At 39.7% G+C, this 288358-nt stretch overlaps 2 protein-coding genes and 3 pseudogenes across 4 annotated transcripts in view; 3 read left to right on the top strand and 2 right to left on the bottom strand.

The window, feature by feature from the left end:
* LOC148025391 (uncharacterized) overlaps positions 1–8414 on the top strand; it is a 19021-nt gene extending 10607 nt beyond the window's left edge. Inside the window, exon 3 of the mRNA XM_087692493.1 lies at positions 7621–8414. Within this exon, the coding sequence (XP_087548619.1) occupies positions 7621–7719 (99 nt within the window). The 3' untranslated portion in view covers positions 7720–8414. The remainder of the gene's footprint in view (positions 1–7620) is intronic.
* Positions 8415–68912: 60498 nt separating this feature from the next.
* Positions 68913–181122, top strand: MOS4 (modifier of snc1,4). 3 transcript variants are annotated; one of them, XM_087692492.1, is made up of 7 exons: positions 68913–69183; positions 122372–122547; positions 122697–122780; positions 133085–133154; positions 133255–133388; positions 133530–133601; positions 180665–181122. In XM_087692492.1, the coding sequence occupies exons 1-6, from the start codon at positions 68971–68973 to the stop codon at positions 133564–133566; spliced, it is 714 nt and encodes a 237-aa protein (XP_087548618.1). In that variant the 5' UTR covers positions 68913–68970; the 3' UTR covers positions 133567–133601; positions 180665–181122. The 3 variants fall into 3 exon arrangements, with proteins under 3 accessions (XP_087548618.1, XP_087548615.1, XP_087548616.1); XM_087692489.1 differs by having other exon boundaries at positions 180009–181122; XM_087692490.1 differs by lacking the exon at positions 180665–181122 and adding an exon at positions 177604–178141.
* On the top strand, positions 71864–72371 carry LOC148025390 (MFS-type transporter clz9-like; annotated as a pseudogene).
* LOC148025389 (uncharacterized) lies at positions 116622–118322 on the bottom strand (annotated as a pseudogene).
* Positions 168678–175495, bottom strand: LOC148025388 (uncharacterized; annotated as a pseudogene).
* Positions 181123–288358: the final 107236 nt, after the last annotated feature.

The following is a 288358-nucleotide window of genomic DNA, read 5'->3' as shown; positions in this document are numbered from 1 at the left end:
GCTCAAATTGATAAATATAAGAAGAGAAGTCAATGATAGGTCTCTTCTTTGCGTACTACTGCTTGCTCAACACTAGGTCAAATCTTGCAAGCCGTGTAATTTCAAAATCCAATCTATCCTCATAGGATCGGATCTATACAAGGAGGTTAACAACTTGCTAATCCCATGTCTCTGTATCCATCCCATCAGCTAGCTCTACCGAATAACTATATTCTAAAGGGGTAGTCTTGAGCTTCAGCTTCTTGATGAGATTAGAGCTAATAACATTATGTGAAGAGACCGTATCAAATAAAATATGCACAGGGCATCCTGCCACTATGCTTTTCATTACAATGAGCTCAGTGTCAGCAAACTGGTACCCCTTTTGTGCCTCAAGCGATAACACTGCATCTGGCACAGTTGGTACTTTCTTTGTTACTGTGACGGCTAGGATCCGTTTGTGATAACCAGAGTCATGTGGAGGTGACTCATCTAGGTCATCTCTCGCCTTATCCACATCCTGCATTGGATTAAGCACCATTTGAGCACTAACTCTTACCTTCTTGGGACAAGCCTTAAATTTATGCTACCCCAGGTATTCGTAACAGAGTCCTTCTCTCATTGCTTTCTCCCTTTGCTGTGGAGTGAGCATGATGGATTTATTGTAGGCTCTCTCAGCCATAGTAGATACCTTCCTCTTGGTACCTGTCACAGTCTTGATCATATGCACTTCTCTAGTGTCCTTCGCACGAGGAGCGCTAGGTGCAACTGTAGGAGTAAAGACAGGGCGTGCACCTCTAGTCCAAGGAGATCTCTGGGCCTTCCCATCTTCAAGGACTAATGCAAGCTCCACTGCCTCATTCAAGGTTTTACATCTCTCCTTCCTGACAAGTGGCCTTAAGGTTTCTTTTAAGCCCATGACAAATTTATGCATTTGCAAAAAGTTAGGAATATGTTCAGGGACCTTTAACAGAATCTCTCTATACTTGTCCGCATATTCTTGGACAGAGTAGCTCTTCCGAGCTATGAAGAACCACCCATCTAGAGCCCTTGTCCGCTCATCTGGAGGGACAAAATTATTATAAAACAATGTCTTAAATGCAATCCAAGTAGATGGCTCTGCATGATCCTGCTCAATTTTCCGCCACCAACAGTGAGCGGCATCCATGAGATTATATGTAGCTTGCTGTATCTTTAAAGCATCCTCATGAATATGGAATAACTTAAAACATTGCTCCCATTTAGAGAGCCATTGTTCCACTGCATCTGCAGTCCTTTGTGCCACCATGCCATTGAACTTAGGCGGCTCAAGGTCTTTAAGCTGCCACTTAGCTTCTGGCAATGGAGGAACGACTACGGAGGAGTCATGTATAACTTGTGTGTCATGCATACATGCATCAGGTTAACTCTGATCTAAAGGTCTCTTGCCTTTATCCAAAGCAGTTCGAGTTAAAATTTGCATTTGTTCAAGCAAAACTTGCATAGTGCCTTCCAAACTAGAAAGACGATTACGCACATCATTAGATGAAGAGGGCAATTCGTCATCATGCATAAGAGGTTCTTCCTCTACATCAATGCCATTCAAAGGCATATCTTCAGTGCCTAACATGATTGATTGATTGATGTCTTGTTTTGTTTTTTTTTTGGATTGATAATTCAAACCAACAAAAGCAAGGTAAGCGTAAATACAATGTACTTTCGGAAAACTGCTATGTTTCCGCACAAGTACTATCCACAAAAAGCATACATGTCAAAAGCAAGCCTCTTTGTACATTTCGAACAAAAGTGCAAAGCTGAATAGGTCAGCAAATCCTCTTTGAAACCATGCATAAACATCCAAATACATAGAATCCACACTCTCAAGCATACATAGACGCACTCAAAGTAGTGCATTTTAAGCCCCAAAAGGTAGAGATAAAGTGTATCTGACACCACGAAAGCAATTTGAAATGTCCTCGCCAGTCAAAACCAGAAGTGAAATATGCTGAAATTCGATACTCATTGATGCAAGAATACCACAGGAACTGGCAAAACTTGAATCAGAGTCCGTTGGAGCCCAAAAATCCCAATTTTTGTCCGCCTCAAGAGGTCACTTTGGCGCGAAATTTCAAAAGTGCTCCTAAGCTCAATTGGCAATGATAATACTTCAGAAGCTTGTCTTCAAATCATTCTCAAAGCTCGTGAAATCGGTTTGCAATTTGGATGTCGTACCAAGAAGTTATAGATCTCAGAAAATGTGCTCAAAAAGAGGAGAAAAACACCCTTATTTTTTTTACAAGGGGATGGAGGGCTCACAAGCTTGGTAAAAACGGGATTCTATCCCACATGCAGAGTGCCACAAGGAATTTATTAAGGATAAAAGGTGGAAGGGAGATAGTCATTCTCTCAAGTAAAAGAGAGAAAGCTCTCTTGTGTGATGGAGTGTGCCTTGGCCTTGGTGGTGCTATTGACGTGATTTTGGGCTGCCACTGGGCCTTGTGGTGGGTGCCGCCAGAAAGAGGCGCTACGCTATCTTCTGTGGTGTGTTGCAGAGATGCCTTCATGCTGCCCACTCTTGTGCGCTCTCGCGACTGTCGCACGATCTCACCTGTGTGGTCGTAAACAAAATCCCCCAAATCTTTTTTTGGAAACCCGTGCGCTCTGATACCAAATGTGAGAAAGAGAAGAAGATTTTCTCTGTGTCTTACTCACCTCCCAACCAAATATACCCTCTTCCCACCTTCTAATCGGGTCTCTAGGGCTTGTTTTCATGGTGCACCCAACTGGTGTTCCCAAATAGACTAGTCCTGCCCAATTTAGCAAGAAATCTAAGGGTATCCCCCGAGCTTTGGACCTTGGCACTTCTTGCCCTTGTCCGGGACACGCTATTTAATGGCCGTCTTGGGCTACTTGCCCGGCCGAAGGTTATTATGTCTGACAAGCGGTCACCTCTTGTAAAACAGCTTCAACAATGCAGCAGAGGCTTCAAATGTTGTACAAGGCTCCCTCGACCATGCGTGCAATTACCCTCTATGGATAGCTTCAACAGATGAAGTTTGAGCCTAAAGATATTGTTTAGTGTTTCTTGCTTCGTGTTACACAGGTACAAGATCGGGTTAGGCACATGTAGTCCATACTTCTCAAGGCTCATCTAGTTGGGATTGTGCTCTATAAGCTTCCTCAGAGTTCCATGGAGTAGCCAATGCTTTGAGGACCCAAACATCTTCATAGCCAATGAGTTTTACAAATATGTCTTCAATGCTGAGTATGAGACATCCTTGAGATTATAGGGAAGGCTTCAATCTTGGTATGATGGCCATGATGAGGCATTTGCCTCTTCAAAGAGGGATGATAGGAAGAAGAAATCAAAGGCCCAAGGTTATCACCGTGGTAAGAAGGAACATTTTCACAAGGACTGTAAGAAGTTAGCAGCTTCAAGAAAGAAGGAGAAGTAGAAATGACAAGATATGGACTCCTCCAACGAGTCATCCTCGTCCTCTTCTGACTCCAACTGAAATCCTTCGACCAAGGCACGGAAGGGGTCGTCTCCTTTATAGAAAAGGGGAAGGGGCTGGCTGCCCCTCCTACTGCTTTCTAGTACAAGTGATACAATTATCCCTCATGACCCTCCAATACTAATAAGGGAATGCGAGAGGGTAGTGAGGTGGAGCATGTGAGCCTCATCTATGCAAATGTATTGGTGCAAAGGATCCAGAGAGGGACTTCACTTTTGCATCAACTGAAGTCTAGCAGATTATGCAATCCTAGAGCTAGGATTGATGATGATTTCTTGACAGAGAGTGGGATTGGCTCCTAGTTTGAGCTCACATGAGGGGACACTTTGGCAGTCTAGCCAACGTTAGGGAATCCATGGTCACGTATGCTCAGAGGCATTGTTAGCAAGTTGGCCTAGTATGCTACTATGAGGCATTGATGACACAGAGAGTTGCTACCATTCTTCTCTATTTTCAGGAGCTAATACAATCGACATTAACATAAGGTTCTCTCCAAGGCACCTTCGTGGTAGCTTGATCACCCACTACTTAGGTATCCATGGTTCTATTATAGTGGTCCTTATTGTATGGACTATGCGGAGTCATTATCATTGTATCATTGTATTGTATTAGATCACCCATGATCTGAGAGAGGGTGTTAACAAATTACTCAACTCATGAGTGAGTTTGTGCATGTGTATTTCTCAAGCCATGTTGGCAACTTTTTATGAATTTGAGTGTTAGCTCCTACATTACATGCGATTACATGACCAAGTCCAAAAGTCCTCTTTTTCCATGCAAGAGAGTGGCACTACTACTTTTAAGAAAAAGACAAGAGAAGCCAAAATGTCAATGGAAGACAAGTCCTAAGAAGCATGGTTCATCTTCCCGAAATCTTCAAAATCTCAAAACCAAAAACCCCATAGGCTCATCAAGAAACAAGTTTTTTTGTAATAATAGGCTATCCTTAAAACTCCCACAACCACATGCAATCAACATATCTTTTTAAGCACAATAGTTGCATTCCTAATTTGAAAATGTCTAGCCATGTTGATGATAAATGTTTTGAAGATGAGGCAACAGGGGAATCAAAATCAAAATCAAAATTTTAACCAAAATCCAACGTCAGCCCCACCTTCAAGTGGCAACATTGCCCTTCAATGGTGATCAAGAGGGGTCATGATGTCGCTCCTAGTGGTCTCCACTCACAATGAAATCCCATTGATTATGCATCCCATGGACAGCTCCCCTATCAACACTCAAACATAGAACCCCACATGCTTGTCAAGAAATAGGTTCTTTTTGTAATAATAGACTATCCTTAAAACTCCCATAGCCACATGCAATAAATGTATATTCTTGAACAAAATAGGTTGCACTCCCAATGCGAAATGCCTGGCCATATTGACAATGAATGTTCTAAAGATTAAGCCAAGAAGCAAAAGGGGAATCAAAATCAAAATAATTTTTTAAAACCAAAATCAGACCTCAACCTTGCCTTCAAGTGGCAATACCGCCCTTCAATTGTGCTCAAGAGTGTCATGTTTTCACTCCTAGTAGTCCCTACTCAATGAAATCACATTAATCATGCAACCCATGGACAGTCCCCTCTATCAACACCTTACATCATCTTGAAGGATTGATTGACTAGTCCATTGGACCTATGGACTTTGGCCCTCAAGCCCATTCACCTACTATTGTGCATTCACATGCCTCTAGTGCACATGTATGTGATGATTTCTCCATTCCTGCCCACAAGGTACCTTCAAAATACTCCATCACAGCCGATAAAGGTTCATCCCACTCTTCCTAAGCAGCCATCCAATTGAATGGATTGTGAACTTAACGTCACTTGCCCCAAGACCCAACTGAGACATCTCCTTCTTGCAAAGAGCTACTACTATGCAGGTAGAGACTAGTGGCAACCGTAACCTTAGGCTAGTTGTCTAATCGGATGATAGTGGTGCCACTCATCCCAAGATACCTAGCCAAGACATCTCCCTTGCCCAAAGACCTACAAAGTCCAATGGTGGCCCTAGCCTTAAGCTAGTTGTCTAGTAGGATCCTTTGGCCAGTTAGGCTAGTTATCCAATAGAACCTCCAAGCTAGTCCTTTAGTAGGGCCCATTAAGAGTATCTTTCCATTAGACCTTTTTCTAGCTACAACGTCGAACATCCTTCCTTTCTTCCATTGCACTCTACCTCCATCCTTAGCCTTGCACCAAAAGCATCTGATACAGCATTGGTATGTGGGTTTTCAAGTTTCTCTCAAGCACTTACATGCTATGCTCGTATTTTAATTGTGAGCCAACACTACAAGGTTATATCGACATACTAGGCTAGAAACCTAAACCTTTAGCACTCTCATATGGTGGCCACTTGTCCTTTATTGGTTTAGCTCTATTTTTATTCTTGGTTTAGCCCTATTTTCTTCATCCCCTCAAGATCCAGAGACTAATAATGCTTTCTCTCCCTTGGCTGAGTTCTGAAAACCCTCTAATACTACCTCGAAGGCCCAAGTCTATCTTCACAATTTTTAATTTGGATGCGCTTCTTCTTCATTAGTATTCAAAACTTGTATCACCAAAGCTGATGCTAGTTGATGCTTGAGCAGCTCTGCAACAGCATTGTTCTTGCTTCTTCTCCTTCAGACCAACTTGGTGATAAGAGGGGATGCTTGGTCATGCTCCTCCTTCAACATCAACTTGATGTGATGAGAGGGGGTTGCCACAGTCTATGTACATACAAGTTGTGGTTTGTTCTTTCGTCTTTGGCATCAACTTACTGTCCTTTTACTTAGATTCTATCTTTTCATTTCAACCCTCTGAATGAACATGAATAGGGCACTACGCTCATAAAATTCCACTACATTCCATGCCCCATTTGCATCTTCCTTACACAACATTGTGTTCTATGGTAGAGCACTTGGCTAGACAAAAACCGAAATTGGAGCGGCCTTCCAAATGAAAACCCTTGCATGTATGTAGCAATGTTTTCTCTTGTTGGGTGATAAATGTGGGCTTCCTTGCTTGTCTCTATGACTATGACCCCACACAGCTATCTCATTCGTGGTAATATTCCCTCATCATCAAGATCCTTGAGAGTGGTCTGTGCATATTGTAAATGAGAAAAACAAAAACGAAAAATGAAAAGAGTGGGGTAAGAGCCTTCCTGTTGGGCTCCCTTTTTGGGCATAAGAGGGAGTGTTAACCAGCAAAAATTAGACCTTAATTAATCTCAAGACAAGATTGTTAGTCAATTTATTCAGCTCTCATACAGCTCCAAAATAAATTCACATTAAATAATTAGAAAACAACTCAATAAGTGTCAATAGGAAAATGTCACAAAATTTTCTATACAAGAGACAAGGTTCACGCCATTCTTCATCCTTGCAATCCCCTGTATTATCACTGCTCCTGTGCCAAATTCTCTAGTCCCCCATCACAAGCATCATCCATCACCAACTATCTACTGCCCTGAGGACCTTCCCTCCTGTCGCACACTGCTGTCCTACCCTATTACTTTATACAATGACTGCCCGACTGCTCCAGCCGTCCATACTTGCCACACCATCAAATATTGCTGTACAGGGCTAGCCTGCTCCAAAGCACAGACTCTAGCTGCCTCCAAAACTAATGCTTCTGCTGTTGCTGCTGTTCCTGACATCGGTGCTGCTGTTCCTGCATTGAAACATTGTTGTCCAGCCTGCCACATCAATAAAGCCCCTGACAGCTGTGTTTTTAGGTATGTGCATTTGCTATGGTAGCCAGGATACTTGAATTGTGGGCTATACAGACTTTGATTTTACAAGACATGTAGCCTGAAACAAGGCCAAAACAGCAAAGAAAGGGCTCATAAACATTGGCATAGTTGTAACCTGTGACAGCCAGGTCATTAAGTTGCATTGAGCTGTGGAAGGACATCAGTACTCTGATACTCTATAACTTCATAAATAAGGACTAATACAGTGAGCTTCATATTCTTGAAAAGAACTCTTCCGATTTTGTATAAAAAGTATTTAATTTGATGGAAGCTCTAGTATATACTAAGCTGCTACTCACTGGAGAGTGTTGTTTGGTATGTTGTATGTTCTTGGCATGCCAAGTTTTACACAATTTGGCTGGTTTTTATGTGCTGAACCGGTGCTCAAATGTCAACTTAATTTTCAGGTTCCAAGAAGACAGTGCTGTAAGGTCATGGCTTTGCAAGATCAAGACTTGACTATACATGTTGATTCTTGTCGAGTAGGAAGGGCCAAAACTCATTAGCAGGGAAAACATGGTATAAATGTTTTGATGAATTCAATCCTACAAGCAACTGACTGCCCCGCATGGTATAAATCTTTTGATGAATTCAATCCTACAAGCAACTGACTGCCCCACATGGTTTGTGTGCACCAACAATAGAATCTAACAAAGGATTTCTCAGCAGTAAGTGCACCCTTGTTAGAGAACTGGCAGCAAGCCTCGCGCCCTGCATCCTACGAGTGTAATATGCCCCATTCTTTTCCTCCTATTCATTCATTTGCAACATACCAATGCTTTTTGAGGCAGCTATTTGTACAAGATATTCCATGTGAGAGATTCACTCTTCACAAGCACAGCATTTTGTGCTTCCTGCTGTAAATCGATTCTTTTGATCCCGAGATGCCAAGGGATTTGCTTGCATGAGGCAACTGGTTAATCTCTCCCACACACACACACACACACACACTCTCTCTCTCTCTCTCTCTCTCTCTGTGCAAGCTTCACCTAAAATGCTCTAGATACTGCAGAACTTGCCAGTTGGATTCCACAAATCTCAGGTGTATTTACAGAAAACATTTTTTAAAGGCAATACAAAACCTTGAGACGTGCGTAGGGATCGAATAAGTTATCTTACCTGGATGGCTACGCAGATTTGCCCCCACTCTTCACAAAAACCATTTTTTGAAGGCAATACAAAAACCTTTAGAAGTGTTGAATTGTAATCTTTTTTGAAAATACTTAAAAGTTCACAAATCTGTTAACTAAAATTTGAAGGCATCTTACGTCCCAAGTTTATAATTTAATTGTCACAAACTTTGCACCAAATAATCTTTCGTTTGAAAATTTTCAATTTCAATTGGGAAGATAGAGTTGAATACCAAATGTTGTGTTTTTGCATTACAATTGGCATTCTCCACGACAAATGGGCATCTAAAGATGAGAGAGAGAGAGAGAGAGAGAGAGAGAGAGAGAGCCAATGAGTAGTACAATGTTAGCTCTATTCTTAGGACAAAATGAGGTAAGCACTTTGAAGCTATACCAAGTGCTTACTTAACAGAATCAGACTTGCAAATATCCCAAAATTCCATTCTAGAAGCCATCTTCATGCAAAAAACTTCGTGTCCACATCTAAGAGAGAAGTTCTGCCAATGGGTTGTAACTAAAGTGATTTGAGCGTGTGGGTGTGTACATGAGTACGTGAGTTCAAACCCTAAATATAACGTTGAGGATTCTTGCATCTTTCAAATTTCAAGCCTTCTTAAGCAAAAGAAAAGAAGAGAGAGGTTATGTTACCTTCAAAACAACTCTAGTTAAAGATCTCAAACATGGATACAAAGATAGCATCAAAACGCACCTCCTTTAAAGAAGCCAATTGATAAGCAAATCCACATCTACAAAACATATATTATGGGAGCCCAAATAAGGAAGAGTTGTATAAGTTAACTTAAAGATAACATGGGACTAAATATAGCAAAAGATAAATCAAAACAGACTTACAAACTAAGGTTGTAGTGTGCCATAAATATGCGTTGGTATTTCTCAAATTTTCCATGCTTTAATTGCTTTAGTAAAGTCCATTTCTTGTAAGCTGCCTCCCTCAATAGAAATCAGTGTCAAGGCTTCCATATGTGTTGCATCTAACTGATTTCTATTGCATGTCTTGATTAGGGATCATAATACCCTTGCATTTTGAGAAGGGCTATTGGAACTCGTAGAAATATTGTGCATGGATTATGATGGTACTGGCGATGTCGATGAACATGCCTTCACTTTTATTTTCTTAGCTTGCATTGTGAAGAGTGGCGAGAGAATTTTTTGGGTCACCACTTCCATTGAATCATATTGAGACATAGGGGTAGTCTAAGTAGGCTCAGATCACTCCGCTTTGGAATTGAAGATCATGATTACGTGTGCATCTACCAAATATAAATAGATGCGCTTGTACATATTGGATATGCAATTATCATCAAGACAGGCGCAAAAACCACTTAAGACCACAAGATTGATAACTCATAAAATAAGTACAAGTCTAGTGATGACAACTCATGAAATTACATGGAACCATAGAGAGGAGAGCCTAAACAAACATAAAAATCTATATGTAAATATCGCAAAGTGCGATTTTATATAAAGGATTATAAGTATATCAAAGGTATGCTACTACATGGGAGAGGCCTATACAAATCACAGGACTAAAAAAGAAGATGATATGTGCTTCATGAATCCAAGTGTGTGCTACAAATCCTCTCCATCTGAAAGCTCGTCCCAACGCAAAGGAGTGTCGAACAGACTCTACAAAATGAACAACCAAACATTAGTCCACTATACATAACGCATCATTAAGAAAACTAGTGAGTACCAACAAGAAAGAGGATTGACTTACTGGGCCGCCATGCATGTACAATCTATTGATAAGTGCAGTGAGACCATGTCTCTCTACATATCGAGTCTCCAAACTTGTGGGATCGTGGTTTGTGATGGAGTGCTACAAAGAAAATAGAATAGCATTGTTAGAAACACAATTGTTAGTGCAATTGATATTCTAAATAGGAAAGTGAAAATAAGTTCTCCAAATAAGTCATGTGGCCGTCGCCACTCCCCAGATGATGCACAATCCCTGCCTCCAATCGTGCCCTCGCTGGGCCATCATCTTGGAGAATCTGTGGTCTCCTCCCTCAATCTCAACCAATCCTCTGTGTCTAGCCACTCAGGCTTTGAGGTGCCACTCTTGATTGCCTTGCGTGCTTTAGATCGTCTATATGATATATATACACACATACACTCTATCATCCACCCAGTGGAAAACCTCTTTGCCGTCGTAGGTACTAGAAACTCCTTATACAAAGACGTCACTACATAGTCCTTTCTCCCCTCGAGTATATTCTTTCAATGGTCTAGAATGTTATGCCTAAATACTTGTTAACGCAACTCCCTCATGAGAGACATTACCCTCCTCCCCTCATCATTCATGATTACATCACCTACCCTATCATCTACAAGGTATCCATATCTTACTGGGGTATGTCTAAGATGTGTCCTCTCCCACCTACAGCACGCTCTTGGGCATAACTAGGAGACTCATGTATGTTTGGTGTACCTGTGGGGGTAGTATCTCTCGGAGTAGCACCCATGGGGGTGCCACTTACTGCGGACAACTGAGCGAAACCCAGAGTCACAGGAGTAGATGTCCCTACATATGCATGACAAATCCTAGAGGTGACAAGTATCCACCAGATCAACAAGACGATTGAGACACTTGGACACTACATCGGTGCCTCCAAAACACCCACCTGAGCCACCCTCTCTTGAATCGGTATGAGATTGAGGAGTACCAACCCTCTTTGGAACAATCGACCACGAGCTCACAACATCCACATCTCATACTACCCCCCAGAACCAATCCCTCCATTTGAGGCCAATCTAGAGCGCCAACCTCATCTACTAGAAATTGAAGCATTAGAGCGTGCTAAAGTAGACCTCACAGAATGTCTTGATGATGTTTGTGACAGCTCTTGGTCTGCCATATCTCTAAATCGGGCCATCTAATCTGGCTTGATGATGTTTGTGACAGATCCTAGTCCACCATATCTCTAAATCGGACCATCTAATCTAGAGACATATGTGTGAATATCTCCTACAACTCCTCATCAGTCATCCCTCGACTCATCCTGCTCTCTGAGTATCGTCAAAGGTAACTTGCACAAACAGAAAATGATGTTAGTATAACCAATATAAGGATTAAGGTAAAGCACAACAATATAACTCTGAAAAAAAGGATGCTAATTAAAATACATATACTAAAGTATCCTTAAAAGCGAATCATCAACTAATTGAGCAAGACGATACAAATATGACCCTACCTATGACCCCATGTCAATCTCCTCGCATAGCTCAGTGTATGCTGGAAGGTCTATAGATAGGTCATCAAAAAAAGAGGAGTTTACTTCATTCTCAAAAAGTTATTGGCCTCATGTCTCTTCATCTACGTTACCAGTGCATGTCTCCTCTATACACTTCAAGCCCTTTTCACCCTCTCGCAGTATCGACCCCTCCATACACTCGTGTGCTCCCCAAGGAGTTGACAGCACAACATACCACCATCGAGGTTGTTGAGGAGGATTTGGATAGAAGATTACCTGCTCAATATCACATATAAGAGTGAATCAACATTTGTGATTGTTTTGTGTCATGGAAAAATTTAAAAAATAGGCCATGTACCTGTTCACAATGACTTGGTAGGACAAACCTATCGTGTAAATCCGTCCATCTTTTCTCAGAATCTATTTTCAAAAATCCAGATGGACCTCAATGAACGGTTTTCCCAACTCCTTCCAATACCACTTTAAACCAATGTACATCAAATATGATCATTGAGAAGTTGCAGTAATCCACTGAGATAATACTTTGCAAGTTTCCAAAATAGTTCGTCTTATCTACTACGGTATTCGAATCCGTGGCCTGTTGTCGGCTCTTGCTCAAACTTTGCATGGATGTTGTTGTAGTCCATGCCAAGCTTTCGTAACACCAATCGTGCATCATCGCGGGACTTAGGCATCATGTTTCTAGGTGGCAATATATAATACTTTAGCAACTTGAAAAGAAATCAAAAGACACCTTGAAGAGCACAATAAGTATTTTTTATAATAGAGTCAAAAAAATCAACAGAGTGTAGAATATACTGAACAACCTTGGCCACACTTGCATTGCTCCACACGTACTTTGCATGCACATTTAGGAGCGCAAGCAGCGTCTTTAGGCGAGATACTCGGCACCCATCATATAATGGTGTGGACGCTTTCTCTCTCAATGGATCAGATGACTCGACATCTATGGGCATTAATGCATTGATCATTGCCTCCATCTCAGGCTCCAAGACTGAAGGAAGGTTCGAAAGGCCCATTGTCTCCTCTGGTATTGAGGGTGTAGCCTGCAACGTGCCCTCCAATTGGTGTATCGACTCAAGCACACTCCATCCATCACATACCCACGAACTCTTCTAATGGGCCGCAATAGGCGCATTCCTTGGGATGAAACGTCATCTCTCTGTACAAATTTCACGAGCACGTCTAATATTTTTGCATTTGATATTCAAGTACTTTGTGAATTTAAAGCATGATTGATACACACTTTTCTTATCATTCACTCAAAGTCTGAGATCGTTTGGTCAATGATCTCCGATTGAAACTTGTTGAATAGCCATATGTGTTCTATGGACAAGAGACGCTTTTGTTTGATTGCCAGCTTGCATTGAGTGTAAGGAACAGAGGACATGCTGATTAAGATATACGCCTCGTGATCTTGGACATCACGAGCATTATCGTTTTCCATTTGGTCTATGTTACAGCAGACAATAGTTTTTGTTCCCCTCATTGGTGATCTTTCCCCATTTTAATCTCTACTCCTCTTTCTCTCCCTTTCCTTTTATTTGTTCGCATCCCTCCATCTCTCTTTGTCCATTTATTTTGTCTCGATGTCTCTTTGTCTTTATCTATCCCCCTCTCTATTTCTCTCCCCACCTCTCTTTCTCTCTCTCTCTTTCCCTTTTTTTATTTTCCTCCCTTCATCCTTCTTTTTTTCCCTCCCCACCTTTCTCTTTTTTTATTTGCCACCCTTCATTCTTCTTTGTTTCTCTCTCAATGTTTCTTTCTCTCCCCCATCTTCCCTCCCCACTCTCACTCCTTATCTCTTTTTCTTTCCCTCTCTTCTTCTCTCTCTACTTCTTTCTCTCTTTTCCTCTCCATTGTCACTCAACACATCTCGTTACAATCAAAATCAAAGATAAAAAATAAAAAACTTATAAAATAAGAACATTGAAAGACCCTCTCTCCCCACCTCTCTTTGTATCTCTCTTCCCCCTCTCCCTTTATTTTTCTACCATTCAATTCTCTCTAATTCTCTCATTGCTTTGTTTTCCTCTCTCCCTCTCTCACACTCTCTATTTATTGTTCTCTCTATCCCTCTTTTTCTCCCTCTTTTCGTCCCTTTTTCTCCCCCCCTCTCTCTCTCTTTTCATTTCACTCTCCTTTCTCTTACCTCACCCTTTTCTTCCACCTCTTCTTTTACTCTCAGTTTCTTTCTCTCCCCCCTCTCTTTCTTTCTCTCTTTCTCTTTCTTTGTTGCCTTTCTCTTTGTTTCTCTCCCCCCCTCATTGTTTCTCTCACTCATTATTTTCGCTCCCTTCCTTCATATCTCATTTCTCTCTTCCTCTCTGTCTCTTTGTTAACCTTCCCCCTTTCTCTTTCTCTTTCTCTTTCTCTCCCTTCATCCATATCTCGTTTCTCTCTTCCTCTCTTTCTTTGTTACCTTTCCTCTTTTTCTCTCTCTCATTCTCTCTTCCTCTTCCTTCCTTCTTCTCCCTCTATCCTTTCCTTTCTTCCTCTCTCCCTTTCAATGCATCTCATTACAAAGAAAAACAAAAAAGAAGAAGAAAACACAAAAACAAAGCAAAAAGAGGCAATGTACCTACCACAAAGGCTCGAGGATGAATTCTTTTCTGCCTCCTCTCGCGACGTCCCTTCTTTCTCCCTTGCGCACTTCTTCCTCTTCTTTGTGTATGGCAATGGTGGCGACAGTGAGGAGCTCTCTTTCTCTCTATTTCCCTCTTCCTCTCCCTCTCCCTCTCAAGACGACGATCTCTCTTGCTCTCTCTCAAAAATGTTTACAGGAAATGCCATGCTCAAGTTTTTGGCTTTTTTTTTCTCAGATCGGCATCGCGGTTTGCGTCGCAATAAGCATCACTATTTGCCTTGCTAATAGTGTTGCTAAGTTGCACTAGCGACACTATTTGCTTGCATCGCAAATTGTTGTCGCTATCTCCCCATTCCCTTATAGTGATTTCTAACTTGACATTCCCTATCCTACTAATTACACAATGATGAAAGTGTTTGAGGTCTCGAAGCTTCGGCTTTTGCTTGTGGTCTTTAATTGAATAAAGCAATACGCATTCCCCTTGTTGAAAGATCATTGCTTCATGTGCTTGTCAAAACAAGCCTTTTTTTGGGATTTCTCAACAAGCCCTAGTGCCTTTCCAACATTCTTGGTTAGCAATAAGCAAGCTAGGGACTAAGAACTCTATGGGTGTAATGAAATCCATGCCATAGATAAGTCTAAGTGGGTCTTGTCATGTGGCAGTCTTGTCAGCTATTTGATAGACCTACAATGCTATGATAAGCTTATGGTCTCAATTTAAATACAATGCTAAAATGATTTTGATCAATACACTAATGAGAGCTTTGTTCATGGCCTCTACATGGCCATTTTCTTAGGGATAATAAGGACTAGACTTCTTATGGATGACCAGGAACGTAGATATCAGGTGGTCAATTACTTCATTGAGAAAGTGTGTCCCTTGATCATTGATGATTTCAATGGGGCAACCAAAGCATGTTATGATATGCTTTAAGAGAAATCACATAGTGGTTTATGCATCATTCTGAAGAGTTGCTCTCACCTTAGTCCTTGGCCTTAGTCCATTTAGTCATGTAATTTGTGGCTACCATAATATATCGAGCCTATTAGTATTGTGCTATTGGGCTAATCAATGGGCCAAATTGTATCCCAAAATGGGATCGCAATTCATATTGCTAAAATTAAGGTTATCATGAATCTCTCTCCACCCACTAACCCAAAGGGGATGCAATGCTTCCTTGGCCATACCACATACTATCAGTTCTTTGTGCTAAACTACACTATCATCATATAAACACTCTATAAGCTACTAATTACTTGGGCCTAGACGAATGAATGCCAAGCTTCTTATGAAGTGTTAAAAAAGACTCTCATGACTTCTTCTATTTGTAGAGCATTGAATTGGATGATAGCATTTGATGTATATATTGATGCCTCTAAAATTGCCATTAGAGTTGTGTTATGTCAAACCGATGAGTACAATGTGGATCTCCCCACTGAGCTTTGCTTGTCAAAAGCTCATTGAGGTAGAAATTAACTATCCTACCGCCAAAAGATAAACGAGTAATAGTTTACTCTATGAAAAAGTTTTGTCATTATCTCCTTACTTCATCTTTCACTTTCTTTGTTGACCATCAAGCATTGTCATACCTTGTAAAGAAACCATGTGCCATGGGATGCATCAATAGATGGCTTTTATTGTTATTGCAATTTGATTTATCTGTTGTGGTATGTATACACAAAGGAAAAACATGCATTTTTATCAATCACTTATCACAAGTGATTAGTGGTGAGAAGGCCACAAGAGATGATGATCAACTTCTTAATGCTCATCGGTTTCGTGTTAACCAAGATGTTGAGCTCTTCAAGGTTGATGTCACATCTCATTAGACTGATGACATTTTACATACCCTCAAGAAATGCCTACCAGAATGACCGATAAAAAAATCTTGATTAACACACCTCCTGATTAAGACCCAACCCTACCACTTAATTGTAGTTCTGTTGTATCACTTAAGGCAGGGTGGTCTCCTAAGGTGGTGCGTTTGTGAGCCTAAAATTGTGAGCATGTACTATAAGAGATTCATGATGGCATAGCTGAGAACATTTTGATGTAAATACCATAGCTTGAAAATCTCTTCAAGCCAAAATATGGTGGCCCACTCTTTTTAAGGATGTAGCCATATTTGTCAAACACTGTGGCGAGTGCCAACACATGAAGTTTTATCTTCAAAAGAATAAAATTAAATTCACACTGGTAATTTTCCACCAATCTTTTGAGAAATGGGATATGGACCATGCAAGCCCCTCTTTCACAAATAGTAGTGCTAGAGCATTGTAGCACCAAGCTTTAGCAAGTTTTGATACTTCTCATATAGCGTTGGATTGAAGCTTATTCGAGTCCAAGTATCCTTTAAAGCCAAGTTCTTCCCATCTAAAGAACCTTGTACTTTAAAAATATGAAATTCTCTCCTCATGCCCAAACCATCAACCACACTTTTATATACATGGCCATCAATTGTTTTAGAAGATGAGAGGGGCATAATACGTTTAAGTTCTTTAGGATAGAATTGTCCTCAAATCTCTCTCTCAAAGCACCCAACAATAAAGAGCAATACTCCTTTTGAAAAGGAAGAGCAATATGCAAATTTTTTCCTATGGTGCATCTCTACAACTTCACCCCACAAAAATAGTCACCTTTTAATATAGATGACGTGAAGGATGCTAAGTGACCACTTTTAGAGCCATAATCATGAATTCTAGGATATCCTTTGTTGTCATGATTCAAAGCATTGATATCCACAGTCAGATTAATAATATACTCCAACTCAATGGCCCCAATAGCAACATTAACAATACTAGGAATGGTTGTGACATCCACAAAATCACTCTTAAATGTATAGCTCAAATGTGATACATGTTTTTATAAATCTGTGAGAAAATGCACACTACAAACAAACTCAAAACATGATACACGCTCATAAAGTGAGGGATTTTCAACTAGAAAAAATTTAAAAAGTGGCTCAAAAACCTTGCAAATTGTTTGAAGAACTTTATATCAACTTAACCATCTAATCTTGTGAATATTCTTCACATGAAGTGTAGAATAGTCAAACTCCTGCTCTAGTAGTTCCAACATTTTTATTCATGAAGAGCTTCATTTTATAAAGGTACCAATGTCATTAAGGATCAAATCTATCTTTTGTGCATAATCACTTCCCTTCATTATGTCACATGCACATAGATGCACTCAATGTGTAAAGCAATGGATTGTAGTAAGAAATGGACTACCTTTCTATAGCATAGTAGCAAGGCTATTTTCTTTCCCCACCAAATTTACTAAGATGAACCATTTTACCCAAAACTGACCATCTATAATACGTCCACCTCGTGTTTTCAAGAAAGGAAGCATGTCGCTCGTGTCTCCATATGTAGTTGTGACATACACTATTATATGTGGAGTGGTTGAGATATTCGTTAACTCATCTCCATATGCCCCAAAGAAGGAAGATTTCTTTACCTTATCAATAATGTCACCTTTTATAGAGTTAGCAATGAAGGACAAAAACATGGCTGCAGGCTTATATTATAAATATACTCTAGAACATATTTAGCACCACAACAACACAACAGTTCTCATTGTGTGGAGCAAATTTCAAAAATGACATATTATGCTTTGCAATGAAATAACCTACTCTAAATAGACATAGCACACTGTCATCTATATTCTCTTACTGTTTTTCTCCTGTTTTTGTGGTCCATTTTCTAGTGCCTTTTAGTTATATCCTTGCACATATGCTACAAACTTTTGTGACCTTTTGAGTTCGAATGTTGCTTTATCAAACTAAATTGTACATTGCCATATCCACTTTTGCACTTTTTATGATTTCTACAAATATTACAAAACACCCTTCCTTGTGATTTATCAAAATAGGCCCACTCAAAAAGAATTGCCCGTGATTTATTCCATATTCACCTTACTCTTTTAATATGACTTAGGTCTTCATCGCCCAAATTTTTTGTGACACATGCATCTACCTTTGAGGTACTACTATTGCTCTCGACACTCGAACATTTGGGTTTCCTTCTTTTGTTGATGAAAATCTTGGTAAAGTTAGCAGCTATATTTGTTTTGCATTGTCATTCTGTTGAATATGTTTCATTTTTTACATATAAATTACAAACAAGATAAAACTAAACATGTGCTAATTTTCTTATTTTAGAAAATTGTCCATAAGTGTTAAGCTTCCTCATCACAAGATCATTGGAGACCAATTAGCAAGACTTATCGATCCTTTAGAAGTGTACCATGATATGAGAGACGATATGTGTCCTAGAAATACGATCCCTTAGAATTGGAGCATGATGTAAGAGATAGGAGACCACCTTTGGATGGGAAAAAAACTACCATGTTAAATCTTTTAAAATATACACCACAAGATACAGGCCTCATACCAACGTTTAAAGCAACGAAAATGTTCACCAAAAAAATTGCCATGCCATCGCTAAACATGTTGGTATTAGCATCTCCATAGAGCCATCGCTATTGGCATCGCTATCTGCATCGTTATTGCCATCGCAAATGCGACGCCAATAAGGACGCAGCTAGCAACAATTTGCGACACCAATAAGGACGCATGCAATAAATTTGCGGCGCTAATAGCGACGGTTACAGAGAGAAAAAATATTGTGTAGCACTATGTGTTATATTTACATTCTACAAATAGATTACATGTAAAGTGTACAATGGTCGTCAAAATGAAAGCAAAGTGTACTTGAATCCACAAGACTGATACATAAAATAAATGCAAGATCGCTTAATGAAAGCGCTCATGGAATTATGGCAAGATACAAAGGATGATAATAATATAGTGCATAGAAAATGCCTACATAAATCATAGGACCAAAAAAGAAGAGGATGTGCGCTCCACGAATCCAAGTGCGAGCTATAGATCCTCGCCATTCGAAAGCTCGTCCTGACACAAAGAAGCATCAAATAGACTTTGCAAAATAAGAAACAACTACACATCAGTCCACCATACAATAACGCATTTTAATTAAAAATAGTAACTATGGACAAGAAAGATGAGTGACTTACTGGGCTGCCGCATGCATACAATCTATCAATCAGTGCAGTGAGACTGTGTTTCTCTACATATTGAGTCTTTATAGGTCGGTGGGATCGCGGTTTGTAATGGAGTGCTGCAAAGAAAACAAAACACAACTGTTAGAAATATGATTGTTAGTACAAACGATATTGCAAAAACATAAGTAAGAAAAACAAAAGAAAAACTTACAAAGTCCTCCAGATAAGTCCTGTGGCCGCCACTCCCAAGATGATGGACCACTCCTGCCTCCAATCATGTCCTCGTTGCCTCACGCTACTACCTCCAACGTCTTGGAGAATCTATAGCCTCCTTCCTGAGTCAGTTCCAGTCATCTACGTCTAGCCACTCGGGCTTTGAGGCCCCACTCATAAGTGCCTTGCGTGCGTCCGATCGTTTGTGGGACATGTATGCACGCATGCACTCCATTATCCAATATGTGGAAAACCTATCTACTACAATCGGTACTGGAAACTCCTCGTGCAAGGATGCTACTATGTAGTTCTTGCTCCCCTTTGGTATGTTCTTCCAATGATCCAAGACGTTGTGTCGAAAAACTTGTTGGCACAACTCTCTCATACGAGCCATCACCCTTCTCCCCTCATCATTCATGATGGTGGCTCCTATCCTATCATCTACAAGGTATCCATACCCCTCTGGGATATGTCTAAGATGTGTCCTCTCCCACCTGCAAACTGCACTCCTGGGCATATCCAAGAGACCCCTATACATCCAGTGTACCCATGGTGGTGGTATCTCTCGGAATAGCACCCATAGGGGTACCACCTGCGGATAGCTGGGAGCACAGCTGGGAGCAAAAGCTGGAGTGACTGGAGTAAATGTCTCCACAGGTGTGACAAATCCCACAAGTGACGCAACTCCAACAGAACGACGAGGTGGAGACACTGCGTCAGTACCTCCACAACAACCACTTGATCCACCCTCTCTTGAGCCTGCATGAGAGCGAGGAGTAGTACCTGTATCTCGAGGCGACTCCAGGCTCACCATATCCACGTCTCGACAGCATCCCCTAGAACCACTCCCTCCATCTCTAGAGCTCGACCTCATCTACTAGAAGCCAGAGCATCAGAGCTTACCGAAATAGATCTACGGAACGGCCTGATGGTGTCAGGACAGCCATATCTCTGAATCAAGCCATATGATTTGGAGACATACGTGTGAAGATCTCCTGCAGCTTCTCATCGCTCATCCCTTGACTTATCATGCTGTCCAAATATCCACAAATGTCACCTACACAAACAAAAATATATGTTAGCATAATCAATATAAAAATTCAAGCAAAGCACGATAATATAACTCTTAAAAAAATGATATTACTTAAAATGCATATTCTAGAGTATCCTTATAAGTGATTCATCAATGAATTGAGTAGGTGGATGCTACAAGTATGACTACAAGTATGACGTAGCCTATGGTCTCATGTCAATCTCTTAACACAACTCCGCATACACTAGAAGGTTGATAGAAAGATTACCACAAAAGGATGAGTCCACCTCGTTCTCAATGAATTATTGGCCTCCTGTCCTTCCATCATCGTTACCCAATTCTGCCTCCTCTACATACTCCAAGCTTTGAGTGACCTCCACCCCTTGCTATGTCGACCCCTCTGGTCCTCATCTATATTGGGAACATTACTTTCATCATATACTCTTGCACTTCGGGGAGCTGAAGGTATAACATACCACCATCGAGGTTATCAAGGATTTGGATAGAAAATTACCTATTCAAAATCACATACAAGAGAGATTTAACATTTGTGACATATACCATGTCATAATAAAATTTAAAAAAACATGAGTTCATGTACATGTTCAAAATGGGCCTGCAAGACAAACATGTCACGCAAATCCTCCATCTTTTTTCGGAATCTATTTTGAGAAATCCAAATGGACCTCATCGAACAGTTGCCCCAGCTCCTTCCAGTACCACTTTGAACCACTGCATATTGAATAGGATCATGGAGAAGCTAGGGTAATCCACCGCGATAATACTTTACAAGTTTCCAAAATACTCCATCTCATCTATAATAGTGTTTGGATCCGTAGCTCGTCGTCGGCTCTCTTGCTCAAACTTTGCCATGACACCACAATCCGTTGTGAAGCACATTTTGTCGATATGCTCCACGCGAAAATGTCGCTTGTGCGACCACATCGCACTGTATATTTTGTATTGTACATTGAAACTATTAATTAGTTGGCACATATAAAATCTCGATACAATAGCTTATAAAACATGAGATCACCTTTGCACTATATCCCCTCGAGAATTCCCACACCTCAGTAGAAACCTCAACCCCTTCGTGAGAGGCTACGATCAAAGCTCCATGTAATCATCACATAGACATAAACCACGGCATCTCCTCCATGCCCTCTGGATATCGAATCGGTCGATGGCGCATACTATATCGAAATTCGGATCGCACTTCTGCCCAATCTTTACTAGCTTACTCGTACCTAGTGAGCCACATCTCCATGGAGACATGGTATAAATACAAAAATGATTCACTTTCTCTTCCATTAGGGAAGTTTTGAGGTCTTGAAAATGCCCTATAAGCAATCCTAGAGGAGAAAATATTTTTAAAAATAAAGTTATTTTTTTATTTTTTAAAAATTTTATATTTTGGTAAGTAAATATATAAAAAATCATTACTAAGTCATTGTCGTGATATTCTCGTGGTCACGTCAAACTTAGAAATCTAGGCCACCATAATGGTGACAAAGCTTGTCATAATGAAAATCTTACTCATCCTCATTAAAGTGAAAACTAATATTCAATTTGAATTTTTTTCGACATTTAATTACTTCCCTCCATTCTCACTCTCTTCTTTCTTTCCCATCCTTACTAGTTTCTTCTTCATTTTCCTTCTTATTTCTAATTCACATCCTTTTTCAATCCAATCTTCTAATCACATCCTTAGCTATGGATTAGTCATCCAATGATCTCTATAGCTCTAGTAAAAAGCATGTCTATCATCTTCATATTGAGTTAGATATTGAGTATGAACCAATAAGGAAGAGAACAAAACCCATTACTATTACAAAGTTTGTGAAACATATACTCAGGTTTGAAGGAAAGAAGAATCTTGATTTTTAGTTAGATGGCAAGTTATATTCCAAAATTCCTAGCGAAAATAGCACTCTGTCTTTCTATAATAGCTCTTCATTGTTGAGGTTCATTGGTAATGGTTATAATGGGTTTCTAGTCTATACACTTAACTTGGTTGCAGAAAAGGATGTCCTCAAATTGGAGAACCATCTTTTATCAAAACATAACAATGAGTTATTGCAGAAGCTAAAAGGCTATTAACAGAGAATTCATTTATTGGAGAAACGTATCAAATCTTATCAACGAAAGCAAACTATTTTAGGACTTCAAAATCGACAAAAGGCTCTTAGAAATATTGAGAGTCTCAGACAAGGAGGAGGTGGTTATAGTAAAAGAATCCAAGCAACAAGGTACATTTTTTTTCACTTTAAAAATATGAAATATGACTTTGTTTATAATTAATTGTATTGATTTGTGATGTTGATTTTGTTTAGGTCTCTTCTTCAATCGGATACAAATGAAAGAGATTCTTTGAACGCATCTCAGTTTTATTATCATCTTCTTCCTTCAGTAGTTTCAAAAGATATTTTGGAGAAGAAGAAAGTTAAAAAGGCAAAGAAACAATGTTTGGAGTCATTTATAAAGGATCTTTCTTTGAATACTAAGTTAGTGCAAAAGACACTAGATAATATTGGTATTAGTCGAGATGCTTATATACAACTTTTCCAACTTTTACAGTCAAATATGAAGCACAGACAAGTACGTAATTACATACTTCCACGGCCATCTGTGATTAGAACTATTAGACAAAGAGTGAATAACAAGGTATTGGAAATTCTGGGTGAGCCTTTCCATATCAAGGCTAGCTTCAAGGGTAAGAAAAAATAAGTTGTATTCAATGAATTTAACAATATTTTCCTTGACTTGCCCACCCTACAATGCTTAATGATTAGATTCTATGACTTGTCGCTAGAAGAGGCATAAGGAGTGGCTAGATTTGTGGTTAAACTTTATGAAAGTGAGATTCTAAAATGTACAAAACTAGAGAGAGTCTCTATTACCTTGATTAATAGAGCACTTTCATCAGATCATTACAATCACTCAATATCATTTAGTGTTCAATCGGAACACAACATCTGGTGGCTAGGAGCATTTGAAGTAGATACAGAGAATTTTGATATATTATATTGGGTTTTTCATCGAACACCAATACTTGATATTATTAAGAGACAACAAGCAGGAGAAGAGCTATTTGTTCAAGGATTTGGAAACTATAAGATTGAGTGGCACATAGCTGGTGACTTAAAGACACTTAAATGTATGTACAATGTATCAAAGGGAGCCACCTCTAGATCTCCTTGCCCATATTGCATAGCCCCAGCCATAGAGTTGAACTCAAGCAATTGGAATAGAGCTCCCTCTAGGCACAACAAAGATTCATAGTTTAAGCCAATCCTAGATATTCCTTTAATGAATGCCCATATATGTACACTTCATGCGCTTTGTAAGATAATTGAAAAGCTTGTTCATCTTTCTCTAGGATTTGCATGGAAGCTAAAGCCATTATCAGCTAGAACAGATGTTATAATAAAGATTGAAAAATTCTTATATGCAATTGGTTTGCATGGTGGTAATGTTGTTATTGAACCAGATCTTGAAAAGTCTAAGGATGGCAATTGTGTCCCCAAAAAGCCATATATTGGTGGAGTGAAGGCTAGAAGGTTCCTAGACTTTCATGGGAGACTTGGTAATATAAACTCTAGGAATGGTGGCTCAACTATTAGATACAATCAATGGAAGTACCTACACAATGCAGTTAAGGATCATGCTGACAATGGACAAGCTTGAAATAGAAAAGTCAATGTTTGGGAAACACAAGACAATGTATTCTTTTATTGTGATAAAACAGAGTGGAATGATTATGATCTCAAAGACTTCAAAAACCAATTGAACCTTTTTAAAAAGGTGATAACAGAAGCTTGGGATAATCAACACTTCACTCACTATATGTAAGAAGTTTGCATATGTATGTCTCTTTATTGTCTAACTCATATAGGGTTTTCTAATTGAATTTCTTTATTTGTTAACTATGCAACATATTTTATACAACCATGCTCCATATTTTATCAAGAAATAAGGATCTCTATCTATTTGGTCAACCCAAGGTATGGAAAAATCACATTATCAAGCAAGAAAAAAAATAATGTAGACACATAAGACATGGAGGTGGAAGATACAAAGCAAACAGTTTATTAGAGGTCTTTCAATGGTTCTATAGATAAATTTGGCACAAATTCAAGCTCAAAGACACAATCGCATTATGTAATACATCATATTTGGCAAGGACTATATCCACTATTACCCAAAGAAGAAAATAGAGATATTTAAACTCTTGTGCAAAGCAAAGATATTCTGAATGGTTACAAACTAGACAAAGAGATGGAAAAAGATGGGTTTCAAGAAACCCTTAACATCTTTTAGTCTGACTCTGTTGCAGAAGAGTCTTTAATTTTAGGAAATTCACTAGTCCTCTAAGGGAATCTTTTATTTCATCCCACTTCATGAAACCTATACATTTCAGGAACTCTTGTTTTCTATAACCTGGAAGGAGCTTCAAATCCTTGGCATCTCCTACATGGAAGAGCAAATAAGAGGCAAGAACTCCAAAGTATATTGCCCTAGATCCACTGTATCCAAGCATGCAACCAAAAACTCTTACAGCTTCTTCCTTCTCCACCAAAATTATCTTGTTTGAACCTCTATTGAAAGCTTGGGATCCCATCACCTTCGAGATAGCTTTCAAAGCCATTATTGGTAAGCTTGGAGAGCTTGACAACCTTCTATGATAAATTACAACTGTTTGATTATTTAAGCTTCTAATATAATGACCAAGGCCAAGCTTCAATGGCCTTGAGCCCTTGGCTCTTCCAAGAAAGTTGCCTGCATCTTCAAGTTCTATCTGCACAATAAACCACAATAGTATAAGATGTCAGTAGATAAATATCCAAAATATATACTCTAATATAAATCACAATGGATATCTTAGAATTATCTTTGATACCTTAGGGTTTTCATCTTCTTCAAGAAGACTATCATGATATAAATTTATTGAACTTTTTGGTTTCTCCTCTAATGGAGACTTTAGTTTCTCTTCATACCCCATGTTATTAATACGAAGTCCCTGTTGAATTTGTAAGTACTCTTCCTCTGTAGGTATCCCCTCCTTTTCATATTCCACGATCTGATTAATACAAGAATGCAAGGCTACAGAACTGTCTTGAAAATTCTCTCCCTCAACATCAAGAGTTGCTAGCAATTCCTCTTCATAACCTATAAAATTCTTATCATTGACCCCATGCAGCAAGAATTGCAACGTTTCTAAGATCAAAAAGGTGTTGAATATCATTTAGCAATACATATCTCTTTTTGTTGATGAGATAACTGGGAAATGTTGGTACACATTCAACATGACATGTTTCAATCTCTGCACTCAACTCTACCTCATTTACTTTCACTTTTGTAATGTTATCACTTTTAAACAAAGCAACATCAAATCCTTGCACTAACTGGTTCTCAATATCCTCCTAAAACATTTCACCCTTCTTTTCAACTTCTTTGTCTTTACATGCAATATCCTCCATCTTCTTCTCTTGTATTGTATCTGAAGAACAACTATTCATATATTGAATATATACAAGAAATTCAACATCCTTCTGTACAAGAAGACATTGTTGTTGATTCTGATAAAAAGGGCAATCTGCTTTCCACTTCTTGAATTATTTATCAATAAGGCTAAACCTTGTTTGCAAAGTTGTTCTAGCAGCATTAGAAGCTTTCATTACATCGCTATAATGGACAAATCCCTCAATCTCTAGGCCTTCCACATGTCTATCATAAAACTCTTTGAAATCCTTCAATTTATCTTCAAGATCCTTCAAAAGCTCTTGTAAATCAAAGGGAACATTGAGCATATCTCTGATGTAAATAAATCTAGATGAATTAACAGTTACATGAAGAAAATCAAACAGTTTTTCATCACAGGTATCCTCCAGATCCTCCTCCTCCATTCCCTCTAAAGACAACTTCCTTTTAGTCATCCTGATTACTCACAAAAGAAAAACCACAAAACAAAAATAAAAATAAGGGGCATAATATAAATCCACACTTGCTCATATCTAGTAGACTAAAGAAAGATTGTTTAAAGAATTTAGGGAATACAAGATGAATTAAATGAATTAAAACTTTATGCATCAGAGAAAGCATGAAATTCCAAGTCTCATCGATCAAACTTTGTTTAACATTTATGACTCATCAAACGCAAAAACAATGATTCAGACCACCTCACAGTTCACAAATTTGTGTTTCACACATCACTTATAAAAAAATTGACGATTTCACGTTTTATACATCCGAAAAATTTGAACAAAGCAATCCGTCAAGAACATCAAAACAACATCGTTTAACATGTGTACTAGACGAATGTTGATAGAAAAACAAAGTAAAACCATTACATAATTTCTAAGTCTATGATGTATCTTTCTCCTCATAAACCAACTAATATCTTCAATGCCTCAAAATTCAAGATTGCACAAAAAAATATTAAGAAAAGTGTGATATCTTATATTTGCAGGGTTTCTTGTAAGAATATGTGTGGTTTGGCTTGTGATGCTTACAAGATAAATAGTTGGTTGAAGACAAGACAAGATATGTGAAAGAAATAGTAACCAAAATCCGAATCTAAGCGCTCATATATATATGCCAACGATCACCGCACATCTAATCAAAAAGTACGTTGCACTAATTTGGAGAATGTGCACTTAAAATGAAAAAGAAAATGAAAAAAACTTAAAAATCGAAATCACAAAAGCGCTATCATACTGAATAAGTAAGTGACACATGGCACAACTTCACTAGCAAAAACAGTCTGCAGTCGCACGTGTGAAATTAACTATGCATTACAATAGCCACATGTGTAAACCAACATCCTTATAAATCTGATTTCTAAACCACAAAAGAGTTTTTTCGACAACAAAGCTCTCTCTATACTCAACTAGACCAACACAACATTAATTTGATTGCAGTGCAAAATTATTCTTCAGCACAAGGCTACTAAAGAAGGATTCATTGCCCAACATGCACACCAAACCCTCGAGAATGTAAGTTTTTTGCTTAAATATGAGTAAGCTCTGAATCCCTTGACAATTTCTACCAAATCATCTCCAAAAATGCCAAACGTATGAAATGAGATGGGTGCTAGGTTTCTCTTGTCCATGTGAGGCCTTCTCGCATTTCATACAACTAAGGCCTACATTGTTTTTATTGTGACATGGGTGTAAGCTTTTTTTTGTCCAATTAAGCCATCCTCGTGTTTCATACGTTATACACATGCACATGCAGGTTATAGAACTTTCAATACCCTCTATGACCTTTCAATATCTTCCAAATGGATGTGTCTATTGAAACGACATATATTACAAAGTTGAAATGTTGAGGGTAAATAATGTTGCCCATAAAGTAGTCTAAAAGCTAAGTCAAACTTTCAAATATAAATTTTGCTACCTAATAGTGAGATGGAAAATGTTGCTAGAAGGCACTAGGTGAAGCTACTAAGTAATTGGATACCACATATTGTTCTTTGAATGATATAGCAAGAATATGTATGTGTGAAACGCAATGGGTGTTAGGTTTCTCTTATCCATGAAATGACTCTTCGTGTTCCATACGACTAAGGCCTACCATTATTCTATTGTGACATATGAAACACGATTGGTGTTATGTTCACTTCTCCGAGTGAGGCCTCCTCACGTTTCATATGACTTGAGCCTGCATTGTTTCCCTTGTGTCATATAAAACGCGATATGGTGTTTAGTTCCCTAGTCTAAAATGCATATTCGTGTTTCATACGTCTTGTGTGTTATTTTATTGAAATTGAATTTAGACTATGTGATTAGTGTTTGCTTGCTACTTAGTGCTTATAGATGGCTACTTAGAGATCTTTCCTAATTTTTTTGTATTATTTATTTTTTTGGATGTTTTAGATGGCTAGAACTAAGGCCACTGCAGGGAAGCATAAAGTTGATCCTAGAGGTCTTGCTTCAAAGATCCATCAATCATCCAAGCCTTCCAAACTTAAAAGGAAATCAAAGCTAAGAAGAAGGTTCTCATAGCATGTGAGGTGCCTTCTAAAGGAGATTAGAAGTGCAATGAAGGCTCTGAATAATGCAATTCCAAAGTTGTCTTTTCACATGCTTGTCAAAGGAATCTGTGATGATAAGTATAGTCTACATAGTTTTAGATAGACTAGGGCATGTCTCAACTATATTCAGGAAGCTACAGAGGATTTTTTGATTGAGTTTTTCCAAGATTCTTATATCTGTGCTACTCATGCACATAGGCTTACGCTTATGGATAAAGACATGATAATTCTCGGGAGATTGAGATACATGTTTTCAAAGTTCCTTGAGCTAGTACCTCTTTCTTATGTAAAGGCTTTTAATATTTTAAATGTACCTCCATATAGAAAGAAGAAAAATGATCCCGGTCTGAAGGTTGAAGATGTTACACATGTAAAAGACACAAGACAACATGAGAAAGAGGAAAAGGCCACAGTAGAGCTGGGAGATAAATTGAGGGAGTATAAAAGAAAGAAAGAAGAAGAAAGGAAGCAGAACAACTCCCGTCTGTTGAAGAGAAGTTATCTACCCTTCTTAAAAGGGTTGACCCTAAGGGCTTCAATGTTTCTTGCTTTTTACTAGGTGATATTAACAAAAGATTTGATATCGTATTTTTGGACTCTAATTGTGTTCAAATTCTCAAGAATAAAGTGAGAGAAGTAAATGACTCGATTCTTCTTGCTTTGATGAGATATAGTTTACCAAAATTTATTTTTACTCGCCATATTTTTCTAGCAATAGACTTTCATGTTGATGCTTACTATCTCCATTTCTTTGCTAGGTGTGTAATGCATAAGCTCCCCTTCAATATACAACGAAAGATTGAGATTCTTGATTCATCTATCTCATACTATATGAGAAGTGAGCTTGATGCAAGTGCTTTTGACCATTGGTTTAATTCAATTAACTTTGAATATTTGGAGCTTCTTTTAATTCCATACAATGAAAAGTAAATAATTTGATATTTTGTTAGATAAGAAGAGATCTTGTTTTGCTAGATTATTGAAATATTTTTTTTTTCAATTCTCATGCCATGGAAATGCCAAGTTGTAAGTTATATAATCTAGGATCTCCTTGATATTTTGATCTTTTTGTTGCATGTACTCTAAATATTTTGATCTTTCTTTTGTAATAACTCTAAATTTTATTGCCTTTTTGGTATAGAGTTGTAAAAAGATTGATTGAAGTGCTAGAGAAAAGGCCTCCCATGCCTTCTGACTTACTTGCAACAATGCAATATAGACAAGTTGCAGTAAGGTCCTGATTAATATGGTTGGAACATACAAAGAATATTTATTCTAAAAACTACCATAAACAAGTTTCTTAGTTTTACTTTACATTGTTGATTGCAGTGTCCTCACAGATGTTAGTTACTCTTGTGGCTGGAGATTGGTTCCATTTATTTATCTCAATGATGATAAACTTATTAAGGTAATGTGAAACATACTAAACTTTAAGATAGAGTTTTATTGTAAAATAGTCCATTGTAAAAAATAACAATGAACTAAAATTATTTTCTTACAAATGTATGATAGTTTACAAGGGATTGCTATACAAGTAAGCACGTTTGGTATATAAGAGCAAAGCTCATGAAATATATAATGGCCAATTGTATACAACCAACAAGAATGGACAATAGTGGGGACTTGGACATTGAAGGAGAGGAGGTGCATGTAACTACAGTAAGTGAAGCTATGTCTTCAACACCCAAGGCAACCGAAGCATCAAAGATAGGCAAAAGGATTCCTAGAAAGGATGTCCCTTCTCCTAAGAAAATTTCTCAAAAAAAATAGCTTTGCCTCAAATTGTAAACCCTTGTGTATAAGTCATGGAGATGGCTGACAAAATTTTGTACATGTATTTTATATTGATATTAAAGAGATCTTTTCTTTAATATCCTTGCATTGTATATTCTTCTCTCTCATCATTGATATCTATTTAAAAAATATTGCAAATGTTTATTAATTAGGAAGTGAAATCAGATATACACCTAAGTGGATATAATATGAAATAAAAACTTACTCGTTTGTTATTAAGTTGAAACACAAATGAGTATGGTAGTTCAATATCTTCATTCAGTAAATCCATCCTCACTTGATGTAGCGTACATGATCTAACCTTTAGGATTGCAATAATGTCCTCATTGTACTAAACATCAAGATCCACTATAGGACCTTTGCTAAAATTATCAAGATTTTGGTCTAAAGTGACCAGACTGCCACCAACATACTGCCATCTACTATAATAAAAGCTAACTTGGATGAAATTTTGAGTGGTAATCATATATTTACAAGCTATAAAGTCTTGATCTATCTTACATATAATTTTTCCTTCTATCCTAGTGTCCCATCCCTCATCAACAAATTGTATAACATGATCATATGTTAGTCTCTTCACTGAAAGCATAGCCTTTGATTTTCTTATCTCAGCATTAGAAAAGAAGTCAACAAATATATGAATAGACATGAACAAAGTAACTTTTCTTAGCCTACTTGAGATACTAGGTTTTAATTCTCTCTGTATTCTCAAAAAATATTTTACATCTATAGCCCTCACTAGTAGCTGGACTTGGCAAAGGCCACTCAAAGCTTGAAAAATCTGGCATAGGAAGGAGGGATATTAATCCCCATTGGCTACGTTACATGGGGACAATATAAGAATGATCTCATAGAAGAATATAAGAATGGCTACGCTACATGGAGACAATATAAGAATGGTCTCATAGAAGAATATTCCATTCTCTGCAAGCTTTGTCTTCTTTTTACCTTTGTACATCTCTTCTCCAATCAAGGCATGCGTCGCATCAATCACATCAACAATAGATTCGACTAGTTGCCATTCTTCAAGATTAGAGGGATAGATATCTATAAGACAAATGAACAAATGTTATAATGGAAAACCTTAAACCAAGTTCAAGAAAAGAAAGACTTTAAGAATCAAATCCTTACAAATATAGCTCTCTATGCATAAACACATGTTGTACCAAAATCTCTTTTATGCTATTCTTATTTACTCCAAGCTTGAAATCTCAAATTCTACCCTTCCAAGCAGAGATGAACGAGCTCTCATATCTTCGCCTTTTCCCACGTTTTGCATGTTGCATGGTAATCCAATTGCCTTTGCTAATGATTGTAGGAATCCATCTTCCATCTTTTAAAATGAGTTAAACACTAATATGGATGTGATTTGGGAGCTTGGACACCTTGTTGAAGGTTGAATTTCTATATCCATAGCACACAACACACACACATAGAAGACTAGGCTAGCACAAAGGAGGAAAAAACATGAGAGGGACAAAAGAAAGGAGGGAAAAAAATATGTGCCAAGCTTTTTACTAATTTGAATTTAGAGTAAACCTATCATGATCATTAATTCAAACATATCATTAAATAAAAGTGGCCTAGACTGTATATCATTAATGCAAAGAATGTCATAATCACGAATATAAGAGGCTAAAAATAGATATTGATAATACAAATTCATAATATTATTATATATGTATCTTTTTGTAAAATAATTTTTTATCTTTTTTAAAATAGAAGTTTTGTTATGAAGGCTTTGCTCCTATTGGTCGAGAGTACTCTCTTTCTATCTCCTAAAAGGCATTTTCGAGACTCAAAACTTTCCTAATGCATTGCAGCATCCATCCTTTTTTCTACCCCATTTCCAACCACCACATCTCCAATCAGCCTATCATCATCCTTCAGCGACCATAGCATACTGTTGTTTGAATCCACCGTTGGTAGCCACTATGAAATATGCACTAATACCTCAAACACCAACCTTCAGCCATGCTACCTTCTGGCCGAGCTCGTTGTTGCACAAAGCCTTTCAGGGTTTTCATGAAGCACTCCAAGAAGAACATCCATCGCATATGGACAAGTCCTGCAATCTCCACTTCATCTACAAGATGTACCATGAGGTGGATTTGTATCATGAGTATGCTAATGGGTAGGTACTTCTTAAAGACACAAACTGTCTCCACTACTCCCCACCTTGTGGATTCAATAGAGGATGTCTTGATCTCCTTCTATGAGACCCATTGCACTAAATTGGACAACATGTAAATCGCCCCACGTATTTCTGGAGTGAGGCATCCTGCGATCGCGATCAGTAGTATAAGCTACCACAAATGAAGAAGCATTACAAAATCGACTAGACTCAATACCAAAATATGTAGGCCACTTGCAATCCATTCGTAGTACAAACCTGACCTATCTTATGCCTATCATGGGATTTTAGCCTTGATAGTTGTTCATCTTTAGAAAAAGCTAATTTGAGAGAATACATCATACCCATCAAAGTGCGGATAGACCTAATAGTTTGCTTCACAGTGCACTCTTCTTTAGTGGACAAAACCCAAGGAGCGCGAGGTAGTTGCAACCGACCATCAGCACCCGAAGCGTCTCCATCTTCCCTACCTCCTTCAAATCCATTCATGCCCCTGCAGTGTCTCTCTTTCCTATTATGTGGTCCCATAGTAATCTGCCCACATTCTTGAAAATATGCATGGGATCCAACAAGTAGTTGATTTGTAAGTGGGTCTAATTTGGCAACTCGTAGAAAATTGAGAACCGTTGCATTTCGTTTGGATGCGACACCATGTGGACCATTTTCAACTCGTACCATCTTTGGGCATTCATTCGTATTGGAGGTCGTCCAAGAAAACCTTCCCTCAGTTCATGATCCTCTGGCAAGAAAGTGACATGTCCTTGATATACAATCTTCTTCGTGGTTCTTCGTGACCTTCGAGAGTCTAACTGTGGCCCACACAATGGACATGCATGATAACCTAAGATAACCAAACATGTCCCAACACCTCTATCATGTGATATAAACTTGAACGAGCTATGATAGATATGACCAAGGAGAACAGAGGCCTACTTACCTAAGCACTCCCCGAATCCTGAAAATTCATGCATGGTCCACATGAGAATGGCTCGTATATTGGCAGGCTGTCAACCATAGCACTTGCTCATATCTTCCATAGTGACCCCCTCCTCGTATCTTCCACAGTGACCCCCTCCTCCCACAAAATCTTAAGCTCATCGACTAATGGATGGAGATAGATGTCCATATTCTTGACTGTGTAGCGGCCAGGAACGAGCAAGCTAAGGATCAAGTATCCTTTCTTTGTAGAAAGCCATGGTAGGATGTTGTAGTTAACAAGGACTATAGGCCATATACTATAAGAAGTTGAGTGGAGATCGAATGGGTTTACACCATCCATAGTAAGACCGAGCCAAATATTCATTGGCTCTCATGCAAAGATTGGAAAGGTAGAGTCAATGTGTCTCCATGCGCGTGAATTTGCTGATATTCGTTGGACTCCATCTGTGGATCTATTCTGCACATGCCACGTTGTCAAGCTTGCCAAGCTCGATGTATGAAACATGTGATATATACGGGGAATAAGTAAAAGTGTCTAAGAACTTTCTGAGAGATGGTTTGCCCTTGCAAGTCATGTCAATACTTGTGAGCACCACACTTTGGACATGTCTCCATACTCTCGTACTCTCCTTGAAACAGTACGCAATCGTTGACACATGCATGGATGTTGTTGTAGTCTATGCCAAGCTTTCGTAAAACATGTTGCACATCATCATGAGACTCAGGCACAGTATTTCTAAGTGGTAATATATGATACTTTAGCAACCTGAAAAGAAATCATAAAATACCTTGAAAAAACACAATTATTTTTAATAATGGTATCGAAAAGAAATCAACGAAGTGTGCGTAGAAGGTACCTGAACAACTCGATCACACTCGCATCGCTCCACCTATATTTTGCTTGCATGGTTAGGAGTGCAAGCAGTGTCCTTAGACAAGATACTCGACACCCATCATATAATGGTATGGATGCTTCCTCTCAAAGTGAATCAAATGTCTCGACATCCATGGGCATCAATGCATCGATCATTGCCTCCATCTCAGGCTCCAAGATTGTAGGAAACTGAAAGGGTACATGTCTCTCCTCTCGTATTTACGGTATAGACTGGGTAGTGCCTTCCAAGTGGTAGATTGGCTTAGACACTCCATCCATCGCAGACCCATGAACTCTTTTAACTGGCCGCAATAGGTGCACTCTTTCTTGGGATGAGACGTCACCTCCCTGTATAAATTTTACAGCCACTTTTATTTTGATTGTATATGATATTCAATTAGTTTGCGAATATAATACATCACACTAAGTCTACCGTTTGCTTAAAGTTTAAGATCACCTAACCAATGATCTCCAATTGAAACTTACCAAAGCATCGTACGTATTCTATAGACAAGCAACGCTTTCGTCTGATTGCCAGCTTGCATTGAGAGCAAGGACACGGGACACGCTGATGAAGATACACCTCGCGATCTTGAACATCACAACCTTCATTGTTTTCCATTTTGTCTACATTATGACAAACAATTTGTCTTTGTTCTCATTCTCTTTTTCTTTCTTAATTTGTTTGAGAAGGAATTTCTTCTCTTGAAACTCAACAAAATTAACATCAACTAAAGCCCTGTGTATCTCCCCCTTTCTTTGCGCTCTTCATTTTATGTTCTCTCCCCTTTCTCTTTCTTTCTCTCTCTCTCTTTCTTTGCTACCCCTCTCTTTGTTTCTTTTCACCCCCTTATGTTTTCTCACTCATTCTCCTCTCTCTCTCTCTCTCTCTCTCTCTCTCTCTCTCTCTCTCCCCATTTCTTTGTTGTCTTTCATGTTTATTCTCTCTCTCTCGTTCTCTCTTCCTTTTCCTTTCTTCTTCTCCCTCTCTTAATTTCTCTTTCTCTCTCTCTTTCTTTGTTGCCCCTCTCTTTGTTTCTCTCCATCCCCTTATGTTTTCTCACTTATTCTCCTCTCTCCCTCTCTCTCTCTATCTCTCTCTTTCCCCATTTCTTTGTTGTCTTTCATGTTTATTCTCTCTCTCGTTCTCTTTTCCTTTTTATTTCTTCTTCTCCCTCTCTCAGTTCCTATCTTTCTTTCTCTCTCTCTCTTTCTTTGTTGTCCATCTCTTTGTTTCTCTCCACTCCCTTATGTTTTCTCACTCATTCTCCTTTCCTCTCTCTCTCTCTCTCTCTCTCTCTCTCCATTTCTTTGTTATTTTTCATGTTTATTCTCTCTCTCTCACTCTCTTTTCCTTTTCCTTTCTTCTTCTCCCTCTCTCATTTCCTATCTCATTTTCTCTTTCTCCCTTGATGCACATCATTCTTTAAAAAAACAAACAAAAAAAAAAAAAACAAGAACAAACCCTCTCTTTGTTTCTCTCTACCCTCTCATGTTTTCTTATTCATTCTCCTCAGATCTCTCTCTCTCTCTCTCTCTCTCTCTCTCTCTCTCTCTCTCTCTCTCTCTCTCTCTCTCTCTCTCTCTTATATTTCATGTTTATTCCCTCTCTCTCTCGTTCTTTCTTCCTTTTCCTTTCTTCTTCTCCCTCTCTCATTTCCTCTCTTTCTCCCTCAATACACCTCATTCTCAACAAAAACAAACAAAAGAAAAGAAAAAAGAACAAGAACAAACCAAGACTCGAGAGCAATGTACTCACTGCAAAGGGCCGAGGATGGATTTTTCATCTCCTCTTCGCAATGGTCCCTCTTCCCCCTTCATGCACTTCTCCTCTTCTTCGCGAGCGGTGGCAGTGGCCGTGAGAAGCTCTCCTTCTCCCTCTTTCTCTCCCTCTCCATCACAAATGCACAATCTCTTTCGCTCTCTCTTTCGCTCTTCGTGGAAAAATGTTGCGTTTGGGTTTCAGCCGCTTTTTTTTACTCTGAGTACCGTCGCTATTTCCGTCGCATTTATGATGCAAATAACGACACCGCTGATATACGTCGCAATTGGCCGTCACTATTCCCCTATATCCTTGTAGTGATACTAAGATGATAGAGACTAGTCTGAATATAACTTCATTATCTGTAGCAAATAAAGAATCAAATATACAACCAAAGAGTACTACTTTATCATTGTATAGGAGACATCAAAGTCCATTCCTTACTTATTACCTTTGCACAAGGCCTTTTGTCTACACACAACTTCTTCATGCAACACATTGTAGCAACAAGCCCAACACCAATATAAATCCCCCCTACCACCAATATATGCAAATCAAAAAGGTCCCCAAGTTCCTCCTTTAAATAATGAGTTGCATTCAAGAGGATAACAATGATAGTGAGTTGCCAATGCAATACACTGACTCAACCAATGGCTCCTCTACTTTCACATTAATATTCTCGAGTTATTGCTCTAACTTTTGAAGCAAATCATTATTAGTTTAAACTATATTTTCTAACGAGCAAAAATTGATCTTATAATTCAAGATTTTGAACCGTTTTCTAATGAGCAAGAAGAACTACCCTTATTCGATATTTTGAGTATGATGCAAGCAATTCCAATGTCTTTGCTACAAAAGATTTGTAATGATTTTCTAGTAATGAAGAGTTGTAGTTTGTTGCACCTTTGTGATCGCTTTCAAAGGTACAAGCAGCTGCAGTACGTTGCTGCAAGCAGTTACACTCCATTTCTCGTTAGGAAACGATCGCAAAGGTGCAAGCAGTTATGCGGTCCATTGCTGCATAGGACAGAAAAGGCCGAAACGCAAGAGACTAAGTATGAGCAATCAATCACAAAGCCTCAGGCAGGCGGTAGCTATGCAATTTGCTGCTGCATACATTTGAAAAATTGGAACACAGGACACACTAGAGTGCGATCGGAGTCACCAGCTGTAGAAACACGAGAATGCATAAATCAGCATCGACAGCGTGGTGGAACGAACGATATTAAGCCCGAAGCATAGGACCATAAACCCGAAACACCAGCAGCAGCAACACGTAGGAAAGCAGCAATAGCATGGGATTGTACACACAGGCCTTCTTGCAAATGAAGAGGGTCGAGGGGCGGGATCATAATATATTGCCTAACGAAGAAGGCGCAATACTGTAGACGTAGAGCGGTAGGAAAGGGTGGGAGGTGTAGCGCGGCAAGTGGACAATATGGGAGTCGAAGGCCCACTGCAGTACATGGAGGAAGATCGACTGCAATAATAATATGTGGGTCATGGAGCTGTCGGTGGTGCCGGCTAAAATGCAGTCGAGGGTGCTGATGATCAGCCGCTAGCTGCCGGTGACGTTGAAGCCCAGCAAGTTGAGATGTAGTAGTGGCCCAGTGGGACATAGGAATGCAAAGCTCAGAGTGGACCACCAGTAGGAATACAACAGCAACAGCGCGGACTCTGGCATTATCAAGAACACTACGGTAACCCACGATAAAGCTACAATAACAGCACTACCAGCAACAGCATCGGAGCCACTAGGAGCACAAGCAATGCCTTCATGCGCAAGAACGAGCAAGAAGTCACAAGGGGGGAGAGGGGAGGGGGATGCGGCACTCAACACGGCCTAGAAAGGTAACGCGATATGCGAGATCAAGGTATACTCTTGTATTATTCAATCAAAAAAGCGGTACAACATAGGCACATCCTAGGACTACACCCTCGTGATGCTGCACATAAGAGGGTTCACCACTAGGTATAGGGAATCACACATAGAGTAGAAACAAGGCAGGGCTTTGAGTCACTACTACTCCTTATATAGGTGTATTCGGTGATAACGGCATGGTATACCTACAAAGCCCTTACACTCACCCCCGCACTGGATTGTTGTCCTCAGCAATCTAAGGGTAGTGCTTATTTGACTCATCCGGGGTCTTAACATAGCTTTTTCTATCAAGCTGGTTTGTGTCTACCGGTCTATATGACCGCGGGGTCTTAACACAGTCTATACTATCAGACTGGTCAGTGTCTGCCACACTAGGACTTGGGGGTCTTAACACAGCCGTTTCTAGTAAGCTGGTCAATGCTTGCCCATCTAGACTTGTTTAGGACTCTATTAGATTTATTAGTGTTAGGATGACCATGCAAATCCACCCTCGAGTCAATTACATTTGAGGAGTAGAGACGTTCTCTAGGCCTATGATTGAGAACCGCTTGTTTGTTGGAGAAGCTCGAGGGGCATTGGAAGGAGTAGTGGGGTTCTCCTTGAGCCAAAGGGGAAAGGCGTCTTTGCCGCGCTCACAAGCCTCTCCTTCTGAAATCCAAGTAGCTTCCTTGAGTGGACGCCCGCGCCACTTGGTGAGGTACTCGGAGTATCCTCTTTGTTCCCGGCGTCAGAGGAATGCTTCTACTTCAAAGGGACCATTCGAATGGAGCATTGGTATGCGTCGTCCCCATTGGTTGTCAGGATAGGACCTGTGCAGAAGACGAGCATGAAAAGCATTATGAACACATACACTGTCTGGCAGGTCAAGTTTGTAGGTGACTTCATTCAACACTTGAGTGATTCGGTAGGGTCCATAATAGCAATGGTTGAACTTGGGAGTCATGTTCTTGGGAAGTGACATATTCTTAGAGCTGACTAGGACCATGTCTCCTTTGGTGAATAGTATGACCGTCCTCTTTTTGTTGGCTTGCTCAGTCAAGGTGATTTTGCTTTGTTTTAGGCTCTACTTAGCCGTCGCATTTCGATCTCTCCATTTCTTTAGAAACTTCTCTGCATCTTGACCTTCCACTTTGGCCGCGCCTGATGCTAAGGCCAGTGGGGTAATGACTTCTTTTCTTGTGGCCAATTCAAAGGGCGTGTAACCCATGGCCAAGTGGATGGAGCTGTTGAAGTGAAATTCCAAGACATCAAGGTACAAAGCCCAATTTTTTTATCCAGTCAGGCATAGCTTCTAATGTAATCTTCAATCCCTTGGTTGACTCGTTCTATTTGTCCATATGTTTCAAGGGGGAAGGATGAGGAGAATCTCAACTGTGTTTCTAGGGTCTTGAAGAGTTCCTTCCACATGTCGCTCATGAATCTTCCATCTCTATCTGATACTATAGCCAAGGGTAAGTCATGGAGTTTGAATACATGTGTGAAGAAAAGGTGGGCTACCTCCTTAACGTTCAGTGGTGATTTGGCCAGGATGAAGTGGGCTTACTTGGAGAAATATTCCACCACTACAAAGATGATTGTGTACCCATGGGATTCGGGAAGTTCCACAATGAAATCCATATTGATGACATCCCATGGGCGGTTTGGTACGGGCAATGGCTAAAGTAATCCTACTAGCTTTGAGCGTGGTGCTTTTACCAATTGGCAAGTGGGGCAGGTTTTGATGTAGTCGATGGCTTCCTCCTTCATGTTGGGCCAAAAGAACTGCTTCCTAAGGGCCTCCATTGTTGGGAGGGTGACATTCTCCCTCTCATCCTCCATGTGGTTGGTAGTATTGTCGGTGCGGGGAAGCCACGTTGTGATCGGTAGTGTTGTCAGCGTGGGAAGCCGTGTCTCGCCTTTGGTGGTGGTGTTCGTGCCGCGGGAAAGCCACATCACGTCTTCAGATGGTGGGTGGTGTCGGGGTCGGGACGTCACGCTAGGGCTGATGCGATAGAGGCCACGCGACTGGGGCATCACGACGCGGGTCGACACGACGCAAGGCATCGTGACACAGGACATCACGGCTTGGGTCATTACGACTTCGTTCTCTTCGAGGCACTGGATCTTCTCTCCTGCTTCTGTGAGCACTCCTTCACTCCAAGCAAGAGTTGCTCTGATACCAAGTGTGATGCACCTACGCTCGTTACGCACTCAACACAGCACAGAAAGGTAACACGATATGTAAGATCAAGGTATACTCTTGTATTATTCAATCAAAGAGGTGGTATAACATAGACACATCCCATGACTACACCCTCATGACACCGCACATCAGAGGGTTCACCACTGGGTATAGGGAATCACACATAGAGTGGAAACAAGGCAGGGCTTTGAGTCACTACTACTCCCTATATAGGTGTTTCCGGTGATAACGGCATGGTATAGCTACAAAGCCCTTACACGAGGGGGGGGAGGAGATATGTACAATTTTAAAATTTTGTATCCAATCACATTATCTTTATTTATTGACTTAAGTCTTCTCTTACATGCATATAGTTTTTTTCTTCTTTTCTCAAAAATTCACTAAATCCTCTATACATTTTTTAATGTAATTTTTTAAAATTTGCGATCATTTTACACTAAATCTCAATTTTTCATGAACACTGGTTACCCCTAACCTACTGTCCTCTATGTGGATGAGAGAGAGAGAGAGAGAGAGAGTGCGTGTGTGTGTGTGTGCACGCGCACACACACGTGCATGCGATGAAAGATTTCAAAGCATCCTCTCTCTCTCTCTCTCTCTCTCTCTCTCTCTCTCTCTCTCTCTCTCTCTCTCTCTCTCTCTCTCTCTCTCTCTCTCTCTCTCCACTACTTCCACTAGCACTTACCAACTAAGCCTACCCTACCTTGCTATATGTGACCTTAAAGTGAGTGAGTGAGTGTGTCCCTCTGTTTTGTGCATGTGTGGCATACTACACATACAAAGAGAGAGAGGGGGAGAGAAAGAGAGGGGGAGAGAGATTCAAAAAGAGAACACTCTAAATGTGCTAACAAAAAAATGCAAACACATGAGGTTATATTCCTCTCTCAATTGTACATCTCTCAATTGTACATCTCTCTCTCTCTCTCTCTCTCTCTCTCTCTCTCTCTCTCTCTCTCTCTCTCTCTCTCTCTCTCTCTCTCTCTCTCTCTCTCTCTCTCTCTCTCTCTCTCTCTCTCTCTCTCTCTCTCTCTCTCTCTCTCTCTCTCTCTCTCTCTCTCTCTCTCTCTCTCTCTCTCTCGTGTGACAATGGTTTAATACACCATAATACTATTATAGAAGTAGACACATACCAAGCAATTGTTCAAGGAAAAAGAAAAATGTGTTTACAAGTATGGGTGTGTGGTCACTGCATGTGAAGTAAATATAGGGTGGCAGAGGCATATGCGCCCTTACCCCCAACAATAATTGACATTAGAATGCCTAATCTTACAGATATACATTCACAGAAGGAAAAAAATTAAAATGCATAAATTTATTCATAAAAGGAGTATCTATATTCCACATGTGTATTTTTTATATAAGGGTATTATTAATTCAAAAAACTAGCCAGGATTTTCTTACAAAAAAGGGGTATCAAATAATGCCTTCCACTTACATAGTTATGGAGTTGTCATTTGTAGACACACAAGGAGATTTTGAACAATTCCTACATAGGAAAACTACTAGAATATAGGAAATTCTCCAATTTTTCCTAGGTACGTATATGTGCATTCCCCATGTATAACTAGGGAATTTAATTTACCACATTTTGCTCATAAAATGGCAAGATTCTTGTGGTAAGCATCTCTTAGAACAATGAATCTTTGGATATGGCAAATATATATGGCCCTAATGATGTTTGTGCAAGAAGGAATGAGTAGCAAGCATTGTCAAATCTCGAAGTGTGCAAGGGCATGTGGAGGAGTACCTAGTGAACAGTTTTGATTTGCAATCATTATCACGTTTGTGAAAACACATCTCTTGAGATATCGCTCAAACTAGTTTGAATCTTGCTGCTTAATTTCATGTAGATTAGACTTCATGTGAATCTTGCTACTTGATTCCATACAGATAACATGCAAGGTGAATTTTGGTACCGAAGCTAGGGTACTCTTGGTCTAGGTGCTCCAGTAAGACCCTGCTAGTATTTGCGAAGGCATTGCCTCTTCCTTAGCTCCATTTAGGTATTTCCACCTTGATCCAAAAATTCTTAATATGGGACGGCTTGACCCAAGTACTATTCGAGACCTCCATCCTTTGTTTTCCTACGTTGGCCTTAGCTTTTGGATTATGTACCAAATCACTACCATTCTCAGTATTATTTTCCTCCTTGGCAGAATCTTTCTTGTGAGTTTCCTTCGCTACAACTCATGATGCTCCCTTGCCTACTAGAGGCGTGCTAGTATGTCCTTGCAATGAAGGGCATTTCTTGTAGTAATGGGCCTGTTGGACACACTCATAATAGGACCCGACGAACTTACTCCAACTAAGCTTGAGATGCAACTCATTAGCATAGGGAACATTGATGTCAATGAAGTTAGGTTTTTCTTTGTCGTATCACACAAAATATAGATTATGTTTCGAGAAGGACTAGCCAATGGTGGTATATAGACTGGTTTGCCCATATTCGGGGGAAAGTTCGATAAGTATGCCGATAAGGGTATTTTTTTCCCCCGTGATGTTTATACTAATTGGCTTGGCACTCAACCTCAGCTTTTATGTGAACATTGCCATTTGTACCATGAAGTGACGAGAGGCAATGAATGTGACAAAGGGCCTTGGGGTGTACAATGTACTTAAAAGGGCAAGAGATCAGTTGCCTTGAGTGCGCGAGGAAGCAGGTGAAGGCTTGTAATGAATGTTTCCTTCCTACCTTACTAATACCTCAACGAGTTTACCATACATAGCACTATCTCCCGTGCTTCTGAATTATCATGATTTAGTTCATAGGTATCTATCTCCTCTCTACCCTGCTCCTTCCCTTCACTCAAGCACAAGCCATGGCTGGCATCTTGAACTGATTCTACCTGGCTGTCTACAACTGGGTCGTATTTGTTGGCTAGTAGGAATCTGTTTTTTCATGTTTTCTCAATCCATTGTCTTTCTTTACTTGGTTGGGTGTGGTCATGCTTTATTCCTGTAAATGTGCCATCTGCCATTTCAAGATCGTCATTTGCTGATGGGTGGGAGGCAAGGTTTCCCATTATGACATCTGTGTATGCTCTCTCTGTAGGCTTCAAGTGTTGTATCATGCAATGCAAAAGCAGAGGACATTTAGCTTTGTCAGTGTATATGATGTTGTTGAGAAGCCCCTGCAGTTCACCCAAACTGCAGTGCTCTTGGAGGTTTGTAACAATTGAGTTACTTTACTGACTTTTCCGATCTAAAAGTTTCATAGCTCTTGCACGCCTCAAGCAGGAAATCTACTATAGTTGGATGATCTACCTCACTTTACTCGGCTAGGTCATTAGATACTTGACAATAATCTGAAGAACCGTGGCATTTTAGAAACAAGAGATAGAACTTTGTTGGACATCGTTTTATTATGATGTATTGTTGTATCAGAGTAGCTACGCATGCCATTCAGGACCAATCTTGTGCTCATGAATGCAGTATTGCCCCATTGGATGCCAAGTAGTGCAAGCCAACCCCAGCCAATCTATTCCATATCTAGAGGCCAAAACAAATCTCAGTACAAACTAAGATTATAACTGTCTCAATTGCAATGTTTCAATCATAAACCTTCTTACTAATTTCGGCTGGTTGTATGTAACAATACCCATTGTCCTTTAAAAATTGTGAGGTGGATTGAAATGTTGTCAAACAAGCAAATAGTGTCCAAAGGCATTTTTGCTTTCCTAAGTGCAACTGTGAGAATCTTGTGTGTCTCTTATATAGTCTATGAGTGCATTTTTCTCAACAAATGGCAAGTGGGTAGAGCATAGCTAAAGAGAGTTGCTGACAAAGCTGGTTGTGAAGGGAAAGTTGAATAATAGTTGCAAGGACCTAGGGATGAAAATGGTTGAGACTAGGGAACATTAATTGTTGCAATGACATGGGCTGGCAGAGAATGCTATGAGAATTTAGGTGGTGTGAGAATAGGCTATGCACCTAGATGGTGACAAGAATGAGCTGAGCAGACTCGAGCTTTTCACAAACAAAGGCATGAAGGAAGCTTGAAATTAGCATGTGGCTCATGTCTTATAAAGGAATTTGGTTGCTGCACAATAGTCATATCACGGTTTGACTTGAAGAGGCTTCATATAGTCTAGATCCAAGGAGATGGAGTGATGGCCATCCTAGTGGTAGTTGGGATACTCCCTCACCTGAAATGCCTTGAAATGTTAGCTCTAGGGTCTAAGGGTCCCAAGGTGATTGTCCTTTGTCATCGATGTGAGCAATGCATGTATTAATGTTGGTACTTATCTTGTTACATGTGAAAGCCTTACATTGTGATCTATGCTTCCATAGCAATCTTGCTCTTAAAATTAGCTTCAATAATCTACAAAAAAATATTTTCAATTTTCTAGAAATGAATGTTGGCTTTGAGGCAAGCTTGCAATAGGCATGTTGCAAGGGGATACACAAGATAAGTTTATCTTCCAAAGGGTTGCCTTATCCATGCTAATATAAAAGTTGTATTCACCATAGGGCTTACATAAGTGCCTATAGCTTAGATAACCTCAGTTATGTAGGAATTTGCTTTTCAGATTTGGATGGCTCATTTGCTTTGCCAAGTGTTGCAACATTTTGTCCCAATAATCCTTGCATGTCTCAAATTTAGCTAGTCGTGCTAAAGGTTGTTACATGCAACTATGAAGTGGACAAAACCTGAGTCATGTAGGAATCTGCTTTTTAGATTTGGATGACACATGCACTTTGCCAAGTGTTGAAACGTTTTGTTCCTATAATATTTCCATGTCTCAAATTTAGTTAATCATGTCAAGGGTGGTCACATCCAACTATGTAGTAGACAAAATTAATGAAGCCCTATTGGGTCGTCCCCGAATGAGTTTAGTGAAACAAATTGAGGTTTATGTGATCACCTTGAATTACAAAAGTGAACAAATAAAATACCTAACTTACAAAATTCTATCTATGAAATGCTCAAATGTCACATGCTCCCAACAGTTAGCAGAGATAAGGTGTGCTTGTGATACCAAAAATCCTTGCACATTGATACACTTAATTGTTGTTGTACACAAAGGCTTCTCTTGATAGGGTTGGTGATCCTCCCTTGCTTGCAAAGATCAAATGTGTTGTCAAGGGTTGGCATCCCTTAGTAGGGCCTAACACATGGGGTACGCCCTTCTTGGTTCTTTTGGAAGCTTGTGGATGGAAGTTGCATCCATGTTATCGAAGCTTCTTGTCAAAATGGCTTCTCATAGGTTTGGTGACCCTCCCTTACTTGCAAAGATCAAATGTATTTGTCGATGGTTGGCGTCTCTCAGCAAGGTCTAACACATGGGGTATATCCTTTTTGGCACATTTTGAAAGCTTCTTGATAGACGTTGCCTCCATGTTTGTAGAAGCTTCTCCTTCACATGGCTCTTCTTTTTGTCATTGGTTAGCCTCAAGGCCAAAATGATACTTGTTAGGAGCAAGACAATGAAGAGGGTGATGAATGAGAAGCATCATTTGTGCTAATATGCACAAGAGGCACTTTTTTTTGTGTTAATACACTAATAAGGTTTCTCCTCAATCACTATTCTTACATCAAATATTTTGGTTTTTCTAGTTGTTGTATATGCCAATCATAGTTCCTTTGTTTGGGATACTCAAAACTTTTCAAAGGTCAGGACCTCTCTTCTAGCATTGTTCAGGCCTATGCTTCTTAGAAGTTGTTAAGTTCTCTATTGAGTGGAAGATTAATGGTATCTGTAGCCTCTTTGACACTGTCTATTTTGTGACCTTGGGAGGGTTTGTAGTGCTATTAAAGAACTTGTAAGCAACAACTTAAAAATGCTTGGGATTGCATAGGATATATTTGAATGCATTGCATGCATCCTCTTTGTCATAGGCTAGATTTAGTGTGAGACATAGCATGTATCACTTCTCCATTGCTAAAGTATTTTTGAAAAAAGGCCATGGTAGTTATGTACCATAGTTCAAAAGAATGATAGTGACAGGTTGTGCATTGGTGGTTACAAATTCATTTCATCATTGTGATGTCTAGTTACCAATTTTTTAATTGCTATAATAATTGAAAGTTTAGGCATGTATTTGTTCCTTGAGTTTTTGATACATTGATTTTGGCATATGTTTGCAGATTGTGAGGTGCCATGCATTTCTTCCTCATAGTGGTTGCATATGGGATGTAACTAGTCTTTCAACGCCTAAGAAAACCATAAGCACGAGGCTTCGGTTGAGTATTGAATTTGCTAGTTTTCAAGGGGGCTCAAATGATCAAGGATCATTTGCTACATGCTCAGTGGAGCATCAGACTGTGGTGTCTTGATTTGAAACATATTGGAGAAGGGGCCTTATGTGAAACAAAGGAAATGACTGTGAAGCATGGCAATGCTTATGACAAAAGACTATTAGCGGTCTTCTATATAGGTAGTGGTTTTATTTTCACACAATCAAGATTTATTATTTTGGAGTTTTTATGGGGTAACACATTGTTCTTTTTGCTGGAGACACTTATGCGAAGTTAGTGCTAAATGTGGCACATGAAATGCGGTAACTAAATGGACTTAGTATAAAATTTACACACTCGTAGCTACACTAAATTAGCAAGATGCCAAGGCATACTTCATCAATCTTCTCTTTGATGTGAACAGTCCTGTAATAAAGCCAAAAAAAAAACCCTTGTAATATTTTTTGTGCAGAGCATTTTGTTGTTCAGTAGAGTTTTTCCAAAATGCTTAGATTGAGCAATAAGACCACTGAACTATGTATGGTATTTGGATGTTGGTGTGCATGGTACATAAATTCTACAGGGACTAGGTCCAAAAGGTTATAAGTTGTACTCTGAATCTCAAATAGTCACACTTCTTACAACTATTCATCCCAGCAAGTTCAAAGCAAGGCAAAGATTCACAATTGAGCCTGGTGGAACATTAGTCAAGGATCATCATACACTGTAGAGCTCTCTGGAATCCCAACCTAGTGGGAAAACGAGTCAGACCCTATAGGGTATCAATTGTTCAAAATAAGCCTCTCATAGTTGTAAACAGGGTGTGGACTACATAGTTCAGCCACACATTTCTTATTACATAATTTTTTGTATAAGACTTGTTATTACATACCTATACTCCTTGCGTAGAGGGGATTGATGTCTTTGACTAGAGCTAGAAAGCTCCCCAATCGGAGCTTCATTGGAGAGTTACAACCACTTTTGTGTGCAGTGGTCCTGTGGGACAGGTTGTAGTCCCCTTCTATATAGCCACAGAAAGTTATTCACAGCCAAATTTGACTAATTTTTGTCATAAAAATTTTTACATAGGCTCGTAGAAGGCACTCTCCCCTCCTTTTTGAATCAAAATGTTCCCCGATCAGATCTCCCTAGCCAAAATTATCTCAAATTTTGTGACTAGGGGTCTGTGTGGACTGCACCTTCAATGACAGGGGACAAGGATAAAAGAAAGATTATTGACCCAAGAATGTAGAGCATTGCTCCACCCTTCACGGTGGCTTCATGCAAGGGATGCATAAAGGCATAAGGACTTGATGGATAAAATGCGCCAACAAAGAGACAGTAGTATCTGCAAAAACAAATCAGTCTTGGCTCATAGTTCCAATTCCTTTTCTCACTTTTGGCATCCCCAAATAAATTCATTGAATGCAACTCTATGGCAACAAGAAGCTCTTCGAGCTGCGAGCCACAACCAACTAATTGAGCAACACAATCAATTCATGTCTAAGATGGAGCAAGTGATCTCAACCATCTCAAACACCAACATACAAATCAGGGCAATCAATGACAAACTTGCAGCCCTTATGACTCAAGTTGCTCAAATGGCTACAATTGAAAGGACGGATCAGCATGAATATGAGCAGCCACATGAGCATTCTCATGGAAATTATGAATATCATGATCACTGGCATGGTTTGGATGTGCAAAGGCAGCAGCATCATGTGCCTACTTATAGTCAACATGTATATGATGATTGTGCATATTTTGAGCAACACTATGCATCTGATGACTATGTATGTTCTTATGAGCTACATTCTACTCACATACATGGACAACCATCTAGACAGCCTTATGTACATGGGTAACATCATGCAAATGTAGAAGAGTATGTACATGGGGAACAACATCATTATAAGCAATGGAGTGATCGATATCATCAACCACTTGATCATTACTATGAGTAGCATGCGCATTCTTATGAGTAACATAATACTTCTCATGAACAATGCCATGATGAGAGCATCTCACTGGAGCTTCATGAGAAGGTGTCCCATCAGCCCAAGGCCCTTAACTTTGAATACTCAGTAGTAGCCACACATATGGGACTCATGGACATGACATTCCTAGGGGTTCATGCAGTGAATGTTGTAGTGATTGTAGCCTCGTCTGCTCTAGTTCTACTTGGCACAGTGGTTCCCAATGAGTTTATGGACAAGTTAATGCATGCTACCGTTTGGGTTAGTGAGGATCTTGTGCTACCATCAGTGCTTGAAGATGACACCATGAATAACGTCTATAATACAACAGATGCATTGGATCATAATTATCCTTTTGACTGCGGTGGTAGTACGGTGACCCATGCTTGTATGGATGACCCTTATGCTCTTGATGCTTATTCTGTAGGTTATCAATTCGATCCCAGGGAACGGAATGGTCTTGGAAAAGCCCTACCCCAATCAACATTTCACCAGTCCAGTTCTCCCCCTACTTCAAGGGTGGAATTTTGACTAAGGATTAGCTAAATTTGCCCTAGTCTCCACTGTAGACAACTTGCAAACATCACACTATTTTAGAACAGTTTTTACCTTGCATTAATGATGGTCAAGTGTCACCTATATGGGCTGAAAGTACACTTCATGAGCTTCGTTTTGACATGTCATATGCCTCAATCGGAGTTGCCCATAGGAAGTTATGACCAGTTTTCTCTAGCAGGCCTGTTCTAGACAGCATGTTGTCCACTATTTGTCAATCCCTAATTGTCAAGAATTGGTGGCCAAACTCATACGCTATCAACTTGCACATGTCGTATACATCATATACACATTTTTATGCCCCAATTCCACATGAGATTGTACTCCCCAATACCTATATTCTCCTTTGTAATGATGAACAGAGTAGTACTCTGCAACCCCTTCTACTGTGAGCCACACCAATAAGTTCTCTTTTTGTTTTTGAGGGCAAAAACCTTTAGGGTGTTGGGATGGAATGTAAAAGAGTAGGGATAGATGGGTAGGACACGTGTTAGCATGGGAATACCTAGTTATACTGACATGGTATTTAAGGTGTTAGGAGATCCAATTAGGGCATCAGTTATCAATAATCAAGTTTCTTTTACGCTTCCTTGGATGTCATATATTGCAATGATATTTTCATAGTCACTAGAACTACTAAGAGATTTTTATGAACCCTTGGGAGTTGCTTTATGGTCAATTCTATATTGTAGTATCTAGTATCTATTCCATAGGGATCTATTAAACTCTTTACTTTAAAAAATAAACTTACAGTAAGGGATTTATAAATATTGCTAAAAAGTCACATAAGGGTCAAGAAAGTTTTACAAAATAGGTTACATAGGGATATACAAAACATGCCTTGAACGCACGTGATGCCTAGGGTTTATACATAGTAACTTACCCGAGGCTCTACTTCACTTGTGTGTTATCCTTGAATATAAAAATGAATCCTCAAAAAAGAGGGAAGCTCCATTTTGGTTAGCTCAATTGGAGAAACTCCTATTTTTTTATTAATGTTGGGAGTCTCTTTGTAATGCTTGGATACACTTAGACTTTATAATGCATTTCATGTATCTTTCTTTGATGATCCATTTTAGCATAGCAATGTGGTTTCTAATTGTAAAGCTCAAGGATCATATATAGAACCATATCTAGATATCACACAAAGCAAGCATGTGATTATTTACACTAATGGATATGTACATGTTACAATTATGTATATCTGCACTACAAGTTTATAAGTTTGATAAATAAAGGTATTATATGTATATATGAGTCTCTATACACCTAAATACAAATGCATGCCTAATCTTTTATATTAAAAAGTTAATTATTTATTTTATTTTATATTTTTTTTCATAGCATTGATGAGCGCTTGAAATAGCTTGAATAAATAAATGTTGGTTTGCAAAGGCTAAAAGACTTTGTGGTAGAGAGCAGTTACCTCCGCATGTGGACTAATTTGATTTTGTATGCTTTGGATACCGACATTTACCTCTATCAATATTTTGTATGTGATGTATATGCTTATGGGATATATGATTTACTAACACTTTGAGTTCATGACAATCTTTCGTACTAGTGGTCTATGCTTAGTCACTGCTAGTTATATTCTTTGTATCCTAATTGTTACTTGGATATCCCTAGAAGTGGGAGCTTTCTTTCTTGGCTATTTTCCCACAATTGAATTGGCATATACTACTATCTTTATTTTAGCATTGTTGTAATTATAATTTTCAACATTATCTTAGAGAGCAATCATTGTACTTTGGTAATCTATTGCTTGCAATGGGTGGACAACTCTATACTTTGGTATTCTCTTCTATTTTACCCTTATTTTGGCTTAGTTTTTGCAGCTGATTTGTTGTTAATATTGTGGCACCTAAGGATAATGCTTGGTAGTTATGGAAAAAGATATGCAATCTTTATGGTGAGCAAAGTCCTACTTCACAAATGTATTAGTTGAAACATCTCATGGACCTTTGCATATGAAGGAAGGGATTACTATGTCTATGCATTTGAATGAATTTTATTCTTCAACTAATTTTCACAAGGCAGTGAGTTCAAGGATAATCTGCTCCCTTGTTCTTGCTTCTGAAATTTCCTAAGTCATGGGACACTTTCTGTACTACCGTGTGTACTAATATACCTAAGGATTGTTTGAAACTCCGGGATGTTAAGGGTACCCTACTCACAAAGGAGATAAATAGAAAGAATGTGGATGTAGCATGTACTTCTCATGCATTGACTATTAGGGATAGACATAATAATAAGAGAAATAATGACCACCATAGTAGAGACTCACAAAGATCTCAGTCTCGCAAAGAGTCTCGCAGTAAGTCTTGTGGTCGTAAGTCCTTTGTGACATATCATTACTATGGAAAACAAGGTTATATTAGGCACAGTGCCATAAGTTGCACACTGACAAGTGCAAGGAGAAAGGCAAGGACAAAGTGTAGGATAAGTTTGATTATCGCATCATTATTCCTAGTAAGTCCAGCATGAAAATCGAGGAGATAAATGCCTTGGAGCCTGAGTTTGATGATGATTACATCTTGATGCTAGTTAGTTGGCTAATGCCTCGTCCATTTTTTCTCAATTTTGGCTACTTGATTTGGAAAATGATTTAGCATTGGATATTATTGGCATTGGTGATATTAGATTTTAGTTTTCTTCAAGTTGCACTTTTGTTTTGCATGACATATACCATTTTTTGACTTTGAACAAAAGCCTACTCTTTGTTGGATAGGTGGATGATATAAGATATCATGTATATTTTGGTGATTCTACATGATGGAAGATTGCCCATGGGAATCTTGTCATTGCTCGAGGTGCCAAGGCTCGCAACCTCTATCCCTCGCTTATATCTAGGTCCATTAACCATATTTTGGATGTGGCTTTATCTTTATGGCATTGTTGCCTTGGACACATGTCCTTAAAAGGAATCAAAATGATTTATCATTTGCACTATCTTCTGTCCCTTGACTACAAATGTTTTGATTCATGTGATCATTGTCTTTATGGTAGGTAGACATGCATTTCTCATAAGAAATCAAGCATTACACACATGGGTGAGCATCTAGCTCTTCTTCATTCTAATGTATGTGGTCCCATGCCCTATTAGTTGTCACACTAGGTGGAGTGAAGTATTTTGTGACTTTCATTGATGATCATTTACATAAGGTCTAGGCATACCCCATGATGAAAAAATGGGATATATTGGCTACCTTTCAACGTTGTCTTGCTCTTGTTGAGAACTAGTTTTAGTATGGGCTGAAATACAAATAATGGGGGTGAATATGTCTCTAAAAGCATTTGAGCAATTTTGCAATGAGCAAGGTATTAAGTATCAATTGATCACCCATTACAACCCACCCTAGAATGATGTTACCAAGCACATGAACAAGACAATTCAGGAGGGAGTCAGTAGTATGCTTAGTAAGATAGGCTTATCGCAACATTTCTGGACTAAGGTAGTTCTTATTGGAACACACTTGATAAGAAGTTCCCATGTACTGCTATTGGTTATTAGGTTATAAAGGAGGTATGGTCTGGAAAATCTTTGTTATATGCTCATTTGTATATCTTTGGATGTGAGGCTTTTTGCCATGTTCCCAAGGACAAACACAATAAGTTGAATCCTATGAAATGCATCTTTCTTGGTTATTGGGATGCAAGTAAGATGGGCTATCACCTTTGGGATCCATAGGCTCGAAAGGTTATTGGTAGCCATCATATTGTTTTCTATGAGAAGAAGATGCATAAACATCTTGAGCAAGTAGTTGAGGTACACATGGTGATCTTTCAAGAGGAGCCTTATGTATCGTACAGCCAACTAGACAGCTTATAGTTAATATTCCAGTGGCTCATGATTATAATGTTGAATAGGATGTATATGCCCCATAGCCTATTTTGAGATGATCTACTAGTGACAGATATTAGCCTAATCACTCATGGACTATGTTATGGAGGTGATAGATCTAGTGAGTCCCTTACTTATGAGGAGGCTATGTGTAGAGATAATTGTCGCTCTCTTAGGAGAGGGCCATGCAATCAAACTATGACTCATTGCAAAAATATTATACATGGGATTTGGTTCCTTTGCCCAATGGGAGACATGCATTACCATACAAGTGGGTATACAAGCTGAAGAGTACCCCTAGATGCCCCAAGCCAAGATGTAAGGCTACATTGGTTGCTATGGATTTTTAGTAGGAGCATGGTATTAATTTTGATGAGATCTTTTCTCCTATAGTCAAGATGAGTACCCTACGCTTAGTGTTGGCCATGGTTTCTCAATCAGATCTAGATCTATATCAACCCAATATTAAGACATCGCAAAAACACATCAGATGCCTTTGAATATTCATTTTTTCATGTAGGATCTAATATTTCATGTGCAAGCCATATTTACTATTTTGTTGACGAAATCATCGTATGTTTTCTTGGAACTAGTTTGTATTCATTTCGTTTAATCATCTTTTCAAAAAGAGATATGATTTCCTTTTCTCTCCAACACTATTAGATATTTTGTAGCTCGTGTGAATAGCTTCTAAAAGGTTGGATGTCTAGCTATGATCCTATCTAGGTCAGATGTTATCCAAATATTATTAAGGGTCAAACAATAAGGCTAGAAATCGATAAACTTTATGCTTGGTTCTACTTTTAATATATAAATGGAAGAGTGAGTACTATGTGTGTGTGTGTGTGTGTGTGCGTGTGTGTGTGCGTGTGGGTGTGCGTGCGCGCGCGCGTGCGCGTGCGTGCGTGTGCGTGTGCGTGTGCGTGTGTGATGGTATCAAAATAGGAATCCACATTTGGTTTCATTTGTAGACCTCAACATCTACAATTTGTGTTGTCCTTAACTCCATAGATCTCTAGCTCTTCTTCATGTGTAGGTTGCTAAAGTTTGAGTGTCATTTTGGATGAAAGAAATGAGAGTCAAGGCAACCAACATGGAATTGCATATGTTGGGGGTCTAAAGGACAGCCTTAAGTAAGGTGGCTGGGGCTACAAGGTAGCCCTATGTTTGAGCTAGCAAGATGGTGTGCAAGCCATTTAAATTAGGTGACTAGTTACTATTATCATCAGTAAAGGCCACCATTGCTTTGTAGCTAGCTTGTTGTAGAAAGCTGTTGTGATGCATCTTCGTCAATGTGTATGATTCTATACTAAGGGCTACCTAGATTATGTAAAAACGTCATGCACCACTATTATTCTCCTTCTAAGGGAGATGCTTTGTGAGCAATGGGTTATCTTCTAGAAGTGCAAGAGAGTGCTATCTATTGAAAGGTTACACCATGCATATCTAGAGGGTTTTTTTTTGGGGGGGGGGAGGGGGGGGGGGGGGGGGGGGGGTCATCCTTTGCATAGTGAGTTATTACAAAGTTTGCCCTCCGGAAGGGGTTGTTGTTGATCACCTACCTCAGTGATTACTAGCCCATGTTCTACTATGATCTTTGAATTAAGAGTTTTTTTTTAATTTAGTTTTTCTTTCCTCTCATCGTTATAACATCAACAAATACCCTCATAATTGTTTGCAAAAAAAAATTTGAGGATTGGGTTTCCAACTTGGCAAACAAAGACACAGCTATTACTCATGCAAGTTGACTTACGGTTGCTATCTTTGATAGCGATACATCTCTAATAGAATATCTTTTATCCAAAATCCTAGAAGAAAAAGAATAAGCAAGCCATTAATATCATTGATCTAGGACTTGCCAATTATCTCATCCATCGCATTGATCTTGTTGCATGCTTGAAATGATTGACTTTTTGGTTGTTTTTTGGAGCTTTGTTACCTATTTTGGTATGTGCTTTTGTGGATTTTTACTCTTTTATGATTAATTTTGAGAGTGTTGGGATGATTTTGGATTGGTTTGAATATCTTTTCTTTGCTCATTTTTGTTTGGTTTAAAATGTTTTAATGTGTTTCATTTGATACCTATTGGGCTCTGATTGCTTCTATAAGGTTCTACTGAGCTATTTTTTCCTTCTATTTGAAGTCTTATGGTCATGGAAGAATGTGTTTGAATATGACTTGAGAATATTTGGATGGTTTTGAATTGGTTGATATGGCTTTTGTATTGACTATGTGATTTTATTGTGTTATGTCTCTGCCTTTTGTGGCTCTTGCGAGCTCATGTATGCTTATGTAGCCTTCTATATGTGTCTGTATGGTTTCTATATGATCAATTACAAGCTTGAAATTTGAATATGAAGAAGATTATGTTATTTGTTAAAGATGTTACCATGGGAGAATTGTATTATGATGTTGCTTGAAGCTATTTCCTTTTCATGCTTCCCTTGTGTGGTGCCATTAGAAGATTAATAAATGCTTTTCGATATGATAATACATATTTTCTTACAGTTATTTCCTCATTTTCCTAGTGTTCTCTTGGGAGCTCCATGTTTTGATGCATAGCTGGTTAATTTTGTCATCAACAGGCACTCTAATGAGCTAAAAAATGAAGGAAATGACACCAAAAGGAAGCAATGGAAAATAATAGGAGCTCTACAACCAAGGAGAAATTGACAATTTCATAGAAAGGGAAACATTTAATAAGAGATTCATTCCCCAATGGAGGGAACACAATGCCGTCTTGATGCAAGCCTTGAATGATGGATTGTTCACACTGTCAACAAAAGCTAAAGAAACTTGCATATTTATAGCCAACTAGTTGGGAAGAAACTAAATAAACAAAAGCAAGGAGAATGGTCGGAAATGGAAGATTTGACTTTCATTGAGGATTTCCTAGACAACATCAAGTGGGAGATTGTGGAGAAGCTTCAAGAGCCATGGTCAGTGGAAGTTCACAAAAACAAGGAAGAGAAGAGTTAGAATCTCCTAGTGGACTAATGGGGGTAAAGATACTTGTGTCTAACCGCCCATATATTCATTATACTGACAGTACCCACACATTTGTACACTATGGGTGGTGAGCATCCATCAGTATCACTTTATTCATTATTCTTTTAGTGACATTTGAATAAGCGAAGTCCAGTCACACAATGCGATTGTTCGAGTTCCTACATACAATGTCTCTCTCTTGCTCTCTTGCTCTATCCACCATAGCTCTTGAATATCATGTACTTGTTGTTTCGAGCTTGCATTGCTCATTTGGCATTCGATTTTCTTCCAATGGGAGTTACATGTGCTACTTTGGATATTACATAGAGCTTTGGATTTATGCACTTGAGCTTGAGCTTACTTTCACCAAGGCCATGGGACACTTACTTCATGTACATACTCTCTTGATATGTATTAGATGTAATTACCCTATAGTGGGCTAATTTCGTCACTTACTTTGGACCTGGCACTTATGTTTGTCAATGTATTGTCAGTGATATCTATATGCTTTTGGATTGTGTATTGAGCCTTTCTTAGTGGGCTATGCATTTGGCAGGTTCCCTTCTCTTTACCTAAGATCTCCTATGTGCATGATGTCTAAGCCTACTGCATGTCTAGTTACTGATATACTGCAATTGTGGCAACTTTCAGTGCCAGTTGTTCTTTGTCTTTCTTTCTTGGTTACTCACAATTGGTTGTTGGTATACTGCTATAGCTTATTACAATAGCCTTTTGTTTTAGTTTTATGCATTCTATCAAAGGGGAGTCACTTGGATTTAACAATTACTTGATTACAATTATTGGACAACTCATCATTTTGGTAATTTCTATTACTTAGCCCTTGATTTGGTTGTGGTTTTGGGGCTATTTTACAATCATTTATAACAACCTATTTGTCTTGGAGTGTATAAGGTAGTCTTGAAACTATATTGCTCTCAAAAGGGAAACACATCCACCTCCCTAGACATTTCTTTATATTCTTTCAAAGGACAAAAATTAAGAGCTTTGCAAAAGAAGAGGCTATAAGGCAAAACCTTCCAAAGAAAACAATGGCATAGTCCTTGACAGTGGGTAGTGTAAGCCAATTACCAAAAGAAGCAAAGCCCTTAGCGATGGGGTAATACCAAACGTTGGTTCCATGAATAACTTTTGAAGTCAGTTCTAACATGGATATTGAAGCATGGATGCACTATTCCCCTTGTAACACATGGCCAGTTTGGGGCTAGAGACAAAAGAAGAGTTGGACACAAAAAGTGTGTTCTTCTCTTACAAAGCCCCTCCAAAAGCAAAAATGAAATCTGAAGAGAATAAGTTTGAAAAAAACAAAGAGGAATCCATAGTCAAAAAATGACACTGATAATGAAGAAGTTACAGCAATAATGACCTCAATGGTTGAAGATTCCATGATGATCGATGGAATGACAACGGTTCCCTTTAGACTCATTAATGGTCCTCAAAGTATACAAAGCATGTACAAGAAGTGGATCAAGCAAACTAAGATTTCTTTCATTATCAGTGATTCCTACCACCTTGACCACTAATCCTTCATAAGAAAGATAACAAATGATGCCCCGTTACCAAACAATTGGGATGATTCATCTTTTTGATTGACGGAAAATTCTTGATATTTAACCTTAAGTCTCGAGTTTTTGTCCTTTTCCAAAATTTCCTTTATCATCTCTAGATATCCCGGATCATGGCTAGCTCAAGGATAAGGTTGCTAGGCATTGACACCATAGTTGCCAAAGATTCGGCCATTGAGAGTTCCTCCATGATCAAAGAGTTGAGGAACGCCTTGCGACTTAGAGCATCAGCGAGACCGCATTCTCTTTGCCGGGTCGATACCTAATCTCTCTCTTTTTTTCCCCTTTAGGAGTTTTTCTCACCTCTCTCTCTCTCTAAAAAGAGATTCCAAAATAACATTTTAATAAGAGATCTTCTATAATCAAGCAAATCTTGTATCTGTATTTTCAATAGATTTCACCTATTATTTTATTCCCAAATTGTAGGATAATGTCACTTTTTCTCAAAATCCTCATAACTATAAAATACAATTCTATTTTCTCTAAAAAACATAGCCAATCATTGATATATGACTCCTTAATGCCCTCATGACTTTCAACATTAAAATATATTAGAATCATTCTCATTCTCGCTTCTTAAAAGGGCAAAAGTTTAAAAACGATATAAAATCGCATACACATCATATTTTAAGATAATTTTTTACCCTGAGACACCTTTTTGACTTGAGAGTTTCCTTATAAATTTTTATCTTTTTTGGACAAGTATATGCCTATTTCTGGGCATTTTTTCATTCCCTCTCAAAGCTGTAGATTTGTCCCAAATTTTGTGTACTCTTATCTGGCAACATCAACATACAATGAATCCCAATCACTCTACTTTCTTGATAGCTAAGTTATTGAAGCTTTGAGAAATGAAGTTTATTTATCGAGTGGCTAACAATGAATGGGTTTCACCTATTTTGGTTGTTCCTAAGAAGAATGGGAAGCTTGGCATATATGTCAACTTCCAAAAGCTCAATTCCATAGCAAAGAAAGATCATTTCCCTATTCCTTTCATAGATCAACTATTGGATACAATTGTAAGATAAGAGTTGTACTCCGTGCTAGACGGATTCAATGGATACAACAAAGTGTAGCTTGTAGAATAAGATTAGTCCAAGACAACCTTCACAATAAAATGGAGAACATATCCCTATAAAGCGATGCCATTTGGACTATGCAATGCTCTTATCACCTTTCAACGAGTGATGATGCAAGCTTTCCAAAATCATTTGCACAATTCTATTGAAGTTTATTTTGATGACTTCTATGACTTTAGTCTCTTATGGGGATCTAGTGAGAAGATTGTGAAGATTGCAGCTTTGACAACATCTACCAAAATCAAACAGTTGTGGGGATTTCTAGACCATATGGGCTAGTACGGAAGGTTCATTGCACACTTTTCACAAAGGAAGCTTCCCTACACAACCTTCTCATGAAAGACACATAATTTTTGTGGCACTTAAATGTGAAGAAGCTTTCGATACCCTAATGTTTAGAAGCTTTCGATACCCTAAAATAGGGTACTATTAAAGCACTTGGTCTTGTAGCCTTCTCGTTAGAGGAATAAGTTTCATGTACACAACAATGCATCAATTAAAAGGGTATATTTCTATGCTAGAAAGGGTGTTTGAAGCTAGATCAACCGATCTATTATGCAAGCTACAAGGTTATTGACAAGGAGAGAAACTATAAAGTGATAGAACTAGAATGCTTGGCCAAGGTGTTTACTATTATCAACCCACTTCAAGTTCTATGTGGATCATGAGGCTCTATCTTTTTTAGATAAACAAAGCCAATGTCAAAGGCTGAATGATGCAATGGCTACTCCTTTTCCAAGAGTTTGATTTCAAAGTGGTAACAGAGATTGGTTGTTCCCATGTACTAGCTGACCATCTCTATCAGATCCCTCAAAGTAAAGAAGAGGAGTAGGATGATTCAAATCTCCCTAATGCCTCCCTATTTCTAGTCAAGATTATAACCCCATGGTATGTAGATATCACCAATCTCTTACTACATAGGAATACCCTCCTAGACTCTCTCAAAAAGAGAAGAAGAAGCTCCTCTTGGAATCAGCTCCCTACACTCTACTAGACAATATCATGTATAAGAAAGACAAAGTTGAAATGTTGCAAAGATGCATTGCATAAGATGATTGGGGTCATCTTGAAGACTTGCCACAAGTCATGTGGTGGCCATTTCATGGAAGAAGCAATGGCCAGGAAATCTTTACTTGTAGGTTATTGGTGGCCTACACACTGCATAAGGATACCTATGATTATTATAAGCATTGTAATGCATGCCAAATAGGGCATCAATTTTGTCGTGCCCATTGACCCTCCAACCAAATGAAAGTAAAATAGATACATTTGATTATACACTAATTATGTGACGAAGTGGTGTGAAACCAAAGCTCTTAAGCAAGATGATGAAAACAACATGTCAATATTTCTATATAAGAACATCATCACCCTCTTTGGCAATCTCTTTGAGCTCGTAATGATCGAGGTGCCCATTTTCTCAACAAGATTACGGAAGAGCTAGCAAAAGTCTACAAAATTAGGCATCGAAAATCTTCCCTTTATTACTCCAAAGCCAATGACCAAGTTGAAGTCGCCAATTGTATCCTCGATTTGATCCTAATAAAGGAAAATTATTGCACATAGCCATAATTGGGATGATTGACTTATAGAAGCCCTCTGGGCATATAGAATCTTCCACAAAGTCACAATAGCTTAGACACTGTTCTAGTTAGTATATACTATAGAAGATGTCTTTCCTATCAAACTAGAGTTGCCCTCTTTGTGAGTGGCCATTAAGAAATGACTAGGAGACGAGGTGTCCCTTCAACACTAGCTTCTACATTTGGAATGTCTAGATGAGACAAGGCAAATGGCATTGCCATGTATAGAATCCATGCAAGCTTGATGCAAAGTCCATCATGATAGCTTCATTAAGTACAAAGAATTCAAGGAAGGTGATATGGATTTGGCATATGATTCACATTTTTTTTAGTTTCTTGGTAAGCTCCAAGAGTGGTGGATGGGCCCCTACAATGTACTTATGGTCAATCCTAACATTTGTATCTAAGTCTAAGCCATAGATGCCTCTGACGATTCTTTCTTAATCAATGGATACAGAACGATTGAAGAAATATTTCCCTTCCAGTAAGCTTTCATCCTAACCGAATGGGGATGTGAGTAAGGGTTGCCCTCTATACTTATCAAATAAATGTCAGACAAAGTGAGTGACCAGTCTTTTCCGTTCAAATCAAATGAGATAACCTCGCACCCCTCCTCTCCTTCCTCCTCCCTCTCTCCCTCCTTCCCACCCCACCATCCATCTCTTCCCCTCTCTTCCCCATCTTCCCCCCTCTTCCTCCTTCTCCTCTCCCTCCCTACCCCCACCCCTATCCTTCCCCATAGCCCCTATTCACCCCATCCCCACCTGTACCCTTCGCCATAGACCCCCCCCTTCCCACACCCCCTTCACAAGAAGCTCCCATTCCTATTATCTACTGCATGTTTATTTTTCTCTCCTCTCACACCTTCTTCTAGTCCTTTGGGTTTTTTTGAGCTAATGTTTGCATGCAAGATATTCGTGCATACTAGTTAGCTACTATTCATGTATGTGTTTCCTTTCAAACTTTTCTATGTATCCATTCACAATCATTCGTATGTGCTTTTTTGTGTTTGGGCTTGTGTGTGCTTCTTGCAATTGTTCACACATGGCCTTCCACATCCTAATATCCCCATATTCTACTCACGTTTCCACAATATCTTTTTTTTTTTAACGAACATAAAAACCAAACTATACATAAACCCAACACTTTACAAGTGCATAAATAAATAAATAAAAATGAAACAAAAGCAAAAAAAACACAAAAATCACTTAAAAATACAACATACACCCACACATATAGGCACCTTTTAAAAAAACCAAAAAAATCAACACAAAAATGTATGAATGCAATTCCCTCTCTCCCCCCAAAAAGAAAAACTAAGAAACCCAAAAACTAAAAATTCACCACAACCAAAAAACACAAAAAACAAAACAAAACAAACACACAACCAAAACCAAACACACCACACTTGCCTAACTCTAATAATTCACCAAACCCCTACAAAGAAAAAAAAAATGCACAACAAAAACACAAAAACAAATAACCATATTAAGAAACAAATGAAGCTATCCCCTTTTTTCGTATTTTCCATGTGTGGTGCTATCAAAAAAATCAGTACAAGGGATTGGCATAATAGCAATGAAAATTAACTATGTTTTAAAATGTTAGTATTAGCATCATCGTTTGTGTTGATATATAGCAACACTAACAGTGATGCTAATAGTTACATCTTACCATGCAAAAAAGAAAATGCCAAAATAGTTTGTGAACTATTCAAAGCTTGAGATATATATATATATATTACCCTTTTGTTGGCATTACTTATCAAACAAACATCTCATTGCCTTTCTCATTATATCATCCTACTTACTTCCCATCCCGATTTCACTTCCCTTTTATCTTTTATCCCCTCTACTACTTTCCAAATTCTTGTCTTTACCACGTATCCCTTTATTGTACATCTTTCTCCTACTACCATTGAAGGTCCACCTATTCCTTCTACCTTTTCTATAGAAGAATCCCTTCAACCCTTTTTGTTATCTTCCCTCTTTTTTTCCCATCACTTTCCCTTCAGTTATCTAGTTTCCATGATCTATCTTTCTCATCTCTTCATTGTTCTTCACTTATTTCCCTTTCTTAGCCATAAAAATATATCAATCTCCCCTTTGCAACAAATGGTTCTTGTCACACTTGGATTTAACAGTGATATTCTCTATCGATGATAATGGACCTTATAAGATTCCTTAACATAACCCGTTTTCAATTGGCCTATCATTCTTAGTACCTAGGATACCCCTATAGTTTGTTCAAATTCTTATCTTTAGTTTGCTCAAGCATGTGCACAATCAAAGGTTTATCTTTATGTGATTAGCCGCACACTTATATTGGTGCTTGGATTTTATGCACTAGCAATAATACATTAATATGTGCAAGTCAATTGCATCATTACCAATCCTAATGAGGATACTATGGGAAGATCCAATACAAAAAATAATTATAGACCATGGAAAACTTTTCATATATAGTAATATAAGCAACAACTAGTCTCAAATGGAAAAAAAGGCTTAGTAAACCAATTGAAAACCTAGATATTTAGTTATTGACAATGAAGTGGTTGAATGAGAATACCAATTATCAATTAAAATGCTATTTAATGATCTATTTGTGTTTTCAAACTTTTAAAGAAAACTAGTTGAGTTTTTCTATAACTTATGGTATGCTTATATGAGTTTGTTCTTTATGGACAAAACTTATGGTGCTTTGAGGACTAAGCATTAATAGAAACCATAAAAAAGACTCCACTTATCAATGCTACATCTTATTTAAAGATGTTTCATTTGTATATTGGCATCTTCACTTAATATCTAAATCAACCTATAGACTTTAAAAGTTTCAAAATTTGATTTTAAAAAACATCGTAAGTTATCCTATCCAATATCAGCTTTTTATTTGAAATTGGACCAAATACTACACATTAAAGCTTCTAAGTTATATATAGTAGTTGTATTGCGAAATTGATATTGCATATCATCGCTGGTAGTTACAATAAAAGATATTGGGATTATTTAAAGAAACCTTTTATGACTAAGTTATTATGTAAAGTCACAAAAATAACTTTATCAATGAGTGACCTGATAAGAAACAAAATGAAAATAAAAGTTTGAAACAAGTTATTTGTATAATGGTGACATATATAATGAAGGGTTAGAAATATATGCAAAAAACAAAGAAAATTAAGTTTAAGTTAATACTTATTTTTAATTTAAGATTTAATATGAGCTTAATTATGTATTCATTTTTAAGTTTAACCTTTATAGTTAAATATTTTAGAAAAATTATATCACTTTAAATTTTAAATCTATTTGAAAAATGTGATATGAGTTTATAATAGGTACATGAACAATTATATCAGTCACATCTGTCAATATTGAAAATACATATCAAACTTATGTAACAACATATATTATCAAACAAAAATCCAAACCATCTAAATCAAACATTTTTGCCTTTGTGGTGCAATTAGTGGTTCACAATATGCTTAACAAGCAATATTTGCGGGAGAAAGTCCTCTATGTGTGTGTGTGTAGGCAATGCCATCACCAACTATATCATACATACCTTGAATCTCAAAAATGATATATTTTAAACTTATATATTCTAAACTAATCAATTTATAAACTAATATTTTCTAGAATTTCAAAGTCAAACAAACTTTCCTTCATTCACCTTGGGTTCCTCCTCTCGTTACTACGATCATTATTTCAAGAGCAAGACCAAAAAGAATACATGTATTTTAGTAATAACTATGAGTTTGTGGATTTTTGTCATGGTTGTAGTTGATTGAGACACATGGATATATTGAAGAGAATGCAAGCTTTGAAATCAATTATAATATATCAAAGAGAACATAAGCTTTGAAATTTTTAATATTCAATTAAGCATACGAATATCTTTCACTCCAACCTACCACTAAGCATACAAACATCTTTCACTCCACCCAACCACTAATGCCTTGGGGGGGCAAGCCTTGGTGAGACAAATGGTTGCCAAAAACAAGGAATGCACCATAAATGATGAGAACAAAAGGATCACTATGAGCCTTTGGAAGATAATAGACCAACATCCAAGTGGAGACAAGGAGCAAGCTTTCAAAGCAAATGAGCAGCAAGCCAAGCAACCGAATAATCCTTAGAAAATGTTTTTTTAATGAGAGATAATATTATTGATATTTTTATCAAAGAATATTTACAAGTGCATCTTGATAGATGCTCCCAGGGGGTCCTTGGACAGCCCACCAAAACCACTTGGACATACACTCATTTGAGAGGGGTACAGTAAAATGGGAGCTTTCTTCATTAGCTTAATACAACTTTGAAGATATGACCTTTTCTCCCTAGCCTCTTCACTATTGCCTAGGATTCTCTTGCTATTTTTCCACACAAAACTAGAGGTTTTAGTCTAACTCCCTTTAACATTGTCACCACATTCCTATCGCTCCATAGGGCTCTCAGAGTGACAGCCCCGATCATGTGCCAAAGCTTCATGGTTTCTTCGTCAACTACACCTTGGTCTCTAAAAAGTGCACCCTTTATTCTAATGTTGGCATTCAATCTTGTAGCAACAACCCATGCATTGATTCTTTTTCACATTGTCCTAAAAGGTATGGATGATTGTCTCATTTGCTTTGAAGCACATCTGGCAGGTTTTTGGTACCTTCATGAATTTGGCTATCCTATCTTTAGTTGCTATGTTCTTGGTGGAGATCTTCCATGAAAAAGTTGAGTTTATTCAAGGTCATGTAGGCCCAAACTCTTCTAATTCTACATCTCCATGTCTTCCAATGGGTTCTAGGAAATTTCTTCTTCCACTCAACCTCTTAATGTACGACGATCAAAGCAGGGAGCTCCCTTTGTAGTAAAGACTTGTGTGGGCCACTCATCTCTTTTCCTCTCTAGATTCTCCTCTAACCAAGCTACCTCTCCTCCATTCAACTTGAATGTCCTCCTTATTTGAGCCATCTATAGGGGGCATTTGTATTTGTATCCCATATGTCCATCCATCTCTTAGTGCTTTTCTTTTCAATTACCTTAGACTTTTTCCAGTCCAATGCAACAAGAGCTACTTCATCTTTGTATGCCATAGGGAATATCCAAATGTGTTGAATCAGAGACGCTGAATCAGAGACGCATCACCCCTCCTTTCTTGGGTAGACACCTAATCAATGCTCTTAAGCATGTTCTTCTAGCTCTTCAATAGGAATTGGCCAGCATGGATTACTTGATCCCAAAGTCAATTCCTTTAATCAACACATTGGTCCACGATAGGTTACTCCATCTTCCTCTTGCGGCTATGGCCTTCCTCACATCCACTCTCTCTCGTGATAGTTGCCCAAATAAGTTCATTTAAATCTTGGGGATTAATTTGAAGACAATCCATTGAGCTTTGTTCCTCATAGTCTGAACCTCCAAGCCTCCATTGGCCTTAGCTCCACACAACTAGCCCCATGCTACAACATGCCAGCTAGCTTTGTTTGCATATCCCCACAAAAGTTATCTGCCCTTTTTTTCAAGGTTTTCTAGCTTGTCTTTGAGAAGGCATTGGCCATTGCCACAAATAAAGCCGTAGGGTTGATGACACTGTTGAGAATGATAATCCTCTCGTTTATTCCTATAGGGAGTTCCTAAAACATGACTAACTTATCAACTACTTTTAGATGAAAATTTGCTTTACCAATGAGTACAACAATTGGTTATTGTGATGATGAGGCATACCCAAGGAGATAGACAACCTATTAGGAAATTTTGTTAAGTTGGAGGTTATGCACATTGTAGGGGTCAAACATCCAACAATGTTCAGGCAATCAATGTACCCATGGTGACATAGTGGTTTCCAAGTAAAAATACAATGAATCAAAGCCAAACATGCCACATCTACTTGATTAAAGGAGAGAATAGTGGAACAATGGTAGGTGCTAAAGATAAGGGAATAGGAGAATGGTACCACATTGTCAACATAAGCAGAATGGCTAGTATCAACAGTGTGTTGGGGATAAAGTTACTTGTGCCTACACCGCACTATATTTAAAACACACATCATGGCCAAATACATGTACGTTGTAGTTGGTGGGTGCCCATGATTGTCACTTTATTCTTTATTCCTTCCGTGACTATTGAATAAGGGAAGGTCGGCCACATTTTGTGACTATTGGAGTTCCCGTACTCTCTCTCACTCACTCACTCACTCTCACTCTTTCCATCTACCATAGCTCTTGCTTCTGCTTGTATGCTTCCACTATAGCTCTCTTTGCCTTCTTTAGCAACTAGTTGAACTTGCTTTTTCGAGATTCCAATCGCCATAGGAAATCTTAGGTAGCAAAAGATCAAACCTAGCTTGATCTCCTTGAAGCAATAGTCTAGTAGCCATTGCTCCTCCTTGTTCAGAGATATAAGCAAAAATTCTATCTTCTTGATGCTAATCATCGAGCCTATTCTTTGGAAGCCTCCCCTACATTTGAATTATCATAAGCAAAAAGTTGCAAGCAAAAAATAGATCCATTTGGGAGTGGAAGTCCTTTTAATGTGCCTTGCTATACTTTATAGCAAAATTTGTGGGATATTGACCCATTGATACTCACCGAAGTTGTTGTGTTGGAGAACAAACCATTAATCATCTTAAAAAGGGAGCACCAAATCCCATCCATCCCAAGGTTGCCAAAATGAAATCCCATTTGAGTCTATCATAGGCTTCGTCCGTGTCCATGTTGATTAGTACAAATTTGCCATCCCACTCTAGTGCATGGTCTATGTGAATTACACGTGCCAATGAAAACTTGACCATGAGAGCTATTGCTTTTGCTATAATCTTGTAATAAACATTTAGCATAGTCAAGGGGATGCCATTGTGTGATTGCTAATATGTTCGTCAACTTCAAAAAAAGTTTGATTAGTCCATGATTGTTGTATCCTACAATCTTACTAAAGTGATTAACAAAGCTGTAGATATCATGCCTGCATGTGCCCAAAGCACCTTCTAGCACTCCATTGGAAGCTCGTCAGGGCTAAGAGATTTCCCTAGTTTCATTTTCTTGATTATATATTATAACTCGTTTTATAAGTGAAAGGTCTAGCAATTAGGGTGATTGCTTTGGGTCCCACCTTGTGTAAACATGGCTCTAGCAATTGTGGCATAGCCTCCTTCGTACCCTTCAAGAGTCACTATTGGTTGCACTAGAATCAAATATAGGCTCTTCATGAAGGTCCTAGCAATGCTGGATTTGTCTTGATGCATAATACCTTGATCCCATCAAGTCATGATTCTTGCATAATTCTTCCCATGCAATCCTCTCATGTGCTATCATGGTGGCTGCAGCATGTGACCTATCCCCCCTTCTTAGGTCATCATGCTGAAATTGCCACAAGTAGAAAGGTATTTGGCCCTTGCATGGCTTTCTTTAGCTCCTTCCATTTTGCTATTTTGTTGGCTAAGATGTTTAGGGCATAGATAGAGATGGTTTTGATCTTGTCCGTTCCCAGCTCTGCAACAACAAAGAGATGATTAAGAGTTGTTGTATCTTGATTTCTTGAAGGGCTAAGATGTTTGGCCTTTTACTCCAAAGCATCCTCCTGCACTCAACTTTCTTCTTTGGCGAGCATGCCCCCTTGGTATTCCACATAATAAGGGAGAGCTTAAGTATAATATTCGTAGTAGAAGTTAGTATTCTCATTTGTCTCATCATCCCCACCAAACATTGCATAAATATTTCTATTACCCAATGGCAATAAGATCTACTACTTGAGGGAGAACTTCCTTCTTCTTCTTAGACCATTTCTCTTCCATTGAGGGGTGATGTTCTCCTTTTCCTTCCTATGATCCACCAAGGGCTTGTCTTGCCTTGTCCTGCACTTGCTTTTCTTCACCAAGGCTTGACTTGCTTTAGCTCTTCTCCACTAGTGGTTGTTTCGCTATTGCTTTTTTCTTCTCTTCTAACTCCTTAGAGGGGAGCTCTCTTTCCTTTCTGAATCCTTTTGCACAATTCAATATGAGCCTCCTATTCTTGCTTTGGTAGCCCTATGCAGGGAATTTGCAAAATGGCATGTTATGTAGCAGTGATAGCATGAATTAGAGAAGAATGCGAACTTGACCTCGATTGTAATTTCAAGGTCGAGAGCATCTTGTACTTCTAAGAACTTAGGCATTTCTTTCTGCATGTCCCATAGAATACATGCTTTCTTTTTTGCTCAAATGATGTTATGTGTTGAGCAAATAAATACAGTACCTTGCCCAAAGCTTTAGCCAACACTTGAACTTCACTATCCATCCAATTGGGGAGATAAGATAAAGTAACCCACATCGGGCATTTTTGGGCCAGGGTTTTAGCAAGAGAGAAGTGAGGAGTACATGGGAGCATATACAAAAAATTTCCTTAATAGGCCACTATCCACTCCAATACTAAATCCCTTTCTTGCTTAGAGCCCACCAAGACAAATAAAAAACATATTCCAATGAACCTAAAGTTGCTACAATGTTGCCCTTGCACAATTCGTAGAGAGGAACCATCTTCCAAACTCCTCCTTTGAGGGTATCCTCTTCTTCTTTATGGGGAGAATACCCTCCTCCCATAGAGAAGAAGAAGACACAAGGAGTTGAGAAGTCATCATACCTTTGTTTGAGTTGTTGGAGCGAGAAGGCAACAAGTGCCTTAAGCACTTTCTTCTAGTCTTGAATCTGCACCCTCTTCTTCTTATTAAAGGATTGCTTGAGTTATCTGCATTCTTTCCTAACTTCCAAAATGGTCCTGCTCGATCATTAGATTTTGTAGCTCATTTGCCATATCCCAGAGCTTGTATGGGATTTGGGAGGGGGAGGCCACGTGGCAGTATCTGTTGTTGTGGAAATAAATACTATCAATGCCCTTAATCAACATTTATTTCACTTGTGGCCATCTCTCTCTCTCTCTCTCTCTCCTCGTTGCGTTTTCCCGAGGAAGAGCTTTAGATGAGCATTGTAATAAATTTGAGAAAGGAAAAAAGTCATTCTATCTTTTTATTCTTGTAAGAGAAACTAGCATCAAAACGTTCCAAAAAGGGGGGGGGGGGGGGGAAACCCGATATAAAAAATTGTCATAGAATATGGGCCGTGGAATCGTCACATAATACGAACTTAGGAGAGAGAGAGAGAGAGAGAGAGCGAGCGCGAGCGTGAACAATGGGGGAAGTGCTGATGATCGAAGGGCCGGGGGGGAGCAAGTCGTGGAATCTCTCAGAGGTGGATGCCCTGCCCTACATCGACCGCGACTATGACAATCCCCAGGTCAAATTGGAGGTCGATCGTCTCGTCGAGGAGGAGATGCGGCGCAGCACCAAGCGCCCGGCCGACTTCCTTGCAGAACTTCCGCCTGTGCCTAAACTTGACTTTGAGGTGTGACCTACTCGACTCTCATTTACACACACACAAGCACGCACACAGAGAGAGAGAGAGAGAGAGAGAGAGAGAGAGAGAGAGAGAGAGAGAGAGAGAGAGAGAGAGAGAGAGAGAGAGAGAGAGAGAGAGGAACATGGAGTAGAAATGCTTACAATGCCTATTGCAGTTCATTCAACAAGTGCTCCAACATCAAATGTTTAAAAGTTCATGACGAACGCATGTAGCCGTACTCTCCCTGTGTGCATATGACGTCTTATATATAATCATGTGTAGCTAATAATTTTGGTGGCTAAGGCATAACCAAAGGAACTAACTCGTGTATATGGCTATTCCAACCTATTGGGTGCTGCGTGCCTGTGATGCATGCAAAGCATCCTTCGGCTTCCAAGAACACTTTAGAACAACAAACTGAAATCAAGACGAGCTTACCGTTGAAAAGAGTACTTGAACATTGCATGGGCTTCTTTCGTTTCTTTACTTAATGGAAAACCTGGTACAATGCGGGAGCGTCCTTTCGATTATTGGAATGGACAATAATCAACCAAATCCTCAAATTTGAGCTTGAAGGATGCTGAAACATAATCGGAACTTTTATTGTGAGCGTGCTAGAGTGACAAGCTGAGCACGCAATCATGTAGGGTAAAGGGGCCAATCAGTGAACAGCCGCCATTAATGGTACAAAAGCGGGCAATTGCCGGGGCCTAGTCATGGCACCCTTTCAGCTTGATTGAAAAATAAACACCAGTACTTTTCAGCACAGTTCCACACAATTCTTCATTGTTCTATTTTTGGTCCAAGTAGTTCCCATTTGTAGGCTCTAGGCACGTTACAACTACAACTCCCGTGCATTACTTACATAAATGTAAAAAAGTAGCTTTGTTCATGAGCGCGCAATCAGTTCTCCGTCTTCCTCTTCCATGTCACTATATTGGCCCCCATAGCAACCACGATTCCTTCATACCTGCAAAAACCCAAGAAGATAATCCTATCAGTAATCAGCCGCCTTGTCCTGTCACTAATACAAGGCATCATAACAAACCCACTTCTTTATTCCTTTAATTTCAAAAATTTAGGATCCGCGTGCATACCTCAAGCCAATCAAACTATGCCAAGTACCTAATCCATGCCATCGTATCAAGAGCAACCAATCAAACAACATGCCATGGATAACCTCAGAGCCTTGCGCAACAAAAGGAGGATGCTCACAATTGCATCACCCATTTATACACTGTTCTTCCATCCCCTCTTACTCTCCCTCTCCAACATACCTCATAGCAACCATGGCCTATTGATCAAACACGTGCAAACCACCACTCTCTTCTGCCTATCTAAACTAGGCCCTCTCAACCATTCTTTGCTGTGTGCTCTTCAAGGCAGCTCATTGCCTTGGCTCACACATTCTATGCCTCACACACAAGCTGTACTACTATGAGTTGAAGGTAGTTGAATGTATTGTTCTTGCCAGGGCTGCACCTACTTCAAGGTTGTCTATGTCTACTTCAAACCAATGTCTTCGACTACTTCTCCTTGTGAATGCAAAAGTGCATAATTGAGAGAATACCGATCATTGCCCAATTCTTGTGCACCAACGATCTGTTGCACATAAATGGTGAGCGTGTTTGTTGTTGTGGTGGCATTCATGTCAAGCCCATCGCATTCTGCAGGGCTTTGAATCAATCATCCAAGCCACACATTCCATCTATTCCTCCCTATACACTCCAATCAACATCTTCCAAATAGCCTTCCTAGCTACACATTCAATCTATCTCTCCCTTTACACTCCAATCATCATTTTCCAACCTTGTTTTAGGGACTATCCCTTCTTCAAAGGGGCCATCCTTGTTTGTGGACAATGACACATAGCCACCCAAGAAGAAATTCTCAATAAAGGAGTATTCAACTCTTCTCATGGATATGAAGTAGTTGTCAAGCTCTGCCTTGCAATGTGCATGGATTCCAACCTTCTACTCTTCACGTAGCATAACTAGTTCTGGATAGAGCATCTATGTTGGATTGCAGGTACTTGTGTGATGTGTTCACACCTTTGTTGTAGATGACAAGTTCTAGTATTCGAAGCAGTAGGTGCTTGAAGGGGAGGTTCAATCCTACACAATGGTGCCAAGCATTGACTCCACAAGTTCTGTGTAGGAAATCTCGCTCTAGATTAAGTCAAGACAAGCCACTCTCATCAGCTCCACCTCAACCCAGTCTTTGTTGAACCACCAATGGAGATTCAAAGATAGAGAGTCGTCAAGCAATGGACTGTTGAAGACATGGCTCAAGCAATTCCCAATCATGAGGTAGGAGTTTCTCTGAGAAAGTGTGCCAACAAATATGGAATGAGTGCCTCAGCAATTCGTAATTAGCAAGAGGGGAGAATCACTAAGAAAGCAAAGGGACTAGCAACAATGTTAATTGTATCTACTTGAGTGGTGCTTTTAAAAAATACGATTCAGGCCATAGAGTATCTGTGCTTGATGTGAAGTTGAAAGCGGTTGAATTATGTCAAACCAGGCACACAATGTTTAGCCAGGGTATTCTCAAGAAGAGCTGGTGGGATTGCTTTCGGAAGTGGCATCCCAAATTGGTGTTTTGAGTAAGTGGACCATTGGAGCAATCTAGAGCCATTAGTTTTTGGCTTGAAATTGTAAGGACATTCCATGACAACTTGAAGACCATGTATGGCACAAAGAAGTATCCCCTATGCAACATTTGGAATGTAGACAAGATAGGGCTCCACGGCCCAAGAGATAAAGGCATGAGAGTACTTGCATGGAAAGGCACGAGAGCTGTGTATGGAATAACCACAGACTCCAGGGAATGGATGATTGTTCTATGTTGTGTGAATGCTCCTAGTTTTGCCATTCATGGATACTACATCTTCAAAGGGCAAAGGGTTGGTGGAAATTACATTGAAGATTGTGAGGAGGGAGTTGTAATGGCCATGCAAAGAAAAGCATGGATGATCGGGGAGCTGTTCCATGCATGGTTGGATCATTTCCACAAGTGTATTGATGAGTCTATGAGCTTTACCAATAAGCATTTACTGATTCTCAATGGCTATGGCAGTCATGTATCTATTTCGGTTGTTGAGAAGGCTTCTTTGTGGGGAATTGACATTATCACACTATTGGCACACATCTCATAAGCTCCAACCATTGGATGTGAAGAGTTCAAGTCATTGAAGACCCATTTCCGCAAAGAAAAAGGCAATTTGGCAGCACATGACACAAAGCACTCGAGCAACAAAGAGAGTCATAGTTGCAATAGCAGCCAAGGCTTTCCAACTCTCAAGCATCGAGAGCAATATCTCAGTTGGCTTTAGGATCATTAGGATATGGCCTCTTAACCCCCTAGCTCTACAGTTTGATGGGACACCATCCCAACACATAAATGTGATCAATAGCGATGAAGGGATGGATGAAGAACTTGTGTATCACAAGTACCCAATAGTCCACTAGTATCATTGCATATTGAAGGCGAGGCCATAGAGGCATTGACATCTATGGGAACTAGTGAGGCATTGCCTAATCATGCTAAGGCTACTCAGCTAGCTGTTGCAAGTCTATCTGAGGTAGCCACAAGGATTGTAGACCTATTACGCTTGCCTTTGATAGAGGTCTTGGTTCGCCAAGCACCTAGGGACTAGTACATTGAGAGATTGAAGGCTAAGAATGCTAAAAAGGTAGAAGTTGCCAAGGCTAAGGAGGATAAAAGGATCAAGAGAGAGCACAAGAGAAAAGAGAATTTGGCTGTAGTAGAGGCGCATAAACAACAAAGAGAAGCACTATGACATGAGCAAACAACAAGAAGGGCATGGGAAGCTAAACAACTAGTAGCGAGGCATGGCTTCGGGGAGTCCTATGGGAGGGTGTAGGGGGGATGTGATGATCACCCTTTGCAACTGCATGTGGATGATCTGCAACATTGGATGGTCTGAATGGCGCGTGTGGCGAAGCTATGACAGGCTCAGGCACAACATCGCTCAGAATGTCAAGCATTCAATGCAACCTCACTTCCCTTGCTAGGACATATATCATTGTATACAGCTAGTAGCCATACAATCTATTCCTCCCTTTTCTACCCCCTCCCTCCCCATCGTCCAATCCCATCTTGTAATGGGCACCGGTCAATGCTCCAATCCTTTTTTTAAAAAGTGCAGTCCATAGCAGTCATGCTATCTACAGCACCCAATGTTCCATTGAACACTCTTTTTTGTACGTATCCCTATTCCTGATTATATTACCGAATACCATTTTGTAGGCACTAATGTAGCCATGCTTGCACACACGTCAGGCACTTGAATATTGAAATAAAGAAGTGATCTATTTTAGCAGAGTAGTTAGCCACAAAAAAAGGCACGAGATCACTGGTGAGAAGAGTCTTGCCTGTTGTTACCCAAATTGTTTCGCAATTGAAAGTTTTCAAGATGAGTGGCCACAAAGCACTGCCATTGTGAAAGTAGAAAATCATGTTGTCAATCTGCGATTTTGCAACCTCAAGTGCTTGTGAAATTAGAATCACATCAAGTACCTCAAATTTGCAACTTGGAGAGTTGAGAAAATTGATTTAAATCTCCAAATACCGAGTTTAGGAAAGTGGTTTATATTACGGAGTACTTGAAGCAATGGCAAAAGCAACAATTGTAAATAGAGATAGAAGATTTTATGTCCTTAGATGAGTCAAAGATTTCGTGGACCATGGTAGGTTTGCTAGAAAATTGGCCACCAGTCCCGCTAAAACAACAATCTGTCCTTCCCTAAAAACGTTGCCTTTTAGGTTGTCAAGGAGAGCCATTGCACCTACCTTCCTCTTTGCAAATAGAAGGAAGAAACAAAAACTTCCAAGTAGATGCATTTTGATGATGGCGCCTACCTGATCATTTGCATCACCAATATCCATGATTGTTTGCATTGCCAAACGGAACAACGACAAGGACGGGACTTCAATTGAAGGCGCCTTGTGAAGCGGTGGTGTAGGTGCCGGTCATAGCTTGGTAGAGCTCCTCCTTAGCGCAATCGTCTGTTGTGACCGATCAACTCTGCAATAGAGCTAGAGCTTGCTGGCATTCGTGGTGTGGCACGGACATGCGGAGAGAGAGAGAGAGAGATGCATGTAACCTACCATGCAGGAGTGTCTCATGATTGGTCCTTGTCCATGCTATGATTGGGGTAGTGTCCTCCCCAAAATTACACGTATTTTTTAACAACATTTTTTTCCCTCCCCATATCACATCCAACATACCTATCGCCATTTTTCCCCATGTGAGGGTGATGGGGCGCATGGCTCCATAACATTGGGCTGCCCAAACACCTTGGGACCACTAGTTGGATTGATGATGCAAATTGCAAGGGTTTGTACCAATGAGGATGAACATGGAGGGCTCTGGTGCAAAGTTGCATGTGAACAAACTCCATGACATCTAATCTATAACTCAACATTGAGCTTTGGTGGAAACTTGCACAAAAACAAACAACGTAACTTCTAGTTTGTAACTCAGCCTTGAAACACTCGCATATTTGAGCAAAGCATTGATTGAAGGTTACATGATACCTATCATGTGAGAATGCACAATGAAAGCAAAAGCAATAAACTTAAGGCTCAAAATGCAACACAATGACAATGAATAAGAAAGAACAATGAACTTAGAGAGACCTCACGAAATGGGCAATGGAGTTCATAACGAAAACATAAGAATGAAGTACAATACCACTGAGGTAACCAAAACTCTAATGACCAGCCATAGTAACTCTAGTCTCCCTCCAAGGATGCCAAGTGATGCAATGATGACAAATGAGGAGTGGAGGCCTATGTGTAGGCAATAGTGGAGCACACAAGTAACCAAGTTGACAGCATCTAGAGAGACTCGAGAGAATGATGAGGTTGGCCAATGTAAATGTTGCCGTCCATTGATTGAAATGTGCTGCTCCAGTTGTCTAAGATATTGCCCACTAAAGCCCATGAAATGCACCATGAATACAATGCCCATACCCACAACATGCTTAAAAATTACACCATCTCTAAGCTCATGGGTGATTTGTTTAATGATATATACAATGATGTATGGCCCAAAAATAAGCCACCCAAGAAGAGCCCCAAATGTCTACCATGTCGCATACCATAGTAGGCATTAGGAAATCCTCAACATTGTAGTATATAGAATAATGACAAGATGTGGAACTTTTGAAGAGAATACTTGAGGGTTTGCAAATAAAACACTAATAGTGTATAGACTAAACTAAAATGATTGAATTTAGAGAGAAACTCAAGAAAACACAAACCACAAAAGGGTATAGTGAAGGAATAAATCAATAAGCTGAATGAAATAATATGTCCAAAGAGTGGAGAAAAACTCACCACTAGCTCTCTAGGAACCACCACAATTGGAGAGGAAGAAAATGCAATTGTAGTAGTCCTAGATAAGTGGTAGCAAGAAAATGCAATTGTAGTAGTCCTAGATAAGTGGTAGTAAGAAATGAAGACTTTGGAGAAGAAAACATATTTGCCTCAATGATTTTGGAAATAGGGCAGTAGCGGGGTGGCATGTAAATCAACAAAACGTAGCCAATTGGACTTGTGGCAACTGGTTGACAATAGGTGAAGCAATCACGAGTAGGCAGATAGCAAGGGTGAGGGTGCAACAATTGTAGAATATGCAATGCAGGTTGTGCAAAGTGGCTGGATAGATCTCTATTGATAGACACATGAGCCAACCAACTTTCTAGGTTGGTACTCGAGCACTCTGAAGTGGCACCCTGACACTTTGGGTATATTAAATGTGGGTACCCGGACACTTTTGGAACATTTAAGATTTGAGTTTGGGTGATGTTTAATGAGCTAAAAAGAGGGAATTAAAGTTAATTAACGTTTGTTGCTCAATATCCCCTCTTATTCCAAGAACTTGAGTTGAGGGACTACAAAGCATAGCTCATCCAAGAGGTCTTACCAAGACTATAGAGGCAATGGTTACCTTCCCTTGAGAGCCCAAGTATTTTATTTTTGTGGGCTTCACTTTTTCTTTTTTACCAAAAAAATTCTCAAATTTTTTTAGTGTGTGTGCAGTGGGAAAAGTGATGGTTAGCTCACATGCATGTTGATAGGAAACCTACCCAACCCCCCATAAGGGTGTGAATGTGGAGGTATGGGATGGGAAGGGTGGTGGCAATCCAATGGTGATAATCTTAGATCAAGGGATGCTTAAAGCATGCTATACAATGCATGATGTCTCACTTGAGAAGGGCCCCATAAATAGAAGTGTCCCACTTCCTAGTGCACAAAACATAGACAGTGCATATGCAAAGGAGTATGCAAGTACACACATAATCATGGCAAAAGGTCCATTTGAATGATGCCCTTGTTGGGGTCTCATGCAACGAGTGTCCATTTACTGCATATATGAATCATCCATGCACAAATGGGAGGGGAAGTCGGTGACTAAGTATACAAAAATGACAAACCAAACCTTGAGTGTACAATGGAGAACAAGCGACCCTTCTCCTACTAAGTTGATATCCTTGGTGGAAGAGGAGCCAAGACTTGCCCCTAACTCAATGCCTAGGGGGGACCTATACCAATGCTGTTGCACAAGTATTAAGAGTGTTAATTGATTGACCACCTTGGTGAGGAGGTTGACCTGATTTTGTGCAGATGGGACAAGCTAGAGTTGAATAATTCCCAATTCAATTTGCTCTTTGGAGAAAGTGGAGGTGTATCCCATGCCTCATCTTGGGGATACATTTGGGTTCCTTGCAATGGTGATGACGCTTTTGTTGTTGAAGATGGGGATCAATATGATTTTGTGTAAACATGACCATAGTTGTTTTCAGACGCGTTTGAAATGAATTTCAGACGTCTGTAAATGTCTGAAAAACAGACCTCTGAAAACCCCATATCAGACTTGACGTTTTTTTAAATTAAAAAATGTTGACGACTTGAACACCTGCACCCAAGGTATATATTCATACAAACCTTCGTCTTATCAATAAAATTAAGGAATCATGCTATGAAAAGATTGAGGTTACATTGGACATGCTTAACAAGGAGAAGAAGGATAATGATAGATTGCTTGCATTGCAGCAGATACGAGAGGAAGAGGACATCGTAGCCTCATTGCCAGTGCCACAGAGGGAGGCAAGCACTAGTGATGCTCCTGGCTCGAGTTCTCTTAGTCCACATCAAAGGGAGGAGGAGGATGATGATGACGATGAGGAGGAGGAGGAGGAGGAGGAGGAGGGGGGGGGGGGGTGTGTCAGAGATCATAGCCTGGTTTCAGGCAGGCAGCAGCTGCACAGTCCAGCTGCACAGTCGGACTGCCACGTGGCAGTCCGACTGCCTGCAGCTGATTTTTATCAGGCTGCGCCCTATTTTGGCGCCCCATTCTAGGCAGATTTTCGCCTATTTATTGCTGACGTTTTCAGCAGTCTGGCATTCATTCTCTGTCGCAGATTACAGACTGGTGCCGTGCAGATCTCTGTCTCTGTTCGCAGATTTCAGACAGCAGACAGTGCAGACTGCAGCAGACTTCGAGGTGGACAGCAGGTCGCATCGTCGAGGTGGAGACATGCAGTCCAGCGCACTGCGCCCGTGTATATCTTTGTATTCAGCATTCTTTATACAGCAGATCTTCAGTGTACACTGTCTCTTTCTCTCCCTTCTCTCTTTGCGTTCTCTCACTCTCAGTCCTACGCTTCCGCACCGCTGCACTCTGACATGGTATCAGAGCAGTGTTTGAGGGCTGACTGAGCGCAGAATCAACCTGAAGTGGAGTTTCCATCGCGACACAAATTTGCGTTTTTTGCGTTTAAGGGCAGACAGGAGGGCTGCGCCTTGGAACAAGGCTGAAACGAGTGTGGGCGCACAGGAAAGGAGTACAGGTGGTGGATTTGCTGCTGTTTACTGCTGTTTGACGCAGAGAAAGTTTGAGTTTTCAACCTAAAAGTGCAGGTTTTGCTTTTTCATCGCCTCCGGCGGGTGAAGAAGCTTCGGGACGCTGAAGAGCCTTAGCAGGCTGAGTCTACTCAGTCAGAGGGGGCTGCTTTTGCGTTTGAGAAGGCATTGCAGGTGAAGATGTCTACAGAGATGGACTTGGAGTTCCAGGCGATTATGGACCGGAAGGTGCCTGTCCTACCGGCTCTTCCTACAGATCAGAAGCTCGACGGCGACAACTACCGCATTTGGCGCGTTATGATGTTGGCCATTCTGGAGTCCTATGATTTGGCGGAGTTGGTACAGGAAGATATTGACCGGCCTTCGGTAAGAGATGAGTCCAAACTCTCTTCCGATGCTCGTGCGGAGTTGGCCAGGGCCCAGTCTCATTGGGACAAACTGAATGCCAGGATTCGATCCTTTCTCTTTCTATCATGCACTACAGCCGTGATCGCTCACATCGAGCACTTGACGGTGGCTCGTGAGATATGGCTGGAGCTTGATCAAATGTACAATCGGATGACCCTAATGAAGAGGGTTTCTTTGGAGGTACAGATGCGGACCTTGTCCGTCAATAAGTCTTCTTCGCTAAGGGAACACATTAACAAGCTAAGGCAGCTACAGATGCAGGTTCAGAATGCGGGGAAGCCGATCTCCTCCGAAGACATGGCGATTACACTCTTGTCCCAGTTGCCACCACGATTCGGTACATTCTACTCTGCCCTTATTGCTTCGGGGCGAGAGTCTACTCTTCGGTGGGAAGAGTTGGTTTCTATGGTCTTGGACCAAGAGGAACAGCTAAAGGGACAGAATGCTTCCAAGACGGAGGCATTGACAGGCCAAGCCTCTCAGAAGAAGGGGAAGGACCAAAAGAAGAAGAAGGGGGATAACAAGTCCAAGAAGGACAAGGAGAAGGACAAGGACAAAGACTCCACATGCCATATTTGTGGAAAGACTGGCCATTGGAAGAAGGATTGCCCTGACAAAGACTCGAAGGACAACAAGAAGAAGGAAACCAAGGATTCTGGAGCGGTGGCTGCACCCTCATCAGCTGCATTTCTACATTTAGTTGTCATTGAGGACGCTTCACCGAATGCTTCTGATGCTGCGATGGCGGCTTCCCAATCTCGAGAGTGGATTATTGATAGTGGTGCCTCACGGCACATGACTCCTTCATCAGATGGTGTTGCCCAGCTGCGACCTTCGCGTGGGCAGGTTCTCATTGGAGACAGCTCTTCAGTTTCTATTGCAGGTCGGGGTAAGATGCAGCTTATTCCGGATGGACGAGGTGGCACCCATACTTCAGAGGTTTTGCATGTACCAGGATTGGGGTACCATCTCCTTTCAGTCCATAAGATTTGTTCCCTTGGTCTTCTGGTGGAGTTTGACAGTTCTACAGTGCGAGTCCTTGATCGTGGATCGAGGAAGGTTCTATCATCTGGATATGAGGAGAACGGCATTTACAAACTGAAGTCTTCCACTGCCCTCTCTACTCTTCTTCTTACCTCACAGTCACAGTCTGAATTATGGCATGCTAGGTATGGTCACCTGAACTATGACTATCTTCGGAAGGCGTCACGGGGACAGCTTGTTCGAGGGTTGCCGGATATAGTGGTGAGCCAGCAGCCATGTGTCTCCTGCATAAGGGGGAAGCAGCATAGGGATGCCATTCCCCACACCGCTTCGCGGCGGTCTACTTCACCGATGGAGTTAGTATCTACGGATCTATGTGGCCCTATGAGGAATGAGTCCCTGCGTGGGAGCTCGTACTTCATGCTGATCGTGGATGACTATAGCAGGATGACATGGGCCTACTTTTTGGCACTAAAATCAGAAGCTTTCTCGCACTTCAAGGATTGGCTTCTCTTTGAGGAGAACCGATCAGGCCGGAAGTTGAAGACCTTGCGATCCGACAAGGGAGGTGAATTTGTCTCTAATGAATTTGCTCGGTTTTGTGCAGATAGAGGAATTCACCAGGAGTTTGCCAATACGAATACTCCACAAGAAAATGGTATTCTCGAACGGAAGAACCGTAGTGTGATCGAGATGGCGCGCACCATGATGGAGCACCGACAGACCCCCCAGGTTCTGTGGGCCGAGGCTGTGGCTACTGCAGTCCACATTCTTAACCGATCTCCTACTTCGGCCGTGGAAGGGATGACTCCATTTGAGGCGTATTTTGGGTCGAAGCCAGATGTTTCTTACTTTCGGGTCTTTGGGTGTGATGCCTATGTTCACATTCCCAAAGCTTACCGTGACAAATTCGAAGCGGCTTCCCGCAAACAGGTATTTGTTGGCTACAGCTCCCAGTCCCAAGGCTACCGACTCTATGATCCCGTCAAGCGGGATGTATATACTAGCCGTGATGTGCGGTTTGTGGAGGTTCCGGCTTCTTCAACGGGTGAGGAGCATCCCGTTCTTGGAGATCCAGGGGAGAGTTTGGCTCCTTCTACAGTTCCACTGGAGCCTGTGCCGTTTGATTATGATTCTGTTTCTGACACAGAGTCTACTGTTCCACCGGATCCTTCTGAGGAGTTACCACCGGTGGACATTCCAGAGTCTTCTACTGATGGAGAACGACGAGGGGAGGTTCGGCCTCCTCCTCGCTGGGCCCGTGACACACTCCGTGATTCAGGGATCGAGGGGGTTCCTGAGGAGTGGGGACCGCAGGATGGTCCGCGGCGGTCACGGAGGCACCAGGCGCATTCTTCGGAGCTTGTGTGCTCCAATTATTGTTTGATGTCCCGAGTTATGCAGGATCGAGAGCCCACCTCCGTGAAGGAGGCTTTACAGTCCGCCCCATGGAAGAAAGCTATATAAGCTGAGTTGGAGGCTATTGAGAGGAATGGCACTTGGTCACTTGTGCCACGCCCCCCGAAGAAGAAGGTGATTGGAGTCAAGTGGGTCTTCAAGACCAAATATCTCAGTGACGGTACTTTGGATAAGCACAAGGCTCGCCTTGTTGCTAAGGGTTTTGCCCAGCGCCCAGGGATTGACTGTCATGACACCTTTGCCCCTACAGCTCGTATGGCAACCATTAGAGCTGTTCTTGCTTTGGCTGGCCATAGGAGATGGCCTGTTTATCAGCTGGATGTAAAGTCGGCCTTCCTGAATGGTGTTTTGAAGGAGGAGATCTACGTTGAGCAGCCTCCTGGCTTTGGTTCTTCAGATGGGAAAGTCTACAGGTTGAAGAAGGCCCTGTATGGTCTCAAGCAGGCCCCGCGAGCTTGGAACGAGAAGATTGATTCGTTTCTCCAGACTCAGTTGGGATATCGGCGGTCCAAGGCCGATCCGCAGTTGTATGTTCACACTTCCGAGGATGGTTGTGTGCTGTTTGTATTATATGTTGATGATTTGATTGTCACAGGTGATGATGCACAGCAGGTCCAGGAGACAAAGTCAGCTTTACATCAGACGTTCGAGATGACGGATTTGGGGCTACTCCATTTCTTTTTAGGACATGAGATTTTTCAGTCTCAGAGGGGGATCTTTCTCTCCCAATAGAGATATGTACAGGAGCTCTTGGTGTCTTTTGAGATGGAAGATTGTCGGGCCCTCTCTACTCCTATGGATCCGAACTGGAAGGCCACTTCCCACTCAGCTTCTCCTTTGGCGGATGCTTCCCGCTATCGACAGTTGATAGGGTCTCTGATTTGGCTTCTCAACACGAGGGTTGATCTATGTTTTGCTGTTGGGCTCTTGGCAGGGTTCATGAGTGAACCTAAGACGGTGCATTGGCAGGCTGCTCAGAGGATACTTCGGTATCTGAGGGGGACGTCTGATTTGGGGATTCATTACCCCGCAGGGACAGATGGGTCAGATCTTGTACTTGCAGGTTGGAGCGACTCGGATTGGGCCGGTGACGTGGACCACAGGCGGTCTACAACAGGTTACTGCTTTACTTTGGGTGCGGGTGTTATTTCTTGGAGTAGCAAGAAGCAGCCCACGGTAGCCCTTTCGTCTACTGAGGCGGAGTATCGGGCCGCGTCTTCCACCACATGCGAGGTTGTGTGGCTTCGGAGACTGTTGGAGGAGCTTGGGTGCCCCCAGACTCGTCCTACATTGCTGCGATGTGACAATGAGAGTTGCATTGCCTTGGCGAGGAATCCTGTTTTTCATGCCCGGACAAAGCACATTGAGATCCAGTACCACTTCATCCGAGAAAAGCTTTTGGATGAGACCATCACTGTGGAGTATTGCAAGACGGAGGATAATCTTGCGGATTTGTTTACGAAGGCGCTTCCTCAGGCTCTACTTCGGCAACATTCCAGATCCCTCAGGCTTCTGCCCTGTCCAGGCTCTGAGAGGGGGTGTCAGAGATCATAGCCTGGTTTCAGGCAGGCAGCAGCTGCACAGTCCAGCTGCACAGTCGGACTGTGCAGTCGGACTGCCACGTGGCAGTCCGACTGCCTGCAGCTGATTTTTATCAGGCTGCGCCCTATTTTGGCGCCCCATTCTAGGCAGATTTTCGCCTATTTATTGCTGACGTTTTCAGCAGTCTGGCATTCATTCTCTGTCGCAGATTACAGACCGGTGCCGTGCAGATCTCTGTCTCTGTTCGCAGATTTCAGACAGCAGACAGTGCAGACTGCAGCAGACTTCGAGGTGGACAGCAGGTCGCATCGTCGAGGTGGAGACACGCAGTCCAGCGCACTGCGCCCGTGTATATCTTTGTATTCAGCATTCTTTATACAACAGATCTTCAGTGTACACTGTCTCTTTCTCTCCCTTCTCTCTCTGCGTTCTCTCACTCTCAGTCCTACGCTTCCGCACCGCTGCACTCTGACAGGGGGGGGGCTGCACTCTTGAGAATGATGAAGATGATGAGTAGATTAGTTGATGACAGATGAATCATGAATCATGATATATGATGTGACTCTATTATGCTGCATGCAGTTTTCAATTTTGCTTTTGGTTGTTCCCTTTCAGTTTTTAGTCTACTATGCAGTTGGCATTGGGCAACTTGGCTTGAATCTTGATGACAGATGTATCATGCATCATGTCAATTCCTTGAAAGTTGAATGATGAATCATGAATCCTTCTATATTGACTCAAACTCTTGAGTCTCAGTCTTCAAAGTTCAAGAGTTGTGCATTGTTCTTTTATTTTGAAATTAGCACATGTTTATCATGTTTATCATATCTTAAAGTTGTGTATTTTTCTCATATTTTATTAAGAATATGTTAAAAAATTAGGGTCACGTATGATTCAGGTCTAGGGTCTAAATCATACTCGTTTCATACTTTCATACGCGTTTGCGTTTGACGTTTGATTCACGTATGGAAAAACTACGAACATGACAAATTGGAGCCGAATAGTCCCCAAGTCAACTTACTCTTTGGAGAAAGTGGAAGTGCACCCTTGCCTCATCTTGGGAGATGCAACTAGGTTCCTTGTAATGGCAATGTCACTTTCGGTGATAGAAGTTTGAAATTTCTCTCTCTTCAACTTCTCTCATTCTTTGACATTCCCTAAAAAATTTTGACCATATTCCATCCTTTGGTGAAGGGCAGAAGTGGTATACGGATGTCAAACCCCAATTTACAGCAATATCTAGGGTTTATTTAGCCAACTTGGGACCCGTGCACATTGTTTGAAATTTCAAGCATGTGATTGAAGAAATTGTAGTTGATTTGAGTTGCTTCATCCCCATTTCTTTGTTTTCACAGTTAGAGGGGGACTGATTTTGCGTTTGTGCCGGTATTGCAGGTTAACATGTCTACAGAGATTGATTTGAAGTTCCAGGCGATCATGGACAGGAAGGTGCCTATCCTACCGGCTCTTCCAACGGATCAAAAGCTTGATGGTGACAATTACCGCATTTGGTGGGCGATAATGTTGGCTATTTTAGAGTCTTATGATTTGGCGGAACTGGTGATGGAGGAGATTAACAGGCCCTCGGTGAGGGATGAGTCCAAACTCTCTTCCAATGCTTGTGCGGAGTTGGCCTAGTCTCATTGGGACAAACTGAATGCCACGATTCGATCTTTTCTGTTCTGTCTTGCACCACAGCCGTGATAGTTCACATCAAGCACTTGATGGTGGCTCGTGAGATATGGCTGGAGCTCGACCAGATGTACAACTGGATGACCCTGATGAAGAGGGTTTTTGCCCACATGCAAGAATCCAATAAGTAATTTGTGCCCATTTCTCAGTCTAAAGGGGCAAATTGGTACTTGTTGTCACCGGTCATTTATGACAGCCCATTGTATTGAGGTTTGAAGGAGATTAGTTTGTATCTTAGAATACTTCAACTTAGTGTAATACAAGTTATAATAATTGTCATAGGGATGTGAAATTTTGGGATGTTTTAATCTTGTTGGTAACATTTAATTAAGTTACTAATCAAATGTGAAAGGTTGTTTGGTACATGTAATGCGCATGGCAGCTCTTTCATGGTAATAGGCCAAGGACTCCAAGGATGTAGTGGGTATCAAAGGCAAAAGTTATGATAAGTTATGCTAGTTGGTAGTTGGTGTCAGTTTGGACCCTAGGATAGTTGTTTGGCCACTAAGTGTCAATTGTGGACTAGCATTAGAAGGTTGCCACTCGGCAAAAATACCCATTCAAATTGAAAAAACGTTTTTAGGGAATTACTAACTAAAGACTAAGTCTAAAAACTAACAACTAACTAAAAACTAACGATTAAAAACTAACTTTAATAAAGCTAACATTAATTATTAACGTTTAATAAAAAGAAGAAAAAAATGACAATTGTGGCCGCGCCCAGCTGTCTTGTCATCAACAACATCATCATTGTCATAATCATTATCATCATCCTCATCAATGTTGGCGTCATCCCCATCATTGTCATCATAATCATCATCTTTTTCATCGTTATAATCATAAAAAATCTCCATCTTAGCCAGATTTGGTGGACAGCAGGAGGATTTCTGCGCTAAACCCTAATTTATAGCAGTAATTAGGGTTTAGGAGCCACCTTGGCACCTGTGCCAATAGTTCGTACATTGAATTCAGTATCTGAAATTTGTGGAATTTTCAATGAATCAGATGCCAACCCATTCATTGTAAATTTGGGGCAGCATTTTGGCTAGTTGGGATCCAATTAGAGCAAGTCATGGGTGAAATTCAAGGGGCAATTGGACCGATTTGTGTGCTGATTGCATCTACAACAATAAGGGGCTTTTGGATCATGAAACCAGCCTTCCTTCTTGGAATAGGTGGTAATAACTTGATTTAAGAGTTAATTACAGCAATAAATAAATGCACATAAAATGAAATACACACTTTACCATAACATTCTTGGACAGTAGACACCTTGTTGGCCCCAAAATTGGCGCCCCTTGCGGTATTTCTTTAGCTTTCATTCAATTCGAAGGAGTACAACTCGAGATTCTTCAATCTCCTCTTGCTAACCAATTGCTCTTGTTGTCATAAATGACCAACAAGCCTTTTGGGTCATTTGCCCCTTGATTCACCCAAGACTTCTTCTCCAATTTGACCCTTGGCTGGGCAAATGCTGCCCCAAATCAATTTGGGATGGGCTGACTCCTGAAATCCCTTGATAATCTTCAATTATCAGCTGCTAATTTCAATCCTTCGAGGCTTTAATCTCTGGCACGGATCCCAAGGTGATTGCTAGACCCTAATTTCTGCTGTAAATTAGGGTTTACTGCAGAAATTACAGATCAGTCCACCAAAAATGACTGAGATCTCCTCCGAATGGCTAAGAATTGCCGAGAATGGTTGAGCATAGGCTGAAGGAGATGAGAGAATGCTGTAGAGAGAGAAAATTGTGAGATTTGTCACAAAGAACTGATCAAAATCAACTGCTGCCTTGTTGTACCAGCCCCAAATGGATGCACCAACAACAATAGGAGCATCGGAGACTGTGATCTTCAGGAGAAAGTGTACAACAGGAATTGCCAACTTCCCAAGATCAAGAATATGCAATCTCCATCACCAAAAATGGTCTCCAATGGCTGGGAAACGGCCCCAAAAGCCGGCAGCAACAGTCCAACACCTCTTTCCAACAGCTCCTAAATGAAAAAACGAGATTTTCCTCTCCCTTCAGCCCTATTTAGCCTTTCCCCCACTTGCATGGGAAAGTTTTGCCAAGTGGCAGCTTTCTTAATCCATTTTCAGCAATTTCCAGTCATTTAATTAATTTTCAGAATTAATTAGTTCTGAAAATTAATTCAGCCCTTAATCCATGCCCAGAAAATTGACCTTGCCCATCCAAAAATTAATTGGCCAGGCCATTTGCAACCCAAAGTGGTCCCATGCATTAATTGACCCTTGGACAAGCATTAGTCTATTAATTAATGCCTAGTCCCTAGTGTCACCATGTTAGCGATCAGAGCCGTGAGGCCGGCAGCGAGTCGGATTGTACAGTTGGACTGCCACGTGGCAGTCTGACCTGTTTCTATCAGTCGGCTGCATTTAATGCAGCCGACCTGTCTATTTCTGGCGCTCAGATCCTGGCTATTTATAGCCGAGTTTTCAGTCTTCTGTCTACACTCTTCTGCACGCAGATTACAGGCTGGTGGCTTGTGCAGATTTTGTCTCTGTTCGTAGATTTCAGATAGGAGACAATGCAAACTGCAGCGGACTTCGAGATGAACAACAGGTTGCATCGTCGAGGTGGAGACATGCAGTCCAGCGTACTGCGCCCGTGTATATATCTGCATATCTTTGTATACAACACACTTTATATACTGTCTCTTTCTCTCTTCTCTCTCTCTCTGCGTTCTCTCTCTCTCAGTCCTACGCTTCCGCACCGCTGCACTCTGACATGGTATCAGAGCAGTGTAGAAGGGCTGACTGAGTACAGAACCAACCTGAAGAGGAGTTTCTATCGTGACACAAGATTGCGTTTTCAGCGTTTGAGGGCAGGCAGGAGGGTTGCGCCTCAGAACAAGGCTGAAGCAAGTGTGGGCGCGCGGGAAAGGAATCCAGGTGGTGGATTTGCTGCTGTTTATTGCTGTTTGACGAGGAGGAAGTTTGAGTTTTCAGCTTTCAAGTGCAGGTTTTGCTTTTTCATCGCCTTCGGCGGGTGAAGAAGTTTCAGGACGCGGAAGAGCCCTAGTAGGTTGCGTTTTCACAGTCAAAGGGGGTTGCTTTTGCGTTTGTGAAGGCATTACAGGTGACGATGTCTACAGAGACTGACTTGGAGTTCCAGACGACTATGGACCGGAAGGTGCCTGTCTTACCGGCTCTTCCCGCAGATCAGAAGCTCGATGGCGATAACTACCGCATCTGGCGTGTGATGATGTTGGCCATCCTAGAGTCCTATGATTTGGCGGAGCTTGTATAGGAGGAGATCGACCGGCCCTCGGTGAGAGATGAGTCCAAACTCTCTTTTGATGCTCGTGCGGAGTTGGCCAAGGCACAGTCTCACTGGGACAAATTGAATGCCAGGATTCGTTCCTTTCTTTTTCTATCTTGTACTACAGCCGTGATATCTCACATCGAGCACTTGATGGTGGCTCGGGAGATATGGCTGGAGCTTGATTAGATGTATAACCGGATGACCCTTATGAAGCGGGTTTCTTTGGAGGTACAGATGCGGACCTTGTCCGTGAACAAGTCTTCTTCGTTGCGGGAGCACATCAACAAGCTTAGATAGCTTCAGATGCAGGTTTCAGAATGCGGGGAAGCCGATTTCCTCCGAAGATATGACGATCACACTCTTGTCCCAGTTACCGCCACGATTCGGTGCTTTCTACTCCGCCCTCATTGCTTCGGGGCGGGAGTCCACTCTTCGGTGGGAAGAGTTGGTTCCTATGGTCTTGGACCAAGAGGAATAACTAAAGGGACAGAATGCTTCCAAGTCGGAGGCACTGGAAGGTCAAGCCTCTCAGAAGAAGGGGAAGGACCAAAAGAAGAAGAAGGGGGATAACAAGTCAAAGAAGGACAAGGACAAGGACAAAGAATCCACGTGCCATATTTGTGGAAAGATTGGCCATTGGAAGAAGGATTGCCCTGACAAAGACAAGAAGGACACCAACAAGAAGAACACGAAGGATTCTGGAGCGGTGGCTGCATCCTCATCAGTTGCATTTCTTCATCTAGCTGTCATTGAGGACTCTACACCGAATGCTTCTGATGCTGCGATGACGGCTTCCCAGGCTTGAGAGTGGATCGTTGACAGTGGTGCCTCCCGGCACATGACTCCTTCATCAGATGGTGTTGCCCAGTTGTACCCTTCGCGTGGGCAGATTCTCATTGGAGATAGCTCTTCCGTGTCTATTGCAGGACGGGGTGAGATGCAGCTTATTCCAGATGGATGTGGTGGTATCCATACCTCAGAGGTCTTGTATGTACCAGGTTTAGGGTATCATCTACTGTCAGTTCATAAGATTTGTTCCCTTGGACTTTTGGTGGAGTTTGACAGTGATTCGGTGCGAGTCCTTGATCGTGGGTCTAGGAAGGTTCTCTCATCTGGATATGAGGAGAACGACATCTACAAATTGAAGTCTTCCACCGCCCTCTCTACTCTTCTTCTTACCTCTCAGACACAGTCAGAGTTATGGCATGCTCGGTTTGGTCACCTTAACTATGATTATCTTCGGAGGGCGTCACGTGGACAGCTTGTTCGAGGGTTGCCGGACATAGTGGTGAGCCAGCAGCCATGTGTCTCTTGCATTCGTGGGAAACAGCATAGGGATGCCATTCCCCACAAAGCTTCGCGGCGGTCTACTTTACCGATGGAGCTTGTATCTACGGATCTTTGTGGCCCTATATGGAATGAGTCCTTGCGAGGGAGCTCGTACTTTATGCTGATCGTAGATGACTACAGGAGGATGACATGGGCCTATTTCTTGGCATTGAAGTCAGAAGCTTTCTCCCACTTCAAGGATTGGCTTCTCTTTGAGGAGAACCGATCAGGCCGGAGATTGAAGACCTTGCGATCCGACAAGGGTAGTGAATTTGTTTCTAATGAGTTTGCTCGTTTTTGTGCAGATAAAGGTATTCACCAGGAGTTTTCTAATACCAACACTCCTCAAGAAAATGGCATTCTTGAACGGAAAAACCGCAGTGTGATCGAGATGGTGCGCACCATGATGGAGCACCGACAGACACCTCAGTTTCTGAGGGCCGAGGCTGTGGCTACTGCAGTCCACATCCTTAACCGATCCCCCACTTCGGCCATTGATGGGATGACACCTTTTGAGGCTTACTTTGGGACTAAGCCCGATGTTTCTTATTTTAGGGTCTTTGGGTGTGATGCCTATGTTCACATTCCCAAGGCTCATCGTGATAAATTTGAAGCAGCTTCCCGAAGACAGGTATTTGTTGGCTACAGCTCCCAGTCCCAAGGCTATCGTTTGTATGATCCTATCAAGCAGGATGTGTACACCAGTCGAGATGTGCGGTTTGTGGAGGTTCGGGCCATACCAGCGGGTGAGGAGCATCCCGTTCTTGGAGATCCAAGGGAGAGTTGGGCTTCCGCTACAGTTCCTTTGGAGCCCGCGCCTTTTGATTCTGATTCTGTTTCTGACACAGAGTCTACTGTTCCACCGGTCACCCCTGAGGAGTTACCACCGGTGGATATTCCAGAGTCTTCAGCTGATGGAGGAGAGGTAATACACTCCGTTGGGCCCGTAACACACGCCGTGATTCAGGGATCGAGGGGGTCCCTGAGGAGTGGGGACCGCAGGATGGTCTGCGGCAGTCACGGAGGCACCAGGCACATTCTACGGAGCTTGTTTGCTCTAACTATTGTTTGATGACCCGTGTTATGCAGGATCGAGAGCCCACCTCCGTGAAGGAGGCTTTACAGTCCGCACCATGGAAGAAAGCTATGGAAGCCGAGTTGGAGGCTATTGAGAGGAATGGCACTTGGTCACTCGTGCCGCCCCCCGGATAAGAAGGTGATTGGCGTCAAATGGGTCTTCAAGGCCAAGTACCTTAGCGATGGTTCTTTGGACAAGCACAAGGCTCGCCTTGTTGCTAAAGGTTTTGCACAGCGCACAGGGATTGATTGTCATGATACTTTTGCCCCCACTGCTCGTATGGCGACTATTCGAGCTGTTCTTGCCTTGGCTGGCCATAGGAGATGACCTATCTACCAGTTGGATGTGGAGTCGGGCTTTCTCAATGGTGATTTGAAGGAGGAGATCTATGTCGAGCAGCCTCCTGGCTTTGGATCTTCAGATGGGAAAGTCTACAGGTTGAAGAAGGTATTGTATGGCCTCAGGCCTCAAGCAGGCTCCGTGTGCATGGAACGAGAAGATTGATTCGTTTCTTCAGTCACAGTTGGGATATCGGCGTTCTAAGGCCGATCCGCAGCTTTATGTACACACTTCTGAGGGTGGTTGTGTGCTTTTTGTGTTGTATGTTGATGATTTGATTGTCACAGGTGATTATGCACAGAAGGTCCAAGAGACGAAGGCAGCTTTACATCGGACGTTCGAGATGACGGACTTGGGTCTACTTCATTTCTTTTTGGGCCATGAGATTTATCAGTCTCAGAGGGGGATCTTCATCTCTCAGCAGAGATATGTACAGGAGCTCTTGGTTTCTTTTGCGATGGAGGATTGTCGGACCCTTTCTACTCCTATGGATCTGAACTGGAAGGCCACTTCCCATTCAGCTTCTCCCATGGCGGATGCTTCCCGCTATCGTCAGTTGATTGGATCATTGATTTGGCTCCTCAACAATCGTGTTGATCTTTGTTTTGCTGTTGGGCTCTTGGCAAGGTTCATGAGTGAACCTCAAACGGTGCATTGGCAGGCTGCCCTAAGGATACTTCGGTATTTGAGGGGGATGTCTGATTTAGGGATTCATTATCCAGCAGGCACAGGTGGTTCAGATCTTATTCTTGCAGGTTGGAGCGACTCGGATTGGGCCGGTGATGTGGACCACAGGCGGTCTACTACAGGTTACTGTTTTACCTTGGGTGCAGGTATTATTTCATGGAGTAGCAAGAAGCAGCCCACGGTAGCCCTTTCGTCTACTGAGGCGGAGTATCGGGCCGTGTCTTCCACCACATGTGAGGTTGTGTGGCTTCGGAGATTGTTGGAGGAGCTTGGCTGCCCCTAGACTCGTCCTACTTTGCTGCAATGCGACAATGAGAGTTGCATTGCCTTGGCACGGAATCCTGTTTTTCATGCCCGGACGAAGCACATAGAGATCCAGTACCACTTCATCAGAGAGAAGCTTCTGGATGAGACCATCACTGTGGAGTACTGCAAGACGGAGGACAATCTTGCTGATTTGTTTACAAAGGCGCTTCCCCAGGCCCTACTTTAGAGACATTCCAGATCCCTCAGGCTTCTGCCCCACCCAGGCTCTGAGAGGGGTGTTAGCGATCAGAGCCGTGAGGCCGGCAGCTAGTCGGACTGCAGTACTGTACAGTCGGACTGCCACGTGGCAGTCCGACCTGTTTCTGTCAGTCGGCTGCCTGTCTATTTCTGGCGCCCAGATCCTGGCTATTTATAGCCGAGTTTTCAATATTCTGTCTACACTCTTCTGGTCGCAGATTACAGGCTGGTGGCTCGCACGGATTCTGTCTCTGTTCGCAGATTTCAGATAAGAGACAGTGCAGACTGTAGCGGACTTCGAGGTGAACAGCAGGTTGCATCGTCGAGGTGGAGACACGCAGTCCAGCGCACTGCGCCCGTGTATATATCTGCATATCTTTGTATACAACACACTTTATACAGCAGATCTTCATCTTCCACTGTCTCTTTCTCTCTCTTCTCTCTCTGCGTTTTCTCTCTCTCAATCCTACGCTTCCGCACCGCTGCACTCCGACACACCACTGACACTTAATGGCCAATAATGGTCCTAGGGGCAAATTGACACCATAGTTCACCTAAGAACCTAACAAGTATAACTTGTTACAACTTTTGCCTTTGACACCCATCTTTTTCACAGGGCCCTTGGGCCTTAATCTGTAAAAAAAGTAGCTTGCATCTCACATGTGCATCTTTTAATTGCACATTTGATAAATCCTTTAATCAAATGTCAATTAAACATCAGCAAAGCATCAAATTTTCACGTCCTCGTGATAGGCTACCCCCTTGAAATCCTTGCAATCGTCCTCGATTGCACTGTACTGTGTCAAAGCAAACAATATTGCGCTGGAATTTTCACAAGGCATCATAGTCAACACAACATTGGCCACTGCTGGCTAACTATCTCATATGCCCACCATTTGCTGAAAATTTCCAGCCAGCATAAACATAGCAAACCATAGGATTAGCATTTACATCATGAACTTGCATTTGCATTTCTTTCCCAACTCGCACCAACTGCTTTTCACCATGAGCATCTTGAGAAGGCTTTGTCTTGTTCTTCGGTGCATCTTGCTGTCCCGAAGTTCTAGAAGAGGATTTTCTCTTCTTGCCCTTGTTGTCCTTTGTAGGAGTGTTCAAAAACCGAGTAAACTGAGGATCTTTTGCCAAATCAGCAAAGATATTGGCTGCTGCCCTTATTCGAATCTTGAATGCATCATCAAATTCCATTTCCCCTTGCTGATCATCATCATCTTTCTGCATTGAGGGTCCAACATCTTGGCCTTCAACCACATTTTCAGCATGCTGTCCATGATTCGTGCCTTGTCCAAGATCATGCATTGCATTTCCTTCTTTCCCATGTGAATGTGCATAATGAGAGGCATCATTATTGCTTGATTGCATCCCACTGTATGAAGACATCTTGCTGTAATTTCTTAGCTGAGCACAAAGATCAACACTAGCACAAAGCTTTGGCTTGCAATTAGGTGCCTCGGGCCCACCAAATCAAGAGATTTGATGTATCCCGGCAAGGGAACCATGAGATCAGCCTTCCTTCTTGGAGTGGGTGGTAATAACTTGATTTAAGAGTTAATTACAACAATAAATAAATGCACATAAATGAAATACACACTTTACCATAACATTCTTGGACAGTAGACACCCTGTTGGCCCCGAAATTGGCGCCCCTTGCGGTATTTCTTTAGCTTTCATTCAATTCGAAGGAGTACAACTCGAGATTCTTCAATCTCCTCCTGCTAACCAATCGCTCTTATTGTCATAAATGACCAACAAGCCTTTTGGGTTATTTGCCCCTTGATTCATCCATGACTTCTTCTCCAATTTGACCCTAAGCTGGCCAAATGCTGCCCCAAATCAATTTGGGATGGGTTGGCTCTTGAAATTCCTTGATAATCTTCAATTATCAGCTGCTGATTTCAGTCCTTTGAGCCTTCAATCTTTGGCACAGATCCCAAGGTGATTACTAAACCCTAATTTCTGCTGTAAATTAGGGTTTACTGCAGAAATTACAGATCAGCCCACCAAAAATGGCTGAGATCTCCTCCGAATGGCTAAGAATTGCCAAGAATGGCTGAGCATAGGCTGAAGGAGATGAGAGAATGCTGTAGAGAGAGAAAATTCTGAGATTTGTCGTGAAGAACTAATCAAAATCAGTTGCTGCCTTGCTGTACCAGCCCCAAACGGATGCACCACCAACAATAGGACCATCAAAGACTGTGATCTTTAGGAGAAAGTGCATCAGCAGCAATTGCCAGCTTCCCAAGATCAAGAATATGCAATCTCCATCACCAAAAATGGTCTCCAATGGTTGGGCGAATCAAGGGGCATTTGGCACTGATTATGTAGGACAGTGCAGGGAACAAAATGAGCTGAAAACAGGTGTCAGAACAGGTCTGAACCAGTAATTACAGTGGGCTGAATAGTACAGGGAACGGTAAGAGTTGTAAACAGGTTTCAGAACAGGTCTGAACCAGTAAATACAGCAGGTTGAAATGGTCAATTCTGCACTCCAACCAGAAGATTCAGACTTGGGCAGAGTTTCCCCTCTTGGTCAACTTGATTTGGGTCAGTAATTGTACTGTTATGCTGCCAAATTTCACCCAGAATAGGTGAAAGACAACCCATTGTACTCTCTCTCTTTTTAAAAATAAAGAAATACCGCAAGGGGCGCCTAACTTAGGCAGCTCCAAAATGAAAAAATGAGATTTTCCTCTCCCTTCAGCCCTATTTAGCCTTTCCCCCACTTGCATGAGAAAGTTTTGCCAAGTGGCAGCTTTCTTAATCCATTTTCAGCAATTTTCATTCATTTAAATAATTTTCAGAATTAATTAGTTTTGAAAATTAATTCAGCCCTTAATCCATGCCCAGAAAATTGACCTTGCCCATCCAAAAATTAATTGGCCAGGCCATTTGCAACCCAAAGCGATCCCATGCATTGATTGACCCTTGGACAAGCATTAATCCATTAATTAATGCCTGGTCCCTAAAGTCACCACTTACACTTAATGGCCAATAATGGTCCTAGGGGCAAATTGACACCATAGTTCACCTAAGAACTTAACAAGTATAACTTGTTACAACTTTTGCCTTTGACATCCATCTTTTTCACAGGGTCCTTGGGCCTTCAACTATGAAAAAAAGTAGCTTGCACCTCACATGTGCAACACATGTGCATCTGTTAATTGCACATTTGATTAATCCTTTAATCAAATGTCAATTAAACATAAGCAAAGCATCAAATTTTCACGTCCTCATGACAAATCAACCAAGGAGATTGTGGAATCTCAGCTCATACCAAATCCATTAGTCAATAAAATTAAAGAAATACTAAAAGAGGTACTAGTTTGGGGTGAATAGGATGCCTATTATCTAAGAATTTTAAGGTAAATTGTGCATTTTCAGTTTATGTTTACTTACTGATTGCATTGCAGTAATTAAGTGGTTGATTAGGAATTACTACCCTATTCGAGAAGGAAGGCCGGTTTCATGGTTCCATCTCTAGGATACCCCTCAATCCCTTGATTTGGTGGGCTAGAGACACTTGATTGCAAGCCAAAGCTTTGTGCTAGTGCTGATTTTTGTAGTCAGATGGAATCAAGCAGTGATGATGCTTCTCAGTATGGACATTCACATGGGGAAGAAAGAAATGCAATGTCTGATCTTGGAGAAGGCTTAGATCATGGATAAGAAGCTAAAAATATTGTTGTTGGGCAAGATGCAGGGCCTTCAAGGCATAATGAGGTTGATGACTAGCAAGGTGGAGAGTAATTTGATCACCAGTTCAAGAATCAAGTGAGATAGTGACAAAGCTCTTTGCTAAATTGGCAAAGGATCCTCAATTTACCCGATTTTTGAATGCTCTGAGAGGGCAAGGGATGGAAATGCAAGGCCAACATGGAAGTGCCAATGGACTTTGACAGCCGGGCATGCATGCTATGATGAGGTAGCCAAGATACTTTGGTGGTAGGAGGATTATTCATATAGTTAGATAGGGATCGCGTACGGGAATATATGACACAAATCCCTATGGTATGTAGCAGCCAATGTATGGTGTGCAAGGCCCAATGTATTTGGGTATGGCTGAAAATGTACAAAACTCTATGTATGGTAGCATTGGCTTGATGTTTGGGGCACAAAGTAGCATGTTTGGTAATGCATTTGCACCCTTGAATGTTTATGGGGCTCAAGGAATGAGTGCTGGTCATGGAAATGCTCAGTTTGGTATTGGTTTTGATATAAATTCGGCAAATGCACCCTTTTTGCAGTAGTGAGTGTATGACAACTTGATACCCAAAGGGGCAACAAAGGACTATGATGAGGGTGGAAAAGTAGCGAAGTTTGAGTCCTTCAGTGGTGCACAAGATAGATTGAAAGCTTTGAATTTCATTCAACAGCTTAATGCAGCCTAGTTGGGGGAAACTTCACCGAATCCTCAAAGATATGAAAAGCAGCCACTTTCTTGAAGGGGAATGTATTGCAGTGGTACTTCACACTTTTGATGCAAGGTGAAGCACCATCAACATGTGTATAATTCAAGCAAGTATTTGTACCGAATTGGTTGACAAGTATCTATGAGGTGGACATCATGGCAACGTAGAACAAGCTGGATATTAAGGGATGCAAGAATTTGGAGCAATACAACAGGAAGTTTTGGGATGCATTGTTGCTCGTCACTTCTTATCGCCATACTTGTTTATGAGCAAGTGGAAAGATATGTTTGTGGGCTGCTTAAAGGAATTAGGGATTTTTGCATAAAATCTACCGTGTCCAGCATGTCTCAACTCATAGAGATTGCTGCTACAACAAATGCTTTGTTGCGTGGGAAGGATTTAGGCTTCTTAGACAGTGGGGAGAAGTAGAATAAAAAGTCACTTAAGGCTAAGAGAAGGGTTAGATCTGAAAATCAGCCTTAAAAAAGGCCAAAACAACAAAGAAAGGGCTTCAAAACATTGGCACAACATAGGGAATTGATGGCTGCAAAATGCTTTGCAAAAGAAAAATGTGCCCTTTAGATAGACAGCGGTGGAAATTTCGGCATTTGAAAAGTTAAAGGAAAAGATGACTTTAGATTCTGTGCTTGTGTTGCCCAATGAAAGTCATTTGTGGTTTAGTGTGATGCATATGGTAACAACATTGGAATTGTTCTTAATTAGGATGGTCGAGTTGTGGCTTATGAGAGCCGAATTCTCCACGATGTAGAGAAGAATTTGTAGGTCTATGAGAAAGAGCTCTTGGCTGTAAATTATGCACTATCTGTGTGGAAACATTAATTGTTGGGGCTTGATTTTACAATGTAGACAGATCATCAGATTTTGAGGTACTTTTTGATGTAGACAAAGTTGTCAGAGAAGCATATGAATTGGCAAATTTTCTCTCTATGTTTCATTTTCAGATTGTACATATTGATGTAAAAAGAATGTTGTGGCTAATGTATTGTCACATAAGCCGTAAATTTCAGCCATCAGCATGGTTTATCACATTGAGTTGGATATCATGAAAGAGTAGTATGCTGCTAATTTCAGAATTTGCTAATGTTTATGATCGGCTTTGCAATGGCTAGAGACATGAGCACTTTGTGCTTGGAGATGGATCTTTGATGATGTATGGATGACTGCGTGTCAGAAAGCAATTGAGACCTAGAGTCATCATTGAAAGTTGTGCTCCTCCATGTGCAAGATATAGAGGTATTGATGTTACAATCAAGGCAATGGAGTATTTCTTTTATTGGCCAACTTTGAGGCATGATGGAGAGCAGTTTGTTAGGACATGCATCGTTGTCATAAGGTAAAGCATGATAGGCAAGAGATGCGGGCTTGTTGCAGCACTTGCTAGTTCCAAATAGGCTTTGGTAGAGCATTGCAATGGATTTTATTTTTGAGCTTCCTAGGACATCTACAGGAAATAATGGCATATGGACTATCATTTGTAGGTTTAGCAAACATACCCATTTCATTTCAGTGAGGAAGAAAATAAAGGCTAATCATATGGCACGATTGTTTTTGCAGCACATCTTAAAGTATCATGGTATGCTACAGTCGCTCGTTAGTGATCGAGGCCCTCGGATGACCAGTTTATTTTGGAAGAAGTTGCTTGAGAATATAGGTACCACGTTAAAATTCTTATTATTCTTCCATCCGTAGATAGATGGTTAGTTTAAGGAAGCAAAATCCACAGTGTTGGATATTTTGAGGTGTTATGTTTTAGACCACAAGACAACAGTATTTGCCATTGGTTGAGTTGCTTAGAACAACACAATGCATAGTTCTGTTGGCAAACCTTCATTTGAGGTGGTTAAGGGTGGCAAGAAGGTACTGCCTATCTTGCAGACCAAGGGTAAGATCTTTGAGGCTGATTGCTATGTGGAAATCTTGGATGCAATCTATGCAAAGATAAAGTACGCACTTAAGAGATCATAGGAAAAGCAAAAAACGGCAATTGATCGCCATAGATGTGCTTTGTAATTTGCAAAGGGCAATCATATATTGCTGCATTTTGATAAGGCAAGACTGAAAAAGATGAAAGGAAGAGAGAGATTGTATTCGAAGTTAGGTATGAGATACTATGGCCCTTCCAGGTGTTGGAAAATATCAACAATGTGGCATAGCAATTGAAATTACCTCCACTTTGGTGGATACACAATGCTTTTCATGACAGTTTGTTAAGGTCTTTTCGTGGTGATGTGCTAGAGGATGTATTTGCTGAAATTTAACCTGAGGTTGAGGAGCTGGATGAGATCTTGGCACTCGAGTAGATCTTGGCATATAAGGAAAGAAAGGTTAAAGGTAAAGTTTAGAGTAGATATTTGGTGAAGTTTTAGAACTATTCGCCAATGAATGCACAGCTGGTTCCATGTGTCAAGAGTGTAGAGAATGTGGAAGCGAATGGACAAGATTGAAAGACAATGAACACGAGAGAAAGGGAGAGAGAGAAGAGATAGAAGAACACAATAATCTGTAGTCAATGAATGCTGAAATGAAGAGGGCAGTTGTGCAAGGGTTGTCAATGAATCTTTCCCACCAACACTTGAAAGCAAGTGAGGAGGGTAGGCTGCCAACGGGGCATAAATAGCCCAAATAAAATGCCATAAAATAATGCAGTTGGCCAGTAAAAGCTGGCTGACCTAATCAGCAACTAGTTGACATCATCATAAATGCATAAAATAATCTGCGTTGACTAGCTTGCTTGCCTTGTGGCATAGTCGCTTGCATGAAAAGGTGCCCGTATATTAGGACGGTTGGAAATATCCACAAACTGACAGGAAAAATGTGTAATGCCCTCTGAGAGGACCTTCAAGAGAAATGAGTGCACCGATAGTAGCTTGTGAGAAATGCTAGTCCAAGGGATAATGACTAATTTGTGACATCTCCTCTCAGATCCTGGACGCGGTATAAGGCTTAGCGATCTAAAGTGCTATCGGAAAACAACTTGAGGAAGCACCTTCGCAAACAAATTTGTGAGTTTATACCGTGTCTTGTAGTAAACCACATCAATAGTCTCATCCAAGATCTTCTCTCGAATGAAATGGTATTGAATCTCAATGAGCTTTGACCTAGCATGAAACATTGGGTTCCGTGCCAAAGCAATGCAACTCTCATTGTTGTAATGAAGTGTTGTAGGACGTGTTTGAGGATAGCAAAGCTCCCCTAGTAACCTCCAAAGCTACATCGACTCACATGTGGTAGAAGATGCTGCTCGATACTTTGTCTTTGTGGAGGAAAGGGCAACAATGGATTGTTTCTTGCTACTCCACAAGATAGCATTAGCATCCAAAGTTGAGTAATATCATGTCGTTGACCTTCGTTGGTCAATGTCTCTGGCCCAATTTTAATTTGTCTAGCCCGTAAGAACCAAAGGTAAATCTCCAGTGCTTGTTGGATAATGAATACCAAGATCGGGGGTTTCCCTTATTAGGAATCGTAAAATCCACATAGCAGCCTTCCAATGTATCATTTTAGGTTCACTTATGAGCCTAGCCAACAAACCTACAGGAAAGCATAAATTAACCCGAGTATTAAGAAGCCAAATCAAGGATCCAATCAATTGCTTGTAGCGGGTAGTATTTGCTACTTGAGAATCTGCATGAGCGGTGGCCTTCCAAATTTGATTTATTGGAGAGACATAGCCTTGCATCTCTCTATCTTAAATGTGGCCAAAAGCTCTTGCACATATTGTTGCCAGGAGATGAGAATTCCCCTTGGGAGTCTAGTAAATCTCATGGCCCAAAAAGAAATGGACAGCCCATATCCGTCATCTCGAACACCTTGTCTAGTGCTGTCTTAGTCTCTTGACCTTCTTGGCATGGTCACATGTCAAAATAAGATCATCCACATAAAGCACGAACAACACATGTCCTCGAGTTGAGGTGTGGGCATACAATTCGGGATCGGAAGAGGAACGTCGATACCCCAACTTTCCTTGGAGAAATGAGTCTATACAGTGCATGGATTGCTCACCAAGGCTCCATTGAGCATCAACAAGAGTGTGGCTTGTTTGGAGACTCACCAAAGCTCCATTGAGCATCAACAAGTGGGCATTCATCATCATCACCAGAAATCTGATCTGAATATACTTTGAACAATCTGTGTGGACTGTGCCTATGAACATGCTTCTCTCATTGGTTGAGATTCAAGGTGAATAGCACTTGTCAAGTGGCATAGAGCATGGATGCATACCAAGGAAGGTTCTTGAAGGGTATACCTTGCTATTGCTCTTGTGGGAGCTCATGTGTGAGCTGTAATAGAGGTGTACAGATCTGAATACATAGGGCTGAACTGTCATTGAAGTTACAGAGACATTATACACTTGTGATGTCTGCATTTTGGATGCTCTTTGGCATGTACATTGAGCTTGAATGTAGCACTTGATGCTTGGTAGAAGACATGTCATATTTCTTGGGTATTTTGACATAAACTTGGAGCTTAGAATGGCTTGATCTGAGAGCTTGTGACATGCTGAAAACTTTAAAAAAAATTTGCAGACATAAAGCACTAATTGGTTATTCCTGAAGAACTAGTTGATTTGGTTAGTCCCATAGGTACTTAAAGACTTGGTATGTGATTGTTAAATGCTTGAGCATTGGAAACGGAAGTGATGCAAATGTTTTATGGTTTTTTGGGACTAAAATTAATCCCTGTTGCCAGTGCATTGGCTATTTGAAATCTGGGAATGTATTTACGGCATTCATATATGCTGGTTATATACTGTTTTGTGATTCTATGCCTATGCACGACTTGACACATGTACTAGCAGCTATCTATGGAAGTTTGGGACATGTATATGGGTACCACCTTGCCTATTTGGAATAAGTTGCATGTCATCCCTTCCTTGAATCGGAATGGAAGAGCTATTGCCAAGGAGAATCTGTCCATGTGAAGGTCAGAAATGGGCAATATTTACTGCAGAAGGAGTCACATGCCGAGAGGTACCACTATCAATAATCCACTCATGAGGGTGTGGGGTTGTCAATGCAACTTCAAAAGCCCTAGGGGTCGATGCCTCGATCACCTCTAAGTGGAGGAAGGCAATTAATGAGGGAGCAGACACCGCTCTTGAATCCTTTGAAGACTTCTCCTTCTATTCTTGTCCTTTTTCTCCTTGTGGGGGCAATTCTTCTTCTAGTGACTTGTCATGCATAAGTGGAATCCATTTTTTTGTCCTTCTTCAATTTGTCCTCCTCCTCCTCCTCCTTTTCGTCCTTCCCTATCTTTTGAGAGGACCAACCTATCAATGCCTCCGATTTGGAAGCAGTTGTCCTTTCAATTGTTCTCGAGTACTTGATCGTGGCTTGGGAGATATAGCTAGAGCTTGATCAAATATACAATCAAGTGACCATGACGAAGCGAGTATCTCTGGAGGTTTAGACAAGGACTTTGAGTCCTAATAAATTTGTGAAAGCAACTATTGGAGATTGCTGAAATTAGGGCCGATAAATAGGACAAGAAAAATGCCCAAAATAGTGCAGGTTGGTTGCATTTAATGGAACCGATTGGACAACAGCTGTTTGACTGCAGTAAACTGGTCGACTGTGCCACGTGGCACCTGTGCTCCCTTACGCCTGCTGTACGAATTGAATCCATGTGGACTGCTTGGAGAAATTGCTGCAAAACTGCTCAAATTTGAAACTGTGTGTCCAGGAAATGCCAAACTCAACACCCCCTCTTAGATCTTGGACATGGTAGAAGGCTAAGGGATTTGGAGTACTGTCGAAGTAAAGCCTGGGGAATTGCCTTGGTAAACAAATTTGCAAGATTATCCTCTATCTTACGGCAGCTGGAGAGTGATCAGCAACAGTTGCTCTGCTGTTAACAACTGCAAACTGCGGGTGGAAGGCTTGAAACAGGTGCCAGACTGTAGATGACAGCAAGGGACAGCTGAGACTGTGATGTCCTACGCGAAAGGGGTGTGGGCAGCAAGCTGAAAACACATGAAACTGCAAAAACGAGATCTATCACTGAATGGAAGGCAACATACTTATTTATAGAAAGTTTGGGCCCTCCCAAGTGGGTTTGTGCTTATGGGACATAGACACTCTCTAGGAACACATTTCTTTTAAATAAACAAGATTACTTCATTAATTAAGCATGTTTTGGGACTGTTTAAGTGAAGCTAATGTATTTTTAGCTCAACATCCCCTCCCAGACCCAACAACAGTGCCATGAGAATGAAGGCCAGTCAAACCCTTTTTCTTTTTCCCCAGATCGAACTACTTCCATTCCTAAGAAATAAGACAACAAACCAAGGTCTGTCATCTCAAAGGTAGCACTAAGCTTTGTCTCAATTTCTGCGATGGCAGCAAAATCTGAGCTTGTGATGAGTAAGTCATCAACGTACAACAGGATATAGCTGACTCCCTCTGCAATAGATCGAACATATAAGTTTGGGTCATAAGGGGTAGAATAGTATTCGTGAGTTTGCAATAACTTATCCATCCTATGGAAGTAAGACCGCAACGCTTGCCGTAAAGAGCTTTTTGCAAGCGGAATACCTTATCCCACGGGTTCGTAGAAGGAAAGTTCGGTGGTTGCTCCACATAGACTTCCTTCTTGAGATAACCATTCAGAAAGGCACTCTTGATATCCATCTGATGTATCGGTCAATTGTGGTGAGCGGCTAGCACAAGAAGCAACCGGAAAGATGTCAACGGCTCAATAGGGGCAAAGGTCTCTTCATAATCAATGCCATGCTTTTGTCGAAATCCTTGCACTACAAGGCGAGCCTTGTACTTGTCTAAAGTCCCATCAGCTTTTAGCTTGGTCCTAAAAATTCACTTTGTTTCGATGACTTTCTTGTGGCTCGGACGATCCACCTATGTCCAAGTCTCATTTCGGTCAATACTCTCTAGCTCTTTCTCCATGGCCTCTCGCCATTGAGGTTGCTAAAGAGTATAAAGCCTTCTTTACGGAAGTGGAATCCTGATCTTGCAAGATATGAGTGATCAAACAGTAATTAGTGTAAACAAGCTCAATGTGGTGTGCTTGGTTTCTTCGAGAACGTTGTGGGCCATCATGCGGTTGCTACTCCTCAAGGACCCCTGCAATCCTTGCATCACGAGCCCAACAAGGAGGAGGCCGGATCTCACCTCGTCGCTCGCTATCTGTTGAAGTTTCTGGAAGGTCCACTGATGGCGGGGAGAGCAATCAATGAATTTGGTGGTTGAGAACTAAGCTCCTCATCTGAAGAAGAGTTCTCAAGGGGCACAGGTGCTAGAGGAATAATCATTGGCGCCCAACTATCACCGGGATCTCCAAGAACAAGGTGTTCCGCAAGACCCCTTTGAGGCTTGAACTTCCACAAATCGAACATCACGGCTCGTGTAGACATCCCGCTTAACAGAATTACATAATCAATAGCCTTGAGACTACGAGCTATAGCCCACAAACACTTGTTGTGTGGAAGCTGCTTCAAATTTGTTACGTGTCTTCAGGATGCGAACATAGGCATCACACCTAAAAACCTTGAAATAAGAAACATCTAGCTTAGACCCAAAGTACGCCTTAGATGAAGTCATACCAACAACAACGAAAGTAGGGGAACGATTAAGGATATGAATTGCGGTTGCCACAGCCTCAGCCCATAGACATAGAGGTGTTTGACGATGCTTCATCATGGTACAAGCCATCTCGATCACGTTGCAATTCTTCCACTCCAAGATGCCATTTTCTTGAGGGGTGTTTATATTTGCAAACTCTTGGTGAATACCACGATTTGCACAAAAATGAGCAAGCTCATTAGAGACAAATTCTATGCCCTTATCGGATTGTAATGTCTTTAGTTTCCGGCCTGATCGGTTCTCCTCAAAGAGCAACCAATCCTTAAAATTTGGAGAAAGCCTTCGACTTCAGCTTCAAGAAATAAGCCCATGTCATCCTACTGTAATCATCCACAATTAGCATGAAATACAAGCCTCCTCGAAGGGACTCCATCCTCATCGGTCCACAAAGATCTGTAGAAACAAGCCCAAGGGTGCTGAAGACCACCTCCAAGCCTTGTTGGGAATAACATCACGAGTTTGCTTTCCACGGATGTAGGATAAACAAGGCTGTTGGCTCACCACAATATTCGGCAAACCTCGAACAACAAGCTGTCCCTTTGATGCCTTTCGAAGGTAATCATAATTGAGGTGGCCAAACCAAGCATCCTAAAGCTCGGATTGAGTTTGTGAGGTAAGAAGAAGAGAAGTCAAGGTAGAAGAAGACCACAACTTGTAGACTTCATTTTCCTCATAACCTGAAGAAAGAACCTATCTCGATCCACAATTAAGAATCTAAAAAGAATCCTCATAAAATTCAACCAAGAGAACGAGGGTACATATCTTGGTCATTGAAAAGAGATGGTACCGGCACATAAATTACCTTGGATGTATGGCCACCACCTCGCCCATTTGGAATAAGATGCATGTTATTTTGTCCCTGTATAGGAATAGATAAATTGTCACCAATGAGAATCTGGCCATGCAAAGGCCGCAAATGAGCAATACCTGTTGAACAAGGAGTCATGTGCAGAGAGGCACCACTATCAACAATCCACTCTTGTGTGTATGGGGCCATCAACGCAGCATCAAAAGCCGTCAAGGTCGAATCCTCAATCACCTCCAAGTGGAGAAAAGCAGCTAATGAGGGAATAGCATAGTGACAGGAAACGACTGGAACGGCCCCCCGGCATGTGGAATCGCCGTCCTCGGAATGTATCCGTCATGGACCGCGTTTCCAAATGATGGAACGTTGCATTCCCTGTCTGAAATGGGACAGGGAACGCCATGTGGCAAAACTTACCTGCGCCCAGTCGCGTCCTTCTTCCGCCTGCATCCTGCTCCCGCCTGCATCCTACCCCCAGCCACCTTCATTCTCTTCCTTCTTCTTCTTTCTTCTCTTTCTTCTCTTCCCTCTCTTCCTTCTTCTTCTTTCTCTTCTTTCTCCTCCCACCTCCAACCTCTTCCTTCTCTTCCTTCTTCTTCTTTCTCTTCTTTCTCTTTCTTCTCTTCCTTCTCTAGGTTTGGCGTTTCCGTTCCTACTTACTTCATGAATTTTGATTTTTTAAATGTCGTTCCCGTTCCCACGTCCCCGTTCCCTAGGTTTGGCGTTCCCGTCCCCGTCCCCGTCCCCGTTCCCCATTCCCCGTTCCCGTTCCCCGTTTTATGTTTCTATGGGGAATAGCCACTGCTCCGGAATCCTTAGAAGATTTCTTCTTCTTCTTCTCCTTGTCGGGGAATTCCTTCTTCTAGCGACCAGTTTTACCATAGATGTGACAAGTAGACTCCTTTTCTTTGTCCTTCTTAGATTTGTCCTCCTTCTTCTTTTGGTCCTTTCTCTTCTTCTGAGAGGATTGACCAACCAAGGCCTCAGATTTAGAAGCATTGGTCCCTTTCAATTGCTCCTCTTGATCCAAGACCATAGGAACCAACTCTTTCCATTGAAGAGTCTCATATCGCTTTGAAGCAATCAAGGCAAAATAAAAACCACCGAAGCGGGGCGGTAACTGTGAAAGAAGAGTTATTGCTATGTCTTCAAAAGTGATTACATTCCTTGCATTTTGAACTAGCATCTGGTGAATATTTAATATCTTATATGCGTAGTTAATACTACTCCCCAACAAACTCATCCATCCACCTCCCTTTTCCATCTTTCACTTTATGGATCCTCCTTTATAAATCTGCCTTTGCCTCACTTACCATCTACTTGATGGATCCACCTTTTTCTCACCTACTGTGTTAACATCTTTATGATGCACTTGTGAATATTAATACAACCTAGCTATTGAGGCTATTAAGGACATTGTGCGATACCTTCTACACTCATTGTCCTCTCACTACAAGATACAGGCCTCATACCGACGCTCAAAGTGACGGAAATATTCATAAAAAAAATTACCCCCATTGTCGCTATACACGTTGGTAGTAGCGTCTCCATAGAACTGTTGCTATTTGCGTCGTTATTAGCGTCGCTATTTGCGTTGCAAATAGCGTCAATGTGAGAGATAACAGATGTAGTACATGAGAGAAATAAAAACGTGGGAATGCGAGCATTGAGTTTATCTCAATGTTCTTGAGCCTTTGCCAACTCCACCTTATCACTGAAAGAGAGTCGAGACTTGTCTCACGAAGGACGATGAATAGCCTTGATAACAAGCTCTGCCAAATCATAGGACTCCATAATGGCAAGCATCATGATCCGCCAGATGCGGTAATTCTCGCCATCAAGCTTTTGATCTGATGGAAGAGTTGGTAGGACGGGCATATTCCTGTTCATGATCGCCTGAAACTTTGTCTGGGCCTTAGAAGATACCTTCATCTACAATGCTTGTACAAAACACAAAAAGCACTGTGAAAATACGGTTTGCTAGGGCTCTTGTTCGCTCGGCTCACTTCTTTTTCACCCACCGGAGGCAATGAAAACGTAAAATCTGCACTTGAAGGCCCAAAATGCAGCCTTCTTCCTTCTCTAACAGCAAAAACCAGCAGCAGCTTCAGCAAATCTTTTCCTTTCTCGCACGCCCACAGTCGCCTCTTGGCCTTGTTCTGATGCGCAACCCTCCTGCTCACACTTGAATGTTGAAAGCATAGCCTTGTGTCATGCTGAAATCTCCTCCTCAAATGGGTCCACCCTAGGTCAGTCATTCAATGCTCTAAGACCATGTTAGAGTGAAGCAATGCGGAAGCGAATGACCAAGACAAAGTGTGAACAGAGAGGGAGAGAAAGAAAGAGAGTAAAACATTGAAAAACTACAGTGAGAAATGCTATATTAGGATGTAGAAATATACACGGGTGCAAAGAGAATATCTGCGTATGTCTCCACCTTGAAGATCTGAGTCTCCGTCAGCCTTTAGGGTAGTCTCCATGGTTTGCGGCTGAAATTTGTGAAAACAACTGTTGGAGACTGGTGAAATCAGGGCTAATAAATAGGCCAAGAAAAATGCTAAAAGTAATGCAGGTCGGCTGCATTTAGTGCAGCCAACTTGACAGCAGCTGTCCGATTGTACTGTTTGATTGTAGCAAATTGGCCGATTGTGCCATGTGATACCTGCGCTTCTTGACGCCTAGTGTATGGAGTGAATCCACGTGGACTACTTGGAGAAACTGCTGCAAAATTTCCTAGATCTGAAAATGCGTGTCTAGGGAATGCCAAACTCTAACAAGAAAGAGGAAAGAATGGATGTGGGCATTCAAATTGCCCCAATGTGGATGTACCATAACTCGGCATTCTTATCTAAAGAAAGCTTAGAGGTAACATGAGCTACAAGACGGTCTATGGCCTTGGTCACGAGCTCCGCCAAATCATAAGACTCTAAGATGGCAAACATCATTATGTGCATGCGGTAATTCTCCCCATTGAGCTTTTGATTTGAAGGAAGAGCCAGCAACACGGGGACCTTATGGTCCATAATAGCTTGAAACTCTGTGTCAATTTTGGTTGACATTGTAAAAGGAATGGCTTGCACCAAAACAAGGGCAGCCCCCCCTTTGATTCCGAGCACGGTGTCGGTGTGTGCTAGGGCTTCCTCTGCTTGTTCTCATCAATGTATCTCCTTGAGCTGAATCTCTCCCACCAACACCTAAAAAGCAAATGAGGAGGGTAGGCTGCTAGTGGGGCATAAATAGCCCAAATAAAATGCCATAAAATAATGCAGTTGGCTAGCAAAAACTGGTAGACCTAATCAACAACTAGTCAACAACATCATAAATGCATAAAATAATCTGTGTTGACCAGCCAGCCTGCCATGTGGCATAGTCGTCTACTTGAAAAGGTGCCCATACATTGTGTTATTGGAAATGCCCACAAATTGACAAGAAAAATACGTAATGCCCTTTGAGAGTACTTCCGAGAGAATTGATTGCACCAATAGTAGCTTTAGAAATGCTAGTGGAGGGGATGACTAATCTCTAACACCGTGGACAATAGCATGTTAGTAAATACTGTTGACAATTTCAGCCATGGTTTATGTTGAATTAATGCTTTTCTATGGTTGATAGTGAGAATAGTTGAGAAACATGAGTTATGGATGCGTCGAATGGGTTTCTAGCAATAGTTCTTGATTGTTTCCCAATTTTATCTAATGATTATATTGGCTGAAAATTTTTAGTAGGATTGGGGCATATGGTGGGCTTTGGTGGTCAATTGGTGTCAGTTTGGACCTTAAGATAGTTGTTTGGCCACTAATTGTAAGTGGTGACACTAGGAACTAGCAATTAATGCTAGTCTAAGGGTCAACAGAGGTTGGGGACCACTCCAGATTGCAAATGGCCTAGCCAATTTAATTATGAATGGGCACATTTAATTTTGGGTAGGGTCCGAAGGACTGAAATTAATTTTCAGAATTATTTAATATTGAAAATTTATTTAATTACTGGATAATGCTAAAAATTGGGTTGAGAAGGCTACCACTTAGTGAAAATACTTATCCAAACTGAGAAAACGTTTTTTGAGCTTGGTTTAAGCCATTCAACGAGTTTCTACCTTGTAGGAGAGAGAGGGGAGGTGTTGCAGATCAGATTTCTGATAACAAATTCAGCCATTGTTGCAGGCGACAGCAGCCAAAGGCCCTAGGAGATTAGACACTAGTAGGAGAAGGACCATCAGGATCAAGTGGCAGCATTTGGAGGTTGGCAATAGTATTTTTGGGCCTCTCTAGCAGTAGTTGGCAGCTACGAGGGCAGAATTGATAGGCTGCGGGCAAAATTCAGCCATTTCCTGTGAGTAATCTCTGAATTTTCTCCTTTGGTATTCTCACACCTATTTCAGCCCATTCTTAGGAGATCTTAGCTTACCTCAGGCATTGGAATAGATCTCAGCTAGATTTGGTGGCTAGTAGGAGGATTTCTGCTGTAAACCCTAATTTACAGCAGTAATTAGAGTTTAGCAGCCCTCAAGTCTTGTGCCAATAATCATACACTAAATTCAACACCTAAAATTTGTGGAATTGTTAGGGAATTCAGATGCCAGCCCATTCTTTGTAAATTTGGGGCAGTATTTGGCCAATTGGGGTCCAATTAGAGCAAGTCTTGGGTGAAATTCAAGGGGCAATCGGCCTAGTTTGTGTGCTGATTGCATCTACACCATGGGGCTTTTGGTTCAGCCAAGCAGATTGTGGAATCTTTGCTTGTACGCAATCCATTAATGAGTAAAGTTAAAGAAATATCAAAAGGGGCTTCAGTTTTGGGGCAACAGGGTGCCTACTATCCAATAATTTTAAGGTGAATTGTGCATTTTCAGTTTATGTTTATTTGTTGATTGCTGTAATTAAGTAGTTGATTAGGAATTCCCACCCTATCCGAAAGGAAGGTTGGTTTCAAGAACACTGCAAGGCGCACTAGTTGTTGGGGCTAATTGGGTGTTGGTTGTTTGAGATTAATTTGTAAAGTGTAAGTTTCAGATTTGTGAATTTTGTTGCTTGCTGTAAATTATGTTAAATCAGGTCACATACCACCCTAGCTGAGAAGGAAGGCTGGTTCCACTAACCATCCTTGTAAGTAGCACTAAGATATCTCAAGACATGCAAAGCACTACTCTAGTGAGATTCACAAGGTGCGGTAAAATACTATGAAAGAATGCATGTGCAACATGCAAGATTAGTTCGGAAATTTGTGAGCCAAAGCAGGCTGTCCATCACCTCTCAGTAAGAAGTCTCATCATCGGGTGTAGAATCGAGATCCTTGGTTAGTTTAAGTATTGGATCAAACGGGGTAGCCATTGAATGGACACCATTAGGAAAGGAGTGATTAATCAGCTGCAAGGTGTGAAGAAATACCCTAACATAGAAACATAAATGAAAGTGTACGACAAAGCATTAAATCAACAGAATATAGTTAGGGTTAGGGTAACTCATAGACAATGAACATAGTGAAGATTTGAATGAATGAATGAATACTGAATATACAATGCTTATGCAACAAACAAACCATGTAGGGAATGAGAACTATACTGTGAACTCTTGTATCTCAAGGACGGAGGTAGAGATAACGAGTTCGAGAGTGTGTTGTATTCTTGATGGATCCCGAAACAAAGCAAGGCAACCTCTAAGATGTCGCACAGTAGCAAATGCAGCAGAGGATGTACTGGATCAGTGTTAGACGTGTAGAGGAGAGAATAAAACAGTCAACACAGCAACAGCTGATGATGTGGCAGCCTATTTGGCAGCTTGTAGTGAAAACGTAAATGATGATATGGGAGCGTATACGGCAGCCAGCTGGGGTAAACTCAAAAAATCTGCAGTTCACTAGGACAGGGTGGCAGCCAACAGATGAAAATGCAGCTGTAGATGCCACATGGCAGCTGGCGGTAGTAGGCGAGTAAACAACAGCAACATCAAGGGTAGATAGCAATTGTAGGAGGTTCGGACTGTGTGATGAAGGTTGGAAATAGGCCTTGGATGGGTATAGACAAGATTGGGCAGCTTTGGTTGAGATGTCCTCCACGAACAGGGTGTGGATAATGAAGCTAGAGGGCCTAAAACCGACAAAAACAAGATCAAGCTGAATGGAGGGCAGCTTGTCTGTTATAGAAATTTTTAGAAGATCAAATCTCTTCCTCTTTGAACTCTTTGAAACCACTACGCGTTTTAGGTCTTTTCATTAATTAAGCATTGTTGGGGTTGTTCAAGAGGCTAATTCCGCATGTAATGCTTGTTTTGGCTCAACATCCCCTCTTAGGCCCAAAAGATTGAGCTAGAAAGGAAGGCCAACCCAAAGTTTTATTTATTTTGGTGTTTTTATCCCAAGACGTCCCACCCCAAAGCAGCTAGGCCATCAAACAAAGGGTGCACATCGGTTGTTCAGTGGCCTACCAAGGCTATAGAGGTGATGGTTATCTAGGGAGTTCAAGTAGTCACCCCAGAGAGCCTAGGGCATTGGATAAAGGGTGCATGTTGGTTGCTCGATGGCCTATCAAGTCTTGCAAAGGCAGATAGAATCATAGTGAACTCTTTGTTTTTGTTTTGTTTCATTTCGTTTGTTTGTTTTTAATTTAGAGTGTTTGTTTAAGAAGTATTTTAAATACTTTCGTTGCGACACAAAACTACTTCCCTCGGATCGATCTAACTTCATCCCCAAAACGAAAGACAATAAACCAAGGTTTGTCATCTCAAAAGTAGTATAAAGTCGAGCCTTAATTTTTGCTATGGTAGTAGAGTGTGAGCAAGTGATAAGTAAATCATTAACGTAAATCAAGATATAGCTTCTTTCCTTTGAAGTGATGCAGACATATAAGTTCAAGTCATAAGGGGTAGAATGGTATCTGTGAGTCCTAAGGAACTCATTCATCCTCTGGAACTAAGATTGGGTGCTTGTTTCAGTTCATAAAGAGCTTTTCGCAAGTGAAAGACCTTATCTTTTCAATCAGTAGAAGAAAATCTGGGTGGCAACTCCACAGACTTTCTCCTCCAGATAATTGTCGAGAAAGGCACTCTTGACGTCCATCTAATAGATCAGCCAACCGTGGTGAGTAGTGAGCATAACTAACAGACAAAATGATATCAACCGCATAGTAGGAGTAAAGGTCTCGTCATAGTCAATGCCTTGCTTCAGTTGAAACTCTTGCACCCTAAGGCGAGCATTATACTTGTCTAGAGCTCCATCAGCCCAACCTTTAGCTTGGTCCTAAAAATCCACTTCATCTCGATGACTTTCTTGTGGCTTGGAAAGTCCATCAAGGTTCAAGTCTCATTTCGATCAAGACTTTCTAGCTCCTTGTCCATGGCCTCTCACCATTGGGGATGTTGAAGAGTCTCTTGCTAACTATCCAATTTAAAATGCATCATGTGATTAGTTGTAAATAGCGATGTAAATAATGCCTGAGGCGCAAGTTGGGTAGGTCTTCTAGGCCTCTTTGGAGTGGAATTAGGTGAAAGAATCCTTGAATCCCGCATGGTCTGCTAGTACCAGCGAGGTAAGGAGTCTCACGAAGGGGCTCTAGGAACTGAAGGATCTGTGGGTGTGTCAGAAGCGGGTAGTAGACCTAGCTTAGAAGGCACTATCTTTGAGGGAATAATATGAGGAAAGGGTTCAAAGTTGAGTGTAGAAAACTATACAATATCCCTCTCATCAAACACTACATCTCTTTTAATGATCACCTTGTTTATCGGAGGATCAAATAGACGATAGGCTTTTGCTTCGCAGGAGTATCGTACAAAGATTAAGAGATAAGCTCGGGGAGTAAGCTTATCTATCTTATCATCAAGGGTGTATGTGTGAGTGTAAGCACAACTCCCAAAGACTCTAAATGAGAAACTACAAGCCGAGAGCCAAAAAATGCCTCATATGTAGTTCTCTGAGAGACTACACTTGGGCACTGGTTGAGGATGTATATCAAAGTGTTAGCAGCCTTGACCCAAAGGCGCTTAGGAAGCTCTACTACGAATAGAGCATACCATATTCATGATGGTCCGGTTTCTATGCTTTGTGACTCCATTCTGTGAGGGGAGTTGGTAGAGGTAAGTTGGTGGGAAATGCCATGCTCCAATAGAAACTCGGAAAACTCGTGGTAGATAAACTTGTCTCTATTGTCACTCCTCATGCCTTCTACATGATGACTAGTCTAGTTGTCTAGTAGCAACATCCAAGCAAAGAAATATGTAAAGGCTGTTAAAAGGCGATGTACCAGCGAGACAGTAGGGTTTGTGGGGAGGAACACAGAGTAAACTTGGCAAACGCTAAGAAGAGAAGAGAAAAGAGAAGAAACTCTGATGAATGGAATGATGATCTGAATCATGGAGTGAATGTGATACAAGGGAACAAGGGTGCCGTAGCACAAGGAAGACGATGAAGACAGCCACGAACCACGAACCGCAATGTCCTCTTGAAGGGGTGTGAGGGTAGTGGAGAGGCTGGAGAGAAGAGGTGACGGACTGAATGAATTAGGTAGCCTATAAATAGGCAAGAGACTATCTAGGGTGGCGCCCGAAGGGAGGGTGTGGGCTATCTAGGGTAGTTCCCCATTGTGGGCCCCCAATCTCTTTTTGGGGCTGTCCATTGTGAAACCTAAACGCAAAAGGCAAAACACGAAACCCAAAACGCAGAATGTAGAACACAAAATTGCGGGTGAAGGGTTTCTCAACACCCCCTCTTAGGCCCAAAAAGGGGAAGAAGAGGAGTGAGGTGGAGATTCAATGCTACATGCTGAAGAATGCTCATGCAGTAGGTGCCACTTGGACAATGTCCCTCGTGGGGAAATTGTTCACTTGCCCAAGCATCCTAGTACAAAGATGATGAAAACATGCAATGCATAGGAGGAATGTCGGACTTTGTGTGGTGTTGAGAACCATAAGGATATGCTCGTACTCGATCTTGGGAGTTGGCTCTATGCTGACCAAGTGATTGAGGCAAGAAGAAGAGGAGAAAGAAGATGTAGAGGATTCCTAAGATCCAAGATTTCCACTTGAAAGGTAACCTGCAGTAAAGAACAGTAGATGGAGTGAACTGGAGAACCTAAAACTCAATCTTGGGAGAGAAGCCACTAGCTTCGTGCATCCATGCGGGAAGGAATGCGAAGGCCTCGTCACCAAGTCGCAACTAAACCTCCAAGACCCCGATCTAGGTAGATCTTGGAGATCCTGGGTATCAATAGATGAGATGACTATTGGAAGGAAGCCAACCCATCCAAGGGTAGAAGAAGAAGGTAAAAGGCCTCTGCCAGGGTGTGTGAAGGATTAAGCTGTGGGTGGGGATCCCCTTTGAAACTGGAGGAATAGGAGCCCCCTTTGAAGTCGCACTAGATGTAGATGCCCCCTTGAAGGGCAAAGAAAGATCATCCCTCTTTGAGGTAGATAGGAAATCCAAAAACTCATGAATCACAGATTTCAAAATGTCTGAGGATGAAGAAAGTGCCGTTGGTCGTGCTGAAGAAGGTACCTGGGGTGGCGAAGAACTCCTAGAGGTGGCCTCTCGAAGTTGAGTAGGTGAGGGTGAAGGGAGGGGCTCAGACTGAGCAATGAGTGGGCAACAGTTGCTGCTTCTCAATGGAGCAGACCGAGAAGTCGAAGAAGAGGAAGGAATCGAGCAGCCACTGTCTCTCGAAGGAGTGGATTGACAAGGAGACGGTATCAAACAATTACTGTCTCTGGATGGAGCAGATTGTAGAACTGCGGGCCATGGTAGCCACTGTACTCGAAAATAGGTGGGAGAAAATTGCCATTGGCATTGCGACAATCTCTAGGAGGTCGTAGCGCCAATCGATTGTCCATGTGCTCGAAGGGACTTAGTGCGCATTGGAGGCATCTTATTGCCTTGAGCATAGTACTTTGATAGCCGATGCAGAACTATCTTTGTGGCCAAGAAAGGAGAGGTGGCAAAGGTAGTGTCGGGTGGGAGACGCATATACTCCGGGGGGTGGGGGAGCAAAGGTCAAAGTTGGCAAGCATTGGTGGTAGGAGCACCTAGTAGATTGGTCATTTGTTGGTAAAGAAGCCATGGTATCAGTGTGCCTTTTTGAAGAAGGAAGAGGTTAGCCATGAACCATGAATTGCAATGTCCGCTTCATGGGGTGTGAGGGTAGTGCAAAGCACGAACCGCAATGTCCGCCTCCAAGGGTGGGAGGGTAGTGGTAGGGTTGGAAGTGAACTGTCAGTGGGAGGAGGATGCTACCAGCAGTAAGAGGTTGCAACAACTAGTAAGAGGTTGCAACCAGTAGAAAAAGGCAAGGTACAGTAGTATGGTGGAGTTGTCGGGCTGTACAGAACAACCACCAGCAGACTGGCTGAGCCCGCTAGATTGCAGAGAACAACTGCCAGTAGTCTGGTTGAGCTGCTAGGTTGCAAAGAACAACCGCTAGCAGCAGGGAGGAGCCGCCACCGGCAGAGAATAGCTGCCAACAGTCTAGCTGAGCTGCTAGCAGGAGGGAGGAGCTGCCAGCAGTTTGGTTGAGCCGCCAACAGTAGTAAACATCTGCCAGCAACAAGGAGGAGCCGTCGATAACAGAGAATAGCCACAGGCTGATTAGGAGGAGCCGCCAGTTGTCAGTAGAGTAGAGCAGGCAGAAAACAACAGGTGCAGGGGAGAGCAGCCGCCAAGTAAGTGTTGATGCAGCGGAAGAAGAAGAGAAGTGGATGCCGAACTCGCCACCGGTCTTTGCCTTCACTAGAGTGGAGGATCTTTGCCACTTTTTGAGCAGATCGCTCTGATACCATATCAAAAGATGATGTACGAGCGAGACAATAGGGTTTGCGGGGAGGAACACGGAGTGAACTTAGCAAACACTGAGAAGAGAAGAGAAGAGAAGAGAGAAGAAACTCTGTTGAATGGAATGATGAAGATCTGAATCTTGGAGTGAATGTGATACAAGGAAACAAGGGTGCTGTAGCACAAGGAAGATGATGAAGACAGCCATGAACCACAAAGTGCAATGTCCTCCTGAAGGGGTGTGAGGGTAGTGGAGAGGTTGGAAAGAAGAGGTGATGGATTGAATGAATCACAGCCGTAAAGAATGAGTGACAGAGACAATTTATAAATAGGCAAGAGACTGTCTAGGGTGGCGCCGGCTATCTAGGGTGGTGCCCTACTGTGGGTGCCCAATTCCTTTTTGGGGCTGTCCACTGTGAAACCCTAAACGCAAAACGTAAAACGTGAAACGCTAAACGCAAAATGTGAAACCCTAAATGCAAAATGCAGAATGCAAAACTGCGGGTGAAGGGTTTCTCAACAAAGGCATTGGACTTATGCTTGAGAAAGTACCTCCACATACATCTAGAATGATTATCCATAATAAAAAAGAAGTATAGTGTGCCGTTTAAGGCGATGGTGGATATCGGCCTACAAAAATCAATATGAATCAATCTAAGAGGCGCCTTAGCTTGATGTGAAGATTTTTGAGGGAAAGGGGTTGGTGCTACTTCTTGAGTTGACAAGCTTTACAAATATCCGGTGAAAGTTTCAGATGTGGAAGATTATCAACCATTTTTTGACATGATAACTCATAAAGGGAGTCGTTTCCAAGATGTTCTAAGTGAAAATACCAAAGACGCTCAGTGCTCATAGGCTCCCGTGCAGCGGCTAAAGCCTCGAAGTGATGGAACTCGGAGCTCTCAGTTGTTGGCTCGAAAGGAAAGTCACGTGGTATAGGTCACTAGGCTATACCTTACCGCAAGCAATCACTAAAACAGTCTGAGAGTCAAGGACCTCAACGGTGGTCGGTGCTATGAAGAAGACTGCTAGTTCCAACCAATAAAGCTGTTGAAGTTTAAATGGATAACAAGTTCATCTCAGGCTAGGGGACATAGCAGACATTATCCAATGTCGTGCGATTCGAGGCTTGGTTAGTGGAAAAATTGATGCGAATGAGGAGTTATTCCCAACTCGGACTCTCTTGGTTGTAGGGCCTCAGGAAATGAAAATGTTCTCGATGGGAGTCATATGATGAGTAGCTGCCCTATCCATAATCCAAGAAGTAGTTGAAGTACTCAGTTGTGACGAGTGGGCCTCTGCAGTCATCTTATCAAGTTGCAACTCACAGATATGGATGAGACTCACATCCTCAAATGTCTGTATAGAGACGACGTGGGTCTCTGCATACCACTTAGACAAGCCAAGTACTCTAGCGTTGAGAATATTATCGACTGTGATGGCTGATTTGGTGGCAGTGTGGATATGGTCTCGCCAGTGCCCCTGCTGAGGATTGCCACCACCTTGCCTCCCCTGTTGGGGGTTGCTTGGCGAGGGTTTGAGTCTTAGCATTTGATCTTGTGCCTCTTGCCTTTGCTTGGCGAGGGTTTGAGTCTTAGCATTTGATCTTGTGCCTCTTCCCGTTCCCATCTCCGTCCCCGTTCCCGCTCCTTGCTCTATGACAGGTGCAATCCATGACAGGTTACCAATATCCTTTAGTAGGTTGTTCAAGCAATGAGCCATACAATATGAAACTGTGATATGTGGATAATATCCCTGAATAATAGCACCTGCTGCCCTATTTGCAGGCTCTCCATCTGCAACAAATCCCACAACATGCTCTGGGCCAATAAGCTCAACACCTGTAACCCACTCTGCTGCAAGTACATCTGCTGACTTTCCTGTCCCCGATGCATCATGTGAAGATATAAAATACATTTCCCCACGAGAATAAGCAACCATACCATGAATGGATCGCTTGCGTGTATCACTCCAACCATCAGCAATCAAGGAAACTCCATTTTTAGCCCACATGCTCTTTCTAGTCACTGCTGCTTGCTCAACAAGGCGCTTTTCCTTGTCGAGCAAAGTGGTGCGTAAGGTCTCTGATGATGGAGGTACATACGAAGGGCCATACTCACCAATCTTCTTGCACATCAATTTAAAATACTCTGACCTGGCTGCACGAAACTGAATGTGGTCATGATAAAAAAAGCGTGCCACTGATGTATCCACCTCTTCCTTCTTCTTGGGATCCCAACTAGCATCAAGTGTGCTTTGTCTACGTGCAACATGTGGCGTTGTTGATGCCATGGCCGATGCAATGCCTGTAGTAGGTGTGGAGGTAGCACTTCCTGATACTGACCCTGCTCTAGATGCATCTGATGGGGATGGTGTCACAAAAGTTGCAGGGTCAACTGCAACACGTCGTGGTCTAGATGCAAGATAAGCTTGTTGACCTGCTACACGGTCACGAAGCTCCCTTTGCTTCTCCAAGGTCACATTTGGACAAAACTGCACCTCTGAATTTGGCTCATGTAGGAGATGAGCTCGGACCTGATTATGCATAAATATTAAAATTTAAAATGGAACAAGTGGCAATTGGTAGTCCATATTCTAATATTTAAGTAACTTTGAAAAATTAAAATCAATAAAAATTTGAAATACAAATGCTCGGCTCAATGGATTACCTTGTTTGCTCCACTAGTTCGCTTGTATGGGCAAAGCTTGCAAGTCCATGGTCGAGATCCTCCACCACTCAAAGGGCGGTCAGCATTTACTTCTTCCCACCATGACCAATCATCAGACCTTCTTCCTCGACCACCAACCCGACGAGCGGGGCGGGAAGATGAAGCCATTTATGATTTCAGGCTGAAAATTGAAGGCCTTAGGTTAAAGAGTCGAGAGAAGGAAAATTTGAAGGCTGAAAATGGATTATTGAAGGCTCGAGATAAGGGAGAAGGCTCAAGAGTCAAGACTCACTCAAGAGTCGAGAGAGAAGGGAAAGGGAGAGAAGGGAGAAGAAGAAGAAGGTTCATGGAAGAAGGAAGAAGAGAAGGGAGAAGTGAAGAGAAGTTAGAAGGAAGAAGAGAAGGTAGAAGGAAGAAGAGAAGGAAGAGAAGAAAGAATAAGAAGAGAAAGAAAAAGAAGGAAGAGAAGGAAGAGGTTGGAGGTGGGAGGAGAAAGAAGAGAAAGAAGAAGAAGGAAGAGAGGGAAGAGAAGGAAGAAGGTGGCTGGGCCTAGGGCAGGAGAACTGGGCCAGGCTGAGGCGGGAGCAGGCTGCAGGAGAAATGGGCCAGGCGGGTGCAGGCAGGAGCAGGCGGGACGCAGGCGGGAGCAGACGGAATGCAGGCGGGAGCAGACGGAACAGCGCGGGCGCGGGCAAAAACTAGGCGCAGGCACTTGCCACGTGGCGTTCCCTGTCACGTTTCAGACAGGGAACGCAGCAGGGAACGCGTTCCCTGCTGCGTTCCCTGTCTGAAACGTGACAGGGAACGTTCCGTTTTTGGGAAACGCGGTCCGAGCCGGAAACATGCCGGGGACGGCGATTCTGCGTGCCGGGGGGCCGTTCCGGCCGTTTCCTGTCACTATGAATGTTGATAATATCAATTTTTCTTTGGTACATTCTGCCACCTATGTTTTAGAGGTGATTGAGGGTTTCCTTAGGTCTCACTAGCAAGATTTTGGTTTTGATTTTGGATTTTGATTTGAGTTTTGATTTTGTTTGCCCTTTCCTTGCTGACCCTTGTGAGAAGAAGCAACAAGAGCTCCCTTTGTAGAGGTCAAACTATGAAATTGATTGAAGAATTGAGCATAGTGCAATAGCCCACACTTGTATTTATAGAAGGTGGGCATAGTTGGCTGTGAGATCATCTGCTGCACAAAATTGAAGTATTTTCTTGGCAGCTTGTTAAGAAACAATGTGATCTGATCGTTCGAGGACTTGGGAGTCTTCGTGGTAGAGAACTCGATAAGAAGACACCGATCCTTAGCAAACTTGACTTTCAAGTCATCCCGGTTAGTGAGTGACAGGTTCTATCTCGAGTTGCATAGCGGTTAGTCAAGTATGTCTAACGCTCAAATGCTAAGTCAAATGTTGAAGCTATGAATGAAATTTAGGTAATAGACCTTGCATCAGTAACTAGCATGACAATAATGGAGGCATTTCTAGCCTTCCATGAGTGGACAATGTCGTATGGAACAAGTGTGGGATTATGTTGGGTTTCCAAATCTTGCACAATATCCCATGGGTTCTATGAGTCACACACATGTCTCATTAGGTTTGACCAAGTGAAGCTCGACCGATTAAAACGAGTCTTGTCACTAAAGGCATGTTTGGCTGATGAGGAGGAAGAATCATGAGGTGTCGGATAGGTGAAATAAGATGGATGATAAGGTGGTGGTGGAGGGGGATAAGTAGGAGGTGGGTAGGCAGTAATAGATTGAAAATGTCCAATGGGTGTTGATTGATGTAGAGGCACTAGAACATGAATGTTTTCATAAAGTATCGGTGGAGGTGGAGGCAACGGGACATGTAAGCCTTGTCTAGCTGCTGGCTAGGGCAACAAAATGATGAGAAGGCCCACTAGGTAATGCCATGAAGGCAAAGTGTGGTACCAACTAATCCACACTCGGTAATGGTTGGGTGGCATTCCCAAGCCTTGAAAATTTGAAAAGTTTGTGTATGGGAGGATGAACCTCCATCATGGAGACACCACCAGGTTGAGGAAAAGATGAGGTCCTAACGATTGTGCCTAAGAATGAAGGATCCCTTGATGTGATATGTGATGACATGAAAGGTGCACTTAGTGGAGGTTGAAAGGAAGGGTACAATGGAATTGGTGGATGGGATGGGTGGAAGATTAAATGGATTTGTGATTGTGTAGTTGTGGGAAATGAATTAGGTTCCTTTTGTCCATTAAATGAAAATGATGAAAAAGATGATTCACCATAATCAAATTGACCATGAGATGTGAAAGCTGAAGGGAAAGATGAAGAAGGAGCACTCATTAATGAATCTTGCAACTTTTGCGTATCTTTTCTTGAGTTCAAATGGCAAAACCTATCTTCTTTAGGGCTTATGAACCAATACTTGGTGTGAAGAGTTTCTTTATCTTAACCATTACCAAATCTTGTGGAAAAGTGGAAGTAAATCCAAAAGATTGAGAAGTATTGATTTGCATATCTGACATAAAAGTGAATGAAGGTGGAGACGTGCAGGGAAAGAGTCCCCTTGTGACCCCTATGGCATTTTTCCATGCGGTTTTGGAGGATGGAAAAGGAAGAAGAGAAGGGGGAAAGAAGAAGAGAAGATCCAAGTCCTAAATTAAGCATCCCACACCTTGCTAATAGAGAATTACATCAAAGCAGTCCCTAGCATCATGAAGGCTCAATTTCAAACTTGTTTCCATAGGAGTAGCAATAGGCTTGCACTCGTTGAGATCAAATTGTTGCAATAATGTTTGGATTCTCAATATACTTTGTTTGACACAAAGTAATACCTTCATCACATTGCCTAAAGTGAATGCCCAAATAATGATATAATAGATCCAAATTTGAGATGCCACAAGCTGAATTCAACTCAACTTTAAAATCAACAATATGTATCTCATTAGGACTAGTGAGTAGGATGCCGTCAACATGAACCACAATGATCAGAGCCTTGTCACCCTCATGTCTAACATATAATATGCTCTCAACAGAACTATTCTAAAAACTACGTGTAGTCAAGTATGCATCTTCTAGAAACTAGGTGTAGGAAAACCCTAAACCATACAAAGCCTTTTTCAATGTGTACACTTTGTGTTCTTGCCCTTTTTGCTAAAAACCTTTCAGAAGTGCAAATTTGATGTCCAACTAATGTACATTCCAACCATCATGAGTTGCCAATGCACAAATGCTATGAATAGTTCTCATAATCAAGTGAGAGCAAGTCTAGTTTTGTAGCGATTAGTACTACGATCTGGCTTGTGCTTTAGCTTGTAAAGCCACTTGATGCTATTGGCCTTCTTGCCTGGAGGCAAATCACATACGAATCAAGTACTGCTTTTGATAATAGCATCACACTTGGATTTCATAGCAGCCAGCCAATTTTTTGAACTTAGTGCCTCCTTAAAAGACACAGGCTCATCCACATCACACAAACTAGTGTGAAGATATGCTAGGGTTTGCAGAGAGAAAACACAGAATGTGCAAACATGTTTGAAACACAATAAAGAACGAGAGAATGTACAAAATGCTCAAGGGTAGAGCTGTTCAATAGCCAATGACTCGTGGGAGCAAGCTGAGGGAGGTGTTGATGTGTGTTGGCCACTGGAGATGAATCCCCAGTAACCGCTAGTAGGAGTTGAGACTGATCAAGGGAAGTGCTGAAAACAAAAAAACGAGCTGCTGTAGATGCAAATGCAAATCAGGCCGATGCTGGACATGGAAGGGCAGCAGGGTGGAGACCAGAATGTGGCAGTCTCTAGGGCTGGAACCGAGAAAGTGTGTACATGGAAGGAAACAACTTTTATTTAGAAGGAAACAGTTGCTATGGGAGCAGGAGCAGAAAGCCCTTCGGAACAGCATTCTCTTGTTCCCAAGGGTTCGGAATGAGGTTCCTTTTGACTATGTTTGTGTGTTCCACTTGGGTTTCTTTACTGACTAGAATTTCCACTTGGAAACTCTTGTGGGTGGGAATATTTCAATCGGTTGATTGCTAGATATAATTTGAAACAAGGGCAGATGTGGTAAGTTGCATCTGTCTAGTACATTGGATACCTATCTTATTTCTGCCGTTGGACATCATATGGGGTGGATAACCCAATGATAAGTCAGTTTTGATTTTGAGTTTGCAAATAGTTCATAAAGGGTGTGACATATTTGCTATTAATTTTTAAGCAGAACTTTTTTGAGATTAGGCCATTTGTTCTTGCCATTCAGAACAGCAAGTTTCCTTTCCTGATCCGTGCTCCTTTTGCCTTGGGAAATCTCCTACTTAAATGAAGTTATTCTAATACTGCTAAGGAATTTGCTGCATTTGGTGGATTTAAATACTTGTTGGACCTTCTGAAACTGCTGATGAGGAAGATGATATTGAATGGCTTTGTGGGGTGAGGCTCTTTGTGAATCGTCTGCTTCTCTTTGTAGTGTGCTTGTGTTGTATGAAGACTGTTTTTGTGCGCTTATCAATCAGCCTCCATCTTGAGGTATTTTTGCTTATGACTCTAGGAGACTCTTCACTCTAAAAGGGAAAACAGAACATTATCAAATTTGAGAACAGGAGGTTAAAATTTGAAAATTGCTGATGTTAGGTAGGAAGGTCTCTTTTATCAACCCATTTGCAAATCAGAAAAAGGCTGATTCTATTTCAACCCCTAGATTGAGGACTAAATCTTAATTATTTTCTCCCATAAGCACTTCCTTTCAAGTGCCCATGTTCAGTGCTAATTGCTATGTTGTTTCTCTCAGAGGGGTCCTTTGGTGGCACGAGAGTATGATCGCCTTCGTGCTAACAAACCAGCTGCAACACTCGATATGTCACGCTATGGACTGGAGCCCCCTCCACCAAATCGGCGCAATGATATTAATGCATGGAAGCATGCTCTTCATAATGCTCAAAGCCAGCTGCAGCATCAGACCCTCAGGTTTTCTACTGCAGCTAGCGACAATCTACATATAATTGCCCATTTAGTGCAGTCTGCTATATTGATGCTCACTTCCTTCTTTTGAGCTGTGGAATGTCATGAAGATTTGGGTTTTCACAGACTAAAGAGTTTCTTTGTTCCTTTGGCAGGCTTGAAAATCTTGAGTTAATGCTGAAATATGGCAGTCAATCTTGGACAATGCATAAGCAACAATTGGAGGCCTTCACAGCAAGGTCCTATCCTTCATCCTTTTAGTAATCTGTAAAGGTATCACCAGCTGTAAGGAAGCATAAAAATTTAGGTTATTTATTTAGTGGCCGTGTTGAGAGATAAATGATAAATTTTTTTAAACTTAAATGTGCAAAGTGATCAATTTCTTTTGTAAACTTACTCAACATTGAAGTGTTTGCCTCTCCTTTTCAAAGCTATCTTTCCCTCCCCTGCCACACCCACACCCACACCACACCCCCCCCACCCCCCCTTCTCTTACCTGCCATCACTTCCCCCATCTTCCCAGCCCACTTCAGCCTGAAATACACACACACTTTTTAACATGCGCTCAATACGTTTATTTTATTTTATTTTTCAAAAATTTTGGGTTTTTTTTTGGGGGGGGGTCTGACAGTGTGCAATGGAAGTGGAAGCATACAATAAACAGATGAACACTGAAATTACTGAAAAGTGAAAGCAGAAATTAGAGGTGATAAGAATGGAAATTATATACCAGCTGTGTTGTAGGGTGTTGTCTGTGGCAGTCAGAGTTTCAATTTCTTCATCTGTATCAATGTATGATGTGCCCCAAGGTACTTTGGGATCTTGAATACAAGAAGTCTCCACTTTGAGATGCATCCCATTCCTAGATGCACAAGAGCTGCAGTTTGATGGTTATTTAAGGAATCTTGAGCTTCTTCCTCAGTTTACAAATCACATACTAGTACAAAATGCTTTTGGTTACGGACAAAGCAACTGAGATTTACAAAAACATTGAGCACCATGGTCAATGGCCACATTTTTTGAGTGCTTGGAACTCCAAGATTATTTTCTAGGGCAAGGTGTTCTTATGGAGACAAATTTGGGGAGAGCTTGCAAGTACAGAAGACTATGCACATCATGCCTATGCGTGTGTCTGAATTAGATTCAAATGCTAAAGTTTAGGATGTAACATATGATATAGTGGATGCTGGTTAGTGTATCTGTGGGAGAAGTTTTGTCATACACAAAAGGTCTATCCTTTCATGTATAGTAAATACCCATTCCTCATGGGCAATATACTATCCTATTTGGAAGAGAAACACCAACATTGTGATGTGATCAAAGGCAAAGTCCTAGTTCTACAATATGATGCAGCAGCCATTCAAAAGTGGGAGATGGCAAATCAAGTAGTGTTGGCTGCTTTCATTTTCATGGTCTTGGAGGTGGTCTTTTCTTCAATAGTGAATACAAAATTCCTGATGTCTGTCTCAAGGACAAGAATGGTAGGATGAAAAATCTCCATCTTTCCAATTCTCTTTGGACCTATCTCAAGGACAAGAATGCTTGGAGGAGCAGGTTGTACATTTCAAAATTGAAGGGCCTACCATGTCTGATCAAGTGGGAGGAAATTGGACATCCATGGATCCTGATTATATACCCCTTCATTCACGAAGGGGCCTTTGTGTTTTCAACAGGTAATGGTCAGGGACGGGGACAAAGGAAGCAACAAAGAGGGGGACTGCAATGGTGGCGATAGCAACAACTAACACAAAGGATGGCTATTGTAGTTGAAAAGGTCACATCTATCGAGATCATTACTAGTGGATGGATGATCAGGCGACGGGTTTTGAGCTTAGAATCTACTTGCAAGCACAAATGAAATGGAGGAATAACAACAATCCCCATCTCAAGATGGAGGAAGACCTGGTGGTCCTCAATTTTGTACAGAAGTTTATGAATACTACCCAAGACTAATGCATTCAAAACATCTTTTGTCCCGAATAAAGGAAATACTGCAATCTGAGTGTCACCAAATGATTATGAAACTTGATGTGCTTGGTTCTCAAATGGAAGATCAAGTCCATGAAATAGAGAAGTTGGCAAAGATACAAGAACTTCAAAGTAGAATTGTAGCAGCCCCAATACTCTATCTTTGCAAAGGATTCCAAGACTGTTGGTTGCTTTCAGCTAGATCAACAAACAAGTACTCAAAGGGTGAAGCCATATCAAACTCAGCATGGTCACTTGAATTTAATAGGATTGAAGCTGTTCTTAGTCAAATTCAAGTGGAAGGACCAATAAATCAATGAATTTGGGGCATTTTCCATCTCTATGCCTTTCTACAATCTTGCTCTGAAGATTAAAGCATTGAGATTACCAGAGGTTGAGAAATTTCAAATTTCTCTGTTGTAAACCCTAATCTATAGCAGAAATTAGGGTTTAGCAATAGCCTCGGGAAGCGTGCCAGAAATTGGAAGCTCTAAGACTTGGATTCAACAGTGCTGAAGTTGTTTTTAGCCTATTCAAGTGGAGGGACCAACAAATCATTGAATTTGGGGCATTTTCCATGTCCATCAAAGCGGGTGAAGGCCCAATTGATTGCCCGAATCAAGGGGCAAGTCAGATTGAAGATTTACTAGTCATTTTGGATAGCAAGGGAAAGGACAAAGGCAAAAACACCGAGGATAACAAAGATGAGAAAACGGACAGCCAACATGCAAAGAAGAGTAGTGTGAAGATAGAGGAAGTCAATGTAGTCAGTCACGAGAGTGATAGTAGCAATGATGTACTCTCTGTCTTTCTTTTAGTGTATGATCATTGATTGCAGATTTTGATGATGACATGCATACTTGCATTCTTGATTTAGGCGCCTCATTCCATGTAACATCACACCATGAGTGACTTTGTGACTACCGTGGTGGTAGACATGGTGTTGTTTACTTAGGGGACAATTATACATGTGACATTATAGGGATTGGCAGTGTGCAGTTGGCATTTCAACATGGTTTAGTGTTCACTTTGCATAATGTGAGGCATGTATCCTAGCTCAAGAAGAGCTTGATAAGCATAGGATAGCTAGATGATGAAGGCTATCATACCATTTTTGGGGATACCAAATGGAAGATATGTAAGGGCTTTAGAATTGTTGCCAAAGGCTCTAAAAGTGATACTCTATATCCATTACATGTATCTAGTGTATGTGCTCATGTTGTCGCCATAACCGAGCAGCCAAGTGTGTCTTTGTGGCATAGCCAATTGGGACACATAAGTCAAACTGGAACGAAAGCGCTTTCTCGTTTGGGTTATTTGCCATGTTTGAAGTATATGCTAATTTTGACCATTGTGATCATTGTATTTTTGGCAAGGATACTCAAACATCACATAAAAAGTCTATTTTATTAAAATCTTCACTTTCAGAGTTGGTACATTTAGATGTATGTGAGATGCCAAGGTTGTCTCTAGGGGAAAATAAATATTTTTATCACTTTTGTTGATGATGCCACACGCAAACTATGGGTTTATCCGATCTGTTGTAAAGATGAGACTTTGGATAAGTTTAAAAAATTCCTAGCATTTATTGAAAATATGACGAGCAAGACATCAAAGTGTCTTCACTCTAACAATGGTGGGAAATATGTGTCCAAAGCCTTTCAAGTCTTTTGTGATAGCCAAGGGATAAAAAGGGAACTCGTTGCCTCTTATAATCTGCCTCAAAATGGTGTTGTAGAGTGTATGAATAGAACTATTTAGGAGAAGGTCTATACCCATGCTGAGTTTGTTGCATTATCTCATGGATTTTGGCCAGAGGCTGTTATAACAGCCATACACTTGATAAATCCATTACCAAATAGGTCTTTGGGGGCGGGCGGGGGGAGAGTCCCTCAAGAAGTGTGGTCGGGCAAGTCACCTTCGTATACACACTTGAGAGTGTTTGGTTGCGAGGCATTTGTGCACATACACGAAGAACAATGCAGCAAATTGGAGCCAAAGTTGTGTAAATGCATTTTCCTAGGATATGGTGAAGAGGGAGAAATGGGTAAAAGTTATGGGATCCAGAAAAAAGGAAAATTGTATGCAGCAATGATGTAATCTTTTGGGAAGGTCACATGCATAAGCAGTGTGAAAAGATAGAGGAAGTGAGAAGGGTTGTGTTTCAAGAAGAAATACTTTTAGGATAGCAAAGAGTGCTCATTGTATAGTAGCAAATACCTGCTATAAATGACTCTATAAATGTACGGAATGATGCTGAAATTGATCAGCAAGAAGTTGGCCATGATATACCATAGTTTCAGCAAGAAAATGTGCCATTGGAATAGCCGGAACAGATAGGACAGTATGTTGAACCTTTTGAACAGCAAGCTGTTAATACAGATTTGCAGACTAAACAACTAGCAAAGACTAATCATTGGGTTTGTAGGTTGACCAGAAACACCAAACAGCCAGATAGGTTTTTTCTTGGTGTGAATTATGTTGCTGATTATGTCATGTCGAGAGATTGTGGTGAATGGTCATGCTTCAAGGAAGCAATGGACAGAGAGGACATCAAGAAATGTCATAAAGCTATGCTATCAGAGATAGAATCTCTAAAGAAAAATGGTACTAGGGATTCGGTACATTTGCCTAAGGGGGAGGAAATCCTATCATACAGACGGGTTTACAAGATGAACATCACTTCTGGTTCCTTGCCAAGGTACAAAGCACGACTTGTTGCCAAAGGGTACAAGTAGGAACATGGGATAGACTTTGATGAGATCTTTTCTCCTGTAGTCAAAATGAGTACTTTACAAACCATATTGGGTTTAGTTGCATGTGAGGATCTGGAACTCATATAGATGGATGTAAAGACTACTTTCTTACATAGTGATCTGCATGAAGACATATATATGCAACAACCAAAAGGTTTTGTGGCTAAGGGGTAAGAAAAGATGGTATGTGAGCTCAACAAAAGCTTGTATGGGCTTAAATAGGCACTGCGTGAATACTATCATAAGTTTGATACATTCATGCAATCTCAATGATTTAAGAGAAGTTAAGTGGATCATTGCTTGTATACCAAGAAGACGGCAAATGATAGCCTTATTATACTGATTTTGTATGTGGATGACATGCTGATCGGTGGTAGGAATGTTTATGTATTAGACACCTTGAAACAGAACCTACATAGCAACTTTGATATGAAGGATCTTGGTGAGGTAAATCACATTCTTGGCATGCATATATCAAGGGATAGATGGAAAGTTCTTTTTTATCCGTCACAGGAGGAGTATGTATTCAAGATTTTGCGGCATTTCAATATGGAGGGGGGGAAAGCAATTGATGTACCATTTTCTCCATATGTGAAACTCAATGCAGAGGACAGTCCTACATCCGATGATGAAGAGGCTAAAATGGCCAAGATCCCATATGATTCAGTTGTGGCTAGCTTGATGTATGCTATGGTTTCTACACGCCTTGACATAGCATTTGCGGTGGAAGTAGTTAGCAGGTACATGGTGTTGAGAAACCCTTCATCCTTCACTCATAGTTTGCGTTTTTGTATTTCTGCGTTTTGCGTCTAGGGTTTGCAGCCCCAAAAAGGGGTGCCATCCTAGATTGATTGTACCTATTTATAGGTCATTCATTCCTTATGGTTGATTCATTCAGTCCGTCACCTCTTCTCTCCAGCCTCTCTCTTATCCTCACACCCCTTCAGGAGGACATTGTGGTTCATGGTTGTCTTCATTATCTTTCTTGTGCTATGGCACCCTTGTTTCCTTGTATCACATTCTCTCCATGATTCAGAACTTCATCATTCCATTCATCAGAGTTTCTTCTCTCTTCTCTTCTTTTCTCCATGTTTGCCGAGTTGACTCCATGTTCCTCCCCGCAAACCCTATTGTCTCGCTAGTACGTCATCTTTTAACATGGTATCAGAGCTGGATGTGCTCACCTAGCAGCGAAGATCCTCCACTCTAGTGAAGACAAAGACTGGTGGCGGGTTCGGCATCCACTTCTCTTCTTCTTCACTGCATTAATATCTCGTTTTTGTAGTTTGGTGTTTGTTTCCGGTCTTCCACCCACAATTTGCAGCTGTTTACAGTAGAGCGATTATTGCTGATCACTCTCCATCCAGAAAACAATCTTGTTTTTGCAAATGTCAGGTATTTCAGCTTGCTGTCCACATCTCGTACGTGGAGGACATCGCGGTCCAAGCCTACCATTGTTGTCTATAACAGTCTGGTACTTGTTTCCAGTCTACCACACACTGTTCGAAGCTGATTTCAGCATACTGATTGCTACTGCTGGTTTTTCTTGCGTTTTTAGTCTTTCTCTCTTTTGCACTGTCGTCTGCCTTCCTTGGCTGCGTTTGCCCACAAAGATCCTCCTCATCAGAGAAGACAAAGACCGGTGGCGGGTTCGGTATCAACGTTTGATTTCTCTATCGTTTCCATTGTGCATTGGGAGATATCCTTTTTCTTCCTCCCACCCTCCCTTATCTAGTATACTACACCGGTACCATGGTGTCTCCTCTGACAGATTGCCTTTCTACTGGGTGTTTCGACTGTGGCACAAACGGTCATCCCACCGAAGACTATCCACTTCGACCATTTCTCCCCATCCCCCCAGAGTATATGCGTATTCTACCAGGTGCTCCTCGTGCCACTTTGCTTCTTGGGCCATAGAGATCATTCTGCATCAGCTATTAGAGTATTATGCTCAAAAGGAGTGAAAGGTATCATGAGATATCTTAAGGGCACTAAGGATTTGTGCATTTGCTTTGGGAAGCAGAAGGCATCTGTCATTGGCTTTGTAGATGCAGACTATGCTAGTCAAGTTGACTGTAGGAAGTCTACTTTAGGGTATGTATTCACCTTCATAGGGGGAGCAAATTCTTGGATCTCTAGGCTACAGAAGTGTGTGTCTACTACAGAGGTAGAGTATGTAGCTGCCACTGAGGCATGCAAGGAGGCTTTATGACTTTCACATCTGGTGGGAGAGCTTGGGATTATTGAGACTCATGTTCTCCATTGTGATAGTTAGAGTGCTATCATGCTAGCATGGAATTCCGTCTTTCATGCAAAGTCAAAGCACATACACGTGAAGTATCACTTTATTAGGGATGTGAGTGATAGCAAAAGCATTGAGCTTGTCAAGGTACATATAGATGATAATCCTAGAAATCTTCTTACAAAGGGGCTTTTAGCAATGCGGTTTGCTCATTGCCGATAGATGATGGGAGTTGGATAGTATATGTATTTCAGCTTTCTATATAGTTAGACTTAGCTGATTTTTTCCTCAACCTTTAGGCATGCTGTGTTTAGATACGAGGTTGTTGGGAATAAAGGGCCACCTTGCCTTTTATACATGCTCGGGTGTGAATACACCCTTAGCACTTGTACTTTAGTACTTTACATATAACTATCACAAAAGCCTAAAAAGAGGTACACTCTTTGTATCCACATATCGTGCATCTCTTTCTCTTTCACTCTCTACTGTTGCTACACACACACACACACACACACACACACACTCTCTCTCTCTCTCTCTCTCTCTCTCTCCGCCATTGCCATTGCCATTGCTGAACATCAAACCTTTACTACACACCGGCCATTGCCATTGCCATTGCTAAACATCGAACCTTTATTGCATGCCAGCCACTACATGGAGGGTGATCCCCTCTCGGCTACGGAGGTGGGGTAGAAGTGCTCTCGCTTGATGTGCTCGAGTTTCTAGGTGGGGAAGGGGATTGAGTTTGGGGCAGATTGCCCTTGGCCTTTGAGCGATACTGGTTGTCAAAATTGCTAGCCTTGTTGCAATGCTAATAGTACTTATTTCTCTTGGAGACATTTTTCTAACCTAGTTTCAATCTTGGAGGGGAGCTACATTGCTCCTCACTACAAGACTCAATCTTGGTGGTGTTCTTTCCACCACCTTGCTTCATCTTCTGGGAAGTCAAGGGCCCCTTTGAATAGGAAAATTAGGGTTTTTTATGAATTGATTGAACCACCTTGTGAAACACAAAAGTTAGACATTCACACTTATAGGTGGTGGATAATTGGGGCTTTGAGATAACTTGTTGGATAAAATTGAAATATTTGTTTGGTATCTTGTTCTTGAACAAAGTAACTTGAGCTTTCGTTGACATGGGTAAGCCAATTGTGGTGAATTTAGTGAGGAGTTGTGGATACTCAGCCAACTTAACTGTCAAATCATCTCCCCTGTGGTTTGGAACACTTGGAGCTCATGGTCATGGTTGATATGTTGGTTATGATCGTGAGCCGCATAGTGGTCATGAGATGTGCCCAATGCTTAGATGCATGGTCAAACTGTTGAAGTTATGAGTGAAATCTGGGCATAAGACCCTACATCAATTCGACTATAGGTATGACATTCTTGCTTTTGCAAGAGCGAATGACGTTGTATGAGAACCAACATGGATCATAATGGGGTTCCTGCCTTTGAACAAGTTCCCACGAGCCTTGGAAATCCAAGATATGCCATGCCAAATCAGACCAAGTAGTAAAGTCAGCCATGGAAATGTGTCTTATTCGTAAATTCATGTTTGGCAAATGCAAATGGATGGATGGCTGGATGAGGTGGGGAATGTAAAGAAATACTTGTTTATAGATAACAAAAACAATGGTATGGCAAAGCGTAGACTAATAAAGGAACTCAATAGGGTTAGGGTAGCTCAAAGACAATGAACACTTAAGGTGAATGAAGAAGAATGAATAAATACAATGCTCATGTAGTAAAAATACTATGCAGGGTGAAACCTTGAACTCCCATGTTTGTAGGACTGGGGCAGAGAGTGTGAAGAGTGTGCCGTCGTCAGTACAGACTTGAAATGCAGCAAACAGTCTCCAGAAGTGTACATCAGCAGTAAACATAGATCTGTAGAGTGTAGATCAATGCTAGACGAAGTTGGACAGCTCAGAATAGTGGGCACCAGAGTGAAAACAGTTGGAATGATGCAGGTGACAGCTGCTGGAGCAAAATGCAGCTGATCTGATGATGTGGCAGGCTGTATGGACCGGCTGATCAGTAAGTGCAGGAAGATTTGATGATGTCAGCAACAGGTGACAGAAGCAGAATGGTAAATGCAGGCTGGAAATATAAAGCAGCAAATGCAGCCTGTCTGATGTGGACAAGAAGCTAGAAATAGTCGCCAACAGTAGTGGGAGGGCTGCATGTAGGTGCCAACCGGTGGACAGCAGCTCGAACTAAGATATCCTCGGGAAGACTGGATGTGATTAGCAGAACGAGGATGGGCTGAGTGGTGGGAAGCATGTCTATTTATGGATGAGTGGATCCTCCCAAATTAGAGTTTGGCTTATGGGACGCAAACACTAAGAACACATTTCTTTTTACTGAAAGTTTGGCAATAATGAGGTTCGGGGATGTAATAAAGGGCTCATAAGTTTATAATGCCAAATTCCAACACCACCAATAGGCAATGATGAGATGTCACCGATGGTGACTATACTCTTGTGGGAATAGATCTTGGAGCCAATTACGCATGGAAGTTGTGTGGCACAAAGCATAGTTATCCACTAGTCAAGACCTCTTTGAAGATGAGTAAGCTAAGGGAGAGTACACTCGATGGATGTGCAGGAAAACTAGCTTGGTCATAACATCAGGAGCAAATGTGGATGAAGATGTAGGCTCTTGTGTGCCATCCTTCGCACTAGGATGATGGTGAGGGTATTCCTTCTAGCACTTCTCCTCTGGATGTGAGGTATGTTCAATAAAACTATGGCACAGTTGCATTTGGCGGTTGATATGTTCCAAGCAATAATGTTAGCTATGAGCTCCCATTTGTAACAGAGCCCTTGGGCCCACTTTGTTTTTGAGAAATCTGACATCGCAACCTTGCTCAGAAGCTGCCCTTAGACAAGGGAAGCATGACCCATGTACATCCTCATATCCACAAGCTGGGCCTCTATCCATGATCCCAGCAACTAACCCCCCATGTATAAGGTTGCTCGTACGAAAGGTAAGTGTATTAGTGGGGCTCACTTTAAGGTTAAAAAAGTTTATCAACAAAGTAAGCTGTGAAGGTTTTCATTAAGATCCAAGCTTATCAATTAAGAAGTACCCAGGCTTCATATGACATATTTGATTGATGTATTGGCATATGAGCAAAGCAACGATTGCCAAGGCTTGCCTTGTCTCTATTCCCTTGGACTGGAACAAGCAATCCCTGTATGGAAGGAGGAACCATTGGCTGATGAGCAAAGCAATGTTTGCCAAGGCTTGATTTGTGGACACTAGGCCTCGTCTCTATTCTCTCGGATTGGAAGGAGGAATCATCAAACTTGTTGTTTCTTTTCCCTTAGAAGCAATAGTTGGAAGTCATAGTTGGAAATGTTTACAAGCTGGGTTTGAAATGTGACACATGATTAGGAGAAAGTTGTCTTCACCTTACCTGATTTAGCTGCCTGTTGTTTGAGCTACACACATATTGGGATAAAAAAGCTAGAAACTTGTCAAGTAAATCAGCCTTCTGTACTTGCCTTGTGAATTAGCCATTTGTGTGTGTGTGTGTATGTACTGGATTTGAAATACTAAACTTTGTGTATAGATTACAAGCCATTGTAAGGGATTACAGCAAACAAATTGAGGATTTGAATAGAGAACGAATGCTAAGCCAGGTTAGTCCTAATTTAAATATTGCAACAGGGTATTTGTACTGCTGGTTAGACGTTTAAAAAATAGTTACTCAGTCCACCATTACTTATATTTTGGCTTCAGCAAGCTGCTGGCACAGAGCTCAATCGCTTAGGTCTTCAGTGGAAAGAACTTTGTCAAAAAAACATTGAGATTGAAAAGGCTTGTTTAAAGATAGAGGCAGAGGTCAGAGAGCTGCAAAGAGAAGCTGAAGAGAAGTATGTACTTGAGATCCTGCATTTTATTTTACTGATTCTTAAAATTTTAAATGGATCTAAACAGTGAGAGTTTATTGCTTATGTAAAAGTTCAAAAATTTTAATTCTATACTCAAAACATTATGCTTACTTAAAAATACAGAGGAATGAATTGGACGCCTTCATTGTCCCGCGGTTGATGCATTTCTGCAGCTCATTTTCAATACAATATTTGGTAAGAAGAATGCCTTGCTCTGTCTATGGGTTTATGATGCCATGTTAGACTAAATAAAAGCAATAGACAGTGTCAACCTACTTTGAATTTTTTGTTGCAAAAAAGTACAGGTAGAAATGCTTTGGGACCTACTGTATCATTCTCATACTTAGTTTTGCTAAGGTTATTTCAATAGTCATGATCAAAGCAAAATTTGCTATTGCCTTGCTGTGACAGAACTCTCATAGACATAAACACAAGTCTGTAGGAGGCAATGGGTCTAAGGTTGAATCAGAGTTGATAACAAAGCCTGAATAGAGTATTATTTCAGAATCTGGATAGCTGCCTTTTTGTACACAATTTTCTCTTTCTTAAGTTCATCAACTTTCAATGCTAGTCTTCTTGCCCCCTTTCCATTCCATTTTTTTCCAGCTCATTTCCTATGTTACTATTGCTACTTGTCTTTTCTGGGTGCCATCTTAGTGTTCCAATGTATATTTGTTAGTCTAGTAAAGCATCTTGTGGTGAGTGTCCACCGTCCATATAAATCACCATGAGCACCAATTCTGTGCATGGTGACAGGAAATGAGCTTCTTTTAGGTCCATAGGCTTCCTAGGCCAAAGGTAGGTCTACCATGCTGCTTGATGCTATGGCAATGACTCTTTATGTCATTACTTCTCTGAAATGCTGGCTAAATAGCTGTCTTGTGACTAAGCTGAAGAAGTGTCTAGGCCATGTGATAAACTTATATAGCCTTGATCGAGTTTGAATCTCAATACAATAAATTGAATGGGCATTTGTTGGGAGTGGGAGAGAGAGCTGTACATTGGAGTGGGCTCAAGGGAGAGACTCCAAAGAGTTTCTTGTGGAAAGAGAATGATTTTATTGACAATCTATAAACTGGTTTGGGCCTTCTTAGGCCTAAGGTCATATTTACCTCTTTGGACTTTGATTGAGGAAGGTGTAGAGGTGGATCACACCAGCACGCGAGAGAGAGAGAGAGAGAGAGAGAGAGAGAGAGAGAGAGAGAGAGAGAGCTGTTGCCTGTTTGTGTCTGTCCACCCCTGCTGTAGTGTATCTGCGCCGCCTGCCCAGGGATTCGGCCCTGTCAGTCTGCGCTTGGCAGCCTGCCCCATTCCCTGAAGCCTCCCAACCTGTCCTGCTGCAGTTTCTGTTCGAGGCTCTCTGTGGTGACAGCTCCTGCTCAGCATGCAGGTACTCTGCGTCTTGACTGTGCCATTTTCGCTGCCCTTCTCTGTACTGAGGCCCGCGGCCGACTACACTGTGCTTATGTGTGAGAAAGAGAACAAGATTTTCTGTTTGTCTTACTCACCTCCCAACCAAATATACCCTCTTCCCACCTTCTAATCGGGTCTCTAGGGCCTGTTTTCATGGTGCACCTGACCGATGTTCCCAAATAGACAAGTCCTGCCCAATTTAGCAAGAAATCTGAGGGTATCCCCTGAGCTTCGGACCTTGGCACTTCTTGCCCTTGTCCGGGACACACTAATTAATGGCCGTCCTGGGCTACTTGCCCGGCCGAAGGTTATTATGTCTGACATTCTGTTTCCTGCTGCGCCCAGTGCCCTTGCCCTTTAGAGGGCCCTGCTGCGCCTTCTCTGTTTGGGGCTGATGCATATTCATGGACTGTGCTGACTTAATTCCTATGGCTGGAGACCCAGCCATGGGTGTTGAAGATGGTGCAACAAAAGAAGGTATGGTCCCCTACATTGATGAGATGGCCTTGTCACCCCGTGATGACCAGCCTTATATTAAATGCAGCAAGCATGAAGATTTTCCTGTTGCCTCTAAGGTCCCTGATCCGGGTGATTCTTCGCTATGCTTGTATGCACAAGTGGCCTCTCCCTTACCGGATTTCCAAGAGTCGAATTGGGAGCAGCTGTTAGAGTTCGCTAACTCTCTTTTGGAGGAGTATGTTAAGCTAATCATAGAGATATTCCTACCTGGACGGAGAAAGAGATTTTGGACGCACAAGTGAATAACCATGAGGTTCTTTGCTCCTTTTTTACTTTTCATGAGTGAGGTATTATTCTCTTCTTTACATGCTAGATGATTCCTGTACTCACTAGGATCCATCAGTGGTTGGTGTCTCTTCTTTAGACTGATGGTGTGGAATAGATTTTCATGGGTCCCCGTGGCTTCTACGAGGTGGTGCTTTGCTCTCCCTCAACTCAGGACTTTCTTCTCCATCAACAACCCCTCTTCTTTAATAAACTATTGGTGTATATTGTTTCTTGGCATCCAATGGTAGATTGTCAATATCTACTCAAGTAAGCATGTCTAGTATGGGTGGAAGTGGAGTGATGCTTGATTGTTGATTGGGCCCTTCTCAAGGATGCTATGGGTGCTTCCGGCCACGTGTTGGTATCCCCTAGTTTGAAGGCAGCCAACAGAAATAGGATGTGTATGCTTTGGAAACTTTCATTGGACACTAATTCTTCTGCGGTCAGTGGGTCATTTCTTTGCAGAGTGTCTAAATAGAAAGACTACCTTGGTGGATCAACCTATGGATAAAGAGCAAAATTTGCCTTTCCCACTCTCCTCCCCCTTTGGGGGTCCTGTTGAGCAACAAATTGTTGAAGTCAAAGAGCAATAGTAGTGCTTCAGAGTGAACATAACAATAGGGAGAGAGAGAGTGTGGTCATAGCTCGACACTTGATAGATTGAAAAGTAAGATACAAAGTACAAAGTACAACCCTTAGACTTTAGGGCTATGTAAGTGACTTAAAGTGCTTTCACACACGTGTGTAATGTGTGGTAAGTGACCAAAATGTATAACATAAATACACATATGAAAACTAATGTGACTAGGGGAGAAAACCTCTCTTATATGGAGAGTAAAAAGTGCCCTAGTGTCCTAGGTGCTGATCATTGACGCTCCTGTGTGAGCGTAGACGTGAGTAAAACCCAACGAACCCCCCTAGAGTGATAAGTAATTAATATATAAGGATCATCTACCAAAGGAGTTCAAATTTAAAGCATTGCGAAATGCTTCAAATTTGTTGAGAGAAAGAGTTGTTGGTAGGACAATAGACAAGGATGATATCCCTTGCATGTAGCCTCTCTCTAAGAAAGTGATAATGTATGGCAATGTGTTTTGTACGTGTATGAAACACTGGGTTTCGCGCCACTGCAATGGCACTTTGATTGTCAGTAAACAAAGGAGTAGGCTTTGTGACAGATACATTAAGATCATCTAACAAATGTCTCAGCCATACACATTCAATTGTAGTAGTGAAAGTTGTCTTATATTCAGCTTCACAAGATGATGTGGCATATGTGTGAATGTCAAACATATCACTGTCATCATGCAAAGACAGCTTAACTCGAGTCTCCATTGGAGTGCTTACTGGCTTGCAATCCTGGAAGCCAAATCTCTCAAGGAGTTTACCCGATATATTTGGACTACGACAATCCAATGTCTATAGTATCATGAATAAATTGAATGCCCAAATAGTAATGCAAAGGTCCCAAATTTGACATATTAAAAATTTGCCGCAAATTTTTATTCCATGCTGAAATTCGACCAGCATGTGGCCCTGTGAGCAGAAGATCATCCACATAAAGGCAAATGATCAGCAAGGACCCCCCCTCTTTGCATATGTAAAGAGTAGATTTTGATGGGCTGTTAATGAACCCTTGGCTGAGTAAGAAGGCATTAATTTTAGCATACCAAGCTCGTGGATCTTGTTTCAAACCATACAAAGCCTTTTTCAGCTTGCATACCAACCGTTCGGATCCTTTAACCCACGGGCTGTTGAACATGCACCTCTTCTTGAAGTTCCCCATGTAAAAATACAATTTTAATGTCAATTTGGTGCGCAATCCAACCATAATGGGCAGCCAATGCAACCATATATTTGATTGTAGTCATGCGAGATATAGAAGAAAATGTCTCCTCATAATCAATACCTTTCTTTTGTGCATAGCCTTTTGCCACAAGTTTGCCATTGTATTTATCAATGCGTCCATCCTCTTTTCTTTTCAGCTTATAAACCCATTTAGTACAAATGGCTTTCTTTCCAAGAGGCAATGTAACTAAATTCCATGTTTGATTCTTCACGATAGAATCATATTCAGCTTGCATTGTTGCCATCCAATGCAAAATCTGTTGCGCATCTTCAAAAGAATCAAGCTCATTATCATTAAGTGTGTTTGTTTCCATAACAAATTCCATACCATTAGCATTATCATGCAGACATGTTTGTCTTCGAGTATGACTAGCAAGAGGAGCATCCAAATGGCTATTTTGTAGAGTTTGTAAGTACCATCTAGGTATGTGTCTAGCCTTCTAATTATGTACATACTCCTAAAGAACCTGTTGTTCAACATGTTGCCGAATATTCAGATGAACCATAGTCTGAATTTCTGCATTATTTAATGTAATAGCTGGCTGAACATTTTGTTCATTTAATGAAGCTCTAGCTGTATCACCAAAAGAAATAGGCAGCAGACCTTCAAACACAACTTTTGCAGCTTGATATGTGTCATAACCAACAAGAGATAATTCTGATTTTTCATCAAAAAGCACATCTCTGTTGACAAAAACTTTCTTGGAAACAGGATTGTACAATCTGTACCCTTTGCTTTCACTACTACACCCCACAAATATGCATTTGACAGTCTTATTGTTCAACTTTTTTCTCAATGCTTTGGAAATATGAGTATATGCAAGACACCCAAAAGTACGAAAGTGGCCAACTGAAGGTTTACGGCCATTCCAAGCCTCAAAAGGCGTATATTTTTCAATGCTTTGGTAGGGCACCTATTCAAAATGTGACAAACACACATAATTGCTTCCATCCAAAATACATGTGGCAATTTTTTAGCCTTCAACATACATCTGGCCATCTCATTTGAGTATGTTACATAAGCATGAAACTACCATAATTCACATGTTCCATACGTGCATGCCATAACTTTGCTTGTGACATAGTAGGAATAAGAGTAGATGCTAAATAAATTGATTGATCAACTGAATGAGCATCTAACTCATAAAGTCCATGACATAACGTGCTAGTAAGTACCAAAGTCAAGAATTCCTTATCCTTGACCATGCATTTGTCATCAGCAAAAGTGACTTGCATTCCACATTTTGCTAAAGAAGAAATGGATAACAAATTTTTCTTTATCCTTGGCACATATAAAGTATCTTGCAAATGGAGAGTAGAGCTATCAATGGCTTTCAAAACAATCTCTCCAACACCTCTTAACAAGATAAGATGCATCGTTGGGACATTGCACTGATTTGCCAATAGGAGCTGCAACAATAGAAGTAAACAAATCCTTGCGAGATGTAATGTACTTAGAAGCACCATTGTCAAAAAACCAAGTGCTAGCATCCTTTGTAGAGCTGAATGCTATATTTGCCCAAGAAGAATTATAACTGCAAGCATAAAAACAATAGTCATGGTCAATTATGAACGACGCGGACTTTGTAGTAGTAGCAGTAGAAGGTGCATCTAAAACTGACATCTCAGACTCCTTTTTCTCCTTGGCAATGCGTTTCTTGCATTCTGTGATATAATGACTTGGCTTTTTACAATAATGGCACTTGCTCTTCTTGGCTTGTGTGCCCCTCTTACTTTTTGTTGTTGTGTGAAGTTCCAGAACTTCTAGAACTCTTCAGAGCATTCTTAGACTGATTGCACTTCCCCTTCTGTTTTGCCATAAAAGCTTGTTTAGAAGCTACAACATCTACTCTACTATTTTTCCTTGTTTGTTCTTCTTGTAGCAATTAGTTAACCAATTGAAGAAAAGTAAGTGGTTGTGTAGAAACCCGCATTGTAAGATTTAATGCCATATGAAAGGCCAAATAAGATATCAAAGAGTTCAAAGTCATAGAAGTCATCTGAACATTTGAATAATACTCATCTACATTCATCAATTGCTTATTCAAGTCTTGAATTTTATTAAGGTGATCTTGCATAGTATCACCTTCTTTCATCTTCACATTTTCAAGCTCCTTCGAGCAAGTGTCATTTTTCCCAGCACACATATGCTCAAGTGTAAGCCATGCTACTTGTGAAGTAGCAGTAGAATGGATATACAAGATTATCGACCATTGAACTGCCAATGCAATAAGTGATAATGCTTGGGCATCCCTAGTGTCCCAAGCCTTCTGTGCAACTGTTCTTTGGGGTGATGGCTGAGCGGCAACTTGTCCACGTCCTCCTCCTTATTGAGATGTTGCAGCTGCACCCTCTTGCCTTTGGCCATGACCTCCTTGTGGAGGAGTTGCAGGAGTCAAGTCACTAGGACGTACTTCTTCCCCACTGACATAATCCCAAAGGTTTTTTGCAATAAGCATATTCTTCATTCATGAAGGACCACAGAGAATAGTTGTTGCCATCCAATGTATCCTCTTTTGATACATAAGTGAATATATCACTTTGTCCTTGAGCTGCCAGGATAGATGTCACTCAATTAAATGCACAAGAGCAATAACAGAAGTGAAGACATCACTCTGCCCTTGAGTTGCCATGATAGATGTCACTCAATTAAATGCACAAGAGCAATATCAAAAGCTCGTTGACCTGGAAATCTTCAAATTTCTAGAAATCACAGCAAATGCCAAGCTGTAATCAACTAAATCGTGTCACACTTGACCACTACTGCCTCAATGTGCTGAAAATTTTCAGATTTCAGTAAGCAACATGTTGCCCAATACAATAAGAGTGCTTAGTAGCACTAAAAACACAAAAGCCCCAAAATTTGGCTATCCAATGTGCGTAATTTCAGTCAATTTCAGACTAAAATCACAATACATGTGCCAATGTCTGCCAAAGATACAAAAGCCCCAAATTTGCTGAACCAAATGCCTGCAAATTTCTGCAATTTGTGCATTGAAGCACTTGCTCCATGCAAAAGCCCTTTGCTTTGGCTCTGAAATTCTGAATAAAATAATGTATATTTCACATTGTCATATTGCAAAATAAGAGTTGATTTCTGAATCCATTGTGATTCTTCCACAAAATGATTTCGATACTTGACTAAATACCCATGGTATTGATTTCTGTTTCAATATAGCAGTGTGGTTATGGTCAATGATTATTTTAGGAATCAAAATTTTGGTAATCAATCTTTAGCAAAGGAGAGTCATCAATTTTAGGAGTAGCTAGAGGTGCTTCCTTGAATGGTTTCAAAAAATGAATGTAAAAAGAATTATGTATTTGGCAGTGATGAGAAATGCTTAATCTGAATGTCATTTTTTGAAGCTAAACTGAGTATTGGATGCCTTTCAATGTTTTATAGTCTCATATTTTCAATAGAATCATAAGTCAATTATCTTATTCATACTACTTCTATAAGTGGATTATAGTCTCAAACTATTTCTAGATAGTTAGGTGACTAGGGATCATCAAATTTCAGTAATGATCTCTTGTAGAATTTTGGTATGGATAATAGCTATAGCATCAATTATTGGGACAACGATGGTAGCAAATTTCGTATCATGAACTTTCTCAATAGGGCATCTACTAGTATCTCAATAGATATATAGTAAACTGTCACAACTCCAAAAATAAAAAGTCAATCCTTAAAAGAAAGACATTTAGCCATGCAGTTTTTCTAGGTATGTTTTGGTGTTTGAGTATTTTCTAGAAAAAACTTGTGTGTGTGTGTGTGTGTGTGTGTGTGTGTGTGTAATTCAAAGCAATAAAGAGCCAATGCGTAAAAAATACACCCTTGGAAAATACAATGACCACATGCTTCCAACAACAATGCTTACATACCTGTGGCAGCTGGTGATGTGGCAGTCTGGGACTGATCTACAGATTAGGGTTTCTAACAGTGACTGCAGAGCTGAAAACGTGCTGATGTGGCAGTCAGCTTCAGGGTGAGGAAGCCGCATAGGAACCAGGGCGACATGTGGTACACTCATCATTGTACCGAAAAAACGTGTTCACTCTCTACTCTGCTCACTCGCACTCTCTTTGTCTCCCTCACTGAGCGTAAGGTCTGTCTACCTCTATCTCCGTGGCTAATCGATTCCTTTAGAATGGTATTAGAGCGTAAGGTGCTGCAGGTGCTGAGCACGATCGTCAGTCAGGCTGAGGCAGTCGTGAGCTGTAGAAAGCGGACAGGCTGTGGAGAGTGTGCGAGGGCCAGGCTCCAGCTGTGCGCCAAGGCTCGTGGCGACTGGCAGGTGATAGGTGCTACGCGTGACGGGATGGGTAGTGGGCAGTAGCCATTGCGTGACGAGGCTGTGTTTGACCTGCAATAGGCCTGACGGGGCGCACGACGCGTGATGGGACCAGCGGGCAAGGACAAGCCTGATGGGGCGCGCGACGCGTGACAGGACCAGCGGGGCGAGGACAGGCCTGATGGGTCAACGGACCCGTCATCCAATTTTTTAAATTAAATTTTGTTTTATTTTAAACTCCTCTCCTCTAGGCATTCGCGCGTGCAAGCACAGTGTGCAGATTTGTGCAAAATTGAGCTAGAGATTTGAGGCTTTTCCCAAATTTGGGGAATTCGATGCAGGACAAGCAAATCTGTCTCAGAAATTGCAGGAATTTGTAACATTTTGTCCCCGAAATTTGGGGCTTTTAATATACATGTGCAATTTGGGCTGAAATTAACTCAATTTCTCGACATTGAGGCACATTGGACCCCATGCAATTTGGGGCTTTTGCGACTTGGGCAAAATTTGTGCAGCATTTGGTCATTTTATGTACATGTAGGTTGAATTCCGCGAAATTTGGACATCAACACTTGGTGAAATTTGGGGGTTTTGCTGAAATTGCTTTATTTTGGCAAAATTGGACAGTCCTATGCATGACAGAGGAAATGCAGATGTGTGTTTGACGCTTTTGAGCACAAAATTTGGGGCTTTTGACCGTTCTTGTCAAATTTTATGCCCGTGGGTACATGTATAATAGAAATTGCAGCTGAAATTTTGGAATTTCTCATGTAATGTGATGCACATGCCCTTTGGAACAGCTGTAATCAGTTGGATAATGCTGTAGCACTTGGTTTGGTGCTTCTGAAAACTGAATTACAGATCTGAAATCTGTACTTCTGCGTGGTCATTTATTGCTGATTGGTACTTGTTTGTACCTTGGTCACTTGGGTGACAATTTGGACCTGCATTTGCTGGTTTTTTGGTCACTTTTGAGCTGAAAACCATGGCTGGCAGCAATGACAGTAGTAATTTGATGCATATAAAGAAGCTTGAAGGTGCACATAATTTTGCAGTGTGGCAAAAACAATGTTACAATATCCTGTTACAAAAGAAGCAGGCAAAGCCGATCAAAACCAAAGGGGCAAAGCTTGTGGACATGGATCAGGACGATTGGGATGAGTTGAATGAGCTTGCACGCTCAACCATAGAGCTATCGATTTCTGATGCCTTGCTCTTCAACATTGAAGGTTTGGATTCTGCATATGCTATATGGACTAGACTGGAAGAATTGTATGGACAGAAGAGCGCTGCAAGTAAAGTATATTGGCTGAAAAAGCTTATGGATTTGCGTATGAAAGAAGGTACAGCAATGTCTATTCACTTGAGTGAGTTTAACTCCATTTTCAGCCAGTTGGTTGCCTTGAAGTTCATGATTGATGAGGAATTTAAGGCCAAATTCTCGCAAGGAGGTTGGCAAGTCCTTATGCAAGTTATCTTGCAAGAGGATAAGTAATCATCCTAATTTAGTATCTTTATTGAGTAAAGAAGATTGCCTGGAAGCAATAGACTGATTGATAAACTGAAATAACCTATGAAATTAAGGTTTGACCAAGTCAGGTTAATAGGGTATGCCATAACCCAGGACATAGGGGATGTTGCCAAGTTGCAAGGCATCCCGGATCGAGTGCTGGATGCATTTGAAAAGAAGGATTAATTCCTTAGCAGTTTGCCAACAAAAACGATCAATGGAAATGTTTGTGCTTGCTACAGATTTTAGAGCACTGTTTGGCTTTGCTTGATCAATGAATTAAAAGATAAATGGATATCTATACTTCAAGTTGAAGGCCTGAAGGGAGAGGCAGCTTTAGTTACCCGTGACTGCCTGCCTGATAAATGCATTTTCCTAGGATATATTGACGAGGGTGAAATGGGGTATAAATTGTGGGATCTTGAGAAAAGGAAAATAGTACGCAACAATGACGTTATCTTCTGGGAAGATCGCATGCACAAACAACCCGAAAAGACTGAGGAGGTCCGTAGGGTTGTATTTTGGGAAGAAATACCTTTTGGACAGCAAAATGTGCCTACTGTACAGCAACAAATACCTGCTGTAAATGAACCTGTAAATGCAGGAAATGATGCTGGAAATGATCAGCCAGCTATTGCCCATGAAAATGAGCCATTACATGTGCAGGAACAGCCAGGACAGCAAGCTGTTAATGCTGATTTGCAGGCTGAAATGCCAGGACAACATGCTGAAAATGGAAATTTGCAGGAACAGCCAGCAAACAATGACCATTGGGTTAGGAGATTGTCTAGGGCTACTAGACAACCTGACAGATTTGTTCTTGGTGCAATTAATGTGGCTGAGTATGTCATGTTGACAGACTGTGGTGAATCGTCTTGCTTCAAGGAAGCAATGGACAGACATGAGAGCAAGAAATGGTATAAAGCCATGCTGTCAGAGATGGAATCTCTTGAAAAAAAATGGCACTTGGGACTTGGTGCAGTTGCCTAAAGGGTAGAAAACCCTTCCATGCAAATGGGTTTACAAAATGAAGGTCACTTCTGGTTCCTCACCAAAGTACAAAGCAAGATTGGTTGCAAAGGGATACAAACAGGAGCATGGAATTGACTTTGATGAGATTTTCTCTCCTGTAGTCAAGATGACTACATTGAGAACCATTTTGGGCTTGGTTGCAGTTGAGGATATGGAGCTCATACAGATGGATGTAAAGACTACGTTTTTACATGTGATCTGCATGAAGACATATATATGCAGCAGCCTGAAGGGTTTGTTGAACAAGGGAAATAACAAATGGTATGTAAACTAAAAAGGAGTTTTTATGGGCTGAAACAAGCACCAAGATAATGGTATCATAAGTTTGATACATTCATGCAGTCCCAAGTGTTTCATAGAAGTCAAGTGGATCACTGCTTGTACACCAAGAAGGCAGCAGATGGCAGCCTGATTATCTTGGTTTTGTATGTTGATGACATGCTGATTGCTGGCAGGGATACTCATGCCTTGGATTCATTGAAGCAAAGTCTTCATGGCAGCTTTGACATGAAGGATCTGGGTGATGCAAATCACATTCTTGGCATGCGAATACTCAGAGATAGATCTAAAGGTTTACTCTATCTATCTCAGCAGGAGTATATCTCCAAAGTTTTGCAGCGTTTCAATATGGAGGGGGGGAAAACAATTGGGGTTCCATTGCCTCCATATGTGAAACTCAGTGCAGAGGAGAGCCGTACATTTGATGATGAGAAGGCTGAAATGTCCAAGTTACCATATGCTGGAGGTGTTGGCAGTTTGATGTATGGTATGGTTGTTACATGTCCTGACATTGCTTTTGCAGTGAGAGTGGTTAGCAGATACATGGCAACCCCTGGCAAGAAGCATTGGGATGCAGTGAAAGGTATTATGAGATATCTGTTGTTGGCTTTACGGATGCAGACTATGTTGGTCATGCGGACTGCAGAAAGTCCACTTTTGGATATGTGTTTACTTTCACAAGAGGAGCGGTCTCTCAGATCTCTAGGCTACAAAAGCGTGTTGCATTGTCTACTACAGAGGCAGAGTATGTAGCTGCCACTGAGGCATGCAAGGAGGCATTATGGCTTTCACGTCTGGTGGGAGAGCTTGGGCATCACAGAGTTACCTGTTCTCCATTGTGATAGTCAGAGTGCTATCATGCTAGCACGGAATCCTGTCTTTCATGCAAATACAAAGCACATACAGGTAAAGTATCACTTCATTAGAGATGTACTTGACAACAAGAGCATTGAGCTTATCAAAGTGCATACAGATAATAATCCTGTAGACCTTCTCACGAAGGGTCTTTCAGCAGAGCGGTTTGCTCATTGCCGACAGATGATGGGAGATGGATAGATATATTTATTTCAGCTTTGTATATACTTAGACTTAGTTGATTCTTTTTTCCTCTTAGGGCACATTGCCTTTAGGTGGGAGGTTGTTGGGAATAAAGGGCCATCATGTCTTTTATATGTGCACGGGTGTGAACACACCCTTAGCACATTGTACTTTCATACATATATCTATCTAAAACCTAAAGTGGTACACTCGTCATTGTACCGAAAAAACGTGTTCACTCTCTACTCTGCTTACTCACACTCTCTCTGTCTCCCTCATTGAGCGTAAGGTCTGTCTACCTCTATCTCCGTGCCTAATTGATTCCTTCAGTAAGTGACCAAAATGTGTAACATAAATACATAGATGAAAAATAACGTGATTGGGGGAAAAAAACCTCTTTTATGGAGAGTAAAAAGTGTCCCAGTGTCCTAAGTGTGGATCATTGACACTCCTATGTGAGTGTAGGCATGAGTAAAACCCAGCACAAATTATAGAGCCTAGTCACTCAAAACCACAACCAGCTTCTCCCTTGAATTTGGGGATACATGGATGGATGGAAGCTTGTTGCACTAAAGGAAAAGCCAAGGAGACTATTGTGCATGTAATACATACTGACCCTTCTTCATCATTGGACCCTCTCCGTACTTATTCGTGTTGTTGAGATGTGCAGATTGCTTCAATTTCTATTGCTCCCAAGGATCCGTAGCCTCCCAAGGAGCCACAACGACAACAGCCCACTCGTGATCCACTAGCCTTGTTGGCCTTTGATGTTGATGGTTGAGTGATTACTCCATTGGATTGCAAGTACCCAGGTTCTACCTCTTGCCCTGCAGATGGACCTTACTCCCCATGGGTTGATCCTCGGCACCCAATCCTTTTGCAGTGCTAGGAGACTTCTTTGAAGATGGTGTATTGGAGACATAAAGCGAAGGCCCAGACCCATGTGGCCAAATCTCGTCAACACTTGTGATCTTGTGTGTTGCTCAATCCCGAGGTGCCTCCTTGTCTCACCTACGATTTACAAGATTCATCATGCAGACAGATGTCAACTCCTCTATGATAGGATCTGATGAAGTCAATCCCTTCAAGACTGTCAGACTTTGGTGAGAGATGATAGTTTGAATCCTTTAATAATCTTGTGGGCACCTCTTGGCTTGGTGATGAGGCCTCCCTGGTCTGCATGACTTTGTGGCTCCATTTTATAGTTGTGAGAGTGAGTAATGGAAGCAAAGAACATGGAGAGAATCAGAGAAGCAGAAACACAGATGGAGCTGAAGGAATAATACTCTGATCTGAATACAATACAAGGCTGCAGATGGTCAGCCCCTGCAGCATGGATGCAATGCCAGTGAAGGTGCCAGACTGATGCCAGAAAATTATGAGAATGCAAGAGAGAATGATGAGACTGGAGATGAAGATCTGCTGATGATGCTTGAGGCAAGAAAGTGCCAGCCTATATAGGTATTGGGTTGCAAACTGGCTAACGTCCTGCATCACTAATGAGCTGACCTGCTGCCAGTAATAAAACTGGCCACGTTGCTACTGTAGGGGCTGGTGGACACTCAAAACTGGCCGCCCAACTGATAATGATGCTGCCCAGGATGTGGCATGGCAAAAAGATCAAACGGGGCCTTCAATCTGGCTGGAAACGCTGTGAACAGGCTGAGAACTGCAGTGAACAACACCACCTAATGCATGTAGACACAAAAGCATGTCAGGGCTCCTCCATCTACTTCAGGCTCTAACAGAGCTCATACTAGGAGATGATCACAGGACACACACATTGCTAACTCCCCCTCTCGGATCTTGGGAGTGGCTCAAGACCAAGGAGATGCATACGATGGAGCATAGAAAGCAATGGAGGGGCCTTCATCATGGTCTTTTGTAGGATAGTAGACCAGATCTAGCTTGCCAGCCAAGATGTGCTCTTGAACATGATGATATTGGACCTGACGTGTTTCATGCAGGCATGAAACACTGGGTTCTTTGCAAGGGCAAGAGTACTCTGATTGTTGACCCAAGGAAGAGTAGGCCCAACTTGTGGGAATCCAATGTCTGCTAACATGCACCAGAGCCAAAGTGCCTCTTGAGCAGCTGAGTAAATTACATGGAGCTTTGTCTCTTGTTGAAGAAAGGGAATGGGTGCTCTTTTTCTGCACAGCTTGTTCTGTCTTGGAAGCACATTTTGGTTAATTTAAAATGGACATTTAGGCAACCACATCATGCTCATTCCATGCATGTTGAAAGTATTCATTGGAGCAGGATGTTTGATTTGTGTCCTGCTTTGCAAGAACCAAGAAGAGCTTACTTTTAGCTCAAAAAGGCATACCGTTTATACATGTTCTGGTGTATGATTAGGGATATGTTCCTTCTTTTGTTGCTGCCTGTAATCATTATCAGTTGGGAATGCAGTAGAAACATGTTTGGAGAAAAATCAGAGATTTTTTCATGTCTTTTCAACCTCTTCCTGCTCTTGATACACCTTGTAGTTAGCTGATTGGAGTTTGCAATTTCTTTACCTATTTCTCACCCTTCATTTTTGGTACTGGCCAATTTCAAATCAATTTATAGGCATATTCTTTCTCTTGCTTGGATAAAGGATCATGCTAATCACATTGGGCACATGAATAAGTCTTTTTGACATGGGGAAGGAAATCTTACATTGCATATGGAAATGTAAAATGGCTTTAAAATCAAGACTTTTCTCTTGGAGATGTCTGGTTGGTGTATTGCATTGTGGTGTCGTTGTTGCAGAAAGAGGTATTACTACTACAGCTTGTCAAAAATGTACTACACCTTGGAAAATAGTCCCTCAGATTTATGGTTCAATCCTTCCAACTCGTAACTTTTTGGATAGTTTGCTTATTTGAGAGCAAGGTTCCCCTTTGCTACATTTGGTAAATACTTTTGGTTGCTTGGGATTATACATGCACCTCTTAGAGGCTTTTCTCACTTTTTGGCATAGATCAAAATTTGGGTACTTTGGATGATGTGGCAGACGAGAAATCATACAGCCTTTCATGACATTGTAGTTGATCCAAAGATTATTGTATTGTTGTTTACAACTTAATGATATTAATCTTGACCAATAATCTATCTTTGCACAATGCTCTTGATAGGGTTTATCCAATGTTTTTAATACGTTCTTCCTAATGCTCACCTTCTTGGCAGAATCATATCTTATACATTAATTGAATTGCATCATTGTTTCTACAAAAAGAAAGAAAAAGGAAAAGAAAAAGTTTCTATGAAGGAGGCCTCAGTGTCATCCTCTAATACAGTTGCTAGATTCTAGATTTATATTGTGAAGAGTGGTTTCTATGGATTTGGATGGAAATGAAACACATTGGGTTTGTTGTAAAGCTCACAAGCACACAATAGACACATAAATTGAGAGAGGATATTGGAAGGTTATCAATGACAATGAGTAGAAGGAAAGGTACACTACCTCTAAGGTACTAAGTAATGTATACAGAAACCCAACTGCTGAAGGAAATGCATGCTTAAATAGAGCTGCCTCCTTCATCAAAACATGTGACAGACATGTCAGAGCTCCTAAAGTCTTCATTTGACTCAGATTGAGGTTTACACACAGGAGATGACAAGGCGTGACAATCATGATTGCTAACACCCCCTCTCAGATCTTGGATGTGGCAGAAGGCCAAAGAAGAAACAAATCGTGGGGTGGCAAGAGGAATGCCAATGTTGGTGAAGTTCGTCGATGTAGTTTGCCAATGAAGAAGCTCCTCATGATCTTGGGAGGAAATCTACGTTGCATCATCAAGATTGTCCCCCATTGAAAGGGATGGGGGGTATGAGGGAACCATTGGAGGAGAGAGTGGGGGATGGGAAGGAACTTGTGGAATAGATGGTGCAGAAGCGAAAACGAGTGTAGCAATAGACAATTGCCATAGAGGACCTTGCACAAGAGAAGGGAAATGGAGTCGTGAGAGCCCACCTTATACCACTGTGTCACTAAAACAACTCCTAAAGAAGAATCCTCAATAAACATGGCCTACTTGGTGAAGACAACTTGGCTACCAAGTCTAGTGAGGCCAAAAACTAAGAGGAGTGGAAAGCCCAAGTTTGAAACATGTAGGACTTTTGAAAGGGAGCGTGAGGTACGGTTTGGCAATAATGTCAAAGTACCAACACTACTAATAGGCACCGAACAAATGTCACCAATAGCGACTAAACCCTAAGATGGATGAAGATCTTGTAGTATATCTCCTTGTGGAGTCACATAACTAGAAGCACCACTATCAATGAGTCAAGGGCTCATTGAAGACGAGTCAAGCATTGAAGAAGGCTCCTTTGACACATGGATATGAAGGAACATGGACTCATGGGTAACAGTTAATGTAGAGGTAGAGGAAGGCTCGGGTGATCTACCTCTGTCCTTTGCTCTTGGACGAAGGTGAGGGTACTACTTCCAACATTTCTCCTTTGGATGTGTCCCCTTCCCACAATATGGGTATTTAGGCTTCTTCAAATTAGAGTCAGAGCTTAAAGAACTCTCATGTTGTTTAGCCTTTGACTTCCCTTTCTTCTTCTTCCCCCCTCCCGAACTTGCAATAAAAGCTTTGGTGAAGTTGGATCCACTAGCTACCTCTTTGGCTCACTCGTCATGCTCCAATATAAGCAGGGCAAGCTTATCCCATAGAAGCTTTTCACTGGTCCTCAATGTAAGAAGGTTGATGTAGAAGACATCAAGCCATGGAAATGCCAGCTGAGTCAAAAGAATCTTGGCCATATCCTTTGAAAATATCATCTTGCCAAGGGATACAAGCTCATCCCTTGTATCCTCCAACTTATTGATGTAGTCCTTTAGCGTGGAAGAGTCATTGACAGTGAGCATTATTAACTTTTTCTCAAGAGTAATCCAGTGGGCAAATGTCTTTTGATGGTACAAAGAAACAAGCTTTGTCCATATCTCCGTTGCTTTCCACAACTTGTGCACATGCACTAGGACAGAATCTTTTAAGCTCATAAAGAGAAAAGATCGAGCTCAAGAGTTGAGCCAATTCCATAGGGCTGCAGGATCCATCGATGATCCCATTGTGGGATCCTCCACTGGATAGGGAATAGGGTGGGTGACAAACTCGCAAAGATCGAATCAAGGATATTCTCAACCTTACACGACAAAGCAAATAGTTTGAACTATCAAGCCGATCTTCTTTGGGTAAAGAAGGGACTATGAGCACTTGTATAGAGGGTGCCATAAGTGGCATTTTGAGGCTAGTAGAATGAGCCTTTTGGGAAACATGAAGAGAAGGGGGAGGAGAGGGATCCTGTACAACGGGCTAGGTGATCTCTGTTTTGTACGATCTTCGTGTGAACTAGCATGAAAATCTATCCATCTCTTAGAGGAAGGATGAGAGACCTCATCCTCTGAGTCATCAAAGCCAAAAAACCTGTGATGAGACATCTTCAAGAACTTGCAAAAGGATTGGAAAACTTATGTTTGTAATAGAAAACTCCTTAGGAGATGAAGGCAACTACAAATTCGCAGAGGGAATGATGTAGGTGGTGTGCTAGTAGCAGAACACCTATCACCAACACAAAAAACGCTACGTAGACAGCAAATTGTTGATCAGGGACAGTCAGTGAGCACCTGTATGGCTGCATTTGCAGCAAAATGCAGGCTGATGCTTGGCTCCAAAGGGGCTGTGTTTCAGCAAAACAGGTCGTGGGAAGGCTGCAACAGTAGGCTGGAAAGTCTCCTTGATGGGAATCAGCTCTGGGTTTTCTCTTTTGGTGATGATACCATGTGAGAGTGCGCAATGGAAGAAGGAACACCAACATGGGGAGAGAGAGAGAGAGAGAGAGAGAGAGAGAGAGAGAGAGAGAGAGAGAGAGAGAAGATAGGAAGAAATCTGCACTAACTGAATAATGAATGCTGAATACAAAAAGAGAACTGATCAGTCCCTACATGCAGCCCACAACGTCAGTGAGGTAACTAGATCAGGCTGATGATGATGGCAGCACCAAGCATGGAGGAGACTCAAATGTCGAAATGTCCACCTACAATGGAAGACAAGAATGTGTTTGCCAAGTGGGAGGAGTGCCAAGTATATAGGCACAAATCATAAAAAATGGCCGAGTGCACTCTGGGGCCTAAAATATGGCTGATCAGCATTTAATACTGGCTTGACTGCAGTAAGTGCAGGGAAAAATGCGAGATGTGCACAAAAAAATTCTAACAAAAAAGGACAATGTCCAATAGGTGGAGACAGATTGGAAAATGCAGAAAGTGTGCTAGGAATGTACACAGAAACCTGACCACCGAAGGAAATGCATGCTCGAATAGGGCTGCCATCTCTGTCAAAACAAGTGACAGACATGTTGGAGGTCCTAAAGTCCTCGTTTGACTCAGATTGAGGCTCATAGGCAGGAGATGACAAGGCATGACAATCAGGATTGCTATTAGAAACAATTTCCACTAATAGACACTCTAGTGTTGTAACATCTAGCCCAATGACTCTTTATAAAAGTATGCATGTGTAAATGAGGCCCTTGAGCCTAGATCATCCTTCCTTCGTAGCTTGCTCGCTCCAAAGGGTTGGAGAGATATCTACTGGGACATGGATCTAGAGGTGCTTCAGTAGATAGAAGGTTGCCAAAAGGGGGTAGAAGCCAAGAGACGAGAGATTGATACAATGATCCCCAGGGATTGGCTAGCCCTTCCCCATCGAGAGTCTATACAACTAGGCTATGGATGGACAACATAATTTTCGCGTATGGGATTGTAGTTATTCAATAGAGTTAGAGGTGTCCCCCAGCTACCTTCTTCACCATGTAGGAGGTTGGCCTAGCTTTGGAGATAGGGCAACAAGGTCTTGCCTTCGTTAGTACTCCTTGGAAGAGAATTAGAATCATAGGCCTCAAAAGTTGTGGTAGCTTGATCAACTCCTTGCATGGCCAAATACCAAAGAGTGGTTACTTTGGATTTGGGACGTTAGGGCCAGGGCCTTGGATGAGGTGGATTAAGACCTAGGAGAGTGGTGCTAGCGTGTTTCGATAGTCTCCCAAGAGCAATTGAGCTTGTTTGCCAACATAGCCCTAATTGGCGAACATATTTTGATGTAGGATGACATGTACTAGGCCCTTTTCGTTGAACCTTTGGTGATACCTTTGGGATATCAATCGAGGAGCGTCTTCTTATGGCTTATGATGCACGGGTGTTTGGTAGCCCATAGTTGGTTGGCCTAGTTGCAACAAGATATAGTTTGCTAGTGCTGGCTGCCCTATGGTTGTTAGGTACGAAAAGTATGATATGATAAAATACGGCACTAAATGGTACCTTAAGATGTTTAAATGTACGTACGATAAAAGTATTCTATTTTCTCTTGAAAGCTGCTTAAAACTTAATTTTTTTTACAAGAAAAGGTAGAGAAGTGGATTGAATCTCAAACAACATAATCTCACAAGACAAGCGTATTAGTACATTAGTACCATTAGGTATGGTACCTAAAGTACAATATAGTATGATTCTGTACGTGGTACTAGGGCAACTATATGCTACCCATTGCAACGTTTGGAGACTTTGAAGCTGAAACTAGCCTTTCTTCTTGGAAAGGGTGGTGATAACCTTATTTGACTCAAATTACAACAAGCATTAAATACACAAATCTGGAAATACACCTGGAATACAGACTTTACCACTTAATCTTGAGATATAGGCTGATCTCTTCAATCTTCAATTCAAAAGGTTGTCATAATTGACCAGCACTGCTTGGACACTTTTTGCCCCTTGTTGTACAACAATCCAAGCGTAGTTTGTGTCTTCAATGTCTCATATGCAGGCCACAAAATTTGGGTATTGGCTACCCCTCAGATGAGCTGTAAATTAATGCCTTTAGTTGCTACATGGAGTACTTCGATCTTTATTAATTGGGCATGGATCTGAAGGTGGCTGTGAAAACCCTAATGACTGTTGCAAATTAGGGTTTCAGCAGCAATTTCTGCAATGGATGTTCACCACAAATGGCTAGAATATGCTAAGAGTTGTTGAGGGAATGTTAGAGGATGAGAGAGGAAATCAGCTGAACAGAGTATGTTTTGAATGGTAGATTTGATGGAAATTCTGATGGTGGCAATACCTTCGAAAGGGGGATAAGACCTCACTGCCATTGGAGAGCCCTCCTCTTCTATCGTTGTTTCTCATTGAGGGGGAGAAGGAAACTTATTGCCCGTATCCAGTCGTGCTGTGCGATCAGCTATTACCTCTCTTTGAGCTCATCTGATTGTGTCTTCTTCCTTCCTCAGCCTTTGAATGTTGGAATGACCCTCAATGTGCAGCTAAACAACCTTCTCTTAGCTTGCATGGGTAATTTTGACAAGTTGTAGCCTCTTTTGCCACTTTACAGCCTTTTAATTGTAATTTTCAGCTTTAATTACTTAATTAATCATACATTTGACCCTACCAAGAATTGGCTAGTGCCCATTCACAATTAATGTGCAAACCCTTGTGGAACATCAAATGGTCCCAACGTTAATTAGCCTTGGACTAGCATTAATTTACTAATTAATGCCTAGCCCCACAATATCACTATTAGACTTTTAACAACCCAATTAATGGCCTAGACCCCTAAACTGACACCAAGCATCCACAAGTACATGTAGGCATAACTTTGTATAACTTTGGCCAATGTCATCGACTATTCACTTGGGTTACTTAAGCCGTCATTGTGACTTAACTGACTTGCACTTCACATGTGCATAACTTAACTATGGCAAAGCTAAGCATTAGAAATACACATCCTTGTGAGAGAAGCACTGACTATGGTTATCCAAGGTGGCACAACTGGTGTGTGGTGGTGCTTGTAGACTACTTTGCCAAGTTGGGCCCATCGTGGGGTTTATCTCATGGGGGACTTTTTGTTAGCACTCAAACAATTAGGGCTGCCACATACTATACGAGTATGAGATGCATGAAATGATCTTCATGTTTGAGGTTGGCTCATGTGTAGTGAGGGGTCTAGAGGCATTGTCTAGCCACTAGATATTGGAGCCTATTACATTATGATCCAAGTATGTGAGATCATTGGGAGCCTTAGAGGATGGCACATTTGGAATGCACGCTACCAGATAATTTAAGTGGTCAAAGCCACTTAGTATATGCCACCTTGGCAAAGCTTTGATCATCCATTATTCACTCCCTCTATGGCCATTGGGATTAGTTAGAGGGAGACTCTTATCAATGACAAGAGCTTTGGCAGTAACTTCTTCACACTTGGGAAATTGTGGCTTCTCTTGCATACCCCCCTAGACTACTTTGTGAGGCTTTGTATATATGATTTGATTTGATTTACAGGTAGCTCCACCTTGTTTGTCAAGCATTTGTATTTCATTGTATTAGGTAGACATGATGGAGAGGAAAGAGGGGAAAGTAACTCAAAATCCCCAAGGCTGAAACTGGAGTTGCTACAAATTCAAGCAGAATTTACAAAAGAAGTGCATATTGATACAATGATTGTTATGTCCCCGGACATCCGGATGGGTGATAGTAGCATTGGTCACAGTGGTTGTGAAGTGACTTAGTGCGAAGGCACTAAGCTACCTAGGGTTGTCACCTCTACTATCTTTCAAGCACCGCTTGCTCCTCTAACAGTTGGGCATTGCTCTTTGTAAATCTTGCCAACTTCACCTCCTTCTGCACCTCTTACCAAAATCATTGCCCTTAGCTCTTGTGCTTGCTCCCTATCAGCTTAAGGTGTTGCTTTCAGCCCCAATGTTATTCAAAATATTTGTAGCATTAACAGCCATCATCCTTACCTCTAATTGTGTTTGACTTTAGCGCACTAACATTGACATTATTGCCGCCTTCCAATTCAGTCTACAAGCTTCCATGTTTCTCATTTCCATGCTTCATGTGTTTCTTTCACACTTTTTTGGACTGCAGCAAGTTAGCCCCTCATTAGAATACTTTTGCTTGATGATGTTGGAGTTGCACATGTGTACACATGTAGTGCAAGTGTTACCATGGCAATTTAGAATGATTTATTGGGGATGTTTGGCGATAATGATAAGTTGGATGGTTCTAGCTATTTGATGTGGGCATACATGATGTGCCATATATTGGTTGCAGAGCAACTTTGGGTTTATACATCCGATACTTAGGTTAGGCCTATAGGCCCTAGTGTAGTCCATTTCAAGTGCATTCGATGGTTCGTCTATTGTTTGTAGTGGTTTGTCAACTCGAGCTCTAGTTGCCTCTCCCATTGTAGATTAGTTGAGATGGGATGGAAGAGATGCCTAGGCCTATGCATCGATTGGATTTTCGTGTAAGAGACAAGTCATTTTGCACATTTGATTGTATTTCACAGCCAAAGAGGCATGGGATATTGATGAGCTATAAATGCATTACATGTTGATTAGCCATATTAAAGAGCTCCAAAACAACCTTAATTAATCAAATTACCAAACTTTTATTAAAAGAAATGCATTTCTAGAGAGTGTTTGTGTCCCATAAGCCAAATCCTAACTTGGGACGATCCAATTGTGAGATCAAGAAGAGATCGAAGCTCAGCTGAGAGTGGAGTAGACAGCGTAGAGTGTGGTGGTGGTAGGACGGTAGACAAGGTTGATATCTCTTGCATGTAGCCTCTCTCTGACAAAGTGATAATGGATCTTAATTTATTTCGTGCGTGCATGAAACACTGAGTTCCGTGTCACTGCAATGGCACTCTGACTATCAGTGAACAAAGGAGTAGGCTTCGTGATAGATACATCCAAATCAGCTAACAAGTGTGTAAGCCATACGCTTTTAACTGTGGTAGTGAAAGCTGCCTTGTATTCAACTTCAGATGACGATGTGGCAACAATGGATTGTTTCTTGCTAAGCCAAGAGATGCAAGATGAGCCAAGAAAGAAACAATTGCTACTAGTGGAGTGACGAGAATCATAATCACCAGCCCAATCAAAATCACTGTAAGCATGTAAGTGCACTGTTCCCCCGTTGGCATAAAGCAATCCAAGAGTCCTAGTACCTTGCAAGTAACGGGAAACACGCTTGATAACTGGCCAATGTGACATGTGTGGCTAATGCATATATTTTCTCAGGGCTGAAATTGCAAATTGTATGTCTGGCCTAGTGTTGCGTAGGTAGATAAGGCATTCAACTGCTGGAGCATATGTGTGGATATCAAACAAGTCACTGTCATCATGCAATAACAACTTCAGTCCAGGTTCCGTTGGTGTACATATTGGCTTGCAATCGTGTAAGCCAAACCTCTCAAGAATTTTACCAATGTATCTCGATTGTGACAATCTAATGTCTCTAGTATCGTGAATGAACTGAATGCCTAAGTAATAGTGCAAAGGTCCCAAACTGACATCTCAAAAGTTTACTGTAAATTTTGTTTGAATGCTGAAATTTGATCTGCATGTGTCCTTGTAAGCAAAGGATCATCAACATATAGACATATGACCAACAAGGATTCCCTCTCTTTACATATGTAAAGCGTAGACTCTAATGAAGGTATATAGATGTTGTGCATAAAATTGATGATATTGTAGGGCCGTCAAGACGTCCATCAAAGATGGGCGTTTCTCTTGGAGAAAGAAATCCAGAGTATGTTTCTTTCTTTCATATTCTTCATCTACTTCAGTGCAAGGTACATAAGTTCCTACTTTTGTCCCTTTTTCCTTTTTGACTTTCCCTTGAATATCACTTCTTGTATGATAACACATGTCGAGGAGATTATAAGAAATGGTCTGGTAACTCTTCTTCCATCTTTTTGTATTTGAATTATACTTCTTAAAGTCACAATGAGTTTGGTATTTCATCTTCAATGCATTTAACATCTTTTTTCAATGTTCATCATAAATCAACGAAATCAATTTAATGCATTTGTATGCACATTATTTACACCACAATTTCAAAGCTCACCTATTCCATCTACTTCTTCCATTGCATTGCCATTACCATTCACACCTTTTACTTTCTCCTTTCGGACACTGCACGTTCTTTCATACACCATGTCGGGGGGGTTCTTTAAACATAGACACAGCATTGAGGACCTCTAAAGCTTTACTTTCGGGTGGTGTTCATGCACATATAACTAGCCTCTCTCTTAGGAGAGGATGGTAATGACCTAATTTAATAGTAATTACAACAAGCATAAAATTCACATAAACTGAAAATGCTAATCTTACCACTTTAATCTTGGACAACGGATAGCCTATTGGCCCCTAAATTGACACCCCTTGTGATATTTCTTTGACTTTTATTGCAAATGGATGGAGTACAATTAAGGTTCTTTGATCTTCTTTGCTAATCCAAGTGCCACTTGCTGTCAAAATTGACTAACAAGACTTCAAAAAACCAAATTGCCCCTTGCTTTGCTCAAGGATTGGTCTTCACTTTGCTCCTTGAAAGACAAATTTAGTCTTAAATTTGATATTGGTTGGTTGGCCTATTAAATCTCCTTGGAATTTCTCAATTTCAATTGTTGAAATTTGAGTCCCAGGCCCTCAGTTTTGAGCATGTATCTTGAGGTGACTGTCAAATCCTAATTTCTATTGTAAATTAGGGTTTACAGCAAAGATTTTCCAATTTCTCAACCTTTAATGACTCAAATGGTTGTATTTTATTGATATAACTTGAGAGATGGCTGGGGGATGAGAAAGAATACTGTATAGAGAAATTTTAGAGTTTCATCGTCATGACGAGAAAGGCTGAAAAACTGTTGCTGCCCTATTTAAATAGCCATGGAAGTTGTCATCTACAGCTAAGGATCACTAGAAAGGTTGTTGTTTCCTCATGTATATTGTTGTTTGTACTACGAGGATCTTGGGCTGTTGTCACCTGTACATGGAGGGCTCCAAATTGTTGTTGCTTATAGGATTGGTCCTTGGTGGCTAAAATCACATTAGCAACATCTTCTTGCTCTCTAACAGCCTTCTTCTCTCTCATAATGGCTTGAATGGACTTCCACTAGTTCCCAAAACGTTTTTTCTACTTGCATGGGTAAGTTTTACCAAGTGGTAGCCTTCTAATTCCATTTTTCAGCATTATTCAGCTTATTAAATTAATTTCAGAATATTAATTTACTAATTATTCTAGTGGTTAAAAAAGTAATTTCACTAGGCCAATTATTAAATTGGCTAGGCCAATTTGTTTTCCAAGCATAGCAGCCAGAAATGTCATAAAGGGATTTTTTATAGTTTTAACTAGAAAAAGAGGTTCTACACCTCTATCAAACTCTCTCTTAAAGAAAGAAAGGGCAATTAAGCTCGAGTGATAATACATGAAAGTCCATTGAGAATAATATGTTACATATCCATGATCCATTATTGATTTGTAACTTATGTCAAAGTTAGTTTTTGGACAAGCTATACTATGGTTCAGAACTCAAACTTTATGATTCATATATATCACACAAAGAAAATTGAAATAAATATGTAAATAGTCTATGTACAATATGGACTGAGTCAAGTTGCAACATCATGATTCTCATTCCAAAACAATCCGACAAAATGCTAAAATCTAGAATGAATCATAATATATCATAAATAACTCATATATGAGACTAAAGTCGTATAATAATAAACTCTCAAGACAAGAATAGATACTAGATTGATAGAGTTCAATAACTAAACAAAATCCCAAAAAAGTCAATCTTCCACTAAAATCTTAAGCCCTTAGGAGTCATTACTCATAATCATCATTATGTTTAATATTGTCTAACAGTTTTTGGGTTCCAACTTAATTTTTAAAGTTAAAAAAAAACCAATATTTTTTTACTTGAAAAAGCGTTTCATAAGTTTCAAATTCCAAGAAACGCATTTCTTTGTTTGCTGCTATGCTTTTAAATATCCTTGAGCAGTTATTGATCCTTAGACTAGCATTAATTAATTAATTAATGCCGTCTCTAATGTCATACTGACATTAGTGGCCAATAAATTGGTCTAGGTCCAAAATTGACATGGGATACCAACTAGTATGTGTCATACATAACTTATTACAACTTTTGTCTTTGGCACCAATAGGTATCTTGGAGTTTTGGCTTCCACACAGTGAAATAATGTAACTTGCACCTCACATGTGCAAGTTACATTAGCACATTTGATTAACTTGTAATCAAATGTCAAGCAAATCAATAAAATTTCACGTCCTTATGATAGACCACTTCCTTGAAATCCTTTTAATTGTCATCTATTGCATTGCAATGTGCCAAAGCATCCATTGCCACTATTGGAAATACGTATTGGCATCATAGTCAAACAACATGTGCACCTATTGCGTAACCGGACTCATGCCCTTTGTATGTTTGAAATTTTAGTCACTTAGTTATGATCCACATACATAAATCATAATCATTGTCATAGCCATAAGGGATGTATCCACATGCCAAAACACAACGTTGTTGTGACCACCAAAGCATTGTAATGCATAAACTGAGCATAAAGAATACCTCATAGCAATGATATATCACATGATACCTTATGTAAATTATGCATCAATTGCAAATCATATGTAACTTAAACAATTGTACTTCCTTTGTATCACTTGCAAATGTACATTGTATACCATCCATGTATTCTATATATGCCTTATAAATGTACATTCCATGGATTCCATACATGTTAATAACCTTGCAAATATATAGCTTTAGAGCTTAGATGCAAACCATACCATGTGCATACAACTCACATTGACTAATACACTGGATAGTGATCCCAATGGCAAAAATACTATCAGCATACAATACCCTGGATGCAAACCAAGTACATCCAAGATCCACTACATAACCTGGTTGTCTATCACTAGGGGAGTGGAGATGCAACCTCACCCTTGAGCATTGGGCAATACTCTCAACCTTCTATGCTCTGTTAAACCTGAAAGAGCCCAATCTAAAATTGGCTCTAATTGAAACAAATCAAGGTAAAGTGCATAACTGAACTTCTATGCTCTGTTGAACTTGAAAGAGCTTGATGCAAAATCGGCTCTAATTGAAACACATCAAGGTAAAGTGCATCATTGAGGATGATCTGTTAGGTCATCCTTCTCTATCCATTGCATTCTTTGATAGTTAGAACAATGTTGAAACTTCACCAAGGGACACATGGAAACTTTACCTCTAACTTTACTTGCCTCAAGACCTCCACTAGGTTTTAGGCCTTTTTTATTTCTTGAGTTTGCCGATACTTTATACTTTCATATTGTTGCAATTCCAACTTAACTAATATGTAATATAGCATTGAGTTGATTCACCCCTCATGTGTACCTGACATGCTAGGAGTACCAAATGCATTAGGTAACATTCTTATTTGCATACTTTGGACCATTGCAATGTGACTCTACATAGGAATTTGCATACAACCAGCCATAGCAAGATATATTATCCCATACATTGCATGCATGAATAGTTGCATTTTTTCTCATGCAAGCATTACTAGCTGCATTTTTCTCACGATGGACACTATGTGGAACATTTGCATGACCAACATTAATACCATGAATCCCAAACATAAGGGGCTGTATATATGCATTGCCAAACTTGCCACTTTGTGCCTTAGCATCATGCCAACATTGCTTTACATTGGGCTATACATATTATCAGCCATACTGGGATACATTAGGCCTTACACACTACGCATTGGTTGCTGCATACCATAAGGAGTTCCGCCATACATCCTTGTATATGGTCGTTGATCCACCATAGCTTGGAAAATTGAAACTAGTATCATCACCAAAGTACTCCGGCTGCCCCATCATTGTATGCACACCCGATTGTCCAAAAAGCATTGGATTGGCACTTCCAAGTTAGCCTAGCATATGCATTAATTGCCCCACTGGCATCATTTGCTTATGCTCATTACCCACATTTGGAACATCATGTTGTTGTATTGGCTCCTTCTTCAATGCATCTTGCCGTCTCTAAGCTCTTGAAGATGATTTTCTCTTCTTGCCTTTGCTGCCCTTATTTAAGGGGCTCAAAAGGTGCATGCATTGAGGATCATTTGCCAATTACACAAACATTTCAGCTGCTATCCTTAGTTGATCTTTAAATTGGTCATTAAATTCCTCTTCCTCTTGCTGATCAACATCTTCAAGAGATCTAGAAGGACCCACCTCTTGTCCAATTCGCTCATTCTTAGCTTGCTGCCCATGCTATGTGCCTTGTCCAAGATCAAGATTGCATTTTCCCTAAAATTTTGAGAATTTTTAGACTGAGAGACATCATCCATGCTTGATCCCATCTCTCGATCTGAAGACATTCTTACTGTAGTGCTTAGCTGAATACAATTTCAGCACTAAAGCAAAGCTTCTGACCTTTAATCAGGTGTCTCGGATCCACCAATTCAAGGGATTGATGGTATCTGAGTGATGGAACCTTGAAATCAGCCTCTCTTTTTGGAGAGGGTGGTGATGACATGATCTAATAGTAATCACAACAAGCATAAAATTCACATAAATTGAAAGTGCAAATGTTATTTCTTCAATCTTGAGCAATGGACAGCGTGTTGATTCAAAATTGGTGTCCCTTGCAGTATTTCTTTAACTTTTATTGCAAATTGATAGAGTACAATTGAGATCCTATGACCTTCTCCGCTAATCCAAGTGCCACTTTTTGTCAAAATTGACCAGCAAGCCTCCAAACCAATTTGGCCCTTGGTTTGCTTGGGGATTGGCTTTCACCTTGCTCCTTGAAAGACAAATTCAGCCCCAAATCTAATATTGGCTGGTTGGCCTTTTGGATCTCCTTGAAATTCCTCAATTTGGGTTGTTGTAATTTAAGTTCTAGGCTCTCAATTTTGAGCACATATCTTAAGGTGGCTGTCATACCCCAATTTTTGCTATAAATTAGGATTTACAACAAATATTTTCTAATATCTATGACTGAAATGATTGGATTTTGTTGAGATAACTCAAGAGATGGCAGGGGGATGAGAGAGAATATTGTAGAGAGAAATTTCAGAGTTTCATCGCAAGAAATGTTGAAAAATTGCTGCTGCCTTGGTCAAACAACCAAGGAAGCTGTCACCTATAGTTAAGGACTACTAGAAGGGCTATTGCATCCTCCTATATGTTGTTATGTGCATGTCGAAGGATCTTGGGATGCTATCACCTGTACTTGGAGGGCTCAAAACTATTGTTGCTTGCTATAGGATTGGTTGTAGTGGCTAGAAATCACATTAGCAACATCTCCTTGCTCTCGAACAGGCTCCTTTTCTTGCATAATGGTTGGAATAGACTTTCACTAGCCTCCAAAAATATTTTTGCCACTTGCATGGGCAAATTTTGTCAAGTAGCAATCTTCTTATCCCATTTTCCAGCATTATCTATCTTACTAAATTAATTTTCAAAATATTAATTTTAAAAGTTAATTTTATAATTATTTTATTTTTCAAAAAAATAATTCTATCAGCTAAGAATTAAATTGGCTAGGCCAATCAGCTAAGAATTAAATTGGCTAGGCCAATTTGTCTTCTAAGTATACTTGAGTAGTTATCGATCCTTAGACTAACATTAATTAATTAATTAATGCCTAGTCTCTAATGTCACCATTGATATTGGTGGCTAATAAATTGGTCTAGGCCCAAATTTAACATCGGTTACCACCTACTACCTGTCATACATAAATTATTACAACTTTTGCCTCTGGCACCAATTAATATCTTGGGGTCATGGGTCCTGCAATATGAAATAATTAACTTTCACGTGATATGTGCAAGTCACATTAGTACATTTGATCAACTAATAATCAAATGCCAAGCAAAGCAATAAAATTTCACGTCCTTATGACACACCTTTGGAAAAGGTTTAGCCTTCACCTTACGTATCTTTGGGATATTTATAGAAGCAGTATGTTTCCCAACTTACCCAAGTGTGGACTAGTTAATACCATAGTCGGCCACCATGGTGATTCCTAGTAGTGCATCTGGTTAGGCTATTGTGTCTCAGCTAACAATTGTGTAAGGTTTGAGAGTCCCTATGCCTTCTCCACAGGCACCTGTGGGCTTCTTTTAGTCTATTCTTGCCTACCTACCCTATCTCTACTATCCCCCTTATCCTTCTTTTCAGATACCTCATAGTTCTTTATCCTCATTAGCGAAGTATGCTTTTATTGATAAGACCCATTTTAATGGGTCTAACTATAAAACTTGGTCAAATTTGATGAGACATTTTATTGATTCTTGGAACTTGTGGGATCTTGTCCAAGGATTGAAACCCCAACTAGACTTGTGCCTTGCTCCACTAGAGGTTGGCTGCTCACGGAAGGCTAGAGTCTACTCCTTGTATTTCACTTACAGTTATTGCATTTTGACTTAGCTTTAGAGCATTGGGAATAGTTGACTACCGATATACTGTGATCGTAATCAAGGTTGTGGGGATTGTCAGATTGGTTTAGTAATTGCTTGCAACGAGACACAACCTATGGCCTTTACATGATGACTTTGTTTCTTTCTTAGCTGACCATTGACGGCGCAAAGTTCCACTGCTTTCAGGCTTTAGCCACCTCACAGGAGTCTATGAACAATGAGAGCCTTTGGTATTATTACTTTGGACACCTTAGATATGACTTGTTCTATGAGTTGGCACGCCATCAGATGGTTGAGGGTCTTTCATGCCTTAAATTGTCCAAGGATGTTTGTCTCATGTGTTATTTGGGAAACATCATTGCACTCCATTCTCTTAGCAGATCACACATAGAGTTGAGGTGTTGTTGACATTGATTCATGTTGGTCTTTGTGGGCAGACATCCACTGCCACCCTCTGCCACCCTTAATGGCGTGTTGTATTTCTTTTTGATAGTGGATGACTCTTCTAGGTGCATGTGGGTGTACTTTCTTAAGTAAAAATCTAATGCATTCATCTACTTCTCATAATAGGTGCTTTTAGTGCATAATTAGATAGGTTGTCACGTAGATTATCTAAGGAGTGATAGTGGTGGTGAGTCTATCTTCCATGAGTTTAGGAGTTCCTATAGGAGCATAGCATTTTTGGGTAGCTCACCTCTATCAATTCCCTCTCTCAGAATGGAGTTGTAGAGCGTAGGAATTGGATTGTGATAAACATGGCATGTTCCATGCTGCTTGTAGTAGAGCTCTCCAAGCTCCTTTGGGTTGCAGTTGTGAACACTTCAGATTACATCCTCAACCGTTACCTGATTGCGGTGGTCCCTTAGATGACCCTGTTTGAGTCATTTTTTGATACTCGGTCTATCATTTTCCACTTAAGAGTTTTTGGGTGACTCGCTCATATTCAAGCTACTTATCCAATTACTCATTACAAAAGTAACACTTGTGAAACATAGAAAAGCTCACTCCTCTATGTGATCCCCTAATTTTTGTTGGCTATTCCTTTGAGGCAAAAACCCTACTATTTGTTTGATCTGCAGACAAACAAAGTGATTATTCGGAGAGATCTCATTTTTGATAAGAGGGGCATCGTACAACCCACGATAGTGGTCTTTGAGCTAATTCCTTCTACCATATTTGAGATACTGTTGTCTGAGCCAATTTGCTACTTGCTCTTGACCCACTTACTGATTCTTCAACACCTAGGCCCCCTCGGAGAGAACTATTACCTTGACACCAGCAAACTATGTGGGATTCAAGGATTCTTCCATCACTCTAAAGAAGGGCCCTTGAAACCAGCCTTGCCTTCTTGGAAAGGGTGGTAATTGCCTGATTAAGCACTTAATTACATCAATCAACAATTAAACATAACTTGAAATGCACAAATTACCTTAATAATCTAGGACATTTGTTGGCCCCAAAACTGGCGCCCCTTTCCGTATTTCATTAACTTGATTTCTAATGGAATGAGTACAAGCTGAGATTCACAATCTCCTTTGCTATTCTAGTAGCGCCTTGCTGTAATAACAATCAGCAATTGATTTGGGCCAATTGCCCCTTGATTTTCACCCAAGACTTGCTCTAATGGAACCACCAATTGGCCAAATGCTGTGCCAATTTACAATGAATGGGATGGCATCTGAATTTCTTGACAATTATGCAAATGTTAGGTGTTGAATTCAGTGTGTGATGCGTTTACCAATTGGCACGGGTCTCGAGGTGGTCGTAAAACCCTAATCTTTGTAGAAATTTAGGATTTGCAGCAGAGATCTCTCTGTTATCTACTAAATTTTGTTGAGATATGATCCAAAAGGCTGAGAATGATTGAGCATAAGTTGGAAAAGGTAAGAGAATGTCTAGAGAGTGAGCAATTTCTGATTTTCATGCGAGAAAGGCTTGAAATCTGATTGTTGCTCATACCAGATAGCAATGCCAGTTGTCGCCTACATCAGATGGCTTGATTTTTGTTGCCCTAGCCTCCAAAAGGTCCCCCATTGCAGGAAAATCAGAGCAGCAGCTTGTTCTTTCCCTTTTCCTGAGCTTGAATGAACTGAATTTCTCTCTCCAGATTTTCAGATCTGCCCTTTTTTTCAGCCTTAATCAACTTTTTATTTTGCTTCTCCCCACTCTCTAGGGAAGCTCGAAACCTTTCCATGCAACAAGGCATCGGCTGTATCAGCAGTCTTTATGAGCTAAGACATGCTAGATGAGGTGGATTTTATACAAAAATCCTTAATTCCTTCGGCAGCCCACAAACATACTTTTCCACTTGCTTGTGAAGGGATACCGGGTGATAAGAAGTGATAGGTAGCAATGTATCCCAAAACTTCTTACTCTATTGCTCCAAATTTTTGCATTCCTCAGCATCTAGCTTGTTCCAAGCTATCATGATGTCCACCTCAAACGTACTTGTCAATCAATTCGATGCAAACATTTGCGTGAATTGTACCCAAGTTAACGGTGCTCTACCTTGCATCAAAAGCGTAGACTACCATTGCAATGCATTTCCCTTCAAGAAAGTGGTTGTCTTTCGAATCTTATTGGATTTGATGAAGTTTCCCCTTGAATAGGCTGGATCAAATTGTTGAATTAAAGTCAAAGCTTTAAGCCTATCTTGTGCACCACTAAAGGACTCAATCGTCACTTCTTTACTTCATTAGTCTTTTGTTGCCCCTTTGGGTGTCAAGTTGTGATAGACTAGTTGCTGCAAAAAGGGTGCATTTGCTGTATTTACATCATGACCAAGGCCAAATGAAGCATTTGCATGACCAACACTCATTTCTTGAGCCCCATAAATATTCAAGGTGGAGATGCATTACCAAACATGCCACTTTGTGCCCTAGGTATCAATCCAATGTTGCGATACATAGGCTTTTGCACATTTCTAGCCATAACCAAATACATAGGGCCTTGCACACCATGCATTGACTGTTGCATACCATAGGGATTTGTACCATACATTCTCGTATATGGTCCTTGTTCAACCATTGCATGAAAAATCATGTTACCTTGCTTTCAGTGCGTGCTACTAAGTTGAGGGATTAAAATATTTCCAATGAGACTAGAGCCCTGATAGGTCTGTATCATGGGCCTTGGCCTCCAATTGAATTTCTAAGGTCTTGGATTAGAAACAACTCGGAATCACTGGGTTGAAAACCTAGTAACATGCATTGTTTGCAATAATTACTTATTCTTCCTATTTGAGACTGAGTAGGTAACTCTGACTCTTTTAAGTGATGGTTGATGGATACTTCAAAACTCTCCATTGTCCCTTCTCAAATGGTCACCAAAATTTGATTCAACGGGCCCAAATCAACAAGAGTACCTGTATGGGTAGAATTCCCAAATCTACCCCTAAATTTGTATCTGACACTTTATCTTGAAACTCTTAGACAATGGATACCATGTAGGCTCCAAAACTTGTGTCTCTTTCGGTATTGCTTTAACTTTACTGACTAATGTATTGGATACAAGTTAAGATTCCATAATCTCCTTAGATGATCCAAAAGCCACTTGTTGTAGATGCAATCAACACACAAATTGGGATAATTGCCCCTTAAATTTCACTTAGGACTTGCTCTAATTGGATCCCAAATGGCTGAATGTTGCCCCAAATTCAAATGAATGGGCTCGCATTTGAATTTCGTGACAATTTTAAACCCTAATTTTTTCATAAATTTAGGTTTTACAGCAGAACTCCCTTTGTTGTCCACCAAATCTGGTTGGGGTTTACTTCAAATGGCTGAGATAAGTTGGGATCTTTTGAGAATGGGTTGGAGAAGGTGAGAAAATGCCATAGAGAGAAAATGTAGAGATTCTTTGCAGAAAAACCCTCACAAATGCTTGTTGTCTCTCAAAATCATCCTAGGAGCTATTGCTTTACTGCTAGGGAAGCTAAAAAATGTTGTTGCCAGCCCCAAATAATGATCCTCTTGTTGTGCCTTCCTTTTAAAGCCCCTAGATGGCTATCTCTTGCTGCAATTGGGCTGTTTTTTGATCGGAAAATGGACCAGGAGCTCTTCTGTGTGTGTGTGTGTGTCTCTCTTTCTCTCTCTCTCTCTCTCTCTGGGGTGAAAACTGATTTGAATGGCTAAAATCAGGTCCAAAAACGTTTTCTCATTTTCATATTTATTTTTGCCAAGTGGCAGCCTTTTAACCCAGTTTTCAGCATTATCCAACCATCAAATTAATTTTTAAAACTAATAATTTTGAAAATTTTAGCACTTTTGACCCTATCCAAAATTAAATGTGCCTATCCATAATAAAATTGGCCAGGCCATTTATAACCTGGAGTGATCCTCACAACTTTTGTCTTTGACACCCACTATATCCTATGGGTCCTTGGCATGTTACCATGACATAACTACCATGTGCATCACGTGTGCTAAATAACCTTGCACATTTGATTAGTAACTTAATCGAATGTTATCAGCAAAAAGCATTTGAGAATTTCATGTTCTTGTGACACTTGCCCATACAAGTGTAAAAAACGTTTTTGGGAGCTGGTGAAAGTTTATTGCAGCCATTGTGAGAGAAAAAGAGGTTAGAGAGCAAGTAGATGTTGCCGATGTGATTTGCAGTTACCGGAACTAGTCCTACAGTAGGGGGACAACAATTTGGAGCCGTATAGGTGCAAATGACAGCATCTCAAGGTTCTTTTGGTGCAGGTGACAGCATACAAGAGGGGAGAGCAGCCCGCTGGTGGTCCTAAGTTGTAGGTGATAGATTTCATGGTTGTTTGAGCAAGGCAACAATAGTTTTTCAGCCTTCTTTGCGATGAAACTTTGAAATTTCGCTCTCTATATTATTCTCTCTCATCCTGTGGCCACCTCTCAAGTTATCTCTTCAAATCTAGACATTTGAGTCATCAAAGGTGGAGATATTGGAAAATCTCTCTTGTAAACCCTAATTTAAAGTACAAATTAACTCTAAAATTTCGCTCTACAACATTTTCTCTCATCCTCTAGGCATCTCTCAAGTTATTTCAGAAGAATCTAGACATTTGAGTTATCCGAGCTGGAGATATTAAAAAATATTTGTTATAAACCCTAATTTATAGCATAAATTAGGATTTGACAGCCACCTTGAGATGCTCGAAATTATAGGCATTGAAATTGAGGAATTTCAGGAAGATTCAAGAGGCCAGCCATCCAATATTTGATTGGGGGACTGAATCTGTCTTTCAAGGTGTAGGGTGGAGGCCAATCCCCAAGCAAACCAAAAGGGGTCCTAGTTTTGGGGCCAATTGGTTGTCCATTGTTTGAGAATTAAGAGATAAAGTGCACATTTTAGTTTATGTGAATTTCATACTTGTTGTAATTAGTGTTAATTCAGGTTATTTACCACCCTATTTGAGGAGCAAGTCTAGTTGCAATGCACCCTTTGCAGGAAGCTTTGGCTGCTTTAGGGTGGGATGCCTTGGGAATTAAAAAAAAAAATGGACTAGCGCCAATATAGTCCTTTTTTGCAGGTGCCTTTTCTCTATTGTCCACACCCTCGTTTGCGGAGGATATCTCAGTTCGAGTTGTTGCCTACTGCTTTCTTTCATTAGGCACTTGCCGTCCAGTTCGGTGCCATAGAAGCTAGAAACGTCTGAATGTTTAGAAACGAAACATTAAAAATATGTTTCGCAAGTTTCTTTTGAGAGGGGGTAAAATAAGAAACATGAGATTTTTTTAGAAAGGGTTTCTTAGTAGATTTAAACTAGGGAAAGAGGTTTTAAATCTCTATGGAACTCTCTCTTCAACAAAAATGAGTGAATTGAGCAAAAGTGATAAAACATGAAACAATACAATCGATTCAGAATAACACGTTACACATCCATGATCCATAATCCATTGTTGACTATTTTCAAAGATTAATCTTTGAATAAGCTATACTATAATCAAACCTTAAACATCATGATCATTGATTCATACATATCATATAAAGAAAATTGGAATAGATATTTTACATAGCCTTTGTGCAAATAGCAATGTAAAATGGGTGAAGCGGCAATATCATGATTCTTATTTCAAAATGAGTTACAAAATGACAAAATGTCAAAATCCAAAATGAATCATGATACATCATAGATAACTCGTAAATGAAACTAGAGTCATATAATGAATTGTCCAAACAATAATGATCCATGGACACTACACTGACTAATTGACAAAATCCCAAAAAGGTAAGACTCTAGATTTTAATCCAAAATCATGAACCCTCATGAGTTATGACTCATGAGTCACTACTTAGACTCATCCTCATCACCATCGCCACCATCATCACCATCATCATCCCCATGCTCATTCTCCTCACTCATACTCCAATCATTCTCTCTGTGTCATTTATGATACTAGCTCGAGCACTACTTGCTACCATCCTGTTGGAATGTTTTGCTGGAATTGACGCATCAGTATCCTTGGCCCTAGAACTTGTCTCATGCCAAAACTGTGCTCTCTCTGCTGCAAGCAAGGCCCACACCTCATCATCCTCATGTGTAGGATGAATCAATTCTTCTAAGCGAATTTCCACCTTGAAGGAGTTGGGGTTGATCTCATTTGATCCCTTACAATTTTGTCTTTTGCGGAGAAGCTTTAAATTTGAATTCACATAAACTAGATGCTTGAGTTGCTTAGGAGATAAACAATTTCTTTTCTTTGTGTGTATGACTGCAAGTAAACTCTAATTTCTCTCACAAGCTCCTAATGAACAATCTTGTGAGAGAATCCTTGAGGCAATACGTTGAAGTTGGGAGCATGAGTTACTATACTTCTCCCACCAAGTAACAGGCTTGAGTTGTGAATCTTGAATGCTAGCCCGTGCACTTCCTAAGTGAGGGTCAAGAGGATCTCTATATGCCACAAGGTGCCCCTCAATTATGTCCTGCAACACAAGATTTTGCTCCACTTTGCAAAGATAAGAAGTCCATCTTGAGTTGAGCTTGGCATCATGCTTTTGCCCCTCGTTCTTCCAATAAGGATGCAAGATGTGAGCAACAGTATGAATTGGGCGATGAAACCAATCCCATCTATTGTGTCATATCTCCTTGATTTTATCCATTCTGCAAGTGAATAGAAAGATTAGTTCCAAGCAATAAGTTGTCAACAAAGTCCATTGAAATTTGAATAATGGACAATTAAAAATTAAAATACAAAATGGACCAAGAGCTTGAGAATAAAGATTTCTACCTAGGGCGTGAGATAAGTGTACATGTATCAAAGGCACCACCAACTTTGTCCATGAACTCATAGATGTTGAGAAACCCTTCACCCTTCACCCGCAGTTTGCGTTTTTGCGTTTTGCATTTAGGGTTTGTAGCCCCAAAAAGGGGCGCCATCCTAGACTGACTGTGCTTATTTATAGGCCACTCTCTCATTCATTCCTTACGACTGATTCATTCAGTCCATCACCTCTTCTCTCTAGCCTCTCCACTACCCTCACACCCCTTCAGGAGGACATTGCGGTTTGTGGTTCGTGACTGTCTTCATCATCTTCCTTGTGCTACAGCACCCTTGTTCCCTTGTATCACATCCACTCCATGATTCAGGACTTCATCATTCCATTCATCAGAGTTTCTTCTCTCTTTTATTCTCTTCTCCATGTTTAGCGAGTTTACTTCGTGTTCCTCCCCGCAAACCCTACTGTCTCGCTGGTAGGTCATCTTTTGACATGATATTAGAGCTGGATCTGCCCAAATAGCAGCAAAGATCCTCCACTCCAGTGAAGGCAAAGACTGATGGCGGATTCGGCTTCCACTTCTCTTCTTCTTCCGTTGCATCAAAATCTCGTTTTTGCATATTTCAGGTGTTTCAGCTTGCTGCCCACACCCTGTTTGCGGAGGACATCTCAGCCGAAGCTGTCCATTGCTGTCTCTATCAGTTGGCACCTGATTTCTAGCCCTCTTCACGTAGTTTGGATCTAATTCTAGCCAAGTGACTGTTGTTCCTGTGCAGACCTGCTGCTGTACAGCCTGCCATGTCATCACAGTCTTGCTGCTACGTTTTTAGTCTTTCTCTCTCTTATAGGCTGTCCTGCCTGCGTTTTTAGTCTTTTCTCACCTGCTTCCTGCGTTTTTAGTCTTTCTCTCTCCTCACCTGCGTTTTTCTATTGGTTGCAAATCTCTTATTGTTGGTTGCATCCTCCTCCCATTCGCAGCTCACTTTCAGCCCTTCCACTGCCCTCCTACTCCTTGAGGCGGACATTGCGGTTCGTGCTTCACACTGCCCTCACACCCCTTGAGGCGGACATTGCGGTTCGTTGTTCATGGTGGCTGACGTCTTCCTTCTTCAACAAGGCACACTGGTATCCATGGCTTCTTTACCAACAGATGTCCAGACTACTGGGTGCTCCTACTGTGGCATCACTGGACACACCACCGATGCTTGCCGACTTCGACCTTTGCTTCCTACCCCCTCGGAGTATATGCATCTTCCACCAGGCACTCCTTGTGCCACCTCTCCTTTCTGGGCCACAGAGATCGTTCTGCATCGGCTATCAGAGTACAATGCTCAAGGCCATAAGACGCATCCGATGCGTACTACGTCTTTTCGAGCACATGGAGAATTGATTGGCGCTACAACCTCCTGGAGATCGTTGCAATGCCAGCGGCAATCTTCTCCCACCTATTTTCGAGTACAATGGCTATCATGGCCCGTGGTTCTGCAGTCCGCTCCATCGAGAGACAGTGATTGTTTGATATTGTCTCCTCGTCAGTCCGCTTCTTTGAGAGACGATGGCTACTCGAGTCCTTCCTTTTATTCGGCTACCCAGTCCACTCCACTAAGAGACAGCAATTGTTGCCCACCGCTTACTCATTTTGAGCCGCACCCTTTCCCACCCTCGACTACTCAGGTTCGAGAGGCTACCTCTGGGAGCTCTTCGGCACTCCAGATATCTTCTTCGGCGCGACCGATGGCACTTCCTTCGTCATTAGACATTTCGGAGTCCGTGATCCATGAGTTTTGGATTCCCTATCTACTTCAAAGGGGGATGTTATTTCTTTGCCCTCAAAGGAGGCATCTACTTTTTCTATGACTTCAGCGGGGGCCCCTCCACCTCTCATCTCAGAGGGGGAACCTACTCCGCATGAAGTTTTTCACCCATCCTCTACTTTCTTAGGGTGGCTGTCTTCGACCAGTCATCTATTCTACTGATACCCAGGATCTTCAGGTACCACCTAGATCGGGATCTCGGAGGTTCAACCGCGACTTGGTGACGAGGCCTTCGTATTCCTTCTCGCATGGATGGACGGAGCTAGTGGCTTCTCTCTCAAGGTTGAGTTTCGGATTCTCCAGTTCACTCTGTCTACTGGTCTTTACTGGAGGTTCCCTTTCCAGTGGAAATCTTGGATCCTAGGGATCCTCTACATCTTCTTGCCTTGGTCACTTGGTCAACATGAAGCTATCTCCCGAGATCGAGTACAGGCATATTCTTATGGTTCTCGCCACCACACAAAGTTCAACATTCCTTCTATGCACTGCATGTTTTCATCATCTTTGTACTAGGGCGCTTGGGCAAGTGAACAAATTTCCCACGAGGGACATTGTCCAAGTGGCACCTGCTGCATGAGCATTCTTCAGCATGTAGCATTGCATCTCCATCTCACTCTTCTTTTGTTTCCCTTTTTGGGTCTGAGAGGGGGTGTTGAGAAACCCTTCACCCTTCACCTGCAGTTTGCGTTTTTGCGTTTCTGTGTTTTGCGTTTAGGTTTTGTAGCCCCAAAAAGGGGCGCCTTCCTAGATTGACTGTGCCTATTTATAGGCTACTCTCTCATTCATTTCTTACGGTTGATTCATTCAGTCCGTCACCTCTTCTCTCCAGCCTCTCCGCTACCCTCACAACCCTTCAAGAGGACATTGCGGTTCGTGGTTCGTGGCCGTCTTCATCATCTTCCTTGTGCTACAGCACCCTTGTTCCCTTGTATCACATTCACTCCATGATTCAGGACTTCATCATTCCATTCATCAGAGTTTCTTCTCTCTTTTATTCTCTTCTTCATGTTTGCCGAGTTCACTCCGTGTTTCTCCCCGCAAACCCTACTGTCTCGCTGATATGTCATCTTTTGACAATAGATGAGTCCCATGGTGCACCCCTCTGGGTCAGAAAGCCGCAAGGCAACAATGAGAGGCTCCATGAGCTCGACGATCGCCTTTGCATCGTGCCAGAAGCTGGCCTCATGGATGAGATCCTCAAACAAGACTCCCTTGGGAGTCTCCCTTTTAGGCCATGCAAGCCACCTAGAATCATAGTTGCATTCGCACTACGTACGTACTCGTTCGTTCCGTACAGTTCGTACCATACTGTAGGGTACGTATCTGTACCATTTCGTACCAAAAAACAGGCTATTTTTGGTCTCTAAAGACTAGACCATACAATATCTTCCAACTCCTAAGCCTTATGTTTATTATCATAATTCCAAGTCACACACACACACACACACACACACACACACACACACACTCTCTCTCTCTCTCTCTCTCTCTGTCTTTCTCTCTCTCTCTCTCTCCCTCCCAACTTTCAAGATGAGTATGCAATTCCAAGAGCATCCCTCTCTCTCTCTCTCTCTCTCTCTCTCTCTCCAAACTGACTGCCAAGCCTCTCTCTCTCTCTCTCGTCTCACACACACACAAAAGAATGAAGAGCTTGTTTGTCCATCCACCCTAAACTTTGCTTTGTTCTTTGAAGTTTGATGTATTACATACACACTCCCATATGTCTTCTAGTAGCGCATTGCGCATGTTGTGCATGAGGCTTTTCCTTGTTATCCTCATGTATTCATCCTATTAACTCAAGTGACATTGCTATTTCAGCTCTAAACATGTGTTCTATTATCTATAATCCAAAATAACCAAGTTTTTGTATTTTTTTTCGTACTAATATCGTATCGTACTTTATAAAATCATAAGGTATCAATTAGTACCGTATTTTATCGTACCGTACCTTTCGTACCTGACAACCTTGCCTAGAATCAACAATCATGCGTTTGAATCCAATCCAACTTTTGTAGAACAATGAAAAGATAGGCAAATCTTGTACTACAAGGCTTTGTCAACTCTATATCACAATTGGCCCTAAAAATACCAAGGTTATGTTGCTTGCGGCATACAAAATTCACTAAAAATTCAGCCTTCTTTATCACATCAACCACCCATCCAAGCTTCCCTATGTCCTCAGTAAGAAGATCAAGAGAGTGTGATGCACATGGTACCCAACAAATGTGTGGAAAGTCCCTCTCTACATAAGATCTTGCTAGTTTGCGATTGATTGCATTATCTGTTATCACTGATACCACCTTTGCAGGGCCAACCTCCACAATCGCAGCTCTCAACTGCTCATAGATATATTGTGCTGTCTGAGCCTTTGCCGAGCCATCTATGCTCGTCAAGAAGGTAGTGCCAAGACAATAAGAAACCAAGATATTAATAAGAGGGCATCATTTGGTATCAGACCATCCATCACGTAGTATGGTACATCCATACTTCACCCATGCAGTCTTGAAAGGCTCCAACTCCCTCTCAATGTCTGACACTTCCGCCTTCAACTCCTTTGTGTGAAGGCTTGAAGGTCTCACTTGTCTCTGCCACTGCACTCAACATATTGATGAAGGATGGTTTTCGTGCATGATCAAATGGCACATTACATTCAAAAAAGTATTGCCTAATGGTCCTTCTAGCCTTTTCATGCTTCAAAGTCAGCCAACTTTTTTCCAATGTCCCTTTCTTCCCCTTGTGTTTGGTAAGCATGCTTTGAGAATTAGAGAGTTGAGATACATCTGCACTTACATTGGCATTTTGAGAGGGAGATGTGGTAGGATGTAGCTGAGTTGTTGTAGCTCTAGATGACCCAACATTGGGAGATGAATTTGTAGAAGGGGCTGTCTCATATGAACATTTTCCTCTTCTCTTTCAATTCCCAACCGAGATCTTTTTGCTCGATGGAAGGCCTCTAGATCTCTGCCCACCGCAACAATCACATTGTCTGGGATGTCACCATTACAAGCAGTGGTCCCTTGCTCGAGAATATTCAAGAGATGGGCTTTCAACCGTGGAGCACTTCCTTTGTAAACATTGCTGCAATGCTTGCACCTACATATCTTTGACCCACTGGAGGCCCAATTTTTACATTTATCCGTGATAACCTCCACCTCTGCCCATCCTGCAAATTTAGGATGTCCCATTGTGGTTCGTGAGAAGAAGAGGGTAGAAGAGAAGGAAGAGGATAGGGAAGAGGAGGGGAGAAAGAAGAGAGGGAAGATGGTGGCTGAGAAGGCAGATGTCAACTGGATAGTGGGGGGCGGGAGTTACAGAAATGAGACAGTACAAGCGAGACAACAGGCGTAGGACCTGGCATAGAACTATTGACAGGGTAGAAGTGGGCAGACGCAGAAGCGAACAGGCAGAGGAGCCAGCATGGGATTGTTGACGGTCAGCGGGGCAGAAGTGGATAGTCAATGGGGCAAACAGGCACAGAATCGAACAGGTGGAGGATTTGGGGTGGAACTGTCGACCGTCGGCAGGGTAGAAGCGAACAATCAATGGGGCAAACGGAGCTGGATAGGTGAGTGAGACGGGAGGCATGACAGGCTGTACATGCGACAAGTCATGAAAGGTACGTTTCTTTTGATTTCTTTTGCTTTTTTTTTTTTGTCCATTGACCATAGACTAACATTAACCTTTGTTTTTTTATAGACTAACTCATGTTTTTCTTTTGGGTTTTCCCCTCTCCATGTTGTTATGCAAAGAAACGTTTCGTATTTTACGAAACGTTTGGTAAGTTTCAAAAGCAAAGAAACACGTTTCTTTGCTACTATGTCCGGTGTTGCTTTTGGTGTTTGTTTACAACTTGCTTCCATCGCGAGGACAACTATGTGTATACGTTTTGTAGTTTGCATGTTGCATTTTGCTATTTAAACCAGTCTGCCATATCATCAAATTTTATGTGTTCAATTGATTTACATCATCCAGCTGCCACATCAATGGCCTTTGCTGCATTTTGCTGAAACTAGCCTTTCTCCTCAGATAGAGTGGTAAATAACCTAAATAAGCACTAATTACAGCAAGCATAAAATTCAAGTAAATTGAAAATGCACACTGTACCGCTTTAATCTTGGACAATGGACAGCCTGTTGGCCCCAAAATTGGTGTCCTTTGCGTTATTTCTTTAACTTTTATTGCAAATAGATGGAGTGCAATTGAGATCCTTTGACCTCCTTCCCTAATCGAAGTATGCATCAACTAATATTTCGGAGTCTTGGGTCTCACACTGAAATAATTGACTTGCACCTCACATGTGCAAGTCACATTAGCACATTTGATTAACTTTTAATCAAATGCTAAGCAAAGCACAAAAAATTCATGTCCTCATGACATTTGTTGTTCTAGCCTCTTCTTGCCAATTTGTTATTGATCTGGCCATCATAGAGTTGGGTTTGTTGCTGTAGATATTCTTGGAGTTTGCTTGTTGTGTTTTGGGATCAGGTAGAGTATGACACACTCTTCTACGCATAGTCTCTGCCTTGGTCCTAGAGACACAAAAGTTTAGGGGTTAGTATTTTACCTTTGCATAGTGTGGTTACTGCATTGGGCATTGTACTTATTCATTATTCAGATTTCGTTCTTCTTTTGTGTTCATTGTCTTTGTGCTACACTGTTTGTATTCTGTATTTGAGCATTTCTTTATAGATGCACTTATCTCTTTGTATTAGGTATGTAATGAAGCGGGTGTGGCCTACTTACATAAGCAACTCGAGATTGAGCACATGATTGAGGGAGGTTCTGTGGATACCTACGTCATGAGGATCAAGAACCTCAAGGAATGGTTGGCAAACATTGATGAGATCGTTCCAAATGCATCTCTAGTATCTAGAGTTGTGGGTGATTTGCCCAATTTATATTAAAACTTTGCCATTGCTTTTCATTTGTTAACTACGGATAATGGTAATGTTTACTCATTTGGTGAGTTGGTCTCTTCACTATTGGAAGAAGAGCAATCTCGAGTTAATCATGAGAGTGTATGGTCATGGGGATCAGGCATATTAGGTGCAAAGGCAAAGGGCAAGCCAGACCCTATGGTTGCATTTGTACATGGTACAAACAGATCCGTATGGTACAATACCATATGTATTTGCATGATTTAGTATAAAAAATTACATTTTTAGTACAAACTAATTGCCCCTTTTGTATATGATTGATGTATGATGTGATGTAATCCACTCCCATCTATCTACTTGTAAATTGTTGTCCGTGCAACATACACCTTACATGTTTTGGCTTGTCACTCTTATGTATTCATCTTGCATACTCTAATGGCATTGCTATTTTGGCTTTAAATACGTTTTTTTATCATCTATGGTCCAAAATAAGCGAGTAGTTTTTTTTTGGGTTGGCAATAATATCACATTATCTTATTAAAATTTTAAGGTACCATTTAGTACTATATTTTATCGAACCATACGATATTGTACCTTTTGTACGTGATAACTATGGCAGTCCCATCCATTTCATGTCAATGAGGACAAGGGTGAGAATAAGAAAATATGCAGTTATTGCAGTATAAATGACCATCTCATAGAGGGATACCGAAAGTGCATGGCCATTGCAAAGAATGAAGCAATGGGGCATGACTACTGCTGAAAATACAAAACAATGCGAAGGATGCATAAGCACATATAGCTTGCTTGGATATATGCTGAACTTTAACAAAGATATTGCGCAGATGGCACAAAGATGAAGAACGATATGCATGGGAGTGTCTATTCATGGCTAAAGCCAAAGATAAATGTATGTTGACAATGGTGGTGCTTCAAAGCACATTACCTCATTTTGTGGGCTGTTTGTCTCATTTCTAGATGCACCCAAGGGAGATGGGTGTGCCATTTCTACCAATAGTACTTCTTTTACAATCAAAGGCATAGGTGAAAACTATTATTGCAATAAATTGGGTGTACAATATGCTTAAGGATGTCTTGTTTGTGCTTGGAATAAAGAAGAATTTGCTTTTAGTTTTAGCCATTGCATGTGCTGGTTTTATGGTTCACTTTCATGTGGATAGGTGCAGATGTATGATTACAATGATGGGGATGACATTGTTGCAACAAGCATGACTCTATTGGCTGGATTCCTATGAGAGGAGAGCATTAGTGGATGGTTTAGTAGGTGATGTCAAGGTTGTTGATGACATTTAGTTGTGGCATATTTGGTTTGGTCATCTTGGCAATGACAATTTGCTTCGTCTTAAAGTTATGGTGCTTGATCTTTCACTTTGAAAGCACTAGTAAAAAATGTGAGGGATATATACTTGGAAAAATGCATCAAGCTTTTTGTCCAAAAGGTGATCTATGCGAGGTGATCATAAATTGCAGCTTGTCCACGGTGATGTTTTGTGATCCCATGCGCATACAATACATTGAGGGATACTTACATTTTGTTACATTCATTGATGTCTCAAAACGTCATTGTTGGGTCTATGCAGTGAAGCATAAGTTTGAAGCCTTTGTGTGCTGTAAAGGCTTCTTGGCCATGGTTGAAAATAGCAGTGCTTGCAAGCTTGCCACTCTCCACACTGATTGAGGGGGGGAACACATGTTGAGGAAATGCTCTCATGGCTGAGCATGGTATTACATCAGGGTACTACACCATGTACACGTTAGCAGAATGGTGTGGCTGAACACAAGAATAGGTCTCTTATGGAGATGGCAAGGTGGCAAATGTATACTTTCACACAGGCAGCTACCACCAAAGTTTTGGTTAGATGTCATGTGGTGAAGGTATATTCTTTAGCATTGCTTTACCAAAGCATTAGATGTATATATGCCATATGAGGCTTGAAATGGCCATAAGCTAGTGGTGTCACACATGCATATGTTTGAACCATTGCCCTCTGCTTTAGTGCAGTTGCCAGGTTGGCACGAATGTGATATGCTTGGACTAGCTTGGTTGCTACAATAGCTTAGATTTAGTTTCTCCATTGAAGCAACCTCATCTTTATTTATTCAACAAGGTTTTTTTCTATTTTCAACCACATCTTTATATATTTAGTTTCTCTGTTGAAGCAACCACATCTTTATTTATTCAACAACATTTTTTCTATTTCGAACGTTGCATGGTGCAGAGCAGAGAAATGATTTGGAGACGAGCAAGTGGAACTTGAAAGTCTGAGATGCAAGGGCCCAAGTCTTAATGACCAAGTCCGGTTCAACCTTGTCTGGTGATGAATACTGGGGTCAACTTTGCCGAGGTCTCTCTGAGCTGTCTTATGCTTTTTGTAATTGTTGGTACTTACAAGATGAAAGTTTGATGCTCAGGGTGCATTGCAATATGCAGTTGTCAGATAACAATTAGACTTGTAAAGTAACATATGCTGCATCACTTCTTAGGGTGATGATGCTTGTTTAGGTCCCTGTTGGTGTGTTTCAAAGTAAAAGACGTCGTCGGATCTCTTGGCCCACTTCATTGGAAGTGTGAATGTCTTTGTTTTTGTTGTGGGGACATACAATATGGAATGATGATATCCTCAATCTGAAAAACAGTGGACTTACTGATCAACACCTGATTGGTGCAACATACTGACAACTGAGTCAAGCTGCTGAAAATACAACAAATCTACATCTCTTATAAAGGTTCCAACTTAGTTTGCAGTTGGCAGACAGTGCAAGTAGTTGTGCCTCTTAAATGTCCAGAAGAAAGTGTAAAATTTATGTCTCGATGTCTCTCAAACAATAAGGCCGATTTATTTGTGCAACTGACTTTGCCAAAATTGCCTAGCAGCTGGGTGAGTTTGTCATAAACAACAAAGGCATGTGGCCTACTGAGAAAACTCTCTGCCAAGCACCTCCAGAGAAGCAGTTCATAGTCGAGGGGAGCTTGAACGTGTTCCACTAGCCATTATTCTATTAAATTGCATGTGTTAAAGTGGTACATGGATCCTTAGATGCTGAGGAAAAGCATATGGGAAAACTGCAATCATACTTCATAGTTGCATCGTGGGTTTATGGAAAAGCTCTGCTTCACTACATTTGTCTTGCAACTCTTACCAGTCCTTCTATCATGGACAAAAGATGACTTGGATACACATCCTGTGAAGTTTCCTAATTTGTTTTCCCAACACATAGCTATGTATCTTACTTCAGAAGATGTGTTTCACCATGTATAAGCCCTTCCACAAATATTGAAACATGATCCCCAATTTGGCAGACTTAAATCACCACATGCAGAATAGAAACTTTAAGTAGAACATTAATATTTTAATGCAAATCCTTTTCTTTTCTTTGAATATCATGCTATCTTGTATTTCGTCGAGTGAAATGCTGTTCAAAATGCTGTTCGAAATCAAGACTATCTTAAATTTACAGCAAGTTTTACATGAAGTTGGAAACTTATGAAATGTGCAGTTTAACCTTGTAGATGAAATCATGTAGTCTGATGTTTGTAGTTTAGGCTTTCTAACTCTTGTTTTGGGTACTTCACTTGGTCACTCTTTTCTTCCTCTGCATTGCTCGACCATATGGGGTATCCTCGTTCAAGAAGCAAAGTGATACCCAAGTTATACCGCTAGCCTCTCCTGATTTTTAGCTAAATTATATTTTCAATTCGTGCTACCACAATGATATTGTCCCAAAAAGTCATTGATCTTATAGAAGCCACAGTTGCCAACTAAGTCATGAAAGTCATGAAGGGCTTGCAAGAAAATTTCCAAGCTATTTGCATATGCCTACTTAGTAGTCCAATTATGTGTGCCTAGATTTGTTTGGAGACCTCCCATTCCTTTTTGTGATGAACCTATAATATTCTCTGTATAGGTTTCTTTTATTTTTGATGAAGGTAGCTTTGTTTGCCTAATGTTGTGGAGTGGTTTCGTGCTCGAGTTCTCATTTTGTTTTTTGTGGGTCTTAGGATGGTACATTGCCTGCATCTTTGTGAAATTAGTTTACAAATTACAAAAGTTTGCCACTTTTGAACGTGTGAAGTGACTTAGTTAAGAATGGTACTATCTTTGTGTAGGTAATAGTGAACTGAGCACGTTATGATAATTGATTCCATTATTATTGTCATAAATTGTTTCAAGATGGTGACACATTTGAAAAGCAAGTTTTCAATGATCCTTCCTACCACCCTTCATTATAGAGAGTACACATTTTGAACAATAAGTGTTGTATGCTAGTCCATTTGAAATGATATTGTATATTAGTTCTTATTGGCTCTTCCTAATTGAAATTAAGGCACCACTATTTTGTTTGCTAAAGTCATTAACGCCCACCTTTAATGGTCATTTCTCTTAATTTAGTTATATATGTATGCTCTCAACCATATTGCCCTTCATAAATTGCTTTTGGTTTCAAATAGAAGAGACGAGAAGTTGTTTTGTTATGCCTTATTATTGACAAGGCACAGTAGTTTGTCACAAATAGTGCATGATTTGTATAGATAATTGTTGCGATTGTAAAAGCTCATGTTACATATTGTAGCAATGTTCTAGCTTGTTTGATATGATTCACATGCATAAGATAACTTTTGTTAATTGTGTGATGAAACCAAAATACGAAGTTACAAGAAATGTGACCTTACATTGCATGAGCTTAGAAGATTACCAAGACTTTTAGAGCATAAAATCAAGCATATCTTGTCAAATAACTATTTACAAAAGTTATCACAATAAAGTAGTGAATCACCATCGCTACCTTAAGAAAACATAAGGTTCCTCAAATTTGGAGTGTGTAGCTAGCTAACTTGCGTGTGAAAAAGTTGGGAGATTTTATTGCACCTGCAATGTTGAAAAAAGTTTTGAGGTGTAACATTGCTTGATAGTGACATTAAGCTTTTCCATGTTAGCAAAATTTGGGAGATTGGAAATTGATTGAATCAATCTCACTTTACATGAATGCTTAGTAAAGAATAAGGTTATGGGAGCAAGTTCCATTTGAAAGGAGCTTTAGAAACACCTTGTTAAAGTTTTGAAGTTCTAGACTCTCTCTTTAACATTTTAACCTACCACTGTGACTGTCTAGTCAAATAGATCATAAACCACACTTCTTGTAGGAGTGCAACAAAGTACCATACTTAGGCATCTTGAAATATAAGGCATGAACAAGCAATTTATGTTAGATGAGTGTTGCTATATGATGCAACTCCAAAATAACGTTCTTTTTGTTGAACTTTCTAGAATGATTCTCCTTTGTATTTTCTAACATTCTAGCCTAGCACCATGGAAGGCCAATAATATATTATAAACTACATAACTTGTAGAAATGCAACAATAATGACATGAGAAGAGACACTTGGAAAAATTGACAAAACATATCCCTTTGAATTACACATTTCCTTATTCTCGTTAGTGGTATAAGGTGGGACACTTGGAGAACCAAAAGGATTGTTCATTTGAATTATATGGACAAGGGGACTTGCATACATATCCTTCGACTATTTGAAGGGAGGTATACAAATGTCCTCCATGTGTAAATGGTATACTCAAAACTAGGAAGAGGTGGGTAGATTCAGAAATACAAAGGTAGAATACCATTCTCCTTCTATGCCTCTCTTATATACTTGCTTCTTTATTGCATTTACATTTTGAAGGTGCACCATCCTATCTTTACTCTATCTCTTATTCTCCCTCCACATAAGGTCCTTATGTTCTTGTAAGGCCAAAAACTTTGATGATCAAGTCGCCATCTTCTTATGGGAAACTTGCATCCTAGAAGGATGATCATACCTTACATAAGAATTACTTTCCTTTTTCATGATAGTTTTAACAACCAAGCAATCAGTTTTGTATAAAGATTCCTATATTAATAATTCCTATCACTCTTTAATAGTGAGAGACAAGTATCATTTTTCCCTTTGCCTTTTCCTCCTCTTCTCATGTCTTTCTAAAACTCCTTCATGAATGTGGTGGGGGAGAATTCTTGTATGGTCTACTCAAGGTGATGTGGTTGTAATGTTAGAGTAATTTTTTAATAATGTATATACTTGTTTTTAAATTTTCCTTATTGTTCTTGCTAATGGCTTAGATAAAAGTCCTAACCTTGCATAAAATCCCACATTACATGGTTTGTAAGGTTCTCATCTTGTGCCTTTGTATGGATGCAAGTGAGTGAGGCTAGCTCTAAAGAAGGTAATTTGATTGAGCATCCAAAACTTAACATCTCAAAATGTAAACTTTTTGTTAAGTTATCTAATATTATTTGTTCTTTTTCGATAAAGAAAAATCTAAATTGGCTTTAAAATTAATATTTGTTGTGGTATATGGAAAAGTTTGCTTGCTAACACACACACACACACACACACACACACACACACACACACACACACACACACACACACACACACACACACACACACACACACACACACACACACACACACACACACACACACACACACACACACACACACACACACACACACACACACACACACACACACACACACACACACACACACACACACACACACACACACACACACACACACACACACACACACACACACACACACACACACACACACACACACACACACACACACACACACACACACACACACACACACACACACACACACACACACACACACACACACACACACACACACACACACACACACACACACACACACACACACACACACACACACACACACACACACACACACACACACACACACACACACACACACACACACACACACACACACACACACACACACACACACACACACACACACACACACACACACACACACACACACACACACACACACACACACACACACACACACACACACACACACACACACACACACACACACACACACACACACACACACACACACACACACACACACACACACACACACACACACACACACACACACACACACACACACACACACACACACACACACACACACACACACACACACACACACACACAGAGCTCCATGTCAATTTATGTATCATGTTCTTTCAACAAGCATGGCTATTTACTCACTGTAATTTGTGATTCCAAGCTCTAATGCCTTGGTATCACTTACTTTGTATTGATAATCATTAAGTGTTAACCCATCTTATAAACATGTGTTTTTAATGGATCTTGTCGTATATTGTTATTGCCTTTTTGTAACACACAAAAACTTCCACTTTTTGACTTTTGTGCTATAATCACACACACACATTGAACCAAACAAACAAAATTGAGTGATTCAAGCTTCAGGCCAATACATGAAACAAAACTACTATATATATCTCTAGCTTGCTTGGTAATGTATCAAGATGATACCAAATGTATACATTTCAAAGATAATATTTGCAAATAGAAATCATATTTAATAAAAGATAAAGCACATCAATAAGTAGAATTTAACTCATAAAGACCACCACTCAATTATTTTACAAACATAAGACAATCTATAAAAACTTAATAAGACATCATACCTACTTTGCAAATATACATCTTTAACACTAAGTAACATATATGGAAGTGGTAGTAAGTATTTTTTTCTATTTTAAAAAAATAATTAGGTGCATTTATGGAAGTGGTAATATTTTTGCTATTTTTTTAAAAAAAAATTCTCATAATTTTATTTTTAGTGTATTTTTAAAAATGATGTTAACATTGATAGATATTTGCACTCTCATGTAATTAGTATTATGTATATTCTTTTCTTTTACACTATGGAACATACTACAAGAATGCATGCATGCATATAAAGACATATAAATACATATATTCCTATGTCTCAGATGCATACTTAATAAGAACATACATATACATATGCACATGCAGATGCATATCATACAACCATAAGTACATACTTCTTTAAGTATGGATTTGTAAGAATGTACATATTTGTTTACTTGAGAGCTGGTATTTTGATACTAATGTCTATATTTGTCATGGTAAGATTTTGATAGCTTTCTAGTCATAATTGTAGAGCCATCACTAATGTTGCTCCCTTTGACTTTTATACAAGTGCAAAAAACCTTTGCTTTGCGTTTAAGTGCAAGTGTGCATGCGTGCGTGTGTGGAGTGCGCGCGCGTGCACGCGCATGCACGCACATGCACGCACACGCACACGCACCCGCACACGCGCACGCACGCACACATGCGCGCGCGCGCGCACACACACACACACACACACACACACATTTGTAACATGTACATATAGATACATATGTGTTTGCATACACACATCCTTATGACATTTGTACATAAATACAAATTCACATATAGGTGTACACAAAGAGTTACGAATATATTTCTTTAGTTGAAAGCATGCCTTTTCATTCTAATATGTGTATTGGTCCTAGTGCTCTCACAATAGCTTTGTGGCATATGAAATGGATTGTAGGATCATCATTAGTGCCAGTTCTTTTATTTTTTATACAAGTGGGCACACACTTTTGCACAATGGCTTGTTTGTTGTTTCTAAGTGCAAATGCATGTATGCATAATTGTAAATAGACATGTGCATATGCATATATATGCATGTTCAAAAAGACAATTATGGTGGTAAATCTTCATACACCCCCAAATTATTTGGTTTAAAATTGTTTGTTGTGCCAATCAAGTTGGTGACATGTGAGTGGTGGCCTTTCATATGTTGATTGCATTCTTATGACCCGTATATGATGTTCCAAAGTACGCACTTTACTACATGTCAATTTTTGGAGTATCAAATGCCAAAATTTTTGAACTTTTAAACACATGATGGTCACCAATGAAACTTGTCATATAAATGTACCATTCTACTTATCACAAAACCAATTTCTGAGTAACTTGATCTACATATTGACATGTGTAGGAGTTTTGATGTATTGTACCATAAATACTTTCAACTCTTTTGCAAAAGGGAGTTTCTTTAAATTATTCCAATGAGAGAACTTTGTAATGTTGTGATGGGTAGTGACTTTTTACATGATGAGACAAGTGAGGAGTGATTCAAAAGATAAATAGTCCATCTTCTCTTGATGGAATTCTTGAGGGAGCAAAGATTCTCTTATGCATGTTTGGTCTTTTATTATGGAGAACTTTTCATCATTAGATTGTTGTGGAGAGTTGATGATTGTGATGTTGGAGTGGATGGGCATGCTATCATATTTCTTTGACCAATGATGGCTATTAGGAAAGGTCAACCATGAATTTAGAAATTGAAAATATTCTTGTTAATAAAGATAATGGACAGAAATATTAGTTTTTCTAAATCAAGGTTTATGAGGTTTAGTGCACAAGTGTCATCCTTTTGACATTGAATGTACAAGCTTGTGTGCCCCAAAGCTTTGAGATTTACATGCAATTGATGGAGCCCTTCCTCAGGTGCACGTGCACAACAGTATACAAAATGGCATGAATATTTGCCCTGGTAGGGTGGAGTGTAGGCTTAGCATAATGTGGGGCCCTATTGAAGATGTCATCATGATAGAGGGGGAAGACCATCTTCCTATTGAAGGTGTCATCATGATTGTGTTGGGGGGGGTAAGACCACCCTCCAGATTGACTTTTGATATGAGACTTTTTGAATAGTCTTGATGTTGGCAGTGGGGAGGGAAAGGGCAGGAGGGGCACTGGAGTGCATGTACATTACTTGTACATGGGGGGAGGATGTAGGAATGATTGGTAGAAATCTGGAAGGTACTAGAGGAAGGATGAAAGGTAGTGAGGGTGGTCCGGGATAAATAGGTGCAAGGGTAGGTGGGGCGTGTGTGCAAGGGTACTTCTACGTATTGTATGTGCTTATTCGTCTTTATATGTGTATGGATGGAGGGAATGATAGAGATTCGGACTGCAAAGGCACAAAAAGCGCTGGGGAAGAGGAGAGAATCTTTTGTTTTGGGGGGGGACTTCATTCATTCGTAGGGGGGCGTAGGTAGAAATTATGGCGCCCCCGCTTGTGTATGATTATCCCCCTCATGAGACCCCCGAGAGAGAGAGAGAGAGTGCCTCCCGTCCTCCCCTCTCAGAGCCAACTTCCTATCTCTCCCAAAGGAAAAGCTCCTTTGCCAAGTTTCAAACCACTTCCATTCGTATCTCTTTCCCACTTTCAACCAAAACACACACACACACACATCACTACATCACCTGTCCCTTTGAAGTTGCATTAGGCCACTACCTATGCACACATTGAGATGAAGATGTGTACTGGATATGCCTCCTCTTACACATTCACCACCTATACATACATAGCAAGAAAGAATGCACATGCACACATCCACGCATGCATACTTAGCCCTTGTGCACATGCGTACCTCCCCCCCAACCCGAATTCGAGGCTCATTTGCATTGTGCAAAAATTGAATTCCTTGTGTATGTGCCACTCAATAATATTGGTCGAATGTTAATGTCCCCGTTCTTATTTGCCCCTTAGCTGCAACATAGTCACCACATAATTGTAGTTTTCTTATTTTGTGAATCTCTTTTCCAGCATAAATATTTTCAAGGATGCAATAGCCTTGCACCACCCAAACACAATGAAATCACATCTGATAACCGAATTGCTAACACCCCAAACATAAGGCTCCTCTTGGTGGCATTTCTAAACAATACCCAAATGCTAGATATTGTCCTACCACAAATAGACATTAAAGCATATAGAATGACATCAACAAGAGCTAACACAAGCTAATATACTTGAATGTAACAATCAAAAGGAACAAAGGATATTTACTAAACAATCAATGAAAGTAAACAATGACAAATAAAGTCTCTATTTGTAAGATAATTTAAGGCATATCCATAAGTAAGAGCAGTAAATTTCATTTTAGAAATGAAAACCTTACCATTCTTAGCACACTATGTTTTCATAAATGTAATGGCAAGGGAGTTGATTCTACTTGATGTTGGTCTCTTGCTACTTGAAATTGTAGAAAATCTTTGGGTTAGGTTGACTCAGGTGAACAAAGAAGCCATTGTCGATTTCTACCTAGAAAATCATCGTAACGTTAACATGACATGTTTACACATGTTGATTTTCTACAAAACACATGCTCACATGTGGTGCTCATGACATTTTATGGCTCTATTGAATGTTATCTAATGCCAATTATCATATGTAAACAGTTTGAATAGTTCTAAGCAATTTTTGAGCTAGTATGGAAATCTTGCTTTAGGTTTTCTATCCTTTAACAAAGTAAATAGTGGATGAGAGCTTAACATTTCTGTACATAGAAGGTATTTGGACATTCTTGGATGTATTTCCTAGCTTTCATTTGCTACAAGTTGGCACAAACATTTCTTTACTGTACATGGATAATATTATGCACCTATACTGTTGTGTGATTCTCTGGATGAAAATTGGTAAAGTCTCCCCATTCTAGAGGCCCCACCCATAATCATATAGTGGGCCTTAGAAGTCATAGGTAGTTAAAAAAAAAAAGAAAAAGAAATGGTTTTATTAGAAAACAAAGGAATAGGCCAAAATAATAAAAAGGAAATGCAATTTGCTATATGAACTAGCTCCCCTTAAAGCATTGAGTAGAGACTTATTGCAACAAGAAGCTCTTAGGGACCTAACCCCACATAAGGGTAGAATTGAAAGAAAAGATTAGTAGCAAAAGAATGTCTATTATTCTTTGAAATGAAGAAAGAATGCATATTATTTCTTTTTTGTTCAAACTTAGGTACCCCCATAGGGTGTAGTAGGAGAAAATGAGTGTTTAACATCAAAATCTTGACGCTCCTACGATTCGCAATCTAACTTCAATTTTCCATTCTATGACATATAGACTATTAGATCTTACACCACATACTTACTTGGTGGGCATATGATATTGGAGAATGTCTAAACATCTAGCATGCTTATATGTCAATTCTTGAGTTGATTGTATTAAGGCTCAACAAAAGGAGAGGGAAACCCTCAAAAACCACGATTTCAAGACCAAGTCTCTAAAGGATCTAAAAATTTCCATGAATCTTTTTCTTATTTGCAACTAGACTACTTAGATGCATTTGTCCCTGTTCAATTCAAACCCCACACATTCAATGTCAACATTGAACCTTTTTCTTATTCTATCTAGGCGTCTTAGATATATGTCTACTTCTTCAATTCAACCCCCACATTTAATGAGCATTTGAAACCAATGCTTGAAGAAAATGACAACTATAAATGGGGGAATAGAAAATCCTTGGATCAGTAAATCCTCTCTGAAATGTGGCTAGATTTAAAAAAGAGAACCTGGGTAAATTCAAAGCCCTTGAATATTGTTTTTACTCTTTCACAAGGGGCTCATGAAAGAAGAATTATGATCTGGAAATAAAAATTGCTCCTGAAATTATGCCTATCACTAGCATCAACCCTATTCATAGTGATGCTATTATATAGTAACAATCAACTCAACTTGGGCTGATCATTGGGTGTCAACTAATAAATATGAACACTATTTAGATAGGTTTAGAATCCATATCCCAAGGGATGATCACTTTAAGACTAGCCACATAAGTGGGGGCTTACCACTCGGTACAATATCCCCTTCTCGAATGCTAGACAAAAGCTTACATCCACTTATGAAAACATTGCGTTTAGTGCTTCTAGTAAGTTTGAACCCTTTCTTAACTCTCTTGATAATACTATTTCAAGCTTACATAATCATGCATGTTCTCATAGCACTCACAATGTTAACCCTTAGGCTTATACTAGATCCAGAACAACAATGCTAGTACACATTCCATCCTTAGTCCACTTCGATGCTGCTAGAATTGGGTAGACCCACTTGAGTTACCAAATCCACTAGATAGATGAATGTTTGAGGATATGGGCCCTACTGCTATGATCACAAATGATGTTTGAGGATATGGGCCCCACTAGATAGATGAATGTTTGAGGATATGGGCCCTACTACTATGACCACAAATGATGTTTGAGGATATGGGCCCCACTAGATAGATGAATGTTTGAGGATATGGGCCCTACTACTATGACCACAAATGATGTTTTGAGTGGAAGTTCAATCCAAATGTATAGCCAAATCCATTGATAGAGTGAAGTTGATATGGCTTTACAAGGTTATCCATTCTGCCACGTCAAGAAATTTGTGATGTTAAGAATGCTTCAAAGAACTCATATTTTGACAAACCTAGAAAACTATCCCATTATAAAAATACCCACAAATTTATGTTGGGCATAAGGGTTTTCCAACTAAATATGTTCTCAAGTGTAAACCAGAAGACCTTTAAGGAGGAAACTAAGTATTCAATATCCCTTAATGCAACATGAATATGCCAATAGAATGCATTTCAATAGTTTTTTGTAGATTCAAATATGCCCAAAACAAGGACGAAGAAACAAAGATTCAATCAAAAGCACCATTCAATTAGACACAGATGCCATGATGTGGTGGGGTATCATCCAACCATGGAATGTTAGCACTCAAGGAAGGTCTAAACATAGCTCCATGCCAAATGTGTAGATGGCATGGCTGTGTTCCCCTCAATGACTATTTGTGGATTATCCTCAATTTTGGTAATAATCTAAGAAAGTATATCCATTAACGATGTCAACTAGCCTTCCTAGTTTATGATGCAAGTAAATAAGGTGTATCTCATGAAAAAGTTATTTGAGTTATAGATGAAAGAAAGCTCTACTATCACTTCCCACCTCAATGAATTTAACATCATATCTCAATTATCAAAAGTTGGAAGTTTGAAGATGAGTTTAAGGTAATATTTTTGCCATGCTCTTCTCTACATCATGGGATACCTTTAGAACAACCATAAGTATTTCAACTTTAGATGGTGAGTTGAAGTTTAAGAATGTTGTGGGTAGCTTATTGGCTGAAGAGATACACAACAAAAACGGTCAAGAATTGGTAGCTTAGGAAGAAAGAGACAAAAGTAGTATAAAGACAAAAGCTAGGGTTGTGTATGGTCACCCAACAAATCCAAGTCCAAAAAGATATTGAATGCTTCCATTGTGGTAAAACATGTCATATCAAGGACTATTACAAATGGAAGTGAGGGCAAAAAGATAAGAAGAAGGAGGATAAGAATAATAATAGGAAAGAAGGTAAATAAAAGGTAAAGTTTGAAGAAATGAATGCAGTGACTATGTATAATGATGATGATGATGAAGTGTTATTTACTTCTACTCTTTCTACACATATGGCAGTTATAGTAGATAGACAATTAACTTAAGATTAGATACTTGATTCTAGTGTATCTTTCATGTGAGTCTCATCATAAGGATGGACCAATCCATCTTGGAAATGACTATATCTGTGACATATTTGGGGTAGATGATGTGTAGTTTGTTTTTCAAAATGGATCTGCCTTTACTCTTTGGAATGTATGCCATGTACCTAATCTTATTAAGAGCTTGACATCTGCTAATTAGTTTGATTAATTGGGATACTTGACTACTCTTGGTAGTCAGTTGTTGTGGGAAGTTCACAATGGACCATGTTTTATTGCTAAAGGATCCAAATGTGGTAGTTTGTATCCGCTTCATGTATGTTATGTCAAAAATCATGTAATTGTAGTAATCAAGCAACCAAATGTATCTTTGTGGCATCACTCGTTGGTACATATGTCTAGAAAAGGAATGTAAATGCTCTCTCATTTGGGTTACTTGCCTTCTCTTGATTTTTTGGATCTTTTTATTTGTGATCATTGTATATACAAAAAGCATGCATGTTTATCCAATAAGAAAAACTTAAATAGGAAAAGGAATGAGGTGCTTGACTTAGTGTCTATAGTGATATATGTGGACCTATGCCTATACTCCTAAGTAGACAAGGTCATGCAAGAAGCCCTCTTATGATCAATTAAGAGTATTTGCTTGTGAAGCTTATATACATGTGCTAAAGGAAAAGCACAGCAAGCTAGAACCAAAATCCACTAAGTGCATCTTTTGGCCTATGGACAAAGTGGATGTGTTATTGCCTTTCGGATCTAGAAGTTAGAAAGATTTTCTATAGTAATGATGTGATCTTAAATGAGAATAAGATGCATAAAAAGCAGTCTAAGGAAGTGGAAACAAGAAAGGTTACCTTCCAAGATGCAATGTCACCTATTATTTTTCCACATATAGGAAAAGTGCTAGTGCAACAAGTGTGTAGATAGACGGCACAAGTGATGCTTTAACTAGTGAGTAGAAAGGCAGAAGATTTATTGACAACAAGTTTAGAGCCCTATGGTGCCTCATGAAGAAAGAGTAGAGGCTGAAATTCCCACTTTAACTCAGTCCATTGTGCTACATACACCTACTTGTATCTCTAATTTCCCACTAAGATTTCAGTCTGAGGTTGACTATGTGATATTAAACAAATTGTGGGGAGCCATCTTGTCATAAAGAGGCTATGACTTGTGATGATAAGCTTAAGTGGGAGCTAGCTATACACAGTCTAAAATGGATTCCATTATGAAGAACTAGACTTGAGAGTTGATTCCTTTGCCATTGGAAAGAATGTTTTGGCCATCCAAGTGTATCTGAAAATTGAAGGTTATAAGTAATGCTAAATCAAAGTACAAGGAAATGTTAGTAGCCAAAGGTCTTAAGCAAGAAAAATGTGTGCTTTGATGAGATATTTTCACTTGTAGGTGAAATTGAATACTCAATATGGAGGGGTAGAAGGAAGTTATTTCTCCACTATCTCGATGTGTGAAAATTAGTGCCAACGATTGTCCTAAATCATATATTATGATTGCTACTTATTTGGATATTGCATTTGCAATGGGAATAGTGACACATTAAATCTTGGCAAGGAGCATTGGGAAGTAGTGAAAGGCATTTTGAGATATTTGGGTGGTTCAAAAGATATGTGTATATGCTTTGGAAAAAGTACTAGTGGTCTACTTTGTTACACAAATGCAGAATATGCAAGCAGTATTGACCATAGAAAGTCAACCACATGATATGTTTTTTCCTTGTATGGTGCTGCAATTTCATGGATATCTCACTTATGTAGAAATGTGTGGCATTATCTACTAGTAAAGCTAAGTATATATTGCAACCACCAAGGTGTGCAAAGAAGACATATGTCATACTTGTCTAGTGGGAGACTTGGGCCTTGGTAAAGACATGCCATTGTTGCACAAGGATAGTCAATGTGCCATCATATTGGCAAAGAATCATGTGTTTCATGTAAAAACTAAGCACATAGAAGTGAAGTATTAGAGTGTTGACAATATAAATTCAACCACGTGATATGTTTTTACCTTGTATAGTGATGAAATTTCATGGATATCTAACTTGTGTTGAGATATTTGCAATCACACCTACTTAAGTCTCTTTGTAAGGAGCAGTGAGGGCTCAGGACCAGAATCCCATATGCACAGTAGGAGAAGTGCTACCATTCAATTCCTATAAATAATTGTACTTGCACTCTTTTCTAATGCAATGATAGTACTCTTTTCTTTCTAGTAAAGTGTCTATGTCATTGTCCACACACAAGATTGTGTTTATGAGCCCAAGTCTCAATCTTGGAACCTAATTTACTTGTGTGACAGTTTGTCTTGTCAGGGTCAATGACTTCACGAGTTTTTTCTTCCTCTTTTAACCTCTATAGCTTTCGCATCTACCATGCTGTAGATTCCACATATTTAACATGGTATCAGAGCTCAGTCTGGCATGGCACTACCTCTCTAGCATCTCTTGGTCCCTCTCAATCTCTGCCCAGCTCACATCCAGCTCAGGATCAGTGTATGATTTCATTTTTTCAACTTCATCTTCAAAGCACCTTGTGGTAGCCATAGGCAGCTTGCATATCGTGCATGTGGACAACAGCACCTACCCAACTTGGAGGAGCTGGATCTCTAAATATAGAGCATATCTTCATGAAATCTCTTCTAGACATATCTTCCCCCACTTATGGCGCTCCCTCCTGGCCCATAACTCATTGACATTAGTACTCTATATCCTCAACATTATAAAAAACGTCGAAATCTGTCCAAGATTGCACCTGTTGTCATCTCTGCCTTACGCACCTGAATCTGCCAGCAATCTCATCATTTTTTCTCTTGGAAATCTCAAAACCTAATTCAAAAAGCCATAGCCAAACTTCACTAAAACTTAGAAATCTCATCATTTTCTCTCTTCTGCCACCTGGAGCAACCCACTGCCACTCTGATCTATTGTACTAGGATCAAATCAAGGAGGGGAAGAACCTGGAAAGATTGATGAAAGATCGATGACCCTGAACTAAGAAGATTCGAGTTAAACATCAACTCAAACATAGCCTTTACATAGTGTGTTTTCACACTATCATTACTTGTGTCTCTTGACACATTGTAATCTACTCTTCCACTGATAAAATTTGAGAGTTCTGAAGTTGATTTGTTGCTCCAGCCATCTAACATGGGCAAAGACTCTCCATCAGCTCGAGTCGGGTTTCACACCTGGCAAAACCGCATCAAACTCATCTTGATGAAGAAGGGCCTCTGGGCCATTACCACTAGAAAAGAAAAGAAGCCTCGTGATGCGGACCTTGCAGTCACTTGGCAAAAGAACGATGATAAGGCTGAGGTCATTATTAAACTGGAGCGAGATGACAGCTATATCCACCATGTGGATAACTGTGATACTTCACAGGATACATGGAAGAGACTTGACACTTTGTTTGGTGCACAATCTAAGTCATCAAAGTATGGTCTCTTGATTGAGTTTTTCAGGCTTGAAATGAAGTCCAGCACATCATTTGCCACACATCTAAATTACATGGAAGGACTTCTAACCCAACTTGTAGGAATCAACATTAAAATGGAAGAAGATATTTGCATCGGTGTTCTACTTAAAAGTTTGCCTTTTGAATATAATAATGTGTCAACAACTCTAATCAATATGCCAAACCTTGGGCTTGTTGATATCTAGGCATCATTGTTAGAGGAGAAAAAGAAGCTAAAAACTAAGGAAGAACCAAGCACCTCTAGAGATGAACATGCATTATATGTTGGCAACATGTACAAAGGCAAGAAGGACGTGCTTTTTAGTGACTTTTGCAAAAGGACCAGACACACCAAGAAGTTCTGCCATGCCAGAAAGAGGTCCCAAAAGGCTTATCTAGCTGCAGTTAAAGAAGAAGAAGAAAATGGAGCAAAAGAAGAAGAAGACCACCATGAGAAGGACAAATTTTATCAGGCGTTCTATTCAGATAGAAATTTTTAGCCTTGTATTGCATAGCCCTAATGCTTCAGACATAAACTTGTAAACTCCTCATGTAGCCTTGTACTATAGCCTTTGTACACTTTGTGAGGCCCCTGCTATAGCCTCTGGATATCATCATGTTTGTGGTACCCACGATTAGCCTTTCTGCCGACAGCCTCTGGAGTTTTTCCATGTTTATGGTGTGCCCACACTTTGCAGGAGTTGCTCTCACTAAAGCCTCTATAGACTTTGTACTTCTGGTTGCGATTGAGGAGGGGTGTTGAGATATTTGCAATCACACCTACTTCAGTCTCTTTGTAAGGAGCAGTGAAGGCTCATGACCAGAATCCCATATGCACAATAGGAGAAGTGCTACCATTCAATTCCTATAAATCATTGTACTTGCACTCTTTTCTAATGCAATGATAGTATTCTTTCTTTCGAGTAAATTGTCTATGTCTTTGTCCACACACACAAGATGGTGTTTATGAGTCCAAGTCTCAATATTGGAACCTAATTCACTTGTGTGATAGTTTGTCTTGTCAGGGTCAATGTCTTCATGAGTTTTTTCTTCCTCTTTCAACCTCCATAGCTTTCGATAGTTTGTCTTGTCAGGGTCAATGTCTTCATGAGTTTTTTCTTCCTCTTTCAACCTCCATAGCTTTCGCATCTGCCATGCTCTAGATCCCGCATATTTAACAACTTGCACAAATGTATGGCATTATCTACCATTGAATTTGAGTATATTGCAACCAAAGAGAAATGCAAAGGAGCCATATGGTTTACTCATCTAATGGGAGAGTTGGGCCTCACTAAAGACATGCCATTGTTGCACGATGATAGTCAAAGTTACATCATGTTACGAAGGAATCCTATATTTTGTGTGAAAACCAAGCATACAAAAGTGGGGTGTCACTTCATTTGTTAGGTGCTTGAGAATAACCAAGTTGGGCCTATCAAAGTTCACATTGATGATAACCCTCCTGTAGACTTTCTCACCAAGAGTCTTCCCTTCAAAAACTTCCACATTGCAGGGAGTTTATGGGGAATGGTAACTCACATATATTATACCTCGCATATTCTCACATTATTTTGTTTCCCTTAGAGGCACCGTGACCTTTAAGTGTGAGGTTGTTGGGGTAAAGGCCAATGTATCGATTTCCCATCTTACTCACTAACCCTAGCTATATTTGTACACACTCATTCCTTATTCGTTGAGAGATAAGATGAGTCACAAGAGAGATATTGGAGGCACCACAAACATAGTGTCCTCTCTCTCTCTCTCTCTCTCTCTCTCTCTCTCTCTCTCTCTCTCTCTCTACAATCTTCCTTCTCCTTGTAGCTTCAACATTATCTAGATTTCATAGGATATTTAGACTTAGCCAATCACGTGATATTCATGTCTACTTGTAACTAACATCAATGCCTCGATACTAAAGCCTCTTAAGTCTAGCCTCTGTGAGTAACATACAATTTGTAACTAGGCATTTTGTAGTAGGGACCACTTGCTTCAAGGGGATATTTGCCAAGACATCACAACTACAATGAGGCAATTAATCTGTTTGTTCACTACACCATGCTTCAAGTCATTCTATTGTATGTATGATAGATAGATTCATCGTAAGTCCATCTTGTGTGTGGGTTGAATAAGCAAGAGATAGACGTGATAAAGTGCGTCATGCCCTTGAATTAATAACAATTGTATCCTAAGTTCCATGTTAAGTCTATAGAGTGTAACATTTTGGTTCCATTGTCAAAACCAGGGACGCTTTAATTATGAATTCACTCACATGCAACAACCTCCAAGGATGAGGTTAGAGTCTACGCACATGAACGTGACTTAAAATTGTAGGTTAGAAGGAAGAAAGGGTATGCCCCATGCAAGAGCAAGGGTGAACATCCCCTCCCAACCCATTTTCTTTTGAAATTTTCAAGTTATGTATTGAAAAGAGACGACATAACAAAGAGGGGAAAAAGAAAAAGAAACCTTGCTTTAAAGGGAGGGAAGGCTCCCCCCCTTACTCCATCAAAGCCATCACATCTAATGGTCATTTCTAGCTCTTCTTCGCACCCTCTCTCCAATCACAACCCACCAATTACTCTCATAGGCAATGCCTATTACTCACACAAGCTGCATCTTCTGCCTTACTATTGTCTTGCACATTTGATCACTGTCCCGTGCCTAATCTCCACTCTAAGTCATCCAATTGATCATGATGTGATGAGCTAGCCTTGAATCGTTTTCAAGGTTCTCTTTTATGTCCAAGGGAAGCAACAACCATCTAGGACCATCATTAACAAGAGTTCCAAGTGTGTCTAACCTTGTGTGGTTTTGATACCTTGCTTGGTGCAAATGTTGAATTTCCTAAATCAGAAAATAGAATTTTAGGAAAGATAAAAGAATTGAATATTTCTCAATACAACACATGAGATGGTGCTGATTGGAAAGCTTAACTCTCTTTCCACCACATCATCTTAACTTCCATCCTCATATCCCCAATTATCTTCATCCTTCATAGCACTATGCCCTCCACCTCCTCTTCCTTCTATCACTGACATTGCAATTTTACCCTATCTTCTTCACAAGAATCAAACATGACTAGGTCAAAGTCAAACATGTAATACTTCCATGCAAGTAAAAGTTAGTTGGTTAGTTCGAAAGTTAGTTAGTCAATTAGTAAGTTAGTAAGGTTACTAATTAAAGTAAAAACTAACTAACGTTAATAACTAACTAGATAATAAATAAATAAATAATTAATTAATTAAATATTGAGGATCGTAACTCGGCATTTTGTTCGGATTGACAAGGACTATAGCCACCCATCACAGAAGTTACCATGTGAACGAGAGTTATGAGTCATATTAGTCATTAGTATTAATGTATATAGTATGGATGGTCTATCCTAAAAAGCTATGGAAACTTCGAGAACAGGGTGTCATGCAAAAAAAGAAAGTGGCTTATTCAGCCAGTTTTGGAGATTTAATGTAAAAAAAGAAGGATTGGTGAAATCACCCGCATCGTGATCGCAGTTTATAGGTAGCAAACAACACTCGAATAGGGAGAAGGAGTGATCTGGAAGATTTCTAACCAGGTGTCTTAGCAAGTTTCCTGGTGACCTGAGGTTTTACCTCCCTTTTGGAGCCAATGGAACCCTTAGATTTGTGATTTGAGCATTAGATTGCATCTTAGAAGTTTCAAATTGTTGATTTGGCCAAGATCCCCTCCATAAAGAGCTCTTTTTCTCAGCCATCATAACCCTTCTTCTCTAATTTAGCTATAATAAGAGGCATGGGGAGCAGTTTAGAGAGGCACAAGGAGACCTCGAGAGTCTGCAAGAGTGAGATAGAGAGAGGGAGGAAGAAGGATATCCCTCCAAGAGATTGTGAGACAGAGCTAGAGAGAGAGAGAGAGAGAGAGAGAGAGAGAGAGAGAGAGAGAGAGAGAGAGAGAGAGAGAGAGAGAGAGAGAGAGAGAGAGAGAGAGAGAGAGAGAGAGAGAGAGAGAGAGAGAGAGAGAGAGGAGTCACCTCGAGAGGCTGCAAGGGAGAGAGTTAGCTCAACCCTCCTTGTCTCAGTCTTCGACTAAGCCATCTTCTCTTACACTCTCCCATCTTGATTTGATTTTGCCTTCTTTATCTCTCGAATCCGCTTGCAAATGATGGCTCGAAAGCGACGAGATGAAAAGACCATGAGAACCACCGAACCGGTCAAATAAAGGGTATTGCCGGAGATACGGGAGTGCTTGAGGTTGCGAGAGTTGCCACTACTAACAGAACATCGGGTGTGGTAAATGTAAGTGCAAGCAAAAACGAAATTCTCAATGTTGTCATGCCAAATCAGGTTATTCAGGTTTCAAAAATAGGCTATTATTTTCATATTGCCACATAAAATAATAAGGTTTTTACCAAAATTTTACATAAAATATTAGCTTTCATATTTTGCACTTACACGAATTAACAAATTTTTCTAGAGAGTGTGTTAATACATGCATAAATGATTAATATTACTTATGATTTTATAGTTAGATTAATCAAGATTATAATTTGTAAGATCATGATGGAAATAATTGCAGGAGCATATTGCACAAAATGAGTAAAAGACTATATGTGCACTTGAGATTAATAAAATAACTCGATATAGTATCAATATTATAAGGTTAAGGTTGATTAACACTTGTTATGAAAAGTGAATGTCTATTGAAGGGTCTTGTAAATCATCTCGTTAAATTATTATCGCAATATTTTTTCTAAAGAAATTTCGTTTATGTTGGGTAAGTTAGTCCCAAACAGGAAATTCATGTCTTGCTTAACATGTTATAAGAGATGTACTCAACACTTCTTTATGGGAAGGAGAATCCTCATTAGAAACTAAGGTTACCTTAGGATAAGGTCTGCCTTGGCTATGGAAGCTATTAAGTGCAGATGGTGTGATTGTCATTGTTTGTGTTTCCTAGAATCTAGATCTCTGATTAAAAACATTGATAAACATGACAAAAGGAAAGGTCGTGCTAGGCTACCCCCAAGCTGGCTGTGAGACCCTACTCCAAGGGGGTCATGGTTATCGCTTCAAGAGGCATAGACAAGGTCCCTAATGAAAGGTCTATCTGTAGGGATAGCCTCGGGCAGTAGAGATGTGGGTGCCAGGGGTGGCTCTGGCCGTAAATTTTGCATTACTCCAAGAATCTAACGAGCCCCTTCGTGACCCAGGATGGGACCTTGGAACCCTAAATACTAGTTACAAAGGTGGAATCTTGGTGGGTAGATTACCCTCATGGAATTCTGTATATCTTCACAAGGTTAGAAAGATGAAAATTGTAATAAACTTCCAATATAATAAATAAATTTGTTTTACTCAAGGGTTGTTTGAATTGTATGTGTGTCAGTGAGATAAATTACATGAAGGAACCTGTGATTTAACAGACTAATTAAGGAAGTTGGTTGTATATGTTCCAATAAATGTACTGTAGGTAATTAAAAAACTAAAGATGATTCCATCATCAAAGGAAAGTAGGTGGGCGTAACCCTTGATAGGTCCGTCCAATGGTAGCATGGTCCCAGTTAGCCAGGATATTTTCTAAATCGGCTATAGAAATAGGAAGATGATAAATTGACCAACTAGTCATTAGGTAGAACCGAACTCCATTGTTTTAGAGGGCTGGAATGGGATTTTTCCTTATGGGCAGGAGGGTTGACATACCACACTCCCCTCCGTCTCCCATTCTCTTTGAACCAAGTGCAATGGCAAGTCTGCTTCAGTTTGAGTAATCCTGTAGGAAGTGGGAACTCGAAATTACTTACACTAGCTTGCTGTTAGGAGACCCGTTTGATTTTAGGAACCCAAAAATCTAGGTCAATCCTAGTAGATTTGACTAGAACACTTTTGTTGTGATGTAGACTCAGTGGGGTCTAAGTGACAAACCCCGTGATGTTCCAAGGGAGTGCCAAGCAGTGTCATTTGGAAAACCTACTGATGGACTACAGAAAGGTATGCCTTGGAATGAGCTTGGCAGACACCTCACAAAACAATAGCACAAGTTCCAATCTAAAGATTCCATAAGCAAATCCATCTAAGTAAACTAGCATAAATTTTCCAATGTATTTAAGCTAAAGGAAAGCAAAGGAAGCATGAAAGAATAGACTTTAACATAATGACAATTAGGAAAAGCCATAGGATCTTCAAAAGAGGTTCACTTGATTCAAGAAGGGGGACTTTCTATTGGGAGCCAATCAAGAAGGAAAATCTAGCAAACTAATCGAAGGACCTCCAAAGGTCAAGGAAGTAAATCTTGCTAAGGAAGGAGAGTCTCCTAGACCCATGCAGATTACTAATGATCTTGTGAGAGAGTACGAACATAAACTTCTCACACTTCTTAAAGAATTCTAAGACATGTTCACATGGAAGTTTACATTGATCTCAAGGGAGTACCAATGCATGTACACACCCACACTATCCCAATAGACCATATCCAATAACCTGAGAAATGTGCATCTCATACAAGAAGAACTATATAAACTTTCCAAATCAAGACTTATTTATAAGTTGTAGCATACAAAGAGGATCAAGCACATACAAAACAAGGAGGCTTACAACTTCCTCAATTGATTTTTGAGATATAATATGGTGCAAGTACACAGTAATGATAGGTAGCCCAAGACTACCTTTTCCACTAAATGGAGAGGTATTTCTATACATTGACATGCCCTTTGAGTTGAGAAACATGGTTGCAACCTTCCATCCTAATGTGTATGATCTTTAAAGACATGTTTTGTAAGTACCTCAAATTGTTTGTCGATGACCTTTCATCAATTCCTTGTGGGACAACCACTTAGAGAAACATCGAGCCATATTTCAAACATGTAGGAAATATCAACTCTCTTTAAATCTACAGAAATATTAGTTTCGGTTCAAACATGTCATCATTCTAGGTCATTTTGTATCAAAGAATGGGATTGCAATTGACATTTCAAAAATTTAAGTTATCTTGCTACCACCACTAGGAAATGCCAAGGGAGTTCAATGCTTCCTCTAACACATCAATCATTATTATAAATGATTCATTCTTAAATATGCATAAATTGCAATACCACTGTTCAAGTTCTTGGTGAACTAGGAGTGGACCAATGAATGCTAGCAAACTTATTTTGAAAAAGACTCTAATCATTGCACCTATCTTACAAGCCCCTAATTGGAAACTAATATTTAGTGTGTATATTGACACATCCAAAATCACCATTCGAGCAATGCAACTACAAGAATACAACATAGATTTTCCTATGAACTTCGTTTAATCAGTTCACAAAAATTGAAACAAACTATTTGAATAGAATGTGAGGGACTCGTCATGATGTATGCTATTAAGAAATTTTACCATTACCTCCTTGCCACTCCCTTCACTTTCTTTGCAGACTATCAAGCTTTCCTATATTTAGTGAGTAAGTTATGTACCGTAGGACACACCATGAGATGGCTACTACTAATATGCTAGAATTTAGCTTTAACATTGTCTTGAGAAAAGGCAAGCATCACTATATTGCAAACCACAAGTCAAGAGTGATAAGAGGGAAAAAAGCAATTGGGATCAATGATAACATATTCCTAGTTGTTTATTCTATAGTAGGAGGCTTAGTTGTTCAAAGCTAACCTAACGGGCCAATGGCATAGCTAATAATGCAAGATAATTGTACAAGTTAGGGTAAGATGGATTGCTAATAAGATGCATGTGCAAGCATGAAATTGGATGTGCTACAAAAAGTGCATGCAAGGATAGATGCAGACCATTTCAATTCCACCACCATGGCACAAAAGGATTTGCAATTCTAACTTTGGTGATCGACACTATTCCACGATGCAATAGGATTTGTGAAACTATTTTCTGATGTGAACATCAATGCGCAAAAGTATCCATAAGAAAGAATAAAATGGATCTTGTGCTAGTTTTGGCTCACAAACCCTTTGAGAAATGGGGGATTTACTCAAGGATCTAGGCATGCTACTTGAAAATAAAAACTTTAGGAGCTATCATAATAAGAGTATGCATCTATCATTAATGTTGTTATCCTGCTCTTGTCCATTCATTCAACCTGCTCAAAAGAAATTGTATGCCCCTTGGTGTATGAATAATAATGTAATAAAATTATTGTAATAAGAGCATCCATGACATGCCAATATGGCTTATCGATAAGGTATAATAAATATTCTCAATCAACATGAGATGCATAGCTTGATTGCATATTTTTCTTGTTTGTGGATTTCCTAGCATAGTATGTACCGGCCTTGAACTTAATCTTGCATCAAAACAACACCTACTACAATATCTGATGCATCTATAGACACATGAAATAGAGACACTGCTTGGGAGGTTCTAAAGTGAGAGAAACCACTAGCATCTCTTTCAAAACCTAAAATGCCTTTTTTGTATATGTCTCCATACAAAATGCACTCCCTTATTAGAGTCAACGGGGTGTTGAGTTGGAAGTATTGATTGATTTTGGTTGAGTTGGAACTGTTTTAGAATATATTGGGATGGGTTGAGTTTGTTTAGGAGAATCACGATGGTTTTTGGTTGAGATGTGATGATTTTGATAAGCTCTGTGAGATGAGTCTATTTGGTTCTCTTAGGTCTATTTTGCCTATGCTTTGACATGTTTTCTTTCTATTGGTGAGATTGAGATTGTGAATAAGCCTTTTGCGGATTGATTGAAGTAGATTGAACGGTTTTGGTTGAAATTGTATGGTCTTTATGCCTTCTATTGACCCTCTATTGAGCTTCTATAGAGCCTCTATCTTTGTTTTGCTTTTTTTTGTTTGTCTTTGTGAATGTTTTGTGGGATGGATGTTTAGATTGGGAATATTTTTTATCCTGGAAAAGGAAGAATACAAGCTCAAAATAGCTTGAAGAAGCGAAAGAAGTAGCTGACAAAGACTTATAGTGAAGACTACAATGACTGTGACATTAGTGCTCTCAAGGGACATTGTAGTGGCTCTGGTGACTCTTCGTATCAGACATACTTCTTGGGAGGGGTATCCATGAGTAAGATAGGATTATTAATTGTAATTACAATGTAATATTGAGTGAGGATATGTGTATGAGAGATAGTTATTTTCTATACTGAAAAACATTGCATGTATATGAGAAATCGAGCTATGAAGACATTGAAGATGAATAATATGTGATGAAATTCCATTCAAAGTGGAGCATTCTTTTTTGTTTTTGTGATTCTTTGATGGATTCTAAGAAGAAGATGAAGAGTGTGATCAATTTTGTTAAAGATAAAGCCATGGGAGATTCTTTCTATGATGTTGTGTGAATATTTGTTGTGCTTTGTGTTCTTTTCCCTATTGTGGTTACATAAAGGATGAAAACAAGGTTATTGATGAATACAAGATATATTTTTTGGTAGTAAAATACTTGTTTCCTTGGTGTTCTCTTGAGAGCTCCATGTTTTTGGTACGCAACTAGGGAAAACTGCCATCAATAAGCACCAATAGAGGCTGAAAATGGAAGAAGTGGCATTGTTGAAGAGAAAGAAAAGCAATGGAAGATAGGAGAATCCATGCTACTATTGAAGAATTGGAGATCTTCAAAGCCACTTTCTACAAGAAATGCATTTCTCAACAATGAAAGCATGTCACTATCTTGATGTAGGCATTATGCGACAAACTGATCCCATTCTCTTATGAAGCTACATCAAGTTGTATCACTATAGCCAATTGTTTTCCACAAAACTAAAAAGAGAAGTTGAAACAAAGAGAATGACCATCCATGGGAGATTTGGCCTTCATTGAATAATTTCTAGATATCATCAAGTGGGAGATTGTGAAGAAGCTTTAGGAGTTGTGATCAATTGAAGTTCACAAGAAGAAGAAGGAAAAGAGTTGGAATATGTTTGTGGATACTCAATTGCAAGATACATGGGATGCTTAGTGCACTGACAACCTTCTATTTGTCCAATTGGCAACCCACTGGAAGCCAGTAGATAGAGTGTTCTTCATAACCTATGTTATTGAAACCCTTCAAAGTTGGTATTATCAACACAATGGCACTGCGACGATCCTCAGAAGAATGAGTTTTGATACCATTAGAACTAAATAGCTTTCCCTCTGTAGTGGAATGAAAGCCGAATTCAGAGATATTGAGAAGAAGGAAGTAGAAGAAATGTTGGCAAGACAGTCCTCCAGAGATTAAAGCCCTTTTGATATTATTCTGTTGAGTACAAACAAACTGGGTGGAGCTAACTCCTTGATGAATGACGCTATCAAGAAGCAAACATTAGAATGATTCTAGACATACCTAAGAAGAGAGAAGGCAAAAAGAACACTCTTTACAGAAGTCCCCATGGTGACTCAAGGTCCCCTTCCTAGCTAGATCCATCTTGGAAATATTGATGATAGGATAATGGATGTAGTCTCTTTACACATCTTTAAGGGAGAGTACAATGAAGACCATGATCTTCATGTGGTCGAGTTCATGGTAGCATGTGCCGCTAACAATGGCAGAACCCTAGAGCATTGGTTAGATATATTTCCCGCCACTTTCAAAGGTGTAGTATTTCAGTGGTATGAGAGACAAGTAGTAGGAACTTTTGGCACATGGGATGACCTAAAGTTGGCCTTTCTTACTAAATTCATGGGTGAAGGTTTTGAAGAGCATATGCGAGAGGAGTTCACGAGAACTTAAGTCAAGTCCTTTGGTAAACAGGTGGAAGGATATGTATATAGAATGGAATCCATACCGAAGAGATAGACCAACCATCACACTTGGATGAAGGCATTTAGAAGGGAGTTTTTATTAGAGGCCTACAACCAAAAGTTCATAAGTTTGTGAAATTGAGAAGACTAGTCAACTTGCAAGTTACAGTGGAAGGTGTGAGACTATATGATGAAGTTGAAGCAAGGCTGTCAATGACCTCAGGAAGAGAAGTCTTACCTCCTTCCATGCTAGGAATGGTATATCCACCCAATGTAATCTCAATGACTGTTTCCTACCCCTACCCTCAGATACACACAATGCAACATTATAGTGCACCAAATCCACAATAACAGTGGCCTAAATAAATAATACTGAAACCCTACCAATTGAAACCAAAAGCCACTAGTCTTAATAGGAGCTTTGAATTAGAATCAAAATAGAGGACCCTTTAGATCAACCCAACCAGTCTATGTAGTGATTATGGAGGCTTTCCAAAATCCTACTGGAGTACTTAAAGAGGTGAAAATTTGAAGGACTATTTGTCCAATTCAGTCCACAAGCATCAAGAGAGAGTTGATGGATGTGATCACAGAATAGCTGAAGAAGCTAAAGGTGAATACCACCAATACATCCAATCCTGTTTGTAGGAGGTGGAAGAGATGTGATGCAATCTAATACATGGTGAAAAAAGTACCATCAAGCAAGAAATTTAGCCAATGAATGTACCCCAAAACCAACTGTCCTTGGAGCCTTTTGTTCGCACTATTTAAGGAAGAACCATACACAGAATATTTGCTCTATGAAGGAGATGCATAAAAGAAGGAAGAAGGATGAGGAAGCAAGATTCAACTTTTTGGAATCCAAAATGACCACCTCGGATATCATATCAAAGTCTAGATATTTCGATCCTAATTTTGACCCAAGGAGATTCCCCTCTCAAAGTTACAAAGGACGATAGTTTGACAGTGGCTAGAGATTAGAAGTGGGGTGTTATAGATGTGGAGAAAAGGGACATATCTCACCAAATTGTCAAAACCCTAGAAGGTCCATGGACTATAAACCCTTATGTAGTTGATGCAAAGGAGAAGGCCACACTGCAAAAGACTGTCCCAGTCTCCAACTCCTATGAAAGCTACCACCACGTGATAACCAATAGAAGACTCAAGAACTTGCCTACAACTTGGTGGAATTAGAAGTTGCCGAAATAATGCATGCTGAGAATAGATAATCCATAGTTCCAAAAGAGAATGTTCCTTCTATCAATATGGTAAATTTTAATTTTCCAAAAGAGAAACAAAATAGTATAAAACATAACAATATAATGTAGAATATCCTAGTGCTACAAAAGGATACAGAGAGCTATGTCAAAACAAGACCAGAGATCCAAAAGATAGAGGATGCAAAAGTACCCCCTAGTGATGGAAGAAGTGCAGATGTTGTCGTTTCTAGAGGAAAAAGGAAAGATAAAAGTGGGTATTGCCCCATTCCCTAGCCGATTGGAGAAGCCCATGGATCCTATCAAAGAGTATGACTTGGCCAAAGACCTAGACACCTTCAAACCAAACCTAACATTTCGAGGTTGCTAATGCTATCTCCCAGCTATTGAAAGAAATTCAAAAGCATACTAACAAGAAGACATGGCCTAACTACCACTAAGTCCAATTAATCCCTAGAGCATGTGAAAGGAGTGGACGTGGCCAATGCCTTCTTGGATCTTGATTCTCTAAATATTGGTGTTTGGACTGAAGGATGTTTTGTAGCGGATGCATTGATTGATGGAGGTTCATCAATGAACATAATGACGGATGTGACAATGAAGGATCTAGGCTTATAAGGCATGCAACCTACACAGTGGCTTATTAGACTCGTAGACCAAAGGAGAATTAATCCTTTGGGTATTCTCCCATATGTGAAGACAACTCTCGTAGGAAGAGACTATTGATTGATCTATTTGGCGGTAAAACCAAATTCTTATGGGACCTCATACCTTTTGCTTCTAGGAAGACCATGGATTTTTGAAGCAAGAGCATGAATTGATTGGTTTAAGGGACCCCTAACTCTAGACACAAACCCAACAAGGTGGTAGTCAAGCTATATGGTTCACAAAAAGTTAATGGATCCACCTCCATTGAAGTTTTAGCAGAATCCTCCAACGAAGTTACAGATGGTACATCAGAAGAGGACAAATCCGTCAAATAGATATTTTCCAAGAATATAGAGATAAATTCCCTAACAGTGGGTACTATAATCCAACTCCCAAAAGAAGCAAAGCCCTTGTTGATGGGTGAATACCCACTACCTGAACTAAGAATGACATTCTAAAATCACCTCTAAAAGTGAGATAGAGGCATGGATGTATTACTCTCCCTATTACATGGTTATAACAAAGCTAGAGATAGAAGTAAAGACAAAGATAAAAATAGGAGCACAGCCAAAGGCAGAAGCAGAAGCAAAGGATGCAACAGAGAGTTTGTCTATCTTGTACAAAGCCTGTAGAGAGGCATAAATAGATTATGTAGAAGATGAGGATGAAAGCCAAGATGAAGACAATGAAAGTGATAGGGAAGAAGCTATATAACCAAAGGAGAATACTAATGAGAATTAAGTTTTAAAAGTGGTTGACACTAAAGATTCCATGCTGTTAGACAGAATGACTCTAGTACCCTTTGGACTAGTTAATGAGTCACAACATATGCAAAATCTCCATAAGAAATGGATTAAGCAGAATAAACCTTCCTTTAGCAGTGCTCTAGTTTCCCTAATTTATCCTTCTTGAGAAAGGGCGATGATGATGCACCTTGCTAATAAATACCAATCCTACAGCCCAAGCAGAACTCAGAAGATTTCTATTCTGCGATGTTCCTAGAGGCATCCTTAGGAGATGAGTCCTTGAGTTAAGAGATAAGTAGCTCTTTCATAAAATCCAAAATAGCCATGATACAATTTCAACATCCCAAAGAGTCAGCCAAGTCCCGATGGAAAGAAGAAGTCACTTCTAGTGGTGCATCAAACGAGGAGGCTACTCCATTGAAGGAATCAGATCTATATCTAGAAGCAATTCATAGGACCTTCATCCGCGAAGTGGAAAGTGAAAAGCAATTAACTTTTGTGGATACAGATGGCACTAAAACTTCACTTAAATGTGGGTGTTAGTCCTCTAGAAGAGGAGTTATTGATCCTACACGACCTACTGAAGGATAACTTAGACTTGTTTGCATGGTCATAGAAAGATATAAAGGGGATTGATCCCACGGTGTGTTAGCATCACATCGACCTTGAGATTGATGCCAAACCGGTGAGGCAAAGACAAAGGCACATGAATTCAAATTACTCAATCCTAGTGAAAGTTGAATTGTTGAAGCCCCTTGAAGCTGAGTTTATTTATCCAATGGTGGCCAATAGTGAATGGTTTCACCCATCTTAGTAGTATCCAAGAAGAATGGACAGCTACGAACATATGTCGAATTCTAAAAGTTGAATTCCAAGACAAAGAAGAATCATTTTCCTATTCCTTTCGCAGATCAACTGTTAGACACAGTGATTGGACATGAGCTCTATTCCCTCTTGGATGGATTCAATGGGCATAACCAAGTCCAGATAATAGAAGAAGATCAATCCAAAACAACCTTCACAAGAGAATGAGGAACCTATGCTTACAGAGTGATGTCATTTGGGCTTGTAACACCCTTGCTACCTTTCAAAGGGTGATAGTGGCCGCATTCCAAAATCATATTCATGATTTTATTGAAGTATAGCTAGATGAATTCTATATTTATAGTCTAATTCGTGAGCATTGGGGACACCTAGACCAGTACTTTGACAGATGTCGAGAGTATGGAATCTCTCTCAACCTTGATAAATGTGCCTTTAGAGTCTCTTTAGGAGTTCTTCTAGGCCACATTGTCTCTGCACAAGGAATAGCAAAAGATTGCAGCTCTAACCACACCAACAACCTCAAACACTTAAGGAGATTCCTTGGCCATGTGGGCTATTATAGATAGTTCATTTAACACTTTGTAACAAAGTCAATCCCATTTCATAGGCTCCTATAAGGAATGACATAGAGTTTACTTGGATTGTTGAGTGTGACAAAGCTTTCAACACTCTGAAGTAGTGTCTGATTGAAGCACCCATCCTACAACCATCTGATTCAATGAAAGAATTCCATGTGCATACTAATAGATGGGTTAGATGCAGTCTCATGTCAAAAAGGCTCCTCAAAGTTAGATCAACCTATCTACCATGCAAGCTGTAAGGTCACTAATCAAGAAAGAAACTACATAGTGACAAAGTTAGAGTGCCTTGCAATGGTGTTTGTCTTGAAAAAGTCCCAACACTACCTTCTCTTGATGCATTTCAAATTTTATGTGGACCATGAGACACTATTGTTCTTGATGAATAAGGTAGATTGGAAAGGCCGAACGATGAGAGAGATCCTTATGTTTTAGGAGTTTGATTTTGAAGTGGTTATTAGACTTGTTCGCTCCCATGTCCTAGCTCATCATTTGTTGCGAATCCCTCGGAGTGAAGAAGAGGAGCCCCATGAACCAGACCTCCTTGATGCTTTCTTGTTTACGGTTAAAATTGTAACTCCTTGGTATGCAGACATAGCCAACATGTTGGCCACTCAATAGTATCCTCATGGCATCTCCAGTCGCGTGAGATGAAGAAGCTTCTGTTGAAATTAGCCCCCTACACTCTGTTAGGCAGTGCTCTGTATAAGAGAGGCAAAGATGAAGTGTTGCAAAGATGTGTTGCAGGAGATGAGATCGGGACAGTTCTAAAAGCATGATATGATGAGCCCTATGGGGGACACTTTGTAGTAGAAGTGATAGCAAAAAAGGCTCTACTTGTAGGATACTGGTGGTCTACATTACACAAAGATACCTATGGCTACTGCAAACATTGTGATGCTTGTTAATGGATTGAAAATCCTACTTAAATGAGCACTATTCCACTATAGCCCATCCTTCCCATCAAGCCATTTGAGAAGTGGAGCATCAACTTCATCAACCCCATTGATCCGCCAACCAAAAGGAAGTAGAATAGATTATGGCAACAGTGTGCCCTTATTTTTGTATGAGATGATGGCAACATTGTGCCCTTATTTTTGTATGAGATGATGGCAATAGCGTGTCCTTATTTTTGTATGAGAATATCATCACTTGCTTTAGCAGTCGCTTAAGAGTTTGTCAATATAGAGGTACTCATTTTCTCAACAAGATTATGGAAGAACTGATAGAGCTTTATAAGGCATGTCATCGCAAGTCCACACCTTACTACCCCAAAGCCAACGGCCAAGTCGAAGTTACCAATCACATCCTCTACTCAATTCTGACAAGGATGATTGTTGCACATTCTCGTGATTGGGACAATTGACTTATAGAGGCCCTCTAGGCATACAGAACCTCTTATAAGGCTGCTATAGGATAGACATCTTTCTAGCCTGGTGTGTGGCACAGAAGCAGTCTTTCTTGTCGAGTTAGAGCTACCCTCTTTGCAAGTGGCTATCACCGAGCACTTGGGAGATGCTGATTTACTATAGTGTTATCTTCTACACTTGGAATGTTTGGATGAAATATGCTAAATGGCCTTATAGTGTATGAAACTCACATAGGATCGACGAAAGGCTTACCATGATAACTTCGTCAAGCATAATGAATTCAAGGAAGGCAACTTAGTCCTTGCCTATGATTTAAAATTTGGCAAGTTCCCAAGCAAGCTCCAATAGTGCTAGATGGGCCCTGTAAGGTACTTGGAGTCAACCCTAATGACTTTGTTTCGATACATGCCATGGACACCTTTGAAGGTCCCTCCCTAATCAATGGCTATCATCTAAAGAAGTACTTTCCTCCCTCGAGATCCTAACAATCATAGCCACCAACAGTTCCTCTCCCTCTAAGAGGCGTCACTCCTTCCTACTTCTTATGCTACTAGTGATGTCCATCATTCTCAGCTTGACGAGGTGGCACCATTTTGCTAGCCCCTTACCTCCACCTTTGTCTTCTATTCAATTACCTTCCTATTCAATCTAAGTGACATGGCATGGATGGTTTTGATAAGTAATATTCTAGCCTATGAACAAAAGAAAACAACCAAACAAAAATTGGTTATGGGAGAAAATAACTTCGGTCCTGCCATGCTCACCTACTCTTTGAGAAAAGGTGGAAACACCCTTAAGAGTAGGGAAAAAGAAAAACAAAAGACAAGAAAAGAAAATAAATAAAAACTGTTGAGGGAGAAAATGAAGAAATTCCCTGTCATAAGAGACCTTGCTCCAAGAAAAGGTGGCAAACACCCTCGGGCAAGAAGCTCACTATAGAAAAGATGGTAACACCCCACAGCCTAGATCAATTGATTCCTCAGTCAAACTTCTAGGATCCAATTCCAAAGCCACCTCCCTTTGTGTACTATATCATGCAACTCTTTGCAGAGCATTTGTCTCCTCCAGTAGAGACGAAACCTCTTATATTCCAACACAAGTTCCTAATTTGTCAGCTACCTCCCTGGGTACGCCTCTTCATCAAAAAACATTGTTTGACATCATCAACAAGCCAATGCCGATCTTCATCGACAACCCCTTGAGTGCTATGAGCTTCATCCTAACAGGATGGGGATGTGAGTATGGGTTGCCTTCTGAATCTCTCAACAGAGTGTGAGACAGAGGGTGGGTGAGTGACCAATCCTTGCCCTTTAAATCTAAATGAGAGGTGAGATGTGTGAATGGAGCATTGCATGCATGGGTTGGGTTTGCACAAAGCATGATCTATTCTTGTGCACATCACTATAAGTCTCCCTAGCCTTCCTTCTTACACGTATGTTGGCACAGGACGAGATGCACCATTGCATCATCAATTGCACACAAGGCATAGAACATTCACATAAGTGGAAGTGAGGATTAAGTCAAGAAGAATTAGGAATCGAGTTGCCCTCATGTATTCATCAATAGAGCATGAGACAAAGGGGGGCTAATAGTGACTGCTTTTCCCTTCAATCAATTGAGAGGTGCGATTTGAGGGACGTTACGACATTAGCAACCAAGCACATTTTCGTTTTCCTATCCACACATAGGACGTGCCTCTGTCATCATCACATGGCATATCACTCTATTCTATGCAGCGCACTATCAGGCTCCCTGGCCTTCCTTCTTGCACGAATGCTAGATATGTCGGGATGCACGGATATACCATAAATTGTACACACTAGCATACTTCCTTTGTATCATTTCCCTTGTTGATTTCTAAAACAAGTATACAATATGGGTCTCATTCCACTTCTCTTCAAGTGATGGGGCAAGCGACTAATCTATCATCTTAACATGAGTGACTACCGAGATTGAGTGATGGGGCGAGAGATTAATCAATCATCCCAACATGAGTGACTATCGAGATTGAGTGTTGTATTCTTTGCCATCGATGGCTTACTAATTCTTCATCAATGATGCTACCTCCCTGGGTGCTATTTCTTGGTCCTTGCCATGATGAAAGCATGATGTGGCGAGCCTTGGTACCTCCTGTGGATGACTTCGACTCCCTAGTGTCGTATGTCGATGATGATCTACATCGACCAATTGCATGGGCCAAGTGTTTCTAACCCTACCTCGTGTGTTCATTTATATGTATATTATATCATAAAAGTGTAGGGATGTACGGGTACAAGTCATGGTCAAGTGTCAGGCCCTTGTTGATTAGTTAAACCGATTTGTTCATGTTTTAAGTGTGGGGACATGTCCATGCACGTCTTGTTTACATACATTTATGGACACCTTGCTAATTGATCCTTAAATGATATCCTATTTTTTTAATGTCCTGTTGAGGTCCCTTCCTTATCCACTTGCCTTATTCTAACCCATTCCCATGGTCTTCTCTTGCCCTTCCGGTTGTTTTATCATTTTGCTGATTCTCCATGTGAACGTACCTTATGTTCATCAAAAATTGAAATTTGACCATACATCCATGTTTGTCGCTTCGAATAGAGCCTTTTCCTTTTTTATTGCTCTCTGTTTCGAATAACAGTTTATCAGTTATTAATTTTTGAGGAATTTTATGCAAATCCGTCATGTTTCCATGCGAACGTGCCTTTTTTGCACCCAAAATTCAATTTGATATTATAGCCATGATCTTCCCCTTTTTGGACACTTTTCCTTTTTATATCCTATCTTTCCAATGCGTGGATTGGTCGTTATTTATTTGTTTGTGTTTATGGGTCTGTTTTATGCTTTTTTGTACTTTTTTCATGCGAACCCACTCTTTTCTCATCAGAATGGTGTCCTGTTTGGCTAGAATCACGATGTTAATCCCTTTTGATATTTTTCCTTTTCTCTTCCCCTCATTCTAATCCCCCAAAATTTCTATTAATTATTAATTGTGTTTTCCTACGTATTTTTTAAATTTTTTCTATTCGAACTCACCTTTCTTACACTAGAATCATGTTATAATCTAATAGCCCTATCGACCACCATTCCTTAAACATTTTATCTTTTTTAAACTCCTTTTTTTGTCTGACGGATTGGCCCAAATTAAAATTTGTTCGAATTTTCATGTGTATTTTTATGTGAACCACCCCATTAGTCATTGGAACCATTGTTAGACCTGATAGTCCTATATGTCTTATCAAGCCAAATATTTTTGCTTCTCTCACTGTCTTCCATTTTGACTTTTTTTAAAAAAATTAATTTTTGATTTCTTTTTTGCGTTTTATTTTTCTATTTTTTCCATGTGAATGTATTCTATTCTTGTTGGAATAGTGTTTTGACTTGACAAGCATGTGCAACACTTTTGCTTGAACATTTTTTCTTTTTTGTGCATTTTATTTCGATCAACGAATTTTGTGTTATTAAAATTTTTATGTATTTTTGTTCGCATTTTTATTAATTTTCCCTTTGAATGTGGATTTTTGCCAGGTTCTGCATGTCTAAGTGTCCACTCTACGTCGCTTTTGATCTGTGCTTGCTTCCCCCTCTCTCTTTCGATCCTGTCATCACGTCAAAATTTTTTACCCCCGCCCCGCGACAGTACGTGGGATGAGGGTGTTTATTTTTTATGATTATTTAAAAAACATTAAAAATATTAAAAAATCCCCCCAACCATTATGCCCCATACCCTCCCGTCTCTTCTCTCTCTTCTCCTTCTTTCTCTCTCCTCTCTCTCTCTCTCTCACCCCTCCCGTAGCCTCTGCTCCTCCCTCATCTCTCTCCATCTCTTGCTCCCTCCCTCTTCTCCTCCTCCTCCTCCCTCTCCTCCTCCCTCCTCTCTCTTCATCTCCCTCTCCTCCTCCTCCTGCTCCCTCTCTTCCTCCTCCCCCTCCTTTTCCTCGGCTCTCCCTTCCTCCCCCTCACCCCGCCAGCCATCCAGACCCCCTTCTTGATGCTAGACTATCCCTCCCCCCTACCCAGCCCCCCTCCTACCCCCACCCCACCTATCACCCCCATCCCTACCTTGCTTGCTAGACCCCCTACCCACTTGCCTATCCCTGCCCCTACCCAGCCCGCCTATCCCTTCTGCCCACCCCACTTGCCAAAGTGCCCTACCCCACCCGCCACATGCACTTGACCACCCCCATCCTCCCGCCCTACCTGCTAGGCCTTCTGCCCCCACCCGTTATCCCTACCCCTCCTTGCCCCTTGCCTCGCTTGTTCCACCCCCCACCCAACCAACCCCACTCTCCCATCCCTTTGGTCATCCTCCCAATCCCCCCCCCAACCCCAATTTCCACCCTCGCATGTTCTGCAGTCCCCTTGTCCCCCCATCCCTAAATTAGCCCCTAGCCCTAATTTAGCCCACCACCCACACAATTTAGCCCCCCTCCCAATTTGGGCCCCATCTCCACATTTGGCCCTTTCCCCCCTTAATTTGACACCCCCACACCGTGTCATGAAGCGAGAGTTCGCGTTCGGTCGTGGGTCCACGCTGCTGGGATTGTATCGGCCTATGCAGGGTTTTTCTTTGTGATGTGCTCGTGTTCGTGTGCATTGTGGGCATTCGTGCAGATAGTGCCGAGCCCGTTCATGTTTGTTCTTTCATGGTCGTTCGCCAAAGATTTTCTATTTCGTGTGTGCATGCCATTTAAGCCCCCGTTCACGTGCCAAGACGTGTGTTGTCTTACTTGAGAGGTGGACTTGCTCTGTTGTTCACATGCAGCCTGTCATTCACATGTTATGTCATTAGTACCCAGCTTTTACCCGCATCATTATTTATTATTAAAAAATAATCAAAAATCCAAAAACATATACAAATTTATAAAAGACTCAAATTAAATGAGAAATTTTATTGAAATTTTACAAGATTTTTTTTTGAGAATTGGAACAACTCATTCTAAAGGAAAAATGTACGTAATAAATTCAAAATAATAATAATTTGAATTGATAAATTCATGACAATTTTGTAAAAATTCACAAAATAATAGCTAAAAATTTTCCAACACACTCCCCTATATAAATTCTATCTATTTTAATTTCATTTTACCAACATGATATCATCATTGAAAAAATAAAACAAACATCAACATAAACATAACACTCAAAATTAAAAATATAAAAAAAAACAAAAAAACACAAACCAATATATAAAAACCTAATAAAACTTAACCCACCTCACATACAATTTATTTAAATAAAATCCACCAAAATAAATAAACCAATATAATAAAGGCACACTTTTAAAAAAAAAGCACAAATGAAAAAAAACATAACACACTTACCAATAAAATAAAAAAGCATCATTAAAAAAAAGAAAAAAAACCATGACTCACAAACTAAACCAGATACTGTTTTTGTTTTGAGTGAGGGGTATTAACCGTCAAGTTTTTTCTATTTTACCATTGTCCAAATAGTTGATTCTCTACGGTTGACATGTTGCACTTCTGTTTGTGGATTTTTTTGGGGCATGGGAGTCGTATTGGTTCTTTTTCCATTGTGCCATTAGACTTTGAAAGTGCCCCATACACACTACCATGTTCCATTTTCTTTTTCTTTCTTCACGTGCACCATAACACACATGTAATTTTTAAATAAAATTAACCCAACCGTTGTGCCCACAAAATTAAGAGAGTGCACCCCATGAATTTTTTAATTAAAATCAACCAAGTGTTAACTTGTAAAAGGAACCCTTGTCCTTGCACAAGCACATTGCACAATAACCCACATAATTTTGTAAATTAAAATTTATCTCTGATGGTCTAGAGAGCACACGCACATGTGTTGCAAACACATTTAACTTGTAAATAAAATGAACCCCCCCTCCCCCCATAGTCACCCATGCATGCGCTTTGTGCCAAAGATAATCTAATTTGTAACAAGGAATTGCATTAGTAGAAACCAAAGTTAAGCATAAGTTTGAGTGGGGTTGGGTTACATAATTCGATTCACCATGCATTAATGGGTAATTTAATAATAAACATCAAAATAAAATTATCACCCATAAAAGGAATCCGTGTAATTCTCACCCACCCACATCACCACACCTTAGGCTAATGACATGAAGTTATGGGGATAGGATTTATCAGTCACTGGTCAAATCGTATATGTTGTTGTCAATGGTTCTATCATGAGTCTGTTATGGTTTCTTTGCTTAAGTCTGAGTCAGGGATATGGTGTGAATTGATTATATTTTATTTGGATTGCTTGATTATGGAGGATTGGGGTGCCTATTTGTTTGCATAGTATGAAGCTTTCGATGGCATGTGTGTATAGGTCATGTTAAAATTTTTCTGTAGGCTATGGATTACCTAGGGTTGTCTAGTTTAGTCTTGTCAATCTTGTTCTTTTCCTTAAGTTTTTCTATCTCAGTTTTGTGGTTAAAATTCCCTCCAATGGTGGATGCGAAGCTCTATCACTCTCTTTTGGAGACTTACAAGAAGCTTTTGGGCTTGGTTTATGGCCGTCGGTTTTGTTTATCCCTTGCCACTGTCAATGAGGCCTTGTTCCTTCCTTTTGCAGCTTCTCCTGTGCCTAGTGGTAACCATTTATTATCCATTGCACAGATTCTTGCCTTGTTGTAGAAGGAGACCTCTACTCCTTTGGTAGTGAATAAGGCTATCACTAGTTCAAGAGTATCAATACCACATATTTCATCTCCCTTATGGAAGTTGTTATGCCAATTTCTCTAGGACCCCGATTTATGTCGAGTAAGCATGCATCATCCAAGTGTTTGTCCAGGGAACTATTGACCATGCCTATCAGAATCCTTGAGGGGGTTAAGTTCAATTGGACATTGGCTAAAATGGATTGATATTTTGAGTGTGTAAAGAAGGGTCAACTTAATATTGTTTCCTAAGGGGGTTTTTTTGCAGAAGATCATTCTATTGGCACCTCCCTTAGGTGCCATTCTTGTACCTGATCCTGTCCCACTTTCGTAGCAGTCTCCTTCTTCTATTCTTTCTCCTCCTCCTATGCAACCCAATTCAAATCAGTATGTGCCCCCTGTTGGGATTATTCGTAAGAAGCACTTGCACACACAATCCTTTTCATCATGTTCATGTTCCATCCCCTATGGTACATATTCTAATACCTAAGGTGTTTGGTAGCTCCCTTCCCCCGTTCCTTACATGTCCTAATTTTTTTTACGATACAACGGGAAGATACACTAGATTTGCAAATTCCTTCATCCCTCTAGACATTGATTTACTGGCACCTTGTTTTCCTAGCTCATGTCAAATGTCCAAACTACAATTGAAACAGCTTAGACTTCTTGTCTCCAGTCTATCTGCACAGGAGTTTCTACTTCTTTCTAGGACAAGGTAGATTCCTTGACCTATCAATTGAGCAAGGCCTTAGAAGATTTGGCTTCAAAAAGGTCTGCCCTAAAGTGACATCCATAAGCAAATGCAAGGAGCTACTGTTTTAATGGATTCTCAGAGCAAGCTACTATTAGACAGTTGGAAGTTAAAGTTGCAAGCTGAGAGGCAGATAATGTGTCCATCACTAAAGAGAAGGATGATGCTTTGGTAGAGATGCTTACTTTAGCCACCATGAAGCTTAGTGTTTGTAAGGGTGAGTTAAAAACATGCCCAAGTGATTGTGGAACCTCAACAGAAGCATATTGATGAGTTGCAATCTAAAATAGTTACCCTCTTTGTTCCCCCTCCTGCTCTTGTTATTCCTTCTATTGTGCATTCTAAGGAGGAGCTGGAAAGTTTACAGGAGGCTAGATTGTGTGATGCCTTTACTGCCAAGGTGAAAAGGTTACAACATCGTATGGATTGCATGCAAGAAACTTTTGCTCATTACAGTGAACTTGTCTCCCCTCCACCCTCTTTTTGGCTTAAATATCATCAACAAAGATTGGCATTATATATCTTTTTGAGCAATGTGGATCTACAACCTCTAGAGGGTGGTTGGTAGGATATTTGGTTAAGTGATTTGCTTAAATCAGTGTTTGATAGAGCCTTGGATGACCTCTTGTTCCTTAAGTCAGATTGGTCTCTTTCATGCATATTAAAGGTGACTTGCAAATTCCAAATAAGGAGGATTTGAATATTTATCTGGGGGATGTGGTTTTACAAGCTATATTATATTTACATTCAGTTGAGTTTGATCTTGTGGATGATATGCAAAACTTTCATTAGAACACATCATGGTGTAGAGGAGTTGATTGTCATCCTCCTTTGGATGATGCTATCATGAATCCATGCTGTCGTCGAGACAGAGTACTTTTTATAAGTCTAATATCCAGCAATTACATGCTAAAGTGTTGCAACACATTGTTGATTATCCTTTGTTTACTGAGGCATTCTTCTAAAAATTTAAATTATGTTCTATTTATCCTCACAATCCTCATGATCTTATTTCCTATTCCCTTATTGTTGCTCGCCTTCCTTCTTATATTCATCTTCTTACTACTAATCCTGATTCCATTCCACTTTTATCTTTTGCCCCTACTTTACTCCCTCATATTCCAGTTTTTACTCCATGTCCATTTATTGTTGATCCTACTATCTCTTCTTCTCCTACAGATCCTTCTCTTGTTGTTCCTCCTATTCCTTCCACCTTTTTTTTTAGAATCGCTTAAGCCTTTTGGTATCATTTTCTCCATTTCCAACATCATTATCTTTATACTTTCCATCTTTCTATGATCTGTCATGTCCACCTCTTTGGTGTTCTACCCTCATTCCTATTCCACCTCCTATAAAATATATCAATCTTCCACCTCAGTATGTATTGAAGCAATGGACTTTACATGATTTTGTGAAAACAGGTTATGTATTTAATTAGCCTCTCATTCTTGGGTCTTAAGAGACTTCTTTAGCATATTTGAACTCCTATAATCAATTTGTTGGTGTGCATGCTTAGTTTGAACATGCTTCTATATGACTTGCTGCACATTTATGTTGGTATCTTGCCTTCATATGCATCAATACTCCAATCTGAACACTCGAAAGACCATTCCAAATTTGACCATAAATTCTAATGAGGATGTGACTATTGCTCAGATGGATGTGTTCTACTACTTTGCATAGGCATTTCCTACCAAATTTATTATCTTGTTGGAAAGGATATGTTGTCTGCAATTCCTTCAAAATGTACATCTCCATTTTGTGGATGAAAGCAAAACCCTAGAACTTCTCAAGATTAGCATGAAGTTTAAGAAGAAACATCTTCATCCTATATAGTAGTGGTTTAGTCTTTGGATGTATCATCTTTTTAATGAAAATTATCCTTCTTTATAACTCTTGTTTTTTGGGGACCGGTGCCATTCATACTATATTTTGTTGTGTATTTGTGGATGTTGTGTTCTATATTGTGTGATGTGTGGTGTATATATATTATCTTTGTCACAAGGAGACGGTGAACTTGTTGTTGAAGAACATTGAAGCTAAAGCTTATTAAAGTTGGTTGGAGGTTGAAGTTAAAGATTGTTTGGATGACTATGTGCTAAAATGCAGAAAACTCTCATATCCTTTACTAATTTGTTTGGTTCTAGTTTGGCATGCTAAGGATTGATCTATACTTAAGGTGTTTTCCTTTTGTCAATCTGTTTGCTAGATCCAAGTTATTTTAAAGAATGGATGAAGTTGTGATTGGTTTCTGCATATCAAATGAATTATGATTGATTGATGATGAAGATAAAGTGATGAGCTAGTATTTTGAGCTTTTATTCTCCTTTTCTACAATCACAAGGATGCTCCTTGATTGTGGAGGAATATGTCGAGTATTGAATTGAATAGTTTTTTGAGCTAATTTTTTTTGTTTTTTGTGAGTTGAATGGTTAATTTTAAGGGTTTATTGATTGATTTTTGTTTATTTGGAAGTGTTTTAGAATGTTTTGGGATGGGTTGAGTTTTTTTGGGAGATCCATGATGGTTTTCAGTTTTGAGATCTGATTATTCTGATAGGTTTTGTGATGATGAGTCTATTTGGTCATGTTAGGCTTGTTTTACCTTTGTTTTGATCTATTTTCTTTTTGTTGGTGAGGTTATGCAATATCCCCATTACTTAGTTTATTTTGTGCGTATACATTCCAAAGAAAATTGATTTATGTTGCATATTTTTTTTAAAACTAGCTCTGAATATGAAGATAATAATTATTATTAATGAGGTATTATATGCCAGTTCATGGAAGAAAGACTTGGGAAACCCTCCCAAGACAAGCTTACTGAAACTATGTTTGTAGTATAGAACAACAAAAAGAACTAGCCTAGTGGATAGTCACTTGGTAGTTAAGTACACTTACACTTTGGGTGATGACATTGCTAGGATGAGTGACCTCATGGGAAGATTTTCCTACAAGCTAGTGGAAACTTCTCACGTGTAGCCAACAGTGCCAACGAAGCCTTCATAGCTCATTGCCAAGTATGCCAAGGCCAAGATGCCAAGGCCTATGCCTTGGTCGTCACCTGTCGCCCTCACCTGTTGCCCGCCTATGACGACGTGGTATGTGGTGTGTCCTCACCCATATATTCATCAATTTTTATCTTCGTGCTGCAAAAATGGAGTCCCCCCTTCCTGACGTCATCAATGATGTCATCAAAAACAGTAAAAGAAAAGTGTTCTCTCTTTATCATCGATGACATCATTAGAAAAACTAAGAAGCAAGCGCCCTCTCTTTATCCCCTCCCCCTCGGTTACTATATAAACAGGGATAGAGCATCACATCTGATAGACACAAAATACAGACACACACATAGACACACAATGATCCATGTAGAAGTCTCTCTGCTGTTGACGCAGCAAAGCTTTGCTGCAATCAGCCGAGCCTCTCTCTTTCTTTGTCTCTCTCTATCTATCTGTCTCTCTCTCTCTCTCCACCTCTACGTGGAAGCGCTGCTCAAATCCATCAAGATTTTTCCATGGTTCCAAAGAGACGTCAAGATGTTGAGCGAGGTCATGCTCAAAGAAATCCCTAACATGAGGAAGTAGTCATTGTTGAAATGCAAGAAGAAGCTAACCCTGATTCCATTCAACTCAAAGGATAGGTTATTCCACAACAAACTGAGGTTGCGACCATAAACCGTACTCACGATGGATGGATGAACGGAGATAATCAAGTTAGACATAAGAAAAGGATCACGATTAGTTAGAACTTACTTAAACTTACAAAAGCATGTCAGTATTTTCAAATGCTTTTTAGGAAAGAACACAAAAATTGATGAAGGGGATAGATTCTATGTATCGCATACATTGACAATTGTGTTAAAATTTTTTTATGGTTATGATTACTTTTGGATTTGTGAATGATAAGTTATGGCTCTTATGATTTCAGGCTTGCATAGCCAGATGAGTTGTGGATTGTGGTGGTTCGGGACATTGGGGTCCCCAACCCAGTGCTCCCTAAACACTATGTGGAGTGTGGAAAAACTCACATGAGAGTGGGGTCCTATGCTCTTGAGGGACATAGGTGTTTTTGATATTTGATCACTCGAGCACTTGAGAGGGCGAAGGGCCAAGTGATAAGTGCCCCTGTTATGTAGGATGGCTCCATAGGCTCAGGGAAGCTTAGAGAGGCTCTGAGCTAATAAATTCCCTATTGACCATGGATGGAGTGTGATCACATACATCCCAATCCTGAGGGATTGGAAGGTACAGTGTCTGTTTGCGGAAAGACGGCTCTGTACCACTCTGCGGAGTGACGGTGAAATAAAGTATCTGATTTTTGAATTTTTTGTTATGTGCTAAAGATTGAGTTTAACGAACCCAGTTTAACAAACTAATAAAAGGAAGCCGATTTTATATGTCCAAACAGTGTGGTAGCATGCTTTGCTAATTAGAAATCTAAGCAAACCCCATTGACAAAAGTAGGAGGCTTTGATCCTGAGACAATTGGACGCCTATGTTTGGGTGGACTCTTTAAGTTGGGTAACTTTCCAACATTAGATAGAGCTGATTAAATCGTGACACTCTCAATATTGGCAAGATTAGTTACCAGGTTTAACACCATTTTAGGGGGCCGGAGCTAAGATTTTACCTTATGGGTAAGGGGATCGAGTTACACTCTCCCCCGTCTCTCACTCTCTTTGAACCAAGTGTAGTGTTAACCTCAGTCCTGCCTTTGATCTATTGGAGGAGGTACCTCACAAGTTGGGATTATGAATAAGTATTTTGAGTATTTATCGAGAGCATATTGAATGGTTTTTGATGGTTTGAAACAGTTTTAGTTGAATTTGTATGGTTTTTATGCCTTATATTGACCCTCTGTTGCTTCTGTAGAGCCTTTGTCTTTGTTCTATTTTTGTTATATTTGTAATGTTCTGTAGGATGTATGTTTAGCTTGGGAATGTTTTGTAATATTGAAAAAGGAAGAATGCAAGCTCAAAATAGCTCGAAGAAATGGAAGAAGTAGATGAGGAAGGCTTTAAGTGAAGACTACAGTGATAGTGACAGTAGTGAGCTCTAAAGGGACACTGTAATGGCTATGATGACTCTTCATATTAGACATACCTCCTCTTGGGAGGGGTATCCATGACCAAGAGAGGGTAATTGATAATTATTAGTTGTAATTCCAATGTACTATTGAGTGAGGATATGTGTGAGAGAGATCAAGTATGAGAGATAGTTATTTTCTATGTTGAAAAACATTGTATTTATATGAGAGTTTGAGAAAGACTATGAAGAAATTGAAGATGAATAATAAGTGATGAAATTCCATTCAAAGTGGATCATTTTTTTATGTTTTTGTGATTCTTTGATGGATTCTAAGAAGAATATGGAGTGTGATCAATTTTGTCAGAGATAAAGATGTGGAACATTCTTTCCATGATGATGCATGAAGATTTGTTGTGTTTGGTGTTCTTTTTCTTGTTGTGGTTACATAAAGGATGAAAAAAAGAAAAATTTTCTTATAGTAAGATCCATGTTTCCTTGGTGTTCTCTCAAGAGATCCATGTGGTTAATGGAAAAAAAATACTAAGATATGTGATACTTGCTATGCCATCTAATTTGGCCAATAAACTACATAACCTCTTGCAGTTTCTTTAGAGGCTATATTTTACTCACTAACTCAATCTTCCTAAGGTTAGTAGCCATGCCTTTTTTAGAACTTGACGTACAACCTCAATCTTCTTGGGGTAAATTACCATGCATTCTTTAGAACTTTACTTGGCTACCTCAATCTTCCTAGGGACATGTCTTATTTAGAAATGATATGCCCAAGGTCACATGCCCAAGGTCACCTCTTTACTGAAAAAGTGGATTTAAAAGGGTTTAAGCATAACCCAACATGTGACACCTCTCAAAATAGAGCCACAAATTATGTAGATGATCGACCTTAGAATCAAACAAATAATGGCAAGTCAAAACCATAAGGACATGGACTATGTGTAAGTAGGGAGTTCTCAATAAACCATAGTAAACTTAGGAGGATAAGTGCATGATAATGCATTGGAAATTTGCCTTAAGTGTCCTAAAAATATCTAGTCACTTCATAGTAGGAGAAAATGAGACTTGTAAGATGATCAATAGGTACAATAAGAGGACTAGAAACTAGAATGTTTGAGCAAAAAATAATATAGAATGTTGTTCACATATGATCTATGAGGACTTTAGAAAATTCCTCTAGGGGAGAGCCTTATATTTTCCTACAAAAGGACTTGATAGGAAGAGGGAATGAATTAAACACTCAAAATTGTAAAATTGAGAAAAGCTTGAATAGCTATAGATCTTGATGATAAACCCCAAAATATGAAGGAACAATGACTTACCATTTGGTAGAAAAGGGAAGTCATTATTAAGAAACAATCATTAGACTTTGTGAGGGGTATCTTAGTGATCTTTTTGACCCTCTAAAAGGGGGTTATTAATATTGAAGTACATGATTATTCCTTCATGATAAGGAGAATGACTAAATGAATTTTTATGTAATGGTTAGAATGAATCAGTTACTTGAAAGGGATTGAGTGCCTTGGCCTTGATTGATTCTTATGATTGAATAACTTATAATTGGAGTTTGTGCACTTTAATCGAGTAAAAATGATTGGGTGATGCACCTACCCAAGAACCTTGTTGGGGCTTCATCACCATGAGCTAGAAATATGGCCATTTAGAGCATTGAAACTAATGCTTAAGACAATAGGTCATCCATGGAAGGAAGATTTTGTCTTATGGTGGCATGGAAACTAGTGGAGCTTTATTTGTATAGGTAGTCTTCATGACCAGCAGGCCTAAGTTAGAGAAGAAATCCTTTGTGACCATGATGTATTGGACAATGGAAGGCCCAAATATATATAAGGGCAAGGTGGAACCCTATAAGGGCAAGGTGGAACCCTAGAAGCAATTGGGTATTTATCTTGAGGGGACAAGCTATACAAGTTGTGCAAAATGGTATTCAAATAACTCTTTTAAAGGGATTGTTTTCAATTGCTTTTATGTGCATACTTAAAGAATGTTCAATGAACCTTGTGTACAAACTAATTAAAAAAGTTTTTATATGTGCATACATGTGGTAGGATATTGAATTAGAAAACTAAAGCTAATTAGTTATGTGAGGAAAAAGTAGGTGGATGGTGGTATCATGGATAGCCTACTAGTAGGTGGATGTGATTAATTAGGCGACTTTCTACATGATGTTTTACGAATAGAGTTGATCAATTATGGTTGTTTAATTAGCAAATTAGAACCTAGATAACACTATTTTAGGGGATTCGGGTGTCTAACTATGCTACATTAGAGGAGTCAAGTTTTAGGCCCCCCTTATTTTACTACCTCTTTGGACCAAGTGGAATATCGAATACCTTCATCCTTGAGAGGCTGCAAAGTAGTGACTTTAGGATCGGTGTTTAGATTTTTGTTTTAGAAAAATTGTAGAACTATTGGAATAATCATGTCAATGCTTATGGATCAAAATCTTGTAGACTTGAAGACTCTTGATTGGCTAAGTCTATGAATCTAGGAATTTGGATGGCAATGCTTGCAAAAATGTATTAGAACAACTACTACACATTGCCTCCTCTAGGTTAGCTGGGGTAGGTATGTTACATGTGGTATGAATGCAAAAAGTAACGAGGTTGGCTAATATTATTGATTTTTAAATCAAAGAATTAGATATTTGAAGCTAAATTTATGACCTTGATTGTTAGTACCACATGCAAACAACATGTTGTTGAACTAAGTTAAGCCATTTGAAATCAATGGTGAAGGATCAAGGTTGAGACCTTAGTTGAGATTTGGATCAAAGCCATGGAGGATAAAATTTCCACAATAGGCTTTAGTGCTACAAATGAATACCATATTTGATGGAAGCAATGGTATCATAACAACGTAATAACCAAATGATTAAGGATAAGGTGCAAGGAAGATACCTTCCACCTTCCTTAAGCAATAAATATGAATGATTTCTTTACAATGGAATAGCTAGACATAATATTGAAATCCTATTACTCTTATAACAGTCATGTATATATCCCAAATATTGAGTGAGTAAGTTGCTAGATTTTGTCAAGGGTTGAATTCACATTTTGGTACTTATCTCCAATTGATGAGATTGACTGATTTGAAAGAACTATCATGGTACTGAGAATGGTAGAGTTAACTTCAGTGACTATTATTGCTTCAAATATGAGGAGTTTGAGCACATATGAAGGAGATGACCTAATTGTTTATACTTATAGTCTAATGAGTGGAGAAACTTCTAGGTAGAATGCCCTATACTAAGATGAAAAGTGAGAAGCAAAAGAAAACCACAAAAATTGTGTGAGATCATGTGAGAGAGTAATTGAGAGAAATAAATAGTTATTTTTAATATCAATCTATTGTATCTATGAGAGTTTGAGAGATAAGAGAACAATGAAGATATTATTAAATAAAATTATTGCAATGTTGAAGATTATTTTCCATTCAATCTTAACTGGTGGATATGTTCTTTTGCTTTGTGATTCATGAATATGAAGAAGATTATGTGCTTTCTTGAAGATGTTGTCTTGGGATATTTGTATTATGATGTTGCATGAACTTGTTTCCTTTGTTCATGTTTTCCTTGTATGGTACTATCAGAAGATTAAGAAACAAGATAGATTTTCTCGTAGTTCTTTTCTTGCTTTCTTGGTGTTCTCTCAGAATCTCCATGTATTTATGCATATTAGATAGTAAGGATAGTGAGATACTGTGAGAGAGAGAGAGAGAGAGAGAGAGAGAGAGAGAGAGAGAGAGAGAGAGAGAGAGAGAGAGAGAGAGAGAGAGAGAGAGAGAGAGAGAGAGAGAGAGAGAGAGAGAGAGAGAGAGAGGAGATAGTGAGGGGGGATAAGAAGTACATGGCTTTAGTTGCTAGAATAGAGAGAGAACGAGAGGGGGGAAGAGAAGAATCATTTATACACTTATCACCATTAGCATCATCATCATTATTACCTTCTTTCATTATCATATGTATCATTGTCATTATCATTATCGTTCATCCCCACTAATAATCAAACTATCATAGTAGCGACATAAGCCTTAAGAAAATTGTCCTAATAATAAGGGTGTTGATCACTAACTTGAGTAATGCATAAGAAAATGGCACCAAAGAGATGTATATCTATTAAAGTCCCACAACTAGGATAGAAAACACCACATTTATGTAAATTGTATTGTCAAGTAATTGTTTATTAGAATGTGCACTGCTAAACATGATCATGGCATCATCCATTTGCATGAGGATAGTAGTATATAGTGTATGAAAAGGAAAGGACAAAAGGAACCATTGGATAATTGAAGCTAGTGATAATAAAAAAGAGTATAATTTAATTTAAAGACTTGATAATAACCTTATATAATCTCAAGAGAAGAGAATGGCAGGTTATTAGCCTAAGTAGTACATGACCCATGTGTAATTAGGGGAGCTCTAAATAAACCAAACCAAACTTAGGAGGATAAGAATAGGATAATGTACCGACAATTAGCTTTAAGTCTCTTACAAATATTTAGTCCCTTCCTGATAGGACAATGACGAGGTTCATAAGAGGATCAAAAGGTATGACAAGAAGATTATAAGTTAAAATGTTGAAGCAAAGAGTCGTATAGACTCTTATTTTTATACACCTACCTAGAATTTAGATTGTAGTTAATCCTTCTTAAATAAATCCCTTTAGGAGTGAGCCTTAGATTAGTCCAAAAAGGAGTTAGCATGAAGAGGCAATGAATTAAAAACTCAAACTTGTGGATTTGAGAAACTCTCAAATAACTTTAGATCTTGATAAAGCTTAGAAAGTCATTAAGAATAAAGGATAACACTTCATTGTTGAGAGTTATCTTAAAGGCTATCTTAGGTCTCTAAAAGAAGGTAGTTGAGATTAAAACATATGGTTATTCCACTTTATGATAAGAATGCAAATTGGATGATGGCACTTATTGCTTGTGTAAATGCATTGTCATGCAATCTGCAATTATCTTGAAAAGGATGGAATTCCTTGGAAGGATTGTTTTGCACCTTAGCATTTTTATTCTTGGTTTCTTATTATAATTGAATACGTTATAATTGGAGCTTGTGCACTTCAATTGAGTAGGCATTGCTTGGCAATGCAACCCCAAGGTCCTCACTAGGGCTTCATCACCCCGATCTAGCCTAAATATGACTATCTAGAGCATTGAGACCAACACCTAGGGCAAGGAGTCATCCATAGGATGATGGTTCCTTTGAAAGGCATTAAGGGAACCAATGGGACTCTAGTCATGTACGTGATTCCTATGACTGAAATGAAGATAGAGAAGAAAGAATCCATGAGTATGATGTAGTGAACATTAGAATATGTGAATCTAGATAAGGGAGAGTGGAATCTAAGAAGGGTTGGAGGGCTATCCATTGGTTGGATATCTTTCTCAAAGGAGACAAGTTATAAAAGTTGTGCAAATTTATTTGCAAATGGATTTTTTCAATTATGTTTATGTATATACCTAAAGGATTTTCAATGAACCTTGTGAAGTGGACTAATTAAGGAAGCTATTTTTAAATACACACATATTACGGTAGGATATTTAATTTAGAAAACTAAACCTGATTGGTTGTGTGAGTGAAAAGTGTGTAGAAAGTAGCATTGATGACCTTATCTTAAGGACAATTGGACTTGATTAGTTGAATTTCTTTGCACATGACTATTTAGGAATAGAGACAATCGATTGTGATTGCCCAAGTGGTACATTAGAACCTAGGTAAGGCTATGAGTGACTATGCACTTATCTTCCCTCCTTTTCACACTCTCTTTGAACTAGTGTAGTGCTGTCCCAAAGAAAGTTGGTTACACTTGTCCTTGAGTGTTGGCTACTCTCAAGGACAAGTGTTGGTTACACTTGTCCTCAAGAGGCTGCAAAGTAGTCTCTTTAGGATGGGCACTGCATTGTTGTTTTAGGAACATTGTAGAAGTAAAGGGACCCTTAGGTTGATCCTTGTGAATTGAGTCCTTAGAGGAAGAGACCACCTGATGGGCTAGGTTTGTGCATCCTAAGGGATCCAATAGTCGCATTTTGGAAAAATGATTAAGAAACTACTAAATTTTTCTTTCTCTATCCTAGCTAGGGGTTAGCGCATCTCTCTCTCTCTCTCTCTCTCTCTCTCTCTCTCTCTCTCTCTCTCTCTCTCTCTCTCTCTCTACACACACACACACACATGTGCATGTGCTTGTGCACACACATGCTTTAGGAACCTTCAGCACGTGTGAGAGGGGGGTTTCTCTTGCTAATCTTTGAGCTTGATTGGCACCAATATTCAAATTTGACATGTAGAGTCCATAGTAGTCTATGTGTCTTACGCTCATTAATTAGTTGCCCTTCTCTCTCTGTCTTCAATTTTCATAGTAGGGCCCTTTTTTCTACCTCCTTACTCCCAAGGATGGGTGAATACTAGAAGTTGATAGTTCCATAAGCATTTCTTTTTGTTCAATCACTTATACTTATTTGAAAATGCTTCTCTCTCTTCCCATTCTCCAATTTTCAATCTCATTTGTGTCTCTAGAAACTCTTCTTTAAAAAAGGTTGTATTCATTTTCTAAGGCTTTAGAAACACATAATTATAGTGCTTAACGAGTCTCCAAATATTTTTATTCTTGTGTATCTAGTTGTTTTAATACTTAATCTTTAGAAAAGCACACAATTGTAGTTCCTAAGCATATCCAAAAAATTTATCCCTCTTTATCTAAATGTTTTGATACCTCATCAAAGGTGCCAATCACATCCTACTTAATCTCACATCATTCCACAATTATGTCTAAGTAATAGTATTTCTTCAAAGTAAATAGCCTTTGAGCATCTGTAGTAACAATAAATCTATTTCATGGAATTGGATAGCTTGGGAATGTTGGTTAGGTAAGGCTTCCCAAGGACCTAGGTACTAGGAACCTTAGGATCCCCCCTTACAACTCTCTTAATCTTGAAATATCTAGGTCATGCAATAAGACTTCTTCCATGAAAGATTTTATCCCATATCTATATCCATCTTCTTTTATTCTACATATGCTTTTATTTGGATTTTTTTGTGGGTCCGTGGCTTTATATATACATTAAGGAACACAAATTTGCATGGTAGATTCATAAACCTTCCCATTTTGGCATTGATGGGTGCGATAATCTATTTCTAGCTAGACACTAAGCTAGTAGCATTCCATGCATTCTCACCAAAATTGTGGATTAAGTATATGTGAATATGTATTGAAGGTACACCATAATGACCTTATATAATTTTATTTAACAGATAAGATATTTAGGATGGTAGGTCAAATATTACAAAGAACTAGATAACATATGTGGATGAATATTGTGCTCTATGAGCTCACACAAGACTTAGAACACAACCTTGATTAATTCTAGGGTATGACACATTTTTCATGGCTATATCTCACTTATCCAACTTAGACACAAGATGACCTTATGACAAATCTATCTACCTGCAGATGCAATCGAATGACTTGAAGCATGGGTGTACTGAACATGGTTACCACTGACTTGATTGTAGTTGCGATGTATTGACAAGTATGCTCCATGATCTATGGGATGCACCTCGATTGCTCCACATTATCATGTTCACCTTCAGACGTGATGTAAAGAGGGAAATATGAAGAAAAATGGTGGAAGTAGAGAAAAACAAGCCTATTGGTATGTTCCTTTCTCCCTCTTAACTCTATCCCTTGCACACTCCCTCAATCTCACCTCTCACCATTAAAGGAAAGAATGGGAGAAAAGAAATGGCAAGAGCTTCTCTCAACTAAGTCCCCCATCCTCACACTCCCTCCCTCTCCTTCACTCCTACAATATCATGAAAGGGTAAGCAAGAATAAGGAGACCACAAGTTTGCACAACATGAACAACTTGATAATGTGAATTTACGTGATATTCTACTCCAAATAAGATAATTACAATTTTCATGGGAGTGAGCTTGGTTCTTGATTTCTCATTGAACATAATTTTTTTGGAGAAACAATTACAACTACTTATATTGGATGAAATTGTAGTACTTGCAATTAATTTTGTTGGTGCTCCCTTCATCCTTTGACTTGCTTGCTTCATTAGATTTATGATGGATCTAACGTTAACCTTAGAGGTGTGCCAATCCCATACCTGTAGTAGAACTGAGGTTGTCATTGCAACTCTTGCAATGGTAGTCAAGGAGATGGAAGATGACCTTATGAATGAATTGTTGTTATAGAGAGAAAATGGTTATGGATGTCATTGGGTGTTCTTCCAGTCTTCAATTGATGTGCAATTAGAGTGTCCTAATTAGGGATATATGTGTGGGAGCTTTCGCTCAACCGCCAAGACCCACGGACCACTTCTTATTCAAGCATTCCAAGCCAAGCACTAATGACTACCTCTCACATAGCCGACGTGCCATCCATATCTACGGGTGTAGTGAGATTACCTCCATGCCGATCGAGTTACCTCCTCTCCCGCGCACTCTGGTAGCTCCACGATCCAAGTGCAAGCTTCAAGCAAGCTCCATCCTCAAGCTCCACGCTCCAAGCTCCATTGCCGTGAGCAAGAGAAGAGAAGAGAAGAGAAGAGAAGAAGAGAGGAGAAGATGGAGAGCTTCTCCTCCCCGGTCCCTCACCCTCACACTCTCACACTCCCTCTCTCAAGCACAAGCTCAAGAAAGCAAGAAGAAGAAGAAGAAGAAGAAGAAGAAGAAGAAGAAGAAGAGAGCCACTTTTTGCCACACACAAGAATGAGCTTCTCATTCACTTTTCAACTTTATATACAAAACCCTAAATCCCTTTTGGGCGGTCATCCCCTTATCCCCTTTTTTACATGGCCGGTCATGGCCTAGGCCCTTTTTCCCATTGTCCTTCTATCTTCCTAGCTTCCTTTCCACCGCCCGTCTACATTTACAAATTGCACGGGTGAGAGCCCGGCGCTCCTTGAATTAAATCATGATGCGCTTGCGCTCTTTTACTAAAGTATTAACTTGTGTTTTTCCTTGCACACCTTTCTCCCTTATTTAGGACTTTTCTCCTTGTGCGTCTTTGTCTTCCGTTTCTCTTTGCCTTGGCCTTTGTCTTCTGCTTTAGCTTTTCCAGATTTTCCACCTTCTTTCGTTTGAGGGTTAACATTACCACCTCCTAGATGAGTGCCAGTCCGATGGCACTCACCGTCGTAGGTAGCAGGCTTTAGCATGCACCGAAGACGTGGGTGGCAAGGACATCTGTGGTTGCCATGGCAAAGTGTTGGTAGTGGTGGGGAGGAAGGTCATTGGGGGCACATTGGTGGTTTAGGTGGCTGGTGGTAGGGCTGTTCTTTGGGGGGGTTGCACTGATGGAGTACAAGTGGCGGTTTGTTGGGGATTCTGCACATGATGATTCTTGGCGGGCTTGCTGGGTGATAAGGATAGGAATTCAGAGTTGAGTGTCGATGAAGAGCAAACGACACCTTCGTTGGAGTCTTCAATACCTGCAATTGAAAATCTCTCATAGGTGGTCTCTCCCTAGGGGTAGTGCTAGTCTTCTCTATCGTGCATAAGACATAGTTTAATTAGTTTGGGAGACAGGTTGAACTCTAAGCAAGCTGAGAGTATTGTCCTGCACTTGAGGACCCAAACTGTGTATATACTTCAGTACAGATATTATGTGAGTGCTCGTGCATACTTAGATATTATGTAGGTAGAAGACCACGGGCTGGTTTCTCATAACGATGTGTGGATGAAGCAAAGTTGTCCATGTTGAGAAGAAGTACATGTGAAGGTGTCTGTGATATTCTTTGCAATGTGACTGCACAACGTAACATCATTGAACACAGGGACACTGCACGATCGGTAGAGCTGGTAGCTATTGGACCTGCATGATGAGGACAGTGTACGTCTCATGGCCATTCATGTGGTGCTTACCACAATTGATTGCAATGGTATTAAGGCAGAGTGCAAGAGGGAATCATGTGAATGGGTCAGGGTGACAGGTCTAATCATAGGCGAGACAAGCTCCCTAGGTATGTCCTACCCTTAGTGTGCCCTGAACAATTGTGGGTGATGCTAAGGGGCTAGGGGACTAGGGACGAAGCCAGCCGATCAAGGTCACTGGACGCACCTAATTTGAGGACCCCTAGGTGTTGTGCTGTGATCGTGGGTGCTTGTTATCTTTTTGTTCTCTTTTTTTCTTTTTTTCTTTCTTTTTTTCTTTCTTTTCTTTTTTTTTCTTTTTTCCTTTTCTGTTTTCTTTTTCTTATGCTTTTTTTTTGACTTACCTAAGTACAACCATTGCAATATGTTGAGGCTATCAGCCTTTCAATGGGTTGGGAAATGTCAAGCTTTGAAGGCTTAGGAAATGGATATTATAGTGATGATTGCGCCCTAGCCTCGTTGTTAGAGAAGCAATTGTTGAGATGGGGAGATACACTTGAGATCTTGCAAACCTCTTTGCGACACGTGATGTCGGTATAATTGAGGTAACAACTGTCGTGAGCCAACTGTAGAGCTTGACCCAAAAAGAGAGCGTAGCCCATGGCTATGCTTTGGGTCATGTGATGTGGGCACTCATAAGGGTGATTCTTTGCGTTCGGCAGTGTGGTTTTTGAGCACTATCCTGGGAATATATGCCTATTGCATCTCACATGCTTACCGACTAGTCAGTGTGATATATGATGCTCATGCTTGATGTCACATGCTATGTCATGGTTCCAAAATGCCTTTAAGAAACGATTGAAGCTCATTTTGATTGACATTGTCTGTCATTGGCCTATAGCAAGCATTCTTTGAGACATTTTATGTCTATTATCATTGGATGATACTTGTGCAATCCTCTTGGATGTTTATGTTTGCTATGGATGCTACATGTCTCAGCTATGCTTGATGGCCATTGGCTTTACCAGTGACTTGCATTTGTGGTTACTTTTGAGCTTTGGATACTTGACTTTGGAACTACTGTGGATGCTTTGCTGAGTACTTTGACTTGGATGCTCCGGATGTATGCCATTGGATCTTGGATGTAAAATGCTATGTACTTGATGTATTTGAACTTTGCTTGCTCATTCTACATTTGAATTTTCTTCCAGTGGGAGCAGCTTCATTGACACTTGATGTTACATAGAGCTTTTGGTTATTTAGTTGAGCTTGACTTTTGATATGGTGGGATATTCACATGTACATGCTCTCTTTATATGCTATATGTTTGCAGTTTATGGCTTGAGGGTTGATATGATTTTATCTTGTCTTGGACTCAAACCGTCAAGTCATTGTATTGCCAATGATGCATACACTTGTCTTGGTGATTTATTGAGCTTATGTTACTCGTGTTCAGTCAGTTGTGCATGATTGATATGCCAGTTGATGTATTCCGCACTGATCGATTTGCAGTTGATATCTTTGGGTGCTTGTCTTATGTATGCTAGTTGCTAGAATTTCTTACATACCTCGCATGATGCAAGATATCAGCTAGTAGTTCCAGTTTGTCATGTATCAGTGATAGCTCAGTTTTGGCTTGGTTTTCTTATTGCTTTACTTTATTTACATCAAATCATAATTGTAGATTTTGGTAGTTTTTATGAGGGCAATCACTTCCGTTTGACAGACATTTGTTCATACTTTGTGGACAACTTCTTGTTTCAACAGTCCTTATTGTTTTCATCTTGATCTAGTAATGGTTTTGGGACTAATTTGCAAGTTATTATAGCAATCTATTTTTCCCTTCTGTGCTTTTGCTTGGTCTCAGTATGACTGGTGGTTCGAATGATAGTGCTATCTTTAATATTGATAAGTTGGATGGAACCAACTACAGCTATTGGAAGGCCCAAATCTAGCAAGTTTTAGAGCAAAAAATGTTTTTTTCAAGTTAAGCCTTTGAAACATGTGTCTCAAGCCTGAACGTATTGATGTAAAGGATTGGGCCAAAGTAGATTATCTCTATGAGTCCACCATCATATTATCCCTCTCTAAGTAGATGTTCTATAATGTTATCTCTGATGGGCAGCCTGCATGGGACATATGGAAAAGGATTCACAATGTCTATGATAAGAAGAGCCCCGCTTCTTAGATGTACTTGGCTAAAGCAACTCATGGATCTTCGCATGAAGGAGGGCACTTCCATGTCAACCCACTTAAATGAGTTTCATTTTATTCTCAGCCATTTGTCTTCGAGAGGGGATTGAATTCAATGGCAATCTCCCCCCTTTGTTCCTCTTGCTTGCATTGCCTAAATCACGTGATACATTTTGTATTGCTATGTGTGTAAACATGCCTACTCATGGGCTAGAGTTATAGGATATATAGGGTGCACTCTTGAATGAAGAGGTTAACAGAAAGAATGTTGATGCTTCTCGCACCTCTCATGCTTTGACAATTTGATGCAATAATGGTAGGTGTGCTATGAGAGAGACTCTCAACACTCTCATTCTCAATCACGTGGATAGTTTTGCAATAAGTCCCATAGTTGTAAGTTCTCATTGACTTGTTATTATTGTGGAAAAAGGCATATTCGGCCAAAGTGCCATAAAATGCATGAGGACAAGCACAAGGAAAAGGGCAAGGGTAAAGTACATAACAAAAATGATGATCACAGTGTGTCTCTAGCAAGTCCCATGGTAGGTATAGTAATGACTACTATGAGAGAGACTCTTAGCAGTCTCATTCTCAATCACATGGATAGTCTTGCAATAAGTCTCATAGCTGTAAGTTCTCATTGACTTGTTATTATAGTGGAAAGGTAGGGCATATTTGGCTTAAGTGCCATAAAATGCACGATGACAAGTGCAAGAAAAAGGGCAAGGGTAAAGTACATAACAAAAATAATGATCACAGTATTGTCTCTAGCAAGTCCCAACATTAAGATTGAAGAGATTAATGTCATGTAGACTAATTTTGATGATGATTTCATACTTGTAGCTTCTTCTCTTGATACTTCATAGTGGACTAATGCTTTGTCAAGGTATACTTAGTGTTGGCTAATAGATTTAGGGGCTTTCTTTCATGTGACCCCTCATAGAGAGTGGTTCCACTCCTATTGCAGTTTGACTAGATTTATCTGTTTGGGTAATGACCTGGCATTAGAGATAATTGATATTAGTGATGTCCAGTTGCAATTTAGTTTAGATAGCATATTTACTCTTCATGATATATATTATGTACCAGCTCTCACCAAGAGCCTTATCTCTGCTGACACTTTGAATGATGCAAGTTATGTAATTTATTTTGGTGATTCCTTATGGAAGATTACCTGTGGGAATCTTGTCATTTCACTTGGTGCTAAGTTCAATACTCTCTCTACCCCTTGCTTATATCTGGGTCAATTGACCATGTTTTGGTAGTGGACGCAGCTCCACATGTATCTCTTTGGCATTGCCTTGAGCACATGTCCTTGGAAGGAATGAAAATACTTACTCGTTTGCAGTATCTTCTGCCCCTTTACTATAAGTGCTTTGAGTTTTCTAGTTATAAATATGGCAGGCAGACACATAATACGTACAAAAAGCCTTGTATGACACACATGGGTGAGCCATTGGCTCTCCTTCACTCAAATGTGTGTGGTCCCATTCCCTACAAGTCATTAGGTGATGTGAAGTATTTATTTCATTACCTTCATTGATGACTATACGTACGAGGTTTGGGTATATCCTATTAAGCAGAAATCAGAAGTCTTGGCTACATTTTGGTGCTAGCTTACCTTAGTTGAGAACCAATTTAGGTATAGGTTGAAATGCCTAAGATCAGATAATGGGGGTGAATATGTCTTTAAAGAATTTGAGCAGTTTTGTGGCAAGAGGGTATTAAGCATCAATTGACTGCATCGTATAACCCACCCCAAAATGGTATGGTGAGGTTGAGTGCATGAATAGGACAATTTAGGAGTGAGTTCATAATATGCTCAGCCAGGTAGGCTTACCACAGTATTTTTGGACTGAGGTAGTTACTACTACCATACACTTGATAAATCAATCCCTATGTATTACTCTTGACTATCAGGTTGTAGAAGAGGTATAGCCTAGAAAATCTCCCTCATATGCTCATTTGCATATTTCTAATTGTGAGGCTTTTTTCCAGGTATCAAAGGACAAGCATAATAAGGTAGATCCTAAGTCTAGAAAATTCATCTTTCTTGGTTATGGAGATGCAGGTGAGATGGGCTATCGCCTATGGAATCTATAGGCTCAAAAGATTGTCCATAGCCATGATGTTGTTTCCTATGAGAAGAAAATGCATAAGCAGAGCTTGAGCATGTTATTAAGGCATGCATGGTGATATTTTAGGAGGAGCCTTCTACTACAATATAGCCAACTAGATAGCCTATCGTAGTGGGTTGATGCTCCAATGACCCAGGTCCCTAATGCTCCACAGGACATCCAGGCTCCCTAGCCTATTTGAAGCAGTCTACTAGAGATAGATGACAACCTACATGGTTTTAGCCCTCTATGGATTATGTTATGGTGATAGATGTTGATGAGCCTCTTACTTATGATGAGGTGATGCATAGAGGTAATAGTCACTCTTGGGAGAGGGCCATGCAGTCAGAGTATGACTCACTATAGAAAAATCATGCATGGGATTTGGTTCCCTTGTCTAGTGGAAAGTGTGCTTTGCCATGCAAGTGGATGTACAAGTTGAAAAGTACCCTTGGATACCCCAAGCCGGTATACAAGGCGAGATTGGTTGCTAAGGGTTTCAAGCAAGCAAATGTTGTGGACTTTGATGAAGTCTTTTCTCCTGGTGTAAAGATGACTACCCTATGTTTGGTACTGGTCAGCTTGACATGGATCTTTATCAAATGGATGTCAAGACAAATTTTCTTCATGAGGACTTGCATGATGAGATTTACATGGAGTAGTCTAAGGGCTTTGCATAACATGACAAGACCATGTATGCAGATTGAGGAAGAGCCTTTATGGCCTTGAGTAGGCACCTAGGGAATGGTACCACAAGTTTAATACTTTTATGCATTCTCACAGTGATATGGATCCGTGTTTATACACAAACAAGACTCATGATGGTAGCCTTATGATTTTTGATCCTCTATGTGGATGATATGTTGATTGCTAGGAGTGCTCATGATGATATGTTGATTGCTAGGAGTGCTCATGATGAGCTTGATACCTTGAAAGGTCAAATCAAAAAGATCTTTGAGTTGAAGGACATGGGACGGACCTCACATATTCTTGGGATGCACATTACTTGCGATTGCTCTAAGGGGTTCCTTTACTTGTCACAGAAGGAGTACATCCAGAAGGTCCATCAACGATTTCATTTGCAAGATGTTAAGCCTATTGGTTGTCTCTCACCTTCTCATGTGAAGGTTAGTAAGTTCAATTGTCTATAGTTTAATGAGCGGGGTCGAGATGGCCAAGATCCCTTGTACATCCATAGTGGGTAGTTTGATGTATGCCATGACAGCTACTTGCTCTAAAATAGCATTTGCAGTGGGAGTTGTGGCATGGTATATGGCTACATCTGTTAGATGGCATTGGGATGTCGTCAAGGGTATCACGAGGTACCCAAAGAGAACAACAATTATGTGCATTTGTTATGGTGGCCAAGATATAGGAGTCATGGGATACATTGACTCTGATTATGCAAGTCACGTAGTTAGTAGGAAGTCCACCTTTGGCTATGTCTTCACCTTTGTTGTAGGTGTTGTTTCTTGCATGTCCAAGGTACAGAAATGCACGGCACTATCTACTACAAAGGTTGAGTATGTTGTAGCCACCACTTAGGCTTGCAAGGAGGCTCTTTGGTGGCAAACCTTGTCATTGTTAATGAGGTCCCTATGCTACATTCGAATTCTATGAGTGCTACTCAATTGGCCAAGAATTTGGTCTTCCATGCAAAGACAAAGCACATTGAAGTGTGCTATCACTTTATTCGAGAGGTCATTGAGGACAAGTCCATTGAGCTTGTCAATATCTCAATTGGAAAATTTACTCACTAAAAAACTCTTAGCAAAGTGTTTTGCCTTCCTTAGGAAGATGATGGGCATTGGATGAGATGAATTCTTTCCTCATCCTATTGTAATTATGTACATTTGTACTTTTTTACCTTTTTTGATTGTTCTATCCTCACTAGGGGCACATTTACACATTCACCTTTAAGTGGGAGTTTATTGGGGGTAAAGGCGCATGTTTCTAGCCACCCATATATTAGTTACATTGACAGTACTACCCGCACTATGTAGTAGTTACCTGCACACATGTACATTGTAGGTGATGGGTGCCCATCACTATCACTTTATTCTTTATTCTTTCAGTAACATTCGAATAAAGGGAAGGTTGGTCACACATTGTGACTATTGGAGTTCCCACATTACGTGTGTGTCTCTCTCTCTTGCTCTTGCTCCTTCCACCATAGCTTTTGCTTCTTCTCACATGCTTCCACTTCAGGGATCACCTCCTTCAATGTCCAAAAAGTACTCATCCAAAGAAACTTTTCAATGGTAGACTTCAAACTATTCATTTATTGAACTATAACTTTATATACTTTTGTTTGTACACTGAGCTATGATTCTAAATATTATCATGAAAAAGTCATGGGGGTGTATTTCTCCCCTCCTTGCAACCAATAGGATAAGATGTCGATTATTGCACTATGTATTTACAACTTTATAAGCACCTATGGCTAGTTTATTGTAGCTAATAGGAGATTTTGAACCACAATATATCAACAGTAGCTCTAAATGCCAATAATTCACATAACATAAGAGTTTCTTGTGGAGTCTCTTTGAAGTTATTGTGTAACTAGAGTTTCATCTGGAAACCACTTTGGTGGTTTCCTTTCTCTTACTAAAAAAATAAGGTTAGGATGCTAGCCTTTTGTAGGCTTATCTTGTAGGATGGTTCCTATGGATGTGAGCTTTTGGTTTGCATAGGGTGTTGTAACTGATGACATAGGGATGGATGCCTACAAGTAAACCATGTATTCCATGCACTGAAGGTGATCAAATGAGTAGAATATTGTGTAGTTTCTCTCTTTGGTACACTTTCTAAGTTTATGGTATTACTTCGATCTAGTAAGGGGTGGAGCCTTAATATCCTCATTAGGGACATGTTCAATAATTTGTAGTTCATTCTTCTAGAGCTACACTTTTATATTGCACATTTCCATGTGGTTTAGTTGACCATAAAATATCATCATCCTTGTGAATTCCTTAGCATTATTACTCTAGATGCGATTACTGGTGCAACTTTGTTTTGTGTTAAGTGAATGTGGGAAATTATTATGATGTTGGAAGAGTTGAAGGGGATGTGACCAAGGCCTCTTGAGAGAATAAAATGAGAACAAGAAAATATCTCCTTGCTAGTAGGAAATAATGACTAATAGTCCTATATTTCCTAAATCTTCAAACATACAACATCACATACATTCATGCACATCTCAAGAGCAAAGCATACTATTCCAAATCTTTCAACATACCACATGTTTGAACACCCTCCCTCCAAATGAATGTCATCCCAAGAGAGTAGTGCATACTATATTGAATAGATCATCAATGCAAACTAGTAGTTTATATGATTTAGCTCATGTGTTAGAACATAAGAAAACATTGACATCTAGCATGGACTACCTATGTGATGGGTGGTGAGAGGCTTTGAATATATGACATGACATATAAAAAAGTACATGTGAGTGATTCTAAACATGATAGTATGGAATGACATTCATTACTTGTGTAGACATAGGTAAAGGATTGGCATGACAATCTCCATTATTTAAAGGTTCTAGTAAACATTCTACTCATGTAAAGGGTGGGTTAAGGCTTGATATGTAGCTAATGATTTCCATTAACCTCGAAGCACATGTCCTATTTTTTCTCTTACCTTTACAGCTCTTATATTTGGTAATCAGGTTTGATTCATACAGTTTCATATTTTTTATTTTTCCACTCAAGTAGAGCTTGTAATACTTGTAATATTATATTCATCACTCTGCGGTGTGTAGGACTTTTACCAGTGATGTATATGAATATTGTGCTATTAGACTTATTTACTAGGATTGGATATCATAAACAGTATGAATCATTTTTGCTAGCTTATAAGAAGTGCCATGCAAGACCTTATAACTTAGGTCTTGAGTATGTTCTATAACAAAGAAGCTCGTGTATATTTTAACGTGCTTCATACATGTGGTCTAGGACAACAAGCCTGGCACTTTTCTTTCCAAGCATCTTTCTCTATCTATGAGACTTTAGATATAAAGGCATGGCAACTTCCTATGATTACTTCCACAAGGTACCATATGATGCCCTCTTCCTTAGGTGGCTAGGTTTTATCAAGTCTTAATGCTAGAGCATAATGACTAGGGCATTCATGACTTCCCTCACAAGTCTTAAGGTTCTCGGCATCATATAGGCCCATGTAGTTGGATATTGAGTAAACAAAGAAGGCATTTCAAAATTTTGGCACTTGGATACTTTTATCTAGGGCCCTATTCTTTTGTCATATACATGTGCATTCATTAAGACTATGTAGAACCACACAAAATTCCCAGAGGATTCAAATGTGCTAATTTGTGGAGTGTGTTGATATACTAAATGGACAAGCTATGTACATGTGGGGCTACATACATGTGGTCTACAACACATCTTGTACAAGATAGTGCTACGAATTTTTCCTTTCCATTAACTTTTTCTATTTATGATTTATAATTGTAAAGCTATTGTAAATTCCTATCATAACCTCCACAACGATAGTGTCTAATGCTCTCTTTATTAGGTGGCTAGGTTTGATCAGGTCTCAAGTTTGGAGCATACACGACTAGAGCATTAATAGCTTCCCTTAGGAATCCTATGCTTGGCTGGATTTGGAGTTGCAATTGACACAAAAAAGAATCTATCAATTAGTTGTGGTAGTTTCTTAGCCACATAGGATGTAGGGGCATTATCCTTAGTTATGAACTCAATATAGTGTATTAGATGTACTCCTTGCAAAAGAAAATATGATTGTGATTTGTCTTCATTTGTTGCCATAATTGTGGTTTTTTGCATGGGTGATTTGACTTTGGAATGTCCACATCAATGGAAATCCCTAATATGAAGCAAAACTACCTACACATGAAGAGAGGTAGTTTTCTTCTCATGAGTGTCACATAGCTTCTTCCATAAGTCATGAATAGTAGGTTCATTCACAACTATAAAATACATATATTTTACCAAGTGCATCTTAATAGTGGGTTTGACCAATCATTTCTAGAGATGTCTGCTATTTTTTCATTTATATCTCTTATGGACCCCTACTTCTTCTAAATAAGGACATTTTGGATATTCTCCTTCCATCAAACTAAAGTTAATACCATCAAACTTCTTGATATTATATAGTTCCCTATCCATTGTAGATTATGAAGCCATTTGTATAAAATACCAATCAACTATTAAGTGATAGCAACCAAAAAATCAACAAACTACACCAAAAAGTGACGCTTTCTACGTCACCTACTTAGTATAGCCACCAAAACTAAGAAAATATAGAAAATCAATCATTGTTCAGTATGATCCCTATCAAAATGATGTAAAAATCATTGCACATAGTTAAAACATGGTATTACAACATCAATACTTCCTCACAAATATGACAATGTAATAGTATTGAACTTTCAAAAGTATATCAAAAGATTGATCTCCTTGAAACCTTTGTAATACATCAAAGGACATTGTCCTTGCTCATTCATGAGAAAATCTGCATGGACATATGACAATCTATGTAACTCAAGAAATACTACAACATATACATCAAAGTCTTTGCTCTAGTAATACTTGCTGTATACAATAGCAATCATTATCAACCTCCAAAATTCTGGAATCTGTAATGTGCAACTTGTGTCAAACTACATGCAACATTAAACTACTTATTCTAGCAGTCTAATCATTGGTCACCAATGCTTGGTAACTTGTCTATGACATCTCTCTCTTGAACGCTATAATCCTTAACTTGTTTTGTAGTTTCTAAACAACCTATGCAGAATTGCAGGAAAAGTTAAAACAACATGTGTAGTGCTTACATGTAAAAAACAGAGCTCAAAGTAGCCTCGAATCAAAAAATAAGGAAACTAATCCATTCTAGGGTCACCCTTAGACTTTGTCGATCTCTTTGCACATGTTAAATCTTGTCCAAAATAAACACCATGAAAATTTTATTAGCAATGGTAGCTAGAGACAATCTTCTACTCTGATACTAGTTGTTAGAGCTATAAGGAGAATGGAGATCGCGCGCGCACACACACAGAGAATGCTATGTTTTTGGTCCCTCCAATATCTCTCTTATGAGTGGCACCTTATTGTCTTATCCCTCAAATAATAAAGAATGATTGTGCACATATATAGTTAGGGTTAGTGAGTAAGTCATGTTTGGTCTTCGCTCGAGTCCCAAATGTATATCAATCATTAAAATAGACATATATAATTTTTGTCGTATTCATGTTTGTTCAATGCATGCAATAATCATTTATATAAGCATGTAAAATCTACATCTTAAGAAATTTTCCCATTTTCAAGTACACCATGTTTTAGCATTGATATTTATTCTAAGCACAACTTTCAAGACTTCTTGGAACTACATACTTCCCATAACACAAGGACAAGTTTCCTTGATAAAAAAGACTTGAATGTTGATGGAGATGGAGATGGAATATATTTCCAAGTAACATACATGGAATCAAACATCATTTTAGAGTGATTCATTTTTAACACATGTCGAATATATTTGAAAGAGATAATCACTACACTTTTAAACTAATATCATTGATTAGTTCATTAAAGTAATAAGAAAGCACACGTGTTTCTAAAAATGAGATTGCACCTTTGTCATCTTTGTTGGTGGATTCAAATGCAAAACCTTTGATATGTAGTTGTGTTGGATATCGACATGCCACTTTTTATCTTACCCAATTTCAAAAGCTTTTATCATCCATTCCAATGATGCTTTATATTATCTCCTTTTGCCTCATTTATGTTTTTATGACCTTTGCATGAGGGAATCATAGTGACCCATTCATTCAATTTCAAATTTTTCGAATTCCAAACTCCATCTTTTGTTTTATTGTGTATAACGGTCCTTTCATAAGCCATTATATCAACCAAGAGGCCCACTAAGAAAATGAAAATAACAAAGGAAGAAATGGAAAAGGTAGAAAGTATCATACATACACAAAGAAGGGGTGGCCAATTCAAGGTATCTCAATGTCTGATAAAATACAAGTGTTTTTTGGAGCACTTGCTTAAGTGATCTCCATCATGTGGTGGCATAAACATCTTGCCTCCCTATAGAGGAGGTCCATCTCTCCCCCTTCCATATAGGCCAAAACTCATACATCCAATAAGCTAATGGAAGTTCTATAGCTCAACTGATTGGACCTTAGGGATCCTTTCTTACACAAAATATCATAGGAATTTCATGAGGTAAGCTTTGTAAAACCTTCATTTGGCAAGAAAGTACTTTTAAAGAAAATTAAACTAGCATGCAATTTGACACTCTCCTCCTTCTAATGATTCTTGCATGAGTCAACAATTTGTAGGATAGCTTCATAGGTGGTACACCCATCACTTCATGACGCAATCCCCACTATGGTTAATGATCCCCTTCAACTCTCCTATCACTTGTACACAAGAATCCTCTCTTCCACAATGGTGTTATTAGTCACATGGCTATGTAGAAAACTTTTTATCATGGTGTATCCTCCTTAGGAATGAGATATCAGGGCCGAAACTTCCTCTTTTTAGCAAGGCATCAAATCTTGCAAAATTCCCCTCCACCTGTGCCAAAACTAGCAAATAAGCAAAAGATGCCACTATAGAAAACCATTGGCATAGAAATGAAGCTCTTTTCCCAAGAAATAAAAGCTACAAGAATGACAATGGCCACCATAATTTTGGCAACAAAGCACCATTATTAGCAAGCAAACAAGGAGAAGCCCTAATAGTGTCAACTTAGGTACGTTCTCGTTTAGATTTCCTAAGGAATTAAATTGATGGATACATATGAGTATGCTAGACAATTACTTCTTCTTTATAATTGAGTTGTTAGAAGTGGCCGTTAATTTGTTAGAGTGTGTACATTGGATGCTTTGAAACTCTTTCCTTCACTTTGTTCAATTGTTTGGCACACAAACTTTGATGGAATGGTCCCAATTCTACAAAGGTGCTAGTCTAGGTTGAGTTCCCAAATCTTCCAAACCACATGTATTCTTACCTCAATTTTTTGCTTCCCTCTTACTTAACATGTAAGGTCGGAGGCCTCAAGCTAAGATGGCACCCACAAGTTTTGGTAGAAATTGATCTGAAAAAAAAATAATGGGTCAAGAAATTTGCATGTAAGTGATTCTCTACAAAAATATCTTAAATGGATGCTTCAAATGCCTTGAGCAAAGGTATTTCATTAAACATTCATTAGGGCATGACAGAAAGATCCACTCACACCTCAAGATAAAGATGACCAAGGCTTTCAAAATGTTCCATCCAAGAAAAATAAAGGTAGTAACAAAAAAAAAAGGTTCTATGAAGATTGGATCTAGAAGGGCAAGAGCAACAACAAGTGTGTGCCCTTCTTTTGAATTTAGCTAGTCAAGAATTTTAGGAAAGTAAGATGAACATCAACTCATGTGAGTAAGAGATCAACGACTTTGGTCTCAAGTGCCCCCCATATGATCTATGGAAATCACAAGGTGAATAATATATCTTCCCAAAGGATCCCAATTCCAAAGGTTCATGTAACAAATTAAATAATTCTCAAAGTACCATCTTTCAAAGAACTTTTGTTTTAGATAGGAGCAAATGACAATAATCCAAAGTTGATGCCAATTTCAACAATCCTTTATGTGATATAAAAGATTTGTAAGGTAAGAGAAAATCCCAATTTCTCTAAGAAATAAATATGTAACCCACTAAGTCCTCTTTTTTAAACTAAAGGGGCTAATAGACTCCTTAGGAGCTCAAGTAATTGGCTTTTGGCTTTACCAAGATTCCATGTTATATGATTTTGTTTACTTTTAGGAAATCAAGGCTAATGGGGAGCAATCAATGAAGAAAATCTAGTGCATCTCAACGGATTGCACAACAAAATCAACCCCTTCATCAATCTAACTATTATGGATAGTGAGAATCAATGGATTGCAAACCATACAAATCCAGAGGAAGAAGTAGCTATTTCCCTTTATGATTCAAGAATGCTAGCTTGATCACAAAAATTTGGACATCCTTCAAGGCCATTCCTTGCCCTATTACCTTGATCGGACACTTTAATATGGTCACTAGAAGGACTTTACTATGATGAAATTACTAGAGGACAAAGTCAAAGGAAAATGAAGCATCACTACTAGTAGGGAGAAGGAGTTGTGATGCCATGTTAGGGCTTCCATAGTCTAATCCAAATCAACTTGTTCTCACCAGGTACACTTGGGCTAAACAAAAAAGGATGAAAATAATAGGAAATTTCAATGTGAGTTTGTGAATGAAAACTCATTGAAGTAGTATATGTGAGTGTTGCATGCACAATGTCATAACAAAATCCAAATATGTGTGTGCATGTGTGCATGCCAACATGCCTAAATGTGTGCATGTGTATAATAACAAAGCAATAGTAATATGAGCTAGAGTCAAAACTATAACCATACATTGTAAGATTAAATCAATGGATTTGGGGTTCAATCTTAGAGTATGTCATTACATAATGTTGAAAATTACATCAAGCTTTGTCGCAAGTACAACCTAGTTGTTGTATCCAATTGAATACCTTGTTCTTGTTGCATGGATGATATATTTATACAACTCAACTTTTGTATAAGTTATCAAGACCCTTAGAGTAATCAAATACCTTGAAAAAAGGGCAATGTTAATTTGTATAAGGTGAACACATTAGTCAAAAAAATTTGAGCCATCCATTCAATGAAGCACAACTTGTACTCAAAAGAAATTGAATCATCCATTTAATGAATCATAACTTGTACTACTAATTATAGCATCCTTACTATTTTCACTAGTGCCCAGGTGTAGGTGTAGGCCAAACATATACATGTGAGTAATAATGCCATTTAGAGCTTAATATGGATAGCATTAGTGCCACTTAGAGCTTGATATGGATAACATGAATGTTATTAGATGTTTAATTAAAGAATATGTTTGATAGTAGAAGTCAAAGGAATGTAATTGTGTGTGACAATGTCACTAAATGTATTGTGTTTCCCTATGATACTACCACTCATAATTATATTTGTGTGTGATAATACTAGTCAAAGTGATTCTCTTTGTGTGTGAAACTACTAGTCAATTTAAGTCTGTGTAATAATCAAAGCAATTATCTTTATTTATGTAGATGTTTAAGGATGCACACAAGTGAGTATAGCATCTTATCTTTAAAATGCAAGTCCATGGTAGTATGGATGCATAAGCATTTAACATGGACCTGGATGCTCATTTGACTATACAATTGATGTGCAAAACTCTATCAAACTTACAAAATTTGAGTTATATAAGCATTTGAATACACCATAATTTAATGTTTAGTGTTGCTAGTTTTTTTAATGAAATATGCACCATTCAAAATGCTCACTTAATTGTCCACATTGACTATCTACATTGGAACATTATGTCATCAGTAACCTTGCAAAACTTGACTGAACTTACAAAAGTTAGAGTATATTAGCATTTGAATACACCATACGTTAATATTTGCTAGTGCTAGTTATTTCTATTAACTTGGGGTTAAAGTATAATTACCTTTTGAAAATTGTTTGGATGTCCTAGAATCAAGCTTGATAAGTTGGGCATCTTCATGAAGTTGACTTAAGTACTTGAGGTAAATAGAGTTGCTTTTACTTACAAATGATATGTGCCATGGTCAAAACTAAAATAGATATTTTTTGAGAGAGTCAAAATCTCCTAAAATATTGTGTAAACTTGTGGGGCTATATTCCATGATTAACTAGAAGCTATCTTACAAAAGGATACCTAAATTGCTATACTCTCACGTGCTATAATAGGGACACAATGATGAGTTTGATCACACTAGAGGTCCAAGTGTTGATGTACCAAAGCTTGTTGTGTCATAAAAATATTACTCATGTGATATATTCGATGGTGCAATTGGGATGGTCAATAAGTGCTTGTTAGCATATTTACTAAATAATTTAATATTTTGTTTAAATTAGAAGAGATTCCTCAAGGCTCTAAGGTACTTTTCAACTTTTGATTACTTCAAAAAGTAAGTATCACTTTGTATGCTATAGACTAGGAACTCTAGCCCTCTACTCCTTTTGCCTTTATCCTTTAAAACCCCTTATAATGGAAGTTTCAAAAAAATATTTTTTTTTAAATACAAAGTTGTTCCTTATTATATGAGGAACATGAACTTACAACATGTAGGAATGTGTTAAAAGCTAGGCTAGGTCTCATATGTAGGTCTGCAAGCTACCTTCTTTCTACATGATTGCTATACATAACAAGCCAAGCACCCAACTTTGTTACATCAAAAGTGGTGCATATATGATCCGATTCTTATCATGTAAGTAAAAATGTCAATTTAGCTTATAGATGATGTGTGAATATGTCAGAAACATATATTTAATGAAAAAAGTTCTTGAAGTGACAATATTTTAGTACAACACTATTAGGTAGTTTGATTGTGTCAAAGGAAGTTATTGCTTTGAAGACACAAACCATCTATTCCCAAGATTCCATTCTCAAATTTCAAAAATGACATGCAAAGCTAGAGAGGTTCAAGAAACCATTGTAAAGGATGTAGGGACACTATAGGTGTCATTGGTATATATGATAATCCTCATCCCTAGATTGAATGTGATATTTTATTGTGACTTGCTAGAAATGTATGCATGTGTTGTGCACAAAAGTTTTTCCTTGACAATTGAGGAAAACATAGTACTTGTGTTCAAGAATCTCATTCATCTTCTTGTAGGGGAGATGGACTTTATATAATAGCCCATACAAAGGCCTTATGCATGAAAGGAAAGAGCACTTGAAGTTGTACAATATTCCATGCAAAGACAAAATACATGAACAAAAGTGTTGAGGATCCAAGTGCAAGGATCATTCAGATCAACATTCTCGTGTGCATTTAGAAGTCTTTGATGTTATGCACATGCAAAACCATAAATTATAATGTAAAGCTTGACATGACTAGAAGTTGCTGGCAAGTTGCCTAAAGGTTGGGCTATATTACAAAGTTTGAAAAGATGTGAAACATTCTAATTACTATAGATTCGCGCATTTGATTCTAACTTCTCGTGTAAGTGAAACACAACCTAACATGAATATACAAGGAAATCTCCTTCCCCACAACTCTATTTCTAGATCCACTATTTATGGAAAGTGTAAAGTGCATACATACTTATAGTTGTTTGCCATGCTGCTTGAATTTGTGGAATCAAATTTTTGGTTGTAACAATTAGAGTGAGGAATCAAATTTACTTATAAATGTATTTATCATGGTGGCCTTTAGCAATTTATCTTAATCAACATGGATCTTGTTGACAAAGATTATGAAAGGGGCCATTAGGATTTTTTTCTAGTTGGATTTGGGTCTACTTTTTGTAAATTGGTAAGTGCTCTTTTCTTCAATGCTTTGGCTTGAGTTTTTATCAACATATATTTGCACCCTCCTTTCATGCTAAAACACTTAGTGTGCCAAGGCTACCCATTACCTCCACTTATGTTTAGCTTGGTCAAAACCCTCTAATACAAGATATTGGTTTTCTAGTAAATTAGAAAATTATCAAAGGCTTACCTTTTCCCACTACAATATAGAATTTGTATGCTAGCCATTTGTTGATGATAATATGATTATTGTTCCCAAGGATCCATATATTATTCATCTCCTCTTTCAAGTTTAAGATAACTTATGCAAGGTGACTAGGTCTCATACTAATTTGGAAAAGAGAGAGATTTCAAAGCTTCAATTCAATGAGGATAAGAAAACAGAACAGCTCTTCAATATCAAGGATGTAGTATTGAGTAAACTTTTGAGGTGCCTTAGTTGCCCATTTGTTCTAGGCCTAGTTGTGAGACAAAGGTTATAATGGATGTGGGACAAGATGAAGCTGAAAATTGAAAATTAGAAGCGTATGCATATTACATCTACCAAAAAATTGTGTGAGCTAGGCCTTATATACCTAATCAAGCTTGTTGTTTTGCATTCATGTGGCTAAAGAAGCTCTATTGAGACCCCACAACCATGGGCTCAACTACTTTGATATAGTTCCCTATGAAAGAGACAATGGGTGAGGGCTAGTTTTGCTGACTAGGGAAGCATATCCTTCCATAATTCATATTCCATATTCATAGATCATTATTAGTAATATAAATGGTCTTTTATGTACTAGTAATGGCTCCTTGATGCCTCTCTTGGTTGGAGAAACATATCTACTACCCTAGAATCTACACAAGCATGATGATCACATTAAGTAAAGATAACACTTATTTCCCTTTTGTGGAGAATAATCCTTGCTCAAAAATGAGTATAGTTCAAATGTAGGCATTGTAATAATGAATGTACCTCTTTGTTGATAGATATAAGCTTGTTTTTCTTGAATAATGTCATGTATTCATCATATGAATGTTAACTTTTAATTTATAGATGTTAAAAAAAGCTTACTCTATCTTCTTGTTTTTTTAGTCAAAACATTTCACTCCCTATATGTGATAGGATGAGGGAGAACTTAAAAGGTAAGCAAACCTCAAACTCAAGGTAGGATTTAAAATTGCCAAATTGTGTTGGCATTTTAAAAGTTTGATATATGAAAATGGCAATGTCCATGATAATTGTGCTCAAAGCTCTTCGTGCCACTAGCCAAAAAAGGCTAACAAAGAAGTAATTTAGAGATAGTGCCTAATGCCAACCTTTCCTACAAAGAACTTACACGTGGCCATGCATAAAGTTGAACTACATCATCTTATGAATGATTTCTCCAACTAGATATGTGATGTTCAAATCTAGGGGTTTGGCAAGGCTCTTATTGGAAACATTGAGCAAGGTAATGGGCCTCCAATCCCTGCAAGAGTATCTTCTTGAAATTTTGGAATGAGATTTCTTACACCAATGTTGACAAATTTATCAAATGGTTTGACTTCCTAACTTCATTCACCATACATTTCAAGGCTTGTCACACAGAGGTCCTATAGTTCTTATAAAAACTCCACTCACATCCCATCTTGGATAAGATATTTATTTTTATTCATTTTTTTCCCACCCCAAACTTGAGCTCATCTTCAAAAGGGGTGACCCAAATTAACATCATTCTCATGGGTGAGAGATCTTGGCAACTTTTCCAAGGAACTTAAAGCTCCTATTATGCTATAGATCATTGCTAACAAGTTGTTGCCCAACAATGTTAGATAGAAAGGAGTTAAACACTAGACAACAACTACTTGTCCTCCTTCTGCATATCACCACCTTCATCCACCATCTCCACTATTGTGTCATGTAGTCCCTTCTTCCTTATTGCTTTGAAGAAAGGGGAGGTTTTCTCTAAGCCAAACTAGTCAAGATACTGAATACTTGCACCAAAAACTCTTGACTCTTCTTCCTTTTCCAAGTAAGTTTGGGTATTGTGGAAGAGGTTATTCATAATCTGATGACCCAGTATAGCATGCACAATCACAACAACAAGATCCCTAAAGTGATTTGTAGCCAATCTATCCACTCTTCTCCATTGAACTTGGTCTCTACCATAAGAATTTCATGCCTCCTTCGGAGCATGGATTTTTCAATTTCAAATCATTTTTGGGTTATCTACAACATCAATACTTTTTTACACCTCCACCACCTTGCATTTCAAAGCATTGTGACTTAGAAAGGAAACATTTAGTTTGAAATGGGGTTTTGATCTGACAAACATGAGATGAACCAAAAGTGGAAAATGTTTCAAAGTTGACACCAATGACACATGATCCATAGATATCATTTCATTGATCCACCAACCAACAATGGAGGTGTACATTTGATCAATGCAAGTAGCCTTCCACAAATATTTGTGTGCTTGTTTTGCTAGTTGAATCGGCTTAGCATTGTACCTCTATCTAAAATATCCAAGTCATGAGCTGATGTGAATGACGCCCATGCATTGCATTTGCATGTAGAAATTAACTCCCCCACATGCAATTAGTCACCTTCTTCGAAAATCATGTTCTAGCCACCCACAAAAATAAAAGCCTCTTATAATTCCATATGGGCCAAATAATTCCATAGACTTTTCCTATTAAACATGCCTTGATTATCTGTGAATTCTTTTCATGGCCTACCATCAAAAGTAAGTGCTTAATCAAGAGAATTTCTTGTTTGTATATTTTTGCTTCTTCTATCTTAAATTTAGTGCTAGTGCTTTGAAATTTTTATCTAGTTTGATGATTGAATAGTGATCATTAGATCCTGATAATGTACGAGGTGAGTCAAAAAATATGTTATTTTGCAAATACTACTAGTAGAAGATACTATGGAAGAGCTTGGCAATAAGAACTTATGTCTCTCTTTTGAGGTTAGTTTGTGTTCTTTGAAGTTGTTGTCAAGAGAATTTACTTGGTCTGCACCTTTAGAGTTGCACACAAACTTGTATTCTATATGGAGCTCATTGTTTTTTAGGGAAACCTTGTAAATACTATGTCTACATAGATTGTGTGGGTCCAAATGCTACATGGAGGATATTGCTTTGTTTAGGGAAACTTTGTTTTTGTGGAGGATATTGTTGTACAAACATATTCGCAATTTGAAGTCAAAAACTTCAAAGTCATTGCCCTTCAACATTTTGATCATCAATTGCCAAATGCTACATGGAGGAGCTAGTGCATATATATATATATATATATATATATATATATATATATATATATATATATATAGAGAGAGAGAGAGAGAGAGAGAAGATGCGAGGTTGAAGAAGGCTAGGTAAGGCATTTGCGAGTGCATGTAGAGGCCATATGACAATTTGACATCAATATTTATAGACATGGAGGAATGTTTGGAATTGAGGGTATTTTATGGAGAGGGGGTAGAAAGCAATGGAGAAGGGCTTGCAAAGGATGGAGAGAATGGGGAAAAAAAAAACTAGTCATTCATATTGCCAAACTTGTTGATTACATTTATTTGGTACAATTGTTCTTTTAAAGTACAAAAGGTCCGTGAAATGTTTGTATTTCTTATGTGGAAAATGCATGTGTAATGGTCTCTACACATATAGGTGTGCAAGTCTAACTAATGACTTTCTAATGCAAATATATAGTAGTCTAACTAATGACTTTCTAATGCAAATATATAGTATTGTTTGTTATCTCTTTACACGTAAAGCTCTGTTCTTTTTTTATTGGACTTGGAAGATATCAAGAGAGAGTAGCTAAAATAATGTGATGTAAACAAATCCTTTGATCATGTGAATGTAAAGCAAAATAAACAATGCAAATAATAATGTATCTTTTTATCATCAACATAAAAGGTAAACAAAGTAGGAAGTTGGATGTCTCCATTGTGCAAGTCCGTCCTTAATTGTTGTAATGTGCACATTGATCCTAGCTTCATAATGATGAAAAGTTCACAGTTTAGACAAATATCAATATCTTGTATTGAATTTCCAAAAAACTCCCTCATATATTGGTCTCATGACACCAAACATGGTGCCATCTTCTATACAAAAATATCATAATGAAGTTTTGAGTGGCAATCATATATTTGCAAACAACAGAATCTAGTTGCACCTTGCAAGAGATTCCATCTTGTAAATTTATATCTTAGCCTACGTCTGGAAACTCTAGAATACTAGCTGCATATGGGCACTTCATTAGGAGTATGCTTTGTGAGGTCCTAACTTGAGTGCTAGAGAAGAAGTCTACAAAAATAGCTATGGATATAAAATGTGATATTTTGCTTTGCTTTTATGACATTTTGGGCTTTAGGAATTTTTGCACCTCATGAAACATTGTGCATCTATAACTCTTGTTTATCCTTGAATCTAGTAAGAATACTCTCCACTCTTAAATATATGGTAGAAGGAGGCTAGATACAATTCCCCATTGCTCATTGGGGGAAGGTGGTATGTAAAAATGTCACTTTGGTCCTCCTCTTGTAAAGCTCCTCACCAATGGAGACATGTATGACATATAGAACATCTACCATACATTCCATTGGCTACTACTCTTCCTTGATGCTTGATGGATACACATATATTAACATCAAAGGATATTATATGTTGTATGCTAAATTAGAAACACAAACCTTCATTCATACCATAAAGTAGATGCAACTAGAATGCACTAACAATTGGGTCTATGGAGAGAGAGATTAGAGGCATTGGGCTCAACGTAAAGCTCCTTATGCATGAAAACATGCTGAGCATGCACTTCTTTGATTGTCTTCTTGCCCTTCCAACATAATAAGAAAGTGTTGGCTATTAAGGATCTCTTTCACTTTCTTTGTTGCGTGATTATCCAACTCCCCTTTGCTATGGTCAAAGGAACCCACTTGTCTTGGTCATCGAGTATACTATAAGTGACTATGGGTGCAATGGAAGCACTAGGTCTTTTGCATAAAGAAGATGCCTCCATGGAGTAGAAAGATAGAGAACAAAAACATGTGATGGAGTAGAGAAAAGACAAAGAGAAATTCCAAAGGGTATGGAGTGGAGGGAAGAGAGGAGGAAATGAACACTGAAAGATTTCAAACAAGGAGAATGTTCCACCATCTTTTTTTCCCCTCGATAAGAGAAAGGGGTTGAAATGTAATGGAAAAACATAACTATTGAAAAATGACAATCACTCCAACCCATCTCAGTAAAACTAACAATTAATCCACTTTACTGCTGGAAATTGATAATTGCTTTAGTCATTTCAATAAAACAAACCATTTTAAAAATATCAAAATTTTGTAGAAATTCTCATGTAGACCTCAAAGTTTGACTAAATGGAATCTGCCAAAAAAAAAATGATATTAGGGTTATTTTGGGAATTATTGAAATTACAAGGTTGTTTTGGGTTTTTAATTGAAAATAGGGGTTTTTTTGGTAATTTTCTCCTAAAAGTATATTGCTTAATCCCCACACATGTAGTGCATTAGGTTGGGGATAGTGGATTAGTGCTCACAAAAAACAAGATTTTAGTGTATATTTTTAGCAGTTGGGATTCTAAAGCAAGGGTTGGGAATATTCCATGTAGCATTTGAGATAAAATTTAGATAGAAGAATCGATTATTTTGAAACTTGTGCTTGTTTTGATTGGTTGGGAAAAAGGCTTTTCATAAGCATTAGAGGGGACACTACGAAAGTGCCACTACTTGCACAAAAGATGGGGGATGTAAATGCCATATTCTATTAAGAGGAATTTTCTTGGCAAAATGCAAATAAAAACTTAAAAGAGGGTTTGGACTATGGAAAAAAGAAGAAGAGCCACATTATCATTAGAACCTATCAATAACTCATAGCAACAATAATAAGTAGTGAATTATTATTATTATAATACTAGGCCTACCAACTAAGTTGGCCTCCATAATTGCCACATCCTTGGTAGAGCTAGAAGGCTTATAAGTGTAGATACTTTGATCAAATTTAAAAAAATAATTTAATATTGGTAAAGAGATGGTAGTCCACTCTCATTGATGATTGTACCCTATGAGAGAAAGCCCCTTCTTACCTCACTTTTGCCACCGCCCATTTTCTCAAACAAAGAATATCAAAATCATGGATTTTAAAATTACATGTCAAACTCTATTTTTTTCATGTGAAAAATGCATTTGAGCTTCTAATGTTTATTTCTTTATCCAAGATGCATGCACATCTCTCTCTCTCTCTCTCTCTCTCTCTCTCTCTCTCTCTCTCTCTCTCTCTCTCTCTGAAGTGTATGTTGTGCACTAATAGAGCTGCATACTAAATAATAAATAAATCATCAATGAGCCTCATTGAAAAAGAATAAGCATCACCTCCTTAATGAGACACATTACCCATATAAATGAATATCAATCAGCTCCACTTTAATTTTTTCAGTGCATTTTTATCCTCTTTTCCTACATTTATCATGTTGTAATGCATAGGTTGTATTAAAAGTGTGGTAATATGAATAAACTTACATGAAGCCAAACAAGCATGCATGCTACAAAAGTCAAAACCCAACACAAAGAGGCTTACTAGGTCCTCATGCCTCCATGCCTAAGTTCCATGAGTGTTCTCATGGGGCTTTGCATCTAGGTTCAAAGCACCGCTGTAAGTAATAATTATGGCACTTCTCATCCTAATGCACGTTTCATGTGGTTAGAGGGTTCATTAGTAATTAAGTCATACAAAAACTAATATGTGAGGAAAAATTGAAGTAGAAAGAAAATAAATTTAAAAACAAAAAACATGAGAGAGCGAGCAAGATAGAAAGAGACTAAGAGAACACACACACATACATATAGGGAAGAGAATATAGTAAGTAAAACTAATAATTGATAATAAAATCAAAAATTTTTTAACATAGAAGTTTAACAAAGAAAATGGAAGTATGAAATAATCATAATGAGAGACATGTTTGTTATTATTAATTCTACTTATTACATTTAAGGAAAAATAAGAAACAAAATGGATGGTATGTGTGTATGTGTATGATTTACATATTAAATAAAGAGAGAAAGAAAGAGTACTATAAAACTAAAATTTAATAAGTCAAATTATTTTAAAAACATGAAAGTAAAAAGCTAAAATTATGAGAGTAGTAAAGATAGAGAGTAAATAAGAGAAAATGTGACACACACACACACACACACACACACACACACACACACACACACACACACACACACACACACACACACACACACACACACACACACACACACACACACACACACACACACACACACACACACACACACACACACACACACACACACACACACACACACACACACACACACACACACACACACACACACACACACACACACACACACACACACACACACACACACACACACACACACACACACACACACACACACACACACACATATATGTGCGTGCGCGCGTGCACACACACACAGAGCAAGAGAAAGAGAGAGAGAACGATGAAAGTAAGGTATAAAAACAAAAAACTATTAAAAATCACTATGTAATGGGGAAGCAGAAGCTAGAGAGGAGGGATGGTCCATGACTCATCTTTATTACCATTAAAAGCCTTTATTTCCATTAACTTGATTTTGACACATGGACTCACCTCCTTGTGCATGCATGTGTGTGTGCGGGGGAAGGGGGGGCGGGGGAGATTCTCATGGTGTCAATAGTGTGGATATGCATGGAGGCTCGATGAAATGAAGGAAAAGGGATGAATACATGGGGCTTGATTGTGCTACTATGGCAGCTTTTCTTGAGGATGACCATGGTAGGCAAGGTTACTCTTATGGTAGCATGTAGGTTAGAGAGCCTCTGGAAACCCCATGTTGGGCTTAGGATGGAGATGGAAAACTTCTGTGGTCTGTGGACTTTGGAAAACCCTATTCTAGATAAAGGGTGGATTATGTGGATTGTGTCCATGGAAGTTGGATGTAGATATCCAGTGCTTTTGGATACAGGTCCTAGTAGTGTAAGGATTAGAATGCAAGATTAGTATTGCACCTTGGAGAAGGTGTAGATAAATACACTATTGCTACTATTTTATAAAGATTGTTTAATATTGTATTTGTGTTGTGCCTAAATTACATGGATGAACCTTGTATTAACAAGTTAATTAAAGAAGCTATTTTTTTATGTTCAATTAAATTTGATGGATATTTAAAAAACTAAGCAATTCCATCAAAAAGGGAAAGTGAGAAGGCAAATTCTCAATGGATCTATCCTATGGTCAAGTGGTCTCAAGGTGAACCAAATTTTTTTCTGTAAAAGCATTAGACTTATGAGGATTTAGGAAAGAGTTATACGATGATTATCCCAGGAAATATTATAGAGCCAGCTGATCTTGTGGCATTTAGAGGGATGGGATGAGACATTTCCCTATGGATAGAGGGGTCAATGTCCTAGTTCCCCCTCATTTCTCACCCTCTTTGAACCAAGTGTGACATAAGTCTCAATTCAAGTTGACTTATACAAGTAGTTGCCCATGACTAATGCTAGATAAACCATTAGGTGGCCTTAGTATTGTTTAGGAGCCTTGTTTTTAGGTTGATCCTTGTAGAAATTGGGTGGACCTTCCCTTGCAAGGTAGATTCAAGTGATCCTAGGTAGCAAAGTATGTGATATTCCACGGAGTTCCATATGGCATTGCTTAGTTCTCTCTTGATGGGCTATTGAGATCGTGCCATCAAGGGAGCTTTGATAGATACTTTACAAGCCATGGGAACCTCAACAATGTGCCTTTTCTACCCAAGGGAAGTAGAGACTATCATACACTTATTTTAGGATTGCCTCAAAGTTCATAAAGTGTAGAGAAATGTAACATTCCCGTGCCTCCACACGAATGATTTTTGGTTAGTTAAGACAAAAATGTTAGTTGATACTAAGTTAGTGAGCTAGTTTATAAGTTAGTAAATTAATTTATAAGTTAGTAAGTTAGTTTATAAGTTGATAAGCTAGTTAATAAGATAGTTAGTTTATAAGGTTACAAGTTAGTTAGTTTATACGTTAGTTAGTAAGTTTAATAAGTTAGTAAGGTTAATATTAATGTATATAGCTTATATAATATATAAGTTACTCATTCACATTATAAATTAATGTTAAAAAGAATAAAATTGTCAAACTGACTAGTCATCGCCGCAATAAAGGGTGCCACCTCCCGAACGATCAGGCTGTGGTCATAGGATGTGGTCATCATCATCATCATCTACAACACCTTAAATTTAAAAAAAGAGAAAAAAGAGCTCCCACTCTAAAACTGAGAGTGAAGGAGCTATTGTGGCAAAAAGAGAAGGGAAGGGAGAGGTCACATGCACTCCCTTCTGCCTATATAAAGGTATGCCCTCTACTAAAAAACAAAGTAGGAAGATACTTCGAGAGGTTGCGAGAGAGAGACAGAGAGAGAGAGAGAGAGAGAGACAGAGAGAGAGAGAGAGAGAGAGAGAGAGAGAGAGAGAGAGAGAGAGAGAGAGAGAGAGAGAGAGAGAGAGAGAGAGAGAGAGAGAGAGAGAGAGAGTAGAGAGTTAGTGAGGATAGGGAGTTAGTGGGAATAGAGAGTTAGTGATAGAGAGAGTTAACTGAACCTCCCCTCTCAATCATCAACTAGGCAATCTTCTCTCATGCTCTCCCATCCCGAGTTCATCCCTCCTTCTTTATCTCTCAAACCCACTCTAGATGATGACTCCAAAGCAACGAGGAGAAAAGACCATGAGAACCATCGCAACTGGCCAAGGAACGGGTATTGCCAGAGATACGGGAGTGCCTGAGGTTGGTGGAGTTGCCACTACCACAACAAAACATCAGGTGTAGCAAATGCAATTGCAAGTAAAGATGAAATTCCCAATGTCATCGTACCAAACTAGGTTACTTGCATCTCAGAAATAGGCTATTGTTTTCATATTGCCACATAAAATAATAAGGTTTTTGCATAAAGTGTTAACTCCCATATTTATACTTACACGAAATGACAGCTTTCGTCTAGAATGTGTATAAGCACATACATAAATTGATGACTGCTACCCAAGATTTGTAGTTAGATTAATTAAGATTAAAATCCATAGAATCATGATAGAAATAGTTGTAGGTGGATATTGCATAGGTTATGAGGTAGAAAAACTACATTGGATAGTAAACTATTAGGTAGTTGTGTAAATGGTTGCATAAACAAAGAACTTACTATTACGGAATGATCTATGAGATAGGATAGAGATGCAAGGTATGCATTAGTTAGCACATAGAAAGAATTTCTAGTTGCATTGCATAAGATGAGTAAAGGACTATATGCGCACAAGAGATTAGTTAAAGTAAAATAGCTTGATATACCTATTGTCAAACGTGACAAGGTTAAGTATTGAATCACGCTTGTTATACTAAAGTAAAAGTCTATTTAAAAGTCTTGTAAATTGTCTTGTTAGGTTATCATCACCATATTTTTCTAGATACTAACTAACAAAAAATCATTATTTCCTAGATAGTTCAATGTTAAGTAAATATTGGATGGGATGCAAAAATTTTAAGAACAACTTAGACCCTCCCAGTCTAACGTATTACCTACAAACCCCAAAATTGAAATGGAAGAATATTGCATATTCTTCAAAAATAATTTATGCAATGGTATCGCTTATGTTGGGTAAGTTAGCCCTAAGTGGAAAATTCATGCATTGCATAACAAAGTTGAAAGAGATATACTCAACACTTCTTTATGGGGAGGAGAAGGTTACCTTAGGTTAAGGTCTACCTTGGCTATGTGAAGTTGTGAGTTGGGCGATGTGGTGATTGTCATTGCATCATTGATATATGTTTGAAAGGATTGTTTGTGTTTGTTAAAATCTAGATCTTTGAGATTAAAAACATTGACAAATAGGATAAAAGGAAAGATCGTGCTGTGCTACCTCCAAGCTAGCTACGAGACCCTACTCCAAGGGAGTCATGGTTATAGCATAGTCGAAAGGTCTGTCCGTATAGGGATAGTCTCAAGCAGTATGAAATATGGATGCTAGGGGGACTCTAGCTATAAATTCCACATTACTCCTAGAATCTAATGAGCCCCTTCATGACCTAGGATGGGATCTTGGAACCCTAATAGTAGTTACAAGAGTGGAATCTTGGTGAGTAGAATACCCTTGTGAAATTCTATATATCTTCTATGGGGTCAAAACTATGGGATTTGTAATAAAATTCCAATATAATAAAGGATTTTGTTTTACTCAAGGTTTTCTTGAATTGTATGCATGTCCGTGAGATAAATTACGTAAAGGAACATGTGATTTAACGGACTAATTAAGGAAGCTGGTTGTATATGTTTCAATAAATGTGATGTAGGTAATTAATAAACTAAAGATGATACCATCACCAAAGGAAAGTGGGTGGGTGTGACCCCCAATGGGTCCATCCAATAGTAGGGTGCAAGTTAGCTGGGAGCTTTTCTAAATCAGCGATAGAAATAGAGAAATGATAAATTGACCAACTAGTTGCTAGGTAGAACCGACTTGCATTGTTTTGGGGGCCGAAATGGGATTTTGCCTTATGGGCAAGAGGGTTGATGTACTGCACACTCCCCTTTGTCTCCCATTCTCTTTGAACCAAGTGCAATGGCAAGTCTGCTTCAGTTCGAGTGATCTTGTAAGAAGTGGGAACTCGAATTACTGACACTAACTGGCTGTTAGGAGACCCACTGATTTTAGGAACCTAGAATTCAGGTCGATCCTAGTGGGTTTGCCTGAAACTCTTCTATTGCGATGTAGACTCAGTAGGGTCTAAGTAACAAACTGCATGATACTCCAAGGGAGCGCTGCAGGCAGCATCATTTGGAAAACTTACTGATGGACTACTAAAGGTGTGCCTTGGAATGAGCTTGGCGGGTACCTTATAGTTGGTATCAGAGCGCACGAATGCAACGTAAGCTTAAAAAATTTTCTTGGATTATAAATAAAGATTAGGATATGCTTTTCCTTAAGGGATAATTCTTCTCTTTTTGTTAATGTATGTTTTTGAATTATGGCAGAGTAATGAACCTTGGAAACAATTCTTGATCTTCCAAGTAATATTTATGTCAGGTATGCATTCATCTAGTTTTTCCTGGAGAAATCAGATAATGCAGATATTAGGCCAGTTGTACAATCCCTCGTCTCTGTATCGCAAGAGACAGTGGATGATTATGAGAGGGTACTACTATATTGATGCAAGTTGTCTAGCTTATCTTCAAAATAATTTAAAAAGGGTGAAATGGATGGAAGATCTTAAAGTTGTCAAAATCTATCTATTTTATGAGGCCACTTTAAACTCAACCCTATATACTAGAGGCAAGGAGATCAAACTAAACCCGTATATCTATGAGAAAGTTACAAAGATCCTTCTAGCCCCGACAGAGTAAAAGCCGTAGGTCGCTCTAGCCATTGCAACTATGAGAAGGATGAATTTTCTTATCTCCCTAAAAAATATACATCCCTAGATATCTACTCTCAGAATCCAAGTTACTTCATAAAGGATGTATCAAAGTATCATGCTTAGATTGTAGTAGGCAATCCTTTTCTAAGAAATAATATGAGCTTGTGAGCTATCTGAATAATGTATTTCTTCCCATTGATTACCTTGTGCATCCATTGTAATAAAAATTGATTGATATTTTATCAATTAGAGAAATAATGAAACCCTACTTTTCCCTTGGAACCTCTGAAATTGTAGTTTGACTTTAGCTATGAAAAAAGAGCTTTATTTGAAATTGCTTCAACAAATTAAGCGAGAAATAATTTGAGTATGAAACTCTAATATTTAAATTTTGTAAAGTTTAACTTGGAAATTGTTGAAAATTTCCCAAAATCTTGCACCCACAATAATTCCTAAAGAAGCCTAAGAAAAGAGGAATATTTTGAAGCAAGTCCAACCTCCAGAATTTGACAGGAGATGCAAAAATGTGGAAGCCGATGTAGAAATTTGGATTGAATCCATGGAAGATTATTTTACTCCTATGCTGGATCTGTCCTAGCCAACCAAGCCATGATAGCTAAGCTAAAATTAATTGGCGAGGCTCGACTCTGGTGGAAGCAATGGTGTCGAGATCAAGGTGTCCCTAAAAATACAAGTACTTGAGATTTGCTGAAAGAAGCTGTAAGAGGAAGGTATTTACCTCCAGCTTATCACATCCAAAAAATGAAAGAAGCTGTAAGAGGAAGGTATTTACCTCCAGCTTATCACATCCAAAAAATGAATGAGTTCTTTAATTTGAAGCAAATGGGACTGACCCTAGAGACATATTACTCCAAGTTTGTTTCACTTCTTAAATATACACCCTCCATGGATATTGCTCAACAAGTGTCCAAGTTTTGCAATGGGCTAAATTCTTCTATGAACACTCATCTGGAATCAATGCGCCCAACAAACCTCCAAGATGCTTTGATTTGAGTTGCTCCTATTGTATAGGAATTACAATCAAAGCCTAAAAATAATAAGTTCTGGAGCTAGAATAACCAGAACAAAGGAGGATTCAAAGGTCAAGCAAAAAGAACCGAATATCAATTTCACCAAGGTTAGAAGAGAAATGAAAAATCCAATGCAATTGGAAATTTTGTTCCTACCCAAAGAAGTAAGGATGGTTTTAGGTGCTTTCACTATAATGAGCCAAGACATTTCAAGAGAGAAGCTTGGTGGAAACAATCATCAAGGCCAATTTTGAGGTCAAGGTAGAGCTACCCAAGGCCGAGGTTAAGTAGCTATGGCAAGAGGAAGAACATCAAATATTACCCTTAAACAAATGAATAAGGAGGAAGACCCTACTATGGAAGAAGACATTGAAAATGCGCTTGTTTGTGATGGATTCCACAAGAAGGGTCCAAATCATCAATATTCGATCATACATACACTAGCTAGTCACTGAGGTAAATCATTTAAACTTTGGATTAATTGTGAAAGTACACACTCATTTATTTCGCCCAAGTGTGCTAAGAAGTTAGGGATAGACACAATAAATGCATCAAAAATGCTTGTGAAATTAGCAAATGGAAAGGAAGTACTTTCTGCATAGCAAACGGCCAAGGTAGAGTTTAGTCTAGGAGAAAACCTTTCAAGTATGAGGTTCAGAGTAATGAACTTAGAAGCTTATGAGTGTTTGTTGGGAATGGATTGGCTAATTCCCAATTATTCTCATATCCATTGTGGAAAAGGTCAAGTCACATTTCAAGATTTGAATGGTGAAAAAGTGACTACACAAGGTGAAACAGGGAAACCTAATGTTCAATTAGCAAAAGCTTCTCAAATTGTGAAAGACCTGAAAAAAGAATTGTCTATTTACGTGATCAAGCTTAACAAGGTAAATCAAGATGGTTAGATAGGGTTAAAAGGATACGCCAATGTATTTCTTGAAGAGCTAACTAAGTTATCTCCGAAAAGAGAAGTTGATCATGAGATCAAACTTGTTCCAGGAGCCACTCTAGTTGCAAAAAGACCTTACAAAATGTCTATTCCTGAAGCCATCAAACTGAAAGAGCAACTTAAACAACTGCTAGATCAAGGGTATATTCGGCCAAGTAGTTCACCATGGGGAGCCCCACCACTATTATTCCAAAAGAAGAAAGATGGAACTCTCTGTCTTTCTATCAACTACCGAGGGATAAACTAGGCAATAGTGAAGAATAAGTACCCGATCCCAAGGATAGACGAGCTTCTTGATCATCTACAAGGAGCAAGGATCTTTTTTAAGATCGATCTTTGATTAGAATATTACTATATCAGAATCAAGGATGAAGATATTCCAAAAATCGCCTTCAACACAAGATACGGTCACTTTGAAATGCCATTTGGGCTAACAAATGCTCCAGCCACCTTCAACAGGTTAATCCAAGACATTCTCAGACCTCATCTCGATGATTTTGTTCTTGTATTCTTTGATGACATCCTAACTTCTTCTAAGGAGGAAGAAGATCACAAACCACATCTTTGCATTGTCCTAGAAACAATGAGAACACATAAGTTATGTGCCAAGAAGAAGAAGTGTGCCTTCTTCAAAAGGAAGATTAAATACTTGGGATTCATAGTGTCCACTGAGAGTATATCAATATCCTGCCAAGATCAAGGATGTTCAAGATTGGCCACCCCCAACCACTATCAAGGAAGTGATAAATTTTCTAGGTCTAACAAGATGGTAAGGATATTCATCAGAAATTATGCCCAAATTGCAATGCCTCTTACAAACCTACTCAAAAAGCATGTTGCTATTATCTAGATGCCAATTCAAGAATCTAGCTTTGAGCAACTAAAGCATAGTTTGATAACTGCTCCTATCTTAAGGCTACCTAACTTAAGCAAGGAATTTGAGGTTGTCACAGATGCCAGCTCTCTTGCATTAGGATGTGTGTACTGATGCAGGAAAGTCATCGCGTAGCTTAGTCTTTGAGAAATTTGAAAGTCCATGAAAAGAGTTATGCTACTCATGACCTAGAGTTGTTAGTTGTGATTCACGCTCTCAATTTATGGAGACATTACTTACTTGGAAATAAGTTTTCCTTAGCTCACATGTCATAAAATTCTTAAGTGGATTTCTACTCAGCCTGATCTTAATATGAGGCAACGACTATGGATTGAAATTTTGCAAGAGTATGACTTTGAAATTAAGTTCAGACCTAGTAAAGAAAATGTAGTAGCAGATGCCCTTAGTCGTAAAGCCTTCCTTAATGCTCTTGTCACTGTGAAGAACCATCCAGGGAAGAAAATATGGCTACAATGGTATCAATGCCGACTAATCCTATCATTTTGTTGACTAAGAATGAAGCAAATAAGGACCTAGACTATCAACAATTGTTTTGGGAAGTTCAGAATAAGGGACAAGATCCCAAATTCAAGACTAAGTATCAAAAATTTTCAATAGATGAGGACGAAGGACTTGTTTATTTTAGAATGAGACTATGCATTCCTTCAAGTTAGACTCTCAAGAGAAGGATACTTTGGGGAGCACATGACTCTCCTTTTTTAGGACACCTAGGTTATGCAAAAACTCTTAATGCTGTCAAGAAAAGCTATTGATGGCAAAGACTCAAGGGTGATGTACTTAAGTATGTTATCGAATGTCTGAGCTGTCAAAGAGTAAAATCTGAACATGTCAAGTTACGAGGAAAACTCCAGCCACTTGACATCCCTCAGATGAAATGGGATTTTATTAACATGGACTTTGTAGTTGGGTTACCATCTATGTAAGGAGGATATAACTCACTGATGGTGATAGTAGACATGCTAACAAAGGTCCCTCATCTTATTCCAACAAAAACCAATTACAAAGCTTCAGATATTACAAGAATTTTTGTAAAAGATATTTTCAGGTTACATGGGTTACCTAAAAGGATCATCAATAGTGATCGTGATTCTCTTTTCACATCACATTTCTAGAAAATTTTATTTGAAGCCATTGAAACCCAATTTTGTTTCAGTACTACTTATCATCCACAAACTGATGGGTAGACAGAACGAGTTAACCAAGTGATTGAGGATATTTTGTGAGCATATTGCAACAAGGAACCAAAAAGGTGGATTCAATATCTATCCTTAGTGGAATTTGCTTATAATGCCTCCTATCATCATCGAAGTATTCAGATGACTCCATTTCACGCACTATATGGTCAAGATTGCCATATGCCACTTAATTTTTCTAATCCTACCCTAAGAGTGGAAGCTTTAAAAAAAAATATTAGTTGAAATGGATGATCAAATCAAGATTATTAAACAGGATATTTAAGCTGTCAATGATAAAAAACGTATATGCTGATCTGGGAAGGTAAGAACGAATCTTTAAAAAAGGAGACATGGTATTTTTTTGTGTCCATCCAAAGAAGAGTTCCTTGTCTTTGGGAGAATTTAAGAAGCTAAGTCTAAGATATTGTGGACCCTACAAAGTTCTCAAGTGCTTAGAACCAAGCGCTTACAAGATACAACTCCTTGAGAATTTGAAAATCCACAATGTATTTCATGTTAGCTTATTGAAAGCATACTTAGCTAACCCTATCTATATCCTTGATGATCAACAAGTCATAATACCTAGCCAAGGAGTCCTTGAGCGACAACCTGATAGAGTAATTGATGTAAGAGAGAGAAAATTGAGAAGTAGAACCCTTGAAAGACTACCCTGAAGAAGATGCTACATGGATAGATGAGAATGTTCTTTATCAGGAATACCCACGTTTCTCTCGAGATGAGGACATCTCGATTCCTCTAAGGGGAGGAGGATGTAACATTCCCGCACCTCCACACGAATGATTTTTGGTTAGTTAAGACAAAAATGTTAGTTGGTACTAAGTTAGTGAGTTAGTTTATAAGTTAGTAAGTTAATTTATAAGTTAGTAAGTTAGTTTATAAGTTAGTAAGCTAGTTAGTAAGATAGCTAGTTTATAAGGTTACAAGTTAGTTAGTTTATACATTAGTTAATAAGTTTAATAAGTTAGTAAGGTTAGTATTAACGTTATATAGCTTATATAATATATAAGTTACTAACATTATGAATTAACGTTAAAAAGAATAAAAGCATCAAACTAACTAGCCATCGCCGCTGTAAAGGGCACCACCTCCCGAATGATCAAGCCTTGATCATCATCGACATCATTATCATCATCAACGTTATCATCATTGGCATCATCATCAACCTCATCATCTATGACACATTAAAGAAAAAAAAGAAAAAAAATGCTCCCACTCTAAAATTGAGAGTGAAGGAGCTATTGTGGCAAAAAGAGAGGAGAAAGAGAAGGGAAGGGAGAGGTAGCATGCATTCCCTTCTACGTATATAAAGGCATGCCCTCTACTAAAAAACAAAGTAGGAGGATAGTCCGAGAGGCTACGAGAGAGAGAGAGAGAGAGAGAGAGAGAGAGAGAGAGAGAGAGAGAGAGAGAGAGAGAGAGAGAGAGAGAGAGAGAGAGAGAGAGAGAGAGAGAGAGAGAGAGAGAGAGTCAGTGAGAATATAGAGCTAGTGAGGATAGGGTGTTAGAGGGAATAGAGAGTTAATGATAGAGAGAGTTAAGTCAACCCTCCCTCTCAATCATCAACTAGGAAATCTTCTCTCACACTCTCCTATCCTGAGTTCATCCTTCCTTCTTTATCTCTCAAACCCACTCTCGACGATGGCTCCAAAGCAATGAGGTGAAAGACCATGAGAACCACCGCAATTGGGCAAGGAATGGGTATTGCCAGAGATACAGAAGTGCCTAAGGTTGTTGAAGTTGCCACTACCAATAGAACATCGGGTGTGGTGAACGCAATTGCAAGTAAAGACGAAATTCCCAATGTCTTTGTGCCAAACCAGGTTACTCGCATCTCAGAAATAGGCTATTGTTTTCATATTGCCACATAAAATAATAACGTCTTTGCAAGACTTTTACATAAAATGTTAACTCCCATATTTATACTTACATGAAATGACAGCTTAAGTTTAGAATGTGTATTAGTACGTGCATAAATTGATAACTGCTACCCAATATTTGTAGTTAAATTAATCAAGATTATAATCCATAAAATCATGATAGAAATAGTTGTAGGTGGATATTGCATAGGTTATGAAAAGCAGAAAAACTACACTAGATACTAAACTATTAGGTAATTGTGTAGACGGTGTATTACAGAACAATCTATGTGATAATATAGAACTGCAAGGTGTGCATTAGTTAGCACACAAAAAGAATTTCTAGTTACATTGCATAAAATGAGTAAAGGACTAAATTAAAAGTCTATTTAAAAGTCTTGTAAATCATCTCTTAGGTTATCGTCACCATATTTTTCTAGGTACCAACTAAAGAAAAATCGATATTTCCTAGATAGTTCAACGTTAAGGAAATATTGGATGGGATCCAAAAATTTTAAGAACAACTTAGACCCTCCTAGTCTAACGTATTACCTACAAACCCCAAAATTAAAATGGAGAAATATTACATATTCTTCAAAAATAATTTATGCAATGGTATTGCTTATGTTGGGTAAGTTAGCCCCAAGGGGGAAATTCATGCCTTACATAACAAAGTTGAAAGAGATGTACTCAACACTTCTTTATGGAGAGGAGAATCCTCATTAGATCGTAAGGCTACCTTAGGTTAAGGTCTACCTCGGCTATGTGAAGCTATGTGTTGCATGATGTGGTGATTATTATTGCATGATTGTTGATATATGTTTGAAAGGATTGTTTGTGTTTGCTAGAATCTAGATCTCTGATTACAAACATTGACAAACAAGATAAAAGGAAAGATCATGCTAGGCTACCCCCAAGCTAGTTGCAAGACCCTACTCCAAGGGGGTCATGGGGTTATCACTTTGAGAGGCTTAGACTGGCCCCATAGCAAAAAAGTATATTCATAGGGATATTCTCCGGTAGTAGGAAATATGGATGCTAGGGGGGGTTCTGGCTGTAAATTTTGCATTACTCCTAGAATCTGATGAGTCGCTTCATGACCCAGGATGGGATTCTGGAACCCTAATACTAGTTACAAGGGTGGAATATTTGTGGGTAGAATACCCTCGTGAAATTCTATATATCTTTCACAGAGTTGAAAAGATGGAAATTGTAATAAACTTCCAATACAATAAGGAATTTGTTTTACTCTCGATTTGTTTGAATTGTATGAGTGTCCATGAGATAAACTACGTGAAGAAACATGTGATTTAATGGACTAATTAAGGAAGATAGTTGTGTATATTTCAATAAATGCACTATCGGTAATTAAAAAACTAAATATGATATCGTCACTGAAGGAAAGCGGGTCCATCCAAAAATAGGGTGGTCTCGATTAGCTAGGAGCTTTTCTAAATCGACGATAGAAATAGGGAAACGATAAATTGACCGACTAGTTGCATGGTAGAACCAACTTCCATTATTTTAGGGGGCCAAAATGGGATTTTGCCTTATGGACAGGAGGGTTGACATATTGCACTCCCCTTTGTCTCTCATTCTCTTTGAACCAAGTGCGATGGCAAGTCTGCTTTAGTTCGAGTAATCATGTAAGAAGTGGGAACTCAAGTTACCGATGCTAGCTACTTGCTAGGAGACCTGACTGATTTTAGGAACCCGGAATTCAGGTCGATCCTAGTGGGTTCGACTGAAACTCTTCTGTTGCGATGTAGACTCAATAGGGTCTAAGTGACAAACCCCATACTCCAAGGGAGCGCCAGGTGATGTCGTTTGGAAAATCTACTGATTGACTACTAAAGGTGTGCCTTGGAATGAGCTTGGTGGGCACCTTACAAGAAAGGTTAAAGGCAAAGTAGGATTCGATGATGGTTTAGATTGCAAGCTTGCACTTTTTGATGAGAAGGGTAAGAATGATGAGATCACCATTAAGCTTTGGGATACTCCATGGTCTATCATTATGGTTGCGATTTCAAAATTTAGAAATTACAAAGTGTTTGGGAGGACCTCTCAATTCTCTATCGTAAGTGATTGACAACTGGATGCTCCTTCATAGTGATGTTCTAGCCTTTCTTAAAGCCTTTGCAATTAAGGATAAAGCCTTCAAAGTCTTCTATAAGGCCATGAAGAAGCTCTAAGGTTCCCTTGAAAATTTCCAATTGTGGCTTTTTTTGTACATACAAATTTTGTTTTTGTTTATAATATAGAGTCATCACATTGTCTTTTTTTTAAAGAATCACTATACAACAAAATTAAGTAAAATAAAAGTTTAAAATAAATTAATGATATCATTAAATATAGATGAAAATTTTAAAAACTACTAATAAATTAGTATTCAAAATCCATTAACAATAAAAATTGACTAAATCTTATTAGGCAAAATCTCATGCAGCCCAATTTACAAGATATACCTAAAAAGAGAAAGTCAATATAGAGAGATCTCAAGGCAAAGGTGTGCTAATTTGCAATGTGTGTGGAGGTTGAGAACATAGCTACCTTACCAATTCTTATATGCTACCATTAGAAGCTCAAAACATGCTTTTAATCTAGTAATACCTTAACTCTATTGATCTTGGTGATGTATTTCTTTCACATTGCATGGTGCTTAAACAAAATGACCCTATCAATCTATCGAGAAATCTTAATCAAACTATGTGTCTATGCAATGGGCTTGAATAATATGCAAAATTATTCCATTAGAAAATCATAAAGGTAGAGATTGGTATTGCATCCAATATTAGGGATACTATTTTCATTCCTTGAATCACATTTACTCTATTGTTGGCTAGTTTTCGTTTCATCATGAGAAGAAGTTTTCCATTTGTTTGGCTTTCTCTATGACTATCAACAAGTCTCAAGGTCATACATTGGGCTATTCGGGGTAATCTATTACATTCTCTCGTTTGAAGTCTCCCAATTGTCTAAAAGTTTCATTGGTAAACAAAAATGTGGACACACCTACCACCATAAATGTTGTATTTGATGGAATTTTACGTAAAGTAAGATGAATTTGCTCTTCAATTGTTATATAAAAAAACTAATGATTCCTTTTTATAATGGCTTTGATTAAGTAATGCTAGCCTCAACATCTCCAGCAAACTGGCTTGGCAAGTAGCTATTAGTGCCATTTGAGAACCTCACATGCCCATGCCACCTACCCTTCAATAGAAGCTTATTTGCAGGCTTTTTCTGCCTCAAGCTGCTACTCCACTTCATAAATAGGGGAAAGTTGGAACATAGATACACATGTGTGCGTGTGGATGAAAAGAAATTTTATACTATTATCATAGTAAATGTTCTTATAATAAATGTATAAAACATTTACTATAATAAACATTTCATTATAAATTTCTTAACAAATGTTGATTATGAACAATATTTTATAACAAAATAATAATTGTTAAACATTTTATTGTAGATGTTTTATAGTAACCTTTTAAAATAAACTATTAATAATCAATTAATTAAAATATTTTTTATTAGTTTACAATAAACTTCATCTTAATTGATGTCTATTATAGTGAGAGCAATGTGCTCCTCTTACTAGTGCTATGCAAGCCTACCAACTCCCTTAGCTATTCAAGAATTGGTGCAAAGTACTAGCATGGTGCCATAGTTTGTGTGGCCTAAACACTCCATGCCTAACTGTAGTTATAAAATGACTAGAAAATCTATAAAATATAAGAAAAACCTACAAACAGTTGAGGATAATGGTATTCATATTGGCTTTGGAAAAAGTTTTCTTTGAACATCATAAATCTAGTCAAATGAAGGAGATGATGATAGAGAGATTGGGAGTTTGAACCTATAATTGTGTGATGTGTGACAAATTCTCTATGGTGCACTATACCCTATGGTCTTATTACCCCCCTAGTGGCATGTAAGGGAAGCATCCTCTTAAGCCCTTGGGAGAATTTGAAGAAGCTTGGAAGGTCCCACGAGCAAATAGTGATTTTGAAATGGAGCAAACTTCTTATGTTGGCCATGTGAAGAGAGTCTCTTATGATTCTAATATAATGTTTAAAGCTATGGAAGATTATCTTCAAAAGATTACCACTAAGCATAAGGAAATTCGAGGGAAGGAAGTAAGCATGTGCACATGGCAAAGGTTACTTTGTCAATGCAATCAATAGGTTTTTTTTATCACACTACTTTTGGGCTATTTATGTTTTTTTATTGAGTAATAAGACCATGGGGTAAACTCCTATTAGATTTCAAGTTTCTAAGATGGTTTGCAGAAGCACTTTAGACTAGGCACAATTTGGTGCAAAATATATGTTTATTGGTAGGGGATTTTACCAAGTCATGGTTGATTCAATGAGAGAATGAGACTAGATGCTTGCCTATGTTGTGGGCTTTGGTGGAGACTTGGTCCACTGTCTCCCATGGTCCAATAAGCTTTTCTGTTGAGGGATTGTTGCAGCCTAAATGCCATGTCTAGGCCTATTTCCCTTATCTTCATACAATTTTGGAAAATGAAGTCAAAGGCATTATTGTGCCCCTAGATAAGATGTTTGATGTAACTTCTTTGTCAGTCAATCCAAGAGGTGAAAGAAAATCTTGCATTCATTGGGATAGAGGAGTTGAACCCCCAAAGGTTCTTGAGCTTGTGGAGGCCACTAGAATCAAAAGTACGTGTGCTATTAGCGTTTCAAAATCTCCAAATCCATATTTTCTATGTAAGTTTTGTAAAAAACTACCCCAAGAAAGATGGGAAGGTTCTTGAGTTTGATAATCATAAGAAGAAATATTCTAAGGTTGCTAAGTCCTAAGAAAACCCTAAGAAGTTTGTTCGCATGCAATTGTATAGCTTTACTGTGAGTCTAAATGCAACAATGTTTTTCAAGATAAAGGACAAAAGAAAATGCCTCTTGTGGGTCAGAAAAAACATAATATATAGGTAGGAAATAAGGATAATATATCACCTTCCAAGGAGCCCTCAACTTCTCAAGTAGTAAGTCTTCATTCCAAATGTTGGAAAGAGTGAAAGGAAATCTCTTTAGACATTGGCAATGATGTAAAGGACAAACCTTTGCAATGTATATGCCCCTTTGGGCAACTTGAACTTAATGTGTAATTTTTTAATGAGAGGGCTACCAATGATGACTTCAAAGGAAAGGGGGTTTGGATTGAATCCCAATAGGTATCATGTTTTGGATCGTCTAAAAAATATGAAGGTGAGTATCTTAGCCCTACAAGAAATAAAGTGTGGACTAGAATTTCCCCTTAAGCTTAGAGATTTTGACGTATTTCATGATGCCCATGATAGAGCCTCGAGTGATACTACCATTGTATGCAAGCATTATTTGAACCCAATGCTTATTGCTTCAAGTGGTCGTGGAAACTTCATTCCCATTAGAATTCAACTTTTAGTTGTGGAAGTCAGCATCACTTCTATTTATGCCCCTAATCTTTCTAATGATAGAAGAAAAGTGTGGGAGATATTGGGATAGGTAGATATTGGTCCTTTTGCCATTTTCTTGGGTGATTTGAACATGGGAGTTGCCTTTTGATAAGTCATATAAGTAAAAAACAAGATCGTGGGGAGAATTTTAAGCATGGGAAAGACTTATTATCATATATAACTTGATTGATGTTGCAAATCTTGATAGTAGGTTGAATAATTTTACATGGAGAAATAAGTATGTCGAGCCAAAAGATTGGACTAGATATATTGCTCTACTGGGATGTGGAGGTTGCACTCATCTTCAACATTTGGCATTTGATTTAAGATCTCTCTATTTAATCACTTTCCCTTATGGGATTTTGTTAAGGCCATGCATGAAAGGAAAATCAATTTAGGACCCCCACCATTTGAATTGAATACATCCTTTCTGAAAAATAACAAATTCATGGTTTGCATTAGAGCTTTCTTGAGAACGAATGGAAGAATTTGACCCACCAATAAAGACTTGGGATACTAGAATAAAGGTTTATGTTGCTTGATAAAAACTTGAGATACTAGAGTAAAGGATTCTATTGTTGTTGTCAAATAATTTGGGAGGCACAATGCTATGTATTTTAGGACAACTGGTCCTTTGCCTTTGGCTAATATGGATGCTTTGGTTAGCATTTCCTCTACTTGCCCTAGTGATCAGATTATTTGGTCATTGCTTGCCACAATTGAAGCCAAATATGAGAGACTCAGAAGTTGGAAGGTACTTGAGTTCAAGCTCAAGTTAGATAGCTTCAAACCTCTGCACCAAGGTTGTCCCTTGGATCCAATGCTATTTGCAATAATTTGTGACCCACTTCTTAGGAATATGGATCTTTTGGGTTGCTTCAAGAAAGATTAAGGGGCTTCCTCTCCCTAGGAGATATATTTTGCAAGACAAATGTTTGCTAATGTCAATACAAACATTATGGAAGAAGATTCAAAAGTATCAAAACATTAATTGGGTTTTATGATTCATTTATTGCAAAAGTTTAAGTTCAAAGGTCTATGTTGATAAGACTAAAGTTGTAAGGTTGTCCTCACATGATGACCCTACTATTCTACATGACATGGGCTCAAAAGATATCGGCATGGGCAAGATTTTCCCATACCTAGGATCCCCATTAGGTGTTGGAATTACAACAAAATAGAAATTTCTTTGGATTATACAAAGGCTTTCTCAAAAAAAAAACCATCATTAGCTTATATGCCTGTAAGTTTTTCTAGCAAGTTTGTTATTTAATGTAGGTATTGAAATCCTTTATAGTTTTTACAATAATGGTTTTCTCATTCTCTAAATCATTGTGGGATCAAATTGAGAAACTTTTTAGAAGCTTGTTATGGAATACTTATTGGAGGATTGAATATTAGATTATGTATAAAACTTGCAAACCTTTGAGCTTTCAAGTGGAAAGATACAAAAGAGGCAATGTGTTGGTAATCCATAATATAGTCCTCAAGAGACCATGGCACCATAAGCATACACTTCAAGGTTATTCTTGAAAGGTAGCACCTTCACCCTAGATGTTAAGTGACTAATTTGGAAATCATGATCATCTTTGTACTCTTGATTAATGATAACATGCGTTAGAGATTTCTCAATATCATGTGATATGTGCACAAGGATAATTTCTTATGTAAAATTTTTAGAAGTCTATTTAGTGTTATTTAATGTTGTAAGCTCATTTTGAGTTATGGCAACTTTTTAAAGAATTCTTCATAAGAAGTTTGTATTATGCACTCGGTAATATGTGAATAAAGATACAACAATATCTCCCACAAAAACATCAAAGATGCAAGTCTAGGAGCAACTCTCACATACAAAAGGATGTAAAGTGTTTCTATTGTGGCGAGAAGGATCGGACCAAGATGGATTTCTTCAAATGGAAGAACAAAGTTAAAGGCAAGTAGAAGAGTAATGATGATGGCAAAAGGGAAGAGAAATCCATGATAGTGAAATAACAGTGAAAATTTTGATGCCTTGTACATTGCTACATTTGTTGATGTTATACCATATTATAGGATTGGATCATTGACTCGTGTACATTTTCATGTTCCTTCACGTTGGAAGTTATTAATGTCATATGATCCAAGTAGGGAAGGTTGTGTTTAGTTGGATAATGATTATGCGTGTGCCATTTTTGGAGTGGGAGATATGCATTTGTCTCTTGCAAATGGTTCTTTCTTTGTACTTAGGAATGTATGGCATGTACTAGATCTTAAGAATAGCTTAATCAATGTTGGACTACTGGATAGTTGTAGCTATTGAATTATGTTTAGCAATCATTCATGGAAGATTTGCAAAGGGTTTCCTCTTATTGCAAGAGAGATCAAGTTTGGTACTTTGTATTCTTTGCATCTTTGCATGTGTTTAGTGCAAGATATCTCAAGTTTGGTACTTTGTAATCTTTGCAAAAGAGCTCAAGTTTGGAACTTTATATTCTCAAGTGGTACTTTGTATTCTTTGCATATGTCTAGTGTCAAAGATCATGTCATAGATGTTATGGAATAGCCATTTGAATCTCCTTGGAATCATAGTCAGGTCACATATCTATGACAAGAATGAAAATCCTTTCTCATTTTCAGTATGCTCCTTTGCTTAAATGTTCAGATTTCCCTATATGTGAATATTACATATATGGAAAATAGACTAGGTTTTCACATAAGAGATGGTTAGCCATCATATGAGCCATATGTATGACTTATTCCACATTATGTGTATCAAGGACAATGAGAAAATGCCAAGATGGAAGTGCCACATCTAGGTGTGTAGTCTCACATTCAACAAGATAGATACTTGGGACAGCAAATTGCTTAGGTGAGCCAGTATACTGAGATCTTATATGTGAGTTTATTGGCCTCTACAAAGATGCAATCCATCTCTTGATTATGTCATGTTGACGTATCATGGAGAGCCTTTGTGGTATGAGGATGTGATAATGATAGTCATTCATGGAAAAAGCCTATGTAGTCATCTATGGATTCTTTGATAAAGAATCCAACTTGGGACTCGTGAGTCAATTCAATTGCCTAAGGGAAAGTATGCATTACCATGTAAGCTAGTATATAAGTTGAAGATGTCACCATTTGATGCGTTTCCTATGTAAGGCAAGGTTGACTACCAAACGACAAGTAAGAAAAGGGGATATACTTTACTGAGATTTTCTTACTAGTACTCAAGATGACCACTCTTCATATAGAGATCGCATTGGTTGCCAAGGAGGATATGAGAGTTGTTTAGATGGATACAAAACCAAATTTCTTGCATGAAACTTACATGATGATATCATCATGGAACATCTGGAGGGTTTGGTTGTGTAGGGAAAGGAATAGGTGGTACATAAGCTTCACAAAAGTTTTTATGGATTGAAGTAAGGTCCAAAAGAGTGGGACCATAAATGTATGGAGAGATGTGAGCTTGCTCTAGGTGGAGCATAAGGCTCCATTATTTTCCCTACCAAATCTATGTTGCACATTCAATGTTTGAAGGAAAAAATTGACAAGATTGAGGGTGAGGCCACTAAATTTGGAGTGGAGCTAAGTCACCTCAATGTTGTCCCCATTAGGATGAGTAGAGCTATTGCTCCTAGGATGGTGAAGATTATTGACCCTAGGGTTGGTACTAATGTTGGTTTCCCTTCTAGGTTATGTGATAGACATTAAGAAGGATAAACCATTCTCATGTTTGATGTTATTGGCCTTTACTGATATCTTCTCCTTTTGTTTTGTGTAGCATGCCCGCTCCAACTGCTTCCTCGGCGGTACGTTCTTAGTAGCCCATCAAGAGCACAATTCGGGATTTTGATGAAAACCCTTAGAGTTTGCTAACTAGGCTCACTTGAGTCTACCCCGTAGTGGAAGTTTCGGCTGTTCCCACGAAGATTTACTTAAGTCCTTTTTGTCAAATCAACTATTAACAATTGATTAGTGTCAATGGTTCGAGTTTCCACCCCTTATAAATTTTTCTGACTGAAACAGGCTTGATTGCATGGAAAGTATTGGGTCAAAAGATTGGAGCAACTTGCGTCTTGCAAGAAGAGCCCCAAGTAGAGACTCTATAGATTTAAGTAAATTTAAAAACATAGAAGGCATATGGGATCCCGTTCTTTCAATTCCTCTTAGACATGTTCATATTTGTACTACTTTGCACGCAGAGTTTAGAATAATTGATAAACTTCTCATGTTGTATCTTGACTATGCATACTCAATTAAGCCCTTGTCTTTATCAAATAGTGTGCTAACAAATGTGAGGCATTACTCTCAAAAATGGATTTTCATAGAGGTCACATTTACTTAAGAAAAGATCCAACACTTTTAGGAAAAACAAGAGATGTCTTGGACTGATGTCTCAATGGGAGGCTTAAAAGCCAAACACTTTTTAGAAAATCATATAAGAAAATAATTGAGTATTACTTGGGAGTATTATAGAGAGTTTTATGGGATAATGACAAATTTTGTAAGCACACCGCAACAACTGGCATTTCTAAGGATGGAGGTTTGGAAACACCTCGATGTCTTTCTAAAGCTCCTCAAGCAACAAAATATAACATACACATATCCGTAAGAGTTCAAATCTTCGATTACAAATAATACCATATTAGAGAATTTGAGAATCTCTCAAGTTTCACTTTCAAAATAAGGAGTAAAGATTTGACTAAGTGACTAAATCTAAACCCCATATTTGAGAGTGGGACTTGGGGGGATTGCTTATACAGTATCTAGGGAAAATTTCACATCCAAGTACGGGGATAAGATTTGACCATGTGTCCAAATATTAATCACATTAAGAATTTCCAAACTTTATGAAAATTCCCAAATTCTTGAACATGTGGTTAAATCTTATTCAAACAATAAAGGAGGCATGGGGAGAAAAGGATATCACATTTTATTTGGTAAGAGAGAATATTTAATCCAAGTTTTCTTTGAAAAAATTTACAATGGTGTAAACTGATTGTTACTCTCTTGTATTTGCAGCATATCCTTCATATCCATGGGCCTTACTTTGTAGAGGAGCAAGGCCCCCTAGCAACTTATAGTGGCGAAGGCATAGAAAAATCTCACTATCAAGCATGTAAACAAGCTTTTTTTGAAGCACAAGACATAGAGGAGGAGTTAAGAAAAGCAATGCTCTTGAGGAGCTACTCAATTGGTTTTTTTTATGATAGCTTCAAAGAAACTAGGACCGTAACCAAAAATCCTAATTGTTGTTGTCTTATCCAAAAACATCACCTTGTGTGCATTATACTGTAACCCAAAGAAACCAAGTAGCCTTATAAGTGCCTTAATAGTATAGGCCATGTTGCTTCCTTTGAGAAGATGTTATGAAGTGCTAAGAAAACATAAGGATCAATCCTTGCTAAGTACTGGCCAAGTGCAACATCTCACTGAGCTACCACTAGTTCTTGAGCCTTTTCCCTATCCATGAAGTTATCAAAATATTCAATCTCTAACTACAAAAAAGATGAATATCAAATGAAAGTTGAAATCAGACATATTAATGTATCTTATAAAAATTGGAGATAATAGTACCAATTGATTTTCATCATGCTCTAGCTTAGTTGGATTCCATATATTAATTGATGATAATGTCTCAATGATATCTTGCAATTATTTGACATACTTCGACTGCTCTCTTCCAAAATTGGAAATTCCAAGTCAGTCTTGAAGACGATTCAACTTCTCATCAGTAATCCCCAATTCCTTCTCAGCATCCTTTGATCCTTGTTGAAACAAAGAGAAAGGGCATCCCCTGTATCAATAAACTTGTCATTTACAATTTTAGTGTCCAGTTTAAGTAACTCTTCTTAGATTCATTTTCGACATCAACTGTTTCATTTGTAGCATCAAAAGCCTCTGCAATGATTAGTAAACAATAATCCTCCCTGAGACTAAAGAGCCTTTGGATGTTTAATAGTAGTATGTATTCCTTGTCCTTAATAGAAAAATTTGGAAGAGAAGGGACAATATAGAAAGAAGGGGAGTCAAACACAATATCTACATTTACATGGTCTTTTTCAATAATAATCTCATCTTTGAATTGGGCGACATCTAGTTTGTCAACAATATATGCTTCTTACTGAGGGTCCAAACATTCCTCTACATCCTTCTCATTTTCCACCTAATCCAAAAGGTAGAAGCTAGAATATTTTGCTGCCCCCAATTTTTATTCATCAAATTTGATAGGATATGTAACAAGAGTATATACAATGAATGCAACTGCTTTTGACATAAGCATGCATTTCCTAGAATGAGTAGAAGAAAACACATCTAGTGCACACAAAACCTGTCAAGAGAATTGTCAGAGAGAGAACTAGGGAGAGAGAAAGATTGCAGACGAGAGAGAAAGACTGTAGGAAGAGAGAGAAATAGAGTGACGAGGAGAGAGAAAGACTAGAATTGGAGAGAGAAAGACAGGAAAGATGTAGAAGCCATGGAAGCTTGGAGCAAGAAGGGAGAGAAAGATTGTAAATGTATTGATATGTCAAAAAGATGTGAAAATTTACAACTTCTCTCCTTATATACCAGTGTCAATGTGACATGGCATATTATTAGTATTCTAAGTATTCCCAGCTTCTTACAATCCATCCCTTCTCAAAAGTTTTTGTCCCCAAAAACAAAACTAGAAAGAGCTAAAGAAAAGATGGATAGAACAGAGTACTACTCTGTTTTACAGCTTTACAAATAGGGAATGAGTGAAGAATTTATCATTACAAGGGCTGAATTTGAAGTACGGAAAGTGGACCCTGCTATATACATGATTTGAAGAACCTTAGAAGCCATTGGAGCCATAGAATCTTCAACAAATAATTCCAGAAGAAAGTAGACAGCTTGCTGAAATAACAATCCCTGCTGGACCAAATCAGCCATAACTTTTGATAGAAGTGTCCAAATGAGGTGTACCACATATCAAAACGAAGCTCTTGAAGAGTACTTTAAGCTCATGTAGATAGCTCAATTTTGAAAATGAAGTACGACAAAAACTGTTCTAAAACAGCGTGCTGTCCTGAACCAGTCTGCACCAATACTAGCTCCATAAGCAATAGGCTTCAGCCACCAATGTATCCTTCAAGTATGGATACTCATCCAATATTGAATCAGGTCTCCAAGAAGCCTCTTCAGAGGGTAAACCTCTCCATTTAATCAAATATTCCACAATAGAACGTGATCGAAGCTTCTTTTCACGCTGACCTATAACAGCCTCTGGGATGTACTGAACGATACCATCTTCATCAATAGGTGGCAGCTCATCAACTAAATCCACTGGATCACCATAATAGGGCTTGAGCTGACTAACATGGAAGACGTTATGAATCTTTGTAGAAGAGGGAAGCTCTAGTCTGTATGCCAAATCTCCAATCCGCTTAAGGATCCTGTAAGGGCCATAGAATCTGTGGGCAAGCTTATTACTGGATCCATCTTTCAATGTAGAATACTTGGATTTGGGCACCTTCAACAAAACCAGCTCTCCTTCCTGGAACTCTAAAGGCCTCCTCTTCTCATCAGTATACATCTTCATCTGATCTTGAGCCTTCCTTAGATTCACCTTGCATTGCTGAAGAAGGGTCTGCATTCTATCCAACTCTTCCTTCCCATGAGGGTTGATCTTTTCGTTAAAAATGACTGTGGGTAGGGGCACCTTGTAACCATACAAAGCCTCAAAGGGTGAAACTCCTATGCTCGCATGAGTGGAATTATTATAAGCAAACTCAGCCAGGTGTAACCAAGAATCCCATGAGGTTTGGACATCATAGCAAAAATGGCGAAGATAAGTCTCCAACCATTTATTAACTCTCTCTGTCTGTCCATCAGTTTGGGGATGATAAGCCGTAGATGGAGCCAACTTGGTACCCATAGATGTAAATACCGCTTGCCAAAAGTTACTCATAAACTTTGAGTCCCTATCATGGACAATCACCTGCGGTAATCCATACAATCTGAAAATATGCTCCATAAACTGGTTGGCCACCTGAGAAGCAGTAAACTGAATTTTTATTGGGATAAAATGAGCTGCTTTGGTGAGTCTGTCAACCACCACATAAATACTATTCCACCCCTTCTTGGTAGTAGGTAAGCCAGTGATAAAGTCCATAGTAATATGAGTCCATTTACCCATAGGAATAGGCAATGGCTGCAATAAACCCCCTGGCTTATGGGTGCTATCCTTATTTTGCTGACAAGGCATACACTTCATAACGAAGTCCTTGACATCTTTCCACAGTCCTTTCCAATAAAAGCTCTTGCTGATCCTGTCATAAGTCTTGAAAACTCCCAAGTGTCCAGCTAAAGGCGAAGAATGCATCTCCTCCATAATTTTTCGCTTGAAAGAAGAAGTAGAGGGAATAACAATCTTGCCCTTCCACCAAATAAGACCATTTTTAAGCTGGTAGTGCGAGTTTTCTTCCATAAGACCTTGCTGTAATTTCTGAAAGATTTGGCTGAATTCCTCACCTAAGAGATATGCCTCTTGTAGCTCTTCAATCCAATCACTATGTAATTCCGTCATGGCTGATACTTTGCAGGCCCACATATGAGAGAGAGAATCAGCCACTATGTTATCTTTGCCCCTTGTATGAGTGATGTCAAAGTCATAATTTTGTAATGTTGCTACCCATCGTCGTTGCTTTGGAGTAAGATTTGACTGAGTAAGGAAATACTTGAGTACGCGATGATCACTATGTACTCTGAATCGGCTGCCATATAAGTAATGGTGCCATTTCTTGATTGCATGCAAAATAGCCAACATTTTCTGATCATAAACATTCATGGCCATCTCCTTATCAGTAAGCTTATGGCTTTCAAATGCAATTACTCCATGCTCCTGAAGCAAAACAGCCCCAATGCCACGGCCACTAGCATCACATTGTATAGTAAACTCTTTAGAGAAATCCGGGCATACAAGAATAGGAGCGGAGGTAAGTAATTCCTTTAACTGGTTGAAGCTGCTATCTGCAAGAGAATCCCAAAAGAAAGCCTCTTTCTTCAACCTGTCAGTTAAAGGGGCTGCAATTGCCGCATAATGCTTTATAAATCTGCGATAGAATGAAGATAGACCAAGAAATCCTCTAAGAGAGGTAGTAGTAGTAGGCGTTGGCCAATCTTTTATGCATTGCACCTTCTTGGGATCAGCCTGTATTCCTTTTTCACTGACTATATGTCCCAAGTATTCCACTTCAGTCTGCATGAAAGAACACTTCTTCTCCTTAGCAAAAAGCCTATGATGTCTCAACACATCAAAAACCTTCCTCATATGCGACAAATGATCCTGAAAAGTATTGCTGTAGATCAAAATGTCGTCGAAGAACACCAAGACAAACTGAAAGAGGAAAGGTTGTAGAATCTTATTCATCAGGCTTTGAAAGGTAGCTGGAGCGTTTGTAAGGCCGAATGGCATCACCAAGAAATGGTAAAGCCCACGATCAGTCCTAAAAGCAGTCTTGACCTCATCACCCTCTCTCATGCGAATCTGATGATACCCTGATCTCAAATCAATCTTCGTGAAGAATCGAGCCCCCTTAAGTTCATCAAGCAAATCATCTATCCTGGGTATAGGATACATGTTCTTCACTGTTATCTTATTTAGATCCCTGTAGTCAATGCACATTCTGAAAGATCCATCTTTCTTTTTGACTAACAGGACTGGGGATGCATACGGTGAAGAACTTGGTTCAATGAATCCCATTTCAAGAAGCTCTTTGATTTGCTTGGCTACTTCCTCTCGTTCACATTTTGATAGTCTGTAAGGTGGCTTATTGATCGTCTTTGAGTTGGGTTCCAAATCAATGGGGTGATCCACCGCTCTCTTAGGAGGCAATGAAGTAGGTACTTCAAATAGATCTCTATACTCCTCAAGAAGAGCTGTCAAGGTTGGATGGTTTGCTGAATTATTGGGCTGATCCTGTGTTTCTTTGTTCAAATGCAATACAAATATCTGTGAGCGCTTCTTGTACTCTTTCTTGAGTTGTTGAATGGTGATAAGTTGAAAATCAGATTTACTAGGGATCCCCTGTAAACGGATGAGCTGTCCATTGGAGAAAAACCCCATATATAACTGTGAGAAATCCATAGAAATCCTGCCTAAGGTCATCGACCAATCACAACCAAGTACAATATCTATGGGCCCCATTTCCAAAGTGATCAGGTTTACTTTGACTTCAAAATTTTCAGCCATCTGCAAAGAAACCTGTGGACAAATCTGTGTGCTGATTTCCTCTTCACCATTAGCCACTTGTACTCTAATGGGCTGCTGTAAGTCGGTGGGAACACAATTCAACTTGTACAAAATGGATTTATTGACAAAACTGTGGGTACTGCCACTATCTATCAGGATGAACACTGGCTTTCCACATATGCTTCCCTTCATACGAAGTGTATTAGGGTTCTTAGATCCCGTCCAAGCATCCATAGAGATAGAACAATTAGTGGCAGCAGGCAACTCATTACAAAATCCACCAGGATCAAATGGAATATCACTGCCTGGATCAAAAGGAAAAGAGTCAGATGGATCATAGAAGTACTCCTGTCCACCATCATCCTCGAAATCTTCATTTTCAGCATTGATTGGGACTGCATTAACTTCATCTATGTCATTTTCAAGGTCCTCAAGAACTAGCATACTCTGAATTTTTGGCTTGGCATTTTTGTATACACACTTTGAAGCATGGTCAGGAGTATACTTTTCTCCACACTTGAAGCATAAGCCTTTGTCCGTTCTTTCCTTGTAAAGATCCATGGGAATATTTCTGGAATTTGTATTGGCTGAAGTAGACTTAGGCTTATTGTCACCTTGCTTAAATTCAACCTTTGGACTGTTTGCTGTCCTGAAATTGCCTTGAAGCCTAGAAGCATTAAATGGAGGATAAGTTGGTATCCGTAAGCTCCCACTAGGCATATGATTGCTGCCATAATTGTTACCAACTTGCCCTTGCTTTAAAACAGTCCTTGGCTGTCCATAACTTGGCTGAAATGAAGACTCTTTCCTATACTTCCTTCCAAAGCGCTCTGCAAGCTCAATAGCTTTGAAAAGTGAAGTAGGATTCTGCGCCATAACATCAGCTGACAAGGATGGTTCTAAACCATACATGAACTTGTGTAACTTGGCCTCATCACTGATGTTTTTCACATACATGGTCAAGTTGAGGAATTGGTTTGTATATTCTCTTACACTTAGGCTCCTTTGTTCCAAGTTATACCATCTTCGTTCTAACTTCTCTTTTTCAAGAGGTGAAACAAAGACTTCAGCCATAAGTGCCTTGAAAGCTTCCCAATTCTCAATAAGTACATTCTCTTTCTTAATATACCTCCACCAAGTGTGAGCAAATCCTTCTAAGTGGAGGGAGGCAAAATGTATCTTCATGTCATCAGTTTTAGGAAATATGTCGAAATAAGACTCCATCTTAGAAGTCCATTCCTCTAATTCTGATGGTGAAGATGACTGGCCATTGAATTTGGATAAAACAATTTTATCCTTGAATTCTCTATCATGGAAAGGTTGCTGTCCCAAAACTGGCTGATCGGAATTTCTAAGTACAGAACCCCCAAAATGAGATTGAAATCTTCCAACAGGTGGCTGAGAATTACCCTGTAATCTTCATGTTGGTAAAGCACCCCTAGAATGCTGAGTATGCAGTCCAAAAGCTTGAGTATTGGCGCCGTTCAAACTGCCCAAATAGTCATCATGCCTTTGTGAAGCTTCTCCCACTTCATATTGACTATTGGGTATGCCTCTTCTTCCTATGATCCCATCTCCATAACCATTTTGGTTGGATGGCTGAAGTGGAACTGAGGGGTCACTATTTGAACAAGCCTTCTCATTTGCTTCTTTTGATCCCTTTTGTGACTGCATGAGTTGAGAAAATTGTGCCATAAGTTGGGCATTAGATTCTACCAACTTATCAATGGAAGCATTGGTTCGGTTAGTTGATTCCATCATCTTCTCAACAGTAGACTTCGTTTGATCAAATGATAAAATCATATGCTCCATTGCTGACAAAATAGTCTCATGACGTTCCTTATGTCTTAGTTCATGGGCACACAAAGCGTCATTGAGAATACTAATCTCTCCTTGTTGAGGCTCTTCAGGGTTCTCTTGAAGTATGCTTTCCATCATAGAATCCCTGATTTGCTGTGCATAGTCCTCCTGGACCTTATTTTTGCCTTTATGCCCTGCCATACTAGTGCAGTCCTACAGTACCCCCTGTCAGTAAAACGGCTATAACTTTGGCTAGAAAACTCCGATTGCAAAACTTTTTCGTGCGAATCGAAGCTTACAATGCCCTCTTCGAGATGAGCTATAGCACGCTATAACAGGTTTAGGACAGAAATTTCTGTAACTGAATTTCAGAGTCTGAACTGTCCAATCCTGCACCCTGTTTAGACCTGTAAGTGCCCTGTTTTGACCCTGTAATGCAAGAAAGTAACCTCCAATGGCTACCAAACCCTGCAAAGGGGTATATAGGACCTGTGGGTACCCTGTAGTACCTGCACCTGTACTTCAGTATCAAAGGGTGTACCTGTATCCACCTGTAAATACCCTGTGGGTAACCTGAAAATGCCCTGTTTTACCCTGTTTTACTCTAGTAGGTACTTGAGTCGTTGGAAAGTCTTCAATCTTCAATTCTCCACTCGCTGTATCTGTGTGAGGGATAAAATGGCAGGACGGGCTCCCTACACGGGCTCCGAATCACCGGGAGGTGGGCAAAGTTCCCCCCGGGTCGGTTGGTTGCACCCCTTCGGGATCTTTGATAGTGAGGGAGGGTCACCTCTCTTTTGTCCCACTATCTCCCACGGCATCCACCTTTTTCCTCGGTGGGAATATCAACATGGCAGAGGCTAGTGTACTAAGCAATCAGCATGATATGCAATTGAAAAATAACCATTCAGCCTTTCATGAGATGCAATTGATTGAGATAAAAGAACTTGAGATGGGAGAAGGGTTTTACCTATGCAATTCAGTGACTCACTGATTGCTAGTACTTACCCTTTACAATTTTCCAATTTAGGCAAAAGAGAATCAACCAATCAATTGGATTAGAATAAGCAAAGGAATCAATCAATGTATTCAGTCCATAGGATTCAAATGTTATGCTGAAATCTCAGATTAAGGCCATTCATTCACTGATTGAAGCTAATATGCATTAGGCAAGCATTGCATTCATGAATAGATGAATTCAAGCAAAGGTTGGCTGAGAATTTGATGAAAATGTTCAATTCTTTAATCTCTCAGTCAAATGGCTTAAGCTCAGCAATTGGATTAATGAGAGAGATTAAAAATTGAAGAGAAATACCTTGACATGGCTGAAAATAACTTGCCAAATGCTTGATAGGGCTCCCGGTTGTCCAATGTTAGCAAAATAATCCAAGAAGCTTGCTTCTCTGATGGTAGAGACCAATCTTGAAGCTTCAAATGCTTGAAATTGAAGCATTAAACCCGTTTCCCCCAAATTTTTGCTCCATAGAAGCTCTTGATCTTCAATCTTAAGCCATCCCGTGCTTAATCCTTGCAATTTGTTGAAGAATCCTTGCTGAAATGATTCCACGGGCCAAAAGGATGAAGAATCTTCAAGAAATTGTCAAGAAATGGAAACTTGGGTTGAAGCTTTCATGGCTGCCCATGGACTGTTCATGTAGGGTTTCAAGAGAGTGAAAAGCTGAGAAATATGGTTCTATTTTGGAGTAAACACACCAAAACCTTGAAGGAATCACTGCCAATGATGAATTAGAAGCACCATAGCTGAAGATTAGCTGAGAACTGGAGGAGAACAGGGCTGGAAAAATTAGTGCAAATTTCGGGTTGCTGTCCAGGCCACGTGGCAGCTTCTACAGGGCATGATTGGTGCTCCACTTGTTGCATTTGATGTCTAGAGTGCCATTATGCAGGCCATTGTTGATGGAGAGCAAAGATCAGTGAGAAAAGAAGAGATCTCAGCCAGCAAACTCCATGAAAGCTTGGGCAGAGCTTGAGGAAAGAGGAAAGGAATACCTCTTTTGAAAAGTAACTGTAGTTTAGTCTCTAACTAAGCCCGGTTAACCATCCTTTACCCTAGTTACCTTCATTTTTGCATA

The sequence above is a fragment of the Lygodium microphyllum genome, chromosome 14 (assembly GCF_053477565.2).
Source record: "Lygodium microphyllum isolate KBCC chromosome 14, Lygodium_microphyllum_v1.1.10, whole genome shotgun sequence".
Taxonomy (NCBI): domain Eukaryota; kingdom Viridiplantae; phylum Streptophyta; class Polypodiopsida; order Schizaeales; family Lygodiaceae; genus Lygodium; species Lygodium microphyllum.
This window is presented reverse-complemented; position numbering and strand designations above follow the sequence as displayed.

Excerpts from the sequence above, each read along its gene's own strand:
- MOS4 (XM_087692492.1), top strand. The coding sequence starts at position 68,971 with ATGGGGGAAGTGCTGATGATCGAAGGGCCGGGGGGGAGCAAGTCGTGG. Across the intron at positions 69,184-122,371 it reads TGCCTAAACTTGACTTTGAG|AGGGGTCCTTTGGTGGCACG; the intron begins GTGTGACCTACT and ends TGTTTCTCTCAG. Across the intron at positions 122,781-133,084 it reads TTGGAGGCCTTCACAGCAAG|ATTACAAGCCATTGTAAGGG; the intron begins GTCCTATCCTTC and ends CTTTGTGTATAG.